This window comes from Sinohyriopsis cumingii, chromosome 5, assembly GCF_028554795.1.
Source record: "Sinohyriopsis cumingii isolate HCF-2022 chromosome 5, ASM2855479v2, whole genome shotgun sequence".
Taxonomy (NCBI): Eukaryota; Metazoa; Mollusca; class Bivalvia; order Unionida; family Unionidae; genus Sinohyriopsis; species Sinohyriopsis cumingii.
Genome location: NC_142965.1, coordinates 46,937,877 through 47,175,028, shown reverse-complemented (window position 1 = coordinate 47,175,028; position 237,152 = coordinate 46,937,877). Strand labels below are relative to the sequence as shown.

The 237,152-nt window shown below is 34.7% G+C and overlaps 6 protein-coding genes and 1 long non-coding RNA gene across 11 annotated transcripts; all 7 read left to right on the top strand.

Annotated features, from left to right (window-relative positions):
* Window positions 1-18,711: 18,711 nt before the first annotated feature.
* LOC149799095 (mitochondrial glutamate carrier 1-like) lies at window positions 18,712-79,576 on the top strand. Of its 3 annotated transcripts, XM_089958082.1 has the most exons (11): window positions 18,712-18,850; window positions 26,817-26,885; window positions 39,095-39,229; window positions 47,051-47,106; window positions 51,332-51,422; window positions 56,139-56,257; window positions 63,623-63,843; window positions 64,491-64,593; window positions 65,686-65,761; window positions 67,998-68,183; window positions 70,358-79,576. In XM_089958082.1, exons 2-10 carry the CDS (start codon window positions 26,869-26,871, stop codon window positions 68,140-68,142), a joined length of 963 nt encoding a protein of 320 aa, XP_089814208.1. In that variant the 5' UTR covers window positions 18,712-18,850; window positions 26,817-26,868; the 3' UTR covers window positions 68,143-68,183; window positions 70,358-79,576. The 3 variants fall into 3 exon arrangements, with proteins under 3 accessions (XP_089814208.1, XP_089814205.1, XP_089814207.1); XM_089958079.1 differs by having other exon boundaries at window positions 67,998-79,576; XM_089958081.1 differs by lacking the exon at window positions 18,712-18,850 and adding an exon at window positions 22,529-22,664 and having other exon boundaries at window positions 67,998-79,576.
* A 3,686-nt stretch (window positions 79,577-83,262) lies between these two features.
* LOC149799094 (uncharacterized) lies at window positions 83,263-85,187 on the top strand. Its single transcript, XR_016420869.1, has 3 exons — window positions 83,263-83,407; window positions 84,440-84,607; window positions 85,074-85,187. It is a non-coding gene; the product is annotated as an uncharacterized LOC149799094 (long non-coding RNA).
* Window positions 85,188-97,136: 11,949 nt separating this feature from the next.
* Window positions 97,137-138,482, top strand: LOC149799093 (rab-like protein 3). 3 transcript variants are annotated; one of them, XM_089958077.1, is made up of 9 exons: window positions 97,137-97,265; window positions 103,868-103,959; window positions 104,797-104,914; window positions 106,097-106,202; window positions 108,365-108,515; window positions 117,450-117,521; window positions 122,409-122,441; window positions 134,537-134,594; window positions 137,393-138,482. In XM_089958077.1, exons 1-8 carry the CDS (start codon window positions 97,217-97,219, stop codon window positions 134,570-134,572), a joined length of 657 nt encoding a protein of 218 aa, XP_089814203.1. In that variant the 5' UTR covers window positions 97,137-97,216; the 3' UTR covers window positions 134,573-134,594; window positions 137,393-138,482. The 3 variants fall into 3 exon arrangements, with proteins under 3 accessions (XP_089814203.1, XP_089814204.1, XP_089814202.1); XM_089958078.1 differs by lacking the exon at window positions 134,537-134,594 and adding an exon at window positions 126,889-126,913; XM_089958076.1 differs by lacking the exon at window positions 134,537-134,594.
* A 19,551-nt stretch (window positions 138,483-158,033) lies between these two features.
* LOC149799092 (neuroglobin-like) lies at window positions 158,034-158,603 on the top strand. The gene has a single exon (XM_089958131.1). The coding sequence runs from the start codon at window positions 158,034-158,036 to the stop codon at window positions 158,601-158,603; it is 570 nt and encodes a 189-aa protein (XP_089814257.1).
* A 9,618-nt stretch (window positions 158,604-168,221) lies between these two features.
* Window positions 168,222-168,791, top strand: LOC149799091 (neuroglobin-like). Its single transcript, XM_089958130.1, has one exon. It carries the CDS (start codon window positions 168,222-168,224, stop codon window positions 168,789-168,791), a length of 570 nt encoding a protein of 189 aa, XP_089814256.1.
* Window positions 168,792-170,077: 1,286 nt separating this feature from the next.
* On the top strand, window positions 170,078-170,844 carry LOC149799090 (hemoglobin subunit mu-like). The gene has a single exon (XM_089958129.1). The coding sequence runs from the start codon at window positions 170,078-170,080 to the stop codon at window positions 170,693-170,695; it is 618 nt and encodes a 205-aa protein (XP_089814255.1). The 3' UTR covers window positions 170,696-170,844.
* A 16,047-nt stretch (window positions 170,845-186,891) lies between these two features.
* Window positions 186,892-233,360, top strand: LOC149799089 (uncharacterized). The gene is made up of 6 exons (XM_089958075.1): window positions 186,892-187,294; window positions 194,239-194,286; window positions 220,090-220,413; window positions 221,275-223,038; window positions 225,963-226,044; window positions 230,468-233,360. The coding sequence occupies exons 1-6, from the start codon at window positions 187,219-187,221 to the stop codon at window positions 230,721-230,723; spliced, it is 2,550 nt and encodes an 849-aa protein (XP_089814201.1). The 5' UTR covers window positions 186,892-187,218; the 3' UTR covers window positions 230,724-233,360.
* The last annotated feature ends 3,792 nt before the right edge of the window (window positions 233,361-237,152 follow it).

Sequence of the window (237,152 nt, the reverse complement as noted above, 5' to 3'; positions counted from 1 at the left end):
GGTATGCAAAAGAACGCTGTCCATATGACTTTTTTTTCATAGTGGGAATAATGAGTATACGATTGTCAGAAGAGGAAAGTAAGTATCTTGCTGGTGTGAACACATGGGTGAGGTCAGATAGGTATGTTGGACTAGAGTCCGACAGTGAAATGTAGCACAGAGAACAAATTTTGTGTTTGATTCTGGATCGAATGCATAGTCAGTGTAGGGTACAGAGCAGCGGGGATGTGTGCTCTGATCGTGGTACTCTAAGTATGATCCAAGCAGCTGTGTTTTGAACTTTTTGAAGTTTCTGGAGTAGATATTGAGATGAACCAGACATAACTGAGTTACAATAGTCCAGTCTTGAAAGTACTAATGAACACACAAGTGTTTTAGTGGCATCAACTGAAAGATATTTGCGAATTGAGCTGATGCGTCTCAGCTGAAGATATGCAGCCTTGCATATGTTCATGACATGTTGGTGCAATGTGAGAGCACTGTCCAGAGTAACACCTAGGTTTCGTACTGATTGTGTTAATTTAATGTTGGCGTTGCTGATATTTATTGTTTGAGGTAAAGGATGTGAATGAGAAAGTCTTTGTGTTGTGATCAAAATGGCCTCAGTTTTATCATCATTCATCTGCAGCTTGTTACAAGTCATCCATGATTTCACATCAGAAATGCACCTCTCTACACCTTGGATGGTAGCATCAACTTCAGTTGGGTGGCTAGATTTGTATATTTGGGTGTCATCAGCGTACAATTGGTGAGACACTGGATGATGATCTATGACACTTGAGAGAGACTGAGTGTACAGAATGAACAGAACAGGTCCAAGAACAGACCCCTGTGGAACACCACAACACAGATCAACTGGGCTGGAGTGTATTCCATTTGCAGATACAATTTGTGTCCTGTTGACCAAGTAGGACTTGAACCACAGTAAGGCTGTATCTTGAATGCCAAATACATGCTGGAGACGGTGAAGTAATATATCATGGTCTATTGTGTCAAATGCTGCAGACAAATCAAGGAGGGTGAGGACTGTTATCTTTCCGCTATCCAACGCAGAGAGAATGTCATTAACTGCTTTTAGAAGAGTAGTTTCAGTACTGTGGCAAGGGCGATATGCAGATTGTACATTGCTAAAAAGACTATTTGAATTTAGATGAGATACAAGCTGGGATAGAACAACCTTTTCTAAGATTTTTGAAATGAATGGGAGATTAGAAACTGGGCGGTAGTTCTTTAAATCGTTATGGTCTAGTGTTGGTTTCTTCAGCAGAGGCTTTACAATGACAGTTTTGAAAAATGATGGAAATTCCCCAGATGAGAGAGAGGTATTAATAACATCAGTTAGTAAAGGCAATACTGGATCTATGCACTCAAGCAGCAGTGATGTTAGAATTGGATCAAGTTCACATGACTTTGGTGCACTCTTCATCACGATTGTATGTACGAAAAATCCATAGAGACAGGTTCAAATGCTGCTAATGGTTGCCGCTCAAATTCTGTATCGCAACTGTATGGTGACGACGAGTCAATTGAAATTGTGGTGTCAAGCTTATCTCTAATGGTTTGTAGTTTGTCACGGAAGAAATTTGCAAACATGTCCGGAAGGTCGACTGGAGAGAAGGTAGTTGGAAGTGGTGTTGATTTGTTCCTTGACATTAGCTTGTTAGTAATGTCGAAGAGCTCTTTGCAGCCGGAACTTTCCATGATCTTAGTTGTGTAGTGGGCTGATTTCGCTGCATGGACTATATTTGTGACATTCTTTTTAGCGACTTCATAAATTTGCTTATTAATAGTGAGTCTGGTGGAAAGCCAGAGCCTCTCAGCTTTACGGCGGTCTCTTTTAGCAGTGCGAAGCTGGTCCCTAACACTGCTATACCATGTAGAACACTTTTGAATTGATACTCTGCACTTGGTAGCTGAGGCATGTTTGTCAAAAAATGAACGCAGACAGTTATCGAGTTGTTCAGCGGTAGGAGGTAAGCAAGTTGTTAGGTTAGCTTGGATGTCGTGCATTAGTTTGGTTCTTTTTATCATACAGAGGTTTCTCTTAGTAGCAGATAAAAGTGGAGGGTTAGGACTGATACGTCAAGATGGCATATAATGCAGAGGTGATCTGATGAAAGGTCATGGGATACCAGGGAGGACCGTAGAATGTTATCATCAGGTCTATGAAGAATCCAGTCTAAAATGTGGCCATGTTTATGGGTGGGTTGGTTAACTGACTGTTTGAAGTTGAAAACATTAATGGAATCTATGAGTTTTGATGTATTTGAGTTTCCGGGACAGTCAAAGTGAAAGTTGAAATCTCCAAGAATAATTAGGTTGCCACCTATCGAATTTCCATAGTCCAGGAGATTCGGAAACTGCTCCAAAAAGAGAGAGTCAGCCAGCTTGTTTTTTCTACTAGGAGGAGAGCGGTATAGGCAGAAAAAATGGACTGACCTTTGCTCCAGTGTGAGTGTGGTTTGGACTAGTTCAAACGATGTGTGGTCGAAAGTGAATGTTGTGGTATAGTTAAGATGTTTTATCATGGAGTTCTTTGTGATGACAGCAGTTCCACCTCCGCGAGAATTACGGGGGAACGACTTGATGGAGTAACCAGCGGGTGTTAGATCCGCACACTTGGGCTCATCGCCTGATGTTTTTAGCCATGTTTCCGTCACGAAAAATATGTCCACATTTTGGTCGTTGATAAAATTAACTATTTCTGTGTGCTTTTCCGGTGGTCCTACTGACTGGGCATTGAGTAATGCAATGCGCAGAGATATTTCTTGGATAGTTGACACAAAGGTTGACGAATTAATTGGGATTTGATGTAGGCTATCTAAATTAACGGTCGAAATATTTTTAAATGGTTGTGCCGAAATAAGGGAGATAACTGGAATTCTTCTTCCTGTTCTATGCCGGCCAGCTTTGAAACAACGTTTCTTTTTTCACTTCTGTTTACATTTAGGTAATGATGAATGTAGTCCCAGTTCGTTTAGTCTAGAGCACAATGTGGTGTGGAGAGCCAAGGAGTGAACATTTAAAGCAATTAATGAAGGTCCATCGTAGCATAAACGGGTTGACTGGCGAGTATCACGTGATTGCGGTTTGTTCAAAAACATTGGAGCAAGAAAGCTGAGAAAAAGTCTAATTATTCTCGTTTCCAAAACAAGGAGATGAAGAAACACATACGAATTTAACAGACAATACATAATTAACACAATAACGAAGATGAAAACAGGCAACAAGCACAAATATTATGAAAACGGCACTTAAAAACGGAACAGCTGCTTCAAGCCGGTTCAGCGATAGCTTTATACCAAAGCATCGACAGCAGCAGGTCCAGAAGTAGGGATAGGCTGAGGCAAAGTGATAAGGCATTTAAAGTTCATTACTTCCCGTTCCTGAGTTTGTTGTTTAAAAAAAAAAAAACGAGCACCAAACGGTCCTTTTCAGGGATACCCATCTCTCTCGAAAAGAGATAGTATTAATTTGCCAAAGTCAATTGAAACTCAAAATCCTTTTTTTTTGCCCCATGATGTACGTTTGTGCGGGCGTCAGTGTGGAACCTTATAATTACAAAAATTAAAACCAAGATACACGTTTTTCTTTCTGATTTATTCTCTGTAAAATTTTAAAATCCAATGTCACAAAACAAACTTTGAAAAGTTCATTTGTCTTCTTCTGTCTTTTCACTCTCTTTGTTTTATGAATTTCTGCACTTTCACAGGGTTTCCTCTTTTTCTTCAATTTCAGGACGTGTTTGGGTTCTTCATGTTTGGAGCGTACCTCTTCTTCCTGTTCGGAACCCCTCCCTTACTCCTGCTCCTGTTGTTTCTTTGGGAACTATGAAGACCAATCTCCTTTCTCTTGACAATGGTAACAGGTATTTTGACCGTTGTCTCTTTTATCGCTGATCTCGCTTTGACGTTGTGGACATACTGTAGCCCAATGCCCTTTCTTCTGACAGATATAGCAAGTATCTTGACTTATCTCGCAAGGAATGGCAGTAGTCCTTCCCCTTCTCCAAAGAAAACCTTCGTATAACACCTCGCAAAGCTCTGATCAGAAGTTTGATCTGTGTGGGCTCTTCCATCTTTCTGGTCGGATTGAGAGTGAAGTGAATTCGTGGAGGGAAGACACTAATCTTACATTGATATACAGGGGTCCATGGCGTTTAAAATGAAGTCATTTGACATTTTGCAATCAAGATAAAACGATCGCATTATTTTGTGAAGAAAGGAAGAGGCAGAAACGTGACCCATCGCCTCGCACCGTAGCTGAAGTTTTGGCTCAAATCTATGCCAGCGAACAAACTGCACCAACAATAGCACCAACAGCAGTAAAAGCGGTTAAATATGTCGACAAGGGAAAACCCCATAAGAATGGTCAATCCAATGCCAAGTCAACAACCAAGAAAAACAAAAAACGGAACCAAAACCAAAACAGGATAAAAAATATTCCAAGTAACTTAACATTTAATGAATCAGATACCGAGCCAAAATCCAATGGCATTCCAAAGGAGAATGACAGTATCACCAAAGAAGAAAAACATAAGAACCCTACAATGGCTAGCAAATCCACATACCATAATCAGCAAACCAGGAAATACCACCCTAGGGAACATACTATATTTATCACGAGTAATGGTTCCCAAGAACTTAACCTTAGCGCTAGAACTATTGCTACAGCCTTAACCAAAGCACATGGAGGAGAATTTAAAGTAATAAGACCAAAAACACGCTACACTATAGTATGGCGTAGTACGCTACATCAAGTGGCCAAATATATGAAAATTGACCAAATTGGTCACATAAGGGTGTCGGTGACCAGGTACACCGCTTGTAACACCGGGTCACCCAACGACAACCATAGCGAAAAGGAAACACCTAACAAAACCGGAAATGAACAAGTGAAGCCTGTGAAGGAATCTGCACCAACGTGTACATACAAAAATGTATTCAAGTTAAGCAGAAGACACCTACAAAGTTCCAATGCCGAAATTACAAAAGAACTAGCAAGGAGCTAACATCAAAAGGTCAATTAGGATGAAGAACAAACAAGGACAAGAAACCTCATCGATATTACAAACTGGAGGACTATGTTAACAAACCCAGATTATGTAGCAAATGCAAAGCATGGGGACATCACACAAGAACATGCACTTACAAAACAATGTGCAACACCTGTAGGGGCCAACATACCGGCAAGTGCACACATCAAAGAATACGGTGCGCGAACTGCCGACAACTGCATCACCCAAAATTTGATGAGTGTATGTATACCACCAGAGAAAAAAGAAATCATCCATCAAATGGAAACGGATAATATATCATACCAAAAGGCCAAATCCTCAGTGAGGAAACTTAATCAAGGAAAATTAACCCAGACAATGGTAATTCAACCAACTCAACCATACTCCTTGATGTCACAAAAAGATCACCAATGAGTGCAACAAATATCAAGCACAAGGGGACTTCTTTAAGACAAATCAAAAACACATAGGATCCCATCACCTACCCAGAATTCCTGTCGTCCAGTAACCCTAACATCAATTCTACATATAATAATATTCTATTTTTCCTGAAAGAAACTGGCAAACAAGGAAACCTTTAACCTTTTATGATCATCCCCTCACTCCACTCCACTTAGAACCATAAACTATCAAATGATACAAATAAAAACCCTCTGAAAATAAAGTAGAACTTAATCACAAACAAAACAATATATATTGAAAAGAAAATAATTAAAATAAAAAATAATAATATAAAAAAGAAATATATGTTAAATTTTTTTAAAATTATTATTCCTCTCTTTTTTCACTATATCCAACAGCACATATACAATCTTTAAAAATTCAGCAAGACACTATTTTCTCTGGAAATTGGGATCAAAATTAACTCTGGATGTCAGAAACAGATCCCTTCCTATTTATACCCCTACCTTCCTACCCTCAACCAGTCATTCAGTCATACTATGCTAGCACGTACTAAACCTACTACCTCGATGAACGTGCCATCATGGTACTGTGGTTGCGCTATACGTGGGGTGTAATTCCCCAATAAGCGAAGCATTGATACAGACTAAAACCGATGAGCTTGGCTGCTCCTATTTCCGCTCGTCGTTTGTCCCGTGTGATTACATTATCCCGAATCGGACACAACTAAGTAGCACACTTTGTGTGCATTAAAGCGTTGGGGGATGAGTCTGTTTCCTCCCCTCTTCGAACAATTAATTAGTCCGCTATTGCGGAATTTAAATCGTCGCGCATGCAATATGCGCACAAGCGACGCTAATCAAATCTTATCATCATCATCATCATCATCATTCGCGCCATTCAACACTGAATACAAAATGGCAACAAACCATTTGAATAAGATGATGAGATTGCAAGAAGCTGTAGGATACCTGGGAAGGTGGAGGAATTTTTGATAAAAATGGAGATAAACAATTTAAAGAAGACGAAGAATTGTTAAAGCTACTTAAAAATCCAAATCACACACACACACACACACACACACACACACACACACACACGAAGGAAAGGTTGAGAGAACTGATAAAGGAGGAAAAGGAGGAGAAGGAAGAGGACAAAAATGAGAAGAGGAAGACAAAAAATGTTATGGAAATTATCAGTTGATGAATAAATAACTTTGTTATGTGCATTTTTTAAATCTCCTTTGTGTTTTTCGTTATTGAAGTCGGTAGGGTGTACAAACAAACTGGGAGGTATGCGAGAACTATAATATTAATCATATGTAGACGAGATGAGCTTTCGGTCACATCGTAATATTAATACACTTAAATATTTTAATCATTTTTTATATATAAAACCCCCCAACTAGATTTAGCTAAACACATAATAAATCATTATAATTTGCACGAACTAAATCTATCCTTTCTGCAATAAACTTGTTGCAAAAGAACATTCGATCATTTGTGGTAATTGAAACCAAGCAACTGCATTTTCCTTCTTGGTTTCATTATAGGCCAAATGTTTCGTTTCATTTTGTGCTTTACAGCACCAGAACAAAATTAGATCTTTAGTGTACAATCAATCGGAGCGAAGTGCCTTGTCCAAAAGGCACACAAGGTATCTGACCCAGGCTGATCCGACGGTAGGATTCAAACTAGCTCCCTTTCGAGACTGCATGCTAGCCACTGAGTCACCGCAGCCTTTTAGTTAAAATGTCACTTTGCAAGATGATGACGTCATTTTGTGAATAAAACGATTTTCGCTCGTGTGAATTCATATATTTCGTACTTCTCACGTAAGGACATAACAAGAGGTGAAAAGGACACTAGTCCCGCAATTAGATTTTTTTTTCGCGCAGTATAAATAAATTCTCACCTATTTACAAAACGTAGGGGATGGTATTTGGTGTGATTAAACTACCAAACATAAAAAACACCTTTTTTAGCGCGAACTCAGTGGCTGTAAAAATTTGTAATTTACTTTTTGTTATCTACAATATGACGCTGATGAAAACGATAGATAATTCCAAATTAAACAAGAGTGCCCCCTCGCTCCTCTGCTTTGTTACAACAAATAGGTTTATATTGTAAGAAATTTAGGGTACATGCTACTTTTATTAAGAGGGATAATCTAGTTTCTACATGGAACCAGTTGTTGTACGATAGTTACTTGTTCTTGATTCTTTGCAGTATTTTTCTTAGTTGCAAAGACACAGTGTGCCTTAGATTAGCTGTTCATTATTTCCGTTGCAGGTTTAAATTGTACCAGAAACAGTACAGAATAAGTAATGATCGTGCTGAAACAAGTTGCGTTCGACAATTGGTGCAAACATTCAATATCTCCACTTACTGTTTATTTGTTTGATTAAGGTAGACCAGAGTTGGAAATTGTTTTCTCCAAATGAGTAATTATCCAGTTGGTAGGCATAGTGAACCGTCTTATCCGTACTTTTTGGTAGCATGGGTTAGTTTCATAAATTACAAAAAACTATACAAGGAATGTATTGGGGTATTCTTAACTACATGTTCAACCAGACCCTTGCTTGGCTGCACGAGATCTCTGCCAGATGAGTGTCTGGTAAATCGCTTCCCTGGTACCTTGTCCAAATTGTCAAACCAATATCAAAAGGCTGGTAATTATAAACATCTGAGATTCACGTTTGGATATACAGTGACATTACTTGCACAAAAGTGACGTCATTCCCACAAGGACTAGTTTGGACCCTCTCCATTCGGACCAACTTAGCTCTTTCTGCGAGAAATTAAAGATATGCATCCGATGTGTGTTGACGGAGCAATTTACAAAAGCAAAAACACATTTTCTTGTCCGGAAGTTGATCTGCAATCCCCCCCAAAAAACACCCACCCTGCAATATTTTCGGACTACTTCGGGTTTTTGTACGATTAGAGAGACTGCAGCATTGCCTGAGAAGTTATGAATTGAAAAGCTAGTTTCAGATATTCACAACCTATCTGTCAATCCTTGTTTTATAGATGGCCGAAGTGACCTGAATGGCAGCTATCAGCATACAATCTTGACATGATATGTATGATTCTCTCTGTACCGTCGCCATTAAGTAAGCGCCTCTGCTTTCCGGCGATTTACTGTTCAAGTTTGGATATTATTCCTACGCCGATAAGCTCTGAGGCCACCTCAGTGTATTAAAAGTAACAAAATAGTTACAAACACTTGGCCCCATTACTTTCTTTATTGTTTCATGACTTGCTACGTATATTTTGCTTGTAATTTAAACTAAGTATAATTCTTAATAAAATAATGTACTAAGATGTGTCTTCGAAAAGTAAAATTGCTAATTCTATTCCGAATTTTTCTGTTATTAAGTTTCGGAGGTGCGCACATTTGTACGTCTTAAAGCTTTTCAGCTCAGGAGGTAAGTAAATCATGCATGTAGTCCGCGATATGAAAATGTCTAGATAGATGTGATCGGTTTTGAAAAACACAGAAACTTATAACATTTGCTGTATGAGTGACCTCGAAGTAGCGAACGGCTTTTCTCGCGTGTACCATGTGCGCTTGAGTTTACCTCAGTACCCCCAGGGGGGCGCGGGATTATTCCAAGGTGTATGTTATTTCTCAATTATTTGCATGTGGGGGTCCGCGGAATGTTTGTAAAGTTAAGAAATGGGTCTTCGAAAAGGTTTGGAAACACGGAGCTAGGTCGTGCTATCACCCATGAAAGAAAAATAACAAATCTGGAGATTATGCATTCTAAATCAGAAAATTCGTTGAAGTCAAGTACACGAAAAGGATAATGTCTAATCGATTCATCAACAGCAGCAACAACAACAACAACGAAATAAAAGAAAGCTGTACCCCACGGTGACATTTTATCCAGACATTGTTTTGCGTGACGTATTTGGCACACATACATATTGGATTCGACATGATTCTGTGTGGATTTTGGGAGGATTGGTGAAAATAATGTTGGTGGACAAGACTCAATGCATGTTATTGTACTGATCATTATTCATGTGACTATAATTGTTTACAGATTGGATGTTGCCCTCTGATTCACCGATGTAGTTTGCGTACACGGTAATTGGACAACTTCTTTGCTTAAAAGGGAGTTCTGCGCTCTGGCCATTTTTCACGATAGAGGTAAGTTTATTTATTTACATCAGTTAGTTGACGTTTGAACCACTGATCAGTTAATTTCATTTTAGGATTTATATGCGTGGCGATATATAAGGAATCTTTTGAATTGCAATAATCACCGAGCAGATTGATGGTAGGTGTTGACATGGCAACGTTCAGGATCTTCCAGATTTTACTATCGTGCATAGTAGATTTTACTGCTAGTAAGGTTTCACCCCCTGCATCCTGTCAAGATTTGGTATGTATCTCTTGAAACTCTATAAATTCCCTTCCTCACTATGCAATACACAGATTTACCCCCCCCCCCCCCCCAACTTTACGTCCCCATCAAATTTAACACTTGTACCTATCCGGAAAGTGGACGTTTCGGTAATTGTACAAAATAGTTCTATTTACATCCACATTAATAATAACTTAGTGCAACGCGACTAGAAGATGAGAATCGCTCTGTGTGTTATAGGACGTATGCAGATTGTGCCATGGTCATTTAGTTAAATAGTACAGTAATCGTCTAACATTCCTTGGAACATAAAAGACGCCGATACGCGAGTCGTATCTCAGTCAACCAATGAACCTGTCCATGTTTACGCGAAATAAGACGTAATCTCATTATCACATTTACTTATTACGTCTCTTCGTATCATCAGTCAATCAAATATCTTGTCCAAATTAAGTGGCGGAGATTTAATAGAGTTATGGCTGCACGATACGAATATGTAAGTATTTAGCAATTAGAGATATGAATTATTATGTGTATGATGCGTTTGGAGCTAGTTGCGTGATACATGGCGTGCAGTAGCTATCTACTGCATACTGAATCAACATGAAGCAAGGTAAACCATACAATTGTCAAATTAGGATGACGTCAGTGCTTGATCCTTAATTTGATTAGGGGAGAATCATTTGCAGTAGCAGCGTGTTTTAGAAACCATCAGTGACCGCATCTGCTGTCCTAAGGTCCTTGTAAATAGATACCTCAAACAACACTTACGCACTATGTTTAACATTGTTTCTCCCCCGCTTGGTCTTGATGTAAATTTAGGTTATATGATCGGGCGAAACAGAAATATTAAGCAAGTGCGGGGTGGAGGGGTGAATGAGTATCAATAAATATGCAAGGGGTCAATGGGACTGAACCCCTGTGGGCGCCCAGGGGGCGAAGTTACAGAAAGCTCCGAACGTTTCTTGGTCCTAAGTTTAAATATTCGACTGTAAAGAAAACTTACACTATCAAAGTCCCATTTGTTTCGTGCCCGTTTTTAGATAGGGTACTATTTCGCCATCACTAGATGCTTCTAGACCAATGGCTTGTTACATCATGCATATCGGGTGTGTTAATACCAAGGGTCTAAGTCCCAAGATGTAAGAATACACAGTCCCAATTCAATTGCATATATTAGTTCTTCTTTCATGCCCGATAAGTGCATTTTAAATATATAGGGTTGGAATATCGACAGTTTATACTTTATAACTCAGGGGCCACAAATGTGCACTTTTATTTCGGTGTACGTATCTGATAAATTTGGCCTCAGACCGCAATTATTTTCCATCTATTTTATGTGTAACCATTCGTTAATGTAAATTTGATACTATAATTGATGGTTCTGTGTATAATACACAAAACAAAACAAAACTGAAATTACCTACTACCAGAACTCAGTGCGACAATTTTGTGCAAAGTGGATGCAGAATATAGTCTGTAAAATATAGCCCTGACATCTGGATGCAAAACGTAGCCCTTGACATCTGGATACGAACCATAAACCTAAACATTTGGATGCAAAATATAGCCCTGACATCTGATTGCAAACCATAGACCTGGACATTTGGATGTAAAACATAGCCCCTGACATCTGATTGCAAACCATAGACCTGGACATTTGGATGTAAAACATAGCCCCTGACATCTGATTGCAAGCCAGAAACTTGTCTGGCTGCAAAATATAGCCTCTGACATGTGAATGCAAACCATAGACCTGGACATTTGGGTGTAAAACATAGCCCCTGACATCTGAATGCACACCATAAACTTGTCTGGCTGCAAAATATAGCCCTGACATCTGAATGCAAACCATAGACCTGGACATTTGGATGCAAAATATAGCCCTGACATCTGATTGCAAACCACAGACCTGGACATTTGGATGTAAAACATAGCCCCTGACATCTGATTGCAAACCATAGACCTGGACATTTGGATGCAAAATATAGCCTCTGGAAGCAATAGTCCTTGACATCTAGATGTAAAATAGAGCTTCTGACATGTGGATGCAAATATAGCACTTGACAGCTTTTTGAAAAATAGAACTTCTGACATCTGAAATGCAAAATATTGCCCCTGACATCTGTATGTAAAATATACCCACGACAACTGGATGAAAAATATAGCCGTTGACATGTGGGTGCAAAATTAAGCCATTGACATCTGGGTGCAAAACATAGCCTCTGCCACCAGAATAATTCAATACCTTTTAAAGGGCAAGTCAAACCATTTGCATCGAATTCATAAGCTTATTAACGTGTATAAAGCCATATATCCATTAACTCACCATGAAATGAAGGTCACGTTATCACATCATCACCGAGTAAACGTAACTAAAAGCTAGTTTTCTCATCGCCAAAATCGGACGCTGTTTGATCGAGAGCTTGTTATAAATGAGGATCAATTAAAAAGAGAGAAATGATTACTCGACACCAGATGTTACCAAATGTTAACAATTAAAAAAAATAATTACAAAACTGTATTAAAAATTGTTCTTTGAGTAAATTAACATAGGGTTGACGTATCATGTTACAGTTTATATCACTTAAGTGATACGGTCCCTTACAGGGGTCACTGACAAATGGATGACGTTAAATGATCACATTTATTCTTCGCACAATGAATTTATAATCCATACATTCATCCTAACATATTCTGTTTGACCACTGTCAAGTCTGGGCTGCAAGAAACAAGTTCTGGAAGCCATTTATAAAGGCCAATACGACTATAACGAACCGATCCTATAACGAAGTTACAAGAAACATAAATTCAGTAAAATATTTAATCGCTAACGATAAAGAGGGATATTTTTCAAGATTAGTTGAGAATAGAAGTGATTGCAGAAAAGTATGGACACGTTTTTGTAACGTTATTAACTTTAATACTTGGAGATATTTTTCACATCACACATTTGTTCACTGCTTATAGATTCTGTGGAGTCGAAACCCAGTCTCACATCTCAGTCAAGATCCCGTATATATGTGTTCCAGATATATATATATATATATATATATATATATATATATATATATATATATATATATATATATATATATATATATATATCTCTTAGAGAAACATGATGGCACCGAAGCAGCGGGACTAGATGAAATCTCACCAAAAATGCTAAAACTGTCCGCTGGAGTTGCTGCCCCTTCAATTGCTTGCTTGATAAATAAAAATTTTGTTACGTACCTCTTTCCAAGAAATCTGAAATTAGCCAAAGTGTTCCCAGTCTTTAAACAAAGTGACAGCAGCTACATTATAAAAGAATTATATTTAGATTTTTTTTAAAAAAGGGTTTTATTTAGTACATGAAATATTTATGAGAAGAATTAAGACGTACGAAATCTGTGATATTTCGCTTGCGTGATTTGATTGTTACCAACTTGAAAGACAACATTGTGTTTATGTGGCCAATGCTCCATCTTCTTTACAATACGTCAAAAGTGGAGTCCCTCAAGGATCTATTCTTGGCCCTTTTCTCTTTCTCATGTTCATTAATGATTTATCACTTTATAAAATTAAAACTGATCTTTTGCGGATGACTAATTCTTATATGCCATGAGTGACACAATCCCATCTCTTGAACAAACTTTACAACAGAACGTTGATACTGTTATACTGTGGTGCGTAACCAACAAAATGCAACTTAGCAGAGCAAAACAAAACTAACTGCATAACAAATGGACCAAAGCAAATAATATAGAAATTAGAGAATATCACTATATTTGTTCAAGGAACTAAATTAAGTAATTAAATGGTATAGAAAAAAACACACAAATTTTAAGTGTGGTTATTGACGGGCATTTATTGTGGGAAACTCAAGTAATGCTCGCTTATTAATTATCGAGTGAAATACTGTAAAGATAATAAATCTAGTCATAACATGTCTCCACAGTACATGAATAATCTCTTAATTCCAGCTTCCAATATTCAGTCACACAACCTACGGTCTGTGTCATACTCTCATCTTCATTTGTCTAAATTCAAAACGAATCTTTACAAATACATCTTTTAATATTCTGCGGCAGTGTTGTGGAATATGATTCCCAATGATATGAACAAATACAAACACTCAGTTATATTAACACGTGCTTCACACGTTTCTTATTTCTGATTATGTCATAGCTTAAAGAAATTGAGATTACTCCCACACTTTCCCAACTAACAGAACAACATGCATATAGTCTGTATATTTTAATCTAATATGATTAGGTATGTGTGTATGTCTATTTTATGATCACGCATGAGTGGGCCAGACACTGTAGTAATTAGAGCATTATTTGTACACACACGTTGCATCTAAAGTTTTAATATTCTATTTACGAGGACTACGTGTAAAATTAGTTAATGGATTCAGTACCCAGATATGTTGTCCTCAGAAAAAGGAATAGGTTATATATTAGCTGAGTACTCGGTAAAAGTCGAGTGTACCAGCACACAAGATAGACCATGATCGGATGTTGTATAATGGGTCGACAGATCACGGTCTACGTCGTTTGTCTACTTCTTACTCTTAACAAACTGCTTGACAAAGATCACAGTAAATTCAACATTCAAGACAAGTAATGGCCATTGTATGATAATACACTGGCATTTTTTATTCCACGAAAGAGAACGACGAAGCTTAAATCATATACAAAAATTACATAAACCCTCGGCGTTAGATCAAATCTGACACGGTAGAAGACACTCATTCGAGTTATTTTGTAGCGGTCTACACACACACACACACACACACACACACACACACACTACCGAGTTCTCCCAATCAGCTTATTTTGATACGCTCATGTCAGCTTATAATCTGCTAAAATTATTATCTTTTAAATTACTGCATGTAGTTGGAACTGCAAAACATAATGTTGTGAAGCTAAATAGATATGGTAGCTGTGGAACATCATCCAGTAAGATTTTCTTTTCGTTCCAGAAGGATTTGATCAAATAAATAGAAAATCTCAGGCATTTTGCTATTAAATTCATTGCGATTTATTGCATTTTGTACTTTGCTGTTCCTTCCTGAAGATAGACTCCCTGATTACTAGGGATATATTGCACGTATAAAATCGTTAGCAGTTCAGGTAAAAACTACCGTTGAATTCGTGAAATACGTCGGTTTAATGATTTCAATTAATACATCTAGCACTTATTAATAATAGACTCAATATAGTTAGTTTCAAACAGACAAAAGTACCAATTACTCATTATTAATCCAGCAATTGTTTATATAGGAAGTGGCTATGTATATTGAATGATACAATTATTTTGAAACCATTACCACGCGTTCCAGAACATACAAACATTCATTTATATAATCTAATTCACTGCATAAGCAGCATTTTGAATCTCACGAGTAATTTTTTTTAATGTTGTAAACAAAATTCTAGGAATAAGATCGGATATTTATCAACGTGCAAGAGTTTTGTTACCCCCTCCCTCCCCCAAAAATCAAACAAGTCACACAAAATCACGTGATGAATAAGTAAAAGACTTCACATAAATTACTTTACATGACCATTTTGTGCACAGCTGGCAAAACCGAGTAGCAAAGGCCTTTGCTTAAAATATTTTGCGGGGACAATATTCACTATTCATTTTAAGATCAATATACGCGTATCATTTAAAGAGAAGTTTTGATCTGCCTCACTAATTTTAGACCTATATTATTTGTTTTTACAAATAAACAACTTCAAATTTAGCAGTTACCTCACTGAAACAGAAGATACAAATGTAAAGAAAGTGTCACAAGTACACAGTACATTCTTCAATAGCAAGCAGGTTTGTTGACTGCCACATATGTAGCAAAAGAGAAAAGTGACCCTACTCTCCAATTAAGATCCAAATCTCCACTGAGTATGAGCAGGGTTTATAATGTTGTGGTTTTAATTGAAAATTTATGTCATGTACGTTTACTTTATTTACCAGAATTTAAATGAAATCGTTGTATCAAATGCAAGCAGGGTCGATCTTTAAAGTATGTTTAAATGAATATTGTCACGGAATTGGGTAGGAGTAATATCAATATGTATATGTTGTCAAAAATGTACTCCGGTTTCGTTGCCGCGTGCAGCGTCGCCAGAGGGTGGCATATTTTTTCGGCTTAGTTATTTCGAAATCCTGAGCGAAACTCAGACCATGCTGCACGAACAAATTGCTTGCAGCGGGGAAACTAAGTACCTAGCTGCGCATATCTGTCACAGCTAGTGTACTTATCGAGCAAATTCTCGATAAACAAATCAAATTACGCCAAGTCTTGTCAGGACGCTCACCCCTTTACAGGAGCAAATCTCCAGCTGTAGAGCTGCCTAAATGCCATGCCGTGTACATCGTTTGATGTGGAGTCACCAGCTGTAGAGCTGCTTTATACATACCTGCCATGCCTTGTACATCGTTTGATGTGGAGTCACAGAACTCCGTGGGGGTTACTGTGACGTATGCGCTGTGTTTGGTGACGTTGGATCGGAAGAGGGAACTGGTTTTCTCGGTGCGAGGGACCAGGGCTTCGCGACCAACGGGTCTGTGATGTGTGGGGATCCTTCAGCAGACCGAGAGGAGCGGACCATGCGTGGGTGCTTCTCTGACCATTTACTAGAGCGCGTGGAACCGGAGTTAACATCTTGGTCGTCGAATGGGCGCCACGATAGTCGTAGTGTTCCATGTTATTTCCACAATTGCATTTATGTCATTCATCCCTATTGCTATGTCGTTATATGAACGATTGATAGGTTCATCATTTCATCATGTCATTCATTCCTATTGTTATATCGTTATATGAACGATCGATAGGTTCCTAATGTCATTCATCCCTATTGCTATGTCGTTATTTGAACGATCGATAGGTTCATCATTCCATTCATTACTATGGTTATATGAACGATCGATAGGTTCATAATGTCATTCATCCGTATTAAGTTGTTATATGAAAGATCGATACCTTCATAATTACACGAAGTGTTATATCGTTATATGAACGATCGATAGGCGAATAATTACACATATTGCTATATCATTATGTGAACGATCGATAGGCGAGTGATTACACGTATTGCTATATCGTTATGTGAACGATTGATAGGAATAATGTTGTTCATTCCTATTGCAATGCCGTTGTGTGAAAGATAGATGGGTTTATAATGTTATTAATTTCTATTGCAATGCCGTTGTGTGAAAGATAGATGGGTTTATAATGTTGTTCATTCGTATTGCAATGCCGTTGTGTGAACGATTGATAGGTTCATCATTTCATTCATTTCTATTTCAATATAGTTTTACGATCGATAGGTTCGTAATTTGCACTGCTTTTCAATATCGTTTTATGAACGATAGGTTAGTAATTTACACTTCTTTTCTAAATCGTTATTTGAACGATACATAATTACATTCTTTACTGAATCGTTATTTGAACGATACATAATTACATTCTTTTGTAAATCATTATTTGAACGATACCTTCAAGACTTTTTATATTGAGGTGTAGGTCACTTTTATTTTGTTGATCAGTGATAGGAATTCACGTTTATTTTGAAATTCCCATCGTTAAATTAATGTGAAGTTTTGTTTTCTTCGTTGAGTTAATTATTGATAGTTCCATGTTAGGAACTTTATAATTTTCCTTATCTTTTGATTATAATGGTGTCAGATTTGTTATATTTAAATTGCGTTTATAAATAAACATCTTGTAAACGCAGTTGCTTTTGGTGTCTTCCCTAATCCAGTCCCAACCTGGCTTCATCCTGTGACAAATATACACTCTCTCGTTTAATTAATGGCAATTCCAGTCTTATGAAATCTTCAGAACATGGTGTCAGTATTATAACAGTAATTTTAAATTCATACAATTTAGTTCGCCTACCAGTAACTTAAAAACCAAACAAAAATAAATTAAAATCAAAAGAAAACAGGAACAAATTAAAACAAACAACAAATATTAACTAGTCAGCTACGGTCCATATTTCATACAACGAGTGGCAATGACTTCGTCTAATATTTGACAATTAGAATAACATTTATTAATATTTGACCCTTACAAAGTGGGCAAATTCAATTAGCAGCTTGAATTCTTAATTATTAATTACAGTATAGACTCTTAATTATTATTTACAGTATAGATTTTATTTCAGGCATTAGGACAGCATGCAACTCCAGTTTAAAAATAGATGCAAATCCCGATCCGAACTGTAAATTATGTTATGTCCAAAAATTACATTCTGTTCACCTCTTCAGAAGGGGAGGTTGCTTGTCTATCATTAAATGTTTGTCTACTTCTATTGATTCCCATAGACGTTTATATTTTTATACATACATACATACATACATACATACTCGGCCAATGTGGATATGTGAGAAAGCTTGCCAGTAGCTTCTCGAGGGTTGGTGGTTCTTTCCGGGGATTTCCCGGTTTCTTCCTCCACCATTAATACTGGCCGCCATGTATGGCCTATCGCGTGCTGAAAAATGGCGTTAAACCCTACAACAACATACATACATACATACATACATACATACATACATGCATGCATGCAAGCACGTCTACTGTTCTTTCCATTAAAGGAGGCGTGGTAGATTAGTTAGATGAGTGTTTGACTCGTAATTTAAGAACTGCGGGTTCGATATCCCTCCCATTCTGGCACCGGTCGTTTGCACTTGTGTGTTTGGAGACGCTTAGCTCCCATATCCTTAGCATGAGATAGCCATTAATTTGTTAAAACTGCCGTTAGCCCTCAAAACAAAAAAGCTCACCAAATCCCTAAAAACGCAAACAAGCAAATATAAAAAGAACAATAACAACAACAAAAACAAAAAGAAACAAAAGAAAAAAGAAATAAGTTGTATGCATGTCAGTATCATGGGTACTTTGATTTTCTTGGAGCGAGGCCTTATTTGATTTGTTAGACGCGAGTAGCGTAAGATACTATGTTGGAAGTGTTGCTTACACCTTATAGGCGATGTGGAATTGAGCTAAGATATGTCACATGTTGAAAATGGTAAAATACTTGTAACCGGCAATTCAGGTACGTATTGAAATACTAATGTGCAGTTCGTGATGTTGCCATAAAAGCCAAGTGGGTCATATTTTATGGTGTTATTTTCCGAAGTTACATAATTTCGTAAGTTTATAATTTCGATTGAAAATCTTTTAATGCATTCTTCAAGTGCTGTTTATTGATGATGTATCTTTTGCCAAACAAGAAATAAAATACTGCCCAGATTCGCTAATCCAACCCAAAAGGTTCCCACATAATCGTTAGATTACCACGGCAGTCAGATTGTCGAATTTTGACATTGAATGACCTTTGATAGAGAAACTTGTGAATGCCGTTCAGTCGAGTGTTGTTAGAGGCGACCTGAATTAAGGGCTTACTCGTAGAATGTAATTATATACTAACGAAAAACAACGGAACACACATACGTGCTTTATTTTATTGGTTATTTCTATTTGTAAATACATGGTATAGAGAGAACGTACAATTTGATTTTCAAAGCGTAAAGGTATATTAAGATTTTATTTTTTCGATAACTGAAAATCTACTGTCCGTGTTCCAACAGTTATTTATAAATTTTTTGCCAAAATGAGAACAAAATATGAGCTATGCGCATAGTTTTTAAGGAAATTATTGTTAAGTGTTGATAACAAAGAAATTGTTTTTGTTTGAATTAATATCTAAGAAAGACATAGTGAAATATTTCATATCTCGGGCCAGTATTTAGCTGACTTTCAACACTATAATATATAAACTGACACATGGTTTTTCATGTGAATTGTGTTTTCTTTGCATTACATTTACCAAATAAATATCATATAAAGAGTTATTGATTAGTGACACAGTATTAAAACAATTCTGTTATCATTAATATTTTAGCTTGCAAAAATAATGGAATCTCAAATTTGCAAACCAGTTTATTTTAATTTCATTCTGATCTTTCGAAATTTTGCAGTTATTAATAAATTCAAGTATTTCATTTAAAGTACATATTAAATCCATTAAAACCTTGATTTCTGAATATAGATTTTACTTTATTCACTGATATATAAGAACACTTCCATGTAACCAAATTAAAAAGTTATCTAAAGTGAGTATTACATTTTGTCTTCTAGAATGGTAAAAGGTGCGCCTTAACTGTACTGTGGCATTGATATATCTTCTGGCTAAAGATCACTTGAAAAGCAGGAGGAAGGAATCGTTCCATAGGCATGTGCCAGTGGCAGGAAGTATAGCCCCATAATCTCAACCTTTAGACCTCGAGAATGTTTAAGAACCAGACAAGTACCAACAAAATAAGTTAGGGAAAATGTCAATGCCAATGCCCAAAATATATTTAAATACATTTTTATAACCAAATTTTTAAAAATTTTGTATGGAAAAACAATAGTACAGACATATGGGAAGAACACCAAAAAACTTAAAGAGTCACATTAGCATGTAAAATCCTTTATTTATTTAGGCCCAGTGGGAAGACACCTCAAAGTTTATTAGCTATCATAGCTGTGAGCCTGAAGAGGGGCCCACATATAAAGCATTGATTCAAATGAGTTTTGCTGGTGAGATCATTTCATTATAGTTGTTTAAAATTAAAATACTCCAGGGCATGCTGAACAGATTAGTAAACAGTGAATATGTGAAACAATTTATTTTGATAAATGTCAGTAATTATTATGTTTTGAAAATAATTATTAGATTTTCATCATTGGGATTAGAATTCAACAAATTGGAAAAATATGGAACTTTAAATAATGATAATTAATGGATTTCTGCAGTTGTATGGGAAAATATGAACGAGTTTTTCTGGAATATACTGCATGACATTTAGGAGTGCAGCATAGTCCAGTAAAAAAGAGTTAATATTTTCCGATACAAATATAGTAACCTTTTTATTATATACTGTACTCATTTTACTTTTCTACCTATGACTGAATAATAAAAAGAACACACTACAAGAAACAAAGGAATTGAATTTCTGCTGGAGTCCAGTGCAGATACACAGTAATAGCATTCAAGTTCATCCTCAGTGACCCTTTTTGAACTTGGTAGCATATTGTGCGATGAAGCCATCATAATGCATTGATGCAAGCATGACCTTGTGTATGCCCATGTTCTTGAAGTGGGCAAAGCAAGACCAGACTGCCGTTAGTTAGAATTTCTCACTGCAACAGGAAAATGTATCAGTCTGTTCCCCCTTTGGGAGAAAAACACATGATTAGTTAAAAATGCAAACAAGCACTTTTAGTGACTGATTAACCAGCTCAAGGCATATGTGTTTTTTTTTTTAAAATTGTTTTTGTAATTTAGCATTAATTTTAGAGAGAGAGGGAGAGAGAGAGAGAGAGAGAGGGCTTTGGTGGGATATATTGATAAAAATGGATGAATACGATTTTTTAAATGAGGAGTTTAAATTGCATCAAAGATGTGAATGACTTGATGAGATGATTTAGGACTTAAAAAAAAAAAATTCTCAAAAATTTCATTGGTACAAATGCTAATTAATCTACTTTGACAGATTATTGATCTTTCTATATTGTGCTCTTGAAACAAAGCACCAACTTTTGACAGATTAGTTTTTATTCTTCTGTTTGTCTGTATGCTGTATCTTTTAAGGGATGCAACTAATACTGCCTGTACCATTATTTTTTGTGGTTTGGTGCATTTCATTTTGCTTATGATGTAAATAACTGTATAGTTCATTGATGTTAAAATAATACAAAATCTTGGAATTAAATGAAGGTGATCTGTGAGTTAATGAATAAAATGCCATGTTACAACAATGGATGTTGTAATGATAAAGAGAATGTGAATTTTCAGTGTTACCTAGTACTGGTGACAAGTATTTCATCTCATCTCATACAAATCGCTGATAACCCAAAGAAAAGAAAACATAAATAAATGCCCCTCTCCTCCTGCCCAAAAATTAAATGATCAGTCTTTGAAGACATTCAGACAGATGAACATACATTCATTTTGAAATATCAGTGGATTAAGGTTTGTTACAGATTCTCCATTTGGCTGTTCCCCCAGTCATTGGCTGCATGGGATTGTATGGTATCACGGTCATTTCATCATTACGTATGTACACAGAGCTTATGGTATCACGGTACCAATTATTGTTCCATAGACCTCAATGCTAATGCTTGGTGAAATAAATATACTTTCTATCCTACCTCAGCATGCATGTCATGCACTCATTGAGAGCAATGTTAGATTGTCAATTTGACAAGGACAAAACCAGGTACTCCATTGCATTTAAGAGAGATAACTCTACTGGAACTAGATGTGTAAGAGTTGTCTAGTCACAACATACATACACATTTTCAGCCATGTGTACCACATTTAAAAAATAACTTAAAAAATACAGAATATGACCTAGATATGAATTAAAATAATTTCACATGTCGCCAAGAGGCTTAACTTTTTTAAAGCCTAACAGAAAGTACAACTCTTACATAATGCACCAATCACAGGTTTTTTTTTCATTTCTGAATACAATGTTCCTACACCTTAAGCTCCGCCTGGCTGGGTTTGTTCAGTTGATATACCATATAACTGGCTGTGTGCCTAATGAGAGCCCAGTCATTGGCTGCATGGGACTGTATAACTGAATGTGTGTCTATTCAGAGCCCAGTCATTGGCTGAATGCAGGTATTGGGTACATATATCAGCTGTGAGAGATATCACAGCTGGTATTTGTGTTAAGATCTTGTCTAAAACTTGTGTGGAACAACTGAGTTGACTTTGATAAGCTATCTATTTAGATGACAGCTTGAGTATAAGTGCACAATCCAACTGGCTTCCTGTGGCTGAAAATTAATACAGGAGAGGTGATTGAGGACAGGTAGGACTGGACAGGAGTTAAAAATGTAAAATTGTCAGTGACTTAAACTATTGATAACTCTAAAGCAGCCTTTACTTTATGTACTCACTTATAAGTCCAGACTGCCTTCAAACGACAAAGATCCTGATCTACCGTAGTATAATGTGCCTGCAGATCGGGGTCTGTATTATTTGTTCAACTGATTACTCCTAATAAACTGTACAGACCTAGATGTGTCACTGTGATGCATTATGTGATGACAGATCTGGGTCTGTGCAGTTTGTAGTTGGATTGGTCTTATAAGCGAGTATATATGGTTTGTGTACATTAAGAAAATATTGATAATATGTATATTTGCTTATAATGCACTTGCAGTATTGCACCTTCAGTGAGCCCAGGGGGTCATTTTTGTCACCTCAAACTACCATTGTCCCCCAAATTTTAATCTCCCATTATCTTCATTTTTATGTTGGACTGCAGACTCATATGTTCCCCTGACAGCATAACCAAGGTGCAGTACTGTAAATGGTAAAAACAAGCAATGACTTATGCTGTCATAATATCAAAACACAGAAAACCAAAATCTATTTTTAAAGCATTCAGACATTGTACACTTTCTGAAACTGTTACCGTGACAAACTCCATTTTTGTGTGTAACACACTTCTTTCATAGATTAAGAGGGTAGAATATTTATCAGTGAACCATATTTAAGAAACTCACCATTTTTTTCTGGTTTAGGTAATTAAGGTCACTGATGAAATTGGATCATATGATGTTAACCAATAATTAGTTAATAGGGATAGATGTAATGATCCTTGTTGTTGGGTAAGTGACTGGAATTTATTGTTAACATATTTGTTATTCACACCATTTCTATTTTTGTTGTAAATTTTAGTTTTTCTGGCAATATGGTTCAGTGAGCTTATAGCAAGGTTCATTGTCTGTTGAGCATCATATGTCAACAATTGCTATTTTCAAATCTTCTGAAAACCTCTGGACCAAACAGTCAGACAAATATGTCACAGATCATCGTTGCATAAAAGCCTGTCAGATTTATACAAATAATTTCAATCCTCATTCAAATTTGGCTAGTGTTGCTAATAATAAACAACACTGAAATAATAAGGAATTTTCACAATTATACCAAAATTCGCTGGAAAGCATCCTGGCTTGAGGTATTTTGAAATTTATACCAAAATTTAACAGTAAGCACCTGGCTTGAGGAATGTTCAAACTTGTACCAAAATTCGATGGAAAGCATCCTGGCTTGAGGAATTTTGAAATTTATACAATAATTCAAGAAGCATGCTGGCTCCAGGAATTTTCAAATTTATACCAAACATTGATGGAAAGCAGCCTGGCTTGAGGAATTTTCACATTTATTCCATTTGACAGAAATCATCCTGGCTTGAGGAATATTCAAATTTATACCAAAATTCAACAGAAAGTATCCTGGCTTGAGGAATTTTCACATTTATTCCATTTGACAGAAATCATCCTGGCTTGAGGAATATTCAAATTTATACCAAAATTCAACAGAAATCATCCTGGCTTGAGGCATATTCAGATTTATACCAAATTTTGACAGAAAGCATCCTGGCTTGAGGAATTTTGAAATTTATACAAATGATGCTAATACATAATCAGATATGTCCGCTGTTAATAAAATTACGAAACATTGATATGACTTTTTTCTTCTTCAAAAACCACTGAATATACTTTGACCAAATTTTATCATGGTACATGTATTCATTTAGTTTGTGCAAATGATCCCTATCACTTCCATTATTTACAACAGAAAAATGTTTTAAAGACTTTTACTTGAAAAAAATGCAGAACAGAATTTGACCAAATTTGTCAGAAGGCATCTTTTCATGAAGGCTTTTCAGTTTTATTTCATGATACGGATCTACCATCAAATCCAGGTGCCATTACTAAATAAAAGAAAACCTACGAAATTCTTATTCTCAAAAACAATCTGCCAGAATCTGATCCATTTAAATATGAAGCATTTCTGTATTAAGGCCATTCAAAGTCAGTATGCCATCAAATATGACCTTCATTACTAAAAATAGAAATTAGATTTTAAATTGACTTCTCAAGAATGACCTTTCATCATTTGACTAATTTTGACAGAAAGCACTGTGGCATATAAAAGCTAATTTAGAACAAGCTATGCATCCATTTTGGCATCTGTTACTAAAAAGGAAAACCCGTTATATAACCTTTTCAAAAGTGCTGAGCAGATTTGAACAATTCAACAGAGAGCACTTGTTCATAAAGCCCTTTTTGATTGTACAAATTATGCAAATCCACTATCAAATATGATCATAATTACTAAAATTATGAAAAACTTGAAATGATTTTTTAACAAAGCCATCAGATTTGTAAAAGGCCTTATTTAACAGGAAGCATTCAGGCTTGAAGGCCTCTTGAATTTATGCACACCATAATTGATCCTACGTTGACTGGTTTTCCAGAGAAATAGAAGGACTTTTCAGAACAATTTCTTCCCAGCAAACCTAAACAGAGTTTTACCAGATTTGTCAAAGCAGTCTGCCATGTAAAATGTTTTTTCTCACTTGTTCACATTATGCTGATCTGCTATCAAATATAGCCACTGTTACTAAAAATAGAAAAACATTTGAACACTTAACTTGAAAACTGCTGCACAGAATTTGAACAGATCTGACAAAAGCACTGCACTGAGAATTTGTTACAAGTTTATACAGATGATGCTAATCTGTCATGAAATTTCACTGCATCACTAAAATATAAACATAAAAAACTTTGAAAGAACTCTTACATGAAAATATTTCAGTTTTGCACAAATGATGCTGATTTATTACTATTCAATATAACAGTTGTTACTTCAGGCAGGAAACCTTGAAATGACTTCTCAAAAGTCACTGAAGAGAATTTGACCCAATTTCACAGAACAACACAAGGTCTTTCAGGTTTGAACAGTTTATATTGATCTGCTTTTCAGCATAGCTGCCATTATTAAATGTTATACGCCCACCCTTTGTTCAGTAGTCCACTGTGTAGACACTAATATGGCGTAGTGGAATCTGGAGATTATTGACCATGAGTCTTTAGTGACCTGGACCTTTGATCAAGGTCTGTAGTCTGAAACTAAACATACTTTGCACAAACCTTTCATTTCTAATTAGACATACTATGACCATGATAACTGACCTTTAGGTCCCATAATCTATTTTTCCTTAATGCTCTATGTCCAAACCATCCACAGAGTTTGACAAATGAACTTACTCAGGAACAAAAGTTATTCCAGAAAATCCCCTTTTTCTTTTGAGCCACAGTAACTTTGACCTCTTGGCCACAAAATCTGTAGGCCTTTTCCATACTTTAAATGCAAGTCCATCACAAACTTATTATCAAACTATTTTTTTAACTTTCAGTCACAGTGACCTTAATCTTTGACCTTTTAACCCATAACTTATTAGGTTTCTTCCTTACACATTGTGTAAGTCATCCACAGGTTTTAGTGAAAATACTGTAAGTGTTATTCAGAAACCATTTTTATTTGGTCACAGTGACTGTGACCTTCGACATTTTGAACCCAAAATCCATAGGCTTCTTCCTTACCTTAAAGGCAAACTAGCCACAAAATTTGGTAAATGGGATGTTGAAGTATATGTTATTGTGCGGGAACTAGTTTCTTCTGTCAAAGCGACCATGATCTTTTGATCCCAAAATTGATAGACATTTTCCTTACTTCAAGTACAAACTGTCAACAAAATTTGGTTCAGGTATGTGATGTAGAAATAATGTTGTTCTGCAGAATTTTTGTAATTGTTTTGGTCATAGTGAACTGTTTATTTTTTGTTTTTTTGCCCCCAAAATTGATCGGCTTCTTATGCATCCCAGATGCAAGTCATCCACAAAGTTTTGTAACTGTACATTTGAGAAAGTCAAGTTATTGTGCAGGAATTCAATAAGGAACATATGATTGTATGTACATCATCATAACATAATATGCTTTGTCTTACGGCAGGCATATACAGATATAAAAATTTATGTGTTAGATAGCATGATAATAATCTACATTGCTTTGCCAACTAACCATGTATTTTACTTTAGGACAGATGTTAGACGGTGAGCTGATGGACTCCCATTTGACCCTTTTGCTTAATTTGAATATTTTACAGAAGCAGTTGACCTTGTGAAATAATCCAGACTAGACAGGAAAGAAGGCTTGTGATGGAGTCAACTTTTATGTAAGTTAATTTGTTTATATTATCTTGTAGACCATTGCATTTTACTCTTTTAATGGGAAACATAAGATTGGACCATGTTATAAGTGATGTCGCCTTATGTATGGTTATTTTATACACTACATATCATATGGACTCATACACTTTTTATCTATGTATTCATGTGTAAATCTTATCCAAATGCAAACTGCATTGACTCAGATCTGCCGACACATAATGCATTGGCATGTCTCAGTCTGTGCAGTTTGCTAAGACTAATTAGTACAACACACAACATAGACCTTGATCTGCTAGCATATTATGTGATAGCAGAACAGAGTATTTGTTGTTTATAGTTGGCCCTGACATGTAAGCAATTATATAAGGTAATATTATTATTAAATAATGAAATAGGTCCATAACTTTACCAGCCAGACACTGCCTTATACTGAAGTGAACTTAGGGAGACTGCCATGACTAGGAACAAGATAGTCCATCATTTTGTTATTGATTTTAGGCACTACATGTGATATCATTGATTTTAGGCACTACATGTGATATTGATTTTAGGCACTACATATGATATCATTGATTTTAGGCACTACGTGTGATATCATTGATTTTACGCATTGTATGGAGTAATATTACATTTTTTTTAAAGGGGGATATCATTGACTTTAGAGGATTTATGGGATATCATTGATTTTTGGCAATACAATTGGATATCATTGATTTAAAGGGTAATATGTGTTATCATTGATTTTAAGGGTTATATGTGTTATCATTGAATTTAAGGCATATATAGGATATGATTGACTTTATGGGTTAACAGGATATAATTGATTTAAGGCATTATATGGGATTTCATTAATTTTAGGGGATATATGGGATATTATTGATTTTAGGCGATATATGGGATATTTTGCCATCGTTCTAAAAATTACTCACAGCCTTGGTCCATATGGAGCACTGCAAGGGTAGGTTGTCATAGCATTTTTTTGTTTAAATTTTCGAAATAATCCCTTCAGTCAAAGACAGTATGAAGTGATATCACTGTTAAACAATAATTTTGCTATGATGATTATGAATTGATATAAAAAAATATATTTACTTTTTAGTCATTGATCAGTCAGATTTGCCCCTCATTTCAAGCAGTGAAGATATTTCATTGAGTCAGACAATGGCAGATTAGTGATTATTGTAATTAAGAGCCTCAAAGCAAGGATATTTTATCGTCTTACATTGCCGATCAGATCTAGAGGCAGTGGTCTACTTTTAGTGGAGCTGTGGTGGCTCATTGGTTATGACGGACACATGCCCGAAAGGGTGCAGGTTCAAATCCTACAATTGGACCATCCTGGGTTAGCTACCATTGTGTGTCCTTGGGCAAGGCACTTTAATTACCTCCGTACTAAATAACCTACTTGTGTTGCTGTGCCATAAATCTTCAATCTAGACCAAAATCCTACTTTTAACTGGAAAAATTGGGAAATTTCAGTAGTTGACTTATACTGGTGGAGTTTTAGAATGGATTTTGATATTGCTGTTCAGAAACATTTTCCTGTGCTGGAAATTGCTACAAATGTCACATCAGAGGGGGTTGGGGATGTAAATTAATAAAATTTATGCTTCTTTCTCCTTGAATAAAAATAAGCTGGAGAAAATTGTTTGTGTACTTTCAAGAAAGGATTTGGAAACAAGGTGTTTGCACCTGTACAGGTTAACATCCAGGCCTGGCTATTAAAACAATCGGGCACATCATTCATCCATTAGGGCTTTATAGATCTCTTTTCAGAGTATAAATCACATTCATAGTATGTGAGAAAATGACACTGCAGTTATTTACCTTTATACCCCAGCGCTAGCTGTCTTTAAGTGGTGCAGATATTGTTATTTTGTTGACAAGTTGATGGAGCATGTAGGTCAACAACCTCCCTCTGCCATTATCTGGATCATAATATTAGCAGTTTGCAATTTAAATTTTTGAAAGGTGAATGTCAACGTGTTTGTCTGATTCAGACTAACTTCATGTACATAAATGAAATGGCTTACTGCATGGGTATATATGCAAGAATAAACCTTTAAGAAGAAAGTTATTAAAACGCATTCATTCATGACAAGTTTAATTCTGCCTGTTAAAATATGAACTTATGGATTGTGTTGACCTAAGCATTCATGACCTCAGTTAATTATGTGTGTATGGTGCTTTTGAAGTTGCACAGTACCTTTCTATGGTATGTTGTTGTTGTTGTTGTGGGGTTTAACGCCATTTCTCAGCACGCGATAGGCTATACATGGCGGCCAGTATTAATGGTGGAGGAAGAACCCGGGAAAACGCCGGAAAGAACCACTGACCCACGAGAAGCTACTGGCAAGCTTTCTCACATACCCACATTGGCTGAATCCTAGACTCGAACTGCCGCAGACAGAGGTGAGATGGCAGTGATCCGTAACGAAGAGCGCTTTAGACCACTCGGCCACTCGGGGCCCCCCTTTCTGTGGTATAAGCTTCACATTATTGGTAGATGGCTACTATAAGGAACATAATTATAATCATGATAATTATTGGCTAAAGACCATTTTGTCATGCAATATTCACAACTGAATATTATTTTCAATGAAATCTACATTACACTATAGTGTTTGGACTCCTAACAATGCACGATGTTGGCAGTAAGATCATTTTTGTCAAGGCCCAGTTTTGTGAATGTTTTACTATATATGAAATGGCGGGAATATTGTATTGTCTAGAAAATAATGCAAGACAGTTTCCAGTAGGACTGCAAATCAGTATGCAAGACAGTTTCCAATAAGAATGAAAATCAGTCTGCAAGACAGTTTCCAATAGGAATGCAAATCAATATACAAGACAATTTCCAATAGAAATGCAGATCAGTATGGGAGACAGTTTCCAATAAAAATGCAAATCAATATGCAGGACAGTTTCCAATAGGAATGCAAATCAATATGCAGGACAGTTTCCAATAGGAATGCAAATCAGTATGCAGGACAGTTTCCAGTAGGAATGCAAATCAATATGCAAGACAGTTTCCAATAGGAATGCAAATCAATATGCAGGACAGTTTCCAATATGAATGCAAATCAGTATACAAGACAGTTTCCAATAGGAATGCAAATCAATATTCAAAGACAGTTTCCAGTAGGAATGAAAATCAATATTCAAGACAGTTTCCAATAGGAATGCAAATCAGTATGCAAGACAGTTTCCAGTAGGAATGCAAATCAGTGTGCAAGACAGTTTCCAATAGGAATGCAAATCATTAAAATATCAGCAGCTTTTGACAGCCTTTACTTTTTATATTCCATGGCCATGCTATGATCTCTTGATTTTCTGCTGTACATCATTAAACTACATACACTCTGTCAGCTTCACCTCATTTATTTATGATAGTTATTGAATTGGAGGGATTCAATCCCTACATTATCAGCCATTTTTTGGTTCCTTTACCTGTTTGACTCATTCTTTCCATATATTGGTCAATCAAATATTTTCCAATGTTTTCATATAGTTTTCATGGTTTTATGAGGAAAAGTAGATTTTGTAATGCTAAACAACTTAAATATAAATAAACAGCTATAAATTAAAACCAGTGGAGTGTTCCTTGGAAATAGGCAATGACTATAAATAAATAGAAATCCAAATATTCATCTAGATATTGAAGGTAATCTATTGTAATAACTTGCATTTAGGGAGTGAGGTATGCATGCATATATATGGTAAACACTATTCATACAAGCCGTCCAATTCAGTATAGATTTTTTTTTTTAAAGTATAAATCTGTGCATTAGCAGTGAATTGCTTAAATGAGTTGACATTACTATTTTCTAGGATCCTGTGTTTTGTTTACTTGTCGATTAATAGTTAGCTGGTATAGTCTACGTGTTTTTGTGATAGCGAAAATAGGGAGTATCATGCCGGCGGCTGGCATCCTTGATAATTCGATTAATGGCTATTTCTAGTTAACAGCTTAAGACTGTACACTACATACTCAATGTGTTTATAGTCCCTGGGGTTTCATTTGTATACGTCATCGCATTTAAGTTTGTTTTTCCTCTTCTTTGTTTCTTTGGTACATATAACTGTTGACTACCCTTTCATGCGGTCTACCTCGGTAATATTGTAAGAGTGCATAACACGGTTTCCGAACCATTGCTATAGCAACAGACTAACACGGTATGTGCCGCGAAATGCAAAACTGAATTTTTTTCTTTTTCTATTTTTACTTATGGCAATTCATTCGCAATGTAGCAATGTGTAAAATATCCCGCTGGTAATTTCCATAAATAATCACTGTGAAAATTAACTAAATATACACATGCAATACTGGTTTGAACATTCCAACAAGGATTGTGGGTTTTGTGGGCTTTGTGGGTGTTGTGGGTTTTGTGGGCGTTGTGGGTTTTGTGGGCGTTGTGGGTATTGTGGGTTTTGTGGGTTTTCTCAGGAGTATATAAGGCTTTGTGGGCTGCTTGAGGGGGTTCAGTCAGCTAGCAGCCATCAAACTAGGTACATCACAGTTATTGTGAGTTTTATTTTTTTTATTTTTTTTTTATTTTGTTTTGTTTAGTTTATTAGAGAATTATGTAACTTTAGGCAATATTTTGGACAGTAAATATTTTTATAAAGTTTATTTAAGTGCAAATCAATTTTTATTTAAGTTATTTTTTTATTATTTTTAATTCCTTTCTCTCTTCCAACTTATACACATTCTAGTCATTTAAAATTTATTTTACAAGCAACATAGATATTGTTTTATCATTTGTTATTTGAAATTCAGTTATATGGTCAAGTGAGTGTTGTCCTCACAGACCAGTACTTTTATTCATTTCTTTACTTATTTTCTTTATTTAATTAGTTTTATGAAGCTAAAGACATACAGAAAAGTTCTGCTACACTACAAATATATAATTCCTTTTTTTTTTTTTTTTTTTTCTTAAATTATAGGTCCAACAAAGTTTTTAGGGAAATAAAATGTCTAAGTCATTGTGAGTGTTTTCCTCACCAACTTGACATTGTAAATTTGATTCAACAATACTTGATTATTCTAGCAATCTATAAAACATAAGTTATTTGTCTATTTTATAATTTATTAGTTGTCTAAGTCACTGTGAGTGTTTTCCTCACCGACTTGACAGCCAATTTACTTCCATTTATACCAATTCACTTCAAATAAGTATTACGCTATAGTTGAGGTGTAAAGTCAAGCAAGTGTTTTCCTTGCAGATTTTTACATTTCACAATTACAATCGAATCATAGTTTCACTTCTGTAGTAACCTTTATTGCAACTAAATCCACATATGGTAACCCTAATATAATCTTCACTCATCAGAAGAAATAATATAATGAACTAATAGCATAGTGCTAATGTGTATCCTGACCTTGCATGAAATTACCATATACCATACAGTACCTTCAAACAATGATAATATTTTGGCTTAGGACAAAAACAACAAGACTGTCATGGTCATGAACTGGCTTTATTCGCTGTTTCTTAATAAATGAATCATCTTGTGTTATGGTTGAAAAGAAATCAAGAGTTCGAGTTTACTCCATTCTCCCCCTCCTTAGTCAGCTGATAAGAAGCATACTCATCCCTGGTGCGATACTCCAAGATAGTATTATCAGGACCTAGCTTGGCCGTTACACTATTATATAAAAATGCTTAAACAAAACAAACCCCAAAATATTGGGAATTTATTTTGAAAATAATCTAGACTGGTCTAAGCATGCTATCTGGGTTTGATTTGCAGCATATTCCAGAATATTTCTTGTGAAAAGTATACAGAATTACCAGAATATTTCTTGTGAAAAGTATACAGAATTACCAGAATATTTCTTGTGAAAAGTATACAGAATTACCAGAATATTTCTTGGGACAAGTATACAGAATTACCAGAATATTTCTTGTGAAAAGTATACAGAATTACCAGAATATTTCTTGTGAAAAGTATACAGAATTACCAGAATATTTCTTGTGAAAAGTATGCAGAATTACCAGAATATTTCTTGTGAAAAGTATACAGAATTACCAGAATATTTCTTGGGACAAGTATACAGAATTACCAGAATATTTCTTGTGAAAAGTATACAGAATTACCAGAATATTTCTTGTGAAAAGTATACAGAATTACCAGAATATTTCTTGTGAAAAGTATACAGAATTACCAGAATATTTCTTGCGACAAGTATACAGAATTACCAGAATATTTCTTGTGAAAAGTATACAGAATTACCAGAATATTTCTTGCGACAAGTATACAGAATTACCAGAATATTTCTTGTGAAAAGTATACAGAATTACCAGAATATTTCTTGTGAAAAGTATACAGAATTACCAGAATATTTCTTGCGACAAGTATACAGAATTACCAGAATATTTCTTGCAACAAGTATACAGAATTACCAGAATATTTCTTGCGACAAGTATACAGAATTACCAGAATATTTCTTGGGACAAGTATATAGAATTATCTACCACTCAGCCATCAAAAATTTAATAAATTATTTTGCAGTGCATTCATTCTTTCTGGACTAATGCAGCACAGATTGGGGGAAAATGAACTGAAAATAATATTGAGAAGAGACAAACACTTTTAGAAAGGGCAGTGAAATATTTCCTATATTTGCACTTTGGTACACGTACAGTCCAATATCTATTCTCGGAATTGAAATGGTTGAAAATTTAAAACAGGTGAGGCTACATCAAGTTGACATTATGTGCACAAAGTAAAGAATGAACTTGGTCCACAATATTGAGATTTTTTTATATTAAGTCCAAAAAAACAATACCAAGGAACTGAATTGAGATCAATCACAAATTATCATTGCAGAAAGCCATTGAGAAAAACAAAGACTTTAAGACATAATTGGCAGATTCTAGTGCTGGTTTTGGATTGAGTCCAATCAAAAACATTAGATAAGAAACCAATCTAAATATTTTCAAAACAGACTGTATGACCATTGTTCTAGCAAGACAGATTTCTTTGAAAATATTGAAATGAATGGCATTTAAGTTATTCTGTTGTGTATGTAAAATATATGCTTGATGTACCATATACAGTCGCTTATAAACCAAGTCCAGCTACAAAAAACATAGACCCAGATATGCCAATTGCATAATATGCAGCCAGAGCAAGGGTCTTTGATTGATCTACTGATTACTCCTAACAAACTGCATAGACAAAGATGTGCTGGTACAATACACGATGGCAGATCTGAGTCTGTTCAGTTTACAGTTTGACTTGTAAGCAAGTATATAAGGTTTGTCACATATTTAAAGATGCTTTCTTGTAAAAATCGACCTGTGTCACAGTTATTTTGAGCTCAGGCAAAGATTGATCACATGATCATGTAAAACTGGCTTTAGTCCATTATAAATTTTAGACTCAATTGAAGAGTCTTCTTATAAGAGTTTAATTTGTAGTTTAGATTATATTTTTAAATGGAAACATTATTCAGTTTAAGTTATATTTTTTTAATGGAAATACTTTTTAGTTTAAGCTAGGTTTGAAAATGACATCAGCACATGTTGTGTTTAGTTTCCAGACCTTGAGTGATGTTTTTCATTGTTATGTTGAGTTTACCATATAAACAATAGATAACTGTAAGGTACATGTGCGTAAACGTACACATAAAGGGAATGAGTTTTAAAAAAAGAATCCTCGTCTTTCATTGTTGCAGGCTGAATGCATCTATTTACATAATATGTTAATAAATGTGTTTTAAAGTTTGTTTAATTGAATCTAATCAATGAATGTTTAATGAACAAGAAATTGAAGGAAAAAAATTAAAACTGTTTTGGGAGGAGGGGTAGGATTGTTTTGTGAATTTAGCATATTCTGCAACAGGTTTATGCTATATCCTGGGTTCTGCAAACAAGGGCTGACTTGTATATTTTTCATTTTATTTACACATGTAATACTATCATGCTACATATTGTATTGACACCCAGCTCTAAAGGTAAAACTGAAGTACACAACTTATTATTATTATTATTAGTATTAGTATTAGTATTAGTAGTATTATTATTACATGTATTAATATCACTTTGCTGTAAAGCCAAGTCAGCTCGTGGTATTGCCCTGTGTCTGTTATATTTTGTGTCATACGTCATGCATCATATTCACAACTGAATATTATTTTCAATGAAATCTACATTACACTATAGTGTTTGGACTCCTAACAATGCACGATGTTGGCAGTAAGATTATTTTTGTCAAGGCATAGTTTTGTGAATGTTTTACTAATATGAAATGGCAGGAATATTGTATTGTCTAGAAAATATGCAAGACAGTTTCCAGTAGGACTGCAAATCAATATGCAAGACAGTTTCCAATAAGAATGAAAATCAGTCTGCAAGACAGTTTCCAATAGGAATGCAAATCAGTATGCAAGACAATTTCCAATAGAAATGCAGATCAATATGGAAGACAGTTTCCAATAAAAATGCAAATCAATATGCAGGACAGTTTCCAATAAGAATGCAAATCAATATGCAGGACAGTTTTCAATAGGAATGCAAATCAGTATGAAAGACAGTTTCCAATATGAATGCAAATCAGTATACAAGACAGTTTCCAATAGGAATGCAAATCAGTATGCAAGACAATTTCCAATAGAAATGCAGATCAATATGGAAGACAGTTTCCAATAAAAATGCAAATCAATATGCAGGACAGTTTTCAATAGGAATGCAAATCAATATGCAGGACAGTTTCCAATAGGAATGCAAATCAGTATGCAAGACAGTTTCCAATAGGAATGCAAATCTCTCTTAATTTTCTGCTGTATATCATTAAACTACATACACTCTGTCAGCTTCACCTCATTTATTTATGATAGTTATTGAATTGGAGGGATTCAATCCCTACATTATCAGTCATTTTTTGGTTCCTTTACCTGTTTGACTCATTCTTTCCATATATTGGTCAATCAAATATTTTCCCATGTTTTCATAAAGTTTTCATGGTTTTATGAGGAAAAGTAGATTTTTTAATGCTAAACAACTTGAATATAAATAAACAGCTCTAAACTAAAACCAGTGGAGTGTTCCTTGGAAATAGGCAATGACTATAAATAAATAGAAATCCAAATATTCATCTAGATATTGAAGGTAATCTATTATATGAAAATGCTTAAACAAAACAAACCCCAAAATATTGGGAATTTATTTTGAAAATAATCTAGACTGGTCTAAGCATGCTATCTGGGTTTGATTTGCAGCATATTCCAGAATATTTCATGTGAAAAGTATACAGAATTACCAGAATATTTCTTGTGAAAAGTATACAGAATTACCAGAATATTTCTTGCGACAAGTATACAGAATTACCAGAATATTTCTTGGGAAAAGTATACAGAATTACCAGAATATTTCTTGTGAAAAGTATACAGAATTACCAGAATATTTCTTGTGAAAAGTATACAGAATTACCAGAATATTTCTTGTGAAAAGTATACAGAATTACCAGAATATTTCTTGCGACAAGTATATAGAATTACCAGAATATTTCTTGTGAAAAGTATACAGAATTACCAGAATATTTCTTGTGAAAAGTATACAGAATTACCAGAATATTTCTTGCGACAAGTATACAGAATTACCAGAATATTTCTTGCGACAAGTATATAGAATTACCAGAATATTTCTTGGGACAAGTATATAGAATTATCTACCACTCAGCCATCAAAAATTTAATAAATTATTTTGCAGTGCATTCATTCTTTCTGGACTAATGCAGCACAAATTGGGGGAAAATAAACTGAAAATAATATTGAGAAGAGACAAACACATTTAGAAAGGGCAGTGAAATATTTCCTAAATTTGTACTTTGGTACATGTACAGTCCAATATCTATTCTCGGAATTGAAATGGTTGAAAATTTAAAACAGGTGAGGCTACATCAAGTTGACATTATGTGCACAAAGTAAAGAATGAACTTGGTCCACAATATTGAGATTTTTTTATATTAAGTCCAAAAAACAATACCAAGGAACTGAATTGAGATCAATCACAAATTATCATTGCAGAAAGCCATTGAGAAAAACAAAGACTTTAAGACATAATTGGCAGATTCTAGTGCTGGTTTTGGATTGAGTCCAATCAAAAACATTAGATAAGAAACCAATCTAAATATTTTCAAAACAGACTGTATGACCATTGTTCTAGCAAGGCAGATTTCTTTGAAAATATTGAAATGAATGGCATTTAAGTTATTCTGTTGTGTATGTAAAAGATATACTTGATGTACCATATACAATCGCTTATAAACCAAGTCCAGCTACAAAAAGCATAGACCCAGATATGCCAATTGCATAATATGCAGCCAGAGCAAGGGGTCTTTGATTGATCTACTGATTACTCCTAACAAACTGCATAGACAAAGATGTGCTGGTACAATACACGATGGCAGATCTGAGTCTGTTCAGTTTACAGTTTGACTTGTAAGCAAGTATATAAGGTTTGTCACATATTTAAAGATGCTTTCTTGTAAAATTCGACCTGTGTCATAGTTATTTTGAGCTCAGGCAAAGATTGATCACATGATCATGTAAAACTGGCTTTAGTCCATTATACATTTTAGACTCATTTAAATAGTTGTACAAGAGTCTTCTTTTAACAGTTGGATTGGTAGTTTAGATTATATTTTTTAATGGAAACATTATTCAGTTTAAGTTATATTTTTTTAATGGAAATACTTTTTAGTTTAAGCTAGGTTTGAAAATGACATCAGCACATGTTGTGTTTAGTTTCCAGACCTTGAGTGATGTTTTCATTGTTATGTTGAGTTTACCATATAAACAATAGATAACTGTAAGGTACGTGTGCGTAAACGTACACATAGAGAGAATGAGTTTTAAAAAAAGAATCCTCGTCTTTCATTGTTGCAGGCTGAATGCATCTATTTACATAATATGTTAATAAATGTGTTTTAAAGTTTGTTTAATTGAATCTAATCAATGAATGTTTAATGAACAAGAAATTGAAGGAAAAAAATTAAAACTGTTTTGGGAGGAGGGGTAGGATTGTTTTGTGAATTTAGCATATTCTGCAACAGGTTTATGCTATATCCTGGGTTCTGCAAACAAGGGCTGACTTGTATATTTTTCATTTTGTTTACGCATGTAATACTATCATGCTACATATTGTATTGACACCCAGCTCTAAAGTTAAAACTGAAGGACACAACTTATTATTATTATTATCATTATTATTATTATTATTAATATCACTTTGCTGTAAAGCCAAGTCAGCTCATGGTATTGCCCTGTGTCTGTTATATTTTGTGTCATACGTCATGCATCATATGTTATCTATACATCAGTCATTGCATGTTGCCACTCTCATATTTTTCCAATCCAATTTTGATGAGACTTGGAATAAATGCTTGTATTGTCAATCTGTTGGAGTTTGATAAGGAGTAATATACACATACCTATAGAGAGATCTTGCATCTGATTGACTCAATTTGTTTCAACTTTAGAAGGCATAATTCTGATCCAGTGTTGATGAAATTCATTGATGAACTCAATAATGTGCAACATCAACATATGTTAAATAGAGTGTGTGTGTTTTGGATTTTTAATGTAGTTTTTAAAAAATTCAGTCAGATCGCTATAATGTCTGCAGTGTGACAGTTTATAGTTATGTCTAGCACTGGGGCATCATGCTGCAAACATGTAGCATGATATTCCACCCAGTCACATTATCCTGACACCAGGCCAACCAGTCCTAACACTAACCTCTTATTGCTGAATGCCAAGCAAGGCAGCTGCTGGTATCATTTTTATAAGTCTTTGATATGAATTGCTGGGGGTTTGAACCTGCAACCTCTTGCATCTTAGACAGATGCTCTAACCACTAGGTCACCAGAACGGTTACATTAATTAGGTGATCTTAGGTCTAATTGTAGATGACTTTAGGTATGGCCATGAGATTGTGCTTGTTAATTTTGGCTTTATCTTTGAAAAATGTTTAATTAAGGTATAGTGAAATCAGAAAAAACAAACATATAATTTGAGATATTGTCTCCATAAATTGTGTTCTTGCAAGATATAGTGAAATTGGTAAAATCAATGATGTATAATTAATGATATTGTTGAAATAAATTGTATTCTTACAGCATGATATACAAGCCTTTTAAATGAAATTATTTAAGCCAAGATGACTGATGAGGCCCTTTTGCATGTCATTTATTATCTCCCTTTCAGCCCTATCCCTAAGATCATAAATGGTGGAATTGCTGGTATTGTGGGTGTTACATGTGTGTTTCCAATTGATCTGGTGAAGACCCGCTTACAGAACCAGCAGCCTGGCCCACAGGGCCAGTTGATGTACAAAAATCTGTAAGTAGAATTAGGTAGCATTATCTCAGACATAAGGGAAAAGTTTGATGTCAGAGGTGAACCCTTTGGTTTTTTAGTTTATATAGTGTTATTCTGGCAAATTTTGAAATAAGTGAACTTTATTTGGTCATTAGTTTTGCATGATTAATTAAGCAATAACATTTATAAAGTGACTGCTAAAAGGTGTTTTAGATAAAATGACCTGTAATCAGTCAGCTCATGCTGTTACTTATTTGCATATTGTATAAGTTATCTCCCTTCTTGGCAAGGTATTTTCTTCAAGTACTAGTTATTTTAGTGTACAGTATCCAACTGAAAGAATACTTTTCGATATTAAAAAGGTTTTTGTTGATCCCCCACTTTGGCAGATGATCTACACAATGATCACATTTGTGTCTTAGTCTGTGCATGTACATCCACACTCAAGATAAAGCTCAGTATTAAAGTTTTTTTACATTAAACTTGGTGTTAAAATTTTCATTACTTTTCTTTCAGGCATATATTTTCTTGCTAAATAAATGGTAGGCTTGACAAAATGGGAGTCTCTTATAAAACACTACAGTTGTCAGTCAATTGATATAAAAAAATGTATACTTACGAAAATAAACTATGTGGTTTTTCATCTTATAACTGTTATTAGTTCTTAAAACTGAATAAAGATTTCACTGTGTATTGTTTAAACAGAAACCTGCCTGGTTCACAGTCACCTGCTCCTCGAATTCTGAGTAATCAAAACTTTAATTGGAGTAATATTTTGTTGACATATCGTAAATGTTGGATTACATACCATATATACTCACCTGTAAGTTGAGAGCAACTGCAGACTGCACAGACCCAGATCTGCCATCACATAATGTGCCAGCAGATTGAGGTCTGTGCAGTTTGTTAGGAGTAGTCAATAGATAAAACAACATAGACCCTGATCTGCAGGTGCATTATTCTATGGCAGATCATGATCTTTGTTGTTTGAAGTTTGCCTTGACTTGTAAACTAGTATATATTTTAGTCTGTGCCAGTTAGAGTGGACAGCAATACAAGTTGTACCAGGTATTGTAATAAATCATTCTACAATTACAGTACCGAGTGGCTGAGTGGTCTAATGCGCTCTCCGTTACGGATCACTGCCATCTCACATCTGTCTGCGTAGGTTCGAGTCTCGGATTCGGCCAATGTGGATATGTGAGAAAGCTTGCCAGTAGCTTCTCGAGGGTCGGTGGTTCTTTCCGGGGTTTTCCCGGGTTCTTCCTCCACCATTAATACTGGCTGCCATGTATAGCCTATCGTGTGCTGAAAAATGGCGTTAAACCCAACAACAACAACAACAACAACAATTACAGTACCTTGCCAATTTTGATGGGCACTGACTTGTAGAGAAATATTATTATCCCTATGCTTTAGAGACCTGCAACCTATTTGTCCATCCATCTCTTCATTTGTCCATCACTGTCTTCTCCAAAAAAATGTTGGGGTGAAAATTCATGAAACTTTATACATATGGTAGCCATCTACTGCAAGGATTGTGACTTTTAGTCCACTCCCATGATTCCTGGGAGTGATGTTTAAATGAATGTACAACGTGAGGCTCAGGTGTGTCTGAGATCACTCAAGTGTTTGACCCAACCTAAGAGCTGAATGCAAGAACAGTTGACCAATAAACTGGCTCAATGAGATTTTTTCTGTGTAGATTTCTTGCAGTACTGTGGATTGCATATGTTATGAAAACAGTTGCTTCATATTTTTTTAAAAAATAATTTCCATAACTACCCATATTTGATGGCACATCAGCATCGTTTGTCCAACATTAAAAGACCTATATCCTGGGATACTTTCTGTCAAATTTGAGCATATTCTGTTAAGAAATGTTTTTGTATTTAATAAAGGCAGTTATATTTTGTAGTGGATCGGCATTATTTTTTGTATACTCACTTCACAAGGCGTTCAGGCAAGGCTGTTTTCTGAATAAAGAAAGAAAGACTGTAATCTTTCTTGTCCATAGGCCATAAAGACAAAGGGAAGAAACTCATAACCATTACCTCCCCTTTGCTTTCTGGCAGATTTGTTCAGCCTCGTTTGAATGGATTTTGAGAAGAGTTAAAAAGTATTTTCTACTTTTAGTAACAGCAGCTATGATTGATGGCAGATCAGTTTGACCAATAGCCCCTCATGCCTTAATAATTTCTTTTGAATTTTGCTTAGTTTTTTGAGTGGGTTTGAAGTAGTTGTTTAATGGTTTTTGTGTTTTTAGCTCACCTGATCATAAGGATCAAGGGAGCTTATGGTATGGCCATGTGTCTGTCATGCATTTTTTGTGTGTCAATATTTGCTATTGTAAACTTATTTTAAAAACAACTAGACCAATTTTACCCAAATTTAGCACATAACATTGTGGTATATAGAGTCTTTTTGAATTTATACACTATCAAATATGAGTGCATTTTGAGTAGTCAGGTAAAGTTTTTTCATAATTATAGTAACTGGAACAGTATTTGATGTCAGATTGGTATATCGGATGGCAGATTGGAATTCTTTGTACAACTTCAAGAGGACTTCATACCAACATCCTTTTTGTCAAATTTGATTAAATTCTGTTAAGAATTTTTTGAAAAGTAGTTTTAAGGTTTCTGATCACCTGGCTGAAAGGCCAAATGAGTTTACGGTATGGCCCTGTGTTTGTCATTTGTAATTCGGCACGTATTTTTCATCATGTTCGCATGTCCATTTGTCAATAATTACTTGTTACCAAACTGGAGTCCATATTTCTGATCCAATTTCAATCAATCTTTTAATGTGGGTTTACATCATTGTAATCTTGAATGCGTTTGATAATGTATGAGATCCATTCTTTCGAATACATTCCCCAGTAACATTAAAATTAGGAATACCTCTCATCCAGCAATTCTAGAAATATGAACAATGTAATCTTTCATGTCTGTATTCCATAAAGACAAAGGGAAGAAACTCATAACCATGACCTCCCCTTTACTTCCACTACGTGGCACTGGTTTAAGGCATATTTTTTATCTGATTTTGATTAAACTTCAAATGTAGGCTATATTAATGAGATACCTTGCGCCTGATTGGCTTAACATGTTGCCTTTCTAGATCTAGAGCCTAAAGTTCGTGACCAATTTTCTGTAAAACTTGTTAAAAGGGTTTATATCATCTAGACCTCAATTATAAGCAAGAGAATATACACGTATTATTCCATTACCTTTAGAGGAAATGTTTATTAGGGCATACTGGAGTAAAACCAACATGATATAAAGGTTGGGAGATTGTTTATCAAAGTTGTATTTTTATAGTAATACATAAGCCTGACTTGTGAAATAGTAAACTGTTACGTTTTATGTGAGCCAGGTGAGAGATATTTGGCCTTTTTGGATCTCATTTATTTTTTTCTAACAATACTATAAGGCAAAGTTAGCTGATAGTATGTCCATGTGTTCATTGTGCATTGATTATCCATTGTGCATCAGACATCATGCAATATGTGTCCATCCATCAACAATTACTTGTTATCATTCTCATACAACTTTGTTTATCAGATTTGTATTATGGGTTTATGCTTTCAAAATCTCAAGCATGAGTGAGATGCTTTTAATGAGTGAAATCGATGCATCCTGTTGTACAAGTCACACAGGTAATGTAGGAATTTAGCACCAACTATTTCAGTAACAAGTGTATTTTTTTGGAATTTGAATCTACATACATTTAAGTGGCAAGTGTTCCCTTCATTTGGATTTGTAAACATCCATATTCCTTTAGAAGGTCATTATTTAGATGCCCCATTGAGGTTCATGCAGCAAAACAATTCCTTCTTTGGATTACCCGGTAGGTAAAGTTCGAGCTAAGCTTTGCTATTACCTTGATAGGACTAAACTACATACATGTTCATATATTTACATAGCAGGGGGACACAATTTATGTAAAAGAATTTTGGGGGTGGATGAAAAGGAGAGGGGAAATGGAATAAGCATTATTGGGATTTGTTGCGGGATTAGATTTTATTCACCATTGTTATAACAAGTGTTCAAGATCACAAGACTTAGTGCAAAAGAAGTTGCATCTGTAAAAAAGAAAATGGTTGTTACGGTACATGCTCTGCAGCTTATTTTTGTTTTTATTTTTACATATACTAGTATACAGTACAAGACAGCAAATATGGTCCTACTTGTAAAAATTTTATCGACAGCAATCAATATTATTATTCCTAATTGATGTATGTAGTAAGGCATATGAGTTTTCGTTTTTATTTTTAGGTAGGTCAGTTGTTATTGTACCGTTGACTTTCGGGTCATACAGCATACATCTTTGTGTGTGGATGGCTCATTTGTGAGTGCATCACCCTTCCACCAAAAGTATATCAGTGTCACCAATATTTCATGCTTCACTGACCTTGGATGTGGTTCAGTTTTCTTTTTTCTTGCACTGTTGGCTACTGGAACACCTTTCAACCTTTTTGCAACACCTTTCACCCAAAGTATGTCAGTGTCACCTGTGGTTAATGCATTAGTGACAGTTGCATTTTATCCCCTAGGGGTGCAAGATTGAGAGTCAAAACCCCCTTGGTGTCAGAGCTGAGAGTCTGACTGAGTAAAAGCAAACCTTGGTCACATTTTGGGGTCAGATTAAAAATTTGAGAGTCTCTGATGCACAAATGAGGGTAAAAGGAAACACTGCAATTGTTTTAGTTTTCAAAAGGAAGGCAGGTAGATCCCTGTGTTATGTAAATATATTTGCAGTTTTAAAATTTTGTTGACATAATAATAATAATATTTGGATTATTTAAATTATGCATTTCTCAATATTCAACATTTTTAATTGTTAAAGTGTTATTACATCTATGAGAACTATAAGATGTACATACTTTTGCTAGATTTTGGCTGCCAGTCATAAGTTGTACCTAACTTGATACAATAGAGGTCCATGGCAGATTGATTGTTTATTATTAGCATGTCCATACTTCACCATCTAAATTGATTGTTTTCTTGCTGTATGCTATATATTATACTGCCTTAACTTACCTGTGATATTATGTGCCAAATCTTATACTTCCTTAATTTACCTGTGATATGTGTTCCATATCTCATACTGCCTTAACTTACCTGTGATAATATGTGCCATATCTCATACTGTCTTAGCTTGTGATATTGTTTGCCATATCTTGTACTACCTTAACTTACCTGTGATACTGTGTGCCAGATCTTATACTGACATTACTTACCTTTGATATTATGTACTAAATCTTATACTGATATTACTTACCATCGTGTGCCATATCTCATAATGCCTTAACTTACCTGTGATAATGTGTAATTTAAAATCATCTACATTATATAAAAGTTTGCACCTTGAGATATAAAAATGAATTAGGTCACTTGTAACTTGTACACTGTATTAATATATTTTTCATACAACTTTCATGGCAAAGGCAATAAATAGCTTATTAAAGCTCTACTGACTAGAAATGTAGAGTTTAAGCAATAGTCATTGGTCCATCTTATTTTGTATGTTATAGCTATTCTACCTAAAATATTTTGAGGAAAATCCTGGAATTTGGTTACAGTCTTCCCAGAACTTATGATCATAGTCACTTATATAAATATAGATGGATTTTGACCAGATATTTCATTTTGTTGCATTTCAAGAACAAGTTGGTTGTCAGCACTCCAATATTAATTGCAAGGTCAAGGGTCTTGACTTTGGTCATTATCTCTCATAGCTTGTGAGAATGATGACAGAGATATATGAGTGAATATTTATCAGACAGGTTTGTGGATACATCCGAGATATATGAGTGGATATTTGTCAGACAGCTTTGTGGATACATCTGAGATATATGAGTGGATATTTATCAGACAGGTTTGTGAATACATCAGAAAAAAACATTGAGTGCCAGTTCAGTGGTCATAACATAAGTTCCTCAATACAGCAATTTAATTTTGTTTTATAAATTTGATGTTAGCCAAACTCACAGTATGAGTATATACTGATTGTATCTGAGATCAGATGAATGATATTACAGCTGTGACATCAAGTTCAGGGTTAACTTAGGCCATGACATCAAGTTCAGGGTCAACTTAGGCCATGACATCAAGTTAAGGTCAACCAAGGTGATGATGTCAAGTTCAGGGTCATCTTAGGCCATGACATCAAATTAAAGGTCAACTTAGACCATGATATCAAGTTCAGGATCAACTTAGGCCATGATATCAACTTCAGGGTCAACTTAGGTCATGATGTCAAGTTCAGGGTCAACTTAGGCCATGACTTCAAGTTCAGGGTCAACTTAGGCCATGATGTGAAGTTCAGGGTCAACTTAGGCCATAATGTCAAGTTCAGGGTCAGCTTATACCATTATGTCTAGTTCAGGATCAACTTAGGCCATGATGTCAAGTTCAGAATCAACACAGGCCATAACATCAAGTTCAGTGTCAACTTAGGCCATGACATCAAGTTCAGGGTCAACTTAGGCCATAACATCAAGTTCAGGGTCAGCTTATACGATGATGTCTAGTTCAGGATCAACTTAGGCATGATGTCAAGTTCAGAATCAACACAGGCCATGACATCAAGTTCAGTGTCAACTTAGGCCATTTCATCATGTTCCGGGTCAACTGAGGCCATAACATCAAGTTCAGTGTCGGCTTATACCATGATGTCTAGTTCAGGATCAACTTAGGCCATGATGTCAAGTTCAGAATCAACACAGGCCATGACATCAAGTTCAGTGTCAACTTAGGCCATTTCATCATGTTCCGGGTCAACTTAGGCCATAACATCAAGTTCAGGGTCAGCTTATACCATTATGTCTAGTTCAGGATCAACTTAGGCCATGATGTCAAGTTCAAAATCAACACAGGCCATAACATCAAGTTCAGTGTCAACTTAGGCAATGACATCAAGTTCAGGGTCAACTTAGGCCATGATAGAGATCTTAGTTTTTTGTGAACACTCAAAACAAAGAAGAAATATCTTTTTACCAAATTTGTTATGTTCAAGTTTCTTTAGAATATCTGATGGAATCAGTACTCATCTATTAAAAAGTATGGAATGAAGGAAGAAAAGAAATTTCTAATGGATTGCTAAAAAAAGTTAGGCAGTAGATGGACTCCTGTTTATGACTGTACTTGGATAGTAATGATAGTCATCACCATCTCACACCAGAACTAAACAAACATTGTTGCAACTTAAGTGGCCCCACTCTCCAATGCCTCTCTTTCATAAAAGGCCCATATAACAAGGAACTGCTTAGACTGCTTTAAGTTTGTCAAGGACATTGAGACATCTTAATGGTAAGATGGAGTTATACCATATACACAAGTGGTAAAAAGATATTTGAGATAAAGCTAGTTTCATAAATCTGGAACTGAGATAATTAGGCTATTGAGATATCAGAATATTTACTGCACAAAGCCTTTAGTAAGATTTGAATTCTAATGGACATAAATATTCAGATTGAAATATTTTTTTTCCACTTAGGCGCCTCAAGTATGTGGTTTGGATGAGAATCAGTAAAGGAGTGGGGGTGTACGTCTGCTACATGTTTATATGTTTGTACTGTAATGTGTGTGTTTGTCTGTGTGTGTGTGTAATTGTCTGTCTCTGTGTGTGTGTGTGTGTGTGTGTGTGTGCACACGCTTGCATGCGTGTGAGAAAGAGAGTGGAGACTATCTACCTTGCCATAAGTACACGATGGGTGAAGTGATTGTTTATAATTAGTAACAAGTGCACATTTAGTTAATGCACCAGTGAAGCAAATCTTTGTCAAAATTTCTTCTAATATAGAATGATCAAAGATTTATTTCATTTTCTCTGCAGACCTGACTGTGCAGTAAAAACATTCAGAAATGAAGGGTTCTTTGGAATGTACAGAGGTAAGAGCTGGTCTTTTTAGACAACCTGGTACTTGATCATAATACTTTGGGAAAGCAATTTTTGGGAAGGCTTTACCTGTAATAACGGAGTCACAATGACTTAGCGGTTTAAGCATGCCAGACTCAAGACCCAAAGGGTTGGGTTCAATCCCACTAGCCGATCATCCTGGGTCGGCTACCATGGTATGTCCTTGTGCAAGGTAATTTACTCCAGTTGCCTTGGCAATAAGTAACATTCTTTTGTTGCTGTGCTATAAAACACCAAATCAACAACAACAACCTATAATAACCATTAGCACATCACATGATAAATTCCCAAGCTCTGATTGACTAATTCCATGGATTTGTATTAGGACAGTGCACATGACCTTTTGACTCTAGGATACTGTGTTTGGCTAAGGGCATTGCTCTTGTATTGGGCACTGTTACCATGTGCTGACATCAAGTGACATCAGATTACGTCATGTGAAATAGTGTACAAAATCTATTATTGACCTCTCCCTTATGAACTGTTTCTCATTCAGTGTTGCTTGGTAGGGTATAGTACCCAAAACCAAATACTATTTGAGAATGATTCCTTGAGGGAAGACAGTAATAGAATATTAATCCCAAAGAATTTAATATAAAAGGTATATTGCATCTTTTAGCTGGATACTGAAGTTTTCAGATATTTTTCCAAAGTATACCATTGTATCCTCTAATGGAACATTATGGGATAGATTATTTTCCATGGTATCCTATTGTCTGATCTAATGGAACATTATGGGATGTATTATTTTCCAAGGTATAATGTTGTCTGATCAAATGGAACACACATTATGGGATAGATCATTTTCCAAGGTATAATGTTGTCTGATCTAATAGAACATTATGGGATAGATTAATTTCCAAGGTATAAGAATGTCTAGCTAATAGAACATTATGGGATAGATTATTTAGAAAGTTATAATATTGTCTATCTAATAGAGCATAATGGGATTGATTATTTTCCAAGGTGAGATATTGTCTGATAGAATGGAACATGATAGGATGATTATTTTTCAAGGTTATGCACGGTATAATATTGTCTGTCTAATAAATATTATGGGATGGACTATTTTACAAGGTATAATATTGTCTGATCTAATGGAACATGATAGGATAGACTGGATAAAACTGTTAGTACATACTTTGTTGTCATCCAGATTATATAAATACTGAATCAGCATTTGAAAAAGTGGCTGTTAAGAGATTTAAATTAGAAAAGAAGAAATAAATAAGAATTTTTGTTTGTTTATGGTACCACTGGACTAAATTCATTTTCCAACAGCCACCTTTATTATATGACTTTAAAAGTTTGCTGTTTTCTGATTGGTTAACTTGTCACACACTGTCTTTTCCAGTAGTATATTAACTGGAGTAGGGGGTGCACAGGGCTGTTACCCTGGGTGCCAGAGGTCTTGGTGCCAAAACCACAGGCTCCAGAGGTCGTTGGGTGCCAAAACCCCTTTGGGCAATATTTGTTGCCCGGGCACCAGTTACCCTTAGTAAACCACTGGTCTTTGCTAAAACTTTATAGTTCCCTTCCATGTGCATGTGAGGGGTTATAAGATTGTATTGGGTCATGTGACATCTTATTGCTAATGTAGCAAGTTGGAGTATGTAATTTTTCTAGAGTTTACATCATACGTTACTAATCATTGACCAATATATATTTTTCCTCTGTCCATCTGTTCATTTAGCCACCTTGGTTTACTCCATTTTGTCTGTCTGAATTTTTATTTTAAATCAAAGTCATAGACTACAGTTAAGAAAGAAACATTAAACAAATATTTCCAAAAGTTTACTGTTTACTTTATATTTTTAAAAATTGAATTTATATGTCTGACTGTTTTACATAATGAACTATAAGGCGATCTATTGTTGCATGAGGTGCAGGGAGGAGGGGGCACGACTTTTAATTATTGTGGACCTAATGTTAGTGGGAAGCAAGACAAAGCAGTTACTTTTGGTTAAGATTTTCTTTGATTATATTTTGCTATAAGGTTTTTAATTTGCTTTTATTTCCTAAAGCATATAGTAGCTTTCTACTTTGAATCGATCATTATGAAGCTAAAACAATTCTTTCTACATTATGTTCATTCAACTTTGTCCATATTTTATGTTTGATCAGTATCACTTTAAAAAATGTAAAAACCTATTATAGAAGAGTGCTCTTTGGCAGACTTAAAACTCTGCTGTTTAGTAATGACAGCCAAATGGCAAATTTGCATAATTTGTAAGACTGACAGCTCTTAATGCCAGGCTGCTCTTTTCAAGGTTTTAGATCATTCTGGCATTAGGGCCTTTCAGTTTTAGACAAATGTTGCTGATGTGCCATCAGAATGTTTGATAATATGTACGAAATATTAGAGGACCCTTGAACAGTTGTTTTGATAACATATTGAATGAACAGCATGGGAAGAAATGTTCACAGAAATCATCCTTATGACCCAGATTTCTTGACCAACTGCACTTAGCATTAGGCTTTTAGGCAGATGTTGGGAAGGTGAACATTGTCAGACCCACTTTAGTGTCTTGTTTCTTTAAGTCAGGTTTCCCATATGGCAACCATATGAGGCTCCAATTCTTTATTATATATCATGTAGATATGAGATCTAAGTGCAATATTTTAGAATGCAAAGGAGGTTGCTTCCACACAACTTAAGTTTTGAAACAACATTGATTTATCAAACTTTTCATGTCCACTTGGCCCAGTATAAGCTGTAGAGATATTTAACTTGGATATTGCACTCTAATTGGTGAACTGAAAACTAGTCACCATCTTCATTATTTCATCGTGGTTTTTCATGTATACAATTTATAGTGTTCATATACCAAATATAGAAGCAAAATGTATGCTTCTTATTGACAGTCAGTGTACTAATATATTGTATTGAAATTTATTTTGGTTGTATTTAGGAGAGGGGATGTATGTTCTCAAACCTGACTAGAGATAAAAGTGCTGTTAGCGATTTCAGTTGAGAAATTAAGGCTCCATCAAGTTTTTTTTCAAGTACTCAGATCCTAAATTTGTAATCCATTGCAGTAGTATATACAGAATGTGTGTTAAAATCACATCATGTGAACTGGATAATTGGCATTCATTATGTATTTGTCATTCATTTGTTATGAGTATTGTTATCAAATATGATTGTAGTTCTATTCCTTCTATATTTACATAACCTTTTCACATTGTAACCTATGAAAGTAGTGCAGATTATCTTGACTCTGTGGTGTTAAACTAAGTAATAGAAAAGAGTGAATACCAAGAAATTCTGTAAAATTCAACGGATAATTTATTTACCTAGAATACAAAGTGGAAATAAAAGAAAAACATTCATTTTGCAAATTATATCCCAAATAGTCCAAAAGGTTCTATCACCTGTCCTGATGAACAAAGTTCTAATTACATTGGTGTCCAAAATAAGATCCAGTGCTGAAGATGTTGATGTGCTGGTAGTTCTGAATATACTAATGTACCAGTGGCTTGAAGTGTGATGATGTGCTAACCATCTTCCAACTAATTATATAATCCAAGATATGCTTGTCTAAATTTACTATAATTCCAAATTAATGTTTCTATCCAAGAATATTATTGAGCACTTTGTAAATCCAGAAAATAATAATTTGAATAAATACTTCCACCCAATCAAAAACTGAGCACAACAATGTAAATGATTCTACTTCTGATATTATTGCTAGAATGAATCATTTTTCAAGTAAACAAAATAATATAAAAAACTATGACGCAGTAGTAGAGCCAGGATAAGGGTCAAAAGTTCATTTCTAGAAAATTCAAAGTTGTATACAGACAAAATCCATTACAGAAATTTTAATAAAGAACATGTGAAACATTAGGTACAACAGGTTTATTTAGGAGGAATGCCAATGTCTTAGATCCAGATCTAAACAAACATGTTTACCTTTATTGATAATGATTCTAATATTTAACCAATACTCCTAGAGAAATATTGACAATATAATTTTTGTTTATAAAATGAAAGTTACTGGTCAGGTACACAGCTAATCTGCTTTTGGACATGGTCAAGTCCAAAATACAATTATACATAACATATAATCATGGAGGAAAAAAACTAATACATAATACAAAGTAAATATACATAACCACGTCATATTGTGTTTTTCATATAAAAGATCTTTTCTAACTGATTTTATACCCACAATATATATGTTTTTCATGCAGGATCAGCAGTCAACCTGTTGCTGATAACGCCAGAGAAGGCTATTAAGTTGGTGGGCAATGATTTCTTCAGACATGTCTTAAGAAATGAAAAGTAAGTTATAAAATCAGATTTTGTTTGAGACAAATTTACAATGCTCCCTTGCTTCATTGAAATTAATGCCCCCACTTTTTGTTAGAGAAATGGTGGATGTTAAACTGTGTCCTTTATATCTATCATTTCATTCTTCCATCAGTACATTTGCTCCACTTTTGTTTCTGCACAAAAACTGTTAAACTGTCAGATTTTTATTTTAGATGAAGCCTTATATTGATGTAATCTCAAAGGAGCTTGATTTATAACATCTGAGACATTTTAATAAAATATTTAGTAAAGATTGTTTATTATGTACTTGGATACAATGTTTTCTCTGTAGAACATTTGAATTTAATTTCTTCAGGCAAATTCCTAATTACTGCATATTCCATAGGCTTTTATTAAATAACATTTCTATGTTGCAATGTTTAATTCGTTTCAGTGTTTGATTTGTGTGGTCTGCCGAAGAAAATTTGGTCAACGAAAGCCATATAAACAATGGCAATTGTTTAAATGACAAAGGTGTAAAACTAAAGGCACATAGTAACAAAAGCATGATAATCACACATCATTCATAATCAGTAAATAACAAAGGCCTGACAAAAGCACCAGGTAACAATGGCATGATAATTTCACCTCATTTAGATTTGGTACTTTAGAATCAGAGGTTGCTGACTGAGTGCAACTAAAACATACAAACAGATGGGGTATCTTTTTGAGTAAATAATTGAGTAATATCCTATCATTCTATACATGTATGTTGACTTACTGAATACAGAAGTAATAAGACTGAAAATTCACTGGTTATAAAAATGCAAAGAAATATTTCTTTAGACAAAAAGGCTTCAAGTAATACAAGGCATACACATGTTAGCAGGGCATTCATTAAAGGATTTGTCATTTTTGTTTCTGTTGTCACTTTCAACGATTTGAACTTTTTGGTGTAATCATGAAAAGATCACAAGTGTACCTGTTTCTTCATCAGACAGTGAGAATGTTGATTTCTCAGATTATGTTAATCCTGATTGTCACAACTGTGATATCAACAATTGAGGATATTGTTTGTGAAATTTACCCCGTAAGCAACTGATGTTTCTGTTTCTAGAAGTAATGAGGGTGAGAATGATTTAGTACCAGCCATTGTACCTGAAGCCAGAGAGGTTCTAGTTAGCATTGTTGACATTTGACTGTACCGTCAAACTCGGTGCGATACACCTGATATTCTTTAAGAGCATGCAGTTGAAAAAAATGACAACAAAAACATTGCAGATTAATTATTTTAGAACAAGTAGATAATTATTGACAACTTCTTTCAATCCAGTTAAAATAATGGACTACTTTGCTTGTTTTTAATTTACTGAACAAAGATGTTATCAAGTAAAATTAATTGTTATGACTCACTGGCTGTACATGTTCATTTTGTTGACACTATCATGGGATGGTAGAACTTGTTGGTTTATCTTATTTTTCATGATTACATGTATTTAAACAAGTGTATGTTGTTTTAATATTTTATTGTGATACATATGATTTCTGACAGTAATATTAAATGTTTACATGTGCATGCATCAGTCATTGACATGGTCAAGTACATACAAATTTTGAAACATGAGCAATAAATTTGGATATAACATTTCTCAGTTATAACATTCTAAAAATCACAGCCAGCTGTACAAAAATTATAAACAATATTTACTGTATTTATATGCTCCATAGATTGGGACATCTAGCTGTTGGGATTACCATTAGCAGATGTTTGGGTATGTCTTTGGACAGCATTGATGAAAGTCTTTTCCTGAAATTAATCTTACTAACCACTTGTACAATTCACTTCATATTTTGAATGTAATATCGCACATTCTCCTTCTCTCACTACCACTCTCGCTCTGGGATCTACCCCTTTTTGGCCAGGATGTTGCAAAGTCAAGAAATAAAATTTAGACATTTTTTGGTTGCAATTTTCAGGATCAAGATTTTTCATGCTAAGTAATTTCATACCAAATTCACTTCATATTTGGAATTCATTGTCATATACTCCTTCTATTAGTGCCACTCCTGCCCCTGCTTTCTGCACATGGATGGAGCCGGGTGGTAACGAATTACAAGGGTTACACAATGTGGCTCAAATCTTTTGTTACATTTTTTCCAATTCTTGAACTCTGTAATCCCTTTCCTAATACAGTGTGACCCCGCTACAGCGCGCTCCGTTATAATGCGAATTTGGATATAACGCGGTCATGGCGTGGCTCCCGAAAATTCATATGCATGTATTTTTCTTGTGCAAAAAAAAATTCTTAAAAAGTACGAAAAAAACTTAAAAATTTGCTTAGCATTTTGGGGAAGAGATCGCGTATGAATAATGCAAGACAATCGTGGCTTGGCTCTTGAAATTATATATGTATTTTTCTTGTACACAAAAAAGTATTTTTCTCATACACGAAAAAGTATTTTTTGTTCTTAAAAGTAAGAAGAAGAAAAAACGCATAAAGAGTTTATTCTGGGATTGCGTAGGTCTTTGCCAATATCGCAAACTTGGATTATTTTTCCTTATTGCCTGCAAAACATACCATGTGGCTTTTTTTATTTGTTGGTGACATTGTTGGCTGTTTAAACTTTTATATACAACCATTGGTTTGGAGTGCATAAATTCAGAAGCCCCATGAAAGGAAGCCGCAAACTGGATATAAAATGCACTGAAATTTGTCTATTGTTACATAAACAAATTCTTTGTCCATACTAACAAACCATCTAAACAGTGCATTTTATATCATAATCCACTTATCCTGACATCTAGCATGAGTTATGTATGTTGTGAAATATCTGCTTTTTTGTTGTTGACATTTCTGGTAACGGAGATCAACCGGACAAGGCATTGTCTCGTAATCTATCTTTCATTGGATTTTCGGCCGCTCACTAGTAATTAATATATTTACAAAGACTGGCATTTGTATGTGGATGGAAAGTAAATTCCTCTTCGTTTCACTCAGAATTAAATCCTTCAGAACGCTCACTTTTACTGTAATAATCCCTGTCATCAGAACACCTGCGTCTCTATCGTCCGTTGACCCTTTGTTAATTTAAAGACGCATGCGTGGAAGGCAGCATTACGCTGCTATCACAAATGTATAAAAAAAATAAAAAAATAAAATAAAATAAAAAAAATACGTCTTACTTATTGGTTTATTCAGTAGGCATGGAGGGACAGTAACTAGAATAGTCTAAACGATTGCCAATTCCTTTTTAAAATTGTACCCAGATAAAATAGTTTGCTGAAATTACAAAGGAAACATTAAATTTGAAGCACCGACTGTTATGAAAACGTACTCAGCAAATGGAAAAAATACGTCTCAATCATGCAATACAATTATTTGATGTTGCTGCCACAATAACAAATGGGCATTCGTTTGGTTCTCCAAAGCTGTCCTTTAGCGGCGACTTCAAAAGCGCATGCACCCTTCATCAAAGAAAACCGACTACAATCTTTCAATAACAGCAAAGAACTTTTCTTCAAAGGAAGTCAGTACCACACTAAAATAAAAGTAATGGAATCTGATGGAGTTTTGCATTTTCCAACGTGACTGGAACACGTTAACTGTGCTGTGAAAGTTTACTTTTTGTAGGGAAAAAGTAACGGCGGCTTAAAACGCAAACTAACTTTTACTGACTTGGAGCATACTTTAAAATAAATGTGCTTTGTCATTCGTTACGTGATTGTGCTATGTTTTTCCACTGAATTCAAACCAATATGACCTGTAGCAAAATTAGTGAATATTTTAAAGCTGTGTGTGCATATTTTCGATGGAATCACTTGTATTGTGGATTAATGTATATGACGAAGTTCGCAGGTGAGTACATGGTGTTGATACTCTATTCATGCTATGCATTAGACATTTATGTATAAACAGGATTCACGTATATGTACCAATTCATGGTTCTCTAAATAAAGTAAACTATTATATTATGTCTTCTCTGTTTTCACTACAGGTGTATTTCTCATTTAATATGCATCAATTCAAGATGGTAACTGTGCCGACGAAGCACGTATTTTACCGCCCACATTTTTTACTGCCCCCCCCCCATTTTTGTTTGTTGGGGGGGTACATTTTCTTCAGCTAACTGACTTGGTTGCATATAACACGGTTCGATATTTTACGCGGTCGGTTTTTATGGCACCCAATTACCGTGTTCTAGCAGGGCCACACTGTATTTGGAATGTACTATCAGCAAATACACCTCTTCCCTCAGTACCACTCCAGCTCACTTTTTTTCCCCTTAGTGGGGCTAGGGAGTGAAGAATTTTTTATTAATGGAGACAACATTTGGTTAAAACTTTTTGTTTGCTGCTTCGTAACGAACAATGCATTGATCTTCTTTAATTTAATGTCCAAAAATAAAATTACTGACCACAAATTAATGTCAAAAATAAAATTACTGACCACAAATTAATATAAAAAATTAAATTATTGACCACAAATTAAGGTCAAAAATAAAATTACTGACCACAACTGTTCACAAACTTGAGATACATTAAAAAAAGTGTTGAAAAAAAATAAATTAATGTTTCTGAAAATTTATGGCCAAGATAGTGTTACTACTTTTCAGATTTTGTGTATATATATATATATATATATCAACAGACACACACACACCTTTTAATTTAGTCTCCACTGTGTATATATTATCTTAATGTTTTGTACATTTTATCTTGATGTTCTATTTTTCTTTCCTCTGCAGTAACACATTAACTCTCCCAAGAGAAATGATGTCTGGGGCTGGGGCTGGTATGTGTCAAATCATCATCACCACACCTATGGAATTATTGAAAATTCAGCTCCAAGATCAAGGCAGAAGTGGTGAGATTAGTTTGTTACCATATCAGCTGAAACCTGAATGCAAACATAAAAAAACGTTTAATTTCCAAGGGATTTTAGCCAGGTGTTTGACTGTACAATTGTCTGTCATCCATGCATCCATTAGAACACATGTATTATCACTGCTCCTTCGAAACTGCACGGATGATTGCCGTGAAACTTTACATGCACATTCATCAAGTGCCTTGGTTGGTCCTAAAAGGAAATGTTACTGCTTGAACATCCAGTATGGCTGCCACAGGCACCATCTTAAAAATCTTGTTATTGCTTCTGTTTTTTAATGGATGGTCATATCAACATGCGTTTTTCAATAAAAGACTTCCAATGATGTCTAGTTGGTCCAGAATGAAATTAGTTGCAATTTGACATCTAATAAAGTTGCCACATCATTAATCTTCAAAATCTTTGCAGGGTTCCCACACTATTGAGAAATTGGGAAAAAATTCGGCAGAAATGGTAACTTTTTTTCCAGACTGTGAAAAGTCCTTGAATTTTGCAAATATTGACGAAAGTCAGGAAAATCCTAGGATTTTTTTTCCACAACTTGACACACGAAACAATTACGTAATTGAGTCATAACTGAACTGATCATGAGTTAAATTTATCGAGTTCTAACCAGAATATTAGAAGGTTGCAGTATGGATCATTTGGGTGCTTGCCAGAAATATATTGAGACAATCCAAATGCTCAGTGAATTAGATTCATCTAGTAGATGTTTTGTTTCAAAGCTCGATATCCTTACTTTTTTTATTTTTATGGAAGGTATGAAAACCAGTCTGGCATCACAAGAGGCCAACATGGTGGCTTTAAAGCATAACTGCTTAGCAGATGGCTAGCAAACTTAAACGTTAAATCGATTTATACCTGCATGAAATCGATAAGAAAATTATTTATTTTCTACAAAATTGTGAGTATAAAAATCATTATGTCTTTAATCTGTTGAGTTCTTAGCTGATATCATTCACAAAAGAGAGAACGTGTTGAGCTGATGTCATTCACAAGGAGAGAGATAGAGAGAGAGGGTGCTTTAACTATCATTCACAAAGAGAGAGAGGGTGCTTTGCTGATATCATTCACAGAGAGAGAGAAAGATGGTTGTTAGCTGATATCATTTACAAAGAGAGAGAGAGAGAGAGAGAGTGCTTAGCTGATATCATTCACAAAGAGAGAGATAGTGCTTTGCTGATATCATTCACAGAGAGAGAGAAAGATGGTTGTTAGCTGATATCATTTACAAAGAGAGAGAGAGAGTGCTTAGCTGATATCATTCACAAAGAGAGAGAGAGAGTGCTTAGCTGATATCATTCACAAAGGAAGAGAGTGCTTAGCTGATATCTTTCACAAAAGAGTGAGTGCTTAGCTGATATTATTCACAAAGAGGGAGAGAGAGAGGGGTGTGTGTGTGCTTTAGCTGATAACATTCACTAAAGAGTGATTGCTTAGATAATATCATTCACTAAAGAGTGAGTGCTTAGCTGATATCATTCACTAAAGAGTGAGTGCTTAGCTGATATTCACTAAAGAGTGAGTGCTTAGCTGATATCATTCACTAAAGAGAGAGAGTGCTTAGCAGATATCATTCACAAAGAGAGAGAGTGATTAGCTGATATTCACAAAGGGAGAGAGTGCTTAACTGATATTCACAAAGTAAGAGAGTGCTTAGCTGATATCTTTCACAAAAGAGTGAGTGCTTAGCTGATATCATTCACAAAGAGAGATAGAGCTTGAAAGCTTGAGCTTAGCTGATATTCATAAAGAGGGATTAGGGGAGTTGTATTAATAATAACGAAATAAATAAAAATAGTAAGATATGTCATTGGTAAAAATAGAAACTACCATTTCAGATATCAGTGAGACACACTGCCTTGCTGCATCACGAGTATACTTATACACCAAACATTTTTTCAGCAATTTCATGTGTCTGTGTAATGGTCAGTGTGAGTATGGATGGCTGTGACAGGGTTGTAGTGGTGTCTGTTGATGTGTCTTGTTTTCCTGTCATTGTTTTTTGCTAATTCTTCCTCTGATATCTTTAAGTTTTTCTCCATTTTACTTCTGATTCTTTGTGATATGGTATCTTGCTTGTTCCTTAATATCATCCTATCTTAACTGCTTCTGTGTTGGTCTTCTGTTGTGTGTTCAGGAACTGGATTAGTGATGTTGCCCTCTCATAAGAAAACTTCTGCTGGTGCCAGGGCATGCTTTGGTATTATATAAGAGAAAAAGAGATATATTCCTATTTTATTATATGCTCATTTTTTTTTCCATTAACTTTATATTGTCAGAATTGTGCAATATTACCTGTTATTGAACCCATGTGCAAATACACATATTGCATTCACGTGCATAAAGGAACTACTTTCTGTTGTAAACAAACAATGGATGCAGACACCAGCACTTTTGATTTGTAAAAACATCATGTACACTCGCATAGAAGGCGCTTTATGTTGTGGTTGTTTAAATTTGTTTCTGAATGAACTAAAGCAGATGTTTCGTGGACTGCCACATACCAGCTGCGTTGGCACATTCCGTGTTAACTTTGTTGATACAGTGTTTCGGATTTAGGCTAGCTATACAACAGATGCAAAAAAGGGTCCTTACAAATAACATACAAGTGACAACTTATATTCTGTCTTCTTTAGCTACTGATAAGAATAGCAAAAAAATACACTTACAGTTTTAGATCCTCAATTTCCTCAAAATGTACTTTCTTAGTTCTGCAGATCTGAGTAACATGAGCCATTTCATAGGTTCTCAATCTTGATTATACATTTCGAAATTGTACTGTAATTTTGAACATAAGTGCAGTTACATCCTCCTTACTGCACTCGAAATGAAATAAGCATTAAATTCCATTGCGTCGTTTTGATAATTGCAATTGAAAGACTTCATATTTTTCCCACATTATGATTTCAAACGTTCAGTGACAGAAACAGAAACACATTTGCAGATGTCAACATGCTTCTCCCTCACTTCTTCAGTCCGATGTATTTCATGTGGAATTGTCACATATAAATTCAGTCCATAATCATTTTGTAGAATCGAAAAAAATACCAAAATCTATTCATTCCAGATCAAATGGAAAAGTTGTTGCAATGTGCATTCATTCACAATATGACTCCAAATTTAAATTTTAACTAGACACACCATTTTCTTTCGAAAGTTATGTCGAGCGCACAATTAAATTCAGATTTATCTGGGCGGTGTTATATGCGCAGTAATAATGTTGTTGTGTAATGACGAATCTGCGCCTGTGTATTTAGTTTGGAATATGGCATACATTCAGTTACTTTGTTTCTTGTAGTGTATTTTGTTAATATAATAAAGCATTAGGTAGAATTAAAAAAATAGCATATAATAAAAAGGTTACTGCATTTGTAGGGGAAAATATGAACTCGTTTTGTCGGATGAATATACTGCACTCCCAAGGTCGTGCAGTATTTCCATTCGAAAAACTCGTTCATATTTTCCCAAAGCAGCCAACCCAGCATCAAGGGGCACATGGGGGCTGGGAGGATACATATATATATTGATGTTGTGATCTTTTGCCCATTATATGAGCCCCATAAAGATGTGTGTTTTGTGCCCATATAGAAGAAGAAGGACTGGTTCATTTTCTCTGCCCCCCTCCCCGATGCAAAACAAAGAAAGTGATACTCAAAGTACTGGCGAAAACTGGCAGAATTATACCTCTCAGTCTCTGACACATTGACATCAGATATGGCCTTCTCTTTATAAATCTTGTGAATCTGTCTCAGTCAATGACCAATTTGTATTTCTCTTCCAATTATGAATGACCGCTCTGGTGGCCTAGTGGTTAGAGCGTCTGCCTCAGATGTGGGTGGTTGTGGGTTTGATCCCCGGCCAAGTCATACCAAAGACTTACAGAAATGTTACTAACAGCTGCCTTGCTTGGTGCTCAGTATTAAGAGGTCAGTGTTAGGATTGGTTGGCCTGGTGTCAGGATAATATGACTGGGTGAGACATCATGCTACATGTCTGTGGCATGATGTCCCAGTACTAGACATCACTATAAACTACCGCATTGCAGACATCGTAGCGATATGTCTGAAAAATTGTTAAAGCTACGTTAAAAATCCAAATCACATCACATCACATCCAATTAAGAATAGCATGGTTTGTGGCAATATTGGTTTATCTTCTCTCATGAATATTCATATCTATAATCACCATTTTCTTTCATTCTATTTGCTATTTGGTTCTCCTCTCCTTGATTCAGCAATATTTCTAAATGCAATATTTCCGGGTCTATATTTCCCAGCACTCTGGCGCTAAGTGTTTGTGTTGCCACAAAGTGTTTGTGTTGGCACTAAGTGTTTGTGTTGGCATTTGAAACTCTTGAGATGCTATTTTTACTGCCATTCCGTCTTTTGCTTCCAAGTATGTATTAGTAAAACTATACAGCCTGTATTGTGTCTTTGTAAAATGAAGGTTTTTTAACTAAAATACAAAATAAAAATAAAGTTAAAACTGGCCATAATATTTCATTATTTCAGATATGTTAGCTGGTTAGAAATGAGAACTAATTTCATCTCTATCCTGTTCTCATTTTATTGCATTCAGAGGCATATTCAATACAATAAGACATGAATAAATAATAAAATATTGATGATGGAAATAATGAAAACATTGATCATGGAAGTATAAAATATAATCAATTAAATATGGTTCATTTCCTAAAGGATATTCCATGTTATACTATTAAAAGGATATTTCTAATTATCCAGTTTAATAACCCACAAATAATGAATGACTTACTGAATATAATTTTCCATTGAAACATTTCTGTTGTTGTATAAGAAACACATGTAATTATAACCAGTTGTTTGCTTTGACTTTGCCATTGTATAAATTCCTGAAGTAAGCTTTGATAAAATAAATAATTAAAATATTAATGATGGAAATATAAAAATAAAAACAAAATTAAACAAATATGGTAGTTCAAGGCTATACCATAAGAAAGATATTTTTTTCCAATTTAATAATACTCAGACAGAAAAGTCCATATGGAATATAGTTTTCCATTGGAATATTTCTGATGTATATGAAACTCACATGATTATGACCAATTATTTGCACTGACTTTGCCATTGTAAAAATTCCAAAGGTGGGTTTACTGTTCATGAAATGTAAAGAAACTCAATGTGTGATCAGCATACCTAACTTTAACATATAATACATATGGAATGTCATCATTTACATCCTCACTGTGTGGGACAGGTGCACCTAAATTGATTGAATAACTGACTGGGATATCCCTGCCAAAACGCTCTTTTAACATACTTTTATGACAAAGTTGTTTCAGTGTTTGCCTCCCAGGAGTGTCAGTATATAATTTAAAGGCATGCACAAAAGAGCTAGAACTCTTATCACCAGGCACCAGGTTGAAATCTTCTTTCCTATATATGTCAGTCACACCAATATTTCATTTTTGAGTCGAGTGACGATTAATTCTTGCTACATCACAAGTCTTTGAAAACTTACATTTGAAATCAGAGACATAGTCAAAATGATTAGTCTTGGAATCTTCATTTGAAAGAAGTTTCTCTTTTGAAGACTTCAATGGTCCTTGGATAGCATGTCCAAAAACCAGTTCAAAAAGACTAAAACCCAATGATTCTTGAGCTGATTCCGTAACATCAATGAATACCCTCGTCCAAAACCTTTCTGTATAAAAGCAACAGGACCAATAATCGTGTTCTTTTGAGTTTGATGAAATCTTTCCAAAGCTTCTTTACTTTGAGGGTGATAGAAGATTTCAGCTGTTGGATACCTAATTCATGCATAACTTGTTGGAAAATTCCAGACATAAAATTTGACCCTTGATCAAATTGGACAGATTTGGGAAGGCCAACAAGTGTAAATAACATTATAAAGCTTTTACTTTAGTTTTAGTTTTAATATTTCTCAAAGGAATTGCCTCTGGAATTCTTATCGATGCACACATTATGGTTAACAAATATTGGTTGCCTGACTTGGTCTTAGGTAAGGGACCGACAGTCTACCTTTATTCTGCTAAATGGTTCATCAAGTGCATGAATAGGTTGCAGATGAGGTTTTTGGTATCTTCTGATTAGGTTTTCTTGCCATTTGACAAGTGTGACAAGATCTACAGTATTTACGAACATTACTTTTAATTTTCAGCCAATAAAAATAATTCAGGATCTTGTGATAAGCCATATTAATTGCTAAATGATGAGCAAAGGGGGTTTCATGGGCAAGACTAAGAATTTGCTGTCACTTAGGAACAACAATTTGATAGCTCACTGACCACTTGACATTAGTCGATATCTCAGATGATCTCCATTTTCTCATAAGGACCCTATTTTTCACAAAATAACAACTGCTACTTGTGTGGCTTTAGTTTTACTAATAGCCATCAGAAACAAAATGGAGATCTCAGGACTTTGTTCTTGTTCAACAATGGGTGATTGTCTTTTTTATGACCCTGATTAGTTTAGACAGAATGAAAGCGATCTCAAAAAAATACTAAATGTATCAGCTAAAATAATAATTTCCTGAGCTACATCATTCTCAAGAGCTCTTGTTTTGTCATAGCTCTGGTAACTACACAAGCAGGATACAAATCCAGATTTTTCAACCTGTATCAATAGGAAAATACATGCACCTTCTTTTGACAGTAAGTGCATACAGGAAGAAATAAGGATTTCTTGTTGGGGGTGGGTAAAAGTCTATATAATTTAAGTAGAGGATTGAACGTTTTAGATAAAAGTACTGACCTATACGTTGGCCCCGAGTGGTCTAAAGCGCTCTCCATTACGGATCACTGCCATCTCACCTGTCTGCATGGGTTCGAGTCTCAGATTTGGCTAGTGTGAGTATGTGAGAAAGCTTGCCAGTAGCTTCTTGTGGGTCGGTGGTTCTTTCCGGGGTTTTCCCATGTTCTTCCTCCACCATTAATACTGGCCGCCATATATAGCCCATCGTGTGCTGAAAAATGGTGTTAAACACCACCACAACAACAACAATAACTGACCTATACAGTGACAAAATATGATATTTTGGAAATGATTGTGAGATATTTGCCATCTGTACTCTCTTGTAAGTAGAGACTAACTGCAAACTGCACTGATCCAGATCTGCTGTATCATAATGTGCAGGCTGATCTAGGTATATGCTGTTTCTTAGGAGTAGTCAGTTAAACAAATAGGACAGATGCTGATCTGAGGGTACAGTATGTGATGGCAGATCAGGGTTTATGCTGTTTGTGGTTTGACTCTACTTTTTTAGAAAGTTTAGATGGTAGCTGGTTCAAATGGATCAAGATTCTGATAATTGAGATTCTGTTATTCTCTTCCTCAACAGCACAAGTAGACCTGGCTGCTACATCAACAGGATCTGTAAAATTAAATGGTGGAAGTGGAACAACTACTGCTACTCAACGCCTCTCTGCTACAAAGATCACCCTAAAACTATTGAGAGAGAAAGGGTTCTTTGGCCTGTATCAAGGCTGTGGAGCAACACTCCTTAGGGACGTCTCTTTTTCTGTTATCTACTTCCCACTATTTGCACATTTGAATGCAAAGGTAATCAAGCCATAGATTCTGAGAAGTAGAAATTTGTAAATAAAACTAAAAATAAAATTTCCATTAAAAATACCACCAAACATGACTCTTCCATTAACATAACTAATGCACTTGCAAATTGTTTGAGCAAAAAAGGTTTTTAAAAAGATGAAAGTTAGGTAAATTGATGTTTATCCAGTGTATTCCTTTCCAGAGACTTGTAATTTTTTATTACATCTTTGCTCATTGTACGTATTCTATATGCTTTTGAAATTTAGCATCATACTTGCGGGCAGTACAAATAAAATAATGGTTTAGACAGATCTATAGTTGATATTCATCTTAGACAGATCAACAATTTTAGCCTCTTTCAGAATTCAGCATTCTAACTTTGACTGAGTAAAAGCTTAATTCAGGGTAATCTTAAATAAATAGCAGAAATTCCCAAAATTTGATCACTGTTCTTGATGTGTTTGATTTTTTTTAGAAGTTGCAATTTTAGATTTTGTTTTAAACTTCTGGTAATATATATTAATGTGGATTCATATATCATTTATTTTCTTTTATAAATGAAATATATTTGAATATTTCTTTTGAATTTTGCAAATTGATTTAACTAATCAATTCCTCCAAGTTTTGTTGTAACCAAAGTTTATTACATTTTTCAGGGCAAGCGGCGTGAAGGCAGCAATCAGGCAGTTTTTTACCATTCATTCATCTCAGGGTGTTTAGCTGGCTGCACAGCTGCTTTCTTAGTCACCCCTTTTGATGGTGAGTAATTACATCATAGTATCTTTTTTAGTCCCCCCTTTTGATGGTGAGTAATTACATCATGGTATCTTTTGTAGTCACCCCTTTTAATGGTGAGTAATTACGTCATGGTATCTTTCTTAGTCAACCTTTTGAAGGTGAGTAGTTATATCATGGTATCTTTCTTAGTCACCCCTTTTGATGGTGAGTAATTACATCATGGTATCTTTTGTAGTCCCCCTTTTGATGGTGAGTAATTACATCATGGTATCTTTCTTAGTCACCCCTTTTGAAGGTGAGTAGTTACATCATGGTATCTTTCTTAGTCACCCCTTTTGATGGTGAGTAATTACATCATGGTATCTTTTGTAGTCCCCCTTTTGATGGTGAGTAATTACATCATGGTATCTTTCTTGGTCACCCCTTTGAAGGTGAGTAGTTACATCATGGTGAATTGTGGTATGATGTTGTCTTACACACCCAAACTAGGTTGCTGTTACCTTCTTCTCCACAGCTTGTCAGAAATCCAAATCTAATATAACATCTTTTAACCTGTTGCCACCGGAGTTGTAATGTGGATGCATCTTACATAAAAAAGTGTATTATGCATCAAAACTAGGCAACTTTGACGTACTTTCTTTGGTTTATTCAACATTGCTCAAGAGTACCAACTACTGACACATAAGCGAGGATCTCTAATGCGTTCTTGTTCACTATTCAGTAACTACTCTAGTTGAAAGTATTGGAGATATTGCTTTAGGAAGCAACTGAATCTGCAGAAATTAATTTATTATTTTCCAATTTGCTTTATTGTTTAGCACCATGATAGTGCTTGTTGAGAACTTGTAGCAGTCATGTTTAGTGCATTATTCTACCTGTTCACACTTTGGTTGGATTGCATATTACATATTTATCAAATAAATGCATCTAAACATATTTTAACAAAGAATAATGTTGGCTATTAACTCAAAAGTATTTTGTCATCACATGAAATATACAAAAGCAGGGATCTAAATTTGAATTTTCTTTTAGTATATAAGAAGAATTGTTGCTTCTTTTTGCTTTGTTGTTATGTTTTCAGAGGGATTACAAATTTTTTAAATATCTTTTCAGTTGTAAAGACTCGTCTACAGACATTACACAAGGGCAAAGGGGAAGAAACATACAAAGGGATCATTGATTGTTTTGTGTATGAGTCACTCACTCATTCCCTCTCTCTCTCTCTCTCTCTCTCTCTCTCTCTCTCTCTCTCATATTGTGGATAGTTTTGCAAGAGTCACACCAATTCTTTTAACAACACTGAATCAAGTGCAGACCTTTGAGAGCCATGATCATTTATTAAGCAATTGTCCACTTACCTGACCAGTTCATAGTTGGCTCTGAATTCAATATTTGTTATGAATCATGCATCATGCTGTATCCTTTATAGTGTTGTTGTCTACAGTTCCTTGTAGATATACAAGAAATAACGCTCTGGTGTTGAAAATCCAAATAAAATTTTAAAGAAATGTCTTTGTTCAAGAATTCTGTATGAGCACATATTTCCAGGAAAAAAGAATTAATTCTTTTGAATCCAAGTAATTTGAATAAACATTAAAATAACTCCAAACTGACACAAGAAAAGAACACCTTGACATAAAGTCTTTTAAGCCCAGACTGAGATCTCTCTCTCTAAGTACCACTATTAAAACTAAGTAATGGGCAATTTTGTAAATGCCTGAATTGCAGAATAGAGGGTCACGTGATCATGTTTACATATAAAAATCACTAGCCCCAGTATGACCTTAATAAAAACCAATCATTTTACTCTGAGAATAAAATAAAAAAAGTTGTTTCTTCACTAAAAACTATTTACAAGTTGAGGGTCACATATCCAACAAAACCTCGACCTCAGCCTTATTATTCTCACAATAAAAAAAATTAAAAAAAGAACTTGTTCATGTGACCGTTACTAATTTTGAATTAAGGTCAGGAACCAGGTCAGCCTTAGGTGTTTACAATTAGAGTTAGGTCAAAAAAGTTTTTCTGAAAATTTTTCCAAATCACGTAAACAAGATTATATTATAATAGCATGTTCAATGAAAATACATTTTTAAAGCTGACAAACAAACAATAAAATTAAAATAAATATGAATTAAATCAGATATACGTAACACTACATCAGATGATTGGAAATTTGAATTGAGCCCCACCAACATTCATTTTCAGAAGGAATGTTTTCGTGTGCATCAAATGATTGGAAATTTTACAGACTCTTCACTTTTACTAAAAAAAGACAACTTCAAAAGATGAGCAAAATCAAAAACATGTTTGTGTAATGCTGTAATTACAGCCCTTATATTTACCTTATTTTAACAGTCACATGGTCTCAGTGACCATTCCCATTTTCGTCTACTGTAATTTCTCCCATAAAAGTTGACCACTAAACAGTTTTCTTTTTATTTCTGCATTCAGTGGTAATTCATAACCAAGCAATGGTCTCTTACTGATTTAAGCAGTCACTCAAGCATATCTACCTTGCAAATGTTTGTTTTCCAAAGTAAGGTTTTCTTAAGGTGAACATGTGCTGTCTGAATTGTTGTTAACCTGTTTTATCTTGCTTATATTCGTCTGTCTGTCAGTGTAACTTTAATGCGTATTTCTCCATCGCTATTTTAAAAATGAAATAATTCCCTAAAGACAGTTTTTTGGTTGAGGCAAATACTTAAGGTAAATCATCATTCTTATAGCTACGAGCACCCCCACAATGATCTCCCTTTTGTTTATTGGGAGGGAAATGCTGATGACTGTAGTAGATGTATTCATCATTAAATGACTGTAGTAGATGTATTCATCATTAAATGACTGTAGTAGATGTATTCATCAGAAAATAGTATTAGATAGCTCATTATACACCAGATTTTCTTTAGCTTATCAGATTTGACTTATATGAAAATTTCTATCAGTGTTTACTGCATAATAGTAGGAGTTAAAGATCATAGTTAACTCGTATGTCTTTTTAATTATGTGAACAATTAAATTCTGCTTTCAAACACTGTGCATTTCTATTGGATATTTTGGTTATTATAAGGAAATACTTTTTACAGCATTATAACAGTATGGAAAAGTAGCATAAATCCTTATGCACAAAATGCATTGTGGTCCAAGTTAGTAATAATGTACTTGCCAGATCTTCATTAGATATCCAACAGCAGATTTAAATCTGTGCAGTTTTCTTAGGATTAATCACTAGAAAATAGATCTTAATTTACCGGTACATTATGTGACAGCAGATTAGAGTCTAGGTTGTTTGCAGTTTGACTTGTAAGCCAGTATGTAAGGTTAGTAAATTTACAGAAATAAACAAGCTATTTGAATGGCATTAAAACAATTATAACCTCTTATCTCTTGACTATCATTAATTTCATTTTATACTTTCATTTCAGGAAAGTGATGAAGCATGAAGGACCAAAGGCATTTTTTAAAGGAGCCTTTTGCAGAATACTGGTCATAGCACCGTTATTTGGTATAGCACAAACAGTCTATTACCTCGGAGTAGCTGAATTTTTACTTGGATATGAGAAACCATAGTCGGCCAACAGACATGTTGAGAATTCTCCATATTTCATGCGGTACTTGTTTGGGTGATTTTTCATGCTACAAACCATGAATTTGAAGATCCAGTCTGTTATGGTTCTTCTATGGAAATAGTTAGACCCCTTTTGAGAATTGCCAAATTAAGTATTTGAAGAAAAAATGTAATTTTCTCCAAAATGACAACAATTGATAACCATGAAAAAAAATTAAGCCAAAGCGTGTGATTCTTAAACTTGTCATCTATTGTAATAAAGTAAACAATTCAGTATGGAGAGGATATTTTTTTTTTTGAAGTAGAGCACCCCAAATTTTTAACAACGTTATAAATTTAATATTTTGATCATTAAACAGCATCACTTTTGAATCTCTTTTATGGAGCATACAGTGACAGCATGTATTTTTAGTTATAAAAATGGCAAATCAGCCAATTAAGACATAACATTTTGTATACCATATATACTCACTTATAAGTTGATTCCAACTGCCAACGGCACAGACCCAGATCTGATGTTGCATAATGTGCTGGCTGATCTGGGTCTGTGCAGTTTGTTAGGAGTAATCAGTAGAACAAACAACATAGATCCAGACCTACAGGCACATTATGCAACAGCAGATAAGGGTCTGTGTTGTGTGCAGTTAGACTTAATTTCAACTAATATTTCATGAACATAACATGTCATCCATGCTATTGCATTCATTTCATCTAAAGGAGCCATAACACTGGACACTGGTCATTATTGCCATCGAGGTATTGCTTTAGATTTTGCATATAATAGTTATAAGTTCCAGTCAGATTAATCTCCCTTTGGAAAGGTGACCATCATCCTTTTTGGATCACCTGTCAGTAGCAATATTATTGAGGAAATAGTACAAACATGTCACATACTGACCACAGAAATACATTAAGCCTTGGATAGGGTGTTTGTTACAGCTTGACAATAGTTATGCTACATTTCCAAAATCGGCTTCTGTCAGATTATACATTTTTATGTAATCAGTTTCAATTAGACATTTGTTATGGTCAGATGGCCAGTAAGATTACAGGCATTTATTGCAAGGGCAGTAAGTTTTGAAAGCTTACAACTTATAAGAAAACTACATGTATATTAACACAAATATGTACGTATGTTACGTTGTAAGAATGAATATAATCTTTGCCTAAGGCTGTATATTACTATCAGCAGTATGCATTTATATCTTGCTGTTTGGATCAAGTTTGGTCTCTGGTGATTAAGGTCTAGAAGTATTGGTATTGTGTCCATATCCATCTAAAATAAATGTTTCATTGTTTGAAGCCTGCTTGCTGTAGGGGCAGAATCATTTGGTCCTATCAGTCCATCTCAGAAAGCTTGTTAGAACAGTTGTGCATATAAACACCCACTTAAGCTTGAACAATGAAATTTGGCATTTTTTTTACGCATATCCTAATGACATGATTAAATTTTAAGACCATTGCAGCAACTTTTAGCTGTACTGGTTATACACCAGAAGAGCTTATGGGATGGCCTGTTGTATATTGTTCATCGTCCATCATGTGTTGTCCATCCATTGACACAAGTTTGTTATGTCTGGTCTTCTTAAACAACTTCAAAGATTTTAATAAAACTTGTTCATCCCATGGTCTAGATGATCTTAAATGCAAATAATCTGTTTTGGAGAGCTGGTATAACCACCACAGCAACTATCTTCCGAACCGTCTTATCATTAGTCCTCCTGAATGGAGTGTCATATCAGCCATGTGGTTTCACTAAATGACTTTTCTGATAGTGTTTATTCATTCCTAAATGAACTTGGTGCTGATTTGACATCCAATATGGCCACCACAGCAGCTGTGATGAAACTTTATACCACTACTTCTGAATGGAAAGTCATGAAGACGTAGTGTTTTCATGAGAATACTTGTGATATTTTACTTGGTCATAATGGTGCTGCTCGGACATCTAGTATGGCTATTTAGAAAATCTTGTTATCATTACTCATATTGAAAAGTCATATTGGTGTGAAGTTTTCACCAGAAGATTTATTTTGTCATTTAATTAGTCTTGAATGAAAATGATATCCAGTGTGGCCACCATGGTGGCCATCTTGAAATTCTTGTTATTGCTAATCCAGAAGAATTTATTTGCCTTTTGACATAGGGTTTTCACCCAAAGACTTTTTATGATATCTAGTTTTTTTCTAAATGCAAGTAATGCTAGTTTTTTTCCAGATATGACTGCCATGATTGCTACCTTAAACATCTTGTTATTGCTACTCCTCATGAACGGACAGTCATATTGTCATAGCATTTTCATCAACAGTCTTCTAATAATGTCTAGTTGGTCCTAAATGAAAAATGGTGCTGATATTGCCACTACAGCAGCGGATTGAAAATTTTATTACTGCTTGAGAACATCCAAGGTGGTTTCAAAATTGATATTTTTTACATTGACCTTGTTTTTGAGGAAAACTTTATTGGTGTTGTTAAGTAAAGACCACTGGAGTGGACAAGCGAAAATTGGTAGGAAATTTATCAAATTTTCAGACCATTAATAGGAATTTGTCAGATTTGTGTACATTTGTGATTTCCTTTTGCATACATGTTGTACAAACATATTGTTTTCTCCAATTTTATAAGAAATATTTTGCTTGTAACACAATATTTTACTTACACAGCAAAGGTTTAGACCTTTTTAAAGTAGCTGTGTCAAGTAATTTTCATTATCATCTCTTTTGTCCAGCTCATCTGGTCCTACAGCTTTTAAAGAATTGTGGTCATCATTTGAGGATGCACATAGCATTACTTTGCTGCTGCAGTTTTTGTTGGAGTTATTGCTGTTTTTGTCTTGTAGCAGCATATGATACAATCTTGTTAGCTCTAATTATGCATTTTTCTTAATTTGGTAAATATTATGATTATGACATGAAGTTGTGCATATAGATGGATCATTTTACTGTCACAATTTTTGTTAAGAGTTATTGTCCATTTTATCTTGTAGCAATGTATGCCACATGTTAATTAGTGGAACTAGTCCAGGAACGTTCAGCTTTACTGGTCATAGACACAAAGAGCTTATGTGGTTGTATCTCATCTGCCCATCTATGCATCCTTTAGCACAAGCTTGTTATCACTACTCCTATACTACTTGAAAGATTGCAATGAAACAGACACATTCATCCCATGGTCTAAGTGGTTCTACATGAAATAATGCTTATCACCGGAGCAGCCATCTTAAAAATCTAGTTATCGCTACTCTTTCACAATGGAAAGTGATGTTGACATGGAGAAGTTTTCTTATGATAACTAGTCTTAAATGAAAAATGGCATTGATTTGATATCTGGTGTGGCTGCTACAGTGACCAATTTGAAAATATTATAACAGCTTTTTCTGAGAATGGTTATTTCAGAATGGGGTTTTCACTAAAACGCTTCATATAATGTTTGTTGGTCCCAAGCTAAAAAGGTGCTTGTATGACATCTGATCTGCGGCCATCTTGAAAATCTTGTTTTCACTACTACTCTTAAATGGAAAGCCATTTTGGCATTAATTTTATTCAGAGGGTTGTTACAGTGTCTAGTTTGTCCTAAATGAAAATGACTTAATATGGTCATTGTAGTGGCTATTTTGATGCTCCTCCCAAATGGATGGCTTTATCAACATGGAATTTTCACCAGTAGACTTCTTATGATATGTGAAAACGGTGCCAGTTGCACATCCAACATAGCTGCTATGATGCTGCCTTGTAAACCTTGTTGTCACTATACCCCCTGAGTGGTTGATCATTTTGACATGGGAGTTTCCACCAAAAGACTTCTAATGATGCCTACTTTGTCCTAATTGCAAATGGTGCTCATCTGACATCCAGTATTTCCATTACAGCGGGCTTTTGAAAATATTGTTATCACTGAAGAACGTAAGGGATGATCTGAACACTTAGCAGGTAAAAGAAAGAAAAGATCTTATCTTGAATTCCTGGAAATTCTTTTAATTCAGTAAAATGTCAGCCCCTTCAAGTGCCTGTTGTTATGGATTGTCACCACACTTGGTAAATATTATGGTTATCACTTGAAATTGCACATATCAACAAATCACATTGCTCCTACAATTTGTATTACAGTTACTGTCCATTTGTATGTGCAGTTTAATGTACAAACTTTGTGGCAAATCTTGTTAGCACAACCAGTTCTTTAATTTGCCTTGACAGTTTTGTATGGTTTGCTGTGAAACTTGGTAGATATTATGGTTATCAAATAAAGATGTTTGTATTAACTAATCTTTATGTTCCCGTGGTTTCTGTAAGAGTTATTGCCCTTTTTGACTTAAACCTGGATGCAGTGTATGACAGAATTTTGTGAATGCAACTATTTTTGCAGTGTTTAGATTTCAGTGAAACATTTTATGGTCATCATCATGTTGAAAAGTCAATATACTCACAGTATTTTGAAAAGAGTTACGTGCTTTTGTTGTTTTACTTCGTCATAGGATACAATCAGGATGGACAGCAGGGAGTGGTATATTTGTGTGAGCTGATTCCTGACAATTCATTTAGATTATCTTGACTTGGGTACATTCACAGAGGTAATTTTCAGCCCATATTATGTAGAAAAACTTACTGTTACTGGATGATTTTCTTCATGTTTGAAATTGTGTCATTGTTAATTTAACCCAATATAGTTATTATGTCTGTGTGTCTCAGTCTAGATGGCCCCCATCACTGCATAATCTGGAATTTAGATTAGGCCTAATGCACCCTCCAGCAGCTTTTAAGATGTGATTAACAGAGGCATCCTTTCCCTAGGAATGCATCCTGTGATATATTCCAGCTGAGATTGGCTTGGAATTTTTTAAGAGTGCAGTTTATATAAAAAATTTGACTTTGTATTTTAAGGATTTTACCATATCTTGTATTTATCTTTGTTTTGTATGGCTCTTTTATGATACTTAAACTTACTCATTGCTGGGTAATCATGATTGTGCTGATGTGCTCTTTACCACTATGTACACATGTACATACATGCACACACACACATACACAGACACATATATACATACATATTATCCAGATGTCTGTTATGTTTTTATCATTATGTATAGTTTATAGACAAAATTATATATATGGAAAGGTTCATTTTACAGTTTTAATGATGTATGAAAAACTTTGTTTTGATTTTTGGATGTTAAAAACACACAAGATACTAATGGTTGGAGTAAAGCCAACTATGTTTAGATATAGAGGCTTCCATGATTGTTACTGCTTGCAAAAAGTAACATCACATTTTTCCGGCCAAATCTGATATAAATATGAAATACAAATAAGTTGGAAGAATTAGGGATGATTTTTTAAGTCACTTCATGGGGTGTTACAGATGCTGTGAAGTTACAGACCTGATTCCATAAAGAATTGTAAAGAAATACCATTACTTATATTTCATAAGCAAGGTTGTGATCTGTACCCATCTCTGCACATAGGTTGACAAAAAATCTGTTTCTGGTCATTTTTGTTGTAAACAGCTGCAAACCATTGTAACCAATTAGTTTTTCTTAGACTTGTTACTTCCTTGATTGAGTGGTTTTTAATGTCACTACAACCAATTACAATTATTTGTAGACTTCTTGCTTGCTTGAGTGGTTTTTAATTCAAGACACTACAACCCATTACTATCATTCTTAGAGTTGTTGCTTGCTTGGTTGAGTGGTTTTAAATGTCACTACAACCAGTTACAATCATAGACTGCTCTGGCTGAGTCATACCAAAGACTTACAAAAATGGTACTTACAGTTGCCTCACATGGCTCTCAGCATTAAGAGGTAAGTGTTAGGACAGGTCGGCTTGGTGTCAGGATAATGTGACTGGGTGGGAAATCATGCTACATGTTTGCAGCAGGATGCCCCAGTGCTAGATCATAGCGACATGACTGAAAAATTAATAAAGCTAATTTAAAAATCCAAATCACGCACACAGAGTTACAATCATTCTTAGAGTTGTTGGTTCTTTTTAATGCAGTCCATTACATCTAATTGCAATCATTGTTAGAGTTGTTGCTTGCTTGATTGAATGGTTTTTAATGCAATCCACTGCAGCTAATTACAAGCAGTGTTAGACTTGTTGCTTGCTTGATGGAGGGATTTTTAATGCAAGCTAATACAGCCAGTTATAATCATTCTTAGACTTATTGCTTGCTTGATTGAGTGGTTTTGAATGGATCATCAGTTTCTTGTTAGGTGTTGGCTATACCAGGGAGGGAATTTCATGACTGTGGAGCTAGGTGTTGGCTATACCAACCAGCTAATTTCATGACCGTGGAGCTAGGTGTTAGCTATAACAACATGGGAATTTCATGACTGTGGAGTTAGGTGTTGGCTATACCAACTAGGGAATTTCATGACTGTGGAGCTAGTTGTTGGCTATACCAACCAGCTAATTTTATGACTGTGGAGCTACATGTTGGCTATACCAACCAGGGATGTTCATGACTGTGGAGCTATGTTTTTGGCCATGCAAGATATGTGACAGTCAGAAGCCATACTTGGAAATATCAATAACTATCTTTGTGTTTTGAGCATCCCCATTAGATGATTGTTAACAGGGCTTTACATTAACCTTTATATTCTGTTTTTCTTGAATGTTGGCATAGAAATATAATCATTTTAATATCAGTTTTATTATATGGTTGATTTATTTGTTATTTTCAGATCAAAATATTTTTTGCACTGATTAAATGTTTTCTATATTGTTATTTCCTGATATTTTTCAATCTTCCGGTGTAATTTTATCCACATAAATTTTTTGTCTTGTTATTTTGTGAGAATAATTTAATGTTTTTATGTAATTTATTGTTTTTACCTAATTAATGATGTTATGAGAATTGCAATCTAATTATTTTATTGTATGCCCAACATTATTGACCAAGATCTACTGTCATGTAACATACTGGCAGATTAAGGTTTAGGTTTTTTATTGACTTTTGTTATGAATGGAAAACTTTCTCTCTGATCATTGTATACAGTTAATCACTTACAGTGGAGATAAAAACCTACTGAACTGTACAATTCCATATTACGATTTTGAATGTTAATGATCAGTTTAACAGTTGAATAGGAAGTACTGTTGGCCTTCTTGTGTTACATTAGCAGAGTTCCACCATTCATTATTGTCAGTAGTCCAGCTGTTAATGCACATGTTGAAATTCTTCTGATTCCTGACATGTACAGATCAGCAACATGACAGTCTCCACCAGTGATTATGTCTCTAGGATATGACCAGATAAAGAAAATAGAGAAAGAAAAAAAAATAATGAAAAGACCTTCAAAAATGACCCCAAAAAACCAAAACTTAAGAATGATTTTTTAATGCAGTTTTTCTTTATTAGAATGCAATATAAACCATTCTTAAATATTAAAGAAACTATATCCTTAATGAAGAAGGTAATCAGACCTTAACATCTGCTGTTAGGGCATTCCACAGAAAAAGTAAAAGGCATGGTGGCACTAAATAATAGTATGAATGGATAAATGCTGCTAAAGTGGTCTTTTAAGGTCCAAAGAACTTTTCCAACCTAAACCATATTTTGTGCAAGGTAATCCTAAAGTCATTCTTGAAACAGAAAAAGCCAAAAGTAACCGAAAAGATGTATGACAAACTATTTTGAACATTAACCTCACTTGCATAGTCTCAAGGATTATTACAATTTTGATTCTGTTTTTATCACTTTAAGGGATGGTGGAAAGAAATTATGGCTTGTCAACAAAATCAAGGCATGGTGGCAAGAATATGTCTAGCATGGTGGAATGACAATCTTAATAGACTGGGAAAATACCTAATTTCTATATACACACTTATATGTAGAGTACAGCTGCAAACTACATGGACCCAGATCTGTACAGTCCACCATTTAATGTATTTTGTATAAACATTTTGGTCTAATATATATCAGTACCCAGTCTACCCTTGAATGTATTCCATATAAAAATTTGTATCTAAATACCAGTGCCCAGTCTACCCATCAGTGTGTTGTTTGTTAACATTTTTATTTATAGTATACCAGTGCCCAGTCCAGCCATGAATGTATTCTGTATAAAATGTTTTAGCTGATATATATGAGTGTCTAGTATACCCTTTAATGTGTTATATGTAAACAATTTTATCTAATATATACAGGATAAGTTATTTACACAATAAAGAAATCTGTTACATCATCCTGAATTAGGTTTATAGGTGTAAGAATTCAGAAGTTCTGTTAACTTCTCATTGATTTCTTTTTAATTGTAATGCATATTATAAAAATATTCCACTCTAATTCTTGACTGTTCATGTTTCGACCACAAAACAGTTGTGGAATGGTAATTATACTGTTGACACCAAAATGATTGATGTGCCATACCCTTATTGTGTAAGTGTGAGATACACTGAGTTCAAATGTACAGTGATTGGATATTATGAATCACAAAGTTTTTGTGAGCATAATTTATTAGCTAATTTATTGGGGGCTGCGAGTGGCCAAGTGGTCTAAAGCACTCACCATTACGGATCACTGCCATCTCACCTCTGTCTGCGTGGGTTCGAATCTCGGGTTCGGCCTATGTGGGTATGTGGGAAAGCTTGCCAGTAGCTTCTCGTGGGTCGGTGGTTCTTTCCAGGGTTTTCCTGGGTTCTTCCTTCACCATTAATACTGGCTGCCATGTATAGCCTAGAATGTGCTGAAAAATGGCGTTAAACCCTACAACAACAACAACAACAACAACAAAGCTAATTTATCATTATGTTGATTGTATTTGACAAATATTTATTCATGTCCTATTTTATCAAAATAGAAGTGCATTATGCATTTTGCCATTTTACTTGACAAAATGCTGAATTGAAATATTTTGTCAGTTTGATTAAAATCAGATCTCCACTGTCCTAGATAAAGATATTATAGTGACCGCTTAGTGGTCATATTCTGGTGACCTTTGAATTAGCGAATGGGAATGCAGCTTTCAAAAATCTGAAAATGAATCAAATTGTTCAGAACACATTGATGCACTTCAGTCAAATTTCTCAATCTCCCAAACGCAAAGATGTAAGACTTCATCTGACTGCCTGATAAAATTAGTCATTATGATAATAACATCACCAAAACTTGACCCCTGAGTGGTTGCTGTCAGATCTTCACCTAAGACATAAATAAAAAAATTAAAATACAATCAACATAATGATAAATTAGCTAATAAATTATGCTCACAAAAACTGTTTCCATCTAATTTGTTGAATAGTTATTGTACATTTTATTTTATGGTTTAGTAACACTCATAAAGGCAACTAAATACTGCCATTAACATTTGCCCTCATTTTGTAAGACTGGACAATACAAGTGTTATTGTAAACAGCCCCATGTATTAATGGATTGCATTGGTATTCATTTGGAGTTGAATACTCAGTTATGGTCAACTGCTTAAGATTTTTTTCCTCTCATTTAATGACAGCTGCTTAGGTAAAGATTACTTATCTCTATTTTTCGATTAACAACTACCAACATTTATCTATTTTAGGGGTATTCTTATTGTAGGAGTTACTGCCCTTTACTTCATGACAACATTTTTCTTGGAAAATTGAGCATCACACAAAATTAAGTACCTCACAGTTTTTTTTATATATGTTTTAAAATCCTCAGTTAAATCCTTTAGACTTTTATTAGCTTCAATTTTTGTTTTATACCAGTATTTTTAGTATTTTCTTGGACGTGCTCACTTATCTGATTTTTGCAATTACCATTATCACCTACTATGTCTTCTCAGGATTATTTCTAATCAGAACTCAAATCAATTAGAATTTTTAAAGTTTCTTTTTTTATCATTGTAAGAAGCAAAATGGTGCATTTTTTCTTCAAATTATTCATTTTTAATGTCACATTTGAAATGTTTCTTAAAAATAACTGCAAATGGATGATACAGACTTATTTACTGATAATTTCTGTGGTTATTAGAGATGCATGATAACATAGGGCCATTTTGTAATATTATTATTTCACATTTATAAATATGGAGAGAGGTCAAAATTTCATTTACAGTATGGGTAGTAACAATAATTTAAGTTGTACTTTATTTGGAAAGTAAAAGTTTATGAGAGTTGGAATCTTTGAAAATACCTGTATATCAAAATCTCCATGCACTTAACTCTGGGATTAGACTTAAATTTTTGTTTGTTTGTTTTTGTTTTATTTGAAGGAATAAGAATCATTATTTGAATTTCTACCTAAATTTATCAGTGCTTTGCTGCTTTTGTATGTGTGTGGTAAGACCTCGCCCATCAAAGAAAACTGCGAGAAACAGAATACAACAGTTGAAGCAGTCTGAGTGAATGAGAATGATATTTCTTGGTGGCAGTTATTGGTCTTCATGCTGTAGATACAAGACATTGAAAAGTTTAGTATCTATAGATAGATTATCACAGATTGATTCATGGGCATGGACCATTTCCATTGAATGATGGAGGCAATAGGATAGATTCATCTATTAAACAATGCCAGTAACTGTTTAATCTTTTTTATTGAGAGAACAAAAAACTCTTTGATTTCAGGTATCTCACAAAACTTAATTTTTAGCATGTTTCCTAATTTTTTAAAAAGTTTTATTATTGTTTTCAATATAACTTATGATTAGATATTTATTACAGCAGACTGATACACTGGCTTTGCTTGTTACCTAAATAAATTGGATTGCTGATTTTGCTTCAGTAATTGAGTTGAACATGTTGCCCATGTGTACACAGACTTTTCATTATAAGATGACCAGGCCGTGTGAGGCTATAGATAACCAGGTCAAAGGACTGTAAAATTTATTGTAAGAATTTGAGTATAAGCAGTTCCAGTCATCTAGTGCCTTTTTTCTGTGCAAATTATACAAAGATTCCACCAGGACTTAAGTCGCAGTTTGAGTGATATTGAGTGTTTGAGTTGTGTGGGTTTGAGCTATTGAAATTTTACTGAGAAACCCCAGATACATTGCAGCTGTTTTTATGTATGTCATATAGATATGTGTGTGTGGGTGTTTGTATATATATATATATGATCTTTATCAGATACTAGATTGCTTTTTGTTGGTTTTTACAGTGCACTGTAGTTTTATTGTTTTTAAAGGTGATACCTAGTGAAATTGTTTATTTTGGCTGAAAGATGATTATCAGAGATCCAAAGTATATGTTTTAATATAACAAAAGTTATATTTTATTTTATGCGTGGAAAGTAAAATGTCAGAAACGTTTAATTATTTTAATTGAAACTATCAATTTAATGACACTTTCTTTGCCAGTACTGTTGTTCATTGTTATGATCCTTAGATTGCTGAGAAGACATTGAAAAGTCATCACAAGAACTTTTAAATCAGATGTTTGCACAACTTTTAGAAATGTAAGTTAAGTCTAGTTAATCCTTTTTGTTTTGCAAAATTCTAATAAATATTTCCTAATACAATGTGCCTGTACACTTTGTTACTGCATGCAATAGCTACATTTATTCTATCTGTTTTATTTCTCTCAATCCCAGCACATTTTTATCTTTTCTGAGACTACACCTATCTTAGAACTGATGCTAAACACTCCATTAACCAGATAGTGACGTTGTTTACACTTTGTTGGGGAACAAAGGTGAACATGTACATACCTTTTTTTAGGGGGTGGGGGCTGCTTGACTTTAAACATGACGAACTGGAAATTGTTCCTTGAACCACAAGCAGGTGTAAAGAATGTGCTGCAACGGCTTGTCTAGGAGATGAAAGAGCTACAGACAAGAAGAGAGTGGATTAGGTAGACATCCTCTGCTCTTAGGCTTGCAAGTACCACTACAGAGGAGTCATTGTTGACAAACAAACTGTACATTTTTACTGACCCCACTGTCATAGATCAAGTCTTAAGATCAGTAGTCTTGTTAAGTCTAGTAAAGAAAGGATAATTCCCCTGCAAAACTAGGTGAACCATGAATTTTCGAACTTAATGGGACAAATTTAGACTGAATGTCCATGCTGAAGTGGGTAAATATGTTACAAGACTCTAGTGACTAAAGCAAAAGGTACAAAATACACTAGAATAGAGATATATACCACTGTTGCAGGTGATTAACAACCTTTTATATGCAGGGATATGTGGCATTCAAAATCATTCACCCAGCACCTCATTATCATCATCACTACCGCTACAAAAATGATACCAAAGGTCACTCCATTTATAGTCAAGTTAAACACCATAAAGAATAGGACAATCAGTTTTATAGAATTAAATTCCTACACTAGCAGTCTTGAAGATCAAGATGAAAACAAGTAAATGAAAAATTAAACTTCTTATCTGACATAATTTCAGTTCGATTTCAGACTTTCATCTTTCATCTTTGAAGCAAAGAAGTTAAGAGGAACTTAAAGATATTATTTGCATCATGAGATGTAATTTGTTTTGAGTTTTCAAAACACTAACAAGGCCATTGCCTGCATGTAAGATCCCAAATATACACAACATTGTCCTAAAATGTGCAAAACTGGCTAAAATGTCACAAGGTTGAGTGAGGAAGTTCCAGAATGAATTGTCTTAGCTTTACTCTGCTTCATTCACCATTAATACTGACCGCCATGTATAGCCTATCGTGTACTGAAAAATGGCGTTAAACCCAACAACAACAAAAAAAGCTTCTTTCTTATCCAACTCATCCACACATATTAGTGAAAGTACATAGCTGATCACTGAAAATGTTGTGAAGAAACTATTTTTCTCCTTTCAGTCTTAGTGACCTTTAACTTTGACTTTTTGACAGCCACATTAACTGACGTCTTCTTTACCTCAAATGTTTAATCTGGGTCTGTAATTTAGAACTAGTGTTATTGGGCAGAAGAATCTTTCTTCTTTCAGACGTACTGACCTTGAACTTTGACATTTTGACACCAAAATCAACTGACTTCTTCCTTACCTCATGTCCAAGCCATCCAGAAGGTTTAATCTGGGTCTGTAATTTAGAATTAGTGTTATTGGGCAGAAGAATTTTTCTTCTTTCAGTTACAGTAAGCATGATCTTTAACCCTGAAATTGATCAACTTCTTCTCCACAAATTGTGGCAACTGTTGATAGTGGAGAACTTGAGTGTTTGTGTTAAAACAATATTTACGGTCACTGTGATTGTGAACATTGATCTTTGGACATCAAATTCACTAGGGTTCATCCTATCCAAAGTGAGAGACATCCAACATGTTTGGTAACTTTGAATAGTGTCAAACACAAGTCATAATGGTTGAAGTCATAATCACCTGCTCTCAGTGACCTCAATCATGTTAGTGGTCTTCAACTAAATGTAATGTACAGAAACCACTATTCCAAGCCATCCAAAAGGTTTAATCTGGGTCCGTAATTTAGAACTAGCTTTATTGGACAGAAGAATTATCCAACATAGACTACCTCTCTCTCTCTCTCTCTCTCTTCTCTCTGTGTTTGTGCGTTTTTAACTATATGTATGTATTACATTTTCTATCAGTTTATTTAGAGTGTAAGACACAATTGCATATTCCAAATTTTAAAAACAAAGAGAACAAATTAAAAACGTAAGTATAAGATACCAAAGGATAAGGGTTGAAATGAGGAATATCTTATCATATACTATGTACCAGCATTTACTGAAATATTATTACTGGGAAGGAAAGTATATTTATAGACAAAACTGAAAGTAGTATAGGAAGATATTATAGCGATCAAACATTCTACTACCCCATAAATAAATATATTTGTACCAACAATACCCTATCCCCATCCTCAGTATTTCTTATTTACAAAAAATACCAAAACCATCAACCCCAATAAAAAAAATTGCAGATATTTCCCCATTCACGTAACTCTGTTTTCTATCGAAAACAAATTACAAAAGATTCCCAGGAACAAAAACATACCTTCCAGTACTCGTATATCAAGTACATTCTAGCTCAGATATTTGGGGTCTCCGGGTCAAGGCCAAGTGGTCTAAAGCAGTTACCTGTACCGATCACTGCCGTCTCACCTCAGTCATCCTGGGTTCGAGTTGCGGGCTAGGCCAATGTGGGTGTGTGGTTTTTACCTGGGGTTTTCACGGGTTCTTCCTCCACCAGTTATACTGACCATCATAAGTGTGTTAAAAATGGCGTTAAGACCACAACAACAATAATATCAGTGATTGTAGTGAAGACGATTATGGGTATGTTTTCCATACAAGCATACTGGAACATAGTTCAAAAGTGTATCAATGCATTTCCTGATTTTAATATCTCAACTAAATTATAAGCATGTGTTTCTCCAAGAACTTGTTCGCTTTGCTCAAATGGTTTTGTTGGCAAGTTTATCCTGGTAACTTAACGGTAGCTCGATATGGTCTGTCAAATATTTTTTGTTGTGGGAGGGGTGAATCCTCATATATCTTTTAGAAGGGACGTAAGCAAGTTGGCAAGGAGTCTGTGGAATGAAACCCATGATAGGGACAGAGAGTGTAAGTCTTCAAAATCTCCTACGTTTGTAAGCATTTCGAGGGCATAAGTTTAACCAATCACCTGTAAAGAAAACTTACCCTTGCAAACGCGCCAGTTCTGTTGCGTTCATTTCGGTGGAAGTGGATGAGGCGCCAGATCCCACCCCACCCCCTTCGCCCCTAGACTGTATGTAAAAATAAATTGAGGAGTGTAGGGTCCACTGGACTGATAATGTTTATAAACAAAATCTTCATGTGATGATAGAATACTGTCGGTAAAAGCTAAAAGAAAAAAAGAAGAAAAAAAATCGTATTGTCGGATGTGGGTGGGGAGGCGCGGCGGGGCGGGGGGAATTAGGTATTGTCGGTACAACATATTTTCGATGGTGGAAATGGTTCTTCATTTGGGAGATACTTTTTATATACTATTATAAGCAACTAGTTGTAAAATCTGCATTATTTTGCTTTAAAGTCCAAGTACAGCCTTCCGACTCAGGCCCATGTCAGCAAGTATATTCCTATAATTAGTTTTTATTGTAATATGCAGCAGTAATTTACAGGTAATAGGCATTTAACAACATAGATCATGACTGACTTCATTATTCGTCCCTTAGCAAACCTCTTATCTTAAATGTCGTACCAAATAGTCATGCATATATATCAGAGACTAGATAAGACCGACACCATTTTAATATGCAAGATAGTAGTCTGCATGACACTGATTATCACAGGGCAAGTGCTTATCATTGACTAGGATTTAAAAAGACATGACGAAGATTGCTGCCTTCAACAGTTTTCTTATGGCCTTATTTATCCTAACTGCAACTGGAACAGATGGTAATCTTATCAAGTTTTAACTATATCATTCGCACGATTTTTAAACATTTCAACGTCACACAGAACATAATGCGACCCTTTTTGTGAGTGCTTTTTTATTTCACCATTATGAGTACATTTGGATTTTATTTTCTTGGCATTATTGTAGTCTGTGTTAAGGGAAGAAAGATCGAGAAAAGATAAATGAAAACTAATATGGATATTCTCTTTTAAAGAAAACATATCGAAAGCAAGGTTTGACAAGTTAATGGCTTTTCAAGTTGTATTATTGTTGATGAAATGCAAATTCAGATTTATATGAAGACAAGCACGTTCACATTCAAATTAATTTTACTTTTGCTATGAATAGGAAGGTACAAAAACTGAAACTTCATTATCGTCCATCTTCCAATTGTAACTCATCGCCTCTCTCTCTCTCTCTCTCTCTCTCTCTCTCTCTCTCTCTCTCTCATTTGCATAAATTTTAAAATTAGTATTCACCAGTGTATGCTCCATCTTATTCTCTAATATTGATTTTAAGTTTATCTTGGTTCATCAAATACATTAACTAAATTTACTGATTAGGACATAAATGATGGACGGCAGTGAAGCAAACGAGTTCACACTTCATGACCACAGCAAGGTGTCATTCAAACATATTTTCAATTACCAACTTCATAACACACTTTGGATATAAAGTTGGAATCTACGTGTGCATGACAGTCTTGGTCTGAGATTTACAGATTTGCCGCAGTGATGAACGTTGTGAAAAATAATTTGTTACTGTAAGTGTAAACTTTATTTCATTGTATTCTGAATATAGAGTATGTTCAAAGGGTGCATGCAAAGTAGATGAGCATTAGCTTTTCGACGAAACTATTTTATATGTACAAAGACCTGTCCAATCCAGAATACAGAACAACTGCGGAACACGTGCTTATAAGTCGCATAATTGATTATGAGTTCTTTTGGACAAGTTAACCGTCCAAGAATTGTTGTGTTGGTACTATTTTGAGTACTTAGTTATTGCAGTCGAGATTTTCTTTCGTACAGGGATGAATAACACGAAAGAGTGTCATGCTCTTGGTGGTGGATGCGTAGACTCCAGAGTCGTCAGGTGCATGGCTATTGACCACGAAGCTTGTAGCAGCCTGGGAATAGACTTTGCTGCTTGCTGCTACAACCCTCATTTAGTTGGCAAGTAGGGCTTTTTTGAAACAGGTATGTCTTATTCTTTGTTTTGCCATGCCTGTCTATAGCCTTAGATAAATCGTGCTTTGATTGCTTAATATGTAACGCTACAAGAGTCATACAAGAACAAATTACGTGAACGACTTAAAAGTGCTAACTAATTAAAAAGACTGCACAAGAATTATTTTGATTCTGAATAATTTTACGAAAACAAGCCCATATAAGTTATTATACATATACGCGCACATCTGTGTGTGTGCATGTGTTTGTGTGTGTGTGTGTGTGTGTGTGTTAAAGAAAAATACATTTTTAAGGAGGCTATTGTTTTCATGTCAGATTGTACAATACCGTTGATGTTTTTTCATACTAACGGTTACTTACAGTATTGTAGTTACTGTATAAACTTTTGAATGCAGCTAGCTTCATAAACTTAAAATGTCTTTGATCTGAATCGTTATCTATATCAGTCTAAATATTGTTCCATTTATCTTTACAGAAAGATAAAAAACTATGCACTAACAACAATGGCGTAGCGCAGAAACTATCTCCAATAAGTATAGTTTAAACAAACTGTTACGGTTTAAAGAAATAAAGTTATTATTGATACAAATTTGTTTATCCTACTATTTCCAAATGCGTATTAATTCTGAATCTAACTGTATAGTAGATTTAACTTTTCGTTACAGATAACTCTATTGAATGTGTAACATATACATTGAAATGCATAGAGGAAATATGTTAGTTTCTTCTCATGGATCAGTTTGACAAAAGAGGGTAATTTATTTTCTAAAGCCGTCAAAGTCATCTTAGAAGAAATTACCAGATCTTTTGAGCAAATAAACAACACCTTTACATATGTTGTGGGCAATAAATTTCATCCTCTTGAACACAGTGACGTTAAGAAAGCAAATTTGATAAATAAGAAATGAAGCAGTCTGAAGTATAAACACTGAGTTAAGTAGTAATTAGACGCATGAAGTGTAACAAAACAATATACATCTATTGCTCTTATGAAGCCAGAACAAAGAACATGTAACAATTGATCGATTCATAACGGATCATCCACAAATGAAAAGTTGCGATGTCTTGTGGCAATTGATGTAAAGCGTCGTGAGCAAAGACACATTACAGAGGCCGCCCCAACCTTGCCTTGACAGGATTCGAAACCATAACCATCTATCCACAATTCCGATACACTAACAACTGAGCTACAGTGGTTCCCTTTTGGTTTCATTTAGGAGAAGGTTGTCATATGAATAACGAGTTTGTAATTGTGAATTGATACAACTTAATTCAACTTGATCGTGATGATTCCACGTTGCATGAAAAATCTAATAAAATCGTATCGCAAGTCAATATGTGCTTAACATTATATAAAAGAACTTTGATATTTTACAAAATAAGTTAGGTTTGGTTAGTTTTGTGAATTTAACGCCATTACATGTCGGAAAAGTATATCTGGTGCAGTAAGAATCCTGGAAAACCCCGGAATGAAGCATCTACACACGGGAAACTACTAACAAGCATTCTAACATATCCACGTTGGACGAACCGAGACTCGAACCCGAGCGGATAGAAGTGAAATGACAGTGATCGGTTAAGGCGAGCGGTACCTAAAATCAGTTCACGCGAATAGGAACCAATTGTTTACAGAGGTACTGATTGTTGAAGTGTTTTATCATTTCTTCTGAAAAATTGCAAAGCTCGTTATCGTGAAGTAAAGCCAAAAAATACAAAACCTATCGTATAATGAGAAGAAGATCAGAAACATTTGAACTCCACCAGCATGTGTCGTATTGGTGAGAAAGAAATGGTCGTCAGAGGTACAACGTGCCGAAGGCAGGGTTTACAGTAAGTACTATCATTAATTATAAAATTTATGACGGCAATGGCCAGGCACACAAAGTGCATGACCAGAACCACTTCACAAGCAAATATAGCGATTATTTTCATAATGAATGAAAATTAAATTTCAGTTATTATAAATACATACGTTTCTTAGTCACAATTGTACAGCCTCAGAATTATTACAGTCATTGAAACAGTTAGAAAATTTAAACAAATATATGAGAAATAAAAAGTTCACTGATGGACATTGATCCACATGAATCTGAGGATGGACATTGGCCCATTTTTGAAGACATCTGAGGATGGACACTGGCCCATTTTTGAAGACATCTGAGGATAGAAATTGACCCACAAGAATAATTCTGAGGATAGATATTGCCCGACATCAAGACATCTGAGGAGGGATAGTGACCCATATGAAGACATCTGGGGATGGATATTGCCCCACATCAAGACATATGAGGATGAACATTGGCACAATATGAAGACATATGGGGATAGACATAAAAGGCGTTTGGGGCGGTAAGTGGGGCGATCGCCCCAGGCCCCTCTCTTGAGTAGACCCCCGCGCTTCAGGCCTAAGGTCGTCCTTATGAGTTTGTCAAGCTATATTCTCCGGTAAATTGGAGATGTACATTTACCCATATAAGACATCCGAGGATAGAAATTGACTCATATGAGGACATGCCAAGTTATTAAAGAAACATGTATTCAACCTGGATAGAAAATGTTTGTTCATTACTTTTTATTTCCAAGATGTCAGATGAAGACTATCGCTATGTTTAGGATGTCATGGAATACTTTACCCTAGAAACGTTTGGGGATCTTCATGACAACTGGGTAATAAAGGACACTCTAATGATCTTTGGGATATGAAGGAATCTCAAACCCTTTTTATACACTATCCCTGAGAATTAATTATTGTTTGGACATCTTTGCGAGATTTTAAACATTATTCGATACATTTATCTGAGATTCTCTTAAATGCACTTCTTAGGACTGTCCGTTCGATTTGATAATGTTGATAAACACGAATTAAATTTGCTCAATAGTTAAAAACATTAATTAGGTTATAAACATGAATCCAATAAGTAAGCCAGGTATATGCAATCTTAATGCCATATTTATATAAATTCTATTCAGGGATGATAGTACGATGAATGACTTGAAGGTTTTACATGCTAAACATGATGATAAGTTACCTTAAGTAATAGAAAATATTCCTATCTTGAAGATTGGATGGTAAAACAATCTGCTGACTGTTACGACTATATTATTTATTTCCCCAAATTACAAAGTGAAAGCATTAAAAATAACTTACAATATGGTGAATAAAATCTTAAGGTCATGAATGTTCCGTCAGTTCTAAACGTATCGAGTAATCCGAATGAGTTACATAGATATTCCGAATATTGGTCTGTGTTGTAATGATGTATCAGCAGTACAGAATAATCACTATGATATAATCAAAAATGTCTTTAAATTAATTCACAATAATTCCATAACATATGTAAATATCTAAATAGTCTTTAAACCAATCGTCAGTCATTTCGTGACAGCTATTAAATATTCAAATGACTTTAAGTGAATTCACAGTATTTCCTTGACAGCAGCCATTATTCCGATTTATCTGTATATTGCGAGCATTGTAATTTCAATGAATGATTAAATTGAAGAAATGAATTCCTCTCAATATAACTGAATAACTTCCAAGACTTGTGGTACTACTAAGAATGCCTATTATACTTAACAATTCTCTTATATACGAAGCTAAGGCGTAATTCAGAAACTGTTGCATATGATGCTATAATTTTTTCAACAGTAAACAAGATCAGATGTTAAACAATAAAACATTAAATCAGCCTGGCCTTTTCAATTATTCATGTCCTTGTCACATCACGTGATGTTTACTTCGGTGATAATGCAACTCAACCTTGGAACTTTATGAATGAATCTAAGTACTTGATACATTGCTCATCTTACAGTGCGAACTTACGATTGATAAGAACTTAGTATTGTAAAATTATCCACTAAATAACACTGAGGAACTATAATTATGAATGATAATGTACATAATATAGGTATACATAACATTATACACATTATACACTGCACAATCAGATCATAGAAGATTGTAAAAATGGTTATATATATATATATATATATATATATATATATATATATATATATATATATATATATATATATATATATATATATATAAACTGACATAGATGTCTTCTCAAAATAAAGAATTTATTAAAATTGGTATAATCTAAAAGGATTGTAAGAAGTATTAATATTACATTAAACATCTGAATTAATATTATAATAATATTTTAAAGTATGCAATCAAGTGTCTAACACAATAGATACAATGCCTAAATACAGTTCTATTGTTAACTAGAGTCTCCTTTTCTTCATTATTCTGAATTCAAAAGTGTCACTAAGCCAATAAACACTGTAAATGAGAGTCAAAATACGCCATTTACAATAAAAAAAGCAACTCTCCCCCTATACTGTAGGATTTTGTCTTTTTTCTAAAGTCAACTCACAACGAATATGAACCTATAGTTTACAGCGTAGAAGTGTGATATAGTTACATTTTATGAATATTTAGGGTCAATTGAAGAAACTGTTTATCAAGAACTAGAGACAAATAACACTGCTGGAATGATAATCAGTTAATAAATAACATTATAATTCCACAAATATACGCCATATATGCGAAGAAGGCCTTGCCGTTGACGGAGAAAGCAACAAAGTAAGAACTTAGTATTTAAAATATTATCCACTAAATAACACTTACGAACTATTATTATAAATGATAATGTGATCGTGATCACCTAATTGGAAAATATAGTGCTCCAGCATATCCACATTGCCATTTAAATTATAAGTATCTAAAATATATTTAACTAATTATTCATAATTTATCTGTATATTATTCTTATCTCAGTCGCAAAAGTGCAAAACGATCTCGTTCAAGAAGTATCACTTATATCAAATAATCATGAAATGTATATATTCTTTAGTAAGGATTATATAGTTGATAGAGTTGAAAAAGAAGAACAATACAACTTTTAGATAGTTGTCCGTTCACGAAACCAATCACAAAAGCAACTTGTTAATATCTTAAAGATGGGAAATTCACAAAATTAAAATAGTACTAACCTAATCGCTAACAATGTGTTTTGATGGGCCGTGTGCCCCACCATGCCTGTTAGAAGCTGTAAATGGGTAAACGAAAAGGAAATAGAAACGTGTTGGCTTCTAGTCACTATTTGGAGTGATTGTCGTTAATTGACGGAATTCTAATGGTTATAGAGATATCAACAAAATTGCACCAGAATTATAAACAGTATCCTTTAGCATAAAAAGAAGACCTTTCTTAGGAAATGAATAAAAAAGATTCTGCGTTGAAAAAAAACCACAGGAGAAAGAAGTAATTTAAATATATGTACTGACTAAAATAAATTTATTAACCTTCCAAAGAATATCGCCTTTGCAGAAAGAATAATAATCGATAGAGACAGTGTACTAGTTTATTTATAGAACAAAGCATACAATTAACCAAACCATATTATGGCTTTTACAATTCTAGAAAAAAGTAAGTTGTTGATGTATGACACGTACTACAACAAACCGTATAAATGATACGGTGACAGAGAAGTTATTCCCTGTCAGGAACTACTTAACCGGACAACGTTTGAAATCATATGAAACAAGCCATAGTTTTACGACAAAAGCGATTACAAAAAAGATTAACGTATATGTCATACCACAGGTAACAAGAACATATACCGCTGGGAATAAAATGTTCGGTAATGTTTCAACTGTAATAATGGTTTCTTTCTATTGCTCATTTGAAAAACCTTGTATGATCAGTTTCTACTTCGTTGTTGGAAAGTATTAAGTTTCCTTTAAACCTCATTCTTGATGATTATATTATTAAATTTCTCAAGGTAGTATTGGCTGCATCATCATCATCATCATCATCATCATCTCTCTCTCTCTCTCTCTCTCGTGATATAATCATATAAGAAAGCAATTCAATTTCTGTACTTATATAGACTACACAATCAGCAAAGAGCTCAGAAGTAACCGTACCCTACTGGGAACGAATATTCACCAATTCGTAATCGTGGTCTGCACATACTTCTTCCAACGTACTCATAACTTTCACATCCTGAGAAAGAGCACAGGGATAAATTGGGCAATGACCTTCCTGTATTTGTAAATCATAGGGGAACTATGAATTTTATGAAGTATACAAAATATTGAATAGTTTCCGTATCCGTGGTGGTTTCTTTAGTTGCTCTCGATCCTAAGTACCGCAGTGTTTCATGCACCCTACCTTGCTTAATTTTATTTGTTTTCACATATTATGTTAACCACATGCCTTTATGGCCCATGAATATGTTGTAATAATTCAGCTTGAAAATAAATATCATTACAACAACAAAAAGACGTTATGTCCTTAACCAGTATTCTTTCAACATTGTCTACAACTGAATTGTTTGCACGTCCTCAAACCTGTACAGAGAACGGAATTTAAAAAATAAAATATGTTGTACAATTAAAAATAACTTGTCTTAGCCTATGAATGACAGCTTGTTAACGTTGTTCAGGGTTTATATATTTTGAAGTGTGCGGAAAAGAATAATGTATTTTTACACTCTGTGAGGATTTTACTTGTTTGAGGGAAATCAAATATTTCTTGGCATGTTGGTATATTAAGTTTTTTCCTTCTCTGACGTCTTCTAAAGCGCCTAAGGAGTCAAATAAATTATTGAATTTGCAGGCCTTCGCTCACATTCCACTTTCTTATCATATTTTCCCCCAATAGTTAAAGGTTAAATTACCATGACTTCTTAAATGAAATAAGCATACGGCCATTGCTTTTTCTTTTATTGTTTATTTTTTAAGCGAATAAATGAGAATCGGGCAAATTAATTCGCATTAGCTATTCTAAAGTAATTGGCTTGCAATACAAGCTCATTGTTACTGTGTCCACTAGGTAAATCTTTTCTTCAAGTTCTTCGTCCGAATTTTAATTCGTGAAAACGAATTTTATTATTTGGCACAAATACACTACAAATTTTAGCATAATCTGTTGATTGGTTGTTTGAATTTAAAACACAAGTAGTATAAACCGAACTTATTTATTTTAATAACATAATAATAGACTTCATCGCTCTCTATATTGTATAATTCGCATTTGACAGAACGTGATGGAACAAAGTCAAATCCGTGAGTAGTAGTTACTGTTTCATGTGTGTTATGAAATCTGAGAATATATACCCAAAAATGGTTATATTTGACTTTCAAATACTTTTTCACATCTAGAATAAAAATATGGTTATCTTCTGATATTAGCGAGAATCAAACCTTTTGCTGTATAACCAAAATACACTACACTTCCATCGAAAGTATCCACCCTTCTATTATGATTAGTCAGCGTTTTATTAATATGATTGGTTAAATTAGTATCATTAAATGAAACAGTCTATAATCCATTATTTTTACTTTAGTCAAGGATTTCCCCAATTCTGACTGTGCTGTATCGATTCTTTCACTTACTGCTAAAGTATTTGTAGCAAATACTTTATTAACTGTATCCATTTCTGTTATATTTTGTTCTGTGTCATTAAAATATCTTCTGAATAGTTTCACATTTTTATATAATTCGTCAGTACCTGCATGTACTGCACCAATATTATTGAGAATATTTCATCTGTATGTACTTTACTATATGATATAAAATTTTTAGAGAAATTTGATAAGTTTCTTTTAATTTTTTTTATTGTTACAATCTGAAATAGATAAACCGGGAACTTTTTTCACGTACATTATCGTACGTTCACATGCATCAACCTTATTTTTTACGTACTCTATCTTTCTGTTAACTTTTCTAAGTTAGTCTTCATCTGTAATTGTGAAAGACGATAATGACAGCTGTCACTCTTCCTTCCAACTTCTTCAGGCAGCTTTATTGTCCTCAACTAACTTTTTATTATCTTCATCATTATCTTTCTTTAATCGGTGAATATTTTTCTACAACTGTTGAAGTTGTAATTTTAATGTATTATATTTTTCTTCAGACTTGTTTATTTTCTCCACAACACTCAACGACTGCTTTTTAAACATGTATTCTTTGTTTAATTGTTTGCAAGTATTGACTAATATTTTCCACAGGTTTCATGTTTGATTCCGCTCCAGTAGTTTATAATGCTTGTAAATCAATTGAAAGAGTTATGAATCTTTTGGCAAAGAATCTCGAGAATCTGAAATTAGTTTGGGCTTGATTTTTACTATTTATTTGTGTATGCACTTCTGAGATTTTCTTAGATTTTTTCTGATACTCTGGTCTGCAGCTGTTAATTTATTATTGATGTCTTCTCTGCCTGTTTCGTAGTATCCCTGAGTAATTCGTATTTTGGTTTCAACGGGCTTCCTGAAAGATGTTATTAGCTGCATCATATTTTTATATCCAATCTGATAAATTTCTATTATGACTATTGTTCATGTCTAACTCATTATTTAGTGGTTGTCATAGTGATTTTCATCTTTCTCCCATGAGTTTTAAATTAAAGTCATTAGGAGATCTCATAAAAAAATAATTGAAATTCCACCGTTGCCCATTCTTGTTATATTTGTAACAAACATTTTTATCTTGTATATCACGTTCATATATATATGAATACAGCAACACGACAACTATTATTGGAAAATTTTTTATCTAGTTAATATGAAACAGGCAAGTTAATTTATTTCCCTAATCCTACTGCAGTAGCTAATATACTTTATAAATATTCTAGTAACATACGTAACTGACATACATTTAAAATCTGATACTTTCAAGTCTTTCATTTTAATGTTAATATTTAATTGTTGTAATTGCTTGATTGGACTATTAACATCATATCATGTAACATCACCGTGAAATAAATTTGAATATACAAGGACGCCGATGAAGTAAATTAAACATACATTACAGAAATTATTTATATTGTTTAGTTCATCAAAGAAAATAAATACGGCTTTAGGCTTCAAAAAATCCACAAACTGTTTCTGACTCGTTCAATGTCCGCAAACTGGATCTGACTTGGTAGACGTATTTATGTATGTGACGTTATAAGACCTTCATAATTATGAGCTGAAGTTAGTTATTTACACTGTGTAATTATTAGTTGGAGTCGTGAAAACTGTAGAGTTATGTTTCTGGCAGTCGATACCAATACTTTCTTCAGGGTCGTTATTAGCAGTTATTCTCTCTTTGATATTCCTTATTTGCACATCAGATTGTAGAAACCACAATATATGTATTGCCTTTCGTTCATTCTTATCGGCTACATGGTGCAATACATGCTGTTTTATAAATTTTTCTTACACCTCTATAACGGTCTACCTCTTGCAACTAAATCATTCGTAATTTAATGAATTTTTTTAGCTTAAAAATTAATTCTATGACAATTAGGTAATGTATCTAGCAATGAAATATTTAATTATCGTATCTGGAATTATCTCTTTAGCTATTATATAATCAATCGTACATTGGAATAACCAATGCTAGTATTTCTTTTCACGTTCATGTTAGTTGGCGGAATCAGTTTTAAAACTAAATATAGTTTGCAAAGCATGTTTTACATTACTGAAAGATCTTAGTTTAAAACGAATTGTAAATAGTATTAGTTATGTTGTTTGATTTGCATAAAAGTTTTTAAATAAGTATTATTAAGTCTTGTTATCATTACTTAATTATACTAGAACATGTGTGGCAATGGATTCGCTTTTTTGAGTCATGCGAAGTAGGATTCATCGTATTTGTAATAGACTCTGTTACTTTTTGTTTTAAAGATGGTTTCATTTCGTTGAAAAACATATCCCATGGCAGCAGTTGGATCATATATCAAGTAATAAATGCCGTAGCCTATATTCACACCTTCTCAGTCATGCATGCGTGACTTTTTCCTATCAGTAGTCATAATCTTCTTTATTTTGTTTGCTCTTTATTTTTTTTTAAATTTGAAGAAAAAAAAATCCAATCAGTTTTCTGTTATGAACTCCAATTTAAATCTTGTTAATAAAAAATCTTGTGTGAAGTTTCCTTCTATGGTGATTTAGGAACCTTCAAAGTTTCTTCGTTTCACTTTGAAAAACTTGATCACTTCCCCTTTTAGCTTTGCTTTTTGTAATGAAATTTGAGTTTCCTAAACATTCATTTAAATTACCTTCAAGTTATTTTTGAGTTTCCTACACGTTTTTCTTCGAGTTACCTTCAAGCCAATTTAAAATTACAAATGTCTTAAATAGTATTTATAGTTAATGGCGTTCTAATTTAACAAGGTTTTGTTCGCTCGCGAAGCAGTCCACCAAAGCAGTCCTCACGACGTCCCGTGGCATCAGTTTGGCTCACTTTTCTTTAAATATTTAATTTGCTTCAAAGTTGACAGGCTAGCACTTAATTCTAAATTTGGTAATCTGCATTTGAAAGATAAAACACCAGAAGATATATCTAATTTGTTTTTCTTGTTAAGCCCCAATTTTTGCTTCAGCTCTTTCTTTAATTCTTTTACGTTATCGACGTGTAGACACTTAAACAGCAATAATGTTATTTTTTAAAATTCTTTTATTGAAAGTGATAGTTTATTTGATCCATCAATTAAAAATTTGTAATATGCTTTTTTACTTGTTTGAAATTCATTTTATTCAGCTCTTTCGGTTAAGTATTTTCAAGTTATTTCATTCTATATTTCAATTACTCTCCTCACTTTTAAATTATTTTAAGGCTCCTGTCATATTGTTTTCACATGCGAATCAGAATGAGCAAAGCGCATTCCAGATGTCCTGTCCTCTTCAGTACTAAAGTAAATATATATCTTGTGTGGACTTAAAAAAACCCACAAGTAATTCTTTTTTTTAAAGTTCGTTTTGATGCATTTAACAAGTGTAAAAAAAGGCAAACCCCTGGTGGTTTTCAGCACGTGTTTTAAGAATCTGGTCATGAACCTTACGATCATCCTGAAGATGAGTGTCCTCCTGGTCTCACTCCTTGCTCTTCTCTTGATTCTACGCTTTATCCTATTTCCGGTCATACGCCTATTCTTACTGGAACACTTCAGCAAAATGCTATTGATTTATGCAAAGAAGGTATCATACATCATTTTAAATTAAATGAAAAATAGAACATTTTAAATAAAACTCATTTTAGAAGTTTAGATAAAACTTGAGGTTACGAAGAACTTGGTAAACCTGCTGTTCAACTTTCTATGATTGTTAAGTCCCCAAAATTTCACCATTTACCTACATGACATCTAAAGCCAGAGGTAGGTTGTGGGAAGTAATCGGTTAGAAAAGAAAAGAAAATAAGTGGATCAAAGCAAAATAAATTCTACCAATAGAAATTTCTACAGTAAAAGTAATACATCCTCGCAGCAAATAACAAACAGAATTGCTGAAACAAGTTTTCGAAATCTTTAGATATTACAATTTAAATAAGAAAAACCTTCTTGTCAATTATCAGATTGAAACACTAAAAAGCTAGACAGATTTTTGAACAGAAAAGAAATGCTCGTAGATTATTTAGTGATCAAAATAAATGAAAGAAAATTATATATATATATATATATATATATATATATATATATATATATATATATATATATATATATATATATATATATATATATATATATATATGTATATATATATGTATATATATATGTATATATATATATATATATATATATATATATATATATATATATATATATATATATATATATATATATATATATATATATATATATAAGGGGGCTTAATGGAGTTTGTTTTACGCATTAGTAAGGAAAACTATCTCACACGAAGGTTGTTGATAGACTACTAATTAAAATCACCACATTTGACAATTTAATCATTTTCAAATTCATAATTGAAATAATATTACTGTAAAAATCTTGACTATACCATTTTGGCCAAGAAATGTTATTTAGAGAAACATAATTTTCATATAGTCTTTCATCTAGTGCAATTAGATTACCATACGCATATTATTTTTAGAATCTTGAATGTGATATTTAAATTATTATTAAATAACATACAAATTCATCTTAAATTTTTTAACATAACTTATTGTAAACTTTATTTTATTTATTGTACATTACAAAACACTTCACCATACATTAAAAAGTGCGTACAAATACAACACTGTTTGACTCAGACTAAACACGAGAATAATATATTTTAATGTTTTGTCACACCGCCAACTACATATTTAGTCCCTGTTGAAATTTTCTAGAGATTATATACTCAATGTTATAAAACAGATATGCCACTGATGACGACGACGATGGTGATGATGACGACAACGATGACGATAATGATGAAAATAACAATAAAAATGCCACTAATACTACTGACGCTACTTTTTATGTAAAAGTCGAGGAGATGGAAGGTAATTTACAAGCTTAACAAAATTTCGATAAGTACATTTTGATAGAAGCATATGCATAGCAAGAAGAAATATCTAATTATTCGAAAATGTAAATAGTTTTTATTTCTTTCAATGAAACAGGCCAGAGAAAAGGATGAACTTTGGGCAGTCCCGAAACGGAACTCCGGAAATAAGCTAATTTCAGCTGTTTAAATTTAAGCTCCGTGTTCGGATTCTGATAAACTCTTCAATTTTGTTCTTTTCCAATACCGTGTAGACGCGAGTAAATTTATATTGGGCGTTACTTCCCCTTAGTTGATGTGGAACTGTGCTGTCTTAAGATATATATTCATTGTATGATGTCATCTGTTGAAAAAGTAAAAATACTTGTAGTGGGAGATTCAGGTACATATTTTAAATAAAAGCATGTAATTGGTAGCGTTACAGAATCACAACCGAGTGGATAATTTGTTATAATGTGTGCCCTAGATAGGCATATAATTTCGGGGGTATCATAATTTCGATTGAAAATGGTTAATACTTTTAGCGATAGTTTCATCCAAAAGTAAAAAGGAATAAAATTCTGGTATTTACCTTGCTGATCTTTAATGATCATATTATCCTGTATTTTGCTATCATTATTTTTTAAGCTCAATTTAGCTTTATGGAGAAAAGATAGATTTGTTTCGTCAGCATAAGAAACGACTTGTAATTAAAAACAAGTCCACAAAACAAAAAAGCCAAGACAAAAAGTGAACTTTTAGACAGTTCCATAAATAGGGTTCGATAGTAATCACCACTTTATAAGTTTTGTATGATAATAAGTGAGTATATGACCTTTGAATTTTGTTCTGTTCTTAATTTTGTTTTAGTATCCCACTTTATCAGCAGCATTTGTGCCATATGTTGTTTTGATTTAACAATCCCTGCCTTAAATAAAATTAATCCAGTCGTCTCTGACATCTTTCATGCATTATTATTACAAAAGTTAAAATAGTCACTGAAGTATAAAAGAAAACATATATATTTACATCCTATTTTATATTTTCTTAATTTACAACATGTTTTCATTCCATAATGCATTGCAATCTTTGATTATAAATAATAAATAACTTTCTTTTCCTCACAATCCCATATTTTTTCTCTGCCACATTAATTCAAGGACCTTAAGGCAAAATTATGCTGTACTAATATTAGTATGGTAAATGAGACCCACAAATCTGTTTTGATACTGATGGACGTTTTCTGTGTATCATAGTGCCTATTTATAAAATATTGGAACTGTTTGCAGACAAATGTATCTGCAACATATCTCAGTACATTTAGACATTTACTGGTATTTCTTGTGTTACCATTGGTTGAAGGGTTCTTTAGGTAATATGTGCATAATTTTTGTGGATTACATCCTATGTTTCATGACATGTAAATCCATGTGGAATGGCACAACCCTTTGACTTGTAGTCATTTTGAATTTCAGGCTAGATATGACTACAGTAGTCCCCCTCTTGAATGCTCCCCACCCCCCCCAACCAGCGGCCACCGACTTCTTATGGCCAGAATCCCTTGGCACTGACAAATTTGTATTCAAAAGTACCCCTAAAGAAGAGCCACCCCTCTAACATGACCAGTGGCCAGCATATTAGCACAAAAATGGAAAATGTTCCCCTCACGAGCAGCCACTTTTTCCCCAGTGTATCCAGAACCAATAACTAATTCATATCGTGACATAAGGTAAGTAATCAGATTATCTTTATAGTCGATCCATGTCTCCCAGTGTCAAGTTTCTGTTCGTGAAAGCAATGTTGACTAAAGTACATGTAACACTAAGATTGATATTATATCATTGTCTATAAAAGCCTATATTTACAGGAAATAGGCACAACAATGTTATGATAGAGTTTTGGGCTTAACACATATATATTCTTCTCTTTGATGATTACAACTGGACATAACTGTCTAGATCATAACAGGGTCAGCATAGGCTAAAAATAGATTTTGTGCATTAACAAAAACACACAGAAATTAACCTAAAACAAATCAGGGTCCAGGCAGAGACTGAAAAATCATGTGACAACACATTTATTGCTCCCTTTACAAAGAAGGCATTTCTTTGACTCAACAAAAGTTTTGACTGCATAATTAAATCACTTACAGTTAGCAACATCTGAATAAATCATTGCCAAACATTAACATGTCATCACGTAAATGGAGACGTATTTTTTTCAGAAGAAAGTTGGTTATTCTACTTGATGACATCGGGTGAGGTAGAGAGGGGGGACTTGCCGAACAATTTTATGTAGAAAAGACTCGAATGAAACAATTTTATGTGGAAAAGACTATAATAAACAATGTCATAACAGATAAGGAGGTTATTCAGCAGCAGTGGGAAAATGGAGCAAATAGAAAAAGAATCAACCAAGATTTATTTGACAATTTTGAATGGTTTTACAATGTGCATGACAAAATACCCATCGCATATCACGCTTATGCCAAGAATAAGAACTATTAAGGTATATTCAGTTGAAATAAGTCTATTATTGTAACAAGATTCGAAGAACCTTTAATAATTAATGTTACTTTTAAACAAGCATATTAAATGAAGATATTAAATGCTTTGAAGTATGTAGCTTTCTTACTACATACATTACATATACTTCTCACAGAAAATTTAGTCCCCCTCTGGAAAGGCCACCCATCTTATAAGGCCACTTTCCCGGTGCAGAATTAATGGACTAGCCATATAAGAGGGGGACCACTGTATTACCATATACCAGTAAGTGCCTAAACTGTATGCAGATGTGTTCTGGAAAAATTTGTATACAGCAAAAATTGCACAGTTTAATGAACAGGTGACATCATACCCACTAATCATACATCAGTATCAACACAGATTTGGTGGTCTGATTTATCATATTATGCTGATGGTTATAAGGTAATTGAGCACCCGATATAACAGCCCATTGTTCAACACACTTTTGATCCTGTTCATAGTTGAAAAAGATTTTTTTTTTCAGCCTGAAAAAAATTGGAATAGGAAGGTTATTAATTGATATACAACAATACAAAACTACCCAGCTCCTAATTAAATGACTGTGTAAATTTGCTTATGAGTATTTTATCAAGATATCCAGTGAGATTTATTACAAGCACGATCTGCACATATAATAAAGTAATCGTGCATCTACTAGTAATTGGCAGAGTCTTTTACTACTGGAGAGAAAATAGGTACATTATAATCTATCTTGAAAGACCAAACCTTCTTCCAAAATATCATGCTCTCTCAAGACAGGCAGTCTCATACCAGTGTCTTTTCAAGAAACATTTTACTGTATATATGATCAAGATCTCAGATCAATTTATGATAAAAAAACTAGATGAATATTAATTATGTTTATTACAGTATCTTAAGAAGGATGGAAAGAATAGTTATGAGATGATATTAAAATAGGTAAGATCATCATGATTAAAAGTTTGGGAGATATTTTAAGTAGGCTTGTGCTCTTACAACAATGCATAAAGTCTGCATAGCGAAATGGTCAACTGTTAAGTTTTCCAAGCAGGTGAGCAATCAGACCCACATTGGTCTCTTGTATTTTTTTCCTTTCCTGTGGGAAGTTCTTCCATATTTACCTACCCCTGACCATATTGTATAAATACATGAATATAAACAAGGCTACAACACGAATGCTTACAGATTCCTTGATTACTCAGAATACAGTATACTACTGTTTTTTTTGTGCAGAATTATATATATATATATATATATATATATATATATATATATATATATATATATATATACTGTACTCTCAAACTTTGGAATAAACAGTTGCATCAAAACAAGTAAACAAAAGATAAGACTTGACCACTGATACATACCTTGTATATATAGCTGTACTCAATCAATTAAAGGATTTAAGTCGCCTACACAACTAGTGCTTTCACGACTGGTTAAGTCTTGAAGGTCAAGATTTTCAATTGATCGGGACTGTAGGAATGGAGCCACTTCAGTTCCACTTTTTTGTGTGACTGTCGCACTTTTTAATTCATGAACATGTCCGGCCAAGGAAGGGAGGCAAAGGGCCTGCGGGATGCGAAATGCCACAGGAAAGCTGTACGCCCAGAAATGGCAAAGCACATAAGATCAAATCATGTCCAGTTGTAATAGTGGACAGAAATCTATTCCATTGGCTTGTAAGCCACTCGTGTAATTTTCCTAATCCTTTGAGTTGTGTAATTTCATTACTATTTTTAATTAAAGTTGGAATATGGTGTACATGGTGTACTTTTGATTTTCTGAAATGTTGCCAATCAGCTGGGTGTCAGGCATCCTATACATGTTTGGGTCACACTGTGTTTACTTTCAGTTTTCACTTCTGATGGTGGTATACAAAGGATCGAGTTAAGGTTGTGGGGATAGAGCTTTTTTATCGAAAGAGGTCTTCAACAGCCAAAGGAAGAACCTCATATAAATTGGCAATTTGAAAGTTGATGTCCGTTTTCTTCTTTACTCCTTCTTCATTCTGTGTTACCCTCTTTCTGTCTTCTTCGTGCTGTTGTAGTGTTTGGCTGTTTTGCTAGAGTTTGCTGTTCTGCTTCGACTCGACTTCCATTACCTTAGATCTTGATGTTTGTGACTGGTCTTTTATCGCCATGATTCTTTGTTTAATAGCTATATTGAATTTGGAAGGTATATTGTGCCCCTTTTTGTTGTATAAATTAGTATGTTTGTTGCTGTATTTGCTTAAAAGTCAAGTCTGAATGCAACAACATAGACCATAATCTGCTATCACATAATACACCAGCATATCAGGGTCTGTGTTGTTTGTTCTATTGAATAACACTACTCTCTTAACAAACTGCATGGACCCAGGTCTGCCAGCTTTTTACATGACTCAACCTACAAGTGTGTATATGGTATGTTAACTAAAGTTATTGGTTCTATTCTGAAAAGAAATTATGCAGAAAATTGAGTAATAACCACATTGTTTATTTAATTTTGACTTTTAACTTAACTTTTTAACTTAGGAAAGTTTACAATTCAGAATTCTAAAATTTGACAAATTTTCAGTTGAGGCAAAAATATCCATCATCTGAACATTACCCATTTGTAACACTTGATGGTTTAATTTCTTTTTAACCTCCATATATTATTGCAAGCTAGAAAACAAATACTTGTATGTTTATGGTAATTATGATTCCCTTCTTTTCTTGAAAATTTAAAAAGAAATGCACTTGCTAGAATACATTAATTTTGAAACATTCTTTGAAATATCTGCTTATTTTTTAAATCTTGCCATACAAGTCAAGTCATTTCTCGGAAGAAAAAGTCTTTTTTAAGTTTTTTGTGATAAGTAAATCTCAGTATTTATGATTTTTAACTCAATATCTGAACTTAATTTTTTTTAAACATGAGTGAAAGGATCATGTAGATGTAGGTGTTTTCATTATCAGTATTTCATTTTTCATAGCTTTTTAATTTCATTGTAATTGTATCATTTAAATTAAACATGTTCAAACATATTGGAATTTAGTATGAAAAGATTACAGTATGTTTGTTTATTTCTCTTTGCAGTAAAATTATTCCTTCAAAATTACCAAAAACTTTGTGAATAAGTTAAATATTTGATTGGAAGAATAATTGATATCTTTTAAATGTTCAGTTCACCTAATCATAATTTTAATTATTGATTGGTAAATTATTTTAAATAATTTATAATTATTGTGCTATTACTTATTTATTTGATTCATTATAATAATTTCAATAAATCTAGAGTGTGTTTAGTTTACTAAATCTTGTTTGGACAATGATGTACTTTTAAATTGAATATTTGTACGAATAAATGACATTTACAGTAAATATGTAAGAAAACAGTTTGTATAATGACAGATGCTGGAAAATATTAGTACTGTAATGGTGGAATGACACATTATATAGATACTGCTGCACCCTTTCAAACCATAATAGAAAGGTTTATTGAAGCAAGATAATTGTGCAAAAAAAGTCTGTAAATGTGCCAAAAATTAGTACTATATATACTTACTTTTAAGGTGAGTCAAACTGCAAACAGAAAAAGATCCTGATCTGCCATAACATAATGCATCTGTAGATCAGGGTCTATATTGTTTGTTCTACTAATTATTCCTAACAAACTGCATGGCCCACATCTGCCAGTGCATTATGCGACAGCATATCTGGGTTTTGCAGTTTGCAGTTGGACTCGGGTGATAAGTGAGTACATGTGGTATTTGTTAAATTTCTCTATGGTGACAGTACTCACTTGTGGTACAATAATGGGTTTTTGGACTGTTCATGTATAGTACCATTGTGGCTAAGGGAAAGTTAATCTATGCTTTGTCTTCATAGTCCATTAGGATTATTATCAGTTTATTCATTTCATTGCTCCATCTGTTCATATGGTTGATTAAAATTAGACATAATCATATATATATATATATATATATATATATATATATATATATATATATATATATATATATATATATATATATATATATGTGTGTGTGTGTGTGTGTGTGTGTGTGTGTGTGTGAATCAAACAATCATCATCATCATCATCATTATGTGTGTGTGATTTCATTTTTAATATAGCTTTAACAATTTTTCAGTCATATTGCTATGATGTCTGCAGTGTGGCAGTTTATAGTGATGTCTAGTACTGGGGCATCATGTGCAGACATGTAGTATGATGTCCCACCCAGTCACATTATCCTGACACCAGGCCGATCAGTCCTAGCACTGACCTCTTGATGCTGAGTGCCAAGCGAGGCAGCTGTTAGTACCATTTTTATAAGTATTTGGTATGACTCGGTGGGGGGTCCAAACCCAGGACCTCCCGCATCCGAGGCGGATGCTCTAACCACTAGGCCACTAGAGAAGTGAACCCAGATAATGATGATGATGATGATGATAATAATAATAATAATAATAATAATAATAATTGATGTAGCCAGAGTTGTTGGTTCTAATTTGTATCTTTATGTAGGGGTTGGAAAGACATCTTTGGTACAGCTGATATGTCATAATGAGCCAACATCAAATCCAGGTTGGACCATTGGCTGTTCCGTTGAAGTAAAGGTAAGTTTTCTGATTTGTTAGTGAAAACTGCCCCAGTATTTAGAAGATTTTTTTATTAGTTATTAACCTGTAGGAAATGAACATCATGTTTTACTGTTGAAACTGACCAGTTCATATGGTTTATAAAATGGTATCCCTGGTAACTGCCCAGTACACATGGTCTATAAAACAGTCTACCTGGTGATTGACCTGTACATGTGGTTTGTAAAATGGTCTACCTTGTGACTGACCATTATGTATGGTTTATAAAAGTCTACCTGGTAACTGACCAGTAAATATGCTTTATAAAATGGTTTACTTGGTAACTGACCAGTAAATATGGTTTATAAAATGGTCTAGGGGGTAACTGACCAGTACATATGGTGTATAAAATGATCTACCAGGTAACTGACAAGTGCATATGGTTTATACAAGGATCTACCTGGTAACTGACCAGTATATGTGGTTTATAAAATGATTTACCTGGTAACTGACCAGTACATATGGTTTATAAGACAGTATTTTGCTTATGCTGTATATGCATGCTTATTAGTTGAGTTCAACTGCAAACAGGTAACATCATACGCCTGTAGACAATCTGCTATCTCATAATATGCCATTATATCAGGGTCCATCTTGTTAGTTCCACTGCTTAATCCTAACAAACGGCATAGACCCAATTTGTCTCCACTTACTACTGAACATATATGACAGTTGTATTCACTATTGTCAAAAGTGAAGTGTCATGTAATTTGGACAATTAAGTATGTGATAGTTATCTTACATTTATTGTTTATATCATGCAATATATGTGGAGTTACCGAACATTTTGATTTCATGTAATTTCTTTTATTTCAGTTACATGAATATAAGGCAGGCACTCCAGCAGAGAAGACTTATTTTCTGGAATTGTGGGATGTAGGGGGATCCACGAGTCACACTAATAGTCGCTCAATTTTTTACAATCCTGTCCATGGTGAGAAATGTGGATATATTAGTGTATGCTTTTATGTGTAATGTCATGTATAACCCCTGCACTGTTGAAAATATTGATTTGAAGATGTGGGATGTAATTGGTTATTGTGGTATTTAAAAGTGTGGAATGTTATCATTTCCCCCTACTGCCCCAAAATCTTCTTTAGGATAGGAATAAGGAGGTGGCATTGTTGGAGGGTGTGGATAATTATAGTGAAACCAGTCAATGTAATTAATTGGTGCCATTTATGATGAGCTGTCCTTATTTGGACCTGCCCTATAAGTAACGTTTAGCTGTATAACATTGAGAAGTTTTATTATATAAATTGCTCCATATTTCCAGGATTTGTTTGTATATTTCTCTGCTTTTGGTGTTTGTTAACAAGAGGCAAATTCAAAGAATAAACATTATGTATGTAGCATTTTAATTTTTATATCCATTTAAACTATATAAATTTAGAGAAAGTTTTAAATAAAGTTTTAAAAAAAATATGACAATCATTTATTACATTACAAATCAGATTAACTGCCATTAAATTTATTAAAAAATTAACTCTGTGTTTGTTTGGATATTCATAGGGTCAAAAAATTGTGCCCAAGTGTTTGTTGTAGATTGTTAAAGTTTTTTGTTAAACAATTGCATATTATCTCTTCATGTTACACACGTATTTAACAACCCTTCAGGCACTACCTTTTTTAAAAAGCATATTTTTAAATTTAAAAAAGACAATAGTTAAGAAGCCTATTTTGTCTATTTTAATCTTTACGACTAATAATATAGTGTTCAGGATAGAATGATATGCTTCATCTGTCTTTCTATCGGTAGACAATTATCTTCCTAAACCACTGAGTGGACATTTGCAAAACCTTCCTAATTATTGAGGATGTCATCCATAGTTCTCACTCTTAGGTCTCATTTAGGGGATTAAAAGTCAATTTTACACATATTTTATTGCAATGACATTTTCAAAGAAAACTTTATTTCAGTAAACCTAGCAGGAAGATGCATAATATTTGATAGATTTTGTATTATGAACCTCAGGTCAGTGTCTGAGGGTGGAGATGGGTACCTGGATGAGGTATTTTTTAGAGGGTGGGTGGGTTTTGGGAATATTCATTAGAAAGCATTTGGATTTGCAATGTTGCAGTTACACTGGTATTATTTTTTTGATTTTTTTTGCAGGTGTAATTCTAGTCCATGACCAAACAAATAGAAAGTCACATCAGAATTTAAGAAAATGGCTTGCAGAGGTTCTTAACAAAGACAATGTGAAAGTTTTCGGCAATGGGTAATGTATTTTTAAAAAAAAATGTTTTAAGGTCTTCCTCAATTTGAATACATATACTTTGAATAGTTAGCTTCATTAAATTAATTTAATTGATTTGAAGGAATCCACCTTAAGGTCTAGACTTATGGGCAGCCATGTTTGATTCGGAGAGCAATAGGTCCCTATACCTCATTAATAAAATTGCCTTCTTAGTCATTCTCAACGTCGGCATCATCAAATAGGCATTAAATAGTACATCCCATATTCACTTGCCAGAATACAAACAACAAAATTCTGATTTGCAGTAGTATAATGTGCATGCAGATCAGGGTCTATGTTGTTTGTTCTTCTGATTACTCCTAACAAACTGTACAGACCTAGATCTGCCAATATACTTTGTATTGACAGATCTGGGTCTGTGCAGTAAACAGTTGGACTCAACTAATAAGCAAGTATTTATGGTAGTACCCTGTATGCTCAAATATAAGTTGGGACCAACTGCAGTCAACAGATATTTCTTATTTTCTGTCATATCATGTGTTGGCAGATCAGGGTTTATGTTGTTTGTTCTGCTGATTATTCCTAACACACTGTAATGACCAAGATATGCTGGCTGATTATTTGAGTATATCTGGTTCATAGTACTTGTCCCTATCAATAGTTTGTAAAAGATATTGGACAGAAGACATGTCATTTTTTTCTGTAGGTTGACTTGTGCATATGTAAGCTTAATATGAAATAGGCAAAGATAAGTAGTGAGAATAGAAGACTGAAATGATTTGTGTTTTGTTGGGTTTAACACCATTTTTAAGCACATGATAAGCTATATATAGCCAGTTCGTTTGGCAAAGGAAGCTTGGGAAGAACCACCAATCAGTGGAAAGCTTTCTGGCAAGCTTTCTCACATAACCAAGTTGGTCAGGCTGAGACTTGAACTCATGTACAAAGTGGTGAGATGTGTGAATGATTTGTAAAAGCGAGCACCTTAGATCATTCGGCCACCTCTGGACCTTGACTGACATGACATTAGATGTATGCGGAATGACATCAGATGACATAATAGAGATTCTTTAACCAGCATTCTAGGCTGTGCATAGGAAGTTATGTGTTGCATGGAATATCTGACTTTTTTTGTAAAATTCATGTCCATTTTTTATAAAGTCCATGTTAGAAAGCAAGACATGGCAGTCAGGTTTCTGTCACTAGCATTGGTGGTATCAGCAATTAACATTTTGGTTCAAGTTTTCATTTGCATATATTTTCTAAACCCCTTGATAGATTCTCATCATGAATTATTTTGAAGCTGAGACAAATTATTATGTGACATACTCATTTACTCCATTGACCTTGTAGTTGAGGTGACAGTAATAGAAAATTTGCATTAGGGTTTTGGTTGAAATTTTTCACTGCATATATTTCATATTGCTTCCTAATAGATTTATGTTCATTCATGGGTTGAATCATGTGGCTCAAATAAGTTATTCTGCAGCACACTCACTATTCCTATTGACCTTGAGGTCAAGGTTACAGCTATAGAAAATTTATGTTCATGATTCTTTCATTTTCTGTATTTCCTAAACCCCATGATGAATTTAGTTCATACTTTGGGTGAGTCATAATTTAACTAAGACAAATGCTGTTCACTGTACAACATGCTTGCTTCCCCCAAGGACATTGTTGGTCAAGGTCACAGTCATGGAAAGATTTCATTAAGGTTTCAGCTAAAGTTTATTCATTTGCCTATCTTTCCCAAAAACAATTATATGGATTCTGCTCATAGAAGCTGAGACAAATCATTCTCTGGCATGTTCACTCATCCTTATGACATTGGGATCTAAGTCACATATTTCACAGCAATTCTTTAATTATCAGGTTGGTATGCTTCCCTAATGTTCTTGTTATATGTAGAAAATAATTATCCATTAATTCCAAACTGTTTGACTGTTTTCTGAACAGGTATACAATGTTGCTTTTGCTGGAGATTAATGACTGGGATCAGTCTAAATTAATTCATTTTATTGGTCTTTTCTAACACTTTCTCTAGCAAGCAATCTTACAATCAATGAAAAATGATCAAAGAATACATGACTGAATGTTTTGGATATTGTTATCTTATTTTGCTGGGAGCACATAATATTGAAAAATGGTTATAAGACATGTTCTTTATTGCTTCCTTTTTGCAGGTATGAATTTGACCCAGAACAGTTTGCTGGAAGTCAGGTACCAATTCTAGTCATAGGGACCAAACTAGATCTAGCTGAGAGTATCAGAGAGAAGGGTGTGTCAAGGTCATCCTCCATAGCAGAAGAGTGTGGTGCAGATGAAATTAATCTGGTGAGACAGAGTGAAAGAAGAAAAGATAGAAAGAATGATGAGCAAAATATTAAAACATGTTGGTGAAATTATCAAAATTAGTAACTAGACCTAATTCGATCGAAAATCCTCGTGCTATTTTCAAATTATCCCTGAAATTAATGCTAATCCACTAACCCACAATTAGCTAACCTACAATTAACTAACCCACAATTAGTAACTTTGCAGATGAATCACTAAAATCCCCCGATCACTAATTGAGCAGTGAGAATAAATGCCAGTCACTATCATAACAGATAAAAAGTGTTCTTTTGTTGGATGAATCAGATAAAACATGAGTCTGCATATCCATTAATAGATAATTGATCGGAATTGGTCTGTTTATTTTATTAAATGGGTACCTACCAAATCCTGCTCTGAACAAGGTACAATAAATGCTCATCACGAAAATGAACAGTAGTTAAGCCAGTCATCCGCTCATCAAGTAAATTAATGTGATTATTGTCAAAAAAGTCTTTGCACATATGAAATTAGCCTTGTGTACTGGTCCTAAGCACTAATTTCATTACTTATGGAAATAGCTTTGTGTACTGGTCCTAAGCACTAATTTCATTACTTATCGAAATAGCCTTGTGTACTGGTTCTAAGCACTAATTTCATTACTTACGATAACTAGCCTTGTGTACTGGTCCTAAGCACTAATTTCATTACTTATGATAACTAGCCTTGTGTACTAGTCCTAAGCACTAATTTCATTACTTATGATAACTAGCCTTGTGTACTGGTCCTAAGCACTAATTTCATTATTTATGGAAATAGCCTTGTGTACTGATTCTAAGCACTAATTTCATTACTTACGATAACTAGCCTTGTGTACTGGTTCTAACACTAATTTCATTACTTATGGAAATAGCCTTGTGTACTGGTTCTAAGCACTAATTTCATTACTTACGATAACTAGCCTTGTGTACTGGTTCTAAGCACTAATTTCATTATTTATGGAAATAGCCTTGTGTACTGATTCTAAGCACTAATTTCATTACTTACGATAACTAGCCTTGTGTACTGGTTCTAACACTAATTTCATTACTTATGGAAATAGCCTTGTGTACTGGTCCTAAGCACTAATTTCATTACTTACGATAACTAGCCTTGTGTACTGGTTCTAAGCACTAATTTCATTATTTATGGAAATAGCCTTGTGTACTGATTCTAAGCACTAATTTCATTACTTACGATAACTAGCCTTGTGTACTGGTTCTAACACTAATTTCATTACTTATGGAAATAGCCTTGTGTACTGGTCCTAAGCACTAATTTCATTACTTATGGAAATAGCTTTGTGTACTGGTCCTAAGCACTAATTTCATTACTTATCAAAATAGCCTTGTGTACTGGTTCTAAGCACTAATTTCATTACTTACGATAACTAGCCTTGTGTACTGGTCCTAAGCACTAATTTCATTATTTATGGAAATAGCCTTGTGTACTGATTCTAAGCACTAATTTCATTACTTACGATAACTAGCCTTGTGTACTGGTCCTAAGCACTAATTTCATTATTTATGGAAATAGCCTTGTGTACTGATTCTAAGCACTAATTTCATTACTTACGATAACTAGCCTTGTGTACTGGTCCTAAGCACTAATTTCATTACTTATGATAACTAGCCTTGTGTACTGGTCCTAAGCACTAATTTCATTACTTATGGAAATAGCCTTGTGTACTGGTTCTAAGCACTAATTTCATTACTTATGGAAATAGCCATGTGTACTGGTCCTAAACACTAATTTCATTACTTGCGATAACTAGCCTTGTGTACTGGTCCTAAGCACTAATTTCATTACTTATAGAAATAGCCATGTGTACTGGTCCTAAGCACTAATTTCATTACTTATGATAACTAGCCTTGTGTACTGGTTCTAAGCACTAATTTCATTACTTATGGAAATAGCCTTGTGTACTGATCCTAAGCACTAATTTCATTACTTATGGAAATAGCCTTGTGTACTGGTCCTAAGCACCAATTTCATTACTTACGATAACTAGCCTTGTGTACTGGTCCTAAGCATTAATTTCATTTCTTATGATAACTATCCTTGTGTACTGGTCCTAAGCACTAATTTCATTACTTATGATAACTAGCCTTGTGTACTGGTCCTAAGCACAATTTCATTACTTATGGAAATAGCCTTGTGTACTGGTCCTAAGCACTAATTTCATTACTTACGATAACTAGCCTTGTCTACTGGTCCTAGGCATTAATTTCATTTCTTACGATAACTAGCCTTGTGTACTGATCCTAAGCATTAATTTCATTACTTATGGAAATAGCCTTGTGTACTGGTCCTAAGCACTAATTTCATTTCTTACGATAACTAGCCTTGTGTACTGGTCCTAAGCATTAATTTCATTACTTATGGAAATAGCCTTGTGTACTGGTCCTAAGCACTAATTTCATTACTTATGATAACTAGCCTTGTGTACTGGTTCTAACACTAATTTCATTACTTATGGAAATAGCCTTGTGTACTGGTCCTAAGCTCTAATTTCATTACTTATGATAACTAGCCTTGTGTACTGGTCCGAAGCACTAATTTCATTACTTAACGATAACTAGCCTTGTGTACTGGTCCGAAGCACTAATTTCATTACTTATGGAAATAGCCATGTGTACTGGTCCTAAGCACTAATTTCATTACTTATGATAACTAGCCTTGTGTACTGGTCCTAAGCACTAATTTCATTACTTACGATAACAAAAGGTATGGGGTATCAGGCTAATATTGACTAGTCAGAAAAGGTCATGTTCATTGACTCGATGTACAATACAGAATCATATCAAACAGTGTGTTTTAATATTGATATTTGTATTGATAAATATTTAGTGCAGTGTGTAATGACAATTGTAAACATTTGAAAATATTTGCAATGTGCACAGCCAGCACTGAAAGGGTTGAAATTAGATGACTAGAGAGAACAATGCATACAAAATCAAGAAAAGAGACTATGAAAGTACCAGAAATGCTACACAAATGAATTTCACTGGTTGAAGTATGACCCATTATGATGTACACTTTGTGCAGTGAGTATTCAGAGAAATACAATAGCGCTCATTGTACTTCATTCATAGATGGGTGTAAAATCTTTGATAAATCATCCCTGGAATCACACAGTGGCAGAGGAATATGTAAAATCAAAGCAGAAAGTTGTTTCCTCCAAAGCAAAGCAAATTGTAGCATCATTCAACAAGAGCATCTTCAAGAAGCTTGAACATGATTTTTCATCTTTTCCCAAGCCTTATTGGTGAAATACAGAGGTTATTGTTTTGAGTTGATGCTAATAAATGTTGAATTGTAAACTGAACTCAGGCTGTTTGATTTTAGTTGGATCAGTGAAATTGACCTTACGCCAGAAGGTAGGTCGCTCCGCCTACCGAACATGTGACTTGACAACCTCTTAACCTCCGACAAACATTCTGTGAAAATGGCGGGTGTGATAACATTAAAAGATATACCAGATGGTATTGGTGAGCAATATTTGCCATATGAAACAACATTGAGACAGAGACAAAAAGCGAGAGCATTTATCCATCGCTTGCACTTCTCTAAGTTATGTTGGTATGCAGAGAACTCGTCCCATGGAGAACTTGCCCCCACGTATCTGGAGACGTCGCCCCAGAGTGGTTGGAGAAGTCGCCCCAGTTGGTTGGAGAAGTCATCCCAAAACTTGTCACCCAAATAACCTTTTTATAACAGAATTAAGTCATCTTTTACGTGATTCATATATATATTTTTATATATACGAGATCACAAAAGAGATATTAACTAAATTAAAGCAATATCATAGTAATATTTATAAGGACGAAATTAAGTCTGTATGTAATCTAATGAATGACGACAGTATAGTGATTAAAAAGGATGATAAGTCAAACACTATTATTATTGTGAATCAAGATGATTATGTTAAAGAAGTTGAACGTCAGTTAGAAATTAAATAAAAAATTTCAACATGCATTAATGAGATCGCTAAAAATAATAATTCCGTATGTGAGGAATTTGATACTTTCCCTCTTAACATACATACACCTCAAAAATAATAATTCCGTATATGAGGAATTTGATACTTTTCCTCTTAACATACGCCTCAATTCTACATATTACCCAAAACTCATACAAATCATGACCATAATTTACCTTTAAATTTTCCAGGATGACCCATTATATCAGGTTGTAATTCATATACTGAAAACTATCCAAATTTATTGATAGTGTTTTACAACCTTTAATGAAATCACTTCCTTCATACATTAAAGAAACAACTACTTTCATTAAAAAGTCAAAGTCTATTCCACATCGATCTGATAATTTCAATCCTGGTATCATTAGATGTAACATCACTATATACCAACATTCCGCATGCAGATGGTATTGAAGCGTGCAAATATTTTCTTGATAACAATCCTAATAATAGCACACTATCTAGCGAAGATATTTGTAAAATAATAAAAACTTATCTTGGAAAATAATTATTTTCAATTTAATAATACGAATTACATACACATAATGGGTATTAATATGGCTCCTTCATACTCTTCCCTTTTATGGGTGAATTAGAAAAGGATTTTATTCAAAACGAAAAGTTTAGTCTATCTCTTTGGTTCAGATTTTTAGGTGACATATTTATGATCTGGAAGCATTCAACCAAAGAACTGAAAAAATTATTGATATACAATAGCCGAGTCGATATCGACAGAAGCAGCTTGTCGGAGGAAAATTGCGGATGTAAACAGTGCCTGGAGGTGTGTATAATAGTGCTCGCTGATTGGTCAATCGAGTAGAATGATTGACAACTGGTGATAGGTCAGTTTAGGTAGGATCAGTGAAATTTAGGTAGGATCAGTAAGAATTTTATTATGGTGATCCTAGTAAAATGAAACATAATTTCAAACCTTATCCCGACACCAAGCTCCCTCTCAAGGCTGTAATCTTAGAGATGTCATCCAAAACTCCATTACATTTGTTCATTTCCTCAGAATGCATGTACAAAGTATTGGTCCAAAAAAAATTTCAAAATGTCTCTAATTGTGAGTTTTGTTTATTTGACTTTGACCCCTCCAAAATTCACATCCCTCTTTCAGATGGTCACTACATGGGCCAGATATGTATCAAACCTCCACCCATTGGTTTGGGAGGAATAGTGGTTATGGACAGATAGATAGAGGATATCACAGTAACCTCACAAGATAGAGGATATGACAGTATCATTACAAGATAGAGGATGTCACAGCATCCTCACAAGATAGATAGAGGATATCACATTATCCTCACAAGATAGATAGAAGATATCACAGTAACCTCACAAGATTGATAGAGGATATCATAGTATCCTCACAAGATAGAGGATATCAGTTTCCTCACAATATAAATAGAGGATATGACAGTAATCTCACAAGATAGAGGATATGACAGTATCATCACAAGATAGAGGATGTCACAGTATCCTCACAAGATAGAGGATGTCACAGTATCCTCACAAGATAGATAAAGGATATCACAGTATCCTCACAAGATAGAGGATATCACAATATCCTCACAAGATAGATAGACAATATCATAGTAACCTCACAAGATTGATAGAGAATATCACATTATCCTCACAAAGATAGATAGAGGATATCACATTATCCTCACAAGATAGATAGAGGATATCACAGTAACCTCACAAGATTGATAGTGAATATCACAGTATCCTCACAAGATACAGGATATCACAGTAACTTCACAAAATAGAGAATATCATAGTATACTCACAAGATTGATAGAGGATATGACAGTATCCTCACAAAGTAAATAGAGGATATCACTGTAACCTCACAAGATAGAGGATATCACAGTATCCTCACAAGATAGAGGATATTACAGTAACCTCACAATAAAGCTTAGGAATTAAAATTAATGCATGATACTGCATTATATGGTAATTCAAAATGTATTAATGCATGATACTACATTCTATGGTAATTCAAAATGTATTAATGCATGATACTACATTCTATGGTAATTCAAAATGTATTAATGCATGATACTGCATTCTATAGTAATTCAAAATGTATTAATGCATGATACTACATTCTATGATAATTCAATATGTATTAATGCATGATACTGCATTCTATGGTAATTCAACATGTATTAATGCATGTTACTGCATTCTATAGTAATTCAAAATGTATTAATGCATGATACTACATTCTATGGTAATTCAACATGTATTAATGCATGATACTGCATTCTATGGACATTCAAAATGTGTTAATGCATGATACTGCATTCTGTGGACATTCAAAATGTATTAATGCATGATACTGCATTCTATGGTAATTCAACATGTATTAATGCATGATACTGTATTCTATGGTAATTCAAAATGTATTAATGAATGATACTGCATTCTATGGTAATTCAACATGTATTAATGCATGATACTGCATTCTATGGTAATTCAAAATGTATTAATGCATGATACTGCATTCTATGGTAATTCAACATGTATTAATGCATGATACTGCATTCTATGGTAATTCAACATGTATTAATGCATGATACTGCATTCTATGTAGAATCAAAATGTATTTTTTTAGACCCATTTTAGAATTATATCACGCAGGTCAAAACATATGGATTTCACTATTGATTATATAGGAGTGTGTGTGTGTGTGTGATTTGGATTTTTAACATAGCTTTAACAATTTTTCAGTCATATCGCTGATTATATAGGAAGTGTAAAGAATCAAAAACTTATTTGAATTTTAAAGGAATTATTATGAGGTTTGAGTATTATGGATATAATATATAACATACTGTGTATACTAGTTTATTAGTCAAGTCCATCTGCTTAATGCAGAGACCCAGATCTGCCATTGCACAATGCATCAGCAGATCTGGGTCTTTGCAGTTTGTTAGTAATTATCAGTAGAACAAACAACATAGATCCTGATCAGCTTTATCATTTTGCATCCATGTGCTCATTTTATCTTAGTATGACTTGTAGAAAGCAACCAATTTTGGTTGACTTATTTAGGAGCAACTGCCATCTTCATCTGTGTACAGTTAAATTTATCACCACTTTGGCATAAAATCTATATGTTACCAATCATACTGAAAACACTGTACTATAACACTGCTCTATAACACTGTACTATATATTTTGGTTGACCTATTTAAGACCAACTGCAATCTTGATCTGTGTACGGGTAAATGTTTGTACCACTTCAGTACCATATTACCATAGGTAAACTAATTCATGATGGAAAATAACATTTTTGGATGTTTCAAGTCAATACAGTCAATTATGCGCATCACAGATCATCTACAAGTACCAATAGATCCTATAGCATCAAATAAATGTTATGTACATCACAGATCAACTACAAGTACCAACAGATTCTATAGCATTAAATAAATGTTATGTGCATCACAGATCAACTACAAGTACCAATAGATTCTGTAGCATCAAATAAATGTTATGTGCATCACAGATCAACTACAAGTACCAATAGATCCTATAGCATCAAATAAATGTGAAATTCTGATTACCAAAACTTGTAAAAAGGATGGACATTTGCATGTGGGACATGTACCATGTACTTATAAGATCAAATGTGCAAACATAATTTAAATGATCTGTTTGAATATTTCTAGTTTATTTTTAAAAGTGTCAGTTAACAATTATTAAGTTGAATGGTTCATTGGAATGCAATATCAGCTGATGCTAAAAATCAGTACTCTGTCAAAGTATAAATTAATATATATTACAATGCTTAAGAAATTCATGATGGAAATAACATTTTGGGATATTCTAAATGCATCCATTCAAATGTGTGTACAACAACCACAAGTACAGTGAAATTATGTATGATGTACTGAATGTGAATTTCTGATCCCAGACATTCTAAAATAGGTATATGGAGATTTGCACATTTGGGATATGTAACCATGTTAAGATCAGGTATAATGTTTAGAGAGTCAGTTAATAATTATTATTAGTAAATCACCACATCCAATCAAAATTCTGCTGTTCAAATTTGAACACTGTTACTACATGATTGAGACAAGGGGAGCACACAACTTGAATGGACTGATAAATAAGCAATTTTCCACTGCCAGTCCATGTTTGCACAAATACCTTTCACCCCAATACATTTGTAATGGGTTACCTCTGGTACATAGTCATACTTTCGATGTTAAACTTACAAAGTATCCTTTTTAGGTTCAGTAGCCTTCTCCATCATTGGCAGATTACAATGCACCATGCTGTTGGTTAGTTGGCATTACATACCAATAGAGGCAACTCATGAAATCCAATAGATGTCGCTAGGACAAAGCACCAATATATTGGTTCGATCGGCTAAGGTGTAGATAGGGTTATCATATTGGAACCTTGGATAGCGAAGATGCCATTCCCATAAAATGCCAGTTTCTGCTTGTTCCTTTAGAGTCAGGTTATACACCCATTCTCATACAAGACCAGTTTCAGTTAGTTCCCGCAGGTGCACCTTTATAGACAGGTTTAACTGTCTTTGGATTTTAACAAGGGAAGATTGTGAAATTTTTAAGCACATGGTCATTTTTCAAAAATGCTCACCTAGATAAATAATTATGAATTGCATTATTATTTGTACAGGATCATTTACATCAGTGTTGCACTGACAGGAGTTATTACATTTCGTGCTTTGCATTTTGTGATGTAAATAAGTTATACTGTATACTGTATATTCACAGTAATTTAAATTTTCTCAGGTTATTTTTATTATTATCATTTGAATCTCTTCCTCATTGTTCTCAGTACCTGTATGTGTCTAGAATCATATCTTATGAATGCAAACAGTTTGGTTACTGTCTATCTGTCTGTCTGTTTATCTCCCATTCATGTTTTACTTTTTTTTTTTACAGGATTGCCAACAAGTAAAATCTTTAGCTCCTGGATCAACAAATGCTGTCAAGCTCTCCAGATTTTTTGACAAAGTAAATATAATCTCATTATTCCATTTTTTTATATTGAGATCTATAATTTAAATAGAAAAAATTGTACTATTGATTGATAAGTTTATTGAGTAGTGGTAAATTGAGGGCTGAAATTGATCGATAATTGAAAAAGGTATTTGCATTGTGATAAATTTAGAGCTTTGAAAATTGTATTAAGTAGTGGTAAATTTAGGGCTGGTATTGATTGATTAGTCTATAGAGTAGTGGTAAATTTAGGGTTGGTATTTATTGATTAGTCTATAGAGTAGTGGTAAATTTAGGGTTGGTATTGATTGATTGGTCTATAGAGTAGTGGTAAATTTAGGGTTGGTATTGATTGATTGGTCTATAGAGTAGTGGTAAATTTAGGGTTGGTATTTATTGATTAGTCTATAGAGTAGTGGTAAATTTAGTGCTGCTATTGATTGATTAGTCTATAGAGTAGTGGTAAATTTAGGGTTGGTATTTATTGATTAGTCTATAGAGTAGTGGTAAATTTAGGGTTGGTATTGATTGATTGGTCTATAGAGTAGTGGTAAATTTAGGGTTGGTATTTATTGATTGGTCTATAGAGTAGTGGTAAATTTAGGGTTGGTATTTATTGATTAGTCTATAGAGTAGTGGTAAATTTAGTGCTGGTATTGATTGATTAGTCTATAGAGTAGTGGTAAATTTAGTGCTGGTATTTATTGATTAGTTTATAGAGTAGTGGTAAATTTAGTGCTGGTATTGATTGATTAGTCTATAGAGTAGTGGTAAATTTAGTGCTGGTATTGATTGATTAGTCTATAGAGTAGTGGTAAATTTAGTGCTGGTATTGATTGATTAGTCTATAGAGTAGTGGTAAATTTAGGGTTGATATTTATTGATTAGTCTTTTGTTGTTGTTGTTGTGGGGTTTAACGCCATTTTTCAGCACGATAGGCTATACATGGCGGCCAGTATTAATGGTGGAGGAAGAACCCAGAAAACCCCAGAAAGAACCACCGACCCACGAGAAGCTACTGGCAAGCTTTCTCACATGCCCACATTGGCTGAATCTCAGACTCGAACCGCCACAGACAGAGGTGAGATGGCAGTGATCCGTAACGAAGAGCGCTTTAGACCACTCGGCCACTCGGGGCCCCTATTGATTAGTCTAATGAGTAGTGGTAAATTTAGGGTTGGTATTGATTGATTGGTCTATAGAGTAGTGGTAAATTTAGTGCTGGTATTTATCAATTAGTCTATAGAGTAGTGGTAAATATAGGGTTGGTATTTATTGATTAGTCTATAGAGTAGTGGTAAATTTAGTGCTGGTATTGATTGATTAGTCTATCAAGTAGTGGTAAATTTAGGGTTGGTATTTATTGATTAGTCTTTAGAGTAGTGGTAAATTTAGTGCTGGTATTGATTGATTAGTCTATAGAGTAGTGGTAAATTTAGTGCTGGTATTTATTGATTAGTTTATAGAGTAGTGGTAAATTTAGGGTTGGTATTTATTGATTAGTCTTTAGAGTAGTGGTAAATTTAGTGCTGGTATTGATTGATTAGTCTATAGAGTAGTGGTAAATTTAGTGCTGGTATTTATTGATTAGTTTATAGAGTAGTGGTAAATTTTGGGTTGGTATTTATTGATTAGTCTATAGAGTAGTGGTAAATTTAGTGCTGGTATTTATTGATTAGTCTATAGAGTAGTGGTAAATTTAGTGCTGGTATTGATTGATTAGTCTATAGAGTAGTGGTAAATTTAGTGCTGGTATTTATTGATTAGTCTTTAGAGTAGTGGTAAAGTTAGTGCTGGTATTGATTGATTAGTCTATAGAGTAGTGGTAAATTTAGTGCTGTTATTTATTGATTAGTCTATAGAGTAGTGGTAAATTTAGTGCTGGTATTTATTGATTAGTCTATAGAGTAGTGGTAAATTTAGTGCTGGTATTGATTGATTAGTCTATAGAGTAGTGGTAAATTTAGTGCTGGTATTTATTGATTAGTCTTTAGAGTAGTGGTAAATTTAGTGCTGGTATTGATTGATTAGTCTTTAGAGTAGTGGTAAATTTAGTGCTGGTATTGATTGATTAGTCTATAGATTAGTAGTAAAGTTAGTGCTGGTATTGATTGATTAGTCTATAGAGTAGTGGTAAAGTTAGTGCTGGTATTGATTGATTAGTCTATAGAGTAGTGGTAAATTTAGTGCTGGTATTTATTGATTAGTCTTTAGATTAGTGGTAAATTTAGTGCTGGTATTGATTGATAATACATGAAAGTATTTGCATTGTGGTAACTCTAGGGCTGGTATCAATTTGATAAGTGTATTAAGTAGTGCCAAATTTAGTGCTGGTATTGATTGACAAATGAGTATCAGTAAGAAAATAATTGATTATCATAATTTATCAGTTCAGGTTGTCCACATTTTAACTTTATGATAAAAGCATAGAGTTCTTTTGTATGTGTATAAACAAAGATGTTTGTTCAGTAAAAAAGAAGGACAAAATCCAGGATAAAACATACATCATTATATGTTTAAGGTAAATATGTTGTTAATTTGGTGGAAATTATCTATGTTATAATTATTTCGTAAAATTTTAATAAATAACGCTTTTTCTTATCCTCATAAATTTTGGGTTTAACTGAGGCCTTAGTTGTAGGATCCAGCATTTGAAAGACTGCAATGAGAAACAGTCGGTTCTTACAAAGTCCATCACTACTTTGTGACTATGATTGCAATGAGAAACAATCAATACTTACAAAGTCCATCACCACTTTGTGACTTTGATTGCAGTGAGAAACTATTCTCATAGAGTCCACCAACATGTGACCATGATTGCAGTGAGAAATAATCTATTTTCATGGATTCCACCAACATATGACTATGATTGCATTGAGAAAGAATTCTCTGAGTCCACCAACATGTGACTTCAATTACAGTGAAAAACAACCAATTATCATAGAGTACACCAACATGTGACTACAATTGCTGTGAGAAACTGTTAATTCTCTCACCATTTTCATTGGAATGGAAATTTTAATGCCTTAGAAATGATACACATTACATAACCAACTTTTTATCTGCCAAACTTTTACAACCCTGGCAAATTGTCAGCTAGATTGCTTTTGAAGCAACAAAAGTGTTCAATGCTATAATTGAAGGGAATCTAAACCAGAATAATAGATAAATAACTCCTTAAGTTGAGGCAGGAGTTATTCTTATGATTGTGTGATAAACAAACACACAGGATGACAATATGTTGGTGCTGTAACAAAAGTGATAAACACACAGGATGACTCTTATGTTTTTGCTGTAACAAAAGTCTGATAATCAAACACACAGGATGACACATATATTAGTTCTGTAACAAAGCAACAATTTTTCTTCTTTTTATGGTTTTTATTATTATAAAATTATATAAATTAGCAAAATGAACATTTCCTGCATTTCTTCTCAGCTAGCAGTTTCTCTCTAGCACGTTGAACCCATTGTGGGCTTACCACTGTGCCAGTCAGATAAATGTAATGGTTGTTCAGTTGCATGATGGGATCGATGAAGCTCACAGATCCATTGAAAATCATGTATTTTTTTGCTAATAAGAAACTTTTTTCAAAATATAAGTTGATTTATGGGTTGAATCGATCTGACAACATATATTTGTATAATTGCAAGGAATAGGAATATAAAAGTTCTTCAGGTCATAGCTTTGAACACGACTGGAAATTTTAAACAAGTACGTCTTCATTATTTGGATATGGATTTGATTGCAGGTATCTAATTTACTATGCTACAGAATGTTGTTTAAAGGTGCCAGATTTTTCTGAATCCTTTTAAGTAAATATTGAGTTTTAAATGGCCATGTCTTGTGGTATGTCTGCAATGCGTTTGCATGTGTAATTAGAATTGAGATTTTGTTCAAAGATGATATATTGAAATGTACAGAAATGACATGTAAAAGATACAACTTTGAGGTCTTCAGTTTAAAATCCTGTGTATTAAAATTGTGAGGACATTTTTGTGAAACTCTAAATATAGAATCTAAGTTATAATAACTTTTCAATCTAAGTGATAATAACTTTTCAAACCGTCATATTTTAAATTTTGTGACCTATTTTAAAAACTTAAGGTTATATTTTGCTGCTGTTCTTACCTTATTCACCAATATGAATTGAGAAAACCAAAAATCTACTGTCTTATTATGTTCTTACCTTATTTACCAATATGAATTAGAAAGTCAAAAATCTCCTGTCTTATTATCTACACTTATTAGTCAAGTCCAATTACAAACAAAATAAACCCTGATCTGCTATCCCATAATATCCTGGAAAGTCAGGGTCTGTGTTGTTTGTTTAACTTATTGTACCTAACCAACTGAATAGACTTCGATATGACAGCACAGTATGCAATGGTTGATCAGGGACTTTGCTATTTGCAGTTGGACTTGACTTGTTAATGAAAATATATGGTAATAAGAAACTTGCCAACTGTGGACACACTATGATCAAAGGTGATCATGAAACCTTATGCCGCTTAGGCAGTTGAAAAATGTTTCCAGTGTTGTGATGCACTGTATATTTCATGAAGGAAATTCCATTCTTATTTTTTTATCTCAATTGCCAGAATAAAACTTTGAGGTTCCTCATATAGGTAGGTCACTGTAACCTGTTCATGGTCTGTTTTTGCCTTTGTTGCAGTCAGTTTTTGTCTTCGTGTCTACACATTTTCATTTTATTCTTTAGGTAACCTTTTGCCCACTTAATTTTTAGAGAAATTTAATGTCTTTAGAATTGTTATTACAACCTAATATTTATGCTTTTGTGTTGATTCATTTCCATCCTTTTTCCTTATCTTCCCATTTTCTTCTATTCCATCTGTCATCTAGTTATTAATATATTATTTTAAATACTTCTATCTCAACAGGTCATTGAAAAACGATTCAACAGTGGCAGAGAGGTAAACATTTTAGAGCAATTAGGGAGGAATCTTGATTGTCTTAAGTGAATTTCAGTTTTGAATTTCAGATATTTTTATGTAACTAAGTTTTAGAGAAATCCAGATTTTCACAAAACTCCCTTGCAATCACATTAGCGTATCCTGAAGAATTTTAAACTCTTCAACTTGCCAGACTTTGAAGTTTAATTGAAACTTTCCTGAAATCCGTATTTTCACTTCATTTCCATAAACATTTCTAAAGAAGTGACAGTGATAATATTTTTTTCTTCCACCACAAACTATTTTGTTTGTCCTTAACTGTATTAAAAATGAATTTTTTATCACCTATATAGAACTTCATACAAAGTTCAGTTCTTTGAAATGAAATTGCATGATTCATGTTAGTGTTTTATAAAAATTCAAGCCCTCATGTGCATTATTATTTACAAGTCCTGTCTTAGTTTCTTGATAAATCTGTCTGTCATTTAGAAATTTCCTTTTTTTTGAGAGAGGTTGTATTATTTCCAAATTTTCAGACCAGAAAAGGCCTGAATTTGTAGTTTTTTATTTTATTTAGGAAAATATGTAAAACATGCTAGTCAATAGTCCAACGAATATCACACAAGTCAGAAAAATAGTACATTGTCATACAAGTCAGGTAAATAGTACAATGTCATACAAGTCGGGTAAATAGTACAATGTCATACAAGTCAGGTCAATAGTACATTGTCACACAAGGCAGGTCAGTAGTACAATGTCATACAAGGCAGGTCATTTGTACAGTATTATGCCATTCAGGTCAATAGTACATTGTCACACCAGTCATGTCAATAGAACAATGTCAAACAAGGCAGTTCAGTAGTACATTGTCACACAAAGGCAGGTCAGTAGTACAGTATCACGCCAGTCAGGTCAATAGTACATTGTCACACCAGTCAGGTCAATAGCACAATGTCACACAAGGCAGGTCAGTATTACAATATTACACCTCAACTTATAACAGTAATACAAGTCCAGAATCTTTCTGTTTTGCTTAACTTTATAGTATGTGATGATTACCATAAGCATAGAATTGAAGCCAGGCATATTGTCCATGACTCAGGGTCTCCCTTAGGATTTGAAACTGAAGGGTTATGAACTCAATGTCTACCTTAGGATTTGAAACTGAAGGGTTATGAACTCAATGTCTACCTTAGGATTTGAAACTGAAGGGTTATGAACTCAATGTTCCCCTTAGGATTTGAAACTGAAGGGTTATGGACTCAATGTCTTCTCTTAGGATTTGAAACTGAAAGGTTATGGACTCATTGTCTCCCTTAGGATTTGAAACTGTAGGGTTATGGACTCACTGTCTCACCTTAGGATTTGAAACTGAAAGGTTATGGACTTGATGTCTCCCTTAGGATTTGAAACTGAAGGGTTATGAATTCAGTGTCTCCCTTAGGATTTGAAACTGAAGGGTTATAGAATCTTGGGTTGAAATTTCCAAAATAAAGAAATTTGAAGATTAATAGTCAAACTCTTACACCTTAGAGTCATGAGAAAAACATGGAGAAAGAAAATAGTTTTAAAACCCATTTACATTTATTGCTAAACATAGAAAGCATGAAAGAGTTGAGTTTAATAACCAATCAAGGCATTTATAACATAAAAATATTAAGAGGAGACCAAAACAAAATTTGAACATCACATATTACATTGAAATTCAGTATTTGTAAATCATTATAGAAAAATACTAGTTACTTCACAGAATGAATTACTTCCATCTCTTTTTTTTGTTTTTTTTTGGTTTTATTCACATTGAGGTCACTCACATCAAGAAGATCTTCCTTCAATCAAAACAACGTGCATTATTGGGCATAATCCATTTGTGATCTAGATCTAGTGTGCATTTTGAAGGATTACCTTCTTTCCATTTCTAACTGCCATATTCATTTTCACAGTCTGACCCAGTCTCATGCTGACATTTCCCAGAGAAATAAATCTAAATGTTTATCAGACCCATTGTATTCATATGTCGTATTTAAATTGGAAAGTAAAATTTGATACTGCTTGATGTCGTAAGTCAAAAATAGAATGATGTACAATTATATAAAAAATCAATTGAAATAAATAATTATAGCCAATTGTTTTTGCAGATTTTATAGCATAATCAGAAGGTACTTACCACAGTCAATTCTCTTTGATTTCTGTCAGCCATTTTAATTTTTAGTCGTCACAACTGATTTGCCGTATTACTTTATAAAGAGGTTTTAAGCTCAGTAACTTCAGTCAGTGTCACTCAAACAATCCATTTATCTTCTAAAACATTAAGATCAAAGTTTGTCAAGTATTGACCAATCCCATAAGAGCTTCTGATGAGAGCAATGCTAATTAATTAGTTTCTTGGGCAGATGCATAGGCATGGTTGTTGAAATGGGAAGGTCAGTGGTTATTATATAATACTGATTATAGTATTTGATGCTGAAGGCATCCTACAGTTAAACTCATGTATAGAGCGGAGTGCACATGCCACTTTGGGGTCAGATTTGAAATCCATGTTTCAGAAAGTTGGATTACAGATCAAAGGGAAACCCTGAGTCTGATCTTTTGTCAGATTTGCAATAATTTGTAGTATTGTTTGGAAGAGTTTTGGTTGTGATTTTTTCATTAAATTATTTAATAATGGAAAACATATTTTCCATCTTTTTTTAAATACATAAACAGATGCATTTTTCTCCCCAGATGTTCACTTTTGTAGAAGTAGATGTAAGCTATTGTAAAAAACCCAGCATCAGGGTCCACACAGATAAAATTGTATACAATGCAGCATGATGAATACCTTATCTTATCACAAATTTAGCTCACTGTGACTTATATTTCATGCTTCAGTGATTTAGATTAAATTTTGTTGTTTATTTTTATTTCTCAAGCTCTGTTCAGGACAAAATCATCAAGCTATTTGTGTAATCTTTGTTAGTGTCGCACCCTTATCACAAAGGAAGGTCACTGTAACCTACATACCATATTTGACTGGTGAATAAGGTTTTGCATTTAGCACATGACCAAGTATCTTTATGCCATAGATAGATAGATAGATAAATAGATAGATTTAGTGTTATATCAAGATTAGTGAAACTTGGTGAGGGAATGCATTTTGATGAGTACTTTGTCCGAAATGTAGGTGACTGTAGCCTGTATTTCATGCTTCACTGACTTAGGTTAAAATTTGTGTTTCAGTTCTTTGTCGCAAGTTCTGTTAATGAATGAATCATCAAACTATATAATTTATATAACTCTATTGGCACCACAATGTTATAACAAAGGAAGGTCAATGTAACTTAACATTTCATATTGTGCTGCCTTATTTTTTTTTCATTTAGCTCATGACCAACTAGGTTTTTAGTACCACTTGATGAGTACTACACTCTATTCACAAAAGCAGGCCTCTCTGACCTACATCAAATACTTAATTGATTTAGTTCAGTTTTGTTCTAAGTTATTTATCAGCTCCCTTCCATCTTGTCCAGTGACTCCCAGTCCCTTACTGGTTTCATTACTTTGCAAGTTATCAGAGGGAATCAGTCTGGTTGATTCAGTTTTTCAAATGATCACTGCATCTTGTCTGTGTGAAATTTAGATACCACCAGCTGCTGGCATTGCTGATGCAGCCGCTTTTTGGGTCATGTTACAATTGCAGTCTCCCTTATTTTTTGTGTGTGGGAGGGTTTGGTGTATTGTCACAACCAAATGTTATATCAGTTGTTGCAGCTGGTGTACTGTTTTTTGGAGATGGTGTGCAGATCTCGAAAGACTGCTAGTTCCGCTTGATCATTTTCATTTCCTGGACCTCAAAGATAAATTGAAAAAGAAATAAGTCAATAACCGTTTTTCCTTTTCATATATTTTTTAATTCATTGTAAAAAAGAAATTTTTTTTTTATTGTTCAACTTTCAAAAGCTGGTTTTGTCTTCTATTGCAAACTTCATTTTCCTTACTTTAATAACTGCTAAAGTTAGTGTATCTTGGATAAGTTCAGGTTCATTTTTTGAGTTCATGGGATTTTTGATCAGCTGCCAGCTTTTGCTGATGCATCATTTCCATAATTACAACATGCAAAGAACTTTCAGTCATAATAAAAGAAAGTAGCATGAAATTATGCCAATATTCTTGCCATTGTGCATGTTGCCACTAGAAGCAAATTAATTTATACCAATCTCTCTCTCTGAAGTACATAGCAATTGTGGAGTGGAACCTAAAATAGAACGCTTCAAAAAAGTTAAGTTGGGTCAGTTTAGATGAAGATCTCACTTGACAATATTTTGCAGTTTGTATGGATTTGATTACCTATGAAAACGTTGATTTTTCTGTCAAATCTGTTGGTTCTTCTTTGTTTTAACATTTTTAAATAAGTAAACGCTTGTGAAATTACTTCCCAATCACAAAATATTTGAAACGTTGCACAATTGAAATCTCAGCTAATTTTCAGAAATGTTACAAACATTCAAGATGAGGTAATTTAGTTTCACGTAACCCTATTGCAGTTTGTTATCCATTCTTTTCTATAATTCACAGTCCGCTTGTAGTAATCTAGATGGTGCAGATGGGCATTGCTATAGCTGACTGACATAGATGTAAGGGTTCTATTTGGTGTGGTCATCTATCCCATCATGACATTTAAGACTAGATTATAAAAAAAACCAACAAAATAAACAATAAATCAATCAGGAGTCAAATCTTGTAAATCTAATGCACAGTTAATAGATAAAGTTTATTTTTGGATAAGTTTTTATATGTTTCCACCATATCTTTCGAGTGAGCACATACTGCTAGTCCATCATGCTGATCTCTGAGCTGCCACAGCTCTTGAAGAACTTAATGGATTTAAATAAAACATGGGATGAGACTTTTCATTAAGGAGACCTGGGTAAAGCAGTTTTAACCATTTTCTGGAAACATTTTATGGAGTTATGGCCCCTGTTTGACTTAGAACCTTTCCCTTTAAAGCCATCATTTTAGCAGCGATATCCATGGCATATGGACACATTTCTTGTTTCAAATAATTATGATCAGTACCAACTTTCATGAATTAAAAAAAGAAATTAAAAAATGGGGAGTTGAGTGAATATGTCGAGAACCATGATCACTCTTACAAACATCTATCTATTCCATCTACAGACGTGTTATCTAATTAATTTAGTGAACAAAATGACAAACCAGTAGAAATTAGAAAATTGCTGGTCAGTTGCTTCATTTACTTCCCTTCATTATGGATATTTAATTGTTTAATTATATCCAAGCAGTGTAATTAATTTTGTAAACTTTATAATGCTCTGTCTCTTTTATTAGCACATGTAGGAGAGAGAGAGAGAGACAGACAGACAGAGCATCATGTAGTGTATAGGGATAGTTTAGATACCAAAGGAGAATTTTATCAATACAAAAATATTTAGTACATGTATATTCATATTATTCTCAAAGCTTTGATGATTTGGTAGCTTAGAATTTGGTTTTGTTCTGCAATGCTTACTGTTGTAATTTGTTGGGATTTAAGCATGGTTATGGCTTGAATATCAATTCAGCATTTCTATCCATTTTACAGAGATTTCATAATTTTTCATAGGTTATCAGTTTTTTTAAAATTGATTTCATGGTTGTTACAAATAAGAAATTTAAAGACTCAGTGAGCAGTGGTTATTCTGATGATACAATACAAAAATTTAAAGGACTAGTGAACAGTGATTAATCCTATGAGACCATGCAACAATTTCCACAATCCCAAAATTTAAAGACCCAGTGAACAATGATCAATCCTATGAGACCATGCAACAATTTCCACAATCCCAAAATTTAAAGACCCAGTGAACAGTGATCAATCCTATGAGACCATGCAACAATTTCCATAATCCCAAAATTTAAAGACCCAGTGAACAATGATCAATCCTATGAGACCATGCAACAATTTCCACAATCCCAAAATTTAAAGACCCATTGAGCAATGATTGGTCTGATGACAACAACAAAAAATGTATTTTTATGCAATGCCATAAAATTTCATTTTCACACAAATAAATGAATTCACAGAATCCCGATTTATTAAAAATATATGACAAGTATAGATTGTATGAAAGTTTTTGGTTAAAAAAAAGTGGGGATTTAAATTTTAATTATAAGCTTCATTTCATTTTATTTCCACTTTCCCAGAACAAAGATGTTTTGACCATAATGTTATTAACATGATAGCGTAGCTAATTTGATGCCCAATGGATGTTTATCTTTGATGAAGAAAGGGTCAAAAATGTCTCTTAATTGGTTAATAATAATGTCATGTTCTTATTTAGCTGCTTCATAAAAAAATATGCATGTAGGAATTAGATCACAATCTCTTATATTTGATTGATTTTGTAACCAAACTTGATCCAGTCATGTAAAACATTTTGTGGAAACTGACATTAGCGTTGGCATTATTGATTAATCTTTCAGAGCCATGGAATTTCGGTATGGTACATAAGAAAATGATTCAGAATAGTTGGCCTTGCCTGTAATTTTAATTACATGAAGGCGTACAGTTAGAAGTAATTCTCCATCTTGGAAACCATTCACCATCTCCACAGGATTAAAATTCATGTAGAAAATGATGTATTTTTCTGTCTGTGTGCAGGTATCCATCTGTGTGTGTCTCTATCTCGGTTTGTATGTATACATATATATGAATGCATACATACATCTGCAATGCTAGATGCATAGTGTACATGTTGCATCTAAATTGCTTTAATTGATTTGTAACATGCTAGTTTTTTAAATGTATTAGGAACAAAATATGCCCCTATAAATAATTAGTTACAAAATGTGACATAAGTAATTTGGTACAAAATATGTCCTTATAAGTAATTAGTTACAAAATGTGTCATAAGTAATTTGGGACAAAATATGTCCTTATAAGTAATTAATTACAAAATGTGTCATAAGTAATTTGGTACAAAATATGTCCCTATAAATAATTAGTTCAAAATGTGTCATAAGTAATTTGGTACAAAATATGTCCTTATAAGTAATTAGTTACAAAATGTGTCATAAGTAATTTGGTACAAAATATGTCCCTATAACAGAGGTTCCCAAACCACTGCCCACGGGCAACTTGTGGCCCGTCAGCTCTCAGAAAGTGGCCCGCGATGCCTCTATATTTACTATAATATATTTTAATAATTTCAAACATTTATTGACGTTCAAATAAATAATAACTAGACGAAAGTTGCAATAATGTGCGATTTACAGTATTCTAGAATCTAGAATGTTATTTCTAAGTCTAAGAAGTCTGTCATTTTGGCCGAGCACTCGGAACACTGTCGGCGTTCGATAATTCACTCTGCACGTGGTTGTTGTGCTTGGATATAATTATCGAATGCGCCCATTGAGTTAGCGAACGAAACGTTTGGAAATTCCCTTTTCCCAGCCTTGTCGACCAATCAGAGTGCACAAGGCGACATGATGTCATCTGTTACAACTATTTAGAAGTCTGCAGTTTGGTGTTGAAATTAGAGTTTTCAAATAAAAATTTACCGTTAAAGCCAATAAGCATGAACGTGGCTAACGTAGAATCAAACAATGCTAATAAGTGAAAATGTGAGGACATTGCTTGTCGCGAATTCAATGCAGATTCGATGGAGAAATTTATGTTTGTGCCTAGTCGTAGTGGTAAACCGGTTTGCTTAAATCTGCGGATTTTGTGTTTCTGTTACGAAAAAATACAATCTGGAATGACACTACACAACCACACATTCAGACATAAATGCTCGATATCCGGTCGGTTTGGAGTTAAGAAAAGATTGCATAGATCAGAAAGAAGGTTCTCTGACCAGTCAGCAGTCATTTTTCACCAAGGCTAAAGAACAGAGCAAGAGTGCTGTTGTTGCGTCATACGAAGTCGCTCTTCTGTTGGCTCGCAAAAGAAGCCGTTCACCGATGCGGAAGAAATAATAAAGCCTTCGCTTAAAATTGCTGCTATAATGCTTGGCGATAAAAAGTGTGAGACAACATTTGATCAGATTCCTTTGTCTAATAATACTATGGCTAGGCGAGTTGAAGAGTTGGCCAGCGATGTTCATCGTCAAGTAGCAACACATGTCAAAAATTGTAAAAAAGATTTCATTGGCAATGGACGAATCCACTCCACTGACATTTCTGACACAGCTCAGGTCACAGTTTTTGTTCGAGCAATAAAAGATAATTTTGAAGTCATTGAAGAACCTCTATGACTTGAATCGATGCATGCGACTACCAAAGGAATTGATCTGTTTGAAACTCTGAAGTTGTGTGTAGAGAAAAACAACATAGAATGGACAAAATTTGATAGTGTATGCACTGATGGTGCTCCGGCTTTGACGGGTAAAAAATCTGGATGTCTGGCATTATTGGAACAGTTTCTTGACCGCACTATATTAAAATATCATTGTATCATTCACCAGGAAGCACTGTGTGGAAAGACATTAAATGTGAAACATATCATGGATGTTGTTCTGAGATGTGTAAATAAAATTCGAAGCAAGGCACTGAACAGGCGTGAGTTCACAGTTTCTATCAGACCTGAACGAGGAATACAGTGAGCTACTGATACACTGCAAAGTCAGATGGCTGTCTAAAGGGAAAGTACTCTCATGTTTCTGGGCACTGAAAAATAGTGTCTATCTGTTTTTATATGAAATAGATGAATTGCCTACAGAACGGGAATGTCTGCAGAATGATGACTGGCTTAATGACCTGGCATTTTTGGTGGACATCACGTCTCATTTAAACTCTTTAAATGCGAGGCTTCAGGGAAAAGGCAGACTGTTCACAAATTTTTGCGATGACATTTCTGCATTTAAAATGAAACTGCATCTGTTTATCAGACAGCTGACAGAAGGGACTTTAGAGGCGTTTCCAACTCTGAAGACACTTGTGGTGGAAAAGAAATTTGACCTGTTACAGTACAAGGTTAAAGTGGAAAGTCTTCAGAATATCTTTCAGTTGAGATTTCAAGAGTTCACAACAGAGGAGGATAATGTTGCCCTCTTCATAAATCTGTTCATATTTCTGGATGCCAAGATCTGCCAATTACAGCAAAACCTTCAGCACAAAGTAATTGATTTGAAATGCAATTCTGCACTGAGATGCAAATTCCTGGAACTGCCTGCTTCACCTGCTTCACCATCAGCTGATCATATGATCTCATTCTGGCGACTATTACCTGTTGAACAATTTGAACATTTGTGTTCATTCGCACAGAGATATATTTGTCCTTTTGGTTCGACTTATAGATGCAAGCAGTCATTTTCCGCAATGACAATTATAAAAAACAAGCAACGTTCCAGACTCACTGACAGTAACCTGGCTGCGCTTATGACTTTGGGCACGACAGCTTTGTGCCCAGACATTGATAAACTGGCATCTGAACTAAAGTAACTGGTTGTGAAGAACAGTTACGATTGTAAATTAATTATATTAATATCGGTTTTCGAAACTGATTTGAAATTGTTAAATGAACATTTGATTTAAAACCGAAAATGAATGTAGTGTAGGACTGACACGGGCTGCTTTTAAAGTTTTAAAATTTGGTTGCTGAAAGTTAATAAATTTAAGAATGATATTGCACGATTTTTATAATTTTATAAACAGTGATAAACATTTATAATTTTATAAGGCTGTGGCCCGCTTAATTACCGAAAATAGTAGATATGGCCCTCTACTTGAAAAGCTTGGGAACCACTGTCCCTTTAAGTAATTAGTTACAAAATGTGTCATAAGTAATTTGGTAAAAAATATGTCCCTATAAGTAATTAGTTACAAAATGTGTCGTAAGTAATTTGGTACAAAATATGTCCCTATAAGTAATTAGTTACAAAATGTGTCATAAGTAATTTGGTACAAAATATGCCCCTATAAGTAATTAGTTACAAAATGTGTCATAAGTAATTTTGTACAAAATATGTCCTTATAAGTAATTAGTTACAAAATGTGTCATAAGTAATTTGGTACAAAATATGTCACTATAAGTAATTCAGTTGTAAAGCATCATATGAATTCGGCACCTTGTCTCTATCCCTGTGAATGATGCATGTTTTAAATGCAACGTATCAAATTATTTTCTGAATTTTCTTGGACTGGTAATCTTTGTAACAGAAATAACCAAATGATTCTGTACCATTTTAGCTTACCTTTATGGTAATTTAGGGCCCAAACTGTATTGCTAGATATAAATTCAATCATTCCAAACTATTTATTTCCCCTGATCCAAGAAGGCATAACTGAATCTCTCCTTTCAATTGATTTATTAGCTTCCAGTGAAAAGAGTTAGGACATCTGATGTTTTCCTCAGCTATAGGTAGGTTTCTCCTGACATGATTGACCATTGTTGTCTCCCTTACAATAACCACTTCATTCAGTGGTTGAATGATTTAGTCTTTTTCTGCCAGGCACCTGACAATTTTGAAATAAAATTTGAGTCACTGTACTTAAATAATCTGCATTAAATGATTGAGCTAGAGAGAGACATTTCAGTAATATCTTAAGACCAGATGATGTTTTAAATACTCCAGATTATAGTTGTAAGCTTCATGCTTTCATGAAGGATAAAGATTAAGCTTTGAAATCTGAGCTAGATGAGATCATCTGATAATACAGAATATAAGCACATGAAGCATTATGCTTTTGTTATTGACCAGCATTTGAAACTCCAGGGAATACTGTGGCTGTTTTGAAGGCTTTGCATTACATAGGTTGGTGAACTGGAAAACACACGTACCAGAAAAGGGTCACACTATGAATTTTCTGCTTCAGATCAGAGTTCAATTTGAACCTTAGTTATTACCCATTATTGTCTTATAATTTCTTGTATAACTCCCATCTTTCTCTGGAATTCTTCCTTTTGGACTAATATCAAGGTTGATTTATTGCTGACTAATGTATTTCTGAATACTTCTTTGCTAAGAAAGTGTGTCATTTAAGTTATTATTAGTCTGATTTATACATGACACTACTGGACATCAGGTATTTAAAGGTGACATGTTTCCTTGTTCACAAGGAGGTGGTCTTGCAGTTGGAATGAATGGTCCATATTTTGCAAATACCAATAGAGAAATGAAACAAAAGGTTAACTAATCACAAATTTTTCAAGCATTTCCACCTGAAAAACATACTTTGGAATTTTAATTAAAACTAGCTACCATATATACCAGCTTATGAGTTTTGTCCAACTACCGGTACAATCAGCCTAGACCTTGATCTGCCATCACATAATGTGCTGGCAGATCAAAGTCTGTGTTATTTGTTATACTTATTACTCCTAACAAACTGCAGAGACCCAGATATACACATTATGCAGTAGCAGGTCTGGGTCTGTGCAGTTTGCAGCTGGGTAGACTTATAAGTGAGTATATACCATAGTTCTGTATTTTACAAGATACAGAATACATTTTATTCTGATTTGTTTGAAATCCAACATCCCAATTCATCTTTATTTTTTTTGTTGTCAAACTTCAGTTGTGTCTGATAGGAACATTACAGAAAGCATGTCATTGTGTCATAGATTTCAGAGTTATGTACTAGAATTCAGTTCAACCCAGCAGATTATGCCAGGGTTGACTGGTCCCCTGTCTGAAGTAAAACTGGAGACAGGTCATATCCTGAAACAAGATGATTAGTTGATGACAAACATTTTGAAATAGACTATTGCTGAGGAAGTTTCCCTTAGAAGCACTATGCATTTTAATTTTCATTCAGACTTCATCATGACAGAAAGTTAATCAAATTCCAGAAATGCTGTGCCTGATAAAGTGTTTGATAAAACTGGAAACATTTTAATGTCTATATGAGAGAGTGGCATTTGTTGTATGTATTACATCACAATGAATTCATCTGTTTTTAAGTCATGCATTACTATGCATCATACAGATTACAAATATTACCTGTGAAAATACCGTTCAATTAACAGAGCTGTTTACCTGTCCTAACTTTTCAGCACCAAACTGGCACCACCATATTGACTAAACTAAATTTGGGACAGGGTATCAGTCTGTATGTAAGGAAGCCTTAGTGCAGACCTAGCAACTGATCGTTAAAATCTCGCCCCATGTCAGTACACTGGCTTCTCTTTTTTAAAGGTCAGTTGGTGTAGTGATTGGTTGAGGATGGCTTGATTGTGCATTCTGGAGCCTCAAGGTTAATTTGAATATATTTGTAAATTGTTTATGCATGTAATCTAAGTTATTTTTCAATGAAAGTATTCACTTCTATTTGCTGCATAACTGCATGACATTAAATGTGGCTTTAAGTTACGTCTCACACTTTTCACAGAATTTTACTTTGTGACACATCACATGTATATTGTCCACTTGAGGTTCTTTCTTTGTAGTGAAAACTCTCAAAAGCTGAGCCTTTATTCATATCATAAAATCCCCAAAATATTATCATTGTAGCTGGTGATATAAAATGTTTAGGTCAGACTTATTTTGCATCCTTCTAAACCCTGCTTGGAATCTAGCAAAACAATCCTTAAAAAATAGACAAATTAAGTATGTTGCCCTATCTGACAAACAAATTTGAATAAATCTATACTCAAATGTTGATTTAAGTGCCTTAATATTCCTGTCTACCCAAAATTTTAAGTAGATCTGAAATGCTAAACTTTTTATATTTTGCCCCCAAAAATGACACATTTTGGCTGTTTTATGGTGTTCACTACAAGTGTATAGTTTTTTGCATTTTGAACGCCATAGTAATCATTCTTAGCATCTGGTACACGATTAATGCTTAAATTAAACTCATCTTCTCAGCATCATCATTCCCTGTTTTAACAACGTACAAGTCAAATATTGGGACACACTTTTTCTTTATAAATTTAATCTTGTGCAAATATGAAACTGTGGAGTGGAAACTTAAGGGCCCTTAATGGTTCTGTTAGGTTTAACACTTGTGCTTTTTCTTCTGTTTTTGATAATTCTCGTTTCTTTTGTAATATAATGTACAAAATTTTCCCACATTTTGTTAATTATTCTTTTTACAAGTCATAATTTTCACCTAGTTTATTATATGATTTTGGCAAATTTAGGTAATGTTTCATGGAAACCCTACTGTGGTGTGAATGCCTATCTACAGTATTGTAAATGTTTGCATTGGACACGTTCTAACAAACTTCCAAGGAAACCTCTATGTCCAGATAATAAAGTATTCAAATAAGTGAAACATTTAATACAAACAGGTTAATGCAATACTTTTGTGACTCACTATCATGAATTTTCTAATTATAGGCACACAGTTGGTTCTGTCATTATGATCGATTGTCTCCTGATGAACTTGACCTTTTACCCAGAAATATCATGATAAGAACGATTGTGTAGATCACATAACGACACATAAAATTACAAATATCATGAAAAGAAAGTGTAGATAACATAACGACAAATAAAACTATCATGAAAAGAAAGTGTAGATCACATAACGACACATGCAGCTACAAATATCATGAAAACAAAGTGTAGATCATGTAATGACACATAAAACTACAAATATGAGAAAAAAATGTGTAGATCACATAATGACAAATAAAACTACAAGTTAGAACCTTGTTATTCAATATCTGTTGCTGTGGTGTAAAATGTGACATTTACCTATCTGAACTCTGAATGAAGTGACCATGCTAACATGTTCTGACATATAGCAGGGGATTGGTGGTTGGCATATGAGAACTGTTCAGACTACCGCAGATTGTTGTTATTATCTGTCGTAAATTCACAATAAAACATGAATAGCAATGGTGTATTGTAGTAAACTGTATATATTCCACATTAGCTTCATGTCCTTAAGGTTGCAATCCACATCACATGATCCAAAACAAAACTGTCAGTCTAGCTGTTGATTATTCAGTATTATGCTGCACTAATTTAAATCCAGCTTGTGATCCAGTAAAAGTGCTTCAAAAATAGTCAAAATTCTGTTTTTGTCATGTTCCTGTTCTGACAAATGAATTTTCCGACACCTGCACTCGCTTGGAGATTTACCATCTCTACTCACTTATAAGTCGAGGCATCTGCAAACAACAAAGATCCTGATCTGTATTATAACATAATGCAGGCCTGGGTCTGTTTTGTTTGTTCTATTGATTACTCTCAACAAACTGCACAGAACCAGATCTGCCAGTGCATTATGTGATGGCAAATCTTGAGCAGTGCGATTTGCAGTTGGACTTGTCTTGTAAGCAAGTACATATGGTAAGTTATCTTAGTATACCTTTATGTGCATAAAATCTAAGAAAGTTTGACTGGCTAAACATTTTAAAAATTATTTTCCAAACATTTTGTGCTCATGTTTGGTTTCTAAAACTGCGCATTCAGTCTGTGTAGTTTCACATTTGAATGCCTGTGCTGATCATATACAGGTAACCACCTGCAGCAACTGATATGTCTTAAATGCTTAAATAAGACAGATTTGTGTCAAAAGAAACATTCCTTGATTCTTTGCATAAAATCTGATCTTATGTGTCAAACATCAGGACTCACTTTTTCTTTAGATATTTAACCTTGTGTGGAACACAGAACCTTGGAATGGAATCTCATCCTCAGAATCTTATTCCAGCACAAGTCTGGCTTCAAAAGAAAGTAGCTACCTTAAAGTGACCAAAAACATCTGCAGACAACAGTTACTTTCTTACTTACCAAACATGTTGTGTATATTAAAATGAATCATCATCAGATAATTTTGATTGCCGCTGTAAGTTTCGGTGATCACTAATAGCATACAATACACACTGTTTTAAATCATATTAAATTAAAGTATGTACCCACTGAGCTTGTAGAAAGATTCACTGAAAAATGTTCTTATAAAAATGAAACAAAACAATGTGTTTTACAACCTTTATTTTATTTGATTTACCACAGAAAATATTAAATGTTTTTTTGACAAAAATTTTCTTTTATTAATATAAGGTTCTTATCTTTCATATTTGTCACTTTTTCTTGCAGGGACATTTTTCACCAACCTTAGACAGAAGAAGATTTGGGAAAAATTCTCATGTAGACTGAAAAGAGTTGTGATCTAAAATGTACATGTATATGTAGATTATGTTTTGCCATTGTTTTTCTGTGATATCAGAATACTTTACAAACTTAAAAAGCCTTTGTGGGGCCAATAAAATTATGTTCAAGATCCAATGATTTTGACAGCTTGTCATTTGTGCTAGCAAGATGTTGACCAAGATTTGCAATTTAAATTCATCTACCGGTACCAGGATTCACTAAATTGGACTGAAAGCGGTTAACTGTTTTAACTCCTGGGATAAGTCATTAGAGTTTATGTAAATGTTTATTTTTACTTAGCTGCAAATCTGGTTGTAGGCTTTGCATATTAATGTCTTTGAAGCAGTTGTCCATGTAAATAGAGTTTCTTTTTCCGTTTTAATTTTTATTCATTCCTGATCCATATCTGACAACCAGCATACTAAGTACAGTAAGGTTGTATGGTTCATTATTACTGTATACTATGATGTAATTGACTAAACAAAAACCCAACTCTTTAATATAAATAAATAAATTTGATATATTCCCACATCATAGCAATTTATTGATTGATTGCTGTGTACATATTTATGTTGTAAAACATTGCATTCTAGCATTATGCATTTGTTTTAATGAAATATTATCATTCTTTGTTGCATTTCATAAAAGGAAATAAAACCTGTCAAAAAAAATTCATGTTTCATACAAAAGACTCACGCACTGATAACTCACGAACCCGCTTATAATGCAGTCAGGCATAGATCCCATTTTTTAAACCAGAAAATACCCCCAAAAATGTACCCTTTTTTTTTTAACATGAAGATAATCATGATCAAAATTGGTGACAAGAACTTTGATATATCATTCATTTTATTGTCAAAAACGGTACATAGGACCTGGTAATTTTAATCAACATTGTGAAATATCAACTCTTAATAAGAAGTCATATAATTTGTTACATTTTCTTTCCAAATGACATTCTTAGTACACCTTAATTAACGATATTCAAGGAAATGTTGATTAATGAAAATGTCACTGATGCCTAGTGGAGGCAGTATTTCAGTAAATAAATGCCAATTAAATTATTTTTTTTTCAATTGAAATTTGTGTTCTAGTTCAGTCTTTTAGTTCCTTTTAAGTGTAAGCATCATAAATGCAGTGTCCTCTTGTAATTAAACATAAAATGTGTCAATCTATCTAAACAGTTATGTCCATGAGTATTTCTCTGAGAACCTAATTAAGTGCCAAATGTGTTTTGATATCAGACTAGCAGAAGCATTTGTTGTGTTGTTGCACTAAATAAAAATCAGGCCTCCTTTTCTATTATCATGTTCATTACATCTTTTGAATCAAATAAAGGAGGTGAAATGATAAAAAATTGTTAAAGGGCATACAATATCCTACATGCTTAAGAACCAGCGACCCTGGACATATGTCGGTTACCTCATTTCAGTTGATCAATCAAACACTGTTATAAATGTTATTGTGTATATAATTAAACTACCTTAAAATAACCAACTCATTCATAACTGTGATCAAAGAAACTAAGGCAACCAAGAGAAATGAGAACTTCGTAACATAACGAACTTTGTTTCACAAATATAGACCATTGTGTGGCAAAACAAGTTTCAGAGAATTTCTGAATTTGCACATAAAGATATCTTCAAGGATGATAAGAAGTTTCACTATTACTTGCAATAAAATCACAGCATCATCTTTTGCTAATTAAACAATACGAAAATTGAGTTTCAACATAGATGATTGTTTCACAAAATAAATGTTGCGTATTTTTGATAAAAAGTAATCTGTTTGGTAGTGTATCAACAGTTAGTCTGGCTCCCTGCATAATAGACTCCTTGTTTAAAAAAAAAAGTTATACACCACTTTGGGACCTAGACTAATGAACAAAACAAAACCCATGACGTGATACATGAATACATTTATGTACCTTGTTGGTTGTTGAATCTAGGTGGAATCATGTTATCAATCTTTCAGATGTTGGACATGTTGAAAATAAATGAATTTATACAGTATAACGAACAACTTCATCAGAAAAAGCACTTTAATGACAATTATTCTTGACGTGATTAAAACACGATTAAGTCATTAAACAACCCAGTTACCCCTACCTCAACCCTGTGGTTCTCTGGATGTCTAACAGATTTTTTGGAGGTCCCTCAGTAACTCGTGCCCTTGCTGATAAAGTAGTCTATGTTTTTGGACCCCGATGTGCATGAGTTATCGAGGGAGAGGTGTAATAATAATTACAATGGTAACCTTTTCAGGGATTTAATGTTGATTATGTTACTGTTATTGAGTCGGGTGATGTCATTCTTCCGCAGAAGGTTGGAAAATAAACACGACTTTTATTTGTACATTCAAGGATGTGATGTTCAATATCAATAACTGAAAGAAAATTGAGAAAAATGCCTGATTTGGCTTTCAAATTTAAATAGACAAAACTTGCAAATAATAAAATTCATTGTCATATGCAAATGAAAGCTGAACTGATATATGGTTTGAAATTATTATTTGAATTAAAAGGAAATTCAGCTTATCATTGATTCTTTGGAAATGCAACTAAAGGAACACCTGACAGTTTCACGGATTTCTGTTTATTGATAGTCATAGAAGATTAAAGTATATGAGATATGGCAATTTATTTTTCTGACCTGGTTATTTTAATCAAAGTAACGCTGATTTTATTATAAAATCTGCATGCAAATGCCAAAGGTTTCAACATATGACCATGATGGCTTACATGTTGGCGTGCTGGAGTGTCAGATTCAGATATTGCCAAGACCAGGTCAGGTCAGCCACTGTGATGAGACCCTAGATATGGCACTATATTCCAGTTACGATATGTACAGGCAAACTGCAAACAACAAAGATCCTGATCTGCCCTAGGATAATGCACCAGAAGATTGGTATCTAGGTTGTTTGTTCTATTGATTACTCCGGACAAACTGCACAGAACCATATCTGCCTGCGCATTATGTGACGGCAGATCTGGGCTGGTGCAGTTTGCAGTTGGACCCATCTTATAAGTGAGTATATATGGTACCTTGGCACAATATGACCTTTTGAGTATTAATATGCAGTTGAGCAACAACTAACTTAACATAAAGCCAGGACCAAAGTCTTATCAGGTTTTTACCAAGAAGAGTGAGATTAAGGACCAGAGAAAATTGGTTTTTAGGTGTGACCTTTATGTAAGTGTGACCTTAATGTTCATTCATTTACATTTAACAGTTATCATACATTTCCACCTAAGGAAGAAGAAGGACCAGAGAAAATTGGTTTACAGGCGTGTCCTTTATGTAAGCGTGACCTTAATGTTCATTCATGTAAATTTAGCAACTATCATATATTTCCACCAAAGGGAGAAAACTTCAAATCATTTAATCCAGAAATTGTTCAGATTGAAATAAATTGTAGATTAGGCCAAGTAATAAGAATGGCTGTAGCCACACAAGTTTTGTCATTTTAGGCATCATGGTTAATAATGTTTTCATTGGTGTTTAACTAGGATTTTGTGGAATTTTGAACTGAATCAAATGACTTTTATTAGCTCTGCTGGTTGTAGTCCAGGAGGGCTTCTGGAATGGTCTGCTGTGCTTCATCCGTCAGCACAACTCTTTGCCTCTATTCCTTTTAAACTAATTGTAGGATTGCCATGAAAATTTACACTCTCATTCATCCCGTGGTCTAGACAGTTCCAAATGAAAATAATGCCGCTTAGACAGCCAATATTGTTGTCTTGAAAATCTTGTCATAGCTACTCATCCTAAATGGATGGTCATATCAAAATGGGGTTTCAACTATAAGATTTTGTATGGTGTCTAGTTGATTCTAGATAAAAATGGTGCCAGTCTGGTGTCCAATATGAACATCACATCAGCCATCCTAAAAATCTTATTATCGCTACACATTCTGTTGAATTTGGGGGTTTTGAGCAGCAGACTTTGTATAATGTCTACTTGGTCTTAAATATAAAATTGTTCTGATCTGATGTCAAAGATGCCCACTACAATGGCCATCTTAAAACTCTTACCAGAACTTCTCCTGAATGAATGGTAGCTTGACATGGGGTTTTTACTGAAAGAATCCATATGATGCCTACCTGTTTCTAAATGAAAATGATACCAATATGACCTCCAGATTTGTCTAGCACAGATCTTGTTATTATTTGAAAATCTTTTTATTACTAGTTGGCTGGTCATATTGACATGGTGCTTTGACTAAAAGATTTATAAGGTAGGCATCATACAGATGTCTAGTTGGTCCTAAATGGAAATGGTGCTAATCTGGTATCCAATATGACCACCATGGCAGCCGTCTTGAAAATATTATTACTGCTACTCTTAAATGGAAATCGGTTTTTCATGATGTTTTCATCAGCTGAGTTTGCATGTAGTGGTCCTAAATGAAAATGCAAACTGACACATGGTATAGTCACCATGAGGTCATCTTAAAAAAATATTGTTATCTCTACTCCTGCCAACATTGGCTTTTCACCAATAGTTCTTAAGATACCTAGTTGTTGCGAAATGAAAATGATGCAAACCATATGTCAATTATGCATAGATGTGACAGAACAGAGAGGTAAGCTTAGGACAGATCAGGAGATTTGCCAAATGTTTACTTTAAATCAAAAAGATTTTCGTTGTCCCAAGTAAAGAAAAATATGACAACTATTTAACAAATTGACTTTTCCTATGTTAAATTATGCACATCAAATCAGTCCTTTCATAGTACATACAACATGTTGCCTTTCATACTGTCCTTATATGTAGTACAATCATTGTTTGCCTTTCCTAGTAGATCATTCCTTGGATTAAGTTTGTTGCAGTCCACATCATTGTTGATCTCAGCACTAGGATATTATTGGATCCAAATTTCCTCTGGATTCAGCCAGAATTTTCCTCAGGATATAAAATGACCATTTAGTGTCTGCATTGGAGTGTGGCAGGGTTAGTGCAACTCTTTGACTCCACCAAGAAATTTAAATTGTTTCCTACTTGTGGGTATGTTCAGGTTGCTGACTGCCTGCCATAACTTCTCAAGATTGGTACCACCTGGATTGAATTTGGGAAATGTTTCATAAAATTGACTTTTCAAGAATGTCATGTCACTTTGAACTTGATTTCAACCTCTGCAATTCCCGTTTCCATCCATTAGTGAATTTCATGTGACATTTCAGTTGTTTAGATTTAGCAGTTGGAGAAATTCATGTGTAGATAATGTGAAACTTTAAATACTGATTCCAAACTGATCTGTTTTATGTCACCTTAGCTCTTGAATAATGACTAATACACTGTAATCCGTTAATATTTTTAATTATTTCTAAGATACTTCTTTTAGCTCTTGATATAATCCGTCTGAACTTAGTTTAATATAAAGTTTAACACAATGTTAGAAGCCAAAGTGACCCTCCTGAAAGAATCCAAGAAATGTTAAATGTTTTATGTTGCTTGAGTTCTTTAGTACTCCAGTCATAATCCATTAACATCTTTAGTCCTTTCTGAATTACAGTTATTACTGATGATACAATCTAAATATTCATTTTTGGTTATTGTCTGTGAAATTAGCAATTATGACTTCATTTTTGAGGTTAATCCAGTTCACAGTCAAGTGATCACAGGTCATTACTGAGAATATGCTTCACTGAAAGCAAGGCGTAAAATCTTTCTAAAATAATATTTTCCTGTGAGATTTTTATATATAATAATTTTCAGTTCATGGGAGATTTCAATCAGTGATGGAAGGGACAGGAGACACCCTGACATGTATGACTATGGCTGCCAAGATGGACATGTTGAAAATCTTGGTGTCAATTCACCTCCAGAACGGATGGATGGTCATGTTAAAATGGGTTTTGCCTAAAGACATCTGATGGCATCTGCATGAAAATGATGTCAATCTGACATCTAGGATGGTCACCATAGCAGCTAATTTGAAAATCTTGCTTTTACTGAAGAATATCAGAATTACTTTATAGACTCAGCAATTAAAAGGAAGAATTGGTTTCATCTTGAATTTCTGGAAATTCATTTTGGCCAATAGAGCATCATGCTGACTGAGGGATTCTTGTTACATTAGTCTTTTTTTTAATTTCTGTTTAAAAAAAAATATTTTGCAGAGATATTTAGAATCATATCAGCTGTTGAAAAACCAATGAAAATTCATAGGTCTCTATAATTAAAATAAATCCAAAGAAGTTTTTCAAAATGCAAAATCTGAATAAAATTAAGATACATGTAAACACAAACCAGTGTGAGATGTGGGTTAGAAGGTTTTCTTATTAGGTTACACTTCACAAATTGAGCCAGTCAGCTCATATGGCAGCCCATTGTAGTACCTACCATAGATATTTGCTTATAAGATGAGTTGAACAACAAATTTCACAGACCAATATCAGCCATGGTATAATACACTGGCAGATTCAGGTCTATGCAGTTTGTAAGGAGTTATCAGTAAAACAAACAACATAGACCCTGATCTGCTGGCATATTATGCCACAGCAGATCAGGGTCTATGTTGTTTGCAATTGGACTCAACTTACAAGGGAGTATATATGGTGTGATTTTTATATCACCTTCTATATAGAAGACTATTACTAGAGCTCATTATAAAAACAAGGTTAAAGCCTAAACAGAAAATAAAGTGATTACTGAATGTAGTGGCTTAACCTCTTGACTTTTATGTAGGATGATAGAATGTCTTGATTTCAGTTCTGGTTAGGTCACTTGTACAAAAAGCATATTAAATGAGAAAATTATTATCATGATTCCATAACATAAAGGGGAAAATCCATGGTGAATGCAATTTTCTGATAATGACAAATCCTAGATCAGGATACACTGAGGCTCCTGTTCTGGCCTTTTGTGAGGAATACAATAAAGTGTTGACTCAGGAAACATTGCATTGTGAAATTAACCATTCTCAGCAGTTGAAATATTTTGTGACAATAGAAAAGTAACTTACAAATAAGGATATGACATATATGACACATTTTGGCAGCAATGTGTTTTTGAATGGAAATGGTATTTCTCTTTTATCAGAAGAGTACCCAAGGGGAGTAAATGTTACTAGATTAAATTTATGATTGCTGGTTTTTTGTGGGTTTCATGCCTTTTTTCAGCACATGGTAGGCTAGACATGGCAGCTATTATATTTGGTGGAGGAAAAATCCTGGAAAACCTTGTGAAGAACCACTGACACATGGAAAGTTACTGGCAAGCTTTCTTACATATTTACCTTGGTTGAGCTGAGACTTGAACCCATGAGGACAAAGGTGAGATGTGAGAGTGATCTGTAAAGGCAAGCACCGTACACCACTTGGCCACCCAGGGCCTGAAATTTATAATGAAAGCACCATACACCACTTGTCAACCCACGGCCTGAAATTTATAATGAAAGCACCATACACTACTTGGCCACCCAGGGCCTGAAATTTATAATGAATTCCTAATATAAAAACTGATATGGTAGAAGGGCTGTAATAATATTGTTAAATCTGCAAGAATGAGATATGTATTGCCTGTATGAGTCACCTTGATATATTCCATTGACTCAGGAGTACATGAGTCACCTTGATATGTTCCATTGACTCGGGAGTGCCCAGCACATTATTGTGCATGTCCAGGTTTGCCCAATTGGTTCTTAAATTTTTTTTCAAAGGATATATGAAAATAACTTGTAGACATCATCAACTACTGTAAAGTCTTCTTGAAGCTTCTTTAAAAATATAATCCATTTTTGCTTCTTATGTAACTCTGCATATGTATTGTTTAATTAAATTATATATAGGGTGATCATGTGAACTTTAAAAAAAAGAAATTACAATTTCTACCAAAAATTATATTCCCTGCATGTGATTTGCTGTCATTACTGTTTTAACATTTAGGGGTGCATAATCAGTTTTGGCTTTGTCCTAACATGACATCTACAGATTTTGCCTAACAGTATAATTATACAGTCATGTAAATTATCATCAGTTTTGGCTTTGTCCTAACATGACAGCTACAGATTTTGCCTAACAGTATAATTATACAGTCATGTAAATTATCATCAGTTTTGGCTTTGTCCTTACATGACATCTATAGCTTTTGCCTAACAGTATAATAGTCATGTAAATTATCATCTGTTCCAGGTTTATCATTTATAACTTACATAAAAACAGATTTGAAAAGTAGGATTGATAGAGAGCATAGAGACAATCATGAATTTTTTAAAAAATTTTTTAAAATATGAAAGAAAATCCACAAAATTGATAATTATGCACAAATCCACAACACACTAGATAAACTGAATTTCTGAAAGAATGCAAGGTTTGATCATGTATGAAGAAATGAATAAATGCAATCATTTTCTGCAATAAGGATGATAAAATTAATAGTGACAATATCGGAGTAGGTATGTTAACCTCAAAATCAATGATGAAAAGGACTTACCTTATTGTCACGTGTTATGGGATGACAGTTTAGAATATCACTGCATAATATTCAGTACAACTATAATGTTTTGCCTTGAGCACAGCAAAGAGAACATCAAATATGTACATGTCAAGTTTTGTATAGTTTAATTTTACAGCATCTTCCTGAGACTGCTTTGTCTGGGCAGAATGCAAAGGTTGGGGTATAGATTCTAAAGGTCAGTTTAAATTGGACCTTGTCACAGGACACAAATACATCGATGTACAAGTTATATAGTAACATGATTTTGATTTTTTATTTTGCTTCAGAATACACAAAAACTGGTAATGATGAGTTTAAACAGGGACTTAATTGTACACAAAATGTGGTCTGAATACAATACATGCAAAGTGTATATATATATATATATATATATATATATATATATATATATATATATATATATATATATATATATATATATATATAATGCTATATGTCTGCTGCATGATTCCCCAGGACTAGACATCACTACAAACTGCTACACTGTAGATTTATCACTGGAAAATTGTTAAAGCTATGTAAAAAATCTTAATCTCTCTCTCTCTCTCTCTCACACACACATACACAGACCATTGTCTCATTCACTGTCTCTCTCTCACACACACACATACACAGACCATTGTCTCATTCACTCTCTCTCACACACACATACACACACCAATGTCTCATTCTCTTTCTCAAGCTTACTTCCTCTTAAATCATGTAAGCAGTTTTAGAAAGTTTCCTGTTTCATATTGGCAGGAAGGCCTGGTATCCATAAGATTATCAGACTTTGATAACACTAACTCCCCTATTTCGGCTTGTGTGAAACATGTGCTAAAAAACTAGTTTAACTGGACTGAGTCTGCTCTTCAAAGTATTGTTCCTTTTTATTCATTTATACTTCTCAGCGACAGCTTCTCTCTCTCTGGCTCTGTCTCTATCTCTGTCTCTCTCGTTGTCTATCTCAGTCTCTGTGTGTCTCTCTGTCTCTCTCTACATATATATATATATATATATATATATATATATATATATATATATATATATATATATATATATATATATGTATGTATTGGAAAATTTCACAAAAACAAAAATAGCTGTTGGTTCCAATATATTTTGAGTCTTTAAATGGTATCCTATGTTTAAATCTCTGTATGGTTGTCTGTGTTTGAATATCTATTTGGTAGTTTGCTTTTGTATTTCTGTATGTTAGTCTGTGTTTGAATCTCTGTATAGTAGCCTAAGTTTGAATCTCTGAATGGTAGTCTCTATTTGATTATCTGTATGGTAGTCTTTGTTTGAATCTCTTTATAGTAGCTTATGTTTGAATCTCTGAATGGTATTTAGAGTAGGAATCTTTCTACTAGCTTATGTTAGAATCTCTGTATAGTAGCATATGTTAGAATCTCTGTATAGTAGCCTATGTTTGAATCTCTGTATAGTAGTCTATGTTAGAATCTCTGTATAGTAGCCTATGTTTGAATCTCTGTATACTAGCCTATGTTTTGAATCTCTGTATAGTAGCCTATGTTTTGAATCTCTGTATACTAGCCTATGTTTGAATCTCTGTATACTAGCCTATGTTTGAATCTCTGTATACTAGCATATGTTTGAATCTCTGTATACTAGCCTATGTTTTGAATCTCTGTATAGTAGCCTATGTTTTGAATCTCTGTATACTAGCCTATGTTTGAATATCTCTGTATACTAGCCTATGTTTGAATCTCTGTATAGTAGCCTATGTTTGAATCTCTGTATAGTAGCCTATGTTTGAATCTCTGTATAGTAGCCTATGTTTGAATCTCTGTATAGTAGCCTATGTTTGAATCTCTGTATAGTAGCCTATGTTTGAATCTCTGTATAGTAGCCTATGTTTGAATCTCTGTATAGTAGCCTATGTTTGAATCTCTGTATAGTAGCCTATGTTTGAATCTCTGAATAGTAGCCTATGTTTGAATCTCTGTATAGTAGCCTATGTTTGAATCTCTGTATACTAGCCTATGTTTGAATCTCTGTATAGTAGCCTATGTTTGAATCTCTGTATACTAGCCTATGTTTGAATCTCTGTATACTAGCCCATGTTTGAATCTCTGTATAGTAGCCTATGTTTGAATCTCTGTATAGTAGCCCATGTTTGAATCTGAATGGTAGCATGCATATGCGTTTTTCAAAAGAAAAAAAAAGAGGTATTATTGATAGTTTGATCTTCAAGCCTTAAATCAGTTGTGAATAAATTTCTTACAACTTCCTGTTTTCTCTTCTGGATTTTCCAGTACACTGTATTTAAAAAGATTATATTTCCTGTCCTTTTCATATTGATTGCAATGTATCGCACATGGCTTTCTTATTTTTCTCAATCTGCTCTTGCACGTGTTTCAGCTTTTCATTTTCAATCAAATCCAACCTTTCTGAAGAAGAAAAAACCCTCTTCACCAATATTTTTATTTTTAATTTTTAAAAATATTTTTCACTACAATGTACCTACATTCCTTCTTTTTCTTTCACTTCCATTATCTCTTTTTTTCCCACTGATGTAACTTCACCCATATGGTGCAATTGTGCTGATGCTAGGGTAATACATGACATAGTATGGTTCGAGTCCTCTTTACTTCCCAAAGAACAAAATATATGCATTTATCACAATGAATACTCACTATAATTTCACACAATCCATTGAAATTTGAAGATATGTAAGAAACGTGATTGTCATAAAGGTAAAGAAAATTACATGTCGAACACAGTTTGCGCCGTTTGTATACATATAATGACTATTTATTCATGAAAATATTCAACAATGTATGGCTGAAGAATATATATATATATATATATATATATATATATATATATATATATATATATATATATATATCTGCTTGGCGCTCAGCATTAAGAGGTTAATGTTAGGACTGTTCGGCTTGGTATCAGGATAATGTAACTGGGTGGGACATCATGCTACATGTCTGCGGCATGATGCCTCAATGCTAGGTATCACAATAAACTGCCATACTTATATATTTGTATATTTGTATACAATGCTTTCCAGTATCAGCAACAAGCTGAAATAAACTAGTTGAAACATAATAAAGTTAAAAGGTCGAATTCCTTTAGAAACAGCCATGTAAAGTTTCGCAAACAACCGTTTTTCTGTTTTATTTGTTTGTCTTGTCTATGTTTTTTAGTTGCCTTTGAAAATGACCGATTAAAGAGTCGAAATCGCTCAGGCTAGTTAGGTACTAGTTTCGCTCTGTTCGTTGTGAGTTTATTTCATTTATCTTAATTAATCCCTGACACACGTGATCCCATGCTGGATCCAGTGCACTTGAAAGGATTGTTATTTTATTTGCCATATGATTTGTATTCTTTATATATATATATATATATATATATATATATATATATATATATATATATATATATATATATATATATATATATATATATATATATATATATATATACTGTGGAAAGCAATTAGATTGCCTGATTCAAGCATTATTTCCTTGTTTGGTGAAAGAATGAAGTTTTCACTGCTTTTTTATTGTGTTGACCAGAAGTACTAGTTTATTCCACCGAGGAAATGGAATACCAGAATACAGTATAATTATCAAATACATTTCGTACATACAATTTATTGCTGAATAAACAATCAGACCAGTCAGCTTTTACGAATTACCTTGCGAACATTTCTATTTGGGTAAATTGACTTAATGATGGATTTTTTCAGGTCGTCTGAGACCTTAGCTGATACTATATTTCCACTGTCCTACCATTCATTTGCTTGAGAAAGCACTTGGGCAATGATAGATACTGAGTGCAATCTATCGATTCATTTAAATGACGCACTAACCTACTCCTCGATGTGTGTTTTGAAAACATGAAAACGCGCTATCGCCTCCTGATCGCACAACTTGGACTGCGAGTCACGTACAGAGTTCATATTGAACATTTATCAGATTCCGATAAGCAAAAATAGAGAACTCGTTAGAATCAGGCAGCTCTTAACATTATCAGATTCTGCTACAAATTTCCGGCTCTTTGACGTCTGTGTGACTGTTATTATGATAGATGAAAACTTTAAACTCAATTTGACAAAACTGATCACATATAGACCTAATCCAAAATTATCATGAACTTTTGTGTTGATAGTGGTCGTCAAGAACACTGAAACACCTAACTGCAATGCTAATTATAGCAGTGGAATTTAGGCTTTTATGCATGTGATTACTATCTTTGTTGTTAGTTTGTACAGATGTTGGCATCTTCTTTGATTCAGCCATCCGTATTTATGATGCAAGCAACTATTAAATTTCATCATTGAACAGATTACTGCAGTGTGGATTAAACCTGTTTGTAGACGTCTTTATGATCTTTATTAGAGATATATATATCGTTGCTTGAAATTTAACATCGTCGAATGTTTTTGTTTTGTTTTTCTTTATTTTTTTTCCCTCGTTCAATCCGCGAAATTTGATACCCACAATTTATGAAACAACTTAACCATCCTATATCAGATTTGAACACTGCGTTCTTAATGAATGTAAAGACTGAATGTACAAATGCGTTTAAATATTTTATTTTATTTTTTTTTATTTTGTTTTTTACAAATAAACCAAGATTAACGTCGTCACAAATAAACAAACATCACCGACAGGAACATATATGTAAAAATATTTAACTTTTTAAATACACTAGGCAAAATATAAAATAAGACCACAATGAATAGTACCGTATGTACTCGTTCATAAGTAGTGTCCACATTCAAACTGCCCAGACCCAGATTTGCCATTCGTGATGCGCCGACAGGTCCGTGTCTATGCAGTTTGTTTGGAGTAATTAGTAGTAAAAACAATGCAGAACATGATCTACCAGCGCATTTTGTGACGACCGATAAGGGTCTGTGATATTTACAGTTGGACTCAACTTATAAGAGAGTATAGATGATATATTAAAGCAAGGGTTTATTTGTAAATTTTAGAAATTTTCAAGGACCATGAAAAAATTAAATATTATTTGTTCTGATTTCTGAAAGTTTTAATGTTACTGACCCACTACCTTATGAATAACAACATGTCCATTCAAAACACTTCACTCATGATGACTAAATATCATGGACAATAAAAAGCAAACACGTACCATTCTTACATAACTTGTCAGGTTATGTCCTAAAAGCATTTGTTAAAAATGATACAGATGAAGAGATACAAATTATAATGACTAGCGATGACTGAATTGATTAAGAATTCTTTGCTGCAACGAAAATAAGATGCCAAAATGACAATCGGTCATCAGGGAGAAATTTGTTTGCAGAAAAGTTCATCAAAATACAAAAACAGTTAACAGATACAACGATTAAATATCTGAGGAAATACTAATAAAAATGCGTGGCTTGTTTTCGAAGAGTTAATGAAACAACTCGGTCACAATAAAACAGTTTTGCTCATCAGTGAATGAATCAAACATACTAGTTGTCAATTATTGGGATGTCATAGAATAATTCAATCTTAAAACATTTGAAGATCAGCAAGATTTGTTCTTAAAGAAATGTACATGGTGATGTATTACATGTTTGAATAATTTCATAATATTCTATTTAAAATAAATAACTGTCATAAATAACTAGACACTGTGCATGATTACAGTGTCCGCAAATTAGCACATGAAGCAAGCTGAAATTTATCAGTGCAGATTTATATTTTTTGGCATTTTATGACACGTTGCTGATGACTAAGAATGGAATACAAGGTTGAATTAGCATGATACCATAATATATATATATATATATATATATATATATATATATATATATATATATATATATATATATATATATATATATATATATATATATATATATATATATCACGAGTCCTGCTAGAGCGGAGATGATAAGATAATAAATGATGCTGATCATGAAAGGTCAAGGTCATTTAAAATGTAATTTCTGATATGCCATGTGACATTACATGCTCGTTAATGGGTTCAGATGAGGAACTGTTGAAAAAATTATTTTGATTGAGAAACTTTAACTCACCTGGCCTGATTACACTGTTTTCATTGAAATATCGGATTTGGAGATTCATTTACATTAATTGACCATTTCAAGAACAATCTACTTTAGATAAATTAATTCTTGAATGAAATGATAAGTGTTCCTTGCAAAAGAAGTTGATAAATGACCATTTTTACCAAAACTAGTATGTATATTCGACAACAAACTAAAACAGAATTAGATTCAAAGGACATTCACTATTAAAAATTTATAGCTGTGTATTATGTTTAAAACTAACAAAAAATAAGCACTTTTTTTAATAAAAAAGCAACGGTTTACATACCACACTGAACTGAATGCAAATTTTACGACAAAATGTATCGAATAATTTTAAGAAGACTTTTTAAAGAAAAAATAAGAAATTCCACCGTATCCAGTAAGCAAAGGGGACTTCGACATCAATAATAATATCTAAAATATGTACTAACCAAAACTAATTTTTAACTGACAGAAAGATTTGTTATTTGCAATTACAGCGATTACTAGGGATTACATTTGGTTAATCATTTGGAAAAATAAAGCGACCATATTAATGAAATTAATTAAAGGAGGCTTTACAGAGCTAGATTAGGCTAATGTACGACTGCTACTACAAGATCTCCGCAAATACGGTGACTGAACGAGACTATTACAAACTGTTTTCATCTATAAAGGATAAAGATACAATGAAGGCCTGCGAGGGAAAAACATCTATGCTCAAAACGAATTTGATATTCTAAATATCTAAAAATTATTGTGAGATGAATTTACTTTGCTCTGGTAATCATTAGATAAATAGAATCAAAATTAGCGAAGGTACTTTGCCTTTGTACTACGGCAAGTGATTTATAGCTGACATCGTAAATAGACTACCTTACTGACACACAAGTCTCTAGAAGTCGTGTACCTTCGGTGAAATCTTTCCTGAGACAAAAGACCACTCCGGTGGCCTTGTGGTTAGTTTGTCTGCCTCAGGTGCGGGAGGTAGCAGGTTCGAACCCCGGCCGAGTCTGACCAATGACTTATAAAAATGGTACTAACAGCTGCCTCGCTCGGCGTACAGCATTAAGAGGTTAATGGTAGGACTGGTCGGTCTGGACTTAGGATAATGTGACTGGGTGGGACATCATGCTACATGTCGGCGGCATGATGCCCCAGTGCTAGACATCAATATAAACTGCCACACTGCAGACATCGTAGCGATATGACTGAAAATTTTTGTTCTTTTTGATAGTTTGAACAATTTCTACCTTTGTTTCGTCTGCAGTAACATGGTTTTTTTTTATAAAAAAAAAAGTCAGCTGGCTATAAAACAGAAGAGCTTATGGGATGACCTGTTGTCCGTTGTCTGCCTGTACTTTAACACCTGATTTTACCGCTATATTTGCTAATCTACCTTGAGCAGTCCTATTAAACTGCACACACACACACACACACACACACACACACACATCAAATGGTGTAGGTGGTCCTTAATTATAGTGGTGCCACCTGGTCTATTGAAAATCTTGTGATCGCTACTATTTGGAATGGGAAAGTCACGTGGTTTTCACCAGAAAATCTTCTGATCTATAGTTGGTCATGAATAAAAATTATTCAAGTCAGATATCCATTATGTCCACCATGGCTGCCAACTTAAAAATAGTGTTACAGTTACTTGTGTTGAATGAAGAGCCACATCAATACAGAAATTGCGTCCAAAACTTCTTATGATGTCTAATCGAATTTAAAGTAAAATGGTGTCATTCTTACTTCTAGTGTGGCTGCCAGGAAGACCGGCTTGAAAGTGAAGGTAACATATGTAAACAATAGATATTGTGCTCAAGCCAAAATGTTAACAATCACGCTAACAAAGAGACGAGTTTGCTCTCAACCTAGCACATTCTACCACATCTTATTTCTTCTATAAAAAGACCATAATTATTGTTTTTAATTGTTCATCAATAACATATCTGGGAACTCTATGACCCTGTTCGTGCATGCTTGCCTTCGCCTAACGTCTCCCAACGTGAACAACGTTCACGATGCCTTGTTTTAACATAGGGCTCTGTTTTGGGGAATTGTATCTGCGTAACACGGACAAATGTTGTATCCATCTCTTTGGGAGCGGCTGCTAGAATTGGTCTGATGCAGACGAGGTATAATGAAATGAACAGCTACGACAAGAATCGGGATATCATTACTGTAAATTAGAAGTTGGGTCTGTTTGAAAAAAAATATTAGGAACTTAAAATTATGCTCTCTCGTCTTTCTTGCAGTGATGAAGTACTTCTCTCTCTCTCTCTCTCTCCTCTTTTGCATCAGAGATAAACAGATTATTCCGGTTATCAATACATTTGTTATGAAAAGTTTTTTTCTTATAACTTGTTATGAAATGACTTTCGCCCCCATCGTTATGAAATATGGAATGCTTTGACTCAAAGGTATCATTCATCCATGACTAGAGAGAGTTCAAGCCCCTTTTCGGAGATACCGCTCCTACTGGTATTGATATATTCTACATCACTGGAGAATGCAGAGAGAGAGAGAGAGAGAGAGAGAGAGAATGGATCACTGTAAGAAAGATGAACTCTCGTGAAGCCTGGCTGATGCGACCTTTTTTTGAATTTATTATATAAAATATCACATTCTAGATATAGAAATACATCTACATAACTTTTACATTTTAGATATAAAAAAATACAAAATGATCATATACTTTCAAGCTTACCAACTTCATACAATTCTAGATTGTCTATATTTTAGAATATATTGTAAATAATTAAGTATCTAATAAGTCAACAGTTACCAAAAAATATTGAAAGTTAAATATTTCGGACTGATACCAAGTTTATTTTGTTGTAATTGCAAATTATTAAATGTTTGACTTAAAATATCAAAGTATTATGTTCTATGGCTGACAAAGTTTCCTACCTTAAATATTAATATGCATAAAGTTGATAGCAACATCGTCTTTTCAATAAATCAATACTACGATTAAACATAAACATACATTCTTAATACAATGTAACTTTCCAGTACATGATAATATATCAAAGATATCAAAGACTAATAAAAGGATACAAACTGTTTCATATTAGATTTGAACCGCTACCAAAACATCTGTATTGCTACCCAAAAGAAGATCTTATAAACACAGATCGTAGCTTCTTACCTGTAAGTAAGGTGAACTCTCATGAAGTCTGGCGGATCGAGCTAGCAAGGCATAACCACGTTGTTGCTTAAATGTGATTTCAGGAGCATACTCAACACGAAAAAAGGTTATACCATCGATGCTTTGCTCAACTTATATTCGCCTGACTGTAGGATTATTAAGTTTCTTTCTGACCTCACAGTTCACAACCTTTCGGGTACCGGCTTACATGTGCAATTGCAGAAAATATAGCTGTATTATCATTTTTCATGAAGTATATGTACTAAACTGATAAGTCAACAAAAAGCACTTAGCTGAATTAGCAACCCTACTAATAACATTACTGAATACTGAATTCGCTGACTTGGAATGTAGGAAGAAATGTACGTGAAATACGCTTATACATTGCAATGGATTTTACAATTCTTACATAAAACCACAGTCTTTATTCAAATAGTGCATGTTTGAAGTACAAGAATTAAAAGTTACCTTTAATCCAGTTTCCTACAAATATTAAATCCTGACACATTGATAATGAGAAAATGAAGCTGCCCCACACACACAAAAAGTATATGAGAATAAAAATAAAGCTACTAAAGCAAATAAAGAAGATAATTGAATATAATTGTTCGTCCTCTTTCACTCCACCACTAATTGTGTGTCTGCTTGATTTCCAACAGGTCTGATACATCCAACTGGTTACATGAAATCGCGGACAAGAGTTATCACCTTTGCTCGGCCCCAGTTAGTAAGTAGTGTATGCAGTAAGGTATCATTACAAGCCATGATTTGATGCCTAAACATTGAAACAGGCTAGAGTTAATCTCTTACGCAAGGTTACCGTAACCAGAGAGAAGACCCGAGATTTTGAATCGGCACAGGCGTTGGATCGCGCGACTTCCCACCTAAGTGTTACAGTTTAGTCCTAAGATCAGAGAAACCCGTGAGGGACCGGGGCTTGTTCTAAATTCCTCCCGACGTGGACAGACGGCGAGAGGATATTGTTCGCTAAGTTTGTTTGGATCGGGTCAAAGCGACACCCAATCGGAATTGTGATAACAATTTCGATCCGAATTATAACTTCTAACTAGAAAGCAAAAATTTAGTTTCGCCTAGGAAGATTGCTGAGCAATATAGGGTTACTCCGAGGAAGCCAATGATTATGTGGCGGTAAAACTAAGAGGGGAGACGGAAGTGAGACTAGCAGAGCAGTTGGAATCGGCTAGTCTAGTTGGTGGGGAGAGTCGAGGAGGAAGAGAAAAAGGAGTCGAGGAGGAGAAGTTGAGAAAGAGGAAGAGTATAGAGAAGTCGAGGAGGAGAGGGAATTTGTAGAAAGTCGGAAGGAAGAGGAGAATGAATTGGAGGAATAGAAGAGAAGAATACACAGTTGAGTAGAATACAACGATAGGTGGAAAGCTATCTCACAATACTAATCAAATGATGCAATAGGCCAACGCAGGGTCGAGCGAAAGGAGTGTACTTGGGAAAGTTGAAGCACTTGACCATTCAATCGTTATTAAATTGTTATTCACTGAATTTCACTTTTTTGTATATTCATTCATTTAACCGTCGGCATTGCTGACTGGGCGCTCTGAGCTTTTATGTCTATATTTTACTAATTTAACTTCCAACCAAAATCGAGCCTGGGTGGGACTTCTATAATAATTTAAATAAAATATTGGGAGAATCCCACCCAATCCATAACACACCTACCACGGTGGCGGTATAACAACCCGTCACACCCAATCCATAACACACCTACCACGGTGGCGGTATAACAACCCGTCACACCCAATCCATAACACACCTACCACGGTGGCGGTATAACAACCCGTCACACCGCAATAGTGATTACGAGCAATGGAATTTGAAATTAAAGAAAAGGACGTTAAAGTCATTAGTTACTTACAATTGATTGATTTCCAATTTATAATAGGAAGATGTATCAAACTGACTTTCGATCGATCACCAACTCGTTACTTGAAAATTTGAATCAGTTCCTTAAAAGTTCCACCAAATGCCCAATCATAATTACCAAACTCATTAAGACCTGTCAATAAAATGATGTTTGATTAGAAGAGAACGTCATCCTAATACACTTTATAGTGCTTTTGCACGGGGGAATCTCCAGATTTATACAAAATACGTTAAACAGACATGTCGAAGGAAATTCATTGCATGTTGATTATGGAGAAGTGGGACATTTTGTTCCATTTATTTTACAACATTATTGACTTTCCTATCAGTTTCTTTAAAAGTGGGGTTATCATCAGATGTCTAAAGAGCCTATTTGCATACGTGCACGCGCTAGATCATATATAGCCTGCAGACCAACAAATGGATTCGATGTTTACTATTCATTCTTGTTACATTACTACTGATGATGACGTTACACACGTATTACAGAAAGGTTGTGACTTTAGTTATTTAATGGCACATAACTGACTTAATTTACGATAAAAATGCGATTTATGAGAACAATCCTGATGAGTTGTGTCTGTCTTTTTGAGATTCGGTTTCATTGAAGTTGTCGTCTGGAAATGTGACATACGATTTTGGGAATCAGATTTTTAGTCCTGCATTTCGCACAGTATTGTCGACCGAGGAACACACTTTGTCGACCGAGTAACAGAAAAAACTTACTTCCAAGATCGCTTTCCTGAATGTTTCAATGATCCTATGTGATTGAAGATGTGTGAAATTATTTACAAGAATGTAATGAAAATGATAATCAGGTTAAACGAATGTGTAATTCCAGAGTCACCGGGACTGATGAAAAATAGTTAAATGCCACCATTTATTGCTATATTATTCTTGAATGGATATTATTATCTGGTATCACTATGTTAAATGGAGACAATGCAATTAGCACTTGTAATGGGAAATCCAGGAAATATTAATTGAAAGTACCAGTGCATTGACAAGCCATTCCATTTCAGGGCTATACGTTGATGAACGTTGACAACTAAAATTGCAAGTAAAATGGGCTGTGCTGGGTCAATGGTACTGACAACTAATGTTCGTGGCTTGAGGCCATTAGAAAAATTGCATTCGGGCGGGAAGTATTCATTTGACGAGAAGCAAAAGCGTGTAATTATTAATACGTGGAAATGTCTGTCCTGTGACATCAGTGGAAATGGCGCCAAAGTTTTTCTCCGGATCTTTCAGCTCAATTCTCACGTGAAGCAGTTTTTCCCGTGTCGTCACGTCGAAGGTGTAGCGTTGTTACATGATCCAGATTTCAAAGGTCGCGCTGCCCGCTTCATGCAAGCGGTTGGGGCCGTAATAGACAACATTGACGACATGGAAGGAGCGCTGCGTGACCTTCTCTTGGGGCTTGGTAAACAACACATTCATTTTACTGGGTTCAAGTCTGATTATTTTAACGCTTTCCAGGAGGCGGTGGTATATGTCTGGCAACAAGAATTGAGGGAGAAATTCACTGAGTATTGCAGAAGTGCGTGGGTCATAATTTTTGACTTCATAATGGAACACCTTAAAGAAGGTTACCATCTTGCTAGTGCGGAAGTAAACGATAAGAAGGAAGTATAAGAAGGTAGAATAATCGAAATTGATATATATGCTCTGTTTTGAAGATAGAAGCTATGTCATCATAATTTAATAATAATTGACAAGTCAAATATTTAATATAGGGAGGCATGCCCAACTATGTTTGACTTTTATATTTCACATTATTTGCCAGGGTTATCATCTTTATGACAAAAGGAACGATGATAATGTAATATAACTGAACACCAAATGCTTTCTCTTAATTTAAATAATAACATATATTTCAATGACTACATCATATAATAATGGGATTATTATGTTCGACTTTATCAAGAAGAGCATCTGGAAGTACTATCGTCGAGATGTATAATTTTAAAGTCAACGAGACGGAGGATTTATTGGATTTATTTAAAGATGGTAGCTCATCCGTGTTTAAATAAATATGTTCAGAGCAACGACGTACTAGTCTGATGATATTACTGTGTTAGACTTAATATAAACATTCATCTAAATGAGGGACACTATCTTGTAATCTTTCGTATTTATAACAACAGCGGGTTGTTAGATGACAGAAATACCTGGAGATACAGATTTTATCATCTCTACAGGATTAAATGCCTCATAATTCAATGAATAATGATTATGGAGAAATCTGGCCACTGTGACTGGCATGCTATTTGAATTTCTGTTGGACAGTCTTCAGTGGGGTCACCATTCTACAATCTTAGTAAGTGACCGCAAGCTAGATATTTGAGGCTATGATGATCTGAGGAAAGACAAGCGCTTTATCTTCTTTGGAATAATATTTTGTGTTCAAGTATTTCCATATATATCTTGTGGAGATTATTTTAATAATACTTGTCACAGTCTTATTTATGTGGGCTGATATTCAGTCGAATTCCATTGGAACATTTTACAGATAGCTGCCTTCTGTTTACTTTGGAAATAAATGGCAAGGAGGAAAACATAATGGTGGTTTAACTGACAGAGTAGTGATGCATACTAATCTTTAAAAACAAAGGTTGCGTGATCTAAATATATATCATACTGAGCGGGATTGAATGGGATATGCCGAGTCAGTTGCGTCTATTTTAGTAACTTCAGGTGGAGGTTGCGGTATAAAGTTAAAACTACGAGAAGGCTATCAACGTATTAGTTTTAGTTTGTCACAGAAGGGAAGGGTAAGGAAAGTACCTTAGGGTTAATTAATTTTTGTTATAGTGTGCAATTTCGTGCATTACAAGCGTTGTCTGGAAAGAAGCGTTGCAGGTAGTTCTTTAAATGCACATTTCTCGCCATTGACACGTTATATAACTTTTTAGTCACAGGACTTTGCCTTCGATAATTTTCAAATGGGTTGCTCGAGTTCATTGATCAGTCTTTCAAGGCAGCAAAAACGTACCACTTCTCATAGTATCTCTTCCTACACCAAGAAAAAACGTCATCAGTTTGACGACAACCAGATTTGCATCATCAAGAAAACATGGCGGCATTTTTCGGGTGACATAGGCAGGGTAGGTTGTAAAGTATTTCTTCAAATATTTCTAGAACATCCTTCCGTGAAGCAGTTGTTTCCATTCAGATACGTTAAAGGTGATGCACTTTTGCAAGATCCTAGTTTCAAAGCGCATGCTTTTAGATTCATGCAAGCTGTCGGCGCAGCCATCGATAATATTGACAATTTGGACGATGCGCTCGTGCCTCTACTCCTTGGTCTTGGGAAACAGCACACGACTTTCATGGACTTTAAAGAGGAATATTTTCATTACTTCTCAGACGCTATGATGTTAGTTTGGCAGGAGGAACTGAAAGGCAAGTTTAATGAAGTGACGTCATTGACTTGGAGACTATTGTTTACATTTATCATGGACACCATGCAAGAGGGTTTTCGTCATGCTCAACAAGTAAAAAATGCTGACGACCTCGTGGCTGAGAGGAATGGTAAGACAATAGAGTTTAATGTGGCGTGACTTTGTAACAATATAGAAGGAACAAGAGTATGCCCAGCAAATGTCAAAATTAAGACGCGGTTCCTTTTAATCTTGGTCGATGGTAATTTTGGTTGGGATAATCGATATTGGGAAATTTATGAGGAAGGACTGTTAAAAGTGAAAATTAGCTGGGGTTTGAATAATAACTCTGGCTAATGGTATGGTGCTCATGGACTGAGCTAAATCAGTATGATGTGATTTGTAACCTTTGTCCCTGAAAATGTAGCAACCGTGAACATAATTTTTCTTGTCTTACAATTCTTGACTTCAACTAAACGTTACCTTTAAAATCATCAATATCTTTGACAGTTCTATCTATCTATCTATCTATCTATCTATCTGTATGTCTGTCTGTCTGTCTATCTATCTATGTACTAGTATACTATATATACGAAATGTTCATAATCCAACCGTATATGAGCTGATGGGCTGATGGCCTTATTTTCGAATTTTTTGATCGAATTAACAATAACAAAACATCGAACCACAAAAAATCAAACATTTTACAAAATCCAATAGAAACACGGCGTCCATTTAACTTTAGTAAGGTGGGAGAATATTTAGGGGAACGGAACCGGCATGGCCAGTCCTTACTATACCAAGGAGAAGAAAGAAAATGGGACTTTGGCATGTTATTGTATAGACATTTTAATCAAGTCTGGTAAGTATTGCGATAAAATCACTGTAACTTTAAAAACATCAAGAAAGAGGACGCATCATTTATAGAGCAAAAAAGCGGAAGAAACTTGAAATTTTGTCTTCAGTTATCATAAATAAATTCTAAAATGATTATTTTACTCCTTAAATTTGTCCTTTATCTACCATATTATGTTCTTTGTGTTGAAACTATGGCCATGTAAACAAAGGTAGTTCGTGTAAACAAGAAAAATATATTTGCTTTCTTAACAAAAACAGAAAGATTTATGATTCAGCCATCATTGTGTGGAATGTTAGGAGGCTCATAGTTTATGCTAATGTTAAAATATATAATATAGTATTTAAATATGTTTACGATGTCAGTATGGACAAGGACATGTGTCATCAGCATGATATTATATTGTATTCTATGAACAGAGAGATTATAAAAATGTGTGGTGGATCTATTAATGTGCATGTCTCCTTAGCTGTACATGCAAAATGCTGAGATCAATACAGACCTTTATCCGAAGTCAGTCCAAAGAGTAATTATCACAAAATATTAAATCTTTGCACTTGGTTCACCGTTTACTTGCATTACATACCGACCCATGTTTCGGCAACTGACCCATTTATGGGCGAATAGATTGAACCTTTTGTCTGAATCTGTGTGCATTTGGCAAGTATTCGAAGACAACACCAGTTACAGGAGGCCACTCGGTAACTCTGGAAAAAGTCGTCTTGGTAAAAAGTTAAGGTTTATTTTATATAGTATACACCATAAACTGTCGCACTAAAGACATTGTAGCGATATGATTGAAACATTTGTTAAAGCTACGTTAAAAATCTAAATCACACACACACACACACACACACACACACACACACAGAATAGTTATGGGGGAAAATAGACGATAGTTACTTGTATTGAACGAATAGCGGATGCACGATGTCATTTAAACAGTTCTGAATATTAGAGTGCTGTATAACATAGTTATGTAGTAGTAAACAGTACACTAGTGTATCTTCTCTAGTACTCTCATGCCTCTCTAAATATTTTCTCAGTCTGAATATTCAAATATTAAAGACCATTTTGTATTCATTTTTTAATATTTGTTCATTCACTGGAAAATTGCACTTCAAATTGTCTGCTTCTTAGGAAATCTTTGATAATGGGATGCAGGCAAACAATCAGTTCGAGCTTAATGAGGGTAGTGTGAATGTGCCAGTATTTGGATGATGTGCTTCTTTAGGAAGTCGGTCACGATGGCGCATTTATATATTGGTGTTTTGTCATGGAGAAGATCAGTGCTGTCCAACCTTTTTGACACCATGAGCCACTGAAAAATGTTTTTCTTGAAGCAGAGAGCCGTAGCAGAAAACTGAAAAGCAACGACTATACAGCTGCTAGAGCTCTGGTGGGCTATTTAAAATCAGCCCGCGGGCCCCGGGTTGGACAGCACTGGAGTAGATGGATACTTTGAGCACCGGTGTGTGTCCGGTGGTTCGGCAGTTTTCTATAACGTTTAGCAACAGCTTTGAGGCAAACAAATGTCCAATGCCACTAGCTGAGTCAAACACATGTATATGAACGACCGGACCTTTTGCATTAACAAATAATGCTCATAATACTCTCTTTAGAGTCCAACTACGTCAAGCTATTTGTGGTATGTGCTGGGTTTTCCAATCCAAACCTTATTATTTTCACTCGAGTCAGGTTCCAAAGAGCCAATCCATGTTTCATCATGTGACAATCTCATTCAAACGTCTCATATCACCCTTCTCATATTTGGCGAGTAGCTGTTTAGGTTTTTCAATCTGAATCTCTTTTGTATTATCCGTCAACGAATGTGGGACCCATCTTGTACAAACCTTTCTCAGTTTCAAATGATTCCTCAGTATATTAAACAGGAGACGAATTATTGGCCGTGATAATAGAAATATTTTCCAATATGTATCGATCATCTTCATCAATTACAGCTTTTTACGTCAGTCACTTCCCTCTCACCAAATACAGACAACGGTCTTTTTCTCTCATGACTTGTTATTAAATGACTTTCGATCCCATTGTTATGAAACTTTGAAATGTTTTGACTCAGAGACATCATTCACCTATGAATAGAGAGAGTTCAATTCGCCTTTGAGAGATATCTCTCCTACTGGTATTGATATCATCTACATCAGTGGTTCCAAAAGTGTATGTGTGTGTGTGTGTGTGTGTGTGAGAGAGAGAGAGAGAGAGCGTACGGGATCACTGTAGGTAAGATGAAACTCTCATGAAACCTGGTGAAATCGAACTTTATTGAATTTATTGTTATGTATATTCAATTCAATTGTCTGTTAGTTTTAATTTTTTAAAATTTCATTACATGTTATTGTAACGTAACATTGTTTCCAAGACATGACCCTGTCCAAAACTGAGTTCAGTTCCGTTGGACCTGATTGACGTTTTTAGTTTTTGTTATTTCATTTATGTAAACAACTAATAATAGCTTCATGTTTCTGTATGTGTATGAGCCGATTAACCGAATTAGTATTCAGGTAAACATGTTGATTTGGGTCAGGGTTTTGGAGAATCCAAAGTGAATTTTATATGGCATTATGTTTTAAATAAACAAAGCTCATCAAATCATGCTAGACTGTTATTTTCTATTAGGTAATGGTTATTTTTAGAAAATGCTCATTTGTGACCTGGTGTCAAGCAGAGAACTATATTATCTTGTGACTGTTAGGATTTTTTCAGTCGTGTTTTAACAACTAGCACTATAAATTGTATTATGTTTTCATCAGTTTTGGCTGATTCTTTTTTTTCTTAAAATTATTGAATACAAGTGATTATTTTCTCTGCAAATACAAAAGTGATCTGATAAAATTCTTGTATAAAGATATTGATTGGAATTTATACTGAATTCAAACCTATAATAATGTTTATGTGATTCAACCAGAAACTGTTGACACATCAATACTTCGCTGACCATAACAGATACGTCATCTCCTTCAATTCTGGATCTCATCGGGACTTGAACTATGTTTCATTCAGGACTTTATTACTAGGACTTGTATCTTTAATTCTTGGATTATTTTTTAATTTAGTTCGCAATATCGTAAGTTCTTTTTTTCTCTCATTTTTCACTTTTGTATTCTAGGGAAATAAACATTTGTTAAATTTTACAAAGCTTGTTGTCTTCACTCTTTTCTGTTACTTATTTTAAGAGCATAGACTCGTAACAGAAAATTGGGGGCTCGTCCTGGATACGAATGCTGCTGACATATTTCAGAAAATTTTATTTTTGAAATTTAAATGACCTTAGTTTCGGAATTTTAAAATCCCAAGTATTATTTCACAATTTAGAAATCTCTAGTGAAATCAGCAAGCATTATCATTAAAAGCAGACAATTTTTTAAAATTCTACCCAAGGGTGGTTCTAAATTTTGAAAATGGAAATACAGATAAATGGTTTAAAGACAGATAAGATAGGTTCAATTTCAGACAGAAATGATACAAATGGAAAGAGAGAGGGAAGTGATAGAAATGCAGTTCACAAAGAGAAAGATGAAAGACAAATGCAGTTTGAGAACGAGACAAGAGAGAGAAAATCTATTGCAGAAAGAAAAAGAAGATAGGCTAATGCAAATGCTAATGCCAAGAGAAAAAGGAATTTCATATTAGACGAAATGAATTGGAGCTGGCAAGGGACCCACCACTTTTGATGTTTTAAGAAATATCACGATAGTACCTCCTTTTCTGGAAAAAGAAGTAGATAAATATTTTTATTCATTTTGAGAAAATTGCTGAACATTTGAAGTGGCCAAGAGAGTACTAGACTCTATTATTACAATGTGAACTTACTGGCAAAGCTCGTGATACACACAGTTCAATCTCACTACAGCAGAGTGATGATTATCATGTAGTTAAGGACTATATCTTAAAGGGTTATGACCTGGTACCCGAGGCTTATCTACAAGTTTTTAGGAATTCCGGAAAATCAACTGACCAATCCTATGTTGAATTTGCATGGGGAAAAACACCCCAATTTGATAGATGGTGCTCTTCTAAAATGGTTAATAAAGATTACGAAAATCTCAGACAACTCGTATTGCTTCAAGAGTTCAAGAACGGTGTCCGTAGTGACATTAAGACTTATCGTGATGAGCATAAGGTTGAAACTTTAGAAAATGCTGCTCGTACTGCTGACGAGTATTCCTTAGCTCTTAAAGTTTCTTTTGTAAGTTAGTCTTCCACTCAGCAATCTTCTGGTAAAAAGGTATTTCAGCATAATACAAACCCTTCCAAATTTCGATCCGGCACAGCTTTTAGAAATCAAGTTTCTGATAAGATTCCTTAGAAATCCTTATCTCTTCCTACGTGTACCTATTGTAAGAAGAAAGGACACGTTATTTCTGATTGCTACAAATTGAAAAATAAGGAACAGAACAAGGACAGATCTATTCCAAATGCTCTTATTTCTATGAGGTCAAGGTTACGGTCATGTATTGAAAGCAATACATTTGTTGGGTCTAATAAACCGCAGCTGATTTGATTATGGAGAATTATGAACCATCCATGTCGCAGGGTTATATATCACTCACGAGTGATTTAGCTACAGAGAGGAACTACTTAGTTTGGCCCATGAAACTCCTTTGGCTGGTCATTTAGGGATTAATAAGACTTATCACTTTATCTTAACTCACTTCTATTGGCCAAAAATTAAAAGTGATGTTTGTAAATACTGCAGATCTTGTAATGCTTGTCAAATGGTAGGAAACTACAATCAGAAAATACCTAAGGCTCATTTGCAACCTATACCTGCATTTGACGAACCATTTCGCAGAATAATGGTAGACTGTGTTGGTCCCTTACCTAAGACCGAGTCAGGTAACCAATAATTGGTGACCATAATGTGTGCATCAGCAAGATTCTCAGAGGCAATTCCTTTCAAGAATATGAAAAAGCTAAAGCAATAGTAAAAGCTTTGATCAAGTATTTTTTACTCAATTTTTTACTTAATTCTGCCCAATCTCATCAAGGCTCCAATTTTATTCTGCAATATTTGAGTAAGAATGTCCGAGAATTAGGCATCTAACAATTCAAATCTTCTGCCTATCACCTTGCGAGTCAAGGGGCTTTAGAAAGATTCTATCAAACTTTGCAAAATATGATTTTTATCATATTGTTTGGATACAGGTAAATATTGGAAAGAAGGCATTCATTTAATTTTGTTTGCTGTTAGGGAATCAGATCAAGAATCCAGGATGCAGTCCCTCTGAACTAGTTTTTGGAATACTTTGCGTGGACCGTTGAAGTTGTTAAAAGAGAAACTTCTTTCTAATGAAGATACTGAAGAAATTAATCTTCTCGATTATGTTTCCAATTTTAAGTATACGTTGTCGAAGGCTTGTGAGGTTGCAAGAACTAATCTGCACTCTTTTAAGCAAAAGATTAAAGAAAGGTATGATAAAAATACAAAGGAAATGAGTTTGCAACCTGGTGAGAGAGTTCTAGGTCTCTTGCCAATACCATAAAATCCTCTTCAAGCCAAGTATTATGGTCCTTATACAGTTGAAAGTTAGTAAATGATTAAAATTATATAATAAATACACATGGGAAGCGAATACAAAAACCTTACGCAAAACCAGTCCTTATTGAAATAGTACATATCTGAATTACAAGAATAAAAGTTGCTTTTAATCCAGTTTCCTACAAATATTCAATCCTGATACACTGATAATGAGAAAATGAAGCTATCCCACACACAAAAAGTATATGAAAATAAAAATAAAGCTACTACAACAAATAACTGACTATAATTGTACGTCCTCCTTCACTCCACTAATTGTGTGCGTGCTTGGTTTCTATCAGCTCTGATGCATCCAACTGTTTACATGAAATCGCCGACAGTAGTGATTACGGGCAATATAATGTGAAATTACAGAAAAGGACAGTAAAGCCATTAATTACTTACAATTGATTGATTTCCAATTTATAATAGGAAGATGTATCAAACTGACTTTCGATCGATCACCAACTCGTTACTTGAAAATTGCAATCAGTTCCTTAAAAGTTCCACCTAATACCCGCTCATAATTACCAAACTCATTAAGACCCTTCTATAAAATGATGATGTTTGATTAGACGCGAACGTCATCCTAAACCACTTTATAGTACTTTCGCACGGGAGAATCTTCAGGTTTATTGAAATACGTTAAACAGACATGTCGAAGAAAATTTATTGCTAGTTGATTATTGAGAAGTGGGACATTTGGTCCCATTTACTTTAGAACATTATTGATTTTCTTATCAGTTTCTTTAAAAGTGGGGTTATCAGCAGATGTCTAAAGAGCCTATTTGTATACATGCATGTGCTAGATCATATGTAGCCTGCAGACCAACAAAAGGATTCGATATTTACTACGCAGCCTTGTTACATTACTACTGATGATGACGTTACACACGTATTACAGAAAGGTTGTGACATTAGTTATTTAATGGCACATAACTGACTTCATTTACGATAAAAATGCGACTTACGAAAACAATCCTGAAGATGTGTGTCTGTTTTATTTGAGATTCGGTTTCACTGAAGTTGTCGTCAGGAAATGTGACCTACGATTTTGGGAATCAGAATTGTATTCTTGCATTTCACACAATATTGCACTTTGTCGACCGAGTAACAGAAAAACTTAATTCCAAAATTCCGAAATCGTTTTCCGGAATTTTTCAATGATTCTATTTGATTGGAAGATGTGTGAAATTATTTACAAGAATTTAATGAAAATAATAATCAAGTTAAATGAATGTGTAACTCCATGTTCACCTGCATTGATGAAAAACAGGTAAATGCCACCATTTATTCCTATATTATTCTTGAATGGATATTATTATCTGGTATCAGTATGTTAAATGGAGACAATGCAATTAGCACTTGTAATGGGGAATCCAGGAAATATTAATTAAAAGTACCAGTGCATTGACAAGCCATTCCATTTCAGGGCTATACGTTGATGAAAGCTGACAACTAAAATTGCAAGTAAAATGGGCTGTGCCGGGTCAATGGTACTGGAAGCTAATGTTCGTGGCTTGAGGCCATTAGAAAAATTGCATTCGAGCGGGAAGTATTCATTTGACGAGAAGCAAAAGCGTGTAATTATTAAAACGTGGAAATGTCTGTCCTGTGACATCAGTGGAAATGGCGCCAAAGTTTTTCTCCGGATCTTCCAGCTCAATCCTCAGGTGAAGCAGTTGTTCCCGTGTCGTCACGTCGAAGGCGTAGCGTTGTTACATGATCCGGATTTCAAAGGTCACGCTGCCCGCTTCATGCAAGCGGTTGGGGCCGTAATAGACAACATTGACGACATGGAAGGAGCGCTGCGTGACCTTCTCTTGGGGCTTGGTAAACAACACATTCATTTTACTGGGTTCAAGTCTGATTATTTTAACGCTTTCCAGGAGGCGGTGGTATATGTCTGGCAACAAGAATTGAGGGAGAAATTCACTGAGTATTGCAGAAGTGCGTGGGTCATAATTTTTGACTTCATAATGGAACACCTTAAAGAAGGTTACCATCTTGCTAGTGCGGAAGTAGAGGATAAGAAAGGAGTATAAGAAAGTATGATACTCGATACTTATATGCTCTGTTTTGATGGTAGAAACAATGCTATTATTTTAATAATAATTGACAAGTCAAATATTTAATATAGGGAGGCATACCCAATATTGTTTAACTTTTACATTTCCCATTATTTAGCAGTGTTAACATCTTTGTGACAAAAGGATATAGTAATATAATTGAACACCAAATGCTTTCTCTTAATTTAAATAATAACTTATATATTTCAATGACTACATCATATAATGATGGGATTATTATCTTCGACCTTATCAGGAAGCGTATCTGGAAGTACTACAGCCTAACTGGATAATTTTAAAGTCAACGAGATGGAGGATTTATTGGATTAATTTAAAGATGGTAGCTCTTCTTGATTTGAATAAATATTTTCTGAGCAACGACTAGCCTGAGGATATTACCGCGTTAGACTTAATATAAACATTCATCTAAATGAGTGACACTATGTTTACAACTTTCGTATTCATAACAACAGCAGGTTCTTAGACGGCAGAAATGCCTGGAGATACAGATTTTATCATCTATACAGGATTAAATGTCTCATAATTCCATGAATAATGATTATGGAGAAATCTGGCTACTGTGACTGGCATGCCATTTGAATTTCTGTTGGACAGTCTTCAGTGGGGTCACCTAACCGACATCTTAGGAAGTTAATGCAAGTTATATATTTGAGGCCGTAGTGATCTTAGGAAAAGACAAGCGTATTATCTTCTTTGGAAAATTCTTTTGTGTTCAATTATTTCCGTATATATATTTTGGAGATTGTTTTAATAATACTTGTCACAGTCTTATTTATGTGGACTGATAATCAGTCGAATTCGGGTTGGAACATTTTACAGATGGCTGCCTTCTGTTTACTTTGGAAATAAATGGCAAGGAGGAAAACAGAATGGTGGTTTAACTGACAGAGTAGTGATGCATACTGATCTTTAAAAACGTTGCGTGATCTAAATATATATATCATACTGAGCGGGATTGAATGGGGCGTGATGTCTATTTTAGTAACTTCAGGCGGAGGTGGCAGTATAAAGTTAAAACTACGAGAAGGCTATCAACGTATTATTTTTAGTTTTGTCACAGAAGGGAAGGGTAAGGAAAGTACCCTAATGTGGAATTAATTTTTGTTATAGTGTGCAATTGCGTGCATTACAAACATTGTCTGGAAAGAAGCCTTGCAGATACTTCTTTAAATGCAGATTTTTCGCCATTGATACGTTATATAACATGTTAGTCACAGAACTTTGCCTTTGATAATTTTCAAATGGGTTGCTCGAGTTCATTGATCAGTCGTTCAAGGCAGCAAAAACGTACCACTTCTCATAGTATCTCTTCCTACACCAAGAAAAAACGTCATCAGTTTGACGAGAATCAGATCTGTATCATCAAGAAAACCTGGCGGCATTTTTCGGGTGACATGAGCAGGGTAGGTTGTAAAGTATTTCTTCAAATATTTCTAGAACATCCTTCCGTGAAGCAGTTGTTTCCATTCAGATACGTTAAAGGTGATGCACTTTTGCAAGATCCTAGTTTCAAAGCGCATGCTTTTAGATTCTTGCAAGCTGTCGGCGCAGCCATCGATAATATTGACAATTTGGACGACGCGCTCGTGCCTCTACTCCTTGGTCTTGGGAAGCAGCACACGACTTTCATGGATTTTAAAGAGGAATATTTTCATTACTTCTCAGACGCTATGATGTTAGTTTGGCAGGAGGAACTAAAAGGCAAGTTTAATGAAGTGACGTCACTGACTTGGAGACTACTGTTTACATTTATCATGGACACCATGCAAGAGGGTTTTCGTCATGCTCAACAAGAAAATAATTCAGACAACCTCGTGGTTGAGAGGAATGGTAAGACAATAGAGTTAAATGTGGCGTGACTTTGTAATCACATATAAGCAATATAGCATTCTCTGCAAATGTCAAAATTAAGACGCGGTTTATTTTAATCTTGTTCGGTAGTAATTATAGTTGGGATTATTAATGTACTCGAATTTATGAGGACGGTCTTTATTAAAAGCGAAAATTAGCTTAGGTTTGAAGAATAACTTTGGCTAATGGCAGTGTATTCATGAACTGAGATAAAACAGTTTGATGTGTTTTGTAACCTTTGTCCCTGTAATGTAGCAACAATGAACGCAGCTTTTCTTGTCTTTGTAGTTCTTGATTTTAACGACTCTTTATCTTTAAAATCATCAATATCTGTTACAGTTTTATCTTTCTTCCTATCGATTGATCGATTGATCTATCAATCTTTCTAGTAGTATACAATATCCACGAAGCCGTCCTAATCCAACCGGATATGAACATCCGTTTTCCAATTTTAATAAATGACTTCTGAAATGATTAGTGTTCTTAAATTTGCGCTTTAGCTACCAAGTTATGTTCCTTGTGCTGAAACTATGGCCATCTAAACAAAGGTAGCAAGTGTAAATTTGCTTTCTTCAGAAAGATTTGTGATTCAGCCATCACTGTGTGGAATGTTAGGAGACTCACAGTTTATGCTAATGTTAAAATATATAATATAGGATTTAAATATGTTTACAATGTCAGTATGGACAAGGACATGTGTCATCAGCATGATATTATATTGTATTCTATGAACAGAGAGATTATAAAAAATGTGTGGTGGATCTATTAATGTGCGTGTCTCCTTATCTGTACTTGCAAAATGCTTTGATAAAATACAGACATTTGTCCAACATCTAAAAAATAATTGTCACAAAATGTTAAATCTTTGCACTTGGTTCACCGTCTACTTGCGTAACCTACTGACCCTTATTTTGGTAACTGAGTCATTTATGGGCTCATAGTCGAAATGTGTATTAATCCTTATATATCTGTCAAGATTTCGTAAACAACAGGAATCCACTCTGTAACTCGACCAATCTCTGGAAATTCTCATCTTGGCAAATAGTGATGGGGGAAAATAGAGGATATTTACTTGTATTGAATGATTAGTGGATATACGATGGTATTTCAACAGTTATGAATAATACAACTGTATAATAAAGTTATTTATTAGTAAAACAGTACACTAGTGTATCTTCTCTAGTACTCCCCGTGCCGTTCTAAATATTTTCTGTCTGAATCTTCAATTATTAAATGCCATTTTGTATTCACTGTTTTACATATTCGCTCATTTAGTGGAAAACTGCACTTCAAATCGTCTGTCCCTCAGGGAATCTTTGATAACGGGATTCAGGCAAACAATCACTTCGAGCTCAATGAGGGTAGTGTAGATGTGCTAGTGTCTGGATGCTGTGCTTCATTAGGAGTCTGTCACGATGGCACATTTATACATCGATGTTTTGTAATGGAGTAGATAGATACTCTGGGTACCGGTGTGCGGACGGGTGGTTCGGCAGTTTTCTACAACGTTTGGCAACAGTTTAGAGAAAAACAAATGTCCAGTGACTCTAACAGAGTCAGACACAGGTCTATGGATAATCAAGCCTTTTGCATTGAAAAAAAAGTAATAATGTGGACCGAGCGATTTGTGGTCTGTGGATGTTTTTCCAATCCAAGCCTTATTATTTTCTCTTGAGTCGGGTTCCAAAGAGTAAATCCATGTTTCATCATGTACCAATCTCATTCAAACGTCTCATATCACTCTTCTCATAATTGGCGAGTAGCTGCTTGGGTTTTTCAACCCGAATCTCTTTTGTATTAGCCGTCAACAACTGTGGCACCATCTTGCACTAACCTTTCACAGTTTCAAATGATTCCTCGGTATATTAAACAGGAGATGAATTATTGGCCGTGATAATATAACTATTTTCCAATCTCTATCGATTTCTTCATCAATTACCGCCTTTTACGCCAGTCACTTCCCTCTTACGAAACACAGACATCGGTCTTCCAAAGCGTGTGTCATCTTCCATGGATTCGTGACCATCATTTAAGGAATGACGCTGCCTCAGAATAATAGAATATGCCAGCGAACTGCACCCAATAACCAAATATGCCTTGGTATCAGCTAGAGTGAACCCTAAGTTGCGCCCTGAATTTACAGTTTCATTGGTAAGCAGCAGAGTTGTTCTGATCCAAGATTTTTTTTGGCCAAAAAGATATAAGAAAATAGGTATATCTTTATAAATACCCCTCGTATTACATTTGTTTTCACCCACGAGATAAACTTTTATACGATATTAATTCAGAATAAGCAACATTTCGTTTTGTTTTATCCTTAAACGTGTTGCTTAGCAATATGTATAACAGATTTCTGCAACATATTTCTGACCGCAATATGAGATGTTGATCGTTTATGTTCTGTTGTAATTTCTGCACATTAGCACAGAAAATATTAGAAGTAACATCAGTCTCTTTCCTAATTCAACATAAGAAGGCACAACAAATCAATTAAGTTCATAGCGAGATTCGAATATCGAGTTCTTGCGTGACAGGTTGGCGTGCGACCGCTACACCAAATCATTGTCAACACTGTAAATAACAAAATTTGGTTATAATATTATTGGGTTCTGATGAGAAATAAAAGCGCCTACATGAAAATATAAAATGTGTTCAGAAAATTATCAAACTTATTCTTCATAATGCAGGCGACACGTCGCATCATGTCCCACCCAGTAACATTATCCTGACACCAGGCAGACCAGTCATAATATTGGCTTCTTAATGCCGAGCGCCAAGGGAGACAGCTGCAAGTACCATTTTTATAAGTCTTAGGTATGACTCGACCAGGGTTCGAACCTGTGAACTTACGCATCCGAGACGGACGATCCCACCACTTAGGCCACCTAAGCGATCTTATGTATGTATGTATGTATGTATGTATGTGTTAAGAATCTATCCTCTTAAAATAAGTAACAGAAAAGGGTCACAACACAATACAAATTGAAAGTTCTAGATATTAAAGCACGACTCACTAAATCCTCAGAATCACAAGATTATATATTTCTCTACTTGACCTTTGGTCACAATTAATATTTTCTAAAAAAAAAAGTACCTAATGGAAAATAACCTTCTAGAATGATTTAATGAGCCTTGTTTATCTACAACACAAAAACCTGTAAAATTCACTTAGGAAACTCCAAACCCTCTACCCAAATAAACATATTTACTCCATCTTGTTTACCTGAATAATAATCCTGATATTAAGCGCATACGCATAGATAATAATGAAGCTATTAATAGTTGTTTACATCAATGAAATAAATAAAAAAGTCAATCAGATCAAGCAGAAATTAACTCAATTTTGGACAAGGTCAAGTCCAGCATACAATGTTACATTACAATAACATGCAATGAAATATAAAAAATTAAACAAACAATTAAATTAAATATACACAACAGTATGTATGTATGTATGTATGTATGTATGCATGCATGTATGTTTCATTCATTAAATCATTCTTAAATTTTTCTTTATTTTTTCCTTTTGCTTTTTCGTTTTTTTATAGGCAGGCACTAGTATTTCATTGTTGACGTAATTAATTTTCTATGAAGCTGTAGCATAAGCCCATTAATTTCATTTCTTCTGCAATTCTGCGTACGAGTTGAAAACCAAAGGAATTAACAGAAATTGATTTTTATTTGGTATATATTCCATACATAATACATTAAAACAATAACAAAAGAGAGAGGAAATCATTGATCAATATTTAGTATTATAGAAGACAGTGATAAAAAGTTGGAAGGTTTTGTGTGTCAGAGAGCATTAGCCAGTCTGTCGTATGTTGATAGTGAACAGCAGGCAGGCCAAATCCGGAAGAAAATGTCATTTATATCAGTTGTTAAATATGTGCTAATGTGTGAGCGTAGAGGCATGTGGCCGGAAGAAAAAAAAACAATGGTTATCAGCGTTTAGGACAGAAAAATGGGTGACGCAAACATAGGGCAGATTGTATGTTCCAAAAGATCAAAGGGTTAAATACGCATTCTGTTGATACCTCTATAAGATATAGTTTAAAATGAGGGTCAACCTTTAAATTTTCTAATATTTCCCCCAATCACCACCACCGTCATTTAGTATTGTAGCCGAGAGTTCAAAAAAAAAAAAAAAAAAAATATAAAAAAAAAAGGTGGAAGGTTTTGTGTGACAGACCGCATTAGCCAGTTTGTGGTATGTTGATAACGAACTGCAGGCAGGCAAAAACCAGACGAAAATGTGTTTTGTTCATCATTTGTAAAATGTGTCAGTGTGGGAAAGTAGCTGCGTGTGATGGCATATGACCAGCAATATGCACACTAAAGCAGCATAATGCTTACGTGTTGATCGACAAATGAATGTATGGATAGGTGGGTAGAGTTTACGTACGTACGTATGTACCTACTTGTACCTAAGTACCTAGCTACACACCTACCTGTGCCTAAGTACCTAGCTAAATACCTACCTCTACCCAAGTGTAATGAATGTTACCTCCGTATTAATTTACAATGTAATTACTATGGATCTTTTCCTAAATGAAAGGTGTGCTTTATGTATAGTAATAGGTATAATGTACTTATCTAGGACACGTCTTTCTGCGTTTAAGCAAGTGAATTGTGTTACCTATAGTGTGTATTGGAACATATTGACTAACGATGTTATGACACCATGTGATATACAGATACGGTATGTATTGTAACCTTGTATGATTATATTGTGCATATTTTACGTGTTAGTCATAGCAATATAATGAAATTACCTTGTGTCATGTATAATCTGTCCAGGACATGGTCAATTTATTCCATAATTCCAATGTTTTGATGTGCATTCGCTGGGAATACATACTAATCCGCCATTTGCACTCCTTTGGTGAGCGAGCGCTATGGAATCTGATTGGCTATTGGTCGCACGACTCTTTTCTATAAATAGCACCACGTACATATACAGTAGAGCTTCACTGTTATCTTGTCCAGCCTTCGGAGCTGACGGAAGTAAAGAATCGGGTGACATTGTACCCATTTCATCCATTCTATAATGCCTCAAGCTATGTTAGATACACATAGTCAAGTTGCAATAGTTAGTTCCAAATGAAATTTGATATGCTTGCTTGACATTACGGGGAATTCCAGAGTTTATTTATTATTCATGAGGTGACGTCTGCTACCGTAATGGTTGATATGATTTCACCTTCGGTAAAATTATCACCGCGTTTAATCTATTTAAGTGAAGGCGAGAGATCATTACGATCTATATAATCCTGGGAAACATACATATTGTTCCCTCTGGAACGGATATATAAATATATTAACGTTAAGTCACTGCTAAACCGTCACTCTCAACCTTCGTTAGAAGGCGAACTCGCGTTTCACCTTCATCTTAAGATATTCACCACCTTCAGCACCTGAAGGATAATACTTCACCTAAACCTTATTCACAGCACCGACTTAAGCAACTCTTTTCTTGAACTTCCATGACGTGAATTCTGTGTGATATAATTCATTACAAATATATTCTTAAATCCACTCAGACATAGGTGGAGAAGGTGCAATTATCTTTGAAACTCCATTGCACCTTCCTCCACGGGAGTCGATCACCTTTGTCTCCAGTGATTATCTGGTTTATAATTAGTATCGTATTCAGTCTTAAACATTTATGTATGTGTAATTGTATTGACATTCAGTAATTGCATGTTCACCTGTTTTTTTGTACTTAAGGTAATTTACAAATAAATACTTTCGAGGTGTATTCCATATGGTCTTGTATTATTCTTTCTAATCAAAAGCAAGACAGGATGACCCCAAAATAATGTAGCCCGGATACGGCATTATATAAGTACCTAGCTATATACGTACATGTACCTATGTACCTAGCTACATACCTACCTGTACCTAAGTACCCTGCTACATACCTACCTGTACCTAAGTATCTAGATACATACTTACCTGTACTTAAGTACCTAGCTACGTATATTCCTGTAGCTAAGTACCTAGCTACATACCTCCTGTACATAAGTAGCTAGCTACATACCTACCTGTACCTAAGTAGCTAGCTACATACCTACCTGTACCTAAGTAGTTAGCTACATACCTTCCTGTACCTAAGTAGCTAGCTACATACCTTCCTGTACCTAAGTAGCAAGCTACATAACTACCTGTGCCTAAGTAGCTAGCTACATACCTTCTTGTACCTACCGACCTACATTATATTGTTTCATAAACCACATACGGTAATTTTAGTAGCTACGTTTATGAAGTCCAAGTCAGGCATATATAAATCTGAGATAATGTCAGAGTTCGTATGACATACAAAAAATTCCTCAGTGAACGCGGAGCTGTATGAACTCAATTTCTATACAGATTTGCAAAGTATCTAGCACGCACTCACATCTTACTATGACAAAATAAAAAATAAAGATATCGCCATCATCTTTGATAAATAAATTTGCCACACCTGTTGGAAATGCTGTAAAGGCAAGCCATTAATTGATCTACCAACTGCACCAATTTTAGATCTCTCAAAGTAGTCTGTTTAGCAAAGTGATGTGTGTTTGTTTGTTTGGGTGTGTATGCTTCATAAAACAGCCATACCTTTATTCCAGTTCTTATGACAATGCTAATACTTCTTTGTACGTAAACATCACAATATTAATCAAATTATAAATTACATTGTGATTTAGTCTAAAAAAGGTTCACATTGTAATTTAGTCACATTAATAATTACCTTTTGATTTAGTCACAATACTAACCACATCGTGAAAAACTTTAATATTAATCCCATTGTTTTTTAGTCAAATGATAATTTGTTATATTGTGATTTAGTCAAAGTAATGCTAACATTGTAATTTGGTCACACTATTAATTATACTGTGATATAGTAAAGTATTAATTATATCGTGATTTAGTCACAACAGTAATCACATTGGTATTTAGACCAATATTAATCATACAGGGATTTAGTCACACTAATAATCATATTGGTATTAAGTCCAATATTAATCACACATGGATTTAGTCACACTAATAATCATATTCGTATTAAGTCCAATAGTAATCACACATGGATTTAGTCACACTAATAATCATATTCGTATTAAGTCCAATAGTAATCACACATGGATTTAGTCACACTAATAATCATATTGGTATTAAGTCCAATAGTAATCACACATGGATGTAGTCCCACTAATAATCATATTGGTATTAAGTCCAATAGTAATCACACATGGATGTAGTCCTCATATTGGTATTAAATCCAATAGTAATCACACATGGATGTAGTCCCACTAATAATCATATTGGTATTAAGTCCAATAGTAATCACACATGGATTTAGTCCCACTAATAATCATATTGGTATTAAGTCCAATAGTAATCACACATGGATGTAGTCCCACTAATAATCATATTGGTATTAAGTGCAATAGTAATCACACATGGATGTAGTCACACTAATAATCATATTGGTATTAAGTCTAATACTAATAACATTGGGATTTAGTCACAATCATCCTCACATTGTGATATAGCCCAGTTGTTATATAGTAACAATAATCACATTGTGATATAGTCCACTATTAATCCCACATTTGTCACAATAATAATAACATTGGGATTTAATCACAATTATCATCATATTGGAATTTTATTCAATACATAAAGACGATATGATATTGTGAAAATAATAATCAAAATTGTGATTTTGTCCAATAATAGTTACATTGCGATTTCACCCAAATAATCGTTGTGTGATTTAGTCATAATTATAATTATATTGTGTCCAATAATAACCACAGCTTAATGTAGTCACAGTAATAATCAGTGTAATTTAATCGCAATAATAATCACAGTGTAATTTTGTCACAATAATAATCATAGTGTAATTTAGCCATAATAATAATCACAGTGTAATTTAGTCATAATAATAATCACAGTGTAATTTAGTCACAATAATAATCACATTGGATTTAGTTACAATTATAATCACAGTGGATTGAGTCACAATAATAATCGCGCTGTGATTAAGGCACAATAGCATTTTCATTTTGATATGGTCCAATGATAATCACATTATTATTTAATCACACTAAAATCACACTGTGATACAATCCAATAATAAATAATAATAATAATAATAATAATAATAATCACATTGTGATATAGTGACAGGAAAATCTATTGCAATATAGTCACAAAAATATTCAGGCTGTGGTTTAGTCACATGGAACACACGCATGTCCTCTAGACAGTTCTTTAGGGAATGATTCAGGTGCGGAAGTGGCGTAGGAGCTTGATCCGTTCCTTGGTTGTCGAAGACTAACATGTTGATTCTCAACAGCATCAAGATATCTTTACCTCGTTTTATTCAGATTAGCTGCGTCATGTATCTTCTGATAGTAGGTTATCTGCGTCATGTGACTTCTGCTAGCAAGTCAAGGGCGTCCCATGTATTTTGATAGCAGGTGACCTGCGTCACGTGTCTTCTGATAGTAGGTGACCTGCGTCATGTGATTTCTGATGACACGTGACAGGCGTCCAATGTCTTTTGATAGCAGGTGACCTGCGTCACGCGTCTTCTGATTGCAGGTTGTGTAATAATTTGCTTGCTTCTTTGCCAGCCATGTTGTACTCAGAATGCCTTGAAATCGATTTCAAGTGCACTCTTTTTCTCCATATCAAACCATTTCCTTAAACATTTTTCAGCTTACGTCAGACAAAGAAATCACAGGTCAAAGCCAATGTTAGTTTTTTCCACAAAGTTTTCTAAGCTCGAGTTCTTCTTTCAAAAGTTCGTTACTTATCCCCACCCACAAGATTTTTACTGAAAAACGAATAAGGTCGTATAAGCGAAATGACGCTATGCAGACATATTTCAGTACGAAAATGTACTTTATTATATATTATTATTTATATTTATATTTATTTATATTTTAGTCACATGGAACACACGCATGTCCTCTAGATACTTTATTTATTTATTTAAATATTTATTATATTTATATTTATTTTATATATTTTAAATATTTTAAATTAAAGACCAAAGATATATTTCAGTATGAAAATGCATAGGACAAAAGACCAAAGATATATTTCAGTACGAAAATGTATAGTACAAAAGACCAAAGACATATTTCAGTACGAAAATGTATCGTACAAAAGACAAAATATATATTTCAGTACGAAAATGTATAGTACAAAAGACCAAAGATATATTTCAATACGAAAATGTATAGTACAAAAGACCAAAGATATATTTCAGTACGAAAATGTATAGTACAAAAGACCAAAGAAGCAATAAAAGACTTTACCCAACATTTTAACAATGGATTATAATGTCAACATGGGCGGCGCGGAGGGGGGGGGGGGGGGCGATTTTTAGTACACCGAAGATATACATATTCTATGATTTTTTAATCTAAACTCAGTGAGGGAAAATCAATGATGAAGTTTAAAAGACGAATATAAATAGGTAGCGTGTTTTGTTTTGAACTTTTAAGAATCGTTTTTGACCGACATATAGAAAACGCGCTACTTAATTCATATATATGATAATTTTAACTGACATTGTTCAATAAATATTAGCCCCATAGGTTGTGAAATGATTATGTCCCTAATATAAACCACGGCAAGAACAATACGCTTTGACTGCAAACACTGTACACGACATTTCATCGAAAGTACAGTGGTACATTATTTAATGATACTCGGAGTGGTGGATTTGAAGGATGTAGCGTGTAGGACGTTATTTTACAAAACGTGACACGAAAGGAAATAAGTAAGTGACGATACAGTATAGTAAGCTATTGTAACTTGTCTTCATGATCGCTCCTGTGGCCTAGTGGTTACAGCCTCCACCTCGGATTCGGGAGGTCGCGGGTTCAAACCCCGGCCCAGTCATACCAAATCTTCAAATATGGTACTAACAGCTGCCTCTTTAGGCGCTCAGCATTAAGAGGTTACTGTTAGGACTGGTCGGCCTGGTGTTAGGATAATGTGCCCGGTGGGTGGGGGACATAATGCTAAATGTCTGCGACATGATACCCCATTGCTAGACATCACTATAAACTGTCACATGGTAGACATCGTAGCGATATGACTGAAATTTGTTTGCTAAAGCTACGTTAAAATTCTAAATCACACACACACACACACACACACACACACACACACACACACACACATTTGTCTTCATGTGACAATTTGTGCTGCTTTACTTGTTTGTTAAATAAAACATGGATTGATAACAATTATTCGTGCCTTTAAAATATTTTATTTCCTTTGAAAATAAATTTACGGTCGAGGACAGTTGATATTTTGTCTGTTACTAGGTATTTTCCTATGGGTTTAAAGCTCAATGTACAAAGCACCGGTAAGTATTACGATGTCATAAATGAACATAAAATATTTTGCATTTATCTGATCAGAGAGAGACACGCTGACATCTATTAATAGAATTATCTATATCCATAGGTGTAGGATGGAAATTTTCACTTGAGGGTCAGAATGTTGTGTCAGACACAAGGCTCTGTTCCCGAGGGCAGAAATTTCCTATCCGACATTGAAGCGAAATGAAGAATTCTTTTTCTCATATTTCGGAGCGAGAATGAGGGTAGAACTAAATATGGCTTATCGTGAATACTGATGTAAATGTAAAACTGTAAAACCCCCATTGAACATTTCCTTACGTTAAGATAGAGATTAAAAAGATAGATTGACACTAAATTTAGTGTAAACTTTAACAGACTTTTAAACATATTTTAGTTTGCAAATAACAGTGGTCGAAACGGGTATGGTAATGGCAATGCACAGCGTGCGAATATGTGTACTGCAGATAGATCACACAGAGATGCAGATGTGAAGAGGTAAAAATAAAATCACTTTTACTCATAAGATTAATCGAGGCAGACGAAACACCATGAAATAGTCCTCGATTCAGGTTTGATCCAGTATTGATTTATCCCTCTGAAATAAATATGAGATTAAGATTTTTATAAAAGTTAACGTCTACAACAACGGTTTTTTTCGATTTGAAATTGAACTCGTATGTCTCGGTCGATCAGTGCGAATGTTTCAGCACAGGGTAAGACTATAAATGGCGCCAGTATATTTGGTGGAGGAAGAACCCGGGAAGAACCACTGATCCACGGGGAGCTAATGTCAAGCTTTCTCACACACCTACGTTGGCCTAGCCCGAGACTCGAACAGAAGTGAGATGTGTGAGTGATTTGTTATCGCGAGTGCTTTAGGCCACTCGGCCACCCGGAGCACCAAAATCGTAATAAATATCGTGGTATCCCGTTATGTCATTGAAATGCAAGAATCCATAAGAATTTAAGCTTCCAACATATACCATTTCTGAAGACGTATAAGGAGCTACAAAAGCAATGCAGTACTGCTATTTGCCATGATAAGGGACCTCACCTAAGGAACTATATTTGATTTGTTGATCAAGCATACATTTTCTTTAATGATTTAAACATAAAACTTTATTCGTGTTATTTTCACATAACAACGAACAGCCAGTCCAAGAAGAGCCAGTCTGGTTTTCCAACACTAACATTTACTAGCTGACATTACCATTATGGCAAAGTCAAATGATTCACACCCAGACTCACCTTCAACATAGGACATGGATTAAAGTAATGTCTATGAATTTATTTTGATCATTGGTAATTTTTTGGTAATGGGTGTCTATTGAAGTTTGTGTCAGTACATGTATCCTTTTTACATGATAATAATACTATTATTATTATTATTATTAGTAGTAGTAGTAGTAGTATTAGTTGTAGTAGTAGTAGTAGTAGCAGTAGTAGCAATAGTAGTAGTAGTAGTAGTAAATAATAATAATAATAATAATAATAATAAGAAGAAGAAGAAGAAGAAGAAGAAGAAGAAGATAAAGAAGAAGAAGAAGATGGAGGATGAGAACGAAGAGAATGATGATGATGAAGAAGAATTATAATGAGATCATTATTTTTCTACCCCTCCTTATCCTCCTTCTCCTCGTCATCATCATCATCTTGTTCTGAAGGCTTATTTAGCACAAGTTCATATGTATGAACGTAAACGAAAATTAAAGAAACACGCAGTTAAAAATGAATGGAACATAAACAATGCCAATACTACGAAACGTTACTGTACATTCGCAAATGAGAACATATCAGACTAATGATAATGAAAAGGAGACAAATAAGGATATAAATTAGATGAATGTATGATTAAAAATCAGTTTTAGATGGACTTATCTAAATTTCGTACGCACTATAGGCTATAGGTTGTTTCTTTGTTCTTCTATCTTTTTCGTGTTGGACCGCTCCGGTGACCTAGCGGTTAGAGCGTCTGCCTCGGATGCGGGAGGTCGTGGGCTCCAACCCCGGCAGAGTCATACCAAAGACTTATAAAAAATGGAACTAGTAGCTGTATCGCTTGACGCTCAGCGTTAAGATGTTAGTGTTAGAACTGGTTGACATGGTATCAGGGTAATATGACTGGGTGGGACATCTAACTGCATGTCTGCGGCATGATGTTTGAGTGCTAGACATCACATTAAAACTGTTACACTGCATACGTCGCGTTATGACTGAAAAATTGTTAAAGCTACGTTAAAAATCCAACCCAACCCCCCACCTTTTCGTGTTAGTTTGAGTGCGGGTACATTGACAACCTGAGTCTACTTACATTTTAGTAAATGATGATGTTTCTTATTGTATGGTTTATTAGCCAATCTACCTAGTTTAACCCAGTTTGTGTAAAATATGAATATTTATGAGTACCTTTATACGAATGGTATTATCAGGTGTAAAAGGAAACGTTATTGATAATGTAAAAACGTGTAAGCCAATACAAAGTATATAAATTATTCTTCTATTTTTGCATTTTTTTTTTACTTTTGTGGCACAGTGGCTCCTCTCTCTTACAACATTCGGTTTGCATTACTAATAATAGTTGAAACTTAATGATCATTATAAATTTAGTAACAGTAATAAAACTAAGAAACTGAATCGTCTTTATAACACTAGTAACGAAGCCAAGATCAATGCAATATGACAAGGGAGGCAACTGAAATTTAGGTCAGTGATTAGATTGTACAGTAGTTATCTCTCTAGGATATTGTTCAACGGTGGTAGATAATACATTAAGATGTTGTTATTGTTGTGGGGTTTAACGCCATTTTTCAGCGCACGATAGGCTATGCATGACGGCCAGCATTAATGGTGGAGGAAAAACCCGGGAAAACCCCGGGAAGAGCCACCGACCCTGGAATACATTAAGTACTCATGGTACTAATTTAGTTTCCATCTATGCAAACACCATGATATTATAAAATTGATAACTTTAAATTTCTGGGTGCTCATGATCAAACGTATATTTATCAGTATAGATGTAGTATGGACGACATTTTCTGTATAGAGAAACGGATATCAACCGCGCCATTTTCTGAACCAACATGTGTTTGAAACATCTGCTTTCAATTCCTCACCAAAGAGTCAGGTGCTAATTTCACTAATGAGTGTTCCAAACTCTAGACTGTCAAAGTACTGAAATTCATTCAATAAAACAATGTCTCTATGCTTTCATTTACAACTACGACAAGCTTGCCAAAGATTCATCTAACTTTCATTATCAACCAATCTTGGCCAGCCAAACCCATATATACTCTATTTAACCTTCACCCATTTCCAGACTGGTTGCCATTTTGTATACAATTAGTACCGAGTCCTGTAAGTGGCACTTTACAGATATTATGTACATCTGAGAGAGTGACATGTGTCAGATGAAGTTGTTTGCATGTTCAATATGACACACCGGATATAATGTTGGTATACTTATATGTTACTTTCATGTGCTGCAACAGAAACATCTTTGGATATTGTACCTGTGGAAACTGCACATGATCCTAGCACACATCTAAGCAAAATTGCTGCTCTGAGAGAGAGAGAGAGAGAGAGAGAGAGAGAGAGAGAGAGAGAGAGAGAGAGAGTGTGTGTGTGTGTGTGTGTGTGTGTGTTAGGATTCAATGATCTTAAACGATGTAACTGATAGAAGCAAAACCAACAAGTATTTTTTTCTTAAGCAACAAATAATTTAATTCTCTGAGTTATAAAAATTAAGAGAAGTTTACAGTATTATGAATTAAATTTAAAATAATCCTACAAGTTCCATCACCAGTCCAAAAGTATAGTGTTCGGAATGAATTCAAAGAATAATAAATGTGCTGATGTACTAACAGTTTTTGATGTATCACAATAATATTATCCAAAATGTCTTTGAATGGTTTCAAAACATCCCCACAATAATGTTAATCCAGTCAATGAGCATTTTGTAATTCAAATGAATGATTTGATAAATGATTCCGCTCTAATTATATATGAATGCAACTAAAATGATTCCACTAGACTGATATTAAAACAGGAATGAATAAGTTTGTTTATCAGAACCTTATGTAAAAACCTAAGACACATAAAGACGACCAGGACATGGGTCATGGAATTCGTAAACAAGTTCCCTTCCAAGAAATACAAAACCGCTGAACAAAAACCAGGGAGACAATGGAATTTCCAAGTGAAAACCAAATTCCTGAATTGAAATCCAAGTAAACATATTAAAAAAGTGACGTTGGTCAAGTAGGCCCAAACTCCTACGCTCAATTATGGAAAATATCAAGCACAATACAAATTAAATATATATAAAATACAGAAAAATAGTACACATACATGCATGCATATACATATATACATACATACATAAGCACGAATATATATATATATATATATATATATATATATATATATATATATATATATATATATATATATATATATATATATATATATATATATATATATATATATATATATATAATATAGGGTCGTTGATTCGTAGATTAAGCGTTTTAGATATTTAGTCTATTACAGCACGTTTTTAATTTTTTGTTTCATATATGTTTCAACTGCCGGACGTTTTTAATGAAAGTTTTCATTGCACATTTATCAGAAACCAGCAGGTAGGTAAATAAAATTAGGTATACATGTACTATACGTACATAAATGGTATGATTAGAATTTCATAAAGCGTTAGCTTTATTGTAATTATTCGGGCTTTGTTAATTGTTCGACTAAGAGTTTTGGTTTGCATTTCTATAGGGCATACATTTTCATTATACTGCTGCAATTAGTAGTAACTTGATCAGTCCGGTATTGCATACTTACATATTCACTTGTTATTTGATTACCTTGCCATGAAACGTCAAGCTAGTATGTTATGTCCCGTTGTATCAATCACTCCTATTCTTTAGTGATCATATTTGAGTTTATCTTTCGTGTTATCACACTTGACTGAAATATATTGAAAACCAGCCTATTAAACCGGTTTCGACTGTTTTAACTTCATAGCGATACGTGGGGTCAGTTTGTCTTTTAGTATAAGCTATTATTATGGAATTCATGGTTTTAAGACATTCAAATATATGATTGTGTTTCTTTGCTCTGTCCTTCCTAATGGGGCTTGCTTTGACGCAGCTTTAGATAGATTTGTAATCGATCATTTGAAGTCAGAGTACTAATTACATATAGGGGTCTCAATGTGTTTGTGTGCATGTGTGTGTGTGTGTGTGTGTGTGTGTGTGTGTGTGTGGAGAGAGAGAGAGAGAATATTTAGAAAAGCATTTATTTAGTCTCCGTGGTCAGATTCATTTTGAAGCTTAAACATCCACTTAGCAATCAGCAGATTTTCTTCTTTTTTTCTTCATCTTAAAAATTAACTATTGCGCACGATGTATATATGTATGTATAACTTTGTCTCTTAGTCAGGTTAGATAGATTCTAGTGGGAATAATTATGTTGAATCAGCAGACTTTCAGGTAAGTTTATATTGGATATTGTTGCTTTTGTTTTCTTTTTTTTGTTAGGTTCATTCTACATTGAAAAGATCACTTGTCAGAGTTATTTTTATATGCTGCCTGTCATTATCTTTAATTTGTATTAGTTTGAAAAGAAAGGAAAGGTATCAAATCCTATTTTTGTCATCAAATGGACTCTCAATGACACCTGCGCGAATCATTATTGATCTTGTGTCTCCTATTCCATTTTTACTGGTTCTTTTATTGTGTATATATACTGTGTATATATACGACAACCAGTGCATTGATCAATCATACAAATGGTCTGTTAACCTGTTGGAACCCCATGGAAAATGCTGACGTTTAACCGTATCAAAGAGTTGAGAGAAGACACTGAACATGTTCGATACTAGCGGCTATGAAATTGCTTTAGAGCTATTTAAATAATGCACGTGTCTTTCCATGTTGCTGATTTCTTAGCTTAAAAAGAACAATTCTGACTAAACGTGGTCTGATTGGGAAACGAGTTGACGTGAGACCTTTATCAATGCACGGGTATTATGGTGTATACAGGTCCTATGACATGAGATGCACGCTTGCCCCATTTGTTCTGCGACTCTCGAAGGCATGTACTGACTTTATTACATTTTGGAAGTTTATATAAATGCAGTGTGAAACAAAATGGCGGAATATGAATTGGTTGCACACTTGAGGATTCATTTCTTCGGACTTATTTGGTTTCTTCTGAGTGTAAATGGTAAGTAAAGATTAAATATAATTCATCATCATAAAATTCAATTGAGGATGATATTTATGTTCTGGGTGTTTTTAGTCATCATAATTTCTGCCACGGTGATTCAAAATAATAGGGCTGAACTGTTTTATTTTATCAATAAACCATAAATAAAAGCGATGGGTAAAAATTGCTTATCTCACCGATTATATTCAGTATCAGTTTTACTATAAATAGTGTACATGACTCGTACTTAAAATTACAAGCAATATATAATTCGTATGGACTTATTTATATATTTATTTATTACAATTTTCTGTATAGAGGAACGCTATAAATGTATTTCTGTGCATTCCTATCATAAAGGGTCGAGTTTATACATATGGTTCATGCGTATTTTATTGCCAAGAAGACCATAATTAAGGTGACATGCTGGCAAGAGTTGTTGAAGTAGTAAAAACATGTGATATACATAAATTTGTCGAACTGATGGGGTTATTGGAAGGATAAGATCGTACAGAAAGTGTTTGATGTCCTACGAAGTACTTTGAGCTTGAGCAATGTGAATTGATGCGGTAACGGACGATTTTCAGTCGTAAGTACAGCTGCATTTTTCTAAAGGATATATGCTATGGATTCAGATTGAGCACGTCTACGACAAACAAAACTCAACCCATTACCCTCCTACGTGTTCGACATTATCCTTATACCACAGTCTGATTGCAATCTATATCTACGACGTAAAAGAGTTGTGATGGACACTGATATTAGGCTGTGTTCTGTTGATCGTTTAATTAACTATTTAAATCACAGCTTTCGCACTTTTTGGATGGTGAAAAGCTAGTTTTATTTTGAACATCTTTTCTGATAATTATTCTCCAATAACGCAAAACGTTTTCTGATCGGTTAATGAAACTAAAATGACTGAAAGTCTCAACAGTCTGCATGAAGATGAACATTATCGATATTAATGAGATCTTAATCAATACCAGCAGATCTCTATTGTTATCAAACTGCCCTATACGCTCTAGGCTGTTCCAAAATATATAAAAGAAGAGTTGCCTCCTGTTATGTAATGTTCCTCCTCACGGTGGTAAAAATCCCCACAATAAAGACAGTATGTTCATGTTTAATGTGATTGTTTTGAAGCAGTGGTCATAAAAACTATGTTCTGACATAGTGACGTGCTTCTTGTGATACACCTTACTCTTGATTGAAGCGGGCTCTACTCTACAGGTGTAAACGTCACTTTTAACATAGGATATGCTCAGCCTGTATCGATCGTAGCGTATGCCACATTATATGCTCTTCCGCTTCACATGTCTCCATGGCAATGCGAAATATCGAGTGATTTAATGAATAATTAATGAGTTGGAAATTGGAAAATCATCTTGACATTTGTGGAACCAAAGTTAACAAATAATATTCTCAGCCCGTAATAAAGTAACAAATTCTGAACGTTAAAACTGGATAACAAGTTTTACAAGTACATGATGTAAGCAGTGACTAATCAAGAATTAACTACATTGATGTAACCCTCCTGTATATCTCTCTCTCACACACACACGCACGCATATACGGGAAGTGGAAGGAAGACATCTGAATATTCTCTGAAACGCTATTTGCTTAAGGTGCCTCCATGAAATATGAGGTGCAAGTCCATAAATATTAACTGATGTTTAGTATAGGACAATGCACTACTACAGACCTCCTTTTCTAGAAAAAAAATTATGAAACAAAGACATTATTGAGTTATATTGTATTATCACTCAAATCTGTAAAAGTGACGAATGTGATCGTACACTTATGAATATGATCGTACACTTTCATGTTTAGTCTTGCTCGTTATTATTTTAATTTGTAAACTAGTATCTGATGAATTAATTAGGTCAGACTGGTGATAAGATGTATCTTTTTCTGGGTAATGTAACCCAGTGTTTTCAGCCGACCGTTCCGGTGGCCTAAGTAGTTAGTGCATCCGCCTCGCTGGTTCGATTCTTAGCCCAGTCACACAAAAGACGTATAAAAATGTTACCAGCAGCTGCCTCGTTTGGAGCTCAGCATTAAGATGTTAGTGTTAGGACTAGTCGGCCTGTTGTCAGGATAACGTGACAGGGTAGGACATGATGCCAAACGTCTGCGGCATGATGTCCCAATATTATAAATCATTACGAAATGCCAGTGCAGACGCATAGCGATATGACTGAAAAACTGTTAAAGCTACGTTCAAAATATGGAATGAGTTATACTTGTAAAACCGATTTGGCTGTGATATCATTCTTCCTATCCATAAGCCGCCTTACAATTTATTGCGAGTAAAAACAAACAAACAAGAACAACAACAACAACAACCCCAGCTGAACAAAGGGCGTTTCTCGTGTAAACAAATTTTTTTATGTTATACCTTTTCTTATGGATTCTAAAATGGGGACACCTGTATGGTAAGCTTTGGTTGGCGGTATCCTTATTTGTTTTAAACAGTTTAAGAAAAATTGAAACACTTATTCCAACGATACATTCGTTCTGACCATATTAAAAGTTATCATATTTACCCGTTATACCGCGCACACAATTGCAAACAGTAAAGATCCAGTTTGGTCGTAGTATAGTGTGCCGTCTGTTCTGGCTTCATGCTATTCGCACTTGGACACGCTTGATAGGCGAGTAAATACATACAATACTCCTGGTCATTCAAAGGACTACTACAATTACAGTTATATCTTGCAAAAGAACTTCGACCCAAATCACAAGTCGTACTAGTCGGTAAATATAATTCAAACAATTTAAAAGAAGGCAACAATTCTGATGACAACATAAACGATTCTTTTGAATTAACGCAATGGCGATGATAAGTTAAGACAAGAGATTAAGATCACAAATGTCTACTGACATATTTATACCTTTTTTTTCAACTTCGGTCCCATTACTTACGTTCAAGAATGTTTGTTTAGTTGCACCAGGAGCTTCATTTTTGATCATAGTTAAACGTACCTTATGCAGGTAAAGTTTTATTTTGATCTTGTCGGCAGACAATAAAGACAATAAGAATGATAAAACTACACAACGTGTTAGGAAATCGGATTTTACGACACATCAGACGATTCTCGCCAGAAAACAAATTTCATGTGTGTGTATCTATGCATGCATGTGTGCGTGTGTGAATGCCTGTCCTCTGTCTCTGTGTATGTATGTATGTATGTATGTATGTATGTATGTATGTATGTATGTATGTATGTATGTATGTGTGTGTGTGTGTATGTATGTATGTATGTATGTGTTTGTGTATGTATGTATGTATGTATGTATATGTGTGTGTGTGTGTTTGTGTGTATGTATGTATGTATGTATGTATGTACGTGCACGCTGTATATAAGTATGCATCTAAATCCAAATAAAAAAGTGTTTATCATCGGCGTGACCATACCGGCTGATTTTTCAGCCAGCAAATGCCGATTTCACATTTGTTTGGCTGCGCTGCAACTGAAAGGCAATTTTTCCTATATTTCTAATAATACTAAAATTCGTGATTTTGTTTACTTCACGGAATTGATACAACTCCAAACACAGACTCTCTACCACAAACTGTCAATCATTGTTATTTAGAAATTCGAATGGACGGCTTGTCACTATTTGTACCTGACAACGTATTATCTGTTACTTGATGACACCTGTTGTGCTTAGCTATGTAAGAGGGTGTCAGCTGTCCTAAGGTTAGACACCTGGACAGCTTGCACTATATTACATATATAAATTAATGTTCAACAACATCGTTATTTTTCATCCAATTTACATGAAATGTCTGCTCTGAACCGAGTATGTACAACCGAAAACGTAAACAAATTTTCATGAAGAAAACTTTAGTTTCACAGAAACTTCTGTGTTAATGAATACGTATCATCGTTTCTGACGAATCGTCAATTTTCTAAGCAGCTTTCGGGAAATAAATACAGTATGTTCAGTTCTTAGTTGTTAGGCATGAATTGTTATTAAAATACAGGTACAGATAGCTATGTTGCGTGCAAGGTACAATGTTTTGTCTATGCCTCATATTCATTAAAACAAGATGGCTTGCAGGATATTTTTAAGGTTTTGCATTTTTTATTTGTGTGGATTTTGAGAAGACAGCTTTGGATTTTTTGTGACTATTCTGCAAATGAACATACTTACATACGTGTTTAGATCTATACATATAAATGAAATTTGAATGCTATTTCTAGAAACAATGGCAATAAAAGAAAACAAAATAATGGGAAAAATAATATTACCACAATATCCGTTGTTTGCATGCGCACAGCCTTTATAAATTTGAAAGGAAATAGGTTGGAAAGAATGACATGAAGAGAATAGCACACACAAATACACGCGCGCTCCAGACCGGGATACATATATAGAGAATATAGATGGACATGGATACATATATAGAGAATGAGGAAACAATAATGATAAAGCTAGATGCAGTAAATTAAAAAAAATTGCCCAAGCATTTTGTGGTCTTTGGATATCTTTCTCAAAACGGACGACGCAAACAACGAGCAGTTGCTAACACGAAAACGTAAGCAAAATAGCTATTTACATAATGCTTTGTTATGGAAACAAAATGCCAGGAATCTGATTCTAATATTTCATTAAAAAGCAGAAAACGGTAAACTTTGAACTATTTACATTTTTGGTTACTCGCGTATTTCAACTAGGAGGAAGACTATTTTTTTTGTTTTATGTGATTGAATAAAAGGAAACATAACATATGACGGCAATGGTGCTGATATATGCCTACCCAGAATTTTGTCCTGGATAGCATATATTGTAGAGCTTTAATGTTGTTGTTGTAGGGTTTAACGCTATTTTCAGCACAATATATGCTATACATGGCGGCCAGTATAAATGGTGGAGGAAGAACCCGGAAATCCCCGGAAAGAACCACCGACCCACGAGAAGCTACTGGCAACCTTTCTCACGTACCCACATTGGCCGAACCCGAGACTCGAACCCTCCCAGACAGAGGCATGATGGCAGTGATCCGTAACGGTGAGCGCCTTAGACCACTCGGGCCCCTAGAGTTTTAATCAAGGTAGGTAGGTGTTTTATTTACATCTCATGTACCGTTAATTGCGTTTGAATGTTTAATGTTTGCACAAAAATGTGTTTTCAGGTATTTTGTGGTGTGGCGTTTCTAATCTCTAATATTATTTTAGGTTATTCCATTGTCTCTGTCTCAGATGTTTTGTACTTGTTGGCGTTTAGTCGGTGTCGCGGCGGTATTGGTAGCTCTTTGGGTTTTCCTTGATATTGCTTTGTCCTCGTTTTTTTGGCTTGTGGTGGTGAAGGCGCTTTCTCCTCGTCGATGCAGTCGAAGCTTTGGCATTCTAATCTATAGTAGGCCTGTATTTCTAAAACGGACATACTTTTAGTTGGTTCTTCGTTTGCATTTTTATGTTTTTTTTCCCTTTGTTTTTTGTTGTTGTGTCTCTGTATCACTTTCTGGCAATTCTCTTTTGCGGGTGTGTGCAGTCAGGAACAGGATTTTTTTAGTTTCTCTTATGTGGTTGGCAAAAGGTCTCTGTTTACTTCTACTTCTTTGTTCTCTGGATTGTTTCCATTTTCTGTCTTGGAAATATGTGTTTCTTCTACTGTTGTATCTGTTGTTTTTGTTTATTTTTCTCTTGGAATACAATGTTTGGATCATGTCCCATTCTCCGAAATTATGGTATTTGCGATAGTTAATGCGTTTTCTGTCCCATGATTGGACAATAATAATATGTAATTGAAAAATGTTGCTAAGATTTATTTTCATTTCCTTTATTTGCAGGATTCTTGCCCCTGTCTGTGTTATTGGATAAATGGCACAAAGTAGCCAATTTTGATTCCGTAAGTTTTAAGTTGAAGTTTCGCTGGAATCTCTCGAATGTCTCCTTCAGTGAGATGTTAGGAGGATTCCTCTTACGAAGATGATGTCGACATATTTACTTTTAATCTCTCTTTTTATGTTGTGCGGACATTTGGCATTAGCGATTTTTCCTTGATGTTTATGGTATCCTTGTCTCGCATTTATATCGCTCCCTAAGGCTGTACAGTGTTGGTCCTTTCTGACATTGTGGCTTAGGGCTGGACATCTTCGGTGTTGATTCTCTTTGCTACTAGGGCAGTTAGTATATCTGCACATGTTGGTCTCTTTTCCCGCTTCACTGTCGATAGGTCTATCTCCCAAGTTTCGGTTCCGGTTCGACAGCTTGACAGTAGAACACTGCCTTCCTCTGCGTCCGTGCCATTTGGCTCGAAGTAATTCTAACATATTGTCATTTTCTGTGAATTTTCCAATACATGTAGAGATATGAAATAAATTCTGGTTTGTTCCTTGTAGCTGATGTTTAATTCATATCGTTCTTGACATTTGTAAGTACATCACAATATAAATATATTCAACGTAAAGTTCTGTCCATGTCTGAAGTATAAACAGTTCTATTCTGATTATTTATAATTTATTGCTATATTGTGATTTTCTTTTGCCACGCCCTTAGTCCTCCATCTTAGAAGGTAGAGGTGCGATTTGCTTGAGAAAAAAAATAAATATGGAAACATGCCTGAAAGATTGAATAATTAGAATTTCCCGTATGATGTTGTCATAAAAAAGTTAAGAATTGCAAAAAAAAAAAAAAAAAAAAAATTATATATTTTTTTTTCACGATTGGGGATGGTGAAATTGTTGGGGAGGTTAGGCAGTGGTAGAATGCTTGCGAGTTCGAGCTGCCTGTGTCGTATGTTAGTCTGTGTCTCAAAGCAAAGCACTTTACCACCATTGCCTTAGTGAACCAACCATCTTTCATACTCTTTACTTCTGTAGCTTCTGCTGCTACTACTACTATAGTCTGATAATCGCTGCTAATTTCTTCGTCTTTGCTGATCGTTGTAACAGATATGAAGTTGAATGAGTTTCACAATAAAGTACTAGCCGTATTTTTATATCTTTTCAGATGCATGTGCAACTGTGTGTTCTGACAAATATTCCGGTTCCTCACCAGGTAAGATTAACAATACCAATATATAGTGTGACGTGAAAATAAGTCTTCTCTACGTACACAAATTTTAAATGTGCATTATAGGTTTAAGGGAAACATTTCCACTATTACCTTGTATAATCGCATCTAACATTATCCTATAGTAACATACAATTACTTGTCGTCATATTTATTAATGATGTAATTAGGATATTTCATAATAATAAACATCACTATTTAAATTCGCTTAAATATAAAACAAGCAGATTACGATATGGAACGCCATGGCTGTCTTATATAGTATCTCATTTTTATATTCGGCCGTTTTGTCTATATATCTAGTACTTTCTTCGTTGTATGTTGTGGTTTTCTTATTAATTGTTATTAATTGCGATAGATTCGATTCATTTACTATTATATTCGGTGGTTTCGTCATTATATATGGTAATTTTGTCATTATGTACCGTGGTTTCTATCATTAAAAATATAGCTAATTTTCCTTAATATTCGTTGCCGTACTTTTTGCATTTATATTCGGTTGTTCTAGCTTAACATGCGGTACTTGCATCTTTATTTACCGTGGTTCTCTCTTTATATGCAGTAGTTATATCTTATATAATCGGTGATTCTATCTTCACATGAGGTAGTTTAGATCTTTCTATTCCATGGTTCTATATTTTTCTGCGCATCTTTATATTCGGTGGTTCTATCTTTAAATGCAGTTAGTTATATCTGTATATTCGGTGGTTCAATCTTTAAATGTGGTCGTTATATCTGTATATTTGGTTCTTGTTTCATTATATACTGTTCTTTCATTATGCCGGTATATCTCTTAGATCTGTGAGACTCTACCGAGTTTACCGAAATCGGATATAATGAAAGCTGGAGTGCAGGATTGGTGTATTCTTTACACGATAATGCTATATTCTGTTTCTGCTATAACCCAGGTTTTCCACTTTTGCTCAAAATCCACACAGTATAGTAAAGTCTAACATGTGCACGTTACTAAGCAAGAATTTTGTTTATAAAAAATTGTATGAAATAAAATTTGAAAGATTCTTCGTCAGATACATCTGAAGGACCAAAACGTGCTCCAAGTAAACGTTGGATAATTTCATGTCCTTACACAGCCACGTTTGACCTAATACTGGTGTATACAAACACAATTATTGCTTGTTTGTGTACACATGGAACTGACCTGTATTGCAGAGAAGACATCTGACTCGTGAACTTACCATTGCAGTACGTGGAAATATTCAAAGCCGAATAGACTCTGCATGTACTTGTCAATCCCACTGACCATGGTACAAACAAAGGTGTCGTTAATACGAGGTCAAAATTAACTGTCTAGAGAATTCGACTTAACCTACACTTTGCGAAGATTTCACAAAGATGACAACTTTGAAACAGTTTGGACAAAATCAGTTGCGTATGATAACAGCAAACAACAGAATTGTGTAATTATTTTCTCATATAAGTGGATTTTTTTTAAACTTGAAAAAATCAGGATATTATAGGAATCAAATTGACTAATGACATAATGTTTCTACCCCAAGTTTTCAAGAAAAGCAAAGGACATAGTATTCGCGTCTCTGTTCGTCCATTTGTCCGTCTGACAGTAAATCTATCGAATCCGATCTATAATTGAAACTTTTCGAAACAAAAAATGACACTTTGTACACATAGTCATGTGAAGGTCGCAAACAACATTGGAGTCCATTCTCTAAGATCAAAGTCAGAAGTCAGTATTGTAAGTTTTCTCTCACACTTTTCTTTCAGTTCTTTAACTTTAAAGCCGTTTGAAATTAATGCAACTTGACACATTTATACATTATCGTAGAAGGTGAGTTGCTTACATTATTTGATCCTATCTTCAAGGTGAAGGTCATTAGTCGATATTTTAGGTTTCGGTCATTTTAAATCTTCTTGGTTTTTAAAACTCATTAAGATAAATCGATGTTGTTTGGTACATTTCAGATGTGTTTCATTCTAAATTTTGGGTTATATCTTCAAGGTCATTATCACAGATCAATAGCTTCAAGTTAAGTTCTTTAAAGATATACGATGTACAGGGATGAAGTATGGTATACTAAGTTTCACATTTTGTTGGGATGTCACATATCACCATCCAGGCTTTTAGATTAATGTCTCTCTCTTTTGATGTTCTGAGAGAGAGAGAGAGAGAGAGAGAGAGAGAGATGGATGGATGAAACTTAGATACTATCCATATCTTCCGTTTGACTCTATAGCGCTCTTAGAACACTTACAGTCACATTTCATCATATTATACTTTGTGGACTTCACCACAGTAGGCGTAGGAAACATTCATCTAGTTTGCTTCTTATTTTCTGCCTAATATATTTTTTTAAAGTAAGGCTGGGTTAAGGAAACCACAGTATGTTCCATACTAGCTAATGGAGAATTACTCGTGTATTTCGTCTGGTTCCCAAGTTCTATGTCGCCTAAATTCTTGTCTCTCCTGTAGGCAGTTCCAAGTTTATGCTTCACACATTATGGAAGGTTTTGTTGATGTACTGTTTAGCTGACTCTAACCAAATTAGCTACCTCAATAACCACTTACAAATCGTGTCCAATGTAAACTGCAGAGACTCAGATCTGTTTTCTCCGAACGAACCGGCTGATTTGAGTCTATGAATTTTGCAAAGCTAATCAGTGGAACAACGAAATAGAACCTGATATGCTTTCGAATACTGCGCCGGCGGATTTGTGTTGAGCTGTTTGCAGTTTGACTCAACTTACAAGTTAGCATACGAGGTACTCTGTTGCTTTTTGTGATATGTAATCGTGCAAGGGCTTTTGCATTCAATATTTACGAGTGTTTCATTGTCTTCAATGGATTATTTTGGAAGGATCGAAGTGTCATTAAATAAATAACATGCGCTATTATCTTTCCTGGAAACTGCTTCGTTTACATTATGATTTCAATTTAATCCATGTCGTTATCCGTCCTTAAGTTTGCCTGCTATCTGACAAGCAATGGCGTAAATTATATTTTTAAAATCACATCAAAGATTTAAAAAATATAACCTTTGATTAGTTTGTTGACTTGTCAATGCGTTAAAACATATGGACTTGTCCATGCGTTATCAGACAACCATTTTCGAGCAAAAAATCGGCGAAAAATACTGTTGAGTGAAAGACTGAGATTGTCCGCTATTTCGGAAGAATAACAAATTTGACAAAGCACAACAATGATGCAACTGCATGTATTATTCGTATCAACCTTTGAAATAGGAAACGAGGTTTCTGAATTACATTAAATTCAAATATTGAATAATATTCTTTAATAAATTTCGGCATCTAATTTTATCGCTAATTGGTTATTCACCAACACTTTGAAGTTCTGTGTCTTGATAGAATAAAACCGTGTTATGCTTTCTTTTAAACGTATGATGCAATCTGGTTAAGTAGTTTGATAGATCCATGTATAAAATCACCGATTACAGGTTTCCCTGGCATGAACATAGTTTGTACAAGTCAAGTTCAAGTATTGTTTGAAACTGGTGAAGCGTAACGTTTTATTGGTTGTTCGTTTCAGAGTGATTTATCTCCCACATCATTTAATATTTTATTGCCATGATTACATCTGCATGTCATGTGTTTTTTCATACCCTATATGTTAAAAAAAGAAAACAAAAACGTAGATGGAAAAACAATGGATTGGTGAAACCCGCAGTTCCAATTTCATTATATCCGATTTTAGGTGGCGCGTGATCTAGTTTCCAAGATATAAGAATTAGAATGAAAGCACAGTTTATCAGGAAATATGCACCAAATATAAATATATAACCACCAAATATAAGAAAAAGGATTAAAACACGTAATCTTAAGGAATACGTATCGCATATATTCGAGTAGGCAGCATATATAATGTTTAAACCAAATCACATAATGGAAATACTACATAGACATAAAAAACCAAGTCTAGACTGACGAAACTGTATAATAGCAAAACAAGAGCACAGTTACGGATCTAATGTATATAATAATGAAACCAGTGCGTATTGTGTGTGTGTGTGTGTGTGAGACAGAGAGAGAGAGAAATTTATATTTTTAACGTAGCTTTAACAATTTGAGTCACATTGCTACGATGTCTGCAGTGTGGCAGTTTATAGTGATGTCTAGCAGTGGGACATCTTGTCTCAGACATGTAGCATGATGTCTCACACAGTCACATTATCCTGGCACCAAGCCAACCAGATCTAAGACTAACCTCTTAATGATGAGTGCCAAGCGAGGCAGATGCTAGCACCATTTTTATGTTTTTGGTTGGAACCCGCGACCTCCCGCATCCAAGGCGGACGATCTTACCACTTATGCCACCAGGGCAATAAAGAAAAAGAAAAAAAAAAAACGACCACAATATAAAATAATAAAAAACATATAGAAGAAAACAACAGATATAAAACACACTAACTAGAATAATGAAAGAATGAAAGGCCACATACATCCCAGGATCCCTGAAGTTACCTATTAATATTAAACACACACACACACACACACACACATATATATATATATATATATATATATATATATATATATATATATATATATATATATATATATATATATATATAAAAGCTCCATTTTCTCAATACTATGACGGAGTTTTACGGAGTCATGCTAAAGTCACTATGAGCTACAGACTACACTCCTACACGAGAGTGATTTATCCTCAGTCACTGATAAGAAGTAGTGTATTTGAGTCAAACGACCAGCTGCGGTCGACGAAACCGGATACCACAAACGATGTTGGAGCAGTTTCTGACGTCGTAAATATGTTGTAAAGACAAGTGTTGGTCAAAATTACACTTCATATCACAAACTTACGCTTATAATCTGATCAAGAAAAGCGACGTCATTTAAAAATGTTCTGAGTATGAATATGTCATTTGAACACACTGGTTTTGAAGCCAAGTGAGTTCTGATTACCATTCCCCCTCAAGAGACAACTGACATTACCGAACATTCCCGAGGATTGGATTTTTATAGTTTAGAAAAAGGTAGAGATTTACAACCTAATTAAAAAATTTCGCCTAAAAAGAAGTCACTTATAAGAAAATCGAGAGAGATTACATCAAAATTGATCGAATGAAACCTTTCCTTACAACGCGCGTGTTCCGTATTACAACAAATCTACATGACCATTTGGTACAATTCGTGCACTTCACGCAATGCAAGTCAGTTGAAGTTACAACGTCTTGTCGTTGCCATTATTTTCCGTCTCTTTCATGAACGGACGTGTATGAGGCAGTTTTTGTGAGTGATATTTTTCTTAACAGTACAACACTCGACAACCACCAGGAAGTAAATCTAACATGTACCGATAGAAATAATTTTCTATAGAGCCCCCCCCCCCCCCAATTTTTATTAAAATATCAGATCAAAGTATTTCGTTTTAAGGTAGGCCGTTGCTAGACACAATGTATTCCAAATGAAGTTTTCACGTGAAACCTGTGTACTGACTAGTGACTCGAAAGTTCAAAAGTTCAACAGAGATTGATCTAGCATCGGCGTCACATAGATTCCCGTTATGTAAGAGATCTAGGTTTTAATCAGATCGAATTCAGCTAACATGTAATTATCCCCCCTCCCCAAAAAAAAAAAAAAAAAAAAAAAAAATATTTTGTTGATATACGTATAACAAATGACCAACCTGTTAATTCAGCTTTGATGCAGTTTTCTTTTCCGTTTTTATGATCGACGCTTGCCAAGGGTAATCGACCCTCTCATTTCCACATTTAACAAATGGGTCACCTTGGTCACTGGTCTTTTTCAAATCTTTATGAGAAAATCATGTCACCTTCGCCAGCGACTTTCAAAACGTTATGAAATAAAAACCATATGCCTCGTAGACCACTCGCCTTCAAATTTTTTGAAACAAGCTATGGTCAGTTGTCACCGTAATGAACCGCGGTAGAATAGTTGGGAAAGCGTCGGACACATAATCCAAGTGCCGCGTGTTCGATACCCACCAAGGCCGACCCAGATCGCCAGCCTCTTTGCGTCATTGAGGAGGGCGTTTAGCAAAGGTTTTGTTGTCATATAGTAGTCTTATAAAGATGGTGTTCTGGCCCCAAACCATATTTTGAACTTGACGACAACATAATTCTCCCCTCCCTCCATAGCCCCCTTCAAGTTAGTCTAAACACCTACGAAAACAACTTTGGTGAGGCAACATCACAGATTACCAACACGAGGACATGCCATTGAGTAGTCGCTCTCGTCAAACAAAATAGGGTTTGATCAAGAAACACCCCATTTATACGACAACTGATATATTTCACACAAAATTGCAAGCAAATTTTTATATTTGATATTTCACACAAAATTGCTAGAGATTTCTCGAGATATTTTTAACATTTCAGCTTTTGCAATAATATAACTCTCGTCATCATGACAGAACACGTGCATATTGATTTTACCGCTGATAAGAGAATCAGGTTCTAACATTTTGATAAAGTTTTCAGGTAAAACTAAAGTCTCATTAACGTAACATTATTTAGCTCATCATCAACTGTAATTTGTGTGTATTTGTTTTGCGAAATTGGATTATAGAGATTATCAATAATTTGTGATCAAAGCAAGTTTATCAAATTATTCTGAATAATCATTACAAACAAGAGACAACTTTATCTTGTTTCTATCTTTGAAGTACGTGCTATACATCTCGTTGCTACATATAATCGTCATATGCTTACCCTGGAAGAGAAGTCACTTCATCTTTAACGGGGTATCTTCCACTGTAATATCTTTTATTATCTTTCATATTTCACACAAAATTTGTACTATCCTTATTTTTGAAATGAAATCGCTGGCGATTTACTGTAACAACCAATCTAAACGATGCACCTTCAAACGCCGATTTACAATTATCAAATCCTATTACCTTACCGACCACATTTCTTTTTATTCCCATGTCTCGCTTTTTAGCCTTATTATCAGATAAATTTAAGCAATACATTTTACTATGTAATTCCAATAAATTCCGTTCTAATTTGCATAGAAACTTCATTTTTAAACTTTCCTATTACTATTTTATTGTCATCGCAGTGATATCCGCTATTTGTTGGATAATCAGAAAGATCAAACAGGTCCCGGTGTTCATTAAATTCTTTGTAGATATCATCAAATTCTATCTTGTATATATCAACGAGCCAGTATCTGTAAATAGCAACTCTGATCAGGCCACTCAACCGTAACAAAGTTGTAATGAAAGTCGTATATTAACGTCTTTGATATCTGAAGCACTGCCATGTGAACATAAACTGATTGTTGTTGTTGTGGGGTTTGACGCCATTTTTCAGCACACGATAGGCTATACATGGCGGCCAGTATTAATGGTGAAGGAAGAACCCGGAAAAACCCCGGAAAGAACCACCGACCCACGAGAAGCTACTGGCAAGCTTTCTCACATACCCACATTGGCTGAATCTTAGATTCGAACCGCCGCAGACAGAGGTGAGATGGCAGTGATCCGTAACGAAGAGCGCTTTAGACCACTCGGCCACTCGGGGCCCCCTAATATAAACTGGTTTATTCAACTTTAACTTTGTCTTTCTCTTATGCTTAGCGACAAGATTTTCATTACAAATTTTCACACTAACAAAATTATCAGATGGTACAGGTTTATTACGACGTTCATCGTTATTGACTATCTCAGTATTGACTTTCTCATATTTTCCATGGTCTTTTCGAAGATGCTACTGTTCATGTGCTTAAAGAATTTTTTTCTTCAGATTCTGTTGTTGCAGCTGTTCTTCATTTAGTATCAAAGTCGACATAATCTTTCATCCAACGCGACTGATTAAACTTTAACACACAATGAACTTTTCTTAGTATTAGACCATCATCAAGTGTCTATTTGAGATTTTTGTAATGTAAAATATTCCAGCTGTTCGTCATCTAGTATTAAAGTCGACATAATCTTTCATCCAACGCGACTGATTAAACTTTAACACACAATGAACTTTTCTTAGTATTAGACCCTGATCAAGTGTCTGTTTGAAATTTTTATAATGTAAAATATATCTTCGTTTGTCAAAATTTGTTACTAGTCTTTTTTTAAAACAACATGTTTACCAATAGTGCGGACCGCTCAGGTGGCCTAGTGGTTAGTGCGTCCGCCCCGAATACGGGAGGTCGTGGGTTCGAACCCCGGTTGAGTCGTACCAAAGACTTCTAAAAATGGTACAGACAGCTTCCTCGCTAGGCGCTCAGCATTAAGAGGTTAGTGTTAGGACTGGGTGGCCTGGTGTCAGGATAATGTGACTAAGTGGGACATCATCATACATAATGCCCCAGTGCTAGATATCAGTTTAAACACTGCAGACATCGTAGCGATTATGACTGAGAAAAATATTAAAGCTACATTAAAAAACTAAATCACACACACACACGCATTATCAATGGTGCTGGCACTAGACGAGTAATATTGCTGTTTTTCTGATAAAAAAATTATAGTCGTTCGGCATTGACTCGGGACAAAACGGATAATTGTTATTTGTATCATAAAGATCAACGGGATAGTCAAGATCAACATCAACAAAATTACCAATATTATCATGTACAGTTTTATCCGTTTCTTTGAAAAACTGCTCCAGACTCCAGACTTATCCAATGAAATCCGCCATACGGCATCGGCTGAGGCATTGCATAGCTCAGGCATTGCATACAGGTTATTCGCGTCCAAATAAACTATGAAAAACTACGGCAAGGTCTTATTATAGTTGCTTATGTACTTGTTATTTGCAGCTGCATTTCTTTTTGTTATAACGATTATTCCATCTCGGATTTCACGTTCTATGAAACAAACCATGTCCGGATTTGTTAACAACTAATTTTATTTTGTTGCGCTTGAGTAATGCGTCTCAAGATAATCCCGGTGCTGAGTAATACCATGCTGGGTTAAATCCATAGTTATAAGCACCGACATCTCTGAAATTTTCAAATGTATCCACCATCAACAACACATTTGTGGTCCAATACAGGTCATAATAACCTACAAATGTTTTACAGTCGAAATCATTCCAAATTTGCTGAGCGGAAGCATAGTCGTCATCGCTGACACTTTCAAGATTTAAACGAGAATAAAAAACATTCCCGGTGAGGTAAACTTGTTTAATTACATCTGCTCCAATCGTCAAGATACTCGTATGGAAAGATATGTTTTCTTTTAAGTTAGTTTGCTTTGTCACCGAAATGAAAAGTCGAATTATCAAACTTTCCACAACCTTTCAAGAGTTCGTCTAACGATGCCGTCATAAACTAGAGACTGTCGATAAATATCAACTTGCTGAATGTCACAGACTTATACTCTTCGGTATTGTTTGGAATGCATTTGATTTTATCGGTGTTATTGAATTTTAGGTGGTTTATTATGTCTTTGATGCCGAATACTTCTACGAAAATACAAGAATCGTACCCACGGAAATTATGCGCGACAACAGGAACACAATCTAGTGCGGTATATATAAGATTGCATTTGTCATTAGCTTGACCGCAATACTTACCTGTAATATGACAGTGATCTTTTACTCGATCTAGAGTAGTAAACGCCTGCTCGAAAATATGACATATTTTTGCTAAAGCAAATTTCGTTTCTTGTTTTATTGTAAGCGATTTCATTTTTGTTATCCTTCTGAGCAACACCTTGATGGCATCAACCTCGCTAATGATATTTTTCAACAACCACAGAGCAGGAGTTTCTTCTCGATACAGTTGAACAGGTTTTGATAAACGTTTATCAACAGCACATACGACTTTGTATGAGACCCCACATGGAATAAATTCTTGCAGAACATTTAACAGGATTATTTTCTAATCCTGGAACCGGAAGTAGAATCAACTCAAAATCTTAGTAGATTATAAAATGAACTTTCATCTTATGTTTGTAATTCGTGAACTACAATTTGTTTTTATCTTTACCTGGCATAGATATTCGTTATACTTTAGAACAATATTCTAGGTGACAATCTAATGTCAGCGGAGACTACATCCGTGGAGACACTTGAAACAGAAATGTTTCTTTTCGTTGTACTTGTATTGTAGGCGTAGTAATCCATCAAATCTGATACAACAACAGATTTATCGCTTTTCGATTAGCTAGATCAGATACTTTCCACGGAGAGATCGTTAGCGATCTATCATTTTCCACCCGGTACACGTTAATACTTCCAGGTAACACGCTGATATTCTGCTTTCCAAACTTATCTATTTGCACATCATATACTGGGAACTTTTTCCTCTGAAATTTAACGGACCGACGTGCTGGATGTAATTGCTACGTCGATGGACGTGATCAGAAACAGGAAACAACGCTGATAATACTGCCCTTTGAAAACATTTGTTATCATTGTTCTTGACATTGATACAACATTTTGAGTTTTTAATTTTAGTTGGCAGATAGACATATGAGCTACCTCGCAATGGATTACATTTCATAGTATGAAAAACCAAATGTCTGTTATTTTATCAAATCTACAGTCCGATCCAGATGTTGTATATTCATCAATCTTTCTCTATCTCCTGAAATATATCATCTGACAATGACATAAAATGTGTTCTGATCAAAACTCGGTGGGGTAGCGAAGTAATGTAAGGATCAGCAGGTTCTTTGAATTGCTATTGAAATAATTGCGCCTGAACAGATTGCCCATCCGATGATGTACTCATCTTTGATAAACGAACATGAAATTTTACAATGATTTTTAGACCCTTTTACGTTGTAAGCTCAGAATTTACTGTTGGTTGAGGTAGATAAAACAGATTTTGAGAAATTTGTTAGTAAAAGCTGATTATCAAATCTCACCGCTGTTGTTACATCCGGCAAGTGTTATTGCAATTTTTTGGGGCTGATATTTTGTCACGAACAAACTTCGTTTTGCAATATCTGCAAGTTTCAACATCATGTAATATATGTTTTATTTTTCTCTAATAGTACGATACGAAATTGTTAATTAGAGAAACAAAATTGCTAATATTAAAAGATTGATAATTTATACCAACGATCTATCATTGTTAATGGTCTTGCAAAGTGTTACGAAATATGCTGGTGCCATCCAAAATATAACTTGTTCGCTGGCAATGAACTTGGTGTTGTCATAAATCTCAAAAGGAAAAATGCGATCTGAGTATTAAACATCGGAGGGTTACAGGATAACAGTAAAAGCGGACAATGATAATGAGTATACTAAATTGTTCTTACACGACTATATGTGGACATTGTTCAATGACGATATTTCTGCTGAAATTCAAATTCACCATGTCAACGTTCAAGTGACCGACAACAATATTTCCAATTTGTCTTTGAAAGAAGAGTTTAAACCACATCCGATATACAGTTTGTATGAGGCAAACAGAGGTGTTGTCATGAACATTAGAACAAAAATAAAATATTGGTAATGTTGGCAATATGGGATATTTTCAAGTGTCAGTATGAGGTATACAAACTAATCAAACTTTATATCGCTCACATCGTTTTATGTATAAAGTATTCCATGGGCCTATTCCTGTTGGTTTTGTCATTGATCATATAAACGGAATCAAGACAGATAACCGATTCGAATATCTTGACATTGTTATTTCTAAAGAAAAAAGATTATGCATGGACGAGGACGATTAAATTAAAAAACAATCCACCTGATCTGTTATAGCAACTACCTCTACAGCAGGAGAAGACACATTTTCGTCAATGATATGAGCTGGAAAATATTTTAATAGTCACTTATGATCAATCCAATTTGTTGCTGATTGAACCACTTAATCTGCCTTCTCAAAAGCAAGCGGTGATTGAACCTTCTCTTGATATTCACTTACCGTTTAGTAGAGCGGCAACATCGCTGTTGGTCAAACAGCAATTCACATATTTGTTTAAGGTTTCCCTGCGGTACTCTATCCAAATCTTACCGTATTTCAACATGCGATCGACTTCGACTTTGTTAAGCAAAATAAGATTTTTTTTTTCTCGTTCTACTTCGAAGTAGGCCACCACATTAACATATCCAGGAAACGTGTTTCTTATAGCCTCTTCAAGTTGAGATGTGTTTACAACATTAGTTCTAGTAACAAACCGTTCCATGTTATTCAACTTATTAACACGAAATTAGCGCTTTGGACTACATTGATTAAAGATCTATATTTATAATATCCCTACAATTTTCTCTTGTCAAGCAACAATGAGCCCATTTCGGGTCAATGTCCCGGTCATATTTTACAATTTTTAAAAATATTTTTCTCGAGTTCTGATACCTTGCAATATGTTAACAGCACATCAAAATGCGAGTATGGATCATATCCAACAATACGGTTTACGTACTTGAGATCTGTGTTTCTTTTGTTGCTCATGAAAACTGTAATCGCGTCAAAAAGCAGGTGCATATTCAGTATTTTAGCTCTGACAATACTCCTTATTTCATCTGGTATTAATTACTCACATTAGATAAAAGTTTTATGCATAATGGCACTGATAAAAAAATGACATGTTTCAACTATTGTCTGATCTTCGAGATGATCTCAATCGTGAGTCAGATGTGAAACAAAATATCACTAAGACCGTTGTGGTCAACTGATTAATAATAGTGTTTTACGACGGATTGCAAAGCACTCCGAGTTCGAACTTGAAACATATCTGTTTCCAGTATATGACGATGAACTTGCCGATGAACTAGTTATTGTATTATACATCAACACGAACAAGTTTATGTCGTAGGGCAATCATGATATAATGACAAATATCATCTTGCCAAAAAGAAAAAAATAATTTGATTTTACTGTCACAGACCATCTGATATTTTCGGAGATGCTCAATTCGTTTATATGTATTGGACAACTTGAAGTTTATGGTCGTCAAAAAATATAAAATTTTATTTTATTTTTGTAAAGATTTTAAACTTGTTCACAGATTTAACAGAAGATCGAAGACAGTGTCTGATATCGTTGTGCAGATCTATAAAATCTAGCGATCTAGTCAAAGATTGTTCATCGAACCAGTTGGAATCCAACTTTTAAAGCTATCACCGTAACCGCGCAGTTTTGAGGAAACTTTTATTACCACGTTTTTTTATCACTCGTTCAATAACAAATATATCTTGTGTTGTTGGTTAAAGTGTTTGATCATAAAACCTTCCTATCACGTCTTCGTTTGCAAGATCTTTTAGCTTGTATATTACTGGTGTTGTAGTTAAAATCTTGTCGATGACAAACACTTCTTCAGACCAGTTCGGGGTAAAACCTTTTCTAAATGTTTTTTCGTTAATGAAATTCTGACACTATCACCAATGTTAAACTTGTGTCTGCGATACATGTTCTCGTTTGCAAGAATCGGATATTTATAGCATCGTTCGGTAACATACCTGTTGTACTGTGTTTAGTGTCATTATAATCTGATATTATTGCTGGCAGGCTATTATTAATCTTTTTTGGTGTTTTATGATGTAAGCTGGATGTAGATCTCTTCTTTCATCGTACGACTTACGCATTCGACAACAACATTCTTTCATTCGTTACTCTCAAAATATTTTTAATATTGTTTTGTTTCAGAAACTGCTAGAATGTTTTGTTAAAAAAAAACCCTGTTCCATGGTCAGTCCAAATCTCATATGGTTTTCGCTCCGTCTTAACGATAACGTCTCTTAATGCATCTGTTATCATCGATCCAGTTTTATCAGAAACAGGAGCACTAAATGCGTATTTGCTAATGACATCAATGACGTTAAACATACTGTTTGTTATCGTTGTACTATGCGATCTTTTGTATATATGCGAGATATATTGCCCAGATATCATCGACGGCGTTTGTGAATACCTTCCGTCGAAGAAACTTTTTGTATAGGTTTGTGTAGTTCATGAGCCAGAACGCTCTGCGTTCCACTGATATTTACGCAAGCTTGCCAGGCTTCCCGACGCAAGTTTATATTTTGCTCCAATGATACCTTGTACTAGTTTTCTGTCAAATGGTTTTCGCATATTATCCGGTTTCATATCTCGTAGCTCGTCAAGATTGACCCATTCGCAACCTAGTTTGTCGTCGACGTGATCGAGATAACATATCATGACGCATCGCAATTGCATCAACTGCATTGTAAGGGTCTTGTCCTGGTAAAGGATCGTCATTTTCATCGAGTTGCTGAGCAAGAGGATTCCAGGGTCCGATATTTATGTCCTGGCAATGTCCAACCTCCCTTTGGTTTTGGTAAGTTGCCAATAATTTTATGTATATCCAATCCTGATCCGATGACATCTATGTGATTGCAATGCTGCCAGTAAGCAACTATCTTATTTTGTTCCAGGCACATATCTTTCTTCACATCATCCCAATTACATTTCATTCATTTTTAGTCGCTTTCTAAAATAATTTTATCGTCGGATTTTATTGTCGGAATACTTGCACTCTGTGTTTACATTGCACAACCACCAATTGTATTATCGGATTTAACTTGTTTAAGGAACATACTCTTTTTCTTACCACAAACGTCACATATACTTTTCAGCATTGTTATGTTATTAGCGGTTGTTTCTGTTGTTTCATTGATATTATTGGTTTTGGTTCTGCATTTGCGACAGTATGTTTTCATTTTATACTTGATGTCAGACAAATGTAATGTTAAGATCGTTTACTATCCAAGTACCGCTTTACGACCATTGCTGACACTAAGATACGGGTCAAATCGCAAAATAAATTTTAAGAAATTGTAATGTTTAGATCCGCTATCGGACCCAATTATTTGTTTGATACGTTAACGCAGTAATAACCACAAGCTGAAGTTCTAACTGGCTGACACTGATTAGAGTTATAGTTTATTTTTATATATATATTTTTAGGATGTACTATTTAATAACATCACCCGGAGGAAGACCAACCGAGTCGAAGTAGTTGTTGTTGTAAAGAGCTACCAAATGCGATCAAGACCTTTCTTTGCAATTTTGTATATTAATGACACAGCTTTGATTAGTTTCTGGTGATCTATTGGCCAACTCATCTTTTGAAAATAATCCGATAAATCCTCGAACTTCTTTAAGTTTATCAGCAAATTAAAAATTGTTTAACGCGACAGATTTTATCTTGTTGTTCCCGGTAGCATCAGTCACCGGCCACGACTTCCACGAGTCCGTCCTTGCATTTGGTATACCTGCAGTCAGCGTCCTATCCCTAGCTGGTTTGGTAATCAAGTTCCTGCTATCCCTGCTGGCAGCTGCACACGAAACCCACCCCTGACCGCATTGCGGTTCATTCTTTTCGCTCTTCGTTTTTGTCATAGTAGTTTTTCGTGCTCGTGTTGTTAGCATTGTTTATAATTATATAATTATATATCAGATACAATTTAGATTTTATAGCAGCCCCTGTTACAGCAACTGTTTGATTCCGTCACCGGTTACTTCGCTTCGAGATACAGGTTTTTTTTCGTTGTCGCTCCTGATATTGCACCAGACATTGCAGCTAATCCTAACGTTAACGTTCCTAGCACAGGTAATATCGTTGGCAATAATGTGCGTGCTAAAGTAGCTATCGTTGTTCCGACTGATCCGCCAAGTACCGCTTTCTATCTGGCAAATGCTCCTATTTGTGTTTCTGACAGATTAAGTATAAAGGACTCTCCTTTTAATATTTTGTTTATTTGTCTTTGCGTCAGAGGTAATTTTGTTGGAACGAGCTCAGTTTTGAAATCTATTTTAATGAGACCAATTTTCGTCCAGCTATAGCTTGTGTTAGTTTTTTTATTTGTCCTTGTGACATGTTAATATCATGCAAAATATATTTCATTATTGATTTTATCAGATAATATTATAGTGTTTTACACTCCATAGATATGCAATCCACGTGCTTGCACATTACACTCGGACAGTCATTCTACCTCTTACAGCGTCAAGAGTTATATATCTGTCAGATGTTACAAGTGCGTAAGCGTAATGCTGATTAGCTGGTGCTGCTCCTCGAGCCTCTCCTAACATCTGTTACTTCGATGTCAGTTGTTGATCCATTAGCTCGTTCGCTGTGCTTACTAGCACAAATATGAAATATCCGGTAAACAAATCGAATTTCTTCGACCGATATCCGAGATCCACTGTTAGCGTCCTGATATTTTTGCATCGCCTCTGTCATATACATATAAACACGAGATAAATCTTTGTTAACATTGTCAGCAAAATTACATTCGATCGCTCGTTCAGAATATTGCTTAGAATTCATTCTTACAAATACTCGTCTCGCGCCAATGTTATCGAAAACAGAATTGTTTTGCAGATGATTATTACGTCGATCTTGTCGTTGCAACACAACCAATAGATGGCGCAGTAACTGTTCGCTGGGCGCTGTTCTTATCCGCCACGTGTTATCAGCTGAATTTGATACAGCTGTTTGGTAAACCTTGTGCTGTTCTAAATATATTGTTCTGCTATACGCAGCTAACATTGTCTCAAGCTCTATTAGTTTTGAGATGGATATGACTACTCGTGGAATCCAAAGCTCAAGCTAAAGAAATCATAAAACGTAATTATTATTAATATCATTAGGGTTATTAGCACCAACAACTCTAACAGTGTTTCTTATCAAACAATCGCTTTGATCACCTCTTGCAAGTATAAGCGTACGATTTATAGCACAAAATACCTTGTTGTAATCGCGACAAAACCCAAAACTTGTGCTCAACGGTTACATCATCGTAATTTGTTTAATCTGTCTGTAAACGTTTTTCGTTTAGAGTAAAATTCCTTATATGTTCGATTTCTAATTTTTGTTATCATATTTACTATTGTCAGCATTGCAACTCCATCAACGGCTGCGGCAGATGGAGGAATTCGATAAAAGTACAAACATTAGTCAGTGAAGTCTTTACTGCATCTACAGCTACTAGTGCAACGATTCCAAGAGATTCAGAGTTAGCGATAAGACAATTTCTTGTTAAAGTTAAATCAGCAGCAGCATCAGCTCCAGCATTAATTACAGTAAAATAAGTGAACTCATATGTAGTAACATTTACGCTTCCTTTAGCTTTGAAACACATCTTATTTGTTGCAACAGATCTTGTGTAATCATCTCTAAACGATACGACGTTTAAGAGTGTGCTTGCGACTGGTAGGTGCATAAAAATTATATTCAACTGTTTGATTGGTGAGTTGATATCTGGCGCTTTCGAACAAACTCAAACCTTTGTTCACGAGTGCAACTTGAGCACCAATATTTAAATAAACATTACTTTTGTTTTGATGCTACCCCGTACTTCAAGTACTGCTTTTTGTAGCAGCACAATATCATCTTCGTCTGGAGTATTAAATGTTCTGATACCCGCCTTGTTAGGCTCATTAGAGTTCTCGTCGAGATATTGAATATTCTCGAACTCCATTGCAGAGCCGTCTACGGTTATTCCATCGACAAGGTCAAGATAATTTTTATAGACACTTTTATTGTACTCGTCAGACGAAATCGTAATTATTTTACAATCACCTAGAACTCAGCAGCATTAAGTTCTGGTCTAGCTCATCTTAAGAGTTTTCTAATAATATCTTCTCCGGCCAGATACAACAATTGTTTTGTTGTTCTCATCGCACGTGCTGTTTCTGATGATGATCCTATTTAAAAATAACGTTTTATATCCTGACCGCTTGGTACTCCACCTTTGATTTTATCAGCACTCCTTCGTCCAACAGCTGTTCCTGCTGCAGATGCAGCTCCTGTTGAAAAGCCTTTGATGCGTCTAACGCGACTGTTGCTACTTTGTGAGCTATTCCAGGTATATTTTCGATTATTTTTAAAAAGATATTTCCAAAGAAACTACCTAAGATTTTACTTTGATAAATTTTTCGTTGTTTCATCTTGTTGAACAAATTTTTTTGATAAATTGAATGGTAAACTAGCTCACTATGGTCCGTTGCTGTCAAGCAGAGGAAGATAGTAAGTAACAATTTCATTGTTAAGATGAATCTGACGACCTGATTGATCCATAAATGTCATCGTGATAGATGTTATTTGATTTTCGACACTAACATGATAGTACAGTATCTGTCTCGGATTGACTTGCATTAAAAAACCCGGTGGAACACCAGAGCTACCTCGTGCCGTGCATGACCCAGCTGCAATATAATAGTTTATCGGGATAGTATTTACATGTGTGATGTTGACTTCTGACTCGCTGTCATATGGTACTGTCGCAGATGTGTCAGATCCGTATTGTTGTTTATTAAATCTAAGCAATGCTCCGATTGTGTATTGGCTACTAAGATCGATAAACAATTTGTTTTTCAGTGTTATTCTGCTCTTAACGTGTTGTAGTTCGACATGATCTCGAACTTATCAGGTGATATACCACTACTGTCAGCGGTTATAACATACTTTATTGTTTTGCTTATATATGTGACGTTGTATGCGCCTTGTGGTATCTTAACATATTTTTAATCAAGTACGCCCTCGGTTTTCACCCTGAACGTAAAATCATCTTTGACGTTAGTTTTAACATTTGTCATAGAGTGCCAAACTGTAGCTGGTACTAATCAATCTCAAATTGCATTGGGGACCGAGGATCAAGTTCAATAACAGAAGAAAAGCACGGAAGCGTTTGAGCTGTTCGATATTGTGTGAGATGAGTCGAGTAACATTGTCATCGACAATATTTTTATATGTTATTGGCAGATAAAACATAATAACTGGGTTGTGTTAGCGAATCAGGTCGTCTTGTAACGCATGATTATACTCGTCCGTCGTTAAAGATTCGTTTCGTCGGAGATGATCTAAAGTTTCAAGTATTTCATTGTTTATTTCTGTATAAGTTTTCCTGCTTCCTTCGATGAGATTAGCAGGATCAGTCAGTCAACGATATCAGCTCCTGAGTTAAATATCTTTAATTATTTACCAGATAATATCATGAAAAACAATCTAGCAAAATTCCATGATTTGTCGTATGGTTGTGGTTTTGTCCTAAAAGCTTCAGCTATTATAATCATAAGATTAGCAACAATTCCTTCACGCATTGCTGTAAAAATATTCTGTAATTTTTTTTCTTCCATTACTTTTGAAGAAAATAACAAATTTCAGTTTTTTTACCATATTCATAAATATTTTGCGTATTATCTTTAAATGTTTCATATTCTCCACGTTCCCACGAGCACATATTAAGATTTCGAAGATTATTATCAACATTATCTAATACAACATTTGTAAGTTCTTCATCCAATATTTTTCCGTTTGATTTTTTAAGGAATTTTTTTTTTATTTTCAATGTCCAGTCCTAATATATAAGCTTTGTAAATATCTTTATTTTCTTTAGCAATTTCTTTTTCACGTAACATTTCATCAGTGTTCTTTTCTATTTCTTTAGGATCACCAATTCGCTCAACTCCTTACAAACCTTTTACTTTAATGTTTTTTTTATATCGTCCGGTGGTATTTTGTCGATGCCGGTTTGTTTGCCAAGTACATCCTGGATGATAGGCTTGAAGAGTCTTGCGATTTCTTTTGCGGTTTGTTGTTGTACAGCACGTTCTCGTTCAACATTTTTCTGAAACGCAGTTCTTGTAATAGGATATTTATTTAGAAGATTTATTAGCGTTTTGTCCATTATTTGTTATCAACGTTATACTTCTTTGCAATCTAAGAATCTGTCAATTCAGTATCGAAACATATACTTGGTATATCTGGCAAGTCTACTGAATAAGAAAAAGCTATGATTTCCATGAGCTGCCTCGTGCTAAAGCTCAAAACTTTGTCCCTGGAAACATCACCGCGTTGTTCTCGTGCTATGTTTTACACATCAATGTTGTCAAGTCTGTTAAACAATACAAAACAACCGTATTCCTTCTGATAAAACGATTAACGTTATAAAAATCTTGGGCAAGATAAATTGCATTACATATTCGGTTTCTTGACAATGAAAAGTAAGATTTGACCTTGTCCATCTCAGCATTAATCAACGGAATGTCATCAAAAAATGATAATTTTATGTTCGTCCGAGTCCAGCTCGGTAGGATGAATAATATCTTCTGGTGTTCTTATAACAAATCTATCTTCGGCATTTGGTGTTTCGTTGTACTCGTTCAGCAACTCATATTCGTTCTGCCGGGGACTGATTATATAGATATACAGCCGATCGTAGTGTACTATGTCGTTGAGTAGCAAGTTCATTAACAAGTTTGTTTTGCCAGATTCCGTACGTCCGACTATCAGGAAATGACAATCTGGTAGCTCAGAATTGTGTTTATTTTTTATTACTCGTTCTGTGTCAAAGTTTATTATGCTCGTCATATAAAATGTGCACACACGTTTGTCAGCATCAGTTACAATAACATGAGCTACCACACAATATTTGGTACATTAATCAGTAGTTCATCCGTTGAAACAACAGCAATTATATCTACAGATGTTAATCTGACAAATTGTCTTAAGCGATAAGGTGACACAATGACTGGCAACCTAATAATATCAGGACAACGAGTGCTAGATCTAGAAACAACATATCCACTAATCAACCCAGATACCTCACAAGCAGAAAGCTTTGCACAATTTAATGTTGTCAGTAATAGTTCGTTCTAATAACTGGTGGAAAGATGACCGGTAACTTAAGTATGTCAGGTCAGCGAGTGCTAGACCTTAAGACAAATTATCCATCTCTCGACGTAGGTAACTCACAAGCAGTAAGTTTTGCCCAACTTAATGTTGTCAGCAGTTGTAACTTGTCAATAACTGGTGGCAATATGACTGGAAATATCAACATGAGTAAGAGAATGATTGTAAATCTTGAAACTGAATACCCCCTGCTAACATAAATAACTCACAAGCGGTAATCTATTTACAACTTAGCTCGGTAGATATTAATAAGTTGTCATTATCTGGTGGGACGATGGTTGGAAGTATCGATTTGGTTGGGAAATTAATATTTAATACTCAGCTTGATAGTACAACGTTGACCAATAACGATTATGTAAAAATGTAAAGTTGGTCAAGGATAACTTTGTAATAAAATCCAGTGATACTATGGTAGGGAATCTGGACATGGGATCGAATAATATAACAACTACGACAATTCATTCAGCGGTATCAGATTTAACAAAAAGTTACGTCGATGATAACATAGCAACACATATTGCATCCCTAATAGCAAACTCCGGTGATACTATGGTGGGAAATCTGGACATGTGATTGAATAAGATAACAACTACCGCGATTCCATTAGCGGTATCAGATTTAACAAGTAAAAATTAAATTGACAATAACATAGCAACGAATATCGCGAGCAGCGAAATTCGGTGCTACTAGGACAGGTATGTTAAACATGGACTAGAATAAAATAACAACAGCCTATAATCCAATCGCCCCATTTGATCTAACAAATAAATTGTATGTTGACACCGAGTTAAGTGCATCGTCATGGAGTACAGTTTCTTCTGCAGATCATTATTATCTTAAAAATATCCGATGGCACAGTCACAGGTGCGGTCGATATGGTCGCCAATAACATAATTTCTACGTACTTAACCATTTCTACATCCGATCTTACCAATAAACAGTACGTGGATATTGTTACCAAATCGCAAGCGATTGGTGGTTTTACAAAACGAGCTGAAATAGTGTTGGTCACATTCCACATCTCGTGGATCCTGTTAATAATCGGTCGGGTTTTGTTGGAACAGCGTCAAGTTATTATACGGAGAATAATCCAAGTTATGCGTTTGCGTTTAACAGCCTTGTATCTGGCGGGTTGGAGTGGATCATAGAGGGAGAAACATCTAAATTTCGGATCAAAATAAAGTGTCCCGAGGACGTAGCAATATGGAAAATTAACGTACGAAGTCAAATGAATGCGAATGTCGGATACATTTATGATTGGCGATTGGAAGGATATAATGATATAACGACATGGGATGAGCTGTATGGGGAATTAGTGGGTGATTTTGTTAATACTACTTCTTAGCAGTTTATACTTCGTCTTACAGGAACCATCAGCATGCACTCGTATTTCCGGATTTATGTTATCAGCATTATTGGTCCATATCCAGGTTTGTCGATGTTTCAGATATATACACATGATAACCTAGTAGAGGTCGGACGTGCTAGCACGCTGTGATTTATTGTGATTAAAATTTATAATGTATGTTGATCCTCCATCGATCAGAGTCGCAAAAGAATTTTATAATTTTATACTAAACCCAAAAACGGTAATTGAAATAGCCGATTTTGATTCGCTAAACACAGAGAGTGCCGAGGAAGCAAGACCGATAAATATAATTGCTCGAATGACAAATTTAACTTTACGTTCTATCGGTTTAACCGAGAACAGTGATAAGGTTCTAGAATTTCAGAAATGAGAGGTCCTCAGCTGAAATATGCGGTCAGAGACATTGAAATAATTAGTAAGTAATGTCATGTAAGCGAGTGTGAGGAGCGGTGGCTAAAGGTTGAAAAATATTTGATAAATACACTGCTTGAGATAAATAAAGAAAATATTTTGACTATTGATACCTCTAACCTTGTACAAACAAAATTTCACGATAGTAAGAAACCAGAGCAAGAGCGACTAAAGAAGATTCACGACGAGCTTGACAAACTAGCTGAAACAAGGAAACACAAGTTTCTTAAAAACTGTAAGCTCAATGACACATTTGCTTAACGTCTAGTATTTCGTGTACTCGGTATGGACTATTATGATAAAAAGAGTTAGAAATAGTAGCTAACAGTATGGACACTAACCTGTTAACAATATCATATCTAGTTATGATAGACTCTCCCCGGCGATACAGAAAAGTATGACATATATCACACTAATGCTGTACTAAACACAGCATCAGAAATTGAGTCCAGGATAGAGTTAAATGATGTGGAGCGAGATATGTTTTATCAAGAGCTTGACGAAATTACAACTGTGAAACCTGTTATTGACGACGAATACAAAACACATAATAGTTCTATAAAGATTGCATTGAAAAACTGTAAAAAAATAGAAGCTGGAAAGTTAGTACCAGAAGCAAATTACAAAAATATCAAAAAGCTGATTGCTGGATACCTAAATCTACCAGCCATATATATAGAGCAAGCTGATATTCTCGGTCTTTTTAGTTTTGCAACTGCATATGCAATTCTCAGGCAACATCTAGTACTTAAAAATTTTAATCTGGGTCAGTTATCTTATGTTGTTAATTATACCGACGAAAATGAAGATATTTATCGTGATATAGTCAATGGTATTACTGAAATACCAACACATTTTGATCTTCCATTTTCATCCTCGATTTTAACATATTTGATATGTTGGTATCTCATCTGATGTGTATGATAAGTACAGAAAGTTTCTTGCTGATTCTATTCATAAACTTTTAGTGCTCTGATCGATAAGGTTTCAATTGAAAATAGTTTTACTACAGTGATTGAAATAATTACAGAAACCGTTTCATAATAACGAGAAAAGAAACACTAGACTTCAATTATATTTCATCTGGTCTCCAAGACAACGATAGAGACGAGCTGATCAAATACTACAAATGTTGTCATAAAAAACGTTATTGTCTCAGATGCGTCAGACATTATTACAGCAGAATAATAAGCCCGTTTAATTATATTCCAATATTACTAAACAACGGCTGGAATTGCTACAGCCGGGGGAACCGCAAATCCATTATTGTTAATAGTGTCGGGTATAAGTATTGCATTATCAACAATAACTAAAAAGATCGAACCAAAATACGAGAATGAAAATACTGCATGTAATATATGGTTAGGGAATTGAAATAAAATTCTTAATCAACTTTGAGCTTATCTAAGAGGCGAAAAGTTTATAATGTTAGATCTGATAAAGGAACTGAGAGTCAAAGACGATTTGCTCGTAGATATGAAACAGAACAAAATTGCGAAATAAAAACAAACAAAAAAGAATCTCAGTAAATGTTATGTAAAAACGCAGGCGATTTCATTTTAAAAATAAGGATAGTAAAATTTTGTGTGAAATTTAGATCACAATACGAGATACCATACTGTAAAAAAATGGCAAAAGGGAGTACCTGACGACGTTCGATCTCTCTCATCTTGGGTAATTATTATATTTGTTTTTCCCTTGTGCGTAAACTTACCCCCTGGTGAATAGCAAAGTGCGAAAGGAAAGTTTTAGACATTCAGAGGGCTGATTTTCAATTCTGCAATTGTTGGATCGCTGAGCGCGACAGAGTTTGTAATAAAATACACCTCCCTAGGTGCCAGGCGAGTTGCACCTGGAAATAAGGTTTTCATAATTTTAGAATTACCCCTTTAAGTATATCACGTCTTTTTCAGTGCTCGCAATTCAAAGATAACATTTATCTTATCTTCTATAGGTTTAATTTGACCGTAACACAATCATGCAGAACTAAGTTTTACCTAAATTAATTGTCAAATTCGCATCCTACAGTCGATCAAAGAAATTCCGAACAGTATAACAAGACCAGATGTCGTCATGTTCACTAAAAGATGGTATGTTGCGGAATAATATTTCATACAAACGGCATCACTTTATATTTGATTAGGTCAATCTGGAGTTGCAGATGCCAAAGTTTCTTTTGCTCTTTTCAGGAGTGGAATTCGACAAACTCCTTTCAAATAGTCAAACTTGGTGACAAATTTTGCATTTCCAATTTGGTCAATGCAGCCATCAATTATCGGTATTTGAAATGAATCTATTTTGGTCATACTCTTTACCGTTCCTTATTCAGAACACAATCGGAGGTTTCGGCCCAAGAATTGATGGTGAGCTCCAGTTGCTATTTCTTGACGTAATTAAATCATTCTACTACAAGTGTGGAATATTTTTTCAAGCATTCCTGTGTGAGAGAATTCATCATGTAAGGTTCAGGTCACATATGTAAGATTGAAATATTTCAATGTAATGGCAGATTTTATTTGTTCATGTTGGAACATCTGGGAAATAAGGGCTCATATTCACATAAGAGTTGATTTAAAGTTCATTCTTTTTTGTGGCTGCAGATGTGAAGGTTTCTGGTCCAGATTGTTTAATACTTCTGAATTCCGATGATCTGTTAAACCGAAGTCACTACAGTCGCTACAGTCCGATTGTATGACATAATTTAAATGTTGAGAGAGGTGCAAATGAATTGACTGAACGATTAATAGAGATATCTCTATCAACATACTCCTTTAACATATTTATATGACCAAGTTATTTCTCTTTTCGCCTACCAGTCATGTTAAAAATAGTATTTAAGTCACATCTTTTCTTTTCAACTCTATAGGGACGATCAAACTTGGCCTGAAGAGTATTTTGTGTTCCCAAAACTGTATATGACTATTTCTACAGGAATCAAACCTTTAAATTTATCATGTTTCGTCTAGTTTACGTCATTTTAATGCGGTTGCTGGAGAATATTTTATATTTAACTTATAAATCGATGAGCCATAACGACATCTGTTATTTTATGTAAATATTTTATTTTGTGCATGACTATCTTTTTTTATAGTCTTCTTGGTTTAAAATGCTTGGCTTCAATGTTCTAAGGCAGTATATCCAGTAAGATTCCTTTTCTTTCCTGGTTTCAGAAACTAGTTAAAACATTATAACTTTAAAGGTTTCATTCCTGTAGAAATAGTCGTGTAACGTTTTGTAAACACAGCGGTGTTTCTGTTGCATTTGTTTGTCTTGGATTTTTTTTGTATTTGCCTTTGAAATAAACAACTCATTAAGAGTCGAAAGCGCTTAGGCTAATTAGATACTAGTTTTGCACAGTTCTTTGTCAGCTTATTGTATATCGCATATTAGCGTAATGTGTATGCTGACATATATTGTAAGCATGATACCATGAAAAAGATTTTATGTTTTTCTTGATACTGTTTCTTTGTAGTGGTCAGTATGTGTTCTGATGGCATAGCGACGGGAAGAGCTGTAGTTTTAGATGCGCAGACAGTTACTATAAATGACACAGAATGCGCTTGCTTCTTGACCGCGAAAGGTTATATCACCCTCACGGTATATGCAGCACAACAACCTGGATATACGGGCTGTGGATCCAAAATTGATGTTTCTTTCTCTTCTCCGCGTGAGCGTTTCACATTTAGTTGCTTTGCAAGTTCGTACAACCAAATGGATGACGGAAGTACAGCTAACTTTACTCTTCTAAGGTCGACGAGTGCATCTTTGTGGAATTACTGTCTCGTGCTACAGATCTGTAAGTAAAAAGACCATTTATTGTTCTAAGTTATGTTGCACAGCTAGATGGTTAATATATGAAAGTGACTTATGATCAGTCAGACTCAGTTATCAGACAACCATTCAGAGTTATGTTACATCTTGCTTCGCACAAACGCGCAGTCTTGTAAATTGCCTAAAGCATCACAGGGCCAGTTAATTTGTTTTTGAGACTTCACCTGGTCTTGAAGTGACACAGCACAAATTCAAAACTAATGTTCCATATTTAATTGAGGTAGCTTTCGCCAGAACTGTTCAATTTGTAATGGTATTGTTTTACGGGTTATACGCATGCTGCATTTGATATAATTAATGTGTGTGTGTGTGTGTGTGTGTGTGTGTGTGTGTGTGTGTGAGAGAGAGAGAGAGAGAGAGAGACAGAGAGAGAGAGACTACGATAAACATGTTTAACTAACCTCTACGATTGATGGATATTTAGATTGATGTAGTTCTTTTTTATCAGATGTAGGCTGATGTTCTGGAAACTAAATTTTTTTTTCTTTTCTAAATGGTCTGTCAGAAAGGCTGAAGTACACACTGATTACATGATGACTATTTTAACAGTTGTAATAGTCATTAATATCCGTAAACTAGTTTATGTCCATTACCCTGAGCATGTTCGACACTAAAACTTATGTTCATATTCGGAGTCCACCTGCAAAGGAAATTTATAATGATCTTATATTAAACACAACGCAGTTTTTAAAGGCTGTGTAACACCCAAAGATTGGTCATATGTATTTCTAATTATATTGTGTTACATTGTATTACATTGCTAAACTCCTCAGATATTACCTCGCGGGCTCGAATTATATTTCAATTTCCTTTTTTTACTTGCTAGCTTCTTCAGATGAAAGTGATTCTATTAAAATGGTATGTTCCGGACCAGCAAAAGCGCAACCAGTATCATCTACGCTCGAAACAACAATAGCAACAGAGTTAACATCCAATATGACGACAATGCGAACGATGTCGACATCGTCACCATCATTATCAACAACAAAGACGATGGAACAACTAAGCACGGATTATATTTCTTCTACGGTATCAGATAAATTAACAATTGAGGGCATGCCGGAGACAACTTTATCAAATTCCACAGCTCACATGCTATCAGCAACCAAGTCAACTACAATGACCTTGATCATGTCTTCAACCACTTCTTCTACAAACTTGACAAATCCCACGTCGCTCCATATTAATCCATTTCCCTCTACAGAGAAAGAAACATCACCACCTCTCGCGTTTCCCACGACACCAAAATATATTTCGACAACAACCGAACAGACTGTAGTTACAATGAATGTGACTATAAATACAACAGTTATATCACTCAACCAAACACAAACATCGGCAGAAATTATGCCTCCAACCTCGACCATACCTTCAATGATTTCCTCTGGAAACCTGACAAATCCCACATCACCCCATATTTATCCATTGACATCTACAGAGAAAGAAACATCACCACCTCTAGCGCTTTCCACGACACAAAAATATATTTCGACAACATCCAAAGAGACAATAGTGACGATGAATGTGACTACAAGTACACGATTTATACCACACGACCAAACACAAACATCATCAGAAACAACGATGTCAACCTCGACCATACCTACAGCTACTTCCTCTGCAAACATGACTAGTCCCACGTCGCCCGATATTGATCCGTTTCCCTCTACAGAGAAAGAAACATCACCTCCTCTAGCGCTTTCCACGACGCCAACAACTATTTCGATAACAAGCAAAGAGACAATAGTGACGGACGAGTTGACGAAAACAACATATATATCTCCCAACCAGACACAAACGAAAAGTCAGCTTACATCGCCAGTAAGCTCCACACCAAATGTTGCAGCACCGGAAATGACTCAGATAACATCAAATATACCACAGGTACGGTCTACTAGTCTAAAAACAGAGCCTACGACAGATATGTTCTTATCCAGATCAACAATCTCACCGGTATCCGAATCATCATCAGTTACTACTTCTGTAATTGCTACACCCACACGAACGTCGACATCATCATCTTCCAACAACACATCATCAACCATGGAAACTACACACACATCGGTAACCACAAGCACAACAACACAGACTAACATAACTTCTTCATTAAAACCTACAGTGCGAACAACTGAGTGGACATTACCATCAAGATTTTCAACAACTCTAACATCAGCAACAGCGATACCAGCTCAAACACCCACACCAGCAGAACCAACAACATCAATAACAAAAATAACAACTCAGAATCCTTCATCATCATCATCATCATCATCATCATCATCATCATCATTAATTACAGCAACTTCAACATCATTACCCCCATCATCATCGTCATCATCATCTGCAATATCGCCAACAACAACAAAAAATACCACATCTATTTCAACAACAACACTCTCTACGCAACTCCCAAATACAACGATGTATGCACCTTCATCATTACCCCCATCATCATCATCGTCGTCGTCATCGCAATCAACAACCAGGTCAGCAACTATAACAACATCTGAATCTACAGCAAAGATATCTGAAGGAGCAACAGGGAGGAATGCTACAACGTCTGCCATAGAAAAGAAGGAATTCGAACTCCGTATGTATGGGAACTTTTTCAAACAAGTCTTCTTCTGAACGTTTCTTAAAATTCACACTAAAAGTATGACACAAATTCTTAGATAGTTGTATCGAAAAGACTGAAAAAGAATGCATGAAATACCTAAGACAACAAGCATCTGACCCTGTTATTATGTTAATAGATCTGTTTTCATTTACATGTAACATATATAAGAAACACTTACACATTTTAATAGCCGAAATTTCAAAAAAGCGTACAGCATATTTGCGTTTAATAATTTAATTTCCGATCAAGATTTAGACGGTTAAACGAGTAAATAAGTCAGAAAGATTTGAGTCAAAACGTATGTCTAAGATGCATCAAATTAGTAAGCCTGAAAGGTGTTTGGTTATTATCCTCACTCGTTGTTATATTGTATATCCATGATTACACCTCGAAAATAGAATTTAGAGATATTTATCAAATTGGCCAGCTATGAGGCTTTGTATTCTGATATGGATGATTGGTGTTAAAAGCATGTCAATTACTATTTACTGATGAAGCAACATGAGTAAAGTCCCTTGGCAAGAGAAGCAACACTAGAGGTAATTTTATAAGTCCAGCACTCTACCAGTGAACCGACAAGGCGTCCCATGTCATATTTTAATTAAACACGATATTCTTGTTCTACAACATGGAACAATTAAACGCATAGAAAAAATACCACATATCGTGTATTCGGGGACAAAATATATGGAGAGGGATTACCGCCATAAGTCTATACATGTATTTAAATTTTATTCATGTATTTTTCTATTACGACAGGCGGTATATTTTGTTTTGTGTTATTCTTCTCGCATTTTCTATTTGTGTATGTTGTACATTGTAGATTTCATCTTTACACCTGCCAACATGTATCACTGACTTTGTTAAGTGAGTGCTAAATTGCAATTTCGTTTTTTAAATTCTATGAGAGGAATTTTATGTGTATTTTGGTTTAAACACATTAACATTTTGAATTTTGTCTTTCCAGCTTTAAACTTTTTCCTTCCAATTGACATATTTCATTTATAACACACTGTTAAATACCACATTGCTGAAAAGTTCACATACTGAAAAGTTCTAACTTACAAGTCGATTGTTGTCATGAAGCAAATTGCAATAGATTTATGTCCCTTTATTACAAAAGAGGGCGCTGTGATATCTGGATAAAAACAGCCATGCGTGTCAGGTATAATGCACTTTCTAAACACAGAGGACTGAAATTCAAATAAGACCTGCCGTATCTTGACAGAAACGTAGTATTTGAATAATCATAGGTCGATATAAATGCTTCCTGTTTTCTTTTTCTTTGTTGTACAGACTTTTTGCTCTTTCACAGGTGATGAATTGTGAACAAATCACTCCTCACCTCCAGCGTTCATAAAAATTTCAGCAAAATCTCCGGCTTTCTTATTCGCGATTCGTCATTATTTTAAATTTAGGATCAGATTGCAAATCAGTTAAAGGGAGATTTGAATTTAAAAAATACTTTTTCGAACGTTTAGCACTCTGCCCCCGTCGTTCGATAATAAAATCTACGTGCCTCTCTCTCTCTCTCTCTCTCTCTCTCTCTCTGTGGCCAATCAACAAATGCCCATAGATGGTCCGGCTAGTTTGCAAATGCCCGTGGGTGGAATAGGGGATCCAGGGCTGTCTCCTATGTCAAGAATCTGCAGTATTCTAGGCCCATATAACTTATACAGGACGGCTGTTCGTCTTTCGTAATTAATCTGATAGCTCCGTCTGTTGTCATAAAGGATCATTACTGTCTCAAAATGATAACATATGGCGTTGATTACAGTATTGTAACTTGCATGAATATTGCATTTGTAACTTTAAGTGTGCTACGTTGTAACTTATGTGATGTTTTTGTCTACGAGAGAGGTAATTGACATGTAATCAAATCATTTTTCAAACAAAGAAATGAAATGATGCAATGTAGAATTCTGACGTGTATAATAATGAAAATATGCACTTGGAATTTAAAGATATGAAATTGCAGATATCTAATATTACGCGCATCAAATTCAGAATGAAGTCTTGGCAGATGTAATGATATCATATAGAATATACATTCTACACGTCATAATGAAAACTGGAACAATACAGACTAGAATATACAGAATATAGCAATAGCAACATAAAGATCATATAATTATGGTGGTAATTCCTGCTCCATAAAAACAATGACACAGCATAGAAATGACATAGCTGTATTATTTCTGCATAGTTTAACATCCTGTGCATGAAAGGGACAAATCTGGAACACTGTTGCACAGTCAGCAAGAAACGTACCTCGTGTGGCAAACAATTTTCACCCCTCTGTCCCTGTGTATAAGTATAAATAGTGTTTAGATACTACCCCAGTTTAACCGCTCCGGTGGTCTAGTGGTTAGAGCGTCCGCTTCCGATGAAGGAAGTCGTGGGTTTGATCCCCGGCCGAGTCATACCAAAGACTTTCAAAAATAGCACTAACAGCTGCCTCGCTTGGCGCTCAGCATTAAGAGGTTAGTGTTAGGACTGGTTAGCCTGGTGTCAGGATAATGTGACTGGGTGGGACATCATGCTATATATCTGCGGCATAATGCTCCAGTGCTAGACATCACTATAAACTGCAACACTGCAGAAATCGTAACGAGATGACTGAAACAATTGTTAAAGATACGTTAAAAAATCCAAATCCAAATTACCTCAGTTTCTGTTTAACTTGCAATTTAAACGAGTCTTTATGGACATTTGTCAATTCGCATTAATGTGTTGCAACTGACATAGAAAGGCACGCACTTTGCCGCATCCTACTGACCTTCACCTACATATAGTTTGGTATAATGCGACTCAGCGCCTATCGTCATCTGCAGTATGTATTCATTTATGTTAATCTGTCAGTCAGTTGTGTCATTTTGTTTCGTTTGATATTTCAGTGCCAGTAGTGTTGCCAGCAGCATTGGCAGGAGCCATTATTATTGCATTTTTCCTGTTCCTAACATTCACCATGGTTATCAGGTAGGTGCAACCATTCTTATACTTTCTGCGTAATCGATAGAAGGCATGAAACAAATGCAGTTACTGTTGTTTTCCAAGAAATAATCAGGTTGTAGACAGCTTAATAGGTCTTCGTTATTTATTGCAAAAGTGTAGGGAGATAAATATTGTAGGCAGATGAAAATGTGATGGCTCTGAAAGGAAATAACGGCAATTAGAATAAAGTGCCTCGCCCAAGGACACATCATAGTAACCGATCCGATCCAAGCTGATATAACGATAGGATTCAAGCCACCCCCGTTTCAGTCGCGAGTCCGGCACGATGACTACTCAGACGCTGCGGCTTCTGCCCCCATTAGTTTCTCTTACAGTATGAAGAATGGAACGTGAGGCCTATTCCATGGGGTGGAAGTTTGACGGAAAACGTGTTTGTTTGAAATACGTTTCATAAATTTTGGAACCTTCTGTTTAATATACAACTGTAAAGAGCATCATGACAAAGCTGGGACACTGAGAAGATAACATATAATTTGTTCGAAATTTCATTTATCTCGAATTACGAGTGTAAATGATGATGCGTGTCCATAGGCTTCAGGGGCACTCAGAAAGAAATCAACGTGATGCAGCACGTATATGATTCAAACCGATTGGACCGCTCCGGTGGCCTATTGGCTAGAGCGTCCGCCTCGGATGCGGGAGGTCGTGGGTTCGATCCTCGGCTGAGTCATACTAAAGACACATACAAAAATGTTACTAATAGCTGTCTCGCTTGGCGCTCAGCATTATGAGGTAAGTGTTAGGACTGGTCGGTATGGTGTCAGGTTAATGTGACTGTGTGGGACATCATGCTACATGTCTGGGGCATGCCCCAGGGCTAGACATCACTATAAACTACCACACTGCAGACATCGTAGCAATATGATTTAATTTTTTTAAAGCTACATTAAAAATTCAAACCAAACCTACACACACACACACACACCGTTCGGGTTCAACATTTACAAAGTACAGTTCATTTGATATATGCTATTTTCACTACCAACCAGGTAAATGTAAATGTAGGCCGATAAATCAGCCCTCACCCGTGATGATATTGATTTTCGGGTGAGGGGCTGATATCACCTCTTCATTAAAAGCTGCAATTATCTGCATTAAAATTTGGCTGCACACATCGATGTATATTTTATACACTTACGGTATTTCTCGTGACTGTGCAGCTACAGTCAGCTGAAGTGTTCTTTCGGTGACATGTAGATTATATTTCCTGAGCAAATCATATGTTTGGTGACTTTAAATCCACCTGGAATAGCACAACCATCTGTCCTGTTGCCATTTTGAATTTCACGCTTGATATGGCTTTTACCAATTACCGGTATGTGTCTAAAGTGTACACGGGTTTGTTCCATAAAGATTTGCATGCAGCAAATTTGTATATTTTAATGAACAGGTGACATGAGACCCACAACATCGTCCATCAGTATCAACACAGATTTGTGGGATTGATTTAACGGACTAATGTAAATGGTGACTGTTTCGTATAGATGCTTCTCGATAAGGTCACTTGCAAACGATATTCTGCCGATGTTACCTGTATGATGAACAGCCTGGCAGTTCTACTATATGCGATCACTAAAATTTACCATTTTTAACAAAGTACACGGAAGCAAGGTCAACTTTTAAATCTTAAATATAGAACCTAACTGAAAACTTGATTTGCGTTCTATTCATGTATGTAATATTCGTAAAAGTATCTTGAGATTCAATGAATTTATTTCAACTTCCAAAAACCATATAAAGTCAACGGTAAATCTGCCAGCTAACCACAAATATGGCGGCTGATGACATCATTCGGGAACTATCTATACCTGTCGTTCAATATCCGCCAAAGTGACTCTTCCAGGTCATAAGATTTGTTTATATGCCTCAAATTAAAAAAAATAAAATTTAAGAAAAGAAAATTCAGTATCATTTGCTTTCAAGAAAACTCTTGCTATTTTATTGAATTCTCGCAGACTGCGCGTGGGAATCATTTACATTCGGCATGCGTCGTCAAAAATAGGTTACATTTTCATGTCATATAAGTACCATAACTTTGCACCCTACGTGTGGTCAGTTAACACAAAGCCCGTGACAGTATATTACCTGTAGAAAAATGAGTCGATTTCACGTTTGTTTTCCCTTTTTAAATTCGATGAATCACGTAAACAATCCCTCTAATACTTTGCATAAATGTATAGTTTTATGTGAAATGTGGAAACACACACATAGTCGCTGATGCCTGGCCTAAATTTGCAAGTCAGTATATAGGCCGGTAACTAATAAAACTCATGTCTCCCAGTAAGCTTGTCGCGTGGACTCTGGTCACAATTATTTTCTCCATACAGTACCTACATTTCTTTGTCAGTACTGAGCAGAAGTAGTCTAAGTCAGGAAGCCGCTCACGATTAAATTGATTAATGATTAAGTAGTTGACGACATAGACTGCCAGGGAGTACCTCCATTTTAAATGATATACATTACGAGATAAGGCCACGTGGCAGTACATTTTTTTTAATAAAGAATTCATAGTGAGACAGACCGAGTGGGTTGGAATCTCGGGATGGGCCAATGTGGGTATGTGAGAAAGCTGCCAGTAGCTTGTCGTGGGTCGGTGACTCTTATCGAGGTTTTCCCCGGATGCCTACTCGACAAGTTATTTTGGCAGTTATGTATAGCCTATCTTGCGCTGAGAAATGGTGTTAAACCCAAAACAACAACACAGCGAGGGAGATGGTGGCCGAAAAAGATCTTCTAGTGAAGCATAAATCGTTATGGCTACTGGCTATCAATATGGGTGTATCTATAAGCGGTTAAAAAGTTCAACACAACCATCTAAAATGCAGCGCAACTTTCATGCGTTAGGATGAAGATGATGTATGCAGGTAAACGAGAAATAGTAGCAGTCGCAGTAGAGCAAGAGCAACGTACGTATGTAATCGCTTATAAGTTGAATCAAACAGCAAACAAAATAAATCCAGATCTGCCGTAGCATAACGCGCCTGCAGATCGGGACCTATGTTGTTTGTTATACTGGTTACTCCTAATAAACTGCACAGGACCAGATCTGATGTTCATTATGCGATGGCAGGTCTGGGTCTGTTCTGTTTGCAGTTAGACTCGTCTTATAAGAGAGTACAAACGGTAAGTTCTTGATTCATGTTTTTATCTTTTACGGAAAACACATTCAAGTTATTCAACGATTTTTATAAACGTTAAATAACTATCAATCGAAGATAATATTAATAAATACTAAAATGATTTTCAAGTACGTTTGGATATCTCGTACATTCAGCATTTGCCTTGCATGGTGAGGATGAGATGCTGTTATAGTCTGATTATACCAACCCGTTTGTGTGTACCCCTCCTACCGATTTCAATAATGAAAACCTTTAATGTGATAAAAAGAGCAGGGAACTTAGTCAATTCATTCATTGATTTATAATTTCTAGGGTGACCGTGAGCAGTGGCTCTAACACCTCGTCTTCTGCACGTTTCATGCTTAACGGAAGTTTTCAATATAATAGACGGACGTGCTCGAGATCTATTTCCAGTTTCTGGACAAGTCTATTTTCAGCGAAGGGGTGTGTGCACGACCACAGCTGTATATACGTATGTCGTCTGCTTCCGATATTTACAATATCGAATCAAGCAAAGGAAAAGAATGACAACAACAAATTTGCCTTTCACGTGGATTTAATAAGCGGTTTAATTTCTATGTTCATGTATGCAAAGAGATATAATTCCAAACTCTCAAAGTTATGGAAATTTACGGAATTATCTGGCAGTTACCGAATAGAATGAACTACGTCATTATGTTGTCTGATAGAAATAAACTAGCCCATGGTGTACGCAATGTGGCGCCGTGGTAGTATGGAAAGTCTGTTAAGCTTGAAAGATTCATGGGATGCAGTATAACTGCCATTCTGTCTCAGTCAGGTTAGAAATTAGAAATCAGTGATTCAATTGACCTAGTTCCGTGCACCTTTTATCACATTAACTTATTCCTTATTGAAATCGGTAAGGGTGTGTGTAAAAACAAACTGGGATGTTTAGTCAGACTATAGAGGTGAGGAATATAGGACGCGATATGAACGTAAATAACACGATAGTCACGCGATAAAACTGCATTGAAATGATAACCTTTTTTTCTAAATCGACTGATTCTTACAATGCATAAGATCCAAACGAGCTGCAATTATCCTGATTAATTAAAATTACAGTGTGAATGGATAAAAAATGTGATTCCATTAATCAGGCTGTGTAATACTTGATGCATATTTGTGCCATAAAAAAGAAAAATAATTTCTTGCGAATGCATGTGCTGTTTATGCGTTGCTTTTAGTTTCATTCATTTAATTACAGAGAATTCTTTTTTATTTGATTAGTGCTTCTTCTTTTGTTTTAGGCATAGGCGAACTAAATCCTACCACACAGGACACAACGGAGAATATCATAAACCAATATACTCTGAAACAATAATGGTTAATGAAGGTCTGTCAACGCCGACTGGATACGATAACTTAATTTATACCAAGAACAAGGAATTACAGTCACCGTTAAATGGAGCAGAGAAGGCTCCAGTACAAAACATCTATGGGGAAAAGCCAGTGAACATTACTGATCATCCCCCAACTTCCGCTGTATCAGACGAGCATTTTTAACCTGGTGGCAATTTGTTTGTAGAATCTGAGTGATAAGAACAAACTTGTCTTGCTTAAAAAGCGGAATTCATATAGTTTTTTGTACCGTTTATATACCCAACAATTGTCTGCAATAATAAAGGCAGCCTGGTGGAAATCATCTTTGGCAGTTTTCAAATTTTAAAACTGGCAAATTATCTTAGGCAAAGTCTTCAAATCTTCAAACTGGCAAATCATCTTTGTGCTCCACTGAAAAATGAAAGCGTGCAGAAAATTATAAAGGTTATTGTTTCAAGTACCTGAAAACCACACATTCGATGTTATTTTGATTTTCTACGGCATTATTAGAAATAATTTCTTTTAGAAGTATGCCCTTCACAAAAGTTGGCGTGGATACTACCTGCCATTGATAAATAAGCAGAAGTAACGTATTACTAGAACAAATGACTCGCTGGCGTAAAGATTATAATGTAGGGAATTTGCGACCGATCATGAAATGAACAGTTACGTTGTGGAGATTTAAGAAAATGTAACAACGAATATCACAGCCATAGTCAGTATGGTGGTCAATACATCAAGCTATAAAAAAATCCAAAATCAAATGCGACATTTTGACTGGAAACAATTACAAAATTGTTGTGCCTTGCATAAGACGTATTTTGTAACTATAATATTACATGTGATTATAAAAATGTAATATGTTGGATCGCTATTTTTCAATCAAAAATATCAGCAAGAACTATTCCAGTATAAACAACTGTTCTTTAAAATGAGATACGGTGAGATCGCCGCATAATGTTTTACTTAATATTTGCTGCTCACGTTTCTCCATCATAAATCTAGGAAAAGAAAGGTCTGAGGAAGAGATGTATTTGAAGTTGAAATTTATGTACCCTCTGAAAGGCTGCAATTTATTTTTGTTTAAGAATATTCTTCTTGATCTTGCTTATTATTTTATGATTGCCTAGTATGTCTAAATCATATTTTCAACGTATGAGGGAGTAAGACCTATTCGGAAAGCGTTTCATACTATTCCCCGTTTAACCATATATATATATATATATATATATATATATATATATATATACACAATCTGGTGTTTCCTATTTTCTGCGTCTTTCTTTATTTGAAAACTTGCAAATGGAAAACTGTGTCCCTTTTTCAGCGTTTGATCACATTATCTAACCGTATATTGCATAAAATCCATCAATTTTGCTTGAAATGACTGTGCAGTTAATACATTTCTAGAATAATAGTAGACATTGCATTTAACAGAGCCTTAGTCAAGGGAGGTAATGCAGTCAAGATATTCTAACTCTTCATTACTTCCTGTGATTCGGTTAGAGTAATTACATCAGGATAAGGCGATTTACAATCGACATACTACAGGCGAAAGCGATTTGCAATCTACATATTATGTTCAACAAAATGCATTATACAGGAACAGTTTGGAGATTTTCTCTGTATTTGACCATTCAATAATTACAATGCATTTGAGTTTGCTGTCAAATCGTGAGGACACCATTTTTATTGTTTATGTTCATGTGAATCAAAACAAAACTATGGAACAGAAGGATATGTTTCCAAGATCCAGTCAATGTACATACAGTACATGCAGACGCTTGATTCAATTGACGCACACGCACGCATACTAGCACGCACATTAATAGTAAGAGGTCAGTGTTAGGACTGGTCGACCGGCTGTCAGGATAATGTGACTGCGTGAGACATGAAGCAACATGTCTACGGCATGATTGCCCAGTGCCAGACATCACTATAAACTGCCACACTGAGGACATCGTAGGGGTATGACTGGAAATTTGTTCAAGCTACGTTAAAAATGACACACACACACACACACACACAGAGAGTAACAAGAATTGGCATCAACCCAAGACGTATTTGCAAGCTACTACGCTAGTGCATAGATACATGTGTTCATTTTAGTGTAGAACTAATCATGTACTTATGGAACACGAATGCCACAACACAATGCTGAGAGAAAACCTGAACGCAAATTTAACAGGGGGCCCCGAATGGCCGAGTGGTCTAAAGCGCTCTCTGTTACGGATCACTACCATCTCACCTCTGTCTGCGTGCATTCTAGGATTCGGCCAATGTGGGTATGTGAGAAAGCTTGCTAGTAGCTTCTCGAGGGTCAGTGGTTCTTCCCGGGGTTTTCCCGGGTTCTTCCTCTACCATTAATACTGGCCGCCATGCATAGCCTATCGTGTGCTGAAATATGGCGTTAAACCCCCACAACAATAACAACAACAACAAATTTAACAGGAGAAACGTACTGAAAGGCTGACAGTAGTTACATTCTATGCCACTACCACACTTGCAGTGGGGAAACATATAGTCGATAAACTGTAGCGGAAAAGCAGTACATTTATAAATATACGAGTTTATGGAACATAGTAGGCGGAAAGTTCTAACAAATTTCCAATTGATTTTACTAATTAGCATCGTAATTACCCTGGATGTTTTTCCAATATTTTAAGGTGGAGGTTTTGTTGTGTTCACTTGAAATGATGTATATGTTGTTGATATATTGCTATTTTACTGTAAATGTTAAATTGTTATAATGGTATCTCATTGTAAATGTTAATCTGTTAATATGTGTTCTTGACTGAATAAACTGCAATCGAAAATGTTCTTACTTTGAAATGTTCACATTATTTCGAAAGTAAAATTGGATGCATGGTTACGACATAATGTGGCAAATAGTGTTTTTCTCGCAATATTTATTTTATGGACATTTGATGATCTTTGGATACGTCCCAACAATTAATGAATATTTTTCAGCATGCAGTGAGAAGTACAACCAATTAAGTTTATTTTAAAACAAGGTGATAAAAAATTATTGACGTTTTATTTTAGAAACAATTGGATTGCTTTCCCTTAAATATGTTGCTTTTAAAACTGCCATTCATGCAAAACAAATGCCGAAAGGAAATACATTTATAATTTAAAACACTGTGGAAGATGTTCGTCAAAGAACGGTATGACATGACCAAGCATAACATACAAAGGCAAATGTAAATTTAATCAGTTAAATTCGTGCTCCTCAGACAGTCATCTTGGTCGCCATGGTTACCATCTTTGGAATTTAAAGACTTTTTATGATTTCTATTTTCCTCTCAAATGAAAATGTACCCATCTAAAAACAAATATGGTTGTCATGGCGACCATCTTTAAAATCGTGTTATCGCTACTCATCCTGAATGGACTGCCTCGCTAAGCGCTTAGCATTAAGAGGTTAGTGTTAGGATTGGTCGTCCTGAGGTCAGGATAATTCGATTGGGTGGGACATGATGATATATATCTGCGGCATGATGCCCCAGTGCTAGACATCACTATTCACAGCCACGCTGCAGACATCGTAGCGATATGACTGCAAAATTGTAAAGCAACGTTAAAAATCCAAATCTCACAAAACCTCCCTCCTGAATGAAAGATCGTATTGATATTGAGGTTTCGCTGAAAATCTTCTGTGTATACCTTTTTGTAACTCTTGCTTCTTCTCCTGTAGCGACATGCGAATTTCATTATAGTGATACGGCGCTATTTTGGAATGAAAGTGGTGCTCACCAAACCTCCAACATATATCACTCTTCGTCCCTCTGGATATTTGAAACATAATAGCAGCCATCCATTTGTCACGATCTTTGGTTATGTTTTAAATCCCTTCTTGTCCAAAAAATTAATGCGATACATCTATAATCTCGGTCACGGGCAACTCTTCATACACGTACTCAGAAGTATATATCCACCACTGGCTGCCTAACTAGGTTTAGATGTTCGAGAAGAAAAAAAAAATCGGTGCAACGCAGTGATGTCATTCTGGGAAACTATAAGCCCGTGTTAATGTTCCGGTCTCAGCCCATGGATTTCAAGGGTCGATGATATACAAGCGCGACATGATTGTTTTGAAGAAGATTGTCCTTGATTTTAAATGCTACAAGCACCTGACACGGTTTGTTGACAACTTGCTGGGTATTGATATGCCATGAGAATTCTCCTTGAATGGTTCTTTGCACCGAATTTGTGCGCATCATGAGAAATAAAATCAATGTTCATCGAGACTCTATAAATTTATGACGTCAAACGTGCTTCTGTAGCCTGTGGGGGTCTCACTTCGGGCGTACAAAATGTAACATATCTTTACTATCAATGGCGGCAGCATCTTGCCAATTCGCACCTCCGTCGCTGCTATGACGGGTTAAAAACTGTGTATTTGGAAAATCACATCAAGAAAGCCTCTACAGATCCAAATAGATGTGAGAGTGGAATCGTGCAGGAAAATTCCACGCTAGCGTTGATCTAGTCTGAATCTTGCTGAAAAGACATAATTCAAATGAGGATTATGTCGGGCTACATTACTGCCGACAAAAGGCTGTATTTAGTATAATCAGCAGGTTGTGTCTGTCCTTGATAAACATCAGTGAAGAGCCAGCGGACCTTTCGTAATCTTCGCTGTAACCGGCGAGTCACAATATTATTGTAGCAATGTCAACATTGTCCAAACAGGCTTAGAGGTATTTACTTTCTATGAGATAATTTGCGCTGTTGAACAGAGTCATTATGCCATTGCTGACAAATGCGACTTTGTTGTTTGCTCCGTAGGCATCATTCTCATTGGCGCGTAGAAACTTTCCTTGGAGTTTCAAGAATGTCTCGCACAGAACAAAATACCGATCTGTATCTTGACCTGAATTTCTATTCGCCCACGCTCGACTGGCACCCTAGCCACCTGCCTGTAGTATTGGTAATATTAGGCGCCTCGATCTCGCAGCATAGGCGCGTTCAAGTCCAAAGCGGGATCGGTTACATTATCGGTTTCGTCTAATTCCTTTTGCGTAACCGTAATACGATTGTCACTGACATATTTCCAGCCATGTAATCGGTATTAATTTGTGGCGGTTCAGCTAGATGTTGTTGAGCAGCTTCATTAACAATTGGCTAATCAGGGACGGTTTTGTTGCTGTCGATGGAAGCATAACTGGAACTTTCAATTGTATCCGAGTGGCTAATCGTCGTAGCCGATCTCGAATCAATTAAGCCGCTTGCGATCCCAGATTCTCAGGCGATCCGTAGGAGGTTTTTTGATACTATCAATTTGTTTAGTGATCGGCGCTGCACTCGAGGTCAGGCCCGTGGTATCCTTTGGAGCTGGTGCGAACTAAACCGCATGCAGTAATTACCAGGTCGATATAAATTGTACAGTTGTATCGTTGTATGTATCCCATCGAAGGCCCAATGCATGCCCATCCAAGTTCACGAGGGAAAAAAGAATGTGCGTCGATCGGAGATGTGTGCATGCAATATACCCTGAAGCTGTCAGAAGAATCGACCGCAGATCACCTGGGGACCCATTCATGGAAAACCCTATCAACATGTAACCTTGTGTTGCTAAGCTCCCCGCTCCTGAATGGTAATTGGAGTCACGGATGAGTCAACTGTAATAAACGGGAAACAAAGCTCGTGCGATTTCGAGTATGCGACCTTCTCCCATGGTAATGTTTTTGGTGTCAGAAAACCACGTGGAATTCTTGCTCGTTGACAAGATTGCAATCATCCGTGTGACATCTCGAAGCATCGCGGCTTTTATTTCGTGTAGAACTCTATGATTTACAACACAAGAAGCGTCACCACAAACATCAAAATCGATTATGTACGATCTTTGCTCGTTATCTATCTATCTAACTATATATATATATATATATATATATATATATATATATATATATATATATATATATATATATATATATATATCATCTTCATCATCATCATCAATGTCTTCACTGAGTTCGTATATTAATGCTCAAAACGTTTCTTGTTCCATGATTTTGTCGGTGAGCAGCCGCTGACAAATCTATGTGGCCTCACTGATGACTTCTGTCGCGTTGCTGCTGGCACGAACTGACCCCATGAATGTTTACAACCGTTGTACAAGTCCTTGGAAATGTTACGAGTTTTCATACACACAGTGGAACCTCTTTTTCCTGTAAGATCTGGTAGAAGTTCCTATGCCTTTCTCATCTTTGGAACTATGAGGGAAATACAATTTTTTTAAGGGTCTTCGTTTGCGGTAGCTGTGGGTAAAATATTTGCAGAATTTGGCGCCCCAATCAGTGTTTGGCATAAAATTCACTGTAGACAGCTTTAAAAGCATTCCACTTTCTGTCAGCTGCTTTCTTTTTGCAGTGAACTTCCTAAATACCAACATGGGCTATTGAGCGTCAATGTACCGTTCTTTTCTATTCGCAGGCACTTTCCGCTACAAATTTCGGCCGTTAGTTAGTCTTAAAACAGCGGTTCATATGAGATTTTTAAGAATCCCTTAGTGAGCGACTTTGATAAATACTGAGGCGGTGTTTTCTTTTCCGACCTGTACCCGTGAGCTTGTTGTTATTCACGATTATTGAATACCTTCATTGACAT

What these genes read in the sequence shown, in the direction of transcription:
- LOC149799092 (XM_089958131.1), top strand. Translation starts at nt 158,034, where the DNA reads ATGGGCTGTGCTGGGTCAATGGTACTGACAACTAATGTTCGTGGCTTG.
- LOC149799090 (XM_089958129.1), top strand. Translation starts at nt 170,078, where the DNA reads ATGGGTTGCTCGAGTTCATTGATCAGTCGTTCAAGGCAGCAAAAACGT.
- LOC149799091 (XM_089958130.1), top strand. Translation starts at nt 168,222, where the DNA reads ATGGGCTGTGCCGGGTCAATGGTACTGGAAGCTAATGTTCGTGGCTTG.
- LOC149799093 (XM_089958076.1), top strand. Translation starts at nt 97,217, where the DNA reads ATGATGTCATCTGTTGAAAAAGTAAAAATACTTGTAGTGGGAGATTCA. An exon ending in ACTTGTAGTGGGAGATTCAG is followed by an intron (nt 97,266 to 103,867) that starts GTACATATTTTA and finishes ATCTTTATGTAG; the next exon opens with GGGTTGGAAAGACATCTTTG. An exon ending in GTGAAAGTTTTCGGCAATGG is followed by an intron (nt 106,203 to 108,364) that starts GTAATGTATTTT and finishes TCCTTTTTGCAG; the next exon opens with GTATGAATTTGACCCAGAAC.
- LOC149799095 (XM_089958082.1), top strand. An exon ending in CAGTTGATGTACAAAAATCT is followed by an intron (nt 39,230 to 47,050) that starts GTAAGTAGAATT and finishes TTTTCTCTGCAG; the next exon opens with ACCTGACTGTGCAGTAAAAA. An exon ending in GGGATCATTGATTGTTTTGT is followed by an intron (nt 65,762 to 67,997) that starts GTATGAGTCACT and finishes CTTTCATTTCAG; the next exon opens with GAAAGTGATGAAGCATGAAG.
- LOC149799089 (XM_089958075.1), top strand. Translation starts at nt 187,219, where the DNA reads ATGGCGGAATATGAATTGGTTGCACACTTGAGGATTCATTTCTTCGGA. An exon ending in GTTTCTTCTGAGTGTAAATG is followed by an intron (nt 187,295 to 194,238) that starts GTAAGTAAAGAT and finishes ATATCTTTTCAG; the next exon opens with ATGCATGTGCAACTGTGTGT. An exon ending in AAAGAAGGAATTCGAACTCC is followed by an intron (nt 223,039 to 225,962) that starts GTATGTATGGGA and finishes TTGATATTTCAG; the next exon opens with TGCCAGTAGTGTTGCCAGCA.